Genomic DNA, 288,358 nt, shown 5'->3' on the forward strand with positions numbered 1-288,358 from the left:
AAGCACACCTTTCTCTCCAAACAGTCAACTAGAAGCAAAGCTTTTAGAGCGCATTTCAATCAGCCCTCTTACATTTCACTCAGTTTCAAAATTTTGCCTCAAAAACAAGAGATCAGTTGAGACAGCCCAGACTGAAGACAATGAACCATTCATCCTGGAACTTAAAATGCTGCTATTTTTTTAACACTAAATAACTATCTTTAATCAGTGTGACAGTAATTATTTCTTTTCCTTTTAATTCATTGTAAGGTACCAAGTGTAGACATTTATCTGAGGATGTAGAGGGGTCAGTATGGCTTCTGAACATGCTAGTGTAGAGGTGGGCAGGTTATTTATTCTTTGCGTTAGAAGTTGAGAGAAGTTGCACTCCCACAGTATTTGAAGTTTTTGCCAAGTCACTATAATCACTTTAAGTTTTTTTATTATTATTTTTTTTAATCAAACATTCATTTTAAACATTTAAGTTGGTGTGCTAGCTACGTATGTTGTATGAATGTGTTTGAAAGTCCATCTATGACCCAGCCTCTCTGAAATGATTCAGCTTTTGCACATACTAGCCACTCTCTCAACTTTTAGCAGTGGAACGAGTCTGCCATCCTGCAAAGTCTAATTTCTGAAAAGTGAAATGACATATGCTATTTATCTGTCTATTCTGTCCCTAAAGACATAAGAAAGTACTTCCATGGCTGTTTTCGGACATCAGGGAGGATCCTGGAACTTTCCTTAACCTGGGACTTGCCAGAACCTGTGAAGTTCAAGGGCCTCTTTTTTTTTTCCTTTTCCACTGCATGAAAAAGCAACCATGAAGGGCAGGAAGTGTCCCATAAAAAGTCTTTCTCTTCTTTTTGTTCTCTTGCTCCATTTTTTCCACTGCTTTTCTGTGCACGCAATACCCAGCTTTCCTTAATTCTGAGAATTTTTTTAATACACGTTTTCATCTCTTAAGAGACAAATTGAGCTTGTGTCAGATAGCATAAAACTTCAATCAAAAGCAACAGTAAATCAAACCAAAACGGTTGTGATGCATCAAGCCATATAATCTGTTTTAACCACCCACATTTTGACAATATGTCACCCTCTGATGTTTCTACTGAGGAGAGTTTTTCTTCCGGCGAGCAGGAATAGCACATATTTCTGGAAGTGTTGCCAAGGCACTGCTTGGACCAGTCAAGATGACGGTCCTGCTAGCTCCTCCGAAAAGTTTCTGAGGCTCAGATTTTAGTATCACCCCCTGTGCAGGCACTAAATCAGGAACCTTACCTGGAACTGTGTCATTGCCAGTGGAAACACTTTCAGAATCCGTGACATTGACCGCACGGGACACCTCACCTCGGTAGGTCCTTGCAGTCAACTGGAGCCACTGGAGGGTTATTTTTTTAGCAGTCTGTGTCATGGTGCTGAGCTGAAAATGCTCTCTCCTGCAGTGGGGCATTTTACAAGGTAGTGAATCATCCTTGCGCCTGGAAAGATGGGGCATAGTGGCAGCGTCTAGAGAACCATGGCTTCTCCTGAATTCTCACTAGAAGCAAATTAAAATGATGGAGGAGAGGAGAGGCTTTACCCAATGCCATCCACCCATCCATCTGTCCATCCAGTCTGTTGTCATCCATGTGTTTAACAGAAGATTGACCTCTTTGCTTGATTACATCTGCAGAGAAAGTAAGCCAGAGAGCCTCACTACGATCTGGGTTCCTCTTGCCTTACTTAAGCTGTGCTGTTTTTTTGAGACAGCTTTTTTTTCAAGTTCACTTAAAATTTGCAATCATTACATTGTATGATCAAGTTGGTAAATCTTGTCCAAAATGCTTTACTTACCTGACGAGACAGTTAAAAATCTTAGCCAATCAACTGTTCTTTTATTATCCATAGACTGTGATGTCAAGTCTGTTTGCTTCATGGACACCAAAGACAGTTTCTCTGTAAACGGGGCAGGGTCAATTTTTGGTCTTAAACTGTATTTTGGAATAGCCTGAAAACCCCTATTTGAAGTTATCAAGCCAAGCCTTAAGTAGTAATTCAAAATTAAAACCAGTTCTATTATTTTAAAGGGTATTAATAAGCTGGTAGAATTTTCCACAGTATGGAGCCATGCTACTGTTTGATGATTTAGAGAAGAGGACAAGCCATTACAGATTATATAAAAATGTTTGTGTGACTCAGAACTGCTAAAAGACAGTGTCCCAAAGTCCATTTCAAATATCTTAACCACCTTTTTAGTATTTTCTTTAAGTTTGAACATGAATGGAAAATAACTCCTTAAGTCCTGATACAGGATTCTTGACTGGTGATGATTTATGTGTGGATTTTAAGGCTGCTGGATTTATGTTGTCCCTATGTAGTTAAGAGACTTGAGGTCATCCAGTTTTTATGTCATTTAAAGAGTATTGTTGTTTTTCCAACCAGTGATTTCTTTTTGGTGAGAAATGCAGCTGAGTGTCATTGTTAAACAATGAAAGAAGATGCTGCTGTATATCAATGAATAACAGTATGGCCACAAAAACAATATCAGCTCAAACTGAACCTCAAAATAACCCCCATACAGTCAGTGGGTCAGAGGAGACAGTTGTGACAGTTGGACAGAAATGTTTCATTTTCATCTTAAGAATTTAGTAGTACAATTGTCAGCAGTACTGACGTATTTGTACATGGGACATTTTATGATTAGCATAATTACTCTAAACAGTTAAAGGGATAGTTCACCCATTTTGGGAAAAAAAGCTATTATTTTACATCCCCTCCCAGCTGTTCTGTAGGACAGTAGTGGTGCTCTCTTCCTCTCATTGCTACTGAGTGCTAGATACTGGCTGGATGCTCCAAATGCTAACTGTTAGCCTCCTGCCACTGAAATGGACTTGGCCTTGGCTAAAACTAAAAAAAAGCTTTAACCCTCTCAAAGAAGGTTTAACATCACTTTGTAAGTGTCGCCATCTGAAACTGAAATGTACATTACCATGTGTACACGGACAATAGCAATTACTATATTACTATATTTTCCTGCTATCAACAGTCCACCACAGAGATGGAAGTACAGTTGCTTGAGTTTGCTATTACTTGTTTTCATTACTTAAAGATAGCTGGTAGTAATGTTGTTTTCCAGCACTCAGTAACACTGAGAGGACTATAGTACCAGTACTGTCCTACAGAACAGCTGGGGGGGAAATGAAATAATATCACACTTTTAAAAATGGGTGAATTGTCCCTTTAAGGAATGGATACATGTGGTCAGTATGTAAGTTTTGTAATTGCTTTCAGCTGTATTGATCATTTTTGTTGCATGGGGAAGTCGAGCTTGTTGTTGGCTGTGAGTGCTGTGTGGCTCTCCCTGGCTGGACGGCTGCTCCTCACCGTGGGACTGGCACTCCAGCCCTCCAGCACTCCAGCCCTCCGGCCCTCCAGCCCTCCAGCCCTCCAGCCTCGCAGAAATTGGTTGTTGTCCAGTTCTGTCCCATTCCAGTGTAAAGGGATAACTGTGGCATTCAGAGTTAAAGCCTAGTTACTACTGTCAACATGTAGTTTATGTCTCTCACAGTTCTTTTCAAATGCATGCCACATGTAATTATTTTAATTTTTATGTACTGTTCTCTCTTTTACTCATTTTGTATTTAAAAAAAACTTTACAGTGTCAAACCTATCTTAAAATTCAAAGGTGTTTTGGCTGTGAAGAACACCATAAATAAACAATGAGGTGACATGCTTTTCAGAGGTTATTTTCTCATGGAGATTTCTGTTTCCTCCTGTGGGTGACTGACAGTAAGCAGTGGCATCATGAGTGCACTGCTAGAAAACAGTCACCCAGTGCACCAGGACAGACAGACACTTTGACCAAACCAAAATGAAGGCTTCTTCTTTAGTACATTGGATTATGTAGCTTTGTGGAAGTTTGTATTCATACTGTACAAGAAAGAATAGCAGCAAACTGCCTCTCCTGAAGGGAGGACTGTAGTTGTTTTGTGTTCCAGTTGTGCTGCCTCTGTGCAGACGGCAGGAAATATGGAAGAGTGGCACAACCTGGACTGCTGGCACCAACTTAAAAAAACAAACAAAACAAAAACAAAAAAAAAAAAAACCCACTGCTATCATCCTCTAACGTTTTGAGGCCCAGGAGCCCATGGGCAGAAGATTTTATTTAACCCTCTTAACAAGATTTGCTTCTTTAATTTTTTTCTGTGTTTTTTGTTTTGTTTTTACTAATGTTAGGGTGGTTGGTCATTTCTTGTAAATGTTACTAAGTTCTCTCAGTTCTGGGCATCATTTCTTGTCTACGTTGTTCATCACCTTTTTTTCCCCCCATGTTTTTGAAAGAAATCATGAATTTGCTCAGGTTTCAAGGGGGCTAAATTTCCATTTGGAAATTCAGAGAGAGAGAGGGCAAGCCCTTAATGGAGTTAAAATCTTAACAGTTGAAAAATATAATCAAAACCCAACTGATCATTTGTTGTCGAATTAACCCTTTAGATGACAGACTTTGTAAATTAGGTTTTCAGTGAAGTAGGACCGTCTTGAAATGTTCATGGGTACTCTCAGCTGATGTGCAACAATCTTGTCTGCAAATGATTTCACTGCACTTGTATTTGTACCAGCTCTACACATGCAGTCCTTTGGTGTGTTTGTTTGGCTGTACATTACTGGGCTTTTGCAGGTCATCATATCTGAAGGTCTCAGCTCAGAGTTAGAATTTGTTCCAACACTTGGTCCGTTCTTTAGATTGTACATGTACAGCATGTGCTATGCTGGATTTTGATTTTTCATGTTGATTTTATTGTGTTTGTTATGGGATCTATGGCATCTTCTCCTCTTGCTTTCCTTTTGTTTTGAAATGCATAGACTTTTCTCCCCTGAGATTTCTTCTCTGGAATCTATGCAAAACATGCTCTGGTGTCCTCCATTGAAACTGAATGAGGAGATGGACTGACTAATATATGTAAATAATGTATAAACCAATGGGTCAAAAAGTGCAGGGGCATATGAATTAACCAACAGGACTGAATGAAAATCATACAAAATTAAGAATGTTATCAGAAATATTTTTCTATACTTTAAAATCATTTGAAAAAGAAAAACTGTGGGAAAAGCTGTAAGAAACACTAAAAAGGGAATGTTTTTATTAATTTATAAATGTTTTACCTATCAATACTGCATTTGTCTTAGCCTCTTTTGTTTGTCTTATGATTGTATGTAACCGTGCCAGTGTGATTTCCTTTTCTGTTGCTGTCCCAGATGCTGTTCAGTTTGTTGTCATTGCAAGGTGCTGCTATTTCAGTTGCAGTCATCACTTTTCCCACATCTCTCAGGGTTTCTACAGTCATGAAAATCCCAGAGATGTCATGGAATTTGAAAGTGTGTTTTCCAAGCCTGGAAACTTTTTGGAGAATGATGAAATATCCCTAAAGTTTTGGAAAAGGCTTGGTCGTGGTTAATAATTATTGTAACGTTCACAAGCCGAACAATTAAATAGCTCAACACCAAATCACATAACACAAAGCTTCTGCTGCACTGTCCTCTGGGGACTGAAACTGAAACTGTCAATGGCAAAAAAAAAAAAAAAAAAAAAAGCCCTGTGGCTGCATCACTGATTGGGTGTGGCCAGAAGTGCCTGAAAGAACAGGAGTGGACTCTCGTCATGCGACGTAGACTCAAGTCACAACTTTTCAAGATTTAAGATTCAACTTAGCAAATCAAGAGACTTGCAACTCGACTTTCACTTTAACACCAGTGACTTGAAACTTCAGTTGAACTTGAGCCATTTGACCTGGAAAGACTCAGCCAACCTTATCTGAAGCCAAGTGTTAGAAATTATGCAGTTAACCTATATGTTTGCAGGCTCTATAGCAGTGTTGTGAAAGTTAAGGAAGTTACCCTTGACCTCTCATAGCAAATATGACTTTAATTGTCATCAGCAAATCAGCTCTTCATGTCCCATATCCACACTGACCCAGAGCTGGTCAGCTGTTAGCTTAAATTTGATCAAACCAGTCAACATTCAGCTATGTCTAGACTCTAATGTTAGGCATATCTGGGTTTGATGAGTAGTTAGCAGTCACCTCATGATGCCACCATAGACAGCACCTACGTTAACCACAAGAGGGAAGGAGGAGCAGAAGTGCTTTCCTTGTTTGTAGGTATGTGTTAGGGAGAACAGGGCAGAGGAGTGTGTGTGTGTGTGTGTGTGTGTGTGTGTGTGTGTGTAAGAGAGACAGAAGGGGTAAGTCAGCTGTGATAGGATAAAGTGAAAAATTTAAAGTGGTCACACAAGTAGGCCCTGCCATTCTTTGGAATAAACTAAATGACTTGTCATTTCAGGACCTTTTTTTACACCCAAATTGATTGACAGTTAACATAGACTAATAAGTTAAAGTGGGATGTGCTAATGGACCGTGTGCAATAATTTGCATAGAAGGGCATATATAGGGCAACCCTCGAAGGTAAGACTTGGACTTGCCTGTCTCAACCCGGCTCTTGAATGCCAGGGTTTGAGTTGAGACTGACTTGTGACTTGCTAAACAATGACTCGTTCCCCTCTCTGTCTGAAAGCTTCTCCCCCCGGAGGGCAGTGCACTTTTCTACTGGTGCAGAGTCAGTCTTTTAAAAAGAAATTTGTTTCCTTGAAATTAACTCTCCTATCATTTTATTTTATTTGTCCTGCAACTCCATCCCCTAGCGAAATTTGGTATGCAGACATGGAAAAGTCATGGAAATGTTTTGGAAATTAACTGGCAAATAAGTGTAGAAACCCTGATCTATGGCAGCAAAAGTTCCAGTTCCAGTCCCACTTTTCTCAGAAGCTGTACATCAGTGTCAAAATTGGAAGTGTTGTGGCAGCAAGGTTAACTGAGTCTGCATGCATATTTGCTGTGGAAAGGTTATTAATTGGAGTTGTGAGCTACAGTGATCAAAGCCCTATGCCTGTCAAACACAACTCTTAGTACTGCACAACCCTCATTATCACCATTTGCACCAGTGACTTTGCCCATTTAACAAAAAAAAAAACAACAAAAAAAACGTATTTCTGTTGAAGATATTATGAAGGTATGGTAGCACTGTAGCAAACAAGCAAGTATATTTCATTCATTCATTTTTCAAGCCACTTTGGGTCGCCAGATGCTGGCCAGTAAGTGGGGAAACACCCTGGACAAGTCACCAGTCCATCACAGAGCAGACAATTCACAATTCACACACAGGGGCAATTCGGTATCTCCAATTCACCTGACTTGCATGTGTTTGGACTGTGGGAGGAAACCCACCCAGATATGGGGAGAGAGTACAAACTTGAGAAAGGACACAGAGAGGAACTTGGCCAGCGGGCCTGGCCAGAAATCAATCCCAGGACCTTCTGGCTCTGAGGCAACAGTGCAAACGACTGTGCCACCATGCTGCACAATTCATACATATTATATGTGCAAGGCACCATTGAGAGAAACGTAAATTGGCACTTACTACAGAGCTCAAATGACTTCAGGCAAAGCAAGCATTTTCACAAACCAGTTGTCATATCAAGGAAGCCACAAATCACTACGGATTCAGAATAAGCTCAGGTGTAATTAAAGCAGTGGTTCTCAAATGGGCGTATGCTGCCCCTAGGGGTACGTTGGAGTACTGCAGGGGGTACATGAGATTTTTAAAAATTGTTAATCAGGGTTTCCGCGGGGTCTTAAAAAGTCTAAAAAAGTCTTAAATTAGAAAATCAAATTTTAAGGCCTTAAAAAGACTTAAATCACTGAATTTACGTCTTAAATAATTTTAAACAGGTCTTAATTTTCATAAATTGGTAAAGCTACCGCAAATGCTAAATGAAAAGCTCCCGAAACAATTCATTACTATATTCATAGATATATATCTGTGACTATATTATGACTACAACGATAGTAACGCGATAGCTCATTGGATCAATGTGCTATCGCGTTACTAATAATAACGCGATCGCTCATTTGATGCAATTTATCCATGCATCCAATGAGTTATCGCGTTATGAGTGAGTCCCTTTCGACCTTTTCGGAAACAGAAGAAGAAATATAAACGAGGGAAAAAGACGTCGAATGTTGTTACTGTTACAAAACACCAGTCCTATAAGTCGAATGATGATGTCAGCGAGGTTTTTCAGGCCATGTTGCCGGACACTGAAATTGCAAAAACATTTCGGTGCGGGAAAGACAAAACTTCGTATATTACACGCTTTGGACTAGCTGTCCAGATACCTGGGATCCCAGTTCATGGGGCATGCGACAGCTGGGGACCTAGTGAAACATGTAAAAGTAAGTAAATGTTTTATTTTAGCTATCATTTTGTCTTCCTTTCATCCAAAAAACGTTTTTGTTCCTTTTAATCAGACATGGGATGTTTGCCGGCCGGCACCAGGTCTGCCGGATCTTCGCGCGCACAGACTGCCATAGGATACTTTCATTATAAACCGACTTTTGTTTATACGCGGTTGCAGCAGCACAACAGACAATGACACAGACAACATGGTTGATTATTGATTGCGCAAAGCTGCCATTTGCTGGTAATCGCGCTGCACGCATTAAACAATTAAATACTTTTGTAGAGGCCGGAGGAAAGTTGCATGATTTACGTCCGCGCACTGCGTGCATGTGCTCATGTACGCGCCCGTACCGCGCTGAAGCACACCCTGTCCAACCGTGCCAGCGCGGGGGAAGTGTACTGTATTCAAGCACGATACGGAGCGATCACACTGGTCAAAGAATCCGGATTTAACATCTACAAATGTCAATTAGTAAGCAACATTATATAAAACAGCAACTAATTTAAAACTCATCCTCCTTGTTTCTTGATTAATTCTAGACAGCACTGAAATAACAGAATACAGTGTATCTGAATGAATGTGAAGTCTTAAGTTTGTTCATATTTTAACAAAATCAAATGCTCTGAGGAGGGCCAGCAAGGACAAAGACACTGAGCTCAAGAGCATTGAGGAGATTGTTGCCAAAGGAGAGAATATGAGATATATGTAGTGTGCGCGCATGCGCGCGCGCGCACTCACACACACACACACAGTCAATTGTACAGTCAATCAGTCGTTAAGTTACTGTTGTTCATGCAGTACATTTTCCCCCCGAGATGTTAATGAAGTAATTTTGTGACTCTGCATTATTTATGTTTTTTATGTTGTGACATAGGTATTAAATTTCATTCATAATGGTCTTAAAAAAGTCTTAAAAAGTCTTAAATTTGATCAGGTGAAACCTGCAGAAACCCTGTTAATGTAAAAAAATATCAGTTGTGCATAGCTCCTAAAATAATTAGCCCATGTTATTATAAGTTCAACCATAAAATGTAAATGTATGTTTTATAAACCACATTTTACGTTCAGTATTGCCTATTTCAATATTGCCAACCCATTCAGCAAATTACTAACAATACTGTACAATTACAAAATGGAGACACACTAGCAGACAAAGTAAAGACAAAAAAGTAGCAGAAGTCCTTGAATGAAGAGGTAACAAAGAGCACCTCACCTCAAGAAACTCCTGCAAACTTCATGAACTCTGAATGTACTATCTCTCAACAGCTCACAAAGTGTGAAGCTGTTGGCTTGGAACTTGCTGTCCCAATTTTCTGTCTTAAGAATGATTAAGGATACAAGGATACAAGGAAGTTTATTGGTCATTATACAACAGGTTGTATAATGAAATTAAAATGTGGTTCCCTCTTCATTGCTTAATTGATTGTATAGAAAATAAAATTATTAAGCCTGGAGGAGTTCAGATGGTGCATTTAGTAGTCTCACAGCCTGAGGGAAGAAGCTGCTCTGTAGTCTGGTGGTGCGGCAGCAAATACTTCTGTATCTTTTGCCTGACGGTAGCAGGGTGAACAGGCTGGCAGAACACAGAAAATCAAGTTTTTCATATTTTGTCACCGTCTACAACAGAGGTTTTGGACGTGAGATCAGGAGACCGCCAGAGTGTCTCCGGATCTCACGCAAAATGAGGAATAGTTTAAATGCTTGTGCTTAAATCCCTGTGAAAGGTGTCTGAACACAGCCTTATCCAAACCTGCATAACTTATCTGACCCCTAAATGTGTAATTTTAGTCATTCTTAATATGGTTTTCTTGTCATTTTTAAAAAATATATTTTATTGCTACTTTTCTGGTCAGTTCTTGCTAATTTGGCCATTGCCTTTTCCCCACATTTTTGAAAGAAATCAAGCAAATTTGATGGAGAAAAAAAAAAAAGATCAGCAAAAAGTTACAGGAGCGTTAGAAACAGTAACAAAAAACAACAAGGTCATCACCATTCATAAACTATGGAACTGATAATTGGCTGTTTAAAGTTGGCAATTGGCAATTTACTTTAGGAAAACTGATTGGACAGCTTAATTACGGTGATACTGGAATACTGGTGTGAAGAAAGGTTGAAGTTTCTTAAAGTTCATTTTCAAATCAAAGTGGAATGAATGGAAGCCAATGGCAGAGAAGTCTCAGGTGAGGGGCCAGGCAAAGAGTAGTTCAGAAGACCCTTATGAGCAGTCTCAGCACTGAGCAGCAGCACTTTGCCCGGAAGAGGGAGACCTGGACCAGCTCCCGGAGCCAGGCCTGGGGGGAACCCTTAGACAGGTGCTTGGTGGCCGGGCCAACAACCAGGTCCATCTGGGCTCAGCCCGAAAAAGTCAGATGAAGATGAAGATGAAGTTTACACATTTTTTAGATAAGCTAAAGATGGAAAATTATTTCTATGGTCTTCTACAGTTTTTCCTGATTGCAATTTCACATCAGTGGCGGCTCTAGACCAATTTTACTGAAGGGGCCTGGCTGGGGCCAGGGCTTTTGTCAGAGGGGCACATTCAACCCGGGGCAAAAAAGACAAAGACTCAAAATTATATCTGATTTTTTCCACATAAAACTAGTGATTACCCATTGTAACCAAATTGAATGGTTCAAAATATCACATTTGAGACACAAGTATAAGAGACAAACAGTGGAGACATCCTGTTTTTCAGTGTAACCTTAGTACAGACAAACTCCTCACTTAGTACAAACTCCTGCTTCTAAAATCTTTATCAGGCAGTTTCATCAACATCATCATCACATCTTCATTACACCACGGTCTTCTTATCATCTTCATCAATAAATCATCATATTTACACTCTAAAAGCTTATTGTTACCTTGTAACAATGAAATATTGTTCATGGTAGTCGCTTCTTGCTTCTGACTGCCTCTCATCAGGTGGTTGACTTTTCGAGCTCGCTGTTTTCACCGTAGATCAACAAAACTGACCGCCGTTTCCAGCGGTGCAACGCTCTGAAGCGGCTTTCACAGAGCACGCGCACGGCACAGACCGCGGCTGGCTCAGCCATTCATTGTGGATGTGATCACGGAGCGCAAGAGCGCACTGGTCTGCGTTTATTTTTAGAAATCTAGATGATTGACATCATTAGATATGCACTACTCTTGCAAAGACAATGCAGTATAGTCATACATTTATTATAAAATTCCATGTGAAGTCACACACACAACAGGTAACAGGTGAAATCACAAGAAATGAGAAAAAAATACAGCCTTCGTTCATGTAACATAATTTATTAAGAAGCATTAGTTCAGCTAATTCATAAATTAAAAAATGGATTTGCCTCTTTACACGGTGCATCCGAAGCTGCTGTGCTGTCCACCAGAGAAAAATTGCGCCAGAACGGAAAACTACTTCCTAGCGTCTGTTTCAGTCGCGTAGCAACCAGCGCCACATACGTGCACGCCGTGCATGCGTGCCTTTCATGATGAACGCCTTTGTGTAAACAGAGCTGCATTCAGATTATGGAATTTGGTTCCAGTTACCGCCTGATAAAAACACACCAAGAGAAAATTTCAACCAGCACTACAGCTGCTACAACATTTTGGCCTGCTGGAGGCGCTAGAACAAAGCAAGGCTCAACACCAACACACACAATGACAGGAAACACACTGCACATCATTGGAAACAGTACAAACTCCAGCAAGGAGCACAAGTGGCAAAACAAAAGGTCCATACACTCTGCAGTTCCAGTTGTTTGTCTCACCTCATAACAATGTTCATCTTAATCGCACACAGACTATTTCATCGTCATTTCAGCATCAACTGAGGCTGAGACCAAATTTCAAACTCTAGCACCACAGCCTGTTTTAACTGAGCGGATGTGTTACCTGCATACTCAGTGTCCGTGGACACAAACAAAAAACAATCAACAATGCAGAACCATTGTGACGTCATGCCGTCCGTCACAAACACGTATCTGTGCAGGTGACTGTAAAGTACTGAGCACTGTCCCAGGTGTTGTCTATGCTGCGCGTGCGTCCTCATCATCTGGTTGACTGGTGACGTCACTGGCCGGAGCAGCAGAGGCCATAAAAAGCCGGCTCGGCAGCAGGTGTGTGTCGCACATGCTGGAGTTGGTCTTCGGCTGGTCTGAGACCAGGTTAGGCTGCCTGTATAGGGCTGGCCGCTCGGCAGTGTGTGTCCGCTCTCCAAGTTCAGCGGGGGGGTGTCCACATCTGCTGGATCTGCTCTCAGACTGAGCAAAGACCAAGCGAGTCTGGCCTTTCCCAGGCGGGCTCTCCAGCTGGCTCTGCTAGCTGCACAGCAGGTGCGCCCCTCAGGCCGGTCTCCGGTGGTCGGTGCAGCCTGCGCAGAGACTATTAGTCCAGTCATTTTAGGAAAAAACCTAGGACAAATTGCAAGAGAAAAAAACTCTTGCAATTTGCTTCTCTTGCAATTTGTCCTAGGTTGACCCCAATTTTGGGCTAAAATGACTGGACTATGAGGGTCCACAGACTGGTGATGCTGACGGATGCAGGCTCTCTTCTGCTAGGAGGAGCCAATGCCTGCATCACGGTTGTCATGGAGACGGTCCATTGGCCTGCTGAACATCTGGTCGCAAGGACCGTGCTGTTGTCCAGACTGCGCCACCATGATGTGCCAAGAACTGCTCCGTGGCTTCTGGTCAGGGTCACCGACATGAAGACTGCGGTCGTTGCCGTTAATACCATACCGCCTGCGCCTGCTCCTTGATACGGGGACGGGACCTGGGGTGTGTGTGTGTGTGTGTGTGTGTGTGTGTGTGTGTGTGTGTGTGTGTGTGTGTGCGTGCGTGCGTGCGTGCGTGCGTGCGTGCGTGCGTGCGTGCGTGCGTGCGTGCGTGCGTGCGTGTGTGTCTTGTGTGTCTTGTCCTTTCCAATTTTGTTTTTTCAGTTTCAGCTTTTAATTTAAAATGCTCCAATTCAAGATCCATTTAGGGCTACTGTACCTGTTGCCCAACGATAAAAAAAAAAAAAAAAATGAATGAATGTATAAATAAAAAAAATTAAAAAGTAACATATCTTCTATTCTTTGTGGCTGCAGTGAACCAGTTTTCCCTCCAGTTCATTTGTCTCATTTCTTTGTCAGTAATAGGAAATAACAGCACCGTCCCCCTGATGCCCCTATGTTTGACACAGCATCTCTAAAGTGTCCTGTACAGAGCCAACAACCACAAGAAGAAATGGCCCGCGTGTGCACGCTGCTCTGCGCAAGTGTGCGCCGTCATAGATCTATGTGCGCTGTACCCAGCGCAGAGCGCGGCCCAAACCGCACGCTATGTGAAAGCCGCATCACAATGTATAATCTTTGTTCGGAGGGGGGGGCCACAGCGGGGTCCAGACTCAGAGTTACGGGGGCACTGGCCCCTGCTGGCCCCTCCCCAGAACCGCCAGTGCCCACCAACATGCAGCAACTCCAGTCACTCGGGGCCTTGAGCCCATGCACGGTGCTCAGTGCTCAGAAAAAACCCAGCTGGCATCGCTGTCATTTCTTGTGCTAGATATTGTTAATTTATCTCTTAGTACTGGCATTGTGCCCAGCAGCTTTAAGACAGCTGTGGTCAGACCGCTTTTAAAGAAACCACATCTTGATTCTAGTTCTCTAAATAGCTATCGCCCAGTTTCCAATCTCCCGTTCATGTCTAAAGTGCTCGAGAGAGTTGTGTTTCAACAACTCTCCACCCATTTGGCAGTGAATCAGCTGTATGAGCCTTTCCAATCAGCTTTCAGGGCCTGTCACTCCACTGAGACAGCACTTACTAGAGTTGCCAACGATCTTCTGTTGGCTATTGATGCGGACTCTACCTCTGTGCTTTTATTACTGGACCTCAGTGCAGCCTTTGATACTGTTGATCACTCCATTTTATTAGAGAGACTAACTGAGAATTTTGGTGTCACGGGCCTGGCTCGTGCATGGCTTAACTCATACTTATCTGAAAGAACACAGTGTGTCATGTACAATAATACTAGATCCAGATTCTCCAATGTTAAATGCGGGGTACCTCAGGGCTCAGTCCTGGGTCCTCTTCTCTTTTCCCTGTACATTTCGCCACTTGGACAAATTATACGTAGCCATGGTATTAATTTCCATTGTTATGCTGATGATACTCAGCTATATTTGCCCATAAAGGCTGATGATCCCACAGAGATCAATAGATTAGAGGTCTGTCTGGCTGCGGTAAAGAATTGGATGTCACTAAATTTCCTGCTATTAAACTCAGATAAAACTGAGATGTTAGTAGTCGGCCCTCCCAGACATAGACACTGTTTTGAACAGTTAACAGTTCTACTTGACAACTGTGTGATTTCACAAAGTGTGGCAGCCAAAAATCTCGGTGTTACTTTTGATCCCTGCTTATCCTTTGACAGGCACATTAAGGATATCACCAAGACTGCCTATTTTCATTTACGTAATATAGCACAAATTCGGTCTTCCCTGTCCATGGCTGACGCAGAGACCTTAATTCATGCATTTGTTTCAGCCAGACTTGATTACTGCAATGTTCTGTTTTCAGGTCTCCCACAGGCCAGCACCAAAAGTCTCCAGATGGTTCAAAATGCTGCAGCTAGGGTCTTAACTAGAACTAGAAAATTTGATCATATTACTCCAATTCTGGCCTCCCTTCATTGGCTTCCTGTGCATATTAGATCTGACTTTAAGGTGCTTCTGTTAACCTACAAAATCTTAAATGGGTTTGCCCCATCTTATCTTTCAGATCTCCTTAAACCCTACATTCCATCGCGGGCTCTCCGCTCTCAAAATGCGGGGCTGCTTTGCTTACCTAGGATTAAGAAGAAGTCAGCAGGTGGCCGGGCCTTTTCCTATCGTGCCCCGCTGCTATGGAATAACCTCCCTGCTGACGTCAGGCAATCTGAATCTGTTGATTCTTTCAAATCTAGATTAAAAACTCATCTCTTCGGCCTAACTTATGGCTGACGGTTAGTGGTACGGTGGGCTGGTTCTCTGTCTCAGTGAAGTAACCCAAGCACTCACCTGCCGACGAGATTATGAGATTATTGCTCTCATGGAGCTAATTATCAATTAGTCTTCTCCAGAAAATTAATGTGCCACCTTTGTCTTTGTGTGAGTGTGTGTGAATGGTTGATGTGTGTTTGTCCAAGTGCGTGCTGTCTAGTTCAGATCCAGGTCGTCGTGGTGTAGGTGGCTGTGTGGCCCGGGTCCCTGGCTGCTCTGGTGCATCCAGCTTGCCTTGGCGTCATCATCCCTCATCCGCCACCTATCTATTCCCATACATTTTATTGTTTGTATCTGTGTTTACAACATCTATTGCACGTCTGTCCGTCCTGGGGAGGGATCCCTCCTCTGTTGCTCCCCTGAGGTTTCTTCCTATTTTTCTCCCTGTTAAAGGGGTTTTTTAGGGAGTTGTTCCTCATCCGATGTGAGGGTCTAAGGACAGAGGATGTTGTATTTTTCTGTAAAGCCCTTTGAGACAAATTTGTATTTGTGATTCTGGGCTATACAAATAAATAAAATTGAATTGAATTAAACTGTATGAAGGAGACCTCTGCAAACTTGAGCAACAGTGGAGAGTGCTGGACACGCTTCCGTGGCAGAATCCAGAAGACGTAACCTTAGCTTGTCTATTCAGAGAAGAGGTATCACTTCGGATTATTTTTCATATTCAATCTATGTTATCACATGCATACTTCTGCTCATTCATTGGTAGCTGAATTGTTAGGTCTGTTTGATAAGTAATTTACATTTTTAAAACAAATAATAATTTAACATAGGCCTATTGTCAAATTATTGGAGTCAAGCTTACTGGTAAACAGCTACTCCTTCAAGATAATTTATTATGTTCTACAACTCATAAACATACACTAACACTACATTACTAACACTTCTTATTACTTGTTTATTTTAAGTATAATTATGTCATAAAAAAATAAAAATAAAAAATGTATATATTTGGAACCGTTATCGGAACCGGTAGGAACCGGAATCGTTAAGAAGGAATTGTTTAGGAATCGGAATTGTTAAAATCCAAAGGGTCCCAACCCTAATCACTGATAGTTAGTAGAGTTTCTGCTAAACTTGATCAGTAACAGACGCGTTGCTTTCGGGCAGACAGGCTGAATGTGACTGGCATCAAGTCTCTCACTGCCACCACACCGCTGTTTTTTTTTTTTTGTTTGTTTTGTTTTATACCATCTGCTCACTCTTACCAGCTGGTTTTGTCAGACGCGGTGCAGAGTCACCGTCTTAACACACAGGGGTGAAAATCCCATTTCATTATTGGGGGGGACAATAAACAGCAAAATTTCAGAGAGTAATTTCCGGAGGGGACATGAAAAAATTGCTGTCTGGCACAACTGTACCTCCCTCATTCTCTCTTATGCCCCTCTGAAACTTACTGCACAGTGTTGAGCCCTCAGCATGTTCATTTGTTTTAAATAATGCTATTAAAAGCAATAATCCTCTAACCAAATGTCTTTGCTCACTGTTCTAATTTCCACTACAGTCCATACCTTGAATACCTTGAATAATCCAACTACATCAAACTATTCTTCAAAAAACATATTTATTGTCGTGTCAACAAAAAACAAAGCAAGATATGGTATCAAATAGTGACATACAGTATATGTTTGAGCTGTACACTGTCCCCTTTAGATAAAATAAGAAAATGAAATGAAACTATGCCACAAAATAATGCAACTTAAAATGCACAGCCCTTATACATTTAAATTATAAAGTGTAACTGTGAGCCTATCAAACTCAAAGGGCAAATAGCCTTCTTTAAATAAAAAAAATAGATATTTATCTAGAGACAAATTCAAAATATCAGTAAAATATGAACTATTTCTGACATTAATATCCTGACAGACTTTTTGAAAGAATAACAGACTCAGTATTTGCTCCTCCTGTCGTGTGTCCTCTCTCTCACTCACTGTCCTGCACTCACTTGAGCTTGTAAACAATCATTAGCTGTTAGCTTAACTTTATGAATGGAGGGGTCTTGTCCCCCCCTGACCCCCCCGGGATTTCCGTCTATGATTGTTGCAGTCCAGTTGAATCCCTTTAGACTCCAGGAAAGCGGCCACTTGCTCCTCTATGGATTGGACATCCAGCTCGTCAGGTTCCTTTCATTTTTGTTGTACCCCAAACTCTATAAACTCCTGTTTTACAGCATGCACACCTGTGCTGAGCTCATACAAACAAACATGGAAAAGTACAAATAGAACACAAGAAATAAATACAAATTTACACAATCTCCAGAGGCACGCTACAATATGTTAATCTCACATAGTTCTGGTTGTTGCAGTTCATAAGTATATTCAGTTTGGTTCATTACTACACCTGCCACCATAGTTTACTGTTAGGATGCTTTAGAGGCATCAGGCCCAGCCTCTGATTGGTTGTCGGTTGTGTCCTGTGTGCCAAGAGGCGTCTCTTTGCTCTTGGCTGTCTTCTCACTTTGGCTTCGGTTCTGTTTCTCTCTCTCAAGTGCCTTTTCCATCTCTGTGTAGTAGTCGAGAGCCTTCCGCACTGGGTCAATGATGTGTTGCTGCAGAATCAATGAACAGTTAAAGAAAAATACTGCACTGAGATAGTTACACTGTTAATTTGTGATCACTGGGTTCCAGGATTTATTTTTGGACTTTTGAAGTGCTGGACCGACTTTTTCATGTACCCACTTCCCCTCAAATCCTATGAGCTAATTTGTAATGAATGCTGACTGTAAATATTGTCACTTTTAAATGGTCCATTGCAGTGGAATAATTGGTATATTTTCCTCTTCTATTATGATTTGCTTCCTGGATGAGTGCTGCATGTTGCAAGGTGCATTATGTACAGTGCCATCAACCTGACTGAGCTTGAGAGGATCTGCAGAGAAGAATGGGAGCTGCTAAAGGTGCTTCAACAAAATATTAAGCCATGGGTGTGAATACATATGTACCTATTATGTTTAAATGTTTACATTTTTAATCAATTTACAAAAATGTGTGAAAACATGTTTTCACTTTGTCATTATGGGCTATTTCGTGTCGATTTTTTAAAAAAGAAAACGATACAAAAATCGGTTTTAGAATAAGTTTTTAACGTAGCAAAATGTGGAAAAAGTGAAGCGGTGTGAATACTTTCTGATGGCACTGTATAGTGTTAAAGTTTTTTGGGGTTAATTTTCCCTTTCCTTCCTTCACAATGGTTTTGTTGTCTATAATTCTGCCAAAGGATGGCATTCTTCTATAGCGAAAAGATGCAAAGCAACAGAAGGATTGTTATGTTCTACATATATGTTTTTGTTTTTTTTTTTTTAACTTAAAAGAATGTATTGGAAGGTAACCCCTTTATTTTGCAGCATTTATTTTGATGAGTAACTGCAATTTAATTACATTTTTTCACAGTTAATGTAACAGATTACAATTACATTTATTTTGTAATTTAATTACACGTAACAGCTTACTCCCCAACCCTGGAAACATTTAGGCTACCTTTATTTGAACTCAAAGATCATTAAGGGCTGGCCATCATTTACAATGATGTTGAGTAAAACAAAAATACAAAAATAACAGAAGATACAATGTAAAGGAGAACAAACAGTTAAAACAAGTAATAAACCTGAAAGCAGAATGATACATATATATAAATCACATCACCATAGTCCATGACCAAGAGAAAACAGGTTCAATAATCCTTTTCCTTCTAACCATAGGAAAATTAGTTCTATTTCTATACAGAAACCCAAGTTTTGACAAGATTGTCTACATGAAATTTGAAGATGAGTGTGTCATGTAACCAAATACCGAGATATGTATACTCTAACTCTTTCAATGTTGCATCCGTGGACAGTGGAAACATAAAAGATTTTGCTAACATTATCTCTAGCTCTCAAGAACAACATACACTTGGTTTTATGTGGATTCAGTACAAGTTTAAGATTATTAAGTACAGCCTGAAGAATGTTAAAGGAATGTTGCAGGTTTTCCACAGCCAACTGGGCAGTGTTCTGCCCTCTGTTTGAGTGCATGCATAGTAATTAGAGGATTTTTTTGTGCGGCAGTGCCCCCTCCTGGGCATTCAGTGGCGGTAATAAGAGTGCAGGAAATTTCATGCAGTGTTGTCGAAACATGGTAGAGGGCGCGGTGCGGCTGCTTCCCCCGCTACAGTTGTCTTCAGTATTGTAGCCTTAGACACTGATTGGCCGCAAGTATTTTTTTATGTTTATATTGGCTGCCACGTGAAGATTTGTTTGCTGCAAATTATGTTTAGAGATGACTCAACTGCTAGTTAGTGTAGCTGTAAGTTAACAATAAGAGTATTTTTATTTCTTATGTGGTTATGCTTGTGTAGTGAGTGTTACTCATATTTTGATTTTTATTTGTGTTTGTCTTCTGTGCTTTATTGCATTTTTACAATTAAATTTCATTAAACACGCCTTGTTACGCCTTGTGTTTATTGGAGGACAAGTTGTGGAACACCCTTAGTTACCAGTAAGAACTCTTAGAGAGCACTTCCCAAGTTCACAGGCTGCTGCCGATCAGACAGATAATTCAGGAAACAAGTACCTGCGCTTGAGCTAAAACCCATATTACTTAAATTATGTAAGAGTGAAGAATGATCAACAGTGTCAAATGCCTTGGAAAGGTCAACAATGATGGCAGCACAATGTTTTTTCTGATCTAAGGCATTGGCAATGTTGTCCCCAACCAAAGTGATGGCAGAAACAGTGCTGTGCATAGACATGAACCCAGACTGATGTGGGCTCAGAACAACAACAAACAACTTATATAAAGAGAATTTGGGTACTCTGAAAACTATATATGAATTTCTGATATTGTTATATAAATTACCTCCAGGCAGGGGAAGAGGTTGGCCAGCTCAATGAAGAGGGGGAAGAGAACGAATCGGATGAAGCCTGTTTGAGATGAAGGCTTGGTCACTTTGTCCCGGTCCATGAAAGGGGTGACTGGAAGCCCCTCTAACTTCTCCATGTCACTCTGACAACAAACAACATGAATGGACTTGACTGAAATAACATTTAGAGCTGGCTTGTGTAATCCTAATGTTCTCTCCCCTGATTTTGTTTACTTTAGCAGATCATGCCATTCTATTCTTGAATATATAATGGTCGAATAAATTCAATCATTAGTTGAGATCATAGCCCATGCATGGACTGCCACTATAAGCCACCGTGCCCTGTGAAATGTTCCAAATGTTTTAGCATGTACTTTTAACAACCTTATCAAAATTCTTGGCACTTCTAAATATCAACCTCCACCAAGTTTCATGTCTCTAAAACTTGCTTTTAAACGCCAAAATACCATTTTTATCACTTTAATTTTACGTGAAATGGCTTTCTTGACCCTGAAGAAATTATGCTATTATGGTGAGGAATCAAGACTCCATCCGTTAGTTTCATAGTTGTAATTCATGGAAATGTGTTCCATGCTGACAGCAAGGACAGCAAGGTATTTTGTTTTTATTTAAACGGTTAAGCATGGTGGCATTGGCACTACTGGCAGAGAATAATGCATCTGCTTTGTTTGTAAAAATGACATGAAAGACCTGCACTCATCAGGTAATGTGGTGTTGAAAAAAAAAAGGGATAACTGTTTCAACAGTTTCTTTACAGACAATAGGAGTCAGTTACCTGGTTGTAGAACTCCTCCAGAAGGCAGTCCAACCAGGGCTCAGCCACCTCCATAGGCCGCGCTTCATTGGAGATGTCACTCACTTTGATCAAGATCATCATTAGCTGCAGATATATCAGGAAAACATGACAGGACAATAAACAGATTTACACAAATTAGGAGGAGAAGGGATTGACAGATGAGGGCTTTTGAAAGCTGATGCCAATGCTGATATTTTTTTAACTGAAGCTACCAATAGTCAAAATGAACAAAAGATTACAAATATCCAGTGTTTTCTCCGCATTCTTGTCAGGGTGGAGAAGCCTTTGAAGTGCCATTTAAACCACAGGACAATGCAACTACCACAACCACCACATAATCATCATCATCATCATCATCATCATCATAATATAGAACTGAGCAGTTCCATAGTAAGGTAATCAATCAAATGGCATCTTATACATCATATAAAAGCTAAGAGCTAGACGGCCCAGACTGGTCAAAATGTGATTTTTATAGTCTCATATATACCAGTCACATTCAGACACTGTGGACTCCTGTGGAGAATTTCACTGTCATGAAAACCTGTGCTGCACCCCTATTTCTGATTGCTTTGTGAAACACTGTCCTTTTCTCATTTTTCACTAAAAACCAATCTAAATTTTCAGTTAGGCCCTGGAGAAGCAACAGATTTAGTATATTCATGCACATAAATTAGACATGGCATTCATTGATACAGCAAAAGGTTCTCTCTCTCTCTCGCACTCAGCTCTTAGTGGTTCTAAGTACCTCTCCCATTTAGTGTTTACTCTCCTCTTACCACCTCTCTGTGGTCCTTGTTGCTGAAGTCATAAACAGGGAGGATGGACTTGAACTTATTGAGGATCTCATTGTGCCTTGTCATATCAGTGGCCAGGATGCATCTGCAATTATAAGACAATAATAATAATAAAAAAAATCTTAGAATGTGTAGCATTGTGGTTCTACACAAGAAAACATGCATTAAGAGAATGACAGAGATATTCTCACTTGATAATTCCCTCCCTTATCCGTTTGTACTGCTCCATGGTCAGATTTCTAAAGATGTTGCTTTCTGTCTGTAAGAGAGAACAGTGTTTGGTTGCTGTTGCTGTATTTATAGTTAACCTGCTTCCCAAACAGCTAATTCCTTCTGTCAGCTGTGTGCAACATAAGATCAGAAGTCACATTATTTTAATTTAGGTTTCTTCTGCAATAGCTCCTGCTCCAGTATAGTGTTATAATGCCGGGGTTTTTAGTTTAATTCCCTGCACAGCTGTATTCATGATTCTGTAAGGCACCTTGGATAAAAATGCACAGAAAATGACATGTAACTGGTTAATCATTACCTTCTCCAGGATCTCAAAAGCTACAGCACAGTGGTGGTTCTCCAGTGGAGAGATGTCATTGTAGCGAAGAGCAAGTTCAGTCCGAGCATTTATCTAAAAAAAAAAAAAAAAAAAAAAATTATACACTATTATACAGTATCCGATTGAAAGGCATAAATCGAACAGAACTGCAGTGAAAAACACATATCAAATGTTAAATCCAGATTTGAATGTGTTCTTACTTGCAGTGATCTCTTGCAGATGCTCCTACCTGATATGCATTGTTGTACCCTGTGTGGTCAAGGTCATGGCAAACTGCAGAGGTCAACATGGTCAGCAGGTCGATGCTGTCTAATTTGCTCCTCAAGTCCGTCAGCCAGATTAGACCATACATCTGCGCAGAGATGAAGACGCAGTAAAAAACAGAGTAGAAAATGGGAGTGGTTAGGGGTTTGAAACAGGAGTTTTGTTTCAAAGTGAGAACCACCATTTAGAAAAAAGAAACATCAGCTGTCGGTTGAAAAAATGTCATGGTGGAAAAGCACTGGTGCACTGACCTCTGTGAGTTGACAGTACAAGCTTTGCTTCACTTCTGACCACGTCTGACATCACTGTTGGCTGGGCTCAAAAGTGAACTCTTTCACAGACTTTAAACTGGAACAGAACGGATTTTCCTATTCAAGTCAACATAGCAGGATGGCTGGAATGGCAACTGTTTTTCCATGCATCATTGCCATTGCAAAAAAACTATAGCCGTAGCACTGGGCTACCTCTGTATTCCAGTCAGTGGTAACTTTGAACACTTATTTACTGCTTTTAGCAAGCAGCCACGGCAGAACATATCTCAGTTATCAAAGAGACTGTGACACACTTTACTGCCCTGTACATGCATTGTCACTGTAGCAGCTCAGGGGCGCCGCCAGGGATTTTGGGCCCCATGAAAAGAAATCTTATTGGGCCCTTGTATAGCCGGCCAATAGATAAACCTTTTTATTTCAGGCCTTTCGAGGGCCCCCTCCCCCATTGTTGCCCTTGGTAATCAGTCCCGCTTTTCCCACCACTATGACGCCCCTGTACACTGCAAAAAGTCAAAATCTTACCAAGATTATTTGTCTTATTTCAAGTCAAAAATGTCTTATTTCTAGTCAAAATATCTCATTACACTTAAAATAAGACATGATCAGCTCAGAAGTAACTTGTTTTTAGACAATTTTCACTTGTTTCAAGTGAAATTTCACTTGATACCAGTGAAAATTTGCTTGTTTCATTGGCAAAATTTGCCAGTGGAAAAAGTGAAAATTCACTTGAAATAAGTGAAAATTAGCTAGAAACAAGAAACAAATTTTGCCAATGAAACAAGCAAATTTTCACTTGAAACAAGAGACAGTTGTCTAAAAACAAGTTACTTCTGAGGTGATCATGTCTTATTTTAAGTGTAATGAGATATTTTGACTAGAAATAAGACATTTTTGACTTGAAATAAGACAAATAATCTTGGTAAGATTTTGAGTTTTTGCAGTGATAGCAGCTAATCACAACTGCCACTTTGTTCTTAAGTAGCTAAATGACCACGGCAAACAACTTCAAGTTCTGTGGCTCTGTTGAATTTCTGACCACAACCAACAGTGATGTAGGAGGACTGGCAAATGAGGCTGATCTACATCACTGCAGCAAGGTAAAAAAAAAAAAAAAAAAAAATCACCCTCGAGATGCCAGTGAAATCTGGATTTTCTCCATTTAATGAATTGATCCATTACATATCAGTAATGATAAATTATAAACTTGTGGCAATGCTTACAGAGTACATTTATGGCTACGGATTTCATGGGATTTTGAATTTGACAGTTGCTTTTATTTCTAAGTGCTTGTCAAGTTGGGTGCTGCTTGCTGCAAGCTAACAAACAGCATCCAGTGCCTTGACAGCCTTTCAGCAATATCACAGATTACTGTTGAAAACTTCAAATGTCCTCTTAAGGCTGAGTGAGATAAAAGCCTGACCTTCCAGAGTTCTTCAATGATTTGAAATGCCAGTCTGCTCTATAGGCCAGACGTCCTTCACCAGTTAGCCATCAACCTGATTACACAAGTGAATGATTTCATGATTACAGAGGTAGCAGAGGCTCTCTGTGAATTGCCCTGCTAAATCCTCTGTAGCATGCACGCACGCACAAACTTACTCACACTCACCATCTGGGTGACACAGAAGCAGTGCTTGAAGTTGTGGAACGGGATGTTGTTGTAGTGACGGTAGACTTCAAACAGGAACTCTTGCAGTACCTCTGGCTCAATGTTGAAGGCAGCTATGAAATCCAAGTCTGTGTACATGACTTGTAGGAGCACCATGATCTCTGCATCCTCCCACTGCCTGAGATGTGCAAAACACACACAGAAAAGAGACCTTGTGACTGGACAGTTGCTGGTTTGAATCTCCAGACCATGGAAAATGAATGAGTAGCGCCCTCCATTTCCTTAACATCTAAGGCATAAACAACTGTAAATATCAAGCATATGAACCAGAGAAGTTGATATGTATAAAGTACTGCTTTATGCTTTTTATCAGCCACCCACAACCATACACTGTACACAGTTGAAGTGCTACCTCCAGTATTTTTGCACACATGTAAATACAAATGTACAATGGGTTGGTGTATGTACTGTATGTGCATTAAGAATAGATGTTAAGTTCTGCACACAGGGCAGAGAGACAGGGGTCTCCCCCCAGGTCCCTGCTTCCCAGTCCCGCGCACCAGGATCTGGGCTGCCACACTGCTCTCGAGCCGCAGCATGCCACACTTCAGCAGTGGGTTCAACTGTAGCAGCTGGGTCACAGCTTGATGGCCTTATACATACAGTACATACACACACACACACACACATACACACGCAAGCACCGATGGAGAATGTACAAATGTATAGAGGCCGTAGTCTACTTTTCACTCTACTTTTTTTTTTTTTTTTTTTTTTTTTTTATTTGATATTGTATTTAATTCTATTTTAATTTGGTTTACCTTCACTTGTTGGACATTGTATCTTGTTTGATTGTATATTTATCTTTGCCTTATTGTTCATTTGATATTGCTACTTCTTAACTATTCTGCTAGCTGCTGTGTCACTTTGAATTTCCTCTTCGGGGATCAATAAAAGTGAATCTGATCTAATATAAACATATTTATCACATATCTCAGGACAGAGTCCAAGAAATAGACATTTACCAAACTTTCACTTTTATTGATCGGCATTATAGATGGGATAGCTGGTAAAGATGCATAATGCTTTGAGTTTGAGTCCAGTTATGTGGCATGTTATTCCTGTTATTCATCTGTTTTTCCACTGTTAACTGTCCAGTGTCAAATAAATCACAAGCCCACAGTAGAATTTAAAGAAGATGAAGCTTTAAACAAACATTTCATTTACTTCATTTGTCTGCACAGAAGGAAACACTTCTGTTTGCCAGTGCACTAATAAATCCACTGACATGGGTAGCAAAAGCATTTTTGAGTGCATCGTGCATACCAATAATGCTGTCTTCACATGAAAGTTTGTGCTTTTGTCCTCATCACATTATATTTAGATGCAATCTAAAATACTTTGTGCTTACATAGCAGGAATTACCAGACAGTCCTAAAGCATATTATATTAGGGTTTCAAAGGAATCCATTTATTTCATGTAATAATGTTACACTGAAAAGCCTCAGTTCCTTTTGTCTTGGCTTGTGCACATCTTCGCAGTTGAAAGACACCCATCACCTAAAAAGCTCAGGCATGAATGACATGAATGAAATAACCAAGCCGGACTGAATGCAGTGCGCACTTCCCTCCACGATTCCTGCTTCAAACATGGGGTGTTAATTAGGCCTGTCATGAAGACTCCGTGTTCGTGATTTGTAAGCCCACCGCAGACCTATTCATATTGAGATGAGTGTGCTGGCCAGATGAAAAGGGTGAAGGACCCTAACCTCTTCAGAAATGCATCAGAGGTGCTTGTTGGACACAAGACCTCCTCTCTCTTTCTGTCCGTTTATTGAAGAGGCAGGTGCATTACCATTGTTTGCTTGTGATCACATGTACACACAGACAACTCGCTCTTCAATACAGTAAATGGATCCTTTGAACAGTAAATGAAACAGACCTTCAAGTGTTAGATTCATGAAGCTTATAGATGAATCAAAACTCACCAGTTGTCAAAAGTTGGGGTCTTCAGGTACTGTCTCACTTCCTCTGATACCTCCAGGGAGCTGGAGATGTAAAAACACTCTTTGAAAGCACAAGCATTAGACTCCTTACAATCTGATTTTGTGATTCAAACTGTAAGAACAATAAGATTTCCTCTCTCAGTTGAGTGTTGCATGTGCACGTGCCTCATTTGGAGGAACTTTTCCCGCACATGTTCGCACTCCTCCCTGGTTTTACGCAGGGTTCTCTTGTGGTAGAAGGGGGAGGGCTTATGTGTGCCGTCCAGCTCCTTGAACAGACCCAACCAACTCAGATGCTCCACACTCTGAAAGAAGAAAAGGAATCAGTTGAGCAGCCCAGCTTTAAAAGAAGCAGGCTCGAAGGTTACCAGTTTGAATTCCCAGATTGGTGTTTTTGATTTGGGTGGCAGAAAGGGTAATCCTCTCCCAACTACCATCAAGGGGAGCTTTGACAAGGCAGTCTCTAAATGGCTCCATTGTAACATGTTCGGTGTATGAATGAGAAGTAGGGCATTGCTTTTACATACCTTGGATAATTAAACAGGAAAATATATATTCACAATTTTTTTCTGTGAGTGCAGCAAACCTTTGCCCTGATAAATAAAACACCATTCAAAATGCACATTTCCACCAAATCTGCATCTACTTGCCCCAGAAGCACTTCAAACCATAGATACATATTCCATGTATACATTTCGTATGATAATCAAGATGTTATCTGAAAATTGAAACTTCAAAAGGTACTTTTGGGAAAATGGAACCACTGAAAGGCTCAAAATATAGATAAAGTGCAAAGTAAGTGAAATACCCCAGGAAGAAAATTGTATCCACAAAGCAATTCATGGCTACTTGTTGGCTCAATTTAGTTCAGAAGGTTATACTTGTTATATTCTGATGTAATTAAAAACAAGGTCTAAGTGTATCTAAACAATTATACCACCATATTCCAATTTTATTCCTTTCCATGTATTACATGTCTTTCTAAAAATGTTTTATGAGCGGATTAGAAATTACAGAACCCTTTCACTGTACCTCTAGCTTCTCCCGGAACGAATCCACCTGTTTCTTCAGCTCAAACACAACAGCAGGAGTTTCCCCTGTCTCAAATAGGATCTTCCTCTCTAAGCTCTGCAATCTGAGGAAACAGGGGGTCAGTATGGTGCTGATTCATTACACACTCATCTTTGCACCGTCTTGAAAAAGGTCTTCAGATCATCTAAAACATCTTTGGTCACAACATTTCCTTTGGTGCTACACTTTTATTAAATACTTGTTTTTGCATTGAGTAGATCCTTCTTTCCGACCCTGCTTACCTTTTCTCCATGGACGACAGATCAAATCCTAGTGCCACAGCAAGCTCCACATCTGAAATAACAACACGAGAGGGAGATTCTCAATTCAGTTTTGAACTAAACTCCAATGAAGGGCTTCCCATGGTGCCATGGTAAAGATACCTAACGGCTCACTGTTGCAGTCAGCAGCCACCACCTCCAGCTTGTAGCAGGAATTTGGACTGTTGGACTCCAGGTTGGGGGAGATGTTGATGATGTTGCCTTTGGGGTTGTAAAGTTTCAGGATATCGTGGGGTCCTGCCTCAGCTGCAGAGCGGAACAGGTCTGAAAAAAAAAAAAAAAAAAAAAAAAAAGGTCAGTGTTCATTTTAAAACCAACACTGTGTCAGTGCTTATACAAGTCAACTCTTGATAGTGTTGATTTAACACATTTATATGGTTTTGAACAGCTGACAGAGCTATATCAGCTCTATGAGTGGACAAACAACTCTTCAGTCAACACTGTCAATGAAAAATCAGTGTTAATGAATAGTGGAAAATTGGCATAATATTTATTTCAAATGCCCAGATACTGTAAATTGACAAACACACACACACAAACTTACACGTTACACACCCAAAGAAATGGTGATTGCTATTCACGCTTTAATCATCTTGCAATGTATAATGTGCCTTCTTTTTGTTACCTCAAGCATCTGCAACCCTCAGTACTTAAAACACATGATTCAGTAAATGTGCAGCCGGTGCTTGACAAAGCCTTGGACCAGTGCCCCAAGTGAAGAGCTGTCAGTAGCAGCTGTATCACTCTCTGTAGCTCAGACAGCCTTTGTCTCTTGCACAAATGCAGTCCAGGTTTAACTGTGTTGTTATCAGTGCATTTCTGACACATTGCCATATTTACTTTGTTGTGTTGAATAGACAGTGATATTTTTACAATGTTATTTTAATGATTCTTGTGTTTTTTTTTGTGTGTGTGTGTGTGTGTTTTTTTTTTTTTTTTTTTTATTGTGTCCATGGTGGAAATCATTCATTCATTCATTCATTCAAATCTGTTGTAATAGGCTAGTAACAGTGAACTCTCCCCTTTGTATGCAACTCAGTTCATTCCATATTCTCAAAAAATTCATTTAGTAATTAATCTAATTAATTAATTTAGTTTCAAATGATAGATCACATATTTACATTACCTTATTAAAACATTAGGAAACATGTGGCAATTTGGGATAATTTTGGCACATTTATCATAAAATTGTTTTATGTCACATAGAGAACTACAAATTGTTTTCTTGCCATAAGGACCAATGGTTCTTTTTTAAATGATATCACTGTAAACTTGTAGGTGCATTCATGCGTACACACTAAAGTAGCCTAAATTCTGATACATAAATAAGTGCCCCTTAAATATATTTAGTAATATATCCTTATTTTTACCTACCTTTGACGTCCTGGACAGGGCAGTCCACTGGGAACTCAGCTTGTTCTGGTCTCCCATTCACTGTGAAGTAGATTATTTTTGTTGCCATATCAGGGTTTTAGAGCGACTGATGTTGCTGTGCTCAGTGCTGGTGTGGATCCAGTGCCTGTGCTACTTGAATTGACACTCCACCCCCTCTTTTTTTCTCCCCACCTCTTCCTTTGCAGCTCCTTGTCCCTCCTCCCTGCTTACTATTTGCCCAAATCAAAAAGAAGTGGATGCAAAGTTCAAAGTAGCACCTGGATGTTTGTTGTTTTGTGTTCATATATTGCCTGTAGCCGCTTTTTCCATAATTATGGCTAATTTAAATCTTAGGTAAGCGCCTGATTAAACCTGTAAGACCTCCACTGCGGTAGATGGCGCTCTTAAGAGCATAAGGCTTTTTGCGCTTCATGCATACCGTCCTTACCGTGCCTTCTTTTTGTGTCACCACATGGGCAACCGGATCAGCACATCAACGTGGTTTGTAGGGAGTTACTCGTCAGCTCAGTTGGTTTAATTCTCGAATTTACTTCAAATCTTACTAATTAACCGCGATGACCGAAGGTGAAAAGGCGGCGGCCAGTAAGCCGGCTAAAGAACTGCTGGCTCTGAACCCAAAAGAAGAGGCTGAGTTCAAGAAAAAGGTCCTGGAGGTGAAGAAGAGACCCAAGGTTAGTGAAAATATGACGCTGTATCTGAAACAAACCTACGACGAGTCTGGTGTGTTTCGTTTGTAAGAAGTTGCCCATGACTGTTAGCTTAAGTTGTAACCAGAAATGATTTAGCAAGCCGTTCTATCTGACAAAACTGCGTCCTGCCTCGTGGACAAGTCAAATGAGCGTGCAGCTGCCGGGGCCAGGCCTGCTTCCCGAGCTGCGTCAGCCTCTTCAACCTCTCTGCTTCTTCTTTTGCAGGGAAAACATTTGAATCCAGGAGTGGTTTATGTCGGCCACCTGCCTGTTGGGCTGTTTGAGACTCAGCTCAAATCATACTTTGAGCAGTTCGGCAAGGTCCTGAGGTTGCGGCTGGCAAGGAGTAAAAAGGTATTGCTGTGACAGCTAACAGCACAGAGCCCCGGGCTGCCGTGGGCATGATGCAGGGGAGACATTCACTCAGTCGTCGCTGCGAAATGGGCCTCTTAACCAAGAAGCGTGGTGTGAATCAGATAGATAGATAGATAGATAGATAGATACTTTACTCATCCCGAAGGAAATTCACAGTTTTCAGCAGTATCCACAGAGTACAAGATTAAGTAAATCAAAAATAATAAGTAAATCAAAAATAAGGATAAAAGATGACCCTCGAGATCTAAGATCCAAGTACCCAATGTGCACAAAAAACCAATAAAACCAGTGTGCATCGATGTATACAATGTGCATAGATGAGGGCAATGTGCAAATTTACAGTATAATCAGATGATAAGTAAATAAATAGCACCCAGGTGATAAAAAACAATAAAACCAGTGTGCATCGATGTATACAATGTGCATAGATGAGGGCAATGTGCAAATTTACAGTATAATCAGATGATAAGTAAATAAATAGCACCCAGGTGATAAAAAACAATAAAACCAGTGTGCATCGATGTATACAATGTGCAAATTTACAGTATAAACAGATAATAAATAAATAGCACCCAGATGATAAATAGATGATAAAAAAAACAAAACAAAAAAAAATCAATAGATGCATGAAGTGCATGCATCGACTTCTGTTTTGTCTGACCATGATGCTTCACAGCCCTGACAGTCTGATGCATGTTCAGAACAATATCTGGTATTTTGCTCAGCCAGCTCCTTAAGTGTTGAATACAAATCAACACAGCTTTTATGGCAGGAATATCAGAGGAATCACAGGTGTTACTAGGGAAGGTTCTGTTCCATGTAGCTCTAACAGAACTAGGTCCTGGGGTTGTTCATGCTAGCTCACCGGAGAGGCTCTGCTACACTTTGTTAAGAATCCTTTATTAATGTCATTAATAACATCTGTGCTTACCTGCTATTTCATGTCAAAATGTCTGCTGTGAAAAGGACAGCTGAGAACATTCGGTATACATTAAAATAGTTACTTCCCGCTGGGATTTGGCTACATTCTCAAATAAAGCTATCTCACATGGCTCCAATATATTAGTGAAAATTGTATGGTGTGTTATGTGATGAGATTATCATTGATTGTTACAAATGAAAAACACAATCCCCACTATATGTGAGAGATGCTTACCTAATACAGTATATTATTTGCAGTGTCTCCCTCATTGTGAGTGGACGTGACAGTTATGACAATGCTGCATTCTCATTACACAAAAGATTGGCTTGTGGCACAGACTGAAAATGGTCCCAGGTGTATCAGTGATCTGGGGTCAGACAACTGTGCCTAAAGTAGTGTGGCATATTAAGCTTATCATCTACCACTCGTCTTGGCAGTGTGATAAAACCCATCTGCCAACAAAAGCATCCTAAAATTGGGAATGACCACAGATAATGGATCACTAAAGCATTGTATGGCAGTACCTTAAAAATGGAAGTCCAAGGCCAGATCAGAAACAAGGGTATTTATGAAGTGGCAAACCATTGTTTTCTCTCATGTCTTGTTTTCCAGACAGGTGGGAGTAAAGGCTATGCTTTTGTGGAGTTTGACTGTGATGAAGTAGCCAAGATTGTAGCAGAGACCATGAACAATTACCTCATGGGAGAGAGATTGATTAAATGTGAGTATTGTGCAAGTTGAAAAGGTTGCTTGTAACCCTGAGCATGATACCAATGTTTATTTATTTATTTATTTTCATGGGTGATAGAAGACTACATTAAAACCAAAAAAATGTAGACACTAATTCTTTCAGTGTCAAGACACTAAAATTTGGGTTGTCTTCATTTACAGAATCAAAATTACTAGAATAGTTCTTGGGCTGGGCAAAATGGACAAAGTCATATATGCTGATATTTTTGATCAAATACCTCAATATCGATATTGTGATGTTATTTTAGGAATGAATTTTGGTGCTTTCACAAAACATTTCCTCCATGAAATTTTTGATTAACAGCAATTAGTAATGTAGACATAATGGCCAAGCAGGTAGAGGCATATAATAGAACAGCTCAAATAATCTGAGCTCAGAAAATTGCATTTCTTTACTGTAATGCAGTTTTTAAAACCAGGAAGAAAAAAAAATACTATATCACAATATCCAAAATCCCAGACAATAGCTGTTATATCACATTATTGATATACTGCCCAGCCCTTCTGAGCAGCAGAGCCTCACTCCGTTGGACAGTTTTATTCCAACAAGATGAGATTTAACCTTTGGTTTTTGTACTTTTTTGTTGACCCATGCACTTTTATTTCCTGTTTCCTTTCCATGACCGTAATTTACAACTTTATGCACAATGGTAAATTCCACTAGTTGACACCACAGTCTCAGGGGCTCAAATCTAAATGTAAATCCTTTGTGTTTTATGTCCTAGGTCATGTAGTACCCCCAGAGAAGGTACACGAGAAGCTGTTCGTTGGCTCCAACAGGGTGTTCCAAAAACCCAAACATCCTGCTGTAACACGCTACAACAGAATTCACACGCCAGAGCAGGTCACTAAGATGACCGAGAAGCTCCTGCGCAAAGAGTCAAAGCTCCGCAAGCGGCTCGCAGCACACGGGATCAACTACGACTTCCCGGGATTTGTAAGTTTTGGGATTTTGAATAGTAACATACAGGACAATTTTTGCCCCCAACTCCATTTCTTTTTTAAATTGGGATGATTCGAGCCAAAGATCGAATCACCCCTGCTATGGGATGCCAGTAATGTTGATGTACTTGAGTCCTTTGCATGTTAAGAGCATCAGCTAACTGCCCAAAGTGGAAACACAAATACTAGAGTTGATTGCTTATATTTTGGTCACATCTTGGCTTTTCAATACCTCGATTACGATTAATGAACGATTATTGAGATATTTGGTCAACGATATCATGATTTTGTCGACTTCATCTATCTGTAATCTGTTGGTTTAAACACTCACAGGCTGACCTTGTATGTATGTGTGTTGTGTTTTTTTCCCTTTCACAGGCTGCCCAGGTGCCTAAGAAGCAAAAGCCATCCGATGTCACCAATGCCTCTACATGTAGTGATGTAAGAGTAACTCTGATTTAAAAAACAAAACAAAACAAAAAAAGGAAAATAAGTGCATTGTATGATACAATGGACATGCTTATGTTTTTTGAGCACAGACTGAAAATGGTCCCAGGTGTTGCAGTGGTCTGGGGCCAGATAACTGTGCCTACAGTATTGTGGTGCGTTAAGCTTATCACCTGCTCCTCCTGTTGGCAGTGTGATAAAACCCATGTGCCAACATATCCGCAGGGGGAAATAGATGATGCTGTACAGGGATAATGGGATAACCTGACATTTTAAACCCAATTAATCAAGTTGTGATTGCTCTAGCATGACTTGTGTGCCTAATTGGCTTTCTTTTATTAACAAACCCCTTTCTTTATATCAGGACACCACGCCAGTTTGTACCCCATCCGTCCTGGAGAGGAGGAAGTCCATGGTCATCGATGATGACGTGGATGATGAAATTATCATTAAGGCACCAGCTCAAAAGACAGAAGGCACAGAGCAGGATGAAGAGGATTCCTCAGCGGAGGAGGAGGGAGAAGGGGATGAGGAGGATGACTCAGAGAGTGAGGAGCCCTCTGAAGGAGACAAGGCTACCACAGAGGATGCAGAGGCGGAGTGAACATCTCCACTCTTTTATTTTGGACTTGATGATGGACTCTGTCAGAGCAGCAATACATACATCAAGGTTATTGATGGACTTAAAATTGCTTTGAGTGACAGCACAAGTTGGAACTGTGGTCAGAAGTCAGTATAGATGTTGAATATGTGGAAATTGCACCACAAGAGCTAATAATTTTCAATGAAAGTGACTCTTGGAGAAAGACTCTTTCCAAATTGTGGGTGTTATAGGAATAAGTTCCACAAATGTTGTCTGTAATGGCATCACAGTGGAAGGTGGTTGGCCACTAGTTGTACCTGGACTGAACTTAATCAACGACGACAAATTTTCATTGCAACAATACAGGGACTGGTATTGAAGTAAGCCAATGATATAGTGGTCCTAGTGTTGCATAACAATATGTTGGCCCTGTGTAATGGTTTATTACTAATACACCTGTCAAATGCTCAGTTTTAAATGGTCATATTCACAGTGATGCTATCATTGATGATAATAAATGTTATAATCTATTGCTGAACATTTTCTTTGAGACACTGATTGGTTATTACATTTCTGAGGAGGAAAAGTGGTGCTGCTCTGAAGTTGGTTATGGTCTTAGCTGGTAGGGTGAAGTGTTCCCACCACTATCACATCATATTATCTTATGCTTCAGCACACTTTGGCCTAACAATTTCACTAGCCATGCTGAACTAGAGGTTCCTTTAAAATGTTACTCAAGGTCTTACACGGTTATTGATAAGTCCAATTGTGCTCAAAACGCTCAAAAAATTTTTGGCTGAAAAGAGTGCTCAAAGTGAAACCAAACTAATGTGTGTTGTGCATCCCTCCAAACCAATTTCAAGCTTAGCGCCGCCTCTCAACATGGGCTCTTCTCCCATCTCTTTAATTGTGGAGCAGAACACTCCCCGTGAAGCTCTGGTTCTCGCGACAGAAAAGGATTTCATGAACCAACTATGATGCCTCATTAATGTGAAAATCACAGGTTTGACCTGCATCCGTCTTTTGCCCAGGTCCTTGAATTAATGAACCTTTTTCCTCGCCACCGTTGATTTCTCTATGTAATAGCTTTAGCAAAAATGCCGACCAATTGCAAATAAAAACGTCTGACTGTTATCTGTTGTTGCCACTGGGAGGCTATTGCACATGGATCAGAGACACCATATGACCAGTGGGTGCCGCTAGAGGTTGAGCTACACAGCACGCGGCTTGCATTGCATGCGACAGTTTTCCAAGTGCCAACATCATCCCTGGTCCGACTGCGCATGCGCACGACGATCCCATTCTTGTCCTGCAAGCAGCATTCCGGGGTGGAGAGAGCGGAGTCTCGATGCCACAGAGACAAGCCGACTGTATATTTACAAAGCCAAATACGAGGTGAATATTTAAATCGACTGCGACGTTTGAACGGGACATGGTGAGTAGACACATCAGTGATGTTGCTACATCTCCTCGCCGCATTGTCATATTATCTCTTTGTGGCGCCTGTCTCCCTGCCTGCCTGTGAACTGACGTTTCAATGAAAGGAAGGCTTTTTTTTTTTTTTTTTTTGCTAGAGGCTAGCTTTAGCTATTATCCACACACTCATACTCTGTCTGGCTCAGGGTTAGCCAGCTGTTGAGAGGAAAAAAAACAATGTGACGCGGTCATATGTGTTAAACCACAGGGGAAGCTTTTGTTTATTTTAATGGTGTCCAAAACATGTGAAGGTAACGTTATAATAGTTTGAATGGTGGATTTTTCTCGAATTTGGCTACCCTGATGGGTAATGCTAGCAGCGATGGGTAGGTTTAGAGCTAGCCTCCAGGAGCTTAGCTAACATTACACAAAAGCAAAGAACTGTGTGTGTGTGTGTGTGTGTGTGTGTGTGTGTGTGTTTGGGGGGATGAGTTACCCCCCCCCCTTAGGTAGGGGGTCAGGTAGCAAATATATCCGACTGACAGGCAAGAATGCCTTCTCAAAAGATGACAGCAGGCCTTATGAAACTGAATGGAGATTAATGCTAATTTAAAAGCAATTTCAGGATACTATGTTTCTCCATATCTTATTAGACCAGTGTTATCAAATGGTCACTGTTCTCTGTTACTGGATATTCTACTTTGTTCTTCTCAGTCAGTGCGCTTAAATTTTGTTACTGTGCCAGTACAATCAGCAGCAATCTCTTAAACATAGCCCAAAGGTTTATTACACTTGTATTACAGTTTTGTTAGAGTTAGTAGCCAATTTATTACCATGTTTTCGATGCCCAGTAAACAAGTGAGTATGAAGTCCTCTGAGATGATTGAATTCCGGAACCACACAATTGCACTGATAAAATGAAAGTATTTCATGCAATTCCTTTTTCTTTTAAAACTGTGGGGATGTTATCATCCAGTGCATTTAGGCCATATCAGGCTGGCACATAGACATTATTCTGCAGGTTTGGTTTGCCTTTCTCATCATGAAGGATCACATCTGATAGAGATTGTTTAAGCATTCCTCTCTGGCAGACAATCTTGTCACACAAGGTTATTTGAAGGGAAGGAGCCCTCTCAGCATGTGATAGAGCTGTTTTGAAGCAGTGCAAATAAACACTGCAGTGACACGCTTGTGTTTTCTTCATCTGAAGTTTGTACTACAACTCTTCTGCCCACATGTTGTTTCCATGGCATTGGGTTGCCAAGCCAAACAGTCGAAGCTGTTGGAGGTGGGGGGCAAGTCTCATACTACTTAAAACACAGTTTGATACTTGATTAAGTTTACTGGAGGTGAATTTGAACCAAAGTAGTGTTAGCACTAACTCTCCACGTTGTGTTGCTTTGCAAGATTAGCATATTCCACATTTCAATCAGTGCTCTTAGCTGTTGGGCACTCACTGATTTTAACAGGGTAACCTTTCTCAAGACAACACACTCTCTTTTAAGTGTACCATTTACCAGTTTGAAAGTCTACTGTGATTGATGACAAAAACCATTTTAGAAATCACTATTGTTGTGCTACAGGGATTTGCTAAAGAATTTGCCTCCGGTGTTTTGTCTATATTCTGTTTTGCTCCTCTAGGGCTCTCCAGGGCAGACCCCGGGACAAGACATGGAGCTGTGAACGTGCACTCTTACTGGTCCTCTCCATCCATCTCCATTTACTGCCTTACCCACAGCTCTCCTTACCACTGCCTCTACTCCTGCTGTAGTGGTTTGGCTCAGACTCTTCTCATAGAGGAAGGAAAAAAAGAAAGTGGGAGGGACAAGTAAACCCTCCCCAGCTGCTGTCCAGACACACACATGCTGCATTGCTGCCATTCCCCAAGCCCTACTCCATCCATTCCTAGGGCACAGCCCCTAGCTTGCTAGCTAGCTGGCACTTGGCACACAGTGAAGGCCTTTCCTGAGGGATAAAAATACAACAAGACTGTGCACACTCCAGTTTTTATTTCCTCTCTCACCTCTGGATCACCCACCCGCCCACTTGTAGTGTCTAAGTGGGGCTCATTTTGTTTAACTGTCATTCCTGCTGCTGTGAGCAGTGGAGGATAGTTAGTAGCACATCAGTCAGCCAGTCCGTCAACCAGGCAGACTGAGGAAGGCAGAGGGTGTGGTCATTTTAGGCCAGGATGGAGCCCAGCATGGAGAACTGCCTGGTCCAGGTCCTGCAGAAGGATGTGGGCCGACGGCTGCAGGTGGGTCAAGAGATCATTGAGTACATCTCGGACAAGGAGAAGTCCCACGACCTGGAGCAGGATCAGACGGCGCTGGACAAGATGGTCGATGGCATTGCCAGCTCCTGGGTCAACTCCAGCAACTTCAAGGTAAACTCATGCAAACAGACAGGAAAACAATGGAGATTCATGTGGGATGTGTCAGATCACATACAGGTTAAGCTCTTTGCAACTTTTAAATAGCATTTGCGATTGTTTATTTGGACTCATTTTAGACTGCGGGAAAGTACATTTCTGCGCTGAGGCATCCCCAGAAATTTTCAGAATCTATAGTGAATTGAATCTTCTCTGGACACAACAGGAAATGTTGTGTCTGTCAACTTGCCAGAAAGCATTATTTTGCCTTCAGTTTACTTGGAAATCTGTTCCGTGGCTCACATGAAACAGCATTACAACCTTGAGGCAGGCTGATGTTTGCAGCAAAAGCATTTGTTCAGATATATGGGTTCAATCACTTTATGGTTTGAATCTATGATTTATACGCCAGCAATCTATTAGATAAGGCCTATATTTTTCAAAGTCCAAACATGGCTTGGCATTGAATGTCATCCTCGGACATTAACAGCTATTACTAGCCCATGAATTGAATAGTGCAACTAGAAAAACAACGATGCAACCTTGTAGAATTCTCAGTTTCTTCTCTGTGTTTTGACTGCACTTTCATTGTTCAGTCATATAATGGTGCTTCAGTATTTTGTCTAGAGTTGAATCCCCAGATCTTCACACTGTTTTGCTGTGCAGGATGGCAAAATGTGCTCAGGCGAGCACAGGCATGTAACCAAATTGCTTTGTTTCACCATGGTGCTGGCCCATATTCTCTTGCTGTGATTGATTGTGCTATATTTTCAAATCTGAAGTAGGGCACAGTTTTAACTGACCCCGAATTGTGATTACTTCAGCAGTTTCATCAGTGCCCAACCACTGGTTACATTCTCTGCTCTCGCTGTGGAGAACATACTATTTGGTAAGGTGCCAATTTCATGTTGGGATATGCAGCTTTTGTTTTACACGGGTCTGAACGTTTCAGAGATCTCTATCTGAACAAAGCCAAGCCTGTCCCCACTGCTCTACATAGCTCAGAGTGGACTGGAGCTTTCAGTTGAGAGCAGGGCAGATATGGGGCATCACAGAGCCTGGCGGAAGAATGTCAGACTTTTAGTCGAGGATCAGCTTCCCCACATGGGAAAGGCTGTAGGTTTTCGGTCCACATTCTTTAGCCCATAGAATATCTTCTGCCATTTGTTTTTTCATATATATAGTGGAAAAGGTGAGCTTCCTTGAGAGGTACAGTTCTGTTATTGTGGAGCTATTTTAAATCTTGTAAAAAAAAAAAAAACAAAGCAGTGCATAGAAGATTTTCTCTCCCCTGAGGTGATCCTGAAACAACACTCAACTTCTGTGCTGCACTCAAATGCATGTAAGCAACTGGGAAGAAATTCTAAATGTCCAAATGTGTCTACAACCTCCTTCTCCATCTCAAGTCTCACTTCATCCTCTGCCTCCCTCTTTTTTGTCTGTCTTTCTTGTAGATGATATTCAAGGTCAGATAGGTTTGCAAGGGCAGTTGGCTTGGACAAGGAATAAAAATGTGCCTTTCCTTTGTCTGTGACCTGACTCGTCTCTCTAGCTAGCCCGACAGGGAGACAATAGCCCTGAGAGCATGCTTGGACACAGACTGCAGCTGATCAGCGGGCAACTAATGTGGAAACTATTTAGTTAGGGAGAGAGAGGGGGAAGGATTCGTTCTCCGTAAACGGAGGTTTGGGAAGTTGACTGTTACAGCAAGTGAGTGTTTCAGCACAAAGCTTCACAGGCTTTTACAGTCTCACTCACTTCCTAATAACCTGTCCTTGAAATACTGCAGTCATTCCAACTTTGTAGGAGGTAGTGTGTTTTGTGCACTGTGCATACCTTTTGTGTTTGGATAGCAAACATGAGACTGTTCTACTGCCATACTGGTTAGTTGACAAGGCAAGTGTTGCTGAAGACAGCTGAGTGGCAGTGGAACTTGATCACAGTGTGCTCACTTTTTCATACACCTGCGTAGAAGGAGTTTACCAATAAACCCTGCTATCAGTATATTTGCATGTGAAACTGTGTTCACAATATAATATATATATAGATTAAGCAGTGCTTTATTTATCCTGGAGGGGAAATTCAGTTGTCACAGCAACAATGTGCAATTTCGAATCAGAAGCTACCAAAAGGAAGGCTGTGAGAAAACTAATAAAACAGTCACCCGAGGAGTTAACAGGTGTACTCAGCCATACAAAGCAACAATCTGGTCGATAACTTTGTGTCAAAAATGTAGCTGCATCTTTCCAAATATGAGGGAATAAATGGACATTTTTCTCTGATTTTGAAATACACTGTGATCATGATATTCATTTTTGAGCTAGTATCAGGCCATAACCTTAACTTGTAATGATACAGCTTGCTTCAAATGTTTTCTTGAGCATTTTACAGTATATTTGTTTATGTCAGCTGCTGTAAAACGTCACCGGCCTGTTCTCAGATATGCAACTTGTCACAGAACCCACCACTGCAGTGCTAAGCTGTCAATGGAGCAACATATTATACAAGACAATATTGTAGTGTTTAATCCTTCATTCAGCAGACTGGTCCACCCACACTTAGCCTGCTGGCTAGCACATGCTGTATAACACAGTGGGTTCCCATGTATTGCTGAAACCTAGAAAAGGAAATGCCCTTTTCTGCAACTTAAAACATATGGAAACAGTGAATATATGTCTCAATGCAGTTAGTCAGAGCTTTGAAAATCAGAAAGTTAAAGGTCCCTCTGTAAGAACTTAGTACAGTAAATGAACAACACACACTGAAAATTTAGGTAAACTAACACAACATAATACAAAAACCAAGGGATATGTAGCATAAAGATAATTTTAAGTGCCAAATAAGCATTTTGAAGCTAGTTTTCTGAAAATCTCACCTGAGAGGTACGTTCCTGCACGTCTTTCTGGAACAGTATGAATGCAATGTGCCACCACTTCATTACACCTTAGTTTCTTACTGAAATTGCTCTTACACACAAATATCAATGATGAGAGACTGATGTTGAATAGACACATATTCTTGTGCAATTTATTTGGCAAAGTCCAAAAATATCTTTATAATAGTTTTCTAAAAAGAGCAGAAAGCCTGACCATCAAGCATGGCTGACACACTGACACCTATTGCTGTTTCTTAAGGGAGTGCTTTCATGATTCATGCATAAACAAATTAAAGCCGAGGTTCTCTGTGTGTGGTGGATGGACATCTCTTCACACGGTTGTCTTTCTACAGAGCAATCTCCCTTTTACGTGTTCCTGTCAGCTGAGGGTGTGTCATGTCAGCTGCTCTAGTTTCAGCTTCTAATCAACTTGAAACAAGTTTGCATAAGCCCGATGACTGGCAGAGGTGTATCGCTGCTGAGGAAGCATCAGCTGCCCAAAAGAAAGATTAGGGAGGAGTGGTGTATATTGGCACATATTGTAGTCATTAGTATGGTGTTATAGATAATCTGCGGTGTGCAGGCAAGATTAGACTTAGCCTTTTCTTTGTTTGTGTGTGTTTGGGAGTGTCTGCTCATATTCACAGTTGTACTTAAGACATGAAATGTTGCCTGGAACAGCCATAATTGGGGGTTCATCCTGGACTCTGCTGCTTTGTGGCCACGCCCACTTTAATACTTATGTTGCTGCTGCAGTATCGATGAGACAGTTGAGGCTTAGAATCAGAGACATAGATGTGACAACATGTTCCTTTGACCCTAGAATGATCAGTTCTGATAGAGAATTGCTAGGAAAAGATATACTTTAGTAGAATAGTGGTAGGGATTGTTTTTTGGTCAGTGTTACTCTTTTAATTATGCCATGTCTTTTGGCAACTGGTCAGGAATGGCAAAATACAGTAAAACCACCTGCACAACATTCTCTTTGCTTACAGAGCTCCTCTCGCCCACATTCAGCTTCATGCTTTGACTGAGCACAGTATGATTAGGCCCTTCACACCTTTCCTCAAAAGATTCTGAGTAAAGAACATAAAGAATATATGCCATTTGATGGACAGTTTTTATTCAGAGCACCTTGAAACACCACAAATGCATTGACTTTTTGGATTTGGTGGCCCCAGTGGGAATTATTGCTGATAGATTTAGTGCCATGTAAGACCACAGCACAAACAGCAAACACGGATGTGATTAAGCATCTCACTCTTCCTCACCCTTTCCATCTCCCCTTTTCATACATTTCTTGCTCTAAAAAAGCAGGTTAGGCTCTTGTCAGTCGTAATTCATCACCATCACCTCTCCCGTCTGTCAGTTTTGTATCTGCCTCTCACTGTGCTGCAGTGAACGTGGAAGCTGACTGCGCAGGTTCACAGACTAAATCAATGAAGGCCGATAGGACCATGGTCTCCGGGCTGACAAGCCCTGAAGTGATCGCTCAGACAACCTGGTGCCACCTTGTGACGTTGCTCAGCCATGTCAGGGCCAAGTGGTGAATATGGCAGACCACAGATGAGCCCTTTACAGAAGCCGTTCTTTCTCACTGGCTCTATCTCATGTCAATATAAATGTACCACACTGAGCATTTTTCCTAGACTGGCTTACTTTTTAGTCTTATGTAATTTGTTTTGTTTTTACTCTTTAACCACTTTCCTTTTGAATGTCTTTCTTAGTTTTGAAAGTAAGTGCAAAGTGAACACTGTAGAGACTGCCCTTCAAGTACAGAGCCTGGGTCCAGCCCCCCATGACAGCATGCATCTGCTATGCTGAAGTGTCCTTGAGCAAGGAACTGAGTCCTTATCACTTCCAAGAGTGCTGTTTTGTTCCGACCCTGTGCTCTGACCTCCTTATTTTTTGGGCACTCTTGGTATTAAGGTTGGATAATGAGTTTTCATTGTATTAACATTTTTCTAGGTGCCAGCCAGGGCAGTTTACCAGCTCTATCAGTGTAAGCACTTGGATATTTATTCAGGCCTCATGAAGCATCAGAAAAATGCTGAAAATTATAGTCTCATAATCCAGATATATTAATATTTTCTCCTGTGTTTCTACTCTTCGCTGCCCTTTTCCCTCATCTCCAGGTCTGCGTTCAGTTTCTCTCCTCTTTTCAGATCCAGCGCTGCCCACGGAAACTGTCCTATCCAGGCCTGCCTCCTCTAGACTGCCGAATCCCTCCTGGGATTCTGTCAGCACGACTCTAAGTGTTTGTGAAATGCGTCTAAGCTGATGTTTCTCAAACTCAAGGCGGGTGGCTGGTGCTGGTCCCGGGGGAGTCACTGAGTGGTCCCTGGATGTATTTTCCGGTATAAAAATGGGCCAGTCTCTGCTGTTTGTTTCCAGTTAAACGGGCATTTGTTTTTATAAGCGGTCTCTGAAGACATTAATGCCGTTAATTCTCGATTTCCCAGACAAAGGGCAGCTGTTTCCTGGCCTCTGAGACCATTTTCTGCCTTGTGCCACATGACACTTAGCAGAATATTCAAATCCCATCTCATATTATACAGGTAGCATGGTGCTGTTGGAAGTTATCTTCAAAACCCACACAGTTTTTATTTCAACTTTCAAAAATCACAGATTTCGGTGGGCAGAGATGGGTGGTGCTTATGGACTTTCATGTAAGCGTGCATGGATATATACATATATGGTAGGAGGAAAAAGCTTGGTTGTGTCTTGTCATAGTAGGTTCTGTGTGTGTGTGTGTGTGTGTGTGTGTGTGTGTGTGTGTGTGTGTGTGTGTGGACATATGGCTTTGGAAGGTGGAGCAGCTGACATCACCAAAGACTTGGAAGATGATTAGTTGAACTGAACAGAAACTAATGTAGGTAAATGTTCACTAATTGGTGCAGCTAGTCAGTGCCTTTGAAGTTGTTCATATTTTGCTGTTGCTGTCCCTATGAAGGGAAGAATGATGGCATTTCAACAGGATGTTGAACAACAATGACAGTATGTTACTAGTGGCCTTTTAAGGCAGTATAAGCATTATGTGTATGTGCACTGGTTAAAGCAGAGTCTCACTAGACAGTAGACTGCTAAATGAGAGATTCTATATGAGACAAGTGGGCTTGATCTGGCTGTTGTCCAGTACAGCCTTAATGCACATTTAACAATGACAACTTCATCTCAGGTCGAATGGTTCCGTCTAGCCTTTCTCTTGCTTTGTCTCTTGCGCATAAGAGTGTCGATGTGTCATCATGTGGGTGCAAAACTGATGCTTGGGTTACTGTGAGTCTGGCTCTTGAAGTGTGTGTGTTATCGAGTCAGTTTGAATGACAGTGGCAAAACTGGTAGACAGTGCTCTCTAACCTTTGTCCAAAGCTTGCACTAATACGAAGGATTTAATCGACCTTGAGCAGCTGATAACACACACACACACACACACACACACACACACACACACACACACGCGTACACACACACTCTTCTGTAGCTGCCTGCTTGATTCTCTACCCTGTAATACGATGCAGAGCAAACAGGATATTTTTTCATCTTCTTGGAAAACTGATGACCTGGCAGAATTAGATTAAATCGTGTGAAGTGACACATTCACCATATCCTGCGGTTGTCAGTGCATTAGTACATTTGTATATATCTGCCAAGTTGGCCTTAAAGTCCCCCTCCAGCCATTGATTAAATCCTAAAAAAATTATCTCTATTCATCAATATTACATATTTAGAATTTTTTTCCCCCATGAATAAAATCCCTTCATGCCTTAAAATGGCCTAGATATAACTCTACACAATGCACAGATCTATGCATATGCAAGTAGTCCCTGCCCACCTCCCTGCCTTCTGGCACACCAGCTTGTAACTTGTATGGTATTTGATAATCTAGCCATGTAAAAAATATATTATTTTCAGCAAATGTCAGTTTTACATTAGTATTGTTCATGTGAAGCAGCCAGTTCAAGTTGGTCTTGTTGTTTTTTTATTTATTTTTTTTTTTAAAGAACACTTGTCTGGGACAGCTCTGAATACATAGAAACAGGAAGTCTCTATTGTGACACTTGTGAAAGTTGTACCATAGTTGATAACCTAACCATGTAAAAAAAAATATATATATATTTTTTTCATCTCTTCTATTGCTCATGTGAAGACATTTTGAGTTGGTCTTGTTTTTGGTCTTTTTTTTTTAAGATTACTGTTATGGTATTTCTGCTTTATTTGATAGTTACAATAGAGAGAGAGAGCCCTTGACTCAGATTTGATCCCAGGCCGCTGTGCAGGTGAGCTACCGGGTCGCCCAGTGTTGTTTTTCTCTGAAAATGAAACTGGGGCTATTGATATGGAAGGCTCCAGCCCCTCATTTAATGGACAAACTTTGCACAGATAGAAGTCAGTATAGTTAGGGGACATAAACATAAGGCCTGTTCCCACCTGTTATTAAAAACCGTCCTGAGAAATCTGGATACAAGCTAACACCTTTAAGTACTGGTGTATGTGGCGTATGTGGCATTGCAGTTACTACAGGAACGCCACAGACTTCAGTCTTCAGTGATTGACAACTGCATTAAAATGAGGCTTCAGTGCAGTGGAGGACTTTGCACCCCTGGCGTAGTCCCATGTTAAACTTTAATCCCAAAACATGCTAGCATTTTGGCCCAGGAGAGCAGAGATTAGTCCAGCTCAGTGAAAAAGCACCAGCACATAGAACTCTGCTGTGTGGGTGAAGGGAAGCCTTCAAGATGACACAGAGCCCTCCGTGTTCTGGCCTGCCGCAGCATGGGGGGGATTTACTCAGTGTAAACAGTTGTAAAAAGGGGGGCATTAATCTGTGCCTGTGTGTGTAATGGAGGGTGCTTTATATGTTAGGGGCATTCATGCTTTTTGTGCATCATGAGGGTGTTGTTGCTGTGTGTTAGGGAGTACATGGTTTTAGTCTGGAATTAAAGGATGAGCTAAGGCCTTTATGAGGCATTTGCGACTCTCTGAGTATGACCAAAATTAGGTTAAGCTGCTGAATTCAAGGTAGATCTGCTTGGCATTCCTGTTCAACCAATGTTTCCTTAGAATTGTTCTTGGTCACACATGGTCAAAGCCATTCTTGTTGAAACATTGTCAGAAGAAGCTCACAATTGATGTGAGCGAAACCAACACTGCTAGATTTTCCTTCCATCATTTCATTTATGTGGTCGTTTAAGAACCTTGCCCAATTTCATGTAGTTTTTCCACTAGCTGGTATCTGAATGGATTGTTTCCTTCTCTGAGGAAGCTAACCTGAAAAGTAAATGATTCTATGTAGCATGTAGACTTAGTTTATTGGTAGAAATCTTGTTACTTCAACCATGCAAATGCCTCAATCAAGATATCAACTTGAGTTGATTATTCAAATAATCACACTCATCCCTTTGAAGTGGAGTTAGGATCAATCCATGTTCAGTACTTTAAAGTCATTGAAATGCACTTGAAATGCATTGAAATTGCATTGAAATTATTGTTAGAAAATTTATGGTCAGACATCTACCATTATAGTCTGGCTGCCCTGTTCCAAAGTAATTCTTTAAATAGATACTACAACAAGGGTTGTGGTGATTGTCAGTCAAAATGATTACATCTATCAACATAACTATCAGTTATGAACTGGGGAGTGGTTACTGTTAACTGGCTTTATAGGTATCTGACGTTTAGCGACTATTACGAGCTACTCACAATTTCTCATCGTGCAAAAACTGTTCCATCGAAAGTATTTTGCTATTCCTTCTGGCAGATTCCCTCAGTCAAACTTTTCCATCTGTCACGGTCCTATTGAGCATAGGCTGTTGGATGATGGCTCCTGACATGATTTCATAGATCTGTTGTGCTCAGCTGTTTTACTTGTATGATTGTAAATTCAGCGGATTGGCTCTTTTGGATTAGCTGGCTCTCTGTTTTACTTTGGTATTCCAAAATGGGCCTAAATCTGTCATGTTACATTTTTTTTTTTTTTTTTTTTTAATAAACTCCATCTTGTCAGCAAGAGATTCAGAGGTCAGTTCAGATTTTGATGCTGGCTTTCCCTATATATATATATAGATATATATATTAAAAATGCAGTAGATGTACACCCGTATGTCTATCTGTTTATCTCTATATCTGTCTGTCTGTATGGAATTATGGCGATTATGATGATCACCTGTTCATAAAAATGATCGGCCCAGCCATAACTTGAATGCAACCATAAAACTTTTCCTTGATCTCGGCAACTTATAACTCATAACAGAAAAAAGAGACAGATCTAATCTTGCAGAATAGCAACCTAAAAGCAAATTGCTGGTGGAATTCCCCTTTAAAAGTTGTAGTATGAAGGGAGTATTCTGTGAGCCTCCCTGCCTGTGTTGGTGTGTGTGCTGTGCACTGGAGCAGAGATGCAGAGTATAGTGCCATACAGTATGTGTTTGTGAGTGTGTGTATGCCCAATGACAGTGGAGCCAGCTTGGCAACAGGGCTGCGCCATGATGGAAATGACGCAAGGGAGGGAGATGGAGCTGAAGAGACAGGGAGAGGAGGAGCTGAGGGAGCTGAGACAGCGTAATGATGAGCCTGCTGTTGGAATCTGGAAAGCTAGTGTTAAAGCACCCATCCTCCTGAAAGCCTGCCAGCTGTTTTCTGTCTCTGTCTACTATCCCTCTCATTCTCCCTCTCTTTCTTTGCCTTTTTCTTTTATCTTTTGTTTGATTTTTTTTTCTTCCTCTTGTTAATTCTTTCACTTACCTTCAGGATGCCTGCCAGCTGCCCTCTTTCTGTCTGCATCTCTCATACATTCCTGTCTTTCTCTCTGTGCTCTCTTGCTTTTTCCTCCTCCTCTCTCCCCGTGCCCTATGTTTAACCCTGTCACATCACCCACCTCCTCTCCAGTACTCTCCCTCTCACTCTCATTCAATGCAGTCTGTATAACAGCTACCTCTAAACCTTAGCATAGTGTAGCATAGTGTTGACGATGATCCTTTTTGCATGACACCACCACCATCGGTATCTGTAAATCCCCCTCTTCTGATGCTCCTGCCCCCACCATCACCACCACCAAGTCAGTGCTGCCTCCAGTAGACATCAACCCAGTGACAGGACCCACTGTGGCTCCGACTCGGCCCCACAGTCATAATCTGCTTCCTTATTTAATCTTCTCAGCTCCAGGATTTTTTTTATTTGCGAATTAGGCTAGCAGCTCTGTGTGAGTCTCAATCCGCCCAGAGTGCAGGTCTCTGTGTGTCACTTAATGCATGTGACATATAGTCTGAATCAAGGTGCTTGTTTATTTGTTTGATTTCTCATTCATTCATTTCTTTCTTACTATTTCATTTTCTTTTGGAAAAAATCAACAATTTGGATAGTTTTACATTAAGTGCAGGCATTCATTTCCCTGTCTTTTATGGCACAGGAAGTCAGGATTTCCCTTCACAGTCTAAAAGTCTGTGAGGGTTGGATTAATCATATCCCCACAACACTGAGCACATAACAGGCAAAACGGTGTCTGATTGGTTTGATTGATATGAACATGTGTGTAGGAATAGGGATAAACCCTTAAAGGCTTCCAAGGCATTGGACTCTGTGTGTGTGTGTGTGTGTGTGTGTGTGTGTGTGTGTGTGTGTGTGTGTGTGTGTGTGTGTGTGTGTGTGTGTGTGTTATGGATCTATTCCAAATAGCACCTAGTAAACCCTGAGTCTGACCCAGAAGCCCCCTGCCCCGTCCAGTGGTCCACTGAACACCTGATTGAACTACCAGCATCTATCAAAACATCTAAACCAATTATCCTCATTATTTTTGCTAAACGTTTTGATCTGTCTAATCACTATCGTTATAACAGTTTAACTGATTTTAGAAACAAAATAATTTTATTGTACTTTTTGCACTCTGCTGTATTTTAACATTTTTACTTTTCTACTACAGTGGGCTTTCTAAGTGAGATAAAATAATTTTACTTGTGTCAGTATGAATTCTACGGTTAGTAATTGTGCGAGCTAAAATGGCATCCTAAGTTTATCCCCAAGTAATTGTGCATTGCTTGTCTCACTGAATGAAGTCTTGCTTTAGATGAAGAAAGTCAGAACAATGAATTGAGAAGGATTATTATATTAGAGGTTTTTGTGGAACTGTTTTACAGAATGACTACTCTAGTATTTTGTACTGTGTAAAATTTATACTCACTTGTTTCTGTCCTTATAAAAAACACTGTTATTCCTACTTAAATTGCTTATACATATGTAGTATGCACACACTGTCTATATGTAATCTATATACACATATGTAATAATTTATATTGGTCCATTTCAAATAAATTGCAGCATCACTTTATCTTACTTGAGGCTGTCTTTATCGTCTTTTACTATACTGTGTTTAAGTGAAGCTTTACCGTGATACATGCCAGCACAAGTACAGCGGTACCTGTGTGAGTGGGACTCAAATTGCATTTGAACTTCACAGCACCACTCTGAAGGTGCATTCACACTAATCATGTTTGAAGCAGTTTCTTTAAACTGTGGATCATCGTAATCGAGCAGTGAGAATGATCTAAACTAGCCAAATACAAAACTGTAGTAAAGTATACGTTTCTGCTCCAGTTTGGACCAAAGAAACCAAGTTTAGGTGTGACTACACCCTTTGGTGCAAAGCGTAACGATGTGCATATTATCTTCTATGAATCACAAGTCGTCCTGTCCCGTCCTTCCCACCATCCTCTAGCTCCCCTCAGGGGGAGATGAATGCCAAATTATGGCAGTGAGAATAGAAACCTTTGTAGAATGACTAAAATGTCTTCTGTGTGTGTGTGTGTGTGTGTGTGTGTGTGTGTGTGTGTATTTGTAGAGAACCTACAAGCACTGATCAGCTGAGCAGCACTGAGCATGTGCTATTAGCAGTCTGAACACTGTGTACTGTGTGTGTGTGTGTGTGTGTGTGTGTGTGTGTGTGTGTGTGTGTGTGTGTGTATGTGTGTGTGTGTCTCAGCTAAAGACAATATCGCCCAAACATCACAGCACGTCATGTGTGAAAAAGCGTCACTTTATAAATAATCACAATCTCATAGCTCCATTTTAATACTTAGTGTTGAACATGCATGTACACACAGACTCTCACTCACACACACACATACACACATGGACAGACCCTCCTGATGGCAATGTAAGTAAACTCACTGCCAACAGCACACACATGCTTTCTCTCTGTGTGTCCTGGTGTTGAACTCTCTTAGCCCTCAGCTCTTCTACTTTCTGGGCAGTGCTGTGTCATTCTGTCTAAACACTAAATGCTTCATAGCTTCAACACGACTTGTACAGTTTAGAGAACACACTCTTCATTGTGAGAGATAACATACCACAGATTATGTGGCATGTTCTCTGATAGTGGTATTGGGTTAGAAAATAAACAAAAGATTTGCCCCTTGGTTAGCTGCAACCAGGCGCATGGCATTTTCCCCCAGGCCAGGGCAGTTATGGCAGATCAAACCCCACCTCTCTTTAAGCAGTTGGATTACTCAGACTGGCCCTGTCCTACTCTGCCAGTGGCAGTGCTGGTTTGTCCTCTCCCTGAGCAATGCAGTAGAAGTAGAAGCAGTAGTTCTCAGCACAAGAGGAACTAGTCCGTCTCCTGGACCTGCTTATCAACAACTAGACAGGACTGAAATACTGGAATCCCTCTGAGGCTTGAAGTCTGATCCCTGAGGTTTTCTGACAAAGCAAACATTTTGGTTCATCAGTACTAAACAATGATTAAACAAATACCGGTTTATCAGTGACCAAGGGCTCATTCTGTCACCCATTGCAGAGTTCAGTTAAATTGAATTCCAAATAGATGTATGTGACTGGAGCAAATACATAGACTGAACGTTTCTCTGTAAGATGATGATAATGCTGTAGACAGGAGCATAACCTTGTGTTCAGAAAGACCCTGCTCTCTGACTGTTCAAATCTTGCTTGATCCTACATATCATCTGATTTTTGCTTTTCAAAAACTTAATCCCAGTTGCTCATAACAGTTCACTGTAAATGCAAAGTAGGTGTCTTTTTTCCTTTTTTTTCAGTCGGCATCTCCTCTGGTTAATGCTTTCTTTTTTTCTCTGCTAGCTGTTGAAAGAATCACTCTCACTTTGAAGTTTTGTTGTACAACTTCACACTGCATAAGTCCAGTCAGACTGGACTGACAAAATCAAACTTGTTTGAAAAACATCTTGTCTTTCTCGTCTGGTCTGGAATCATCGGAATTGCCAGTTCTTAACCCATTTGCACTACAGGATAATCCAGACCTTAGCATCTCTCCCCCCAGTTTCAGCTCAGCCGTTTAATCGGGCCATGGTGCATTTACTCTGTCGGTCCGGTTCATTTGGAGACTTGAGAACACACATTTGAACACTGGTATGAACAAAACAAATGAACCACAGTCTACATGAAAAGTTGGTACCCGATCCGGTTCCAAGTGAACCACAGTACGGTTTGTTACAAGAGAGAAAATCATCCGACCAAACTACAGGACTCAAACCAAAATACAGTGCATTGTGTTTTGTGGAAAGTGGATGTTGAAACCTGAAGTTGAAATAAGGATGAGGTGAAGGCTCTTCTAGAACTATGGGATTACATCAAACATTTCATGATTTCATGTGGAAAAAACGCATAAATATATGCGTGTCCATATCTGTTCTATCCAATAGATGAACAACCTGTTCAATATACCATTTGTTTGAATTGCATACTGCTCAAACTGCACTTACCACAGCGTTGTGTGAACATTAACTCATTACATCAGCTACAGCTGTGGGCCCTAAATCACCTCTCGTGATTTAAGTGGAAGGTCAGAGGATTGATCCTGCAATGGTCAAGGCCATCCCTGCTGAAGTGTCTGTCAACATGACACTGAACATTGGCCTGCTTGTGTGCTCTGACCCATCCAGAGGACTGCACGCAGTCACACTGGGTGAAATCTGGTGATTGAAGTGCTCTAAAAAAATAGAAAAATTCAAAGAAGAGCTCTTTCACCAGCGAGTCATCCTTTGATCTGCTTTCCTCCATGTCATTTTCCATGTCAGCCTGCTGGGGCATTAACACCCGTATCATGTTATCAGTTGGCTATTTGTTCTGCTCAGTCAGCGGAGCCCAGGAAGGAAGCCACAGAGTGGATTGTACAGCTAATGAGCTCTGTCATGGAGCAGAGCGAGCATTATACAAGTATGCTGTGTCATGGACAAAAGTCAGCATTGTACTATACAGAAATGACATGTGCTTGATCAAAGTCTTTGCTATTGCATTCATAACATAGAGAAATTTGCTGTTAGACAGATAAATGTACAATTTATACAAGATGGAAATGCACTGGGTCATGCAGTGAAGTAAGTACTGCATGGCATAGAAATGTGCTGTGTCATGCATAAAGGTATAACACATTGTATGTATAATATAGAGAAATGTTCTGTGTCATGCGGTTGAGTTGGTTTAGTGGTGCCACAAGACCTGGTCTTTTAGAGTCTTAATCATTTTGCATTTTTTATCCTTGATGTTGATCCAATACTCAAAGAATATTGGATGGTGACTCAGCCAAGGCGAACAAATTGTAATTGTCCTCAACATCAAGCTCACAGCCCATCTCAAACTCTTAAGGACACATTTTCTTTACTCAATTTCTTGACAACTTCAATCCATCAGAGACAAGTGTGAAAGAAAATTTTCCACCGGGATACAAGTATCAACTTGCTGTTCTTGGATTTGATAAGTACCTTCAGTGTGGTTAGCATAGCTGCTAGTCTTTTAATGGATGCTGCTGATCTGTGTATGGGAAGGTTTTTGGTTCTTTCATACCTTTAGCCTGCCCCCTGTGACTGGAGGGTCATATGTTTGATGCTGGTGTCCAGCCCTATCTAAATGTCGCTGAACAGGAGGTCCTATAGTGGGTAGGGATTTGCAATGGAAACTCATTTATATATATGATTGATACAAATTCCAAATTACAATCTCAGCAGTCTGACAGTCAAACTGGAGTCTGCTCCAAAACTTTAGGCAAGGTTACATCCATGGAATTTGACAATGAGATACAGGCACAAAAGGCTGCATGTATATATAACAGTAAACAGGGCGGCTGCTTGCAGTTGTAGGGAACAAAAAACAAAAATTTATGAAACCATGCTGAATCACGATCAAAACATAGTGAAACTGTGTTGTTTAGATCCTAAAAATGAATATTATCATATCAAGGCTTACTCTGAAAAATATGCTGAAAGCATCGCACAACTATCACTGTGACAGAGCGCAGGAGAGGGGGTTTGAGACAAAAGACAGGATGGAAGTAATAGATGCTGTCAGGCAGAGCAGAGAAGAGGTCGTGGAGGATGTGATGGCAGAACAAAAAATACCATATTAGTAAGTGAATGAATGAATAAAAATGAACTGTGAATGTGTTGTTTTTTCACCCATTGTATGATTTATAACATGTAGAATATTTTCTATGTTGGATTTTGCAATCTGAATTTATTCTGACAGCCAATTGTATGGTATGGTATTATATGAAAACATATTGTACAGTCCACAAAATATGTGGATCTGAAACTGCAAAGATGTCATTGTTACTCATTTAAAAATGACAATTCAAGTCATCACACCTACACTGCACACAACACTTGTGCGTGCGTGGATGTATGTGGATGTCTGATTTCATACTGTCAAGCAGCTGTCTGCATAAACCCTTCTGTTTCAGGTTTAATGAGGCCACATACAGTAGGAAGGCAGTGCGACCCTTAGTGGCCCACTGCTGCTCAGTGACCAACACAGAGGGTAATCAGTTAGTTTAACTGGTAATTAACTTGTAGGTTCTTCCTGCAGTCTGCCGAATGCAAGTGCAGAGCAAAGTTTGCAGTTAGTTTAGCTGTACAGCTTTAGGATTATCTTCTATATTGTTTTGACAGTAAAACAGATTATCATAGTTATTATTCTATTATCAGTAATAGATAAAGACAGGCTTTTAAACAGCATTATGATACGGCAGGGGCTACATGAATACACCGAGACCAGTTCACAACAACTGGTTAGTGTCAATGTAAATGGAATTCCACTCCTTTTTATCGCAAAGAAGCACTGTTTGACCTCCATGAAAGGACCTTTGACCCTATGATTCTCCACACAGCACTGTTGACCACCACTGCTGAAGCTGTTTATTCTCTCCTCTCCTCCTCTCTTATACTGCCTTAAGCTCTAAATCCCTGGGGGGAGTATGTAAGGTTTGTGAACTCTAGACCACGGCTTTGGAAGAAGACATGGTTCATGTAAAATGTACATCAACAACAAAAAAATGTCTACCTATCTATCTATCTATCTATATATCTATATATATACATCTATATCTATATATCTATATCTATAGATAGATATAGATTCACACACAAACAAACACATATGTACATACATATATATATATATATATATATATATATATTTATACATACATACATACATACATACATATTTATGTATATACACACACACACACACACAAATATACATATATGTGTATATATATGTGTGTGTGTGTGTGTGTGTGTGTGTGTGTGTACGACCTGATTTAATAAAATTCACTTCATTCCAATTTTTTTTGAATTAGAGGATTGTTCATTGTAGAATTGTGGAGCTTGGGCAGCTGTTTTGAGACAGCTTATTCCAGAATCAGCTGCAGTAGATGTTTTGGTTTAAGGCGCTTATTTCATGATTATATCTTAATATGCTGACAAATATGTTGAACTTGATGTGTACTATAATATTTTTAGACTGGGCTGAGCAGTGGTGCCAGATGATAAAATTTCACTGTTTAATTTTTTGTATTGCTCTGTAGGCAATATTCCAGCTGTGATGCATGAGTAAGTAAATGTAAAGGAAATAGTATCTTGCAAGCGGTAGAGTCAGTTTGGCTTTAGCATCATAGTTTATTGCTTGTGTTAAAATTGCAGCATTTACAATGACAATCCTTGTCCTCACAAAGTTTGGAGTTGAAACCCATCTGTGAAATGCTTTATATTAAAGCATCAATTGCATCAGATGATGAATTCACATGTTAAACAAGTGAGGAAGGGCCTACTTAAAATTCAGCCCCTACTTGCCTCTGCTGCCATCAAATGACACAGGTCCATTGATTTGGCCCAGATCACAAAATGCCTGGATTAGTGTAAATTACTCTGGGAACCCCATCAATATGATACTGCAGTCTGCTGATAGATGGATCATAAGACAGCAATTCAGGTAGTGTGATACATAACTTCCTCTCAATTCCACCTTAAACAACTGGGGCAAGTACACTGGAGTGACTTGTGATCTCAGCAAAAGTAGACAGGATGAAGAGCATTTGGCCTAGGATTTGAACCAGCAGACCTCCAGCCACAAGCATTCTTTGCAGACCTCTTACTCTATGATTTTCTTTTATCATCATCCACATGTGTTTGTATTAAGTATTCCACAGTTCTAAACATGTGTACCAACGACCGGTACTTCACACGCATCTCTTTTGGTGTCCAGTCAGCACAGAAGATCCTTTTAGGGATAGGGAAATTACCCAGTTAAACCTCCCCACTTTATTGAAAGCATTCCCTGAGATTCTTTACCTACAATAAACCACCCGACTGCAACTCGCCACACAACTGTCATAACACTGTCCTTATAATGTCTTTGTTTGCCTTGGATTTTGTTTTATTTTCCAAAGTTAAGATGCACACTTTGGGCCTTAGTGTGGGTAACTTGCATAGTGGATCAAACAAATTCTGTGGAATTGGGGTGGGGAGGCTGCAGAGGAGGATCTGACAATTTAAAGGCCCATACTGGAGAGTGTTTTTAGCAGCTAGTTGGTGGGGGCGTCTGTGCCACCTACAGACGACTTAACACACTGTTTCACTGGGAAAACAGCTATTTTCATTGTCTGCAGTGACAGATGGCTGAAATATGCAGCATTTGCCAGTCAGACTTATTGTTTTTTTCTTGTGATTGATTTTAGAATGTAACTGAACTGAACTGACAGGTTGTTGGTTCTCTGCTAAAGCTGGTTGTGACAAAGTGAATTGTTTGAACATAATAAGCCTAGTTGACTGCCTAGTTGATATCTAAAATTCAATAAAAGGCCAATGTCAAGTCAACTTGACATATTCAATTTTAGTGTACCCCAGTTCCTACTACTTGGAAGTACTTTTTATACACTTTTCTGTTGTTGACTACTTTTTCAGTACCATCAGAAGTTGTCCAATTGTGGTGCACCTATATGAAGCTCTTAGATTAAAACAAAGACTGATATAACTGATATAGCCACTCATTAACCCAGATTTTATAGCATTCACAAGAACAGATCACAGAAATACCCAGAAGAGAAATGGTTGCTAGCATCTCAGTCTCAGAACAGGACAGCTTTTGTACACTCCTGATCAAAATTTTAAGACCAGTTGAGAAATTGCAAGAATTTACATTTTGCACTGTTGGATCTTAAGAAGCTTCTAAGTAGAGCTTCAAAATGCAAAAAGAAGAAATGGGAGTGAGACAAAAAAAAAAAAAAATTGAGTAAGCAATTTATTGCAAACAACCATTAAACTGAAATAGGCTGTTCATCAGCTGATCAAAAGTTTAAGACCACAGCCTTTAAAAGCCCAAATCTTAGCAAAAATGTGGATTCAGTGTCATTTTCTGTCATGTATCCATTGTTTGCAATAAATTGCTTACTCAAAATTTTTTTTGTCTCACTCCCATTTCTTCTTTTTGCATTTAGAAGCTCTACTTAGAAGCTTCTTAAGATCCAACAGTGCAAAATGTAAATTCTTGCAATTTTTCAACTGGTCTTAAAACTTTGACCAGGAGTGTACCTTTTCTAATGTAATTTGCTACCATCCTGGTAGCTCTGTGACCTTCAGCCATCCCAAACACATTTCCACCCGCCAGTTCTATCTTATGCAGTGTCAATGTGACAACCTGATTCAGCTGCCTTTCAGTCTGTATGTGTGGTTTGTTGTGGTAGCTATGTTAGTTAGCTGCCACTTCCACTAAGATGACCATCTGACTGCGGAGTGATGTGCTGCTCTATCCTGTCTGACAGTTGCAGTGGCAGCATGAGTACCTATGGCACCCGTGGACATGTTCACTGAGCTGGTGTTACAAGCTGACAGAGCCAAACAAGGAACAAAATTCGCAGGTGGAATAAAGTAGCCAGAACATGGGGGGAGAGGTCATTTTTAACATCCTTCAATGCTGAATGTCCTCCAGCCATATAGAACTGCTGTTTTTATGTCATGTAGATATCAGATAAAGCATTTCAAGTTGTGTGTCTGTGTGTGTGTGTGTGTGTGTGTTACAAAGTAAGCCTGTGGTCAACAGCGGCCACTCTGTCTTAGGCAACCCAGCGTCCCTCTGCTTTTCCCACTCAACCCTACTGATGAGTGTGTTTGCTGTGTGCATGCATGCATGCAAGTGTGCATGTGTGTGTGCATGTGTGTAATTTTGAGTTACAACCTCTGCTTGGAGATTAAAGAAAAGGGGAGGGGTCAAACTCTGAACCTGCTGAGTAAAACATCTGCTGTCTGAGTGTGTGTTTGTGTGTGTGTGAGAGAGAGTTTTACAACCTGCATGCACATCTACGCTTTAGTAGACATCACAGCAGTTGTCAGAGTATTTAGCAACAGCTTTGCAAGCCTTTAAAACATACTAATGGCTACAACATTTCTGTAGTGCTTGTATGAACAGAGTTACAAAGAGCTGACTATGGAATCTATATGGACATTTTCTATTGTGCTGGTATGTGATTGTGCTGGTATCTTGACTTTGTCAGTGTGTTTGGAAATGGTGCTCTGTTGATGCCTGGTTTGCTGCTGCTTTTGCTCTGCCTGTGGCTAACGGGACTCGTGAGCACCTCAGCTCACGTCACAGCCAGTCCCATGGTCGTCGTCTGATAGCTCACATCTCTACCTCTAGGACACTGTTAGAGTCGAGGGCACAGACACAGTGTTTCAAAATAAATATGATTACAAATAAGAAAGAGGACTTTCAGCTCCACCAGGATCAGGGCACGCAGCTTTTTCCACTTGCTGCAGTGTCTAATTACCAGGAGATGTTAGTTCAAATGAAAACAAATCAGGGATTTGCTGATATCCAATATGTTGATATATGCCAACTCTTTTGTCTGATTGCCAGTGCTGATACACTGGCAATCAGACAAATGCATGGAGTTCCTGTATAACATGAAAACAATTTCTCTGTGTTGTCTAGTGGATTTCACAGTTTATCAGCCATTCCCATCCTTTAAAAAGGTCATTTTTTAGAATAGAGCAGATTCTGGTAGAGTAAACCAATCTGCAACAGCCAACATCAACCAGAATGTGACTGCTATCTTGGTAATTTCCCACCCTGGTTGTGGTTCCAACTACTGTCACTGTGGTTTAAGGATAATGTCTCCAAAGAAATTATGAGAGCCACTGACTGGATTTAACTAGGCTATGTGTTACCATCCCACAGGATGTAATGTAGCTATGATTTGTGCCAAAAAATGAGTGTGAGCACCTGTGTAAAGATGGATCACAAAGAAGGTGGTGAGAGCAGGAAATACACAAGGCTCTCTCCCATCATTGAAATCCCAGCACCACAAAACCTCCCAATGAGCCAGTAAGACAACACAGTGGGAACAAAACAACAGCCACTAGAAAAACACTGGTGTATTTTCACTCAGGCTGGTACATTGCCTGCTCTACCAGCCACATTGGTAGGCAATCAGTGCTCATAAACCATATTCTATTTAGAAATAAAATTGGGCTGGTTATGTGAATTGAAGGAGAGCGTAGCCAGCTTTATTCTAAATACATTTTACAGCCTCAGTATTTTACACCCTACATTTTACATTTTAAAGCCTATTATTTACAGAAACACCTTGGGGGATGTTGGATACACTAATATCTTTAACCAAACAGGTTTGTCACAGAAAATCTTTACAGACCAACAAGGAAGACAACTACCGAAACACACAGAAAGAGTATAAGGTGGTGTGATGGATGGTGGTGACGTAACCAACATGGCAAGGTTAGTTCTATAACAGGCCTCATGGGAGAGAGGGCAGCCAGCAGCAGTGATGTGGTTTTTAAATAGTTGCAGTAGTACAGAAGTGTTGAGGAGAATTATGCAGAGATGAGTCTACAAAAGCCCCCACAGGGTTCCACATGTACACACACACACACACACACACACACACACACACACATACTGCATTCATACAGCAGTGTACTCCCCAATAAAAACCTTACCTCAAGCCTGAGTACAGCACATCTCTGGGGAAAGACACTCAGATGGCACAATGCACACACACACTTCGTTCAGGTAAATGCCCGCACACACACACACACACACACACACACACACACACACACACATATGCACGCACAGTCAGTAGATGACACTCATTACACCTTGGCAGATATCACTTTTAGGACTGTGGATTAAAAATGATAAATATAGGGGGCTTTGGTGGCTCACCTGTGGAGCACATGCCATGTGTCACATTTAATTCTGCACTGAACCCTTTGTTGTGTATAGTCTCCTTTCTCCTGGCTTTCCTGTCTCCCTGTGCTATCACTATCGAATAAGACCAAAATTCCAAACAAAACAAAACAAAGCTATATATTAAAAAAAAAGGAAATTATTTTATTCCTTAGTGCAAAGAGTACAAAGTGAACTATAGTTTACTGGCATGTAAGTAAAGATATGGCACTGTTTTCACACTTTTTTTTTTTTTTTTTTAACTTTAAACACAACACGAGCTGAAAGACATTTATTTAAAAAGCTAGACATTTATTTAAAAAGCTATTATAATAACCAGTCCTTTTCTCAGCATACATCAAGTACATATCAGTCTGGAAATGAAGCTAACTTTCTCTTCTAGAGACCCTAATGGCTAGTGGATTGCAAAATTCACCGGTCTCTTTCACTGCTCTGCTACCCTGCTAGATTTTAGAGCAACACAGGGTCCCTAAACAAACAAAATTGCCTGCCAAAGGGGCTGGTATGGCAGACCAACTTACCAGCCACTGCCAGAAATTATCAAGACTTGGCTGGTAGTTATTGTTGTTATTGTTATTTCGCCGGCATCAATGTTTAGCATTTTTTTTTTTTTCATAGAAACGTGCGAGAGAGATCAGTGGTAGCATGGTTGCAGGAAGATGCTCCCTTGTCAGTGTTTTTACTCCAGCAAGTCAAGCGTGAAGCGTCGTCTCTGGAGGAAGTGGGCTGGAAAGACTGGGCTGTGTGTGTGTGTGTGTGTGTGTGTGTGTGTGTGTGTGTGTGATTGAAACACACAGCCTTCAGCACTGTCTGTAATTTTGTGTGTAAACTTAACTGTTTTGTGTGTCACATTCCTCTGTTAGGATGTGTCTCTGTGTGCACGCCCTCCCCTCTGCACATGCACTGTGTTAGTATTATCTCTGCTTTAAAACAAGTAATTACCACACTTTGGACTGTCCTGCTCCTCTCTGCTGCCATGCCTGGGACCTGAGTGCTGCTGAATGAGGCTGAGTCACTGCATGGCCATGCCTGGGTAATTACACCCCTGGAATATGATATCCCCATCACTACTATCCAAAAGTGCTGGCATAATATCAGAATTACTCATCCCATTGCTGTTAGTAAATGCTGTGCATGTTAGGAATCGTCAGGATGAACCCAACCCCAGGCAGAGACCAGGGCCAGGCTGTTGTCAGGCCTAGATCAGCCACTTACTGGTGAACCTGTAGGCTGTTGTGGAACTGAACTCAATTTAAAGCATACTGGCGCTGGGAAAAAATAAGTCAATGTGTGCTCACTCAGTAAATCTATCCTGAAAAAAGTGTTTTGAAAAGGTTTGAGGATTGAATCAACAGAGTGGGGAAAGTGACTGCGAACGGTGTAGACACTGAGCAATTTGGTGGATGATGGGTCATTCAAACAGAAAAGTAGAAAATGTAATGTATTTAGGATGTATTTTTATAAGCGGTGTATTTGGGTTATATAATTTTCACTACACTGGTATTGCCTTTCATTACATCATTTTGATTTGTTAACATAGATAGCTTGCATTAAGGGAGCATAAATTAGTATCCAGAAAATTCAATAAAAGTACTAATGTACCTCAGAGCTTACCATTGACTCCAGTATTGGAATGCAGCCTTTCTCCAAGGATTGTGTGTGTGTGTGTGTGTGTGTGTGTGTGTGTGTGTGTGTGTGTGTGTGTGTGTGTGTGTGTGTGTTTTATTTTTTTTATTTTTATTTTTTTTATGTTAATGCCTGAAGTCTGTAAAAAACAAAAGCTGTGGAGAACTGGGGAGGTTTGAATGGCTGTAATCAACCCCTCATCTGTTTTGCAGTTTCTAGGCAGAGCCATTGTTCCTGAGACAAAATCACATTGACAAGAAAACAAGGAAGTCCAAAAATCTGATCGGCTGGTGATGGCTAGTGATTTTCAAAAGGCAGCCTCGGCCATCGCTTCTCACCCAACAACCCTGTTGATTGTCCCCTTATTGGCCTAGTTTCCTAGTTTCACCAACTCTATAGGAAATGAGCATACTTCTTTCCCACAGCTTGGTGACTGTATTGCTCACAGTGTGTAAGTACATGCCCTCTTTCAGGAACAAGTGCTGATGTACCCTTGAGCAAGGCACTGGACACCAAACTGTTTCAGTGCAGCTGTAGCTGCAGAAGACTGTGGTTGTTTTTGAGAAGCTCCCAGCTGTGAATATCTGTACTGTAACTGAATGATACGGCCGTTGTTCAGAAAGAGCATGTATACTCACTCTGTTTTAGAGATAAAATAGAGTCAGTTAATGGATTAGACGATCAACAGAAAATTACCTATTGTAATTTTGATAATTCATCCTTTTGGTCATTCATCAAGTAAAAACACCAAAGACATGCTGGTTATAGCTTCCCAAATGCAGAGAACTTCTTTGTTCTTATTGTCCTATCATTAGAAATTGTAGACATGTGCCTCCTGTACAACTCAGTCATCTTTATGCATGTGCAGGAACACAAACAGATGAAATGTAGGAGGGGGTAGATTCTCTTAAAGGGGCATTCTGCAAAATTGTGGAGGGTTGATTGAAGTAGGAACCCTGACTCACCTGACAAATGTGGAATAAGCACATAATGTGATGGTTGAGTCTATATGGTTTTCATCGCCAGGCCAGCTCACTGATATTTTACTCCTTTTTTTCCACACTTATGCTACATTTTTGCCCATTGTGTCTGAATGGTCTTCACTTCCATCGACCATCAAATGAAACAACCTATTCAGGTTGTTTCATTTGCTTAATTATCACAGGAGGCATCATGTCTTAAAGCTACACTATTTCACAATAAAATCTAATAATGATAATTTTACATATTAAAAATGTTTTAATTTCTTTAATTTATGTCTTCATCTTCTTGTAACCCCCCAGAATTATCTCACAACCTCCTGAAGGGATTCCGACCCCGAGAACCACTTATTTAGTACACAAACAATCAGTTGTTTCAACATCAGCTGTTTAACATCCTGTGCAATGTTGCAGTGTAAATTACATGTTGTCATGTGTCAATTTATGATTGGTTGATTGGCTGTGCCATGTTTCATATCTCACTGTGTCAATGTGACTTCATGCATGCCTGTCTGACAAAGATCTCTGGCTTCTTTTCTGAATGAAATCGGGATGTTTTGCAAGTTCTGGCAGCGTGCTGGGCTACTTCTGTTCTACATATCATTATACATCAGACAAAGGAAGTGATTTGAGAATTTTGTGATAGGCATTTGTCATTATTTTAACATTTTATTGATAAAATGATTAATCAAAAAATAATCATCAGTGAAAATATTTATACAATGTTATTTGCTTCCTTACTCTGTATATTTACCCTGGATAAATACAGGTGAAGTTTGGGAGTGTGTTGATTCAGATAAATGATGTTAGCCAGGTCCTGGTTTGTGCAAGTGGCTACTGAGGCATCAGAACCTTGTTAGTGCCGTCTGGCTGGAGGCTGTGTAACAGGAAGTAGTGAGGGAGGGAGGCCCAGGTATGCTGCATAATCACAGGGCACTCTGCAGTAAACTGCAGCTCTGTCTGTCTGTGTGTGTGTGTGTGTGTGTGTGTGTGTGTGTGTGTGTGTGTGTGTGTGGTGAAATTGGTGAGGAGATAGAACTCTGTGATGCAGTTTGTTTTTGTACAGTGTCTTGTAATATCTAAAGGGTTGTGGATGCAAGGTTGGCAGTTTGTGCAGTTTGGTATTGGAACTTATGCAGTTGAGAGTGTTGTGTGAGTGTGTCTCCACTCCCTGTGGACACAGCTGTCCTCTTGACTTAGATGAATTCACTGCAAAGATGGCGGCATGTTTCTTTGTTTGCCTTTGCCTGTATGTGTGCCTGTCTGTGTACACGCCTGCATGCATGTTGGGTGTGCGCACATGTGTCTGTGTTTCCACTGCTAATCAGATGACAGGCTTGGTGAGGGAGGCGAGGGAAGAGAAGAGAGAGAAAGGCTTGACTTAATTTAAAGGCTCCTCCACATCAGAGAGGGAGAAAGGAACATGCCTTGGTCTGCTGGCTCCCCCAGCAGCTCGGGGGTTAAATAGGCTCACATGGGGATGTGACTAGTAAACAGATGGAGGGGAAAGCTTTGCTCTTCTCAGAGATTGATCTAAAAACCTGGGACAGAAAGGCTTGTACACTTGAACTTTTTCCAAGTACCATTTTGTGGAACATGCATCTCTGTTGGATATGTTTGAATTCATAAAATTTGTTAAATCTGTTAATACAATAATCCATTGATTTTTGGTCGTAAACAAGGCAGGAGGACAACTTTGTCCACTGGCTGTCTTTTTCCCATGATTCTCTTTCACTAGTTTACAAGCCATCTAGCACTTTTAGGACATATGGTAGTAGCCCAAACAGGTGGTATACTAACTCACATTTCCCACCATTTACAGTTAGGCCCATAAGTATTGGGACAGTACTTAAATTAAAGCTGAAAGTCTGCTCTTCTGTGTCACTGTCCAATTACTTATGGACCAAACTGTATATTCACATTAGTTTCACACCTTGGTTGTATGAATAACATTGCAAGACTGAAAGATTTGTGCATTTTTACTGGGACTATTGAGAGTGGGAGAAGGCCTGTCACTTTTATGTTGTAATCAGTGATAGCCTGAACCTTCAGAAATAAGATTTAGTTTCAAGATTTAGTTTATTGTCATTTTCCATATGCAATTGTGTACATAAAAAAGAAATGCTTTTTTATAATGATTCACACATCTTTAAACCCTCTTGTGTTATGTTTTGTGTCTTGTGTTTTTTGAAATGCAGTATGTCACAGCCAGGTGCACAACAAATTGTGTACAGTTTTCTACATTTGTACACAAATGTACACAAATGTAGAAAAGGCAGAGCCAAGTAGCGTGTCAGATCCCACTGTGGAGAGTTGTAAATGTGTAATCTGAAAACGTAGATAATTTGAAGTAAGTCTGCAGCTAACAGTCATTTCATTGACAATTTATTGACAAATTATTTTTTTTTAATTGACAAATAATTTTGTCTATAAAATATTAAAAGTAATGACAAATGAACATCAAAAGGGGATATTTTAAAATTGCTTCCTTAGTCTGACTAGCAGAAAAAAAAATATTCAATTTATGACAGTATGAGATAGAAAGCAAAGCAAACATTAGCATTTGAGGAGCTGTCATTGTTTGGTATTTACTTGATAAATTACTGAAAAAATCTGAACAATTATCATAATTTAAATCGGTTAATTTTCAAATAGATTCATCAACTAATTGTTTCAGCACTAATCTCATGTAAATAATGACCAATGAAATTCCCTCTGTTAGAGAGTACAAAACTAGACAGGAGGAATGGAACTGACACCAGGGCATGACGTAATGAAGGAGGGAGCCAGGTATGAAGCCTTCTAGATATGGGTGTGGGCTGGTGGTATGTGTGGTGGGGGTGGAACAAAAAGAGAGGGAGCAAGCCGTCTGTCCGCAGAAAGGGAGTCTGTCCTCATCTTGACTTGACTGACTCACTGTTTTTCTGTGTGTGTGTCTCTGCTGCTGAGCTCGAAGACAGCAACACACCCACACACACACTCACACACATTATTGTCATGATTGAACCTTCCAGTGGTGTGTGTGTGTGTGTGTGTGTGTGTGTGTGTGTGTGTGTGTGTGTGTGTGTGTGTGTGTATGTGTGTGTGAACTCAGAGCGATTAAGAAAAAGAGTGTCACACCAGAAGAGGTTGCAGAGCAAGACCTCCCCCTTTGCCCTTACACAGTGTGTCCAGGTTTGAGCTCAGTGTGTCATATGCAGGTTTTTCCCATTGTTCTGCTCTGGTGATGCCTTTCAGTGCTCCATGAGTCTTTGTTTGGGCCTTGTCATCAGTCTAATTACTGTAATTCCCTCTAGCCTTAGAACAAAGGGACTGATCTGAGGATTAGGCCTGCAGACACCGGGCCTTATGCCTGCCAGGGACCAAACTCTGCTCTTCCATTGAGAAGGAAACTTTCACATAAATATAGAATGGCCTGAAACTGAATGATTTAGAACAAACAGAAGCAAATACAATAGAATGGCATGAAAAGGAATCTAACCTAATTTCCCTTGCAAGGTGTAAAATTGCCTTTGGTCTTGCCTGAGGTAGAGAACAGACATATTTTTTCATATCATTTGCGTGATATGAAAAGATATGTCTGTTCTCCATTGCTAAGACACATTGGTGTCTTAGCAATGACTAGTGAATCAAACCTTTGAAACCTAGCAAATTATCTTAATTTGTTTGCAAAATATAGCAAAAATGTGATTAGATTTTTTTTTTTTTAAATGAACAATAATATGGCCTAAAATTTTTAAAAAATTAACTGAAATCAGCATTAAAAAATGACAAAAAACTATATTTGCTATTGAAAAAAATAGACATTTAAAATCAGATCACCAGTGCTGGATTGATGTCAGATTTCTTGTGTTGAAATGCTTGTGAAAGGTGTATGAACACAGGCTCAGGCCTTTCTCACAACATTTCACAAGCATGTAAATTACAGTGAAATTAAACTATTCCTCATTTTGCTCTGGACATCCCTTAAGGACCCCTTGAAAACCCTTTGAAAACCCTTGTCTTCAGGTCAAATTTTTCCATTATATTGTGATAAAAAGCAGCAGTTTGGGATGTTTATGCATAATACTGCAGTTACAGTTCACTGTCCCATTTGTCAGGTAGGCAGCCACCAGATGGCAGTGTAGCAGTGACTCTAAAAATCCAGTCAGGGAGGGACCGCTAGGGGCGCAATGAGCAACTGACGTGTTTTCCCACTGCTCCCGCTAATTTATGTTTATTTTGTGAATTTGGTGGCCTTTTTATTCCTTTTTTCATTTTTAAGTAACGACGGCCTACTGGAGACCATTTCTGACCACACGGTGTGTGTCCAATGATTCTGAGAAGCTCGGCAACACGCGAAGCTGTTAGCGGCCTACCTACAACTGAGAAAGCCACGGTCTCACCTGTGGAGATCAACAAGAAAATGGCGTCCCTAAATTCCGACTCCGAGGCGAATATTCTCAGCGCTATTGCTCAGCTGAGGGCGGAGATGTCTACTATCAAAGCAGACGTATGTACTACCATCGATACCCGTATTGATGCAGTTACACAGCTGATTCAAGGGGAATTAACACGCTTTCAAGATGAGATTCGCCCCGCAATCACTTCATTGAAAACGGCTAGCGAGGCGCATGCTGTCAAGATCCGGGAGCTCGAAGCGGCCGCTTCGGATGTGTCTGACTCGACTACGGTGCTGGAGAAAGAGGTTAAACGATTATCTACAGAGCTGAAAGCGGTGCAGCAAAAATGTGAGGACTTGGAGGGACGCTCCCGCAGAAATAACCTCAGGATTTCAGGGATCAAAGAAAACGTGGAGGGCGCTCGGCCTACAGATTTCATAGCTGACTTACTGAAGAATGTTTTGTCATTGGAGGAGAAACCTCTTCTTGACCGCTGCCATCGCATCTCCCGCGGAACCCGACCAAAGGTGGGAGACAGACCCCGTGAGATTATTCTTCGAGTTCACTTTTTCCACGTGAAGAATGAGATTCTACGCCGTGCCCGTGAGTCCACACTGCAGTTCCAGGGACAGAGATTTTTCATATACCAAGACTATACTCCCTCAGTGGCCAAACAACGGGCAGCGTTCATGGACGTGAAACGGATGCTGCGCGACTACCCGGGAGTGAAATATGGTCTGCGCTTCCCTGCCCGACTCTGGCTGTCTCATGAGGGGAAGGACTTTTCCTTTAACACCCCAGATGAGGCAACATCCCACATCCAGCAGCATATTAAGAAGTGAAATGAAAGGGGGGGAAAAAAACTTGATTGGATGCTGGGACTATAGTCGTTTTGACGTGATTAATGTCTTTACACTACAAGGGGACACTTTGGACTCTTAAAGGTATGTTTGATTAACAGTAAGTCACATCCAGCTGTTGCGGGTCTGACGACCAATTCTGTCTCCTGTTGTATGCTCTTAGTTTGGGGCGTTTATTCTCATTCTTTTCAGTCTACCCATTTGGGTCTACTTCAAGCAATTAGGTCCCTGTGTGATACTGGAAACGGTCCACTTTATATTATGTTATATTCTATTACTATTAAGGATTATAAGAAATAGGAATATAAGGAATATTCTCTTTTAGTCATTATTATTGTTATTATTATGGTTTTATTATTATGGTTTTATTATTATTTTTTTCCCTCTTAATTGTAATACTACAAAACGTCACTTTATTGGTCAGGCCTGGTCCGCTTTATAGGGCCATGCAGGAACATTTCAGATTTGCCGGTTATATCTCATACTTTATATGGGATCATTAGGTTTTTTTTTATATTGCTACCATATTCATAAGCTTGGATTATGTCTATCTCGAGCGGGGGCTAGGGGCTTGTGGGTGTTAGTTTCCTCATACACCTAGTGGGAAGTTCATGTTCTGTTTAGGCTTGTACCTTAATTGGGAAGGTATTGCCTGGTTTGGGGGGAGGAGGGAGGGGAGGGGTGTTTATGTCTATGTGTGGTTTAGCTTTTATGTTTTTCTATTTTTGTCTTCATTTTTTGTACTTCTTTTTTCATCACCATTTGTTATTGCATCGCATCATCTGTATGAATCTGTGCAATCTGAGTCACTTTTGGGCATAACCTTAGAACCTCAATACTTAACATGACAGGGAGAATCGATACAAATGCCAGGGGTGATGACTGCATTAATTTTGTTTCATGGAATGTGAAGGGAGTTAATAACCCTGTAAAACGAAAGAGAGTCTTGACTCACCTTAAAGGTTTGAAGGTAAACTTTGCTTTTCTACAGGAAACACACTTACGGTCAAGTGACCACTTTCGACTTCGCAAGGACTGGGTAGGCCAACTGTATCATTCTAATTTCCATGACAAATCAAGAGGGGCAGCCATTTTAATAAGTAAATCCACACCTTTTGTTATGTCTGACATAATTGCAGATCCCAAAGGACGGTACATTATAGTTACTGGTAAACTATTTTCTGTCTCCCTTGTATTAGCCAATGTTTATGCCCCAAACTGGGATGACACAAATTTCATTTCCTCTTTCTTATCAACTATCCCTAATTTGAACTCTCACTTTTTGATTTTTGGGGGGGACTTGAATTGTACTATGTCTCCTTCTTTGGATAGGTCCTCAAAGAAGGTCACTAGTCCATCTAAATGTGCATTATTAATTCAAACCTTTCTTGAAAAATATGCTTTATGTGACGTGTGGCGTTTTCTACATCCCTCAGTTAAACAATACTCTTTTTTTTCTCATGTTCACAGAACCTACTCCCGCATAGATTATTTTTTTATAGATAAAAAACTCTTGCCCAACATTCAGAATTCTTCATACGAGAGTATAGTTATTTCCGACCACGCCCCTCTGATTCTGAAGATGACATTACCACAGGGCCCTCCCAGGTGTTGCCAGTGGCGTCTGAACTCACTTTTGCTATCGGACAAGAAATTTGTTCAGTTTATCTCCACAGAGATTACCTCATTCCTAGAAATAAATTCAACTCCGGGCATGTCTTATGCCACTATATGGGAAACACTCAAGGCATTTCTGCGTGGCCACATAATCTCCTATAGTGCCAATCTTAACAAAGCTCGTACTGAACGGCTTCGCGAGATCAGTCTGTCGATTTCTGCATTGGATGAACAATATGCAGTAGATCCCCTTCCATATCTATACAAACAACGCCTGCTGCTTCAATCTGAATATGATGATCTTACTTCTAAGCAAGCAGAACAGCTTCTTTTAAAAGCCCGCTATAGAGTTTATGAACAGGGTGACAAGATTAGTAAACTGCTTGCACATCAGATCCGGAAATCTGAGGCCTCTCGCTTAATTCCCCAGGTAAGAACTGAGTCAGGATCTGTCACCATGGATCATGAGGAGATAAATGATCAGTTTAAAAAATTTTATACATCCCTTTATACCTCAGAATCCCCTCTTGACTCACAGTCATTCAATTCTTTTTTTGGAGATTTAGATATCCCTACGATTGATTTGGAACACCGAGACAGGCTGGACCTTAAAATTACATCAGAGGAGGTGGCAGCTGCTATCTCCTCTACTAAAAGTGGGAAAGCGCCTGGCCCCGATGGCTTTCCGAATGACTTTTATAAGGTATTTTCTGCGCAACTCTCTCCACTCCTCTGCTCAGTGTTTGAAGAAAGTATGGGGAAATTTACTCTCCCTCCTAGTTTTTACCAAGCTTCCATTTCTCTTCTTTTAAAGAAAAATAAGGACCCCCTTGAACTCGGATCGTACCGTCCTGTATCCCTGCTAAACTCAGATTACAAAATACTGGCAAAATTGTTAGCAAGTCGACTAGAGAACACTTTACATCAAGTAATACATTTGGACCAAACCGGTTTTATGAGAAACAGGCACTCTTTCTCTAACATAAGGCGGCTTTTTAATATTTTGTACTGCCCTCCATCTGATAAACCTGAGGTGGTGGTCTCACTCGACGCGGAGAAGGCCTTCGACCGTGTTGAGTGGGGCTACCTCATAAGCACCCTCCAGAGATTCGGTTTTGGCTCCAGATTCTTGTCTTGGATGAAGATTCTGTATTTGGCTCCTGTAGCCTCTGTGCGGACGAATAATATCTCTTCCGCGTGTTTTTCATTACAGCGCGGAACTAGGCAGGGTTGCCCGCTGTCTCCCTTGTTGTTCGCCCTTGCAATTGAACCACTGGCGATTAAACTGAGATCTTGTAATGATTTTCAGGGTATCCTTCGTGGCGGTGCAGAGCAAAAGGTCTCGCTGTACGCGGATGACCTCCTTTTATTTATATCCACCCCGAAGGCTTCCTTACCTGCAGTCATCTCAATCTTGGAAGATTTTGGTACAATATCAGGATACAAACTGAATTTGGGCAAGAGTGAGCTTTTTCCTGTTAATCAACCAGCACAGGAAGAGTCTTTCAGTTATTGTCAACTCAGAGTGGTTCGTGATAAGTTCACATATCTGGGAGTTAAAGTAACACGAAAATTCTCTGATTTATTTAAAACAAATGTTGTGGCTCTGGCTGATAGCCTCAAACAATCATTTGTCTACTGGAAATCCCTACCCCTTTCTATTGCTGGTCGTGTTAATGTTATCAAAATGAATATTCTGCCAAAATTCTTATATCTTTTTCAATGTCTACCTGTTTTTATCTCCAAATCCTTTTTCAACTCTCTTGATCAAATGCTTTCATCCTTTGTTTGGGGGGGTAAAATCCCGAGAATTGGTAAAAAACATTTACAGAAATCCAAGGAACTGGGGGGCTTAGGGTTGCCCAACTTTCAAAATTACTACTGGGCTGCTAACTTCAGAGGTCTTTTACATTGGATACCTGCTGGTCCTGGATACATTCATCCTGCCTGGGTTCAGATGGAATCAGTATCTTGCAGGCCTGCTTCTCTGCACTCCTTATTATGCTCCTCTCTCCCACTGACATTAAATAAGTGTGGAGCCAATCTAATAGTAAGGCAGTCATTAAAGATTTGGAATCAGTTTCGTTTAGCTTGTGACATAAAGAAACTCTCCTTCTCTGGCCCAATTCACCAAAACGTCCAGTTCCCTCCTTCCTTAGAGGACGGAGCTTTTGGTGTCTGGCAAACTTTGGGCATCACTTCGCTGGCTCACCTATTTATAGATAATACCTTTGCGTCATTTGTCCAACTTCAGGACAAGTTTAAGCTGCCAAAATCTCACTTTTTCCGTTATCTGCAAGTCAGAAGCTTTGTGCAAAAGAATTTAGTTGATTTCCCCAATAAGCCCCCCAGTTCTCTTATTGATTATATCTTGTGCTTTAGGAATCTTCCTAAAGGTGCAATTTCAAAGATTTACTCAGTCATCAACAATACCCAGCAACCATCCATGACTGTCTTGAAGGCTCAGTGGGAAGCAGATTTGGGCATAGATTTAGATGAGGATACCTGGAGGTTTATCTTATGCAGGATTCATACCTCTTCCTTTAGTGAGAAACATAGTCTTATTCAATTTAAGGTGGTTCACCGCCTTCACTGGTCAAGGGCTAAGCTAGGGCGGATATTTCCAGACATTGATTCAACTTGCCTGCGTTGTAAATCTGAGCCAGCCACTTTGTTTCATCAATTTTGGTCTTGTCCTGGACTGACAGACTTCTGGGAACGGATTTTTGATTCTTTTTCGGAAATCTTCAACTACAGATTTGTACCCTGCCCTACTACAGCTCTGTTTGGAATTTTACCTGTCGGTTACCCCCTTTCCCGTGCCCAATCAGATACAGTGGCTTATGCCACTCTTTTAGCCAGACGGATTATTTTACAGAACTGGAAGCTCACTTCTCTACCTTCCTATAGGCACTGGATTAGAGATTTGCTGGGCTGTCTTAATCTAGAGAAGCTAAAATTTAGTGCACGTGGGAAGCCTGAGCTATTTTACGAATACTGGGACATATATCGGTCATATTTTGATCGTTCCACTCTTTAAATGTTAGGGATTGCACTCCATATTACTCAAGCCCCTTACAATTTATTTATTCCTGGTTTTGCACAGGTAATGATGGTGATGTGTGATGATTTTTGCTGAAAGATTTTACGTTTGTGTATGTAGGTATGTATATGTATATATATATATACATATATATATGTATGTGTGTATGTATGTATGTATGTGTGTATCTGTATGTGTGTATATATATATATATATATATATATGTATTATTTATTTATTTTTATCTACTTTTCTGTTTTCTTTTTCTTGTATGTGTGTTTTTTGTGTGTAATTTATTGTATTGTTTTATTTTATTTTATTAGTTATTCAGTCATTTATTGGTTATATTTTGCTTTCTGTATATTGTATTATATGTGCTGTATGTTGTTGATATGTCTTTTGTGGTTTGACTTAAGTGCCTGGAAATTTCAATAAAAAGAATTTTCAAAAAAAAAAAAAAATCCAGTCAGGGAGAATTCTGCATCACTTTCAAAAATTGCACCATCATCTGGACTGGTGTCCAGGTGATGCTCAAGTGTTGTTGTGGTGTTTGCAGGGCCACTCTCACTAATTGTGAACCATCATTCTATGGTAAAGGGGAGTCTGACAGTTTAGTTTATTCAATATATTTTTGATTGGCATTGGTATTTACACTCATGGTACAGCTATGTTAATATATTTACTGTGGGATTCTTGTCCCAAATGTGCTACAATTTAATATAATGAACATTGTTGGATGCCAGCTTCATCCACAAGCACGACAGAAGCTTGCAAACATACCAAAATGCAGTTTACCCATAATCCTTTGCAAAAATTTGAATATGGCCTTGTACTTCATTGTGTGTTCAGTGATGTTTCCTGTATAAATGTGTGACTGTAATTTATGTCCAAGGGTGTTGACATGCTTTTATGCAACTTACTTTGCTGAGATGTGTTTTTAAATGACATTTTTCTCCTCTGTGTGTCCACTAGGTGGCTCTGCTTGGGTTGGACCTCTTATCTGCCTTAGTGACAAGGTTACAGGACCGATTTCGGGCGCAGGTGGGAACAGGTAAGCCTCACTTGTTTCATCACTTGTGTGCTATCTATCTTGTGGTAAGTAACAACATCACAGCTTATCAGACTTAAATTCTTAGTGGAGCTAAAGGTCCCCTTGTCCCAGATTTGTCAGGAGAGCTGCAAAGATTAAATCAAAGATCAAATAATCGATTAGTTGCCAACTATTCAATTAACTGCCAGCTATTTTGATAATTGAGTAATCATTTTGAGTCATTTTTGAGAGGAAAAGTTGTGAATTCTCTGCTTCCAGCTTCTGAAATGTGAATATTTTCTGGTTTCTTTAGTCCTCTGTGACAATAAACTAAAGATCTTTGGGTTGTGGACTGCTGGTGGGGTCAAAACAAGACATTTAAGGGCTGTGGGAAATTGTGATCAACATCTTTCACTGTTTTATGGTGACATTTTATGGGCCAAGCAACTAATCGACTAATCAAGAAAATCATTGATAGATTGTTAGTTGCAGCTCTGCCAGTCATATTGGATTTTTATAGTTGTTCACATTTCAGTATCACCTTCCTGATAGCTTTCCTAATACTTTCCTCTTGTCTGTGACCTCACTGACTCAGCTGTTTGACTCAAGGATCAAAGGCTCCCCAGTTTTTAGAAATTTTGAGGTCTGATCTTTTTTTTTTTTTATGGATAGTTGCAAGCTGTCCAAAATAAAGCCTAATGCAGCCCTGTGGCCCTACACATTAAAATGATTGGACATGCCCTGGTTTAAAGTGATAATTGGTTGTTTCCTCCTGTCCCGTCTCCCTCAGTTCTGCCAAGCCTGATTGACCGATTGGGAGATGCCAAAGACCAGGTACGAGACCAAGACCAAATCCTGCTGCTAAAGATCATGGAACAGGCTGCCACCCCACAGGTACCAACACAGTCACACATGAACAGACTTGTCTTAGGGATGCTGTTTTTTCAGTCATTTTAGGTTTTTGACACACAATTTTTCCTTTCTTGGGTTGCCCTAATCATGATTCTGTTCTCCAAAATAAACTTGATTCCAGCTAAATTGTTTTCAGAAAGCTTTACTCAATTGAACTGTTGTTTATTTGTAGGGAATAAAACTTTAATGAGCTATTGTTAACAATCTGACATATACACTTTTGTTATCATGCAACAGAACCCAGTCTATTCACATTGTTAGAATATCTGTGTGAACTTTTTCACTCCAACAAAGGAATGGATCTTAATCTTAACCACCAACCTAGAGCTCAAGAAACTGAGTGATTTAATCCCTTATATATGAACTCCCTCTTTTTAAGTGTCCTCTTTTTTCAAGAGCCCACTGTAAGGCAATGTAAGGCATGATAAAAACAGTATGGAATGTTTGCCATCAGACAAGGAAACTTTTTGTCATCTGCTGGCTGAGGTGGGGAGGTCCGTATTTCTTGGAGTACAACAAGCTTCTTTAACTCTTTTATCAGCCAAATAGATAGTGATAATTAAAAACAAAATGAATGGTTAGCAGCCATTGTCAGTATTTACCAGCATTTAGCGCATGGCTGGTGTTAATTTCTGTTATCCATGACCAAAACAGTAAGCTTCATATGCATTTGTTTGGTGTGTGTTTGCAGTACGTGTGGGACAGAATGCTGGGAGGCTTCAAACATAAGAACAACAGGACCCGAGAAGGAGTGTGCCTTTGCCTCATTGCCACACTCAACACGTAAACAGAATCCTTTCCTCTTATCTCACTGAAGTTTTCTTGTAGTAGACATAGTAGATACAGTCATAGTAATAGTAACTGTAGTAGAAAACCCTAGTAGTAGTAGAAAATACAGTATTTCCCTATCCATTTGGTGTTCATCATTCAGAACTTATATAATATCGACAAACATATAGACAATCCAGTGTGTTATTGTAATTGTTATGTAATTATTTTTCCATCAACCAAGGGCTTCAGTAGCATACAGTGCCCTCTAGAAAAAAAAGAAAAAAAACAGTTTGCTTTTCTTCTTTTAATAAAGAAGGGATGGCAAAGCAACACAGTTGTTTTACTTTTCTGTGAAAACTTGTAATTCTGCCTCCTGTCCTGTGCTAAGTTGTGGTTAAGTCATGATAAGATGAAGAAGTAAGAAATAAAAATAAAACATATAGAGAGGACACTGTGCTTTTGCTAATCAGCTTTGTAAGCACCCAGTCCGAAATCGTGTACTGCTGACTTATTTTATGTCTTCTGCAGTTGTTCTGATCATATCCTTGGATTCATTTGGCTTCATTCTTGCCTTTCAGGTACGGTGCTCAAGGTCTGACCCTCAGTAAAATAGTCCCTCACATATGTAACCTTCTGGGAGACCCCACTAGTCAGGTATGCATCTTCTGTGTCCTTGGTCTCCATTCTGAAATACATTTTGTTGTTATGTTGTATAACTTCACATTGATGCAGTGAAATTATGTTCTTTCAGGAATTAACTGTATTTAGTGAACTTATATCAACGTTGCACCCAGCTGGGCTTTTGATGAGGAACGTTGATGAGCGTTATATTCTATTTTCATCCTCAAAATTGGTTAATTATACAAATCATTCAAATTGGTGATTTGAAGAGTAAACAAATCCTGTGTGTCTGTTTGCTGTCTCGCAGATCAGACAAATTAGTGGTTTCAGAGAAAGATTTCCCCCTTCGCTCAGACACAAAGCCGCTGAAGGTTACATCACACTATCCATGGAGTGCACTTCCACCTAGTGGCAGTTTTAAGTAGTGCAGTTTTAGGATACAGCCTCTGCAACAGGGGATTAAGGTTTTTGCATTGTACAAGCTAGCTATTATTTATGAGTGACTAGGTTTGTTTACCTCACGATTAGCTTAATAAGTCTCTGAGCACCTGTTTCACAGATGCTGAGAGTAGTCATGACATTTAAAAAGCCAAATTTTTGAAAAATCTGGTTCAACTTGGGGCTAATTTAGAAGTGAGAAGTTTTATGAGCAAAATGTGTGATTTTAAAAGACTGCACGCCTAGAGCATTTTATAAAAACACATTCTTGCTACATTTAACTAATTACAGAGTCATCTGTCTCCTCTTTGGTATAATATTAGATTCAAACATCTAATTCATAAATTACTTCAGTCATTATGAAACAGCCTATGTAATAGGGTTTGTTCAGAACTCACATGCAAGCCTTTAAGTGATCTTACTATAGATGTTTTAAAGAGCATGTCCACTGTTTGGAATGTGATTAATATTCCAATATTACAGAACCTATTTAAAACCTGTTCATATAAAATGTAGTTTTACTGAGAATCAGAATCATATAATTCACCAACCAAAATCAATGTACATCAGTTTGACTTGGTGACATTTGTGCATTACAAATGGACAAATTGCAGAGGAACAAAAGTACATTCTTTTTATAGTTTGCCCTCAAGTATCAATTGTCTCTTCTTGAGGGCAAAAATATGTAAACATCAGACCTCAGAGCTTAAATAGAGCAAATCCCTGGGCTATCAGTTATGGTGGGATTGGATGCTTTTCCTTGTCATTGCCTCTCCTTGTGGTTATTGTTGATAAAAGTTTAATCTTGACACCTGGTCAAGAAAATAACATCATTACAAGAAGTTTACAAATGGACAGTGTAAGCAGAACATTAGAATTCAGAAAATAAGCATTCAGAAGGCAGTTGTCACCCTACAGCAATCCAGTAGGATCAAGATCTCAGTCAAACAGAGAGGCTTCTAAGTGAGTCTCAACTTATAAATACTGTTAAAGAGTCTTTGTATTTTGTTTTGTGGTCCTCAGGTTCGTGATGGGGCCATGAGCTGCTTGGTAGAGATCTACAGGCACGTCGGTGAGAGGGTGAGGATGGACCTCAGCAAGAAGGGCCTGCCACAGTCACGGTACGACAGGCACACACTGCACCTGATAGCCTGTCTGTCTCTGTCTGTATCTGTTAGTCTGTGGAATTTTCTGTTTGCCTACAACAGGCCTATTAGGGCCACTGTAGGAAGAAATGGGGGGTGGGGGTGGGAGTGTTGGGGGGTTTATAATCCAAGGGAAAAAACTTGAAAATTCTGAGATTATGAAGTCACAAATTTACAAGAAAAAATTGAGAAATAGTTTTTCTTATCATTCTCAGAGAATTCTCAGAGAAAGTTTTTTTCTTGTAAATTTAATCTAAAAAATGCTGAGTTTTTTTTTTCCCTCAGAATATTAACCCCCCTTTCGCTGTCTCCATTATTTTTTCCCCCCACAATGGCCCTAATACGCCGTCCTTGTTTGCCAGTTCCACTCTTTTTCATTTGTTTTTTTGAATGTTCCCATTTCTCACTCACTTACACTAACACACACGTATACACACATCACTGTGCTCACTGTAAATGGGTCAGGTGGGTTAGCTGCTGCTGCAGTGGCTTTCCCCCCAAGTGCCTTTGGATAGAACCATGAAGAATGTCTGTGTCATGCTGTGTGGGGATCATGCTAAGTCAAAGCAGAATAATGGACCAGTGGGATGAAAAAGAACTATGGGAACAAGCTGTCTCATGTCATTGAAAAAAAAAGAACAGCATTCATCTTCCAGCATCAAGACAAACCATTTGAGACTGTGAAGCGTGATGTTTCCCTCAGTGGCCGATCTCATTTTCCTTGTCCAGAGGTTAAAAATGAAGCCACGCCTGTTATTGACACCCTTCTGCAGGTGCAGAATAGCAGCTTTACACCAAACCGAATCTCAGTCTTTATTTTCTCTTTTCAGGCTATATTATTCAATTTGTTATTTGAAAAGCCAAGCAAGCCTAGCAAATAAAATCATTTGTATGCACATTATTAAACTCACAAATCATTATCAATCAAAAGTCACCATAAATATCTTATTTTGCCTCCACTGAAGGCCACTCCATGCACCAAATAGTTTGAATTGAATTAGGTTGATGTGCCGTGACACGTCATTGCAGAACAGCTGCCTGAAGGCACAGACAAAACCCACCTGTTATGTCAGTGGGTCACTTAGATGTAGAAGAATTTAGTTTCCCTGTATCACCAGAGTATAAAACATTTATCCATTTAAAACATATCTGAAGTTCATCACTATTTAAATTGTTGTCGATCCAGCCTGCCTTGTCATTTGGACAGGCAGGCCATTTATTATCCTTAAAGCAGTATCATAATTAGATTATTTTTTCTGTCAGTCACTTTTTGAAGTCCCAGTCACATTACCAAAAACTATGTATGATCTTTTGGTTGCAACTCACACACACACACACACTCAGACAGAGAGAGAGGCTGATAGGTTAATTGAAACATTCTATGTTTCTCAAAGCACTCTGGGACATTTGCAAGAATGTTTCTCCCGGGTAAATGTCTCTGCTTGTTCCCGTTCTCATTTGCTCACTCACTCTTCTAGCTGTCATCCCCCACAGGTCGAATATCGTACTAGACGCTGTAGGTGTCACCGTCAAATCATTCCATTCACAGACGATCTTTGTAGTTTGTAATAAGACAATCCTCTACTCTTCATTAACAGTTTCTTCGTTGCCATCACCAGTGCACTCTTGTGCAAGGTGCTTAACGCTCAGCATTTATAGCAGTCAGTTGTAGAAAACCATAGCTGTAATTGATAGTGTCCAGGTGTGGATGTCAGTAATTGGAGCCTCTTTTCCACTGTCGAATGAAATGGTTACCATGGCTGCTTTACACCATTCCTAACCGTCCTGGACTCATGTGAATGATTATGGTTTCTTTTCCATATTTCGTGCTGCTTAAATTAGGGTTAGGAAGTACTGAAGAAAAATTGTAGTGACACAGCTGGTCAGTGATAAAATCCTAAATATGTAATGTGGCAGCTGTTGTCATTGCTGTTTCATTCTGTTGGTTATCTCTGGCATTTTTATTCTTTTTTCCAGTACAAGTAAGTTTTTTAGAATGTTGGTGTCAGCTGCACTTAAGGATACAATTCTAACCAAAGAATTAGCAAAAACATTAGAAAAGAAGAGTGGTGGACTAAAAGTAGCATTAATGTGAAACCAAACACCAGCAAACACCTCCATCTTTAAGACATCTCCCTAGAAGGCAGAGGGTCCACTGTACAGAAAGTTTACCATGCTTATAAGCATGCAAGGCATGGTTGTAACCTTTCCTTGCCAAACTGTGCCCAGGTGGAAAAGCCGAACGGTTTCTCTCGATGCTCAAAATCATTCAGACTAAGCCATGGAAAAGAGGCTGACAAGTATGTGAGGCAGGGCATTACAGATGCATGCTCAGCAAATCTTCTGTGGGTAAATCAAGGTTTGGAAAAAAAAAAAAAAAAAAAAGATTTGATATCATAGGAATCTGTGGCACCTTTGTTCAAATTAAACAATACTCTAGAATACTATGGGAGTGAACATATTGTATTGCTGGCTTATGCGAAATTCTGTACCCTGGTGCTGCAAATCCACAGGATGTAAAATATATGTGTATCACCACAGTTACGTAACAGGCGATACGATGGCTGTTTTTGTGTGTAGGAAGCAAGCTCACAGATTCTGTAATGAAATGTTTCCCATAGACAGATCTGTTCTAGGCAGCCCAAAACTAAGCCCATTATAAGCCAATTTATCATTACCATAACCTTTATGTATGTACACCATGTCTACCTTTTTTTTTTTTTTTTTTTTTTTTACTGTTTGCACTGTTAAACCCTTAGTTATCGTGGAAAAGGTGACTTGCTTAAGGGTAGATTAGAAGTAGATGCTGAGGGTGAAGCATTTCTTTTTCACTTTCAGAGGCCAAAATTAACTTTTTGGCTCATCTGCCAATGGCACGTAACCTGAACAACCTCAGAAATAACCTAAGAACCTATGGGGAATTCTAATTTCATTTATGCCTCCAGCAACTGACTGTGCTTATAGTCACATTGGTCAGAGGACCCATGGGTAGGAAGTACTGGTCTGTACCTACCTGTGCTGCCATCTCTGGTTGCTCATATTACAAATTCAGTTAACCTGACAGATTAATGAGCAGGTAAATTCATGATTAGACTGGTCATGTTAAGTACTTCCTCAAATCCATTTAAAGCAAAGAAGAGTTGCTTTGGTGTCTCTCGTCAGAGGAAGCAACCTACATTTTGGAGAGCTGATGTGTTAAAGAGGCTCAGAATAGATCAAAGTGTTTTGATGTAATTTTCTTACAGCACCAAACTCCTGTGCAAGTATTTTAGTCAGCTCTGTCTTGTATAGAGCTGGAACATATTCTTGTTTGCATAGTTTAAGAGATGTGAATGCAGCAATGTCTTAAAATGTGTAATAATTTGAAAAGGATTTACAGAGTTTCCATTAACTGGTCCTTTTATAAAGTAATGCTTAAAAGCCAGTATAACAGCATGCAGCTAGTGGCATTTCTGCAGTGGGGTTTTCCTAAAGGATTAAATCTGCATAGCTGTAGACTTCTCAGCACCAATGAACTCTACATTCTGTACAAATTTAATCCATGCAAAATAAGTCCTGCAGCTACTATTGTCAAGAAAAGAAAGAAAGAATTTGAGCAAGGTAATCTCCTTTGATAGACTAAATACAAGGCACATACAAGGTGTAGGTGTACAGAGTCAAAAACCTACCACAGTATTTCACCTGGTGACACAGTGGCTCAGTGGTTAGCACTGTCACCTCACAGCAAGAAGGTCCTGGCATCAACTCCAGGCCAGGCCAGGGCTTTTCTGTGTGGAAAAGCAGAGTCTGAATGAAGGATAACTTAACTAACACCTGTGTAAGAATTTCTTTAGTGAATTTATCACTGACTGATGAGCAACTCATTTCTGCGGCCAGGTCTTACCAACTGTTGTTTGCCCATAGGGTGTATATTGGGGTGATTTATGTGTTTATCTTGTATTTCATTATGATATAATTTTATTTGAAATGTTGGCTAACATCATGTTAAAAAAAAAACACTGAGTCTGTTCTATAAGCCATAAGAATGGTTTTGTGCAGGGTACTGGAATTTCAAACCTCAGGTGGCAGGAGCTGTATTTCTTTATTTATCCCATCTCATCAAATATATGCTGGCCAATACCGTTTTTGTTATGACACTCCACCCGCCTCTGACCTTTTTACACTTCTCCATATGTCTCAGCAAGGTCATAGCGCCATTGTTTCTCTCACTCTGGCCCCAATGCCAGTTTGTCATCTGTGCTACAGTTCTGCATGTTGTCTATTTTGGTCTTGGCTGACCCTGTTGCTCGGAGCAGAGGGGCAGGTTCTCTCTTGTTGGGAGTGATCGATGATGGAGTCAGCAGGTTCTGGGTCCCACTTTCTTCCCATCATTGTCATTTCCCATCGCTATCTCTTTACTCCCTTGTGTTTTCCTCTTCTCAGCCTCTTATCTTCACCTGTCTGTATCTGTCTTATCTATTTTACTCATTCATATTCTTTTTAAAATTTCCATTCTGTTTGCAGGTTGAATGTAATCTTCAGCAAATTTGATGAAGTCCAAAGATCCGGGAACATGATCTCGTCCTCTGGCTCAGGTGAGTGTTTCTCCTACATGCATGGCACTTTTTTCAGCTTGTTGTTTTTGGTTGGGTTCCCTCTAAACTACCTTTGTTATTTGGTATCTTGATGGCTCTTTGACCTTTGACGATCCAAAAAACAGGTGAAACTGGAATGCATGGCTTAATCACTCTGCATTTGTCAGCAAAGTACAGCCATGGGACTAATAGGGGCCAGGAAACATGCACTGAATTTTAACATAAACTATGGCAGTGTATTCATCCAAAGCGTCTTTGCTACCATCAGTGCATTCTAAAGATAATGTTTGTGTATTTCTGCTTTATGTGATAGTTACAGTAGAGAGAGAGACAGGAAGGACAGGGGACAGAGAGGGGGTGGCACGCAGCAAAGGGCTCAGCTTGGAATAGAACCTTGGCTGGTAGGGTGAGGACTTAGCCTTGATATGTGCAGGACCACATTACACATTCGTGCAAAACCATCCTCACTTAGCTCTTGCATTGCGGCTGATCTCAGATCTTGTAGAAATGTTATTATGACAGTGAAGAGAAACAGGAAGGTAAGTAGAGAAATTGTGACGGCACAGTGTGAGCTTGGATTTAAACCCTTGCTGTCCGCTTAATGTGAACATTTTCAGAGACACCAGGCTGCTAAATTGTAAGAGGCTGATGAATACTCTGCTAAATAGTTAACTTACTTATTTTTATTTGGAATTATCGTATCTTTTAGGTTGTTTCCTGTTAACATCCAGCACTGCTGGAAATGGAGAAGAAAATAGGTCATCTTGAAATGTGCTGTAAATATCAGGGCTTTTTTGTTGGTCCATGATGTGAATTGGGCACAGTTTGTTTTGTGGTGTTGCGTAAAATTCAGAGCTGCCTTTGAAAGCAAGGCTATTGCACAGTGGGAAGATTTTCTAGTCAGGCATTGTTTTCATCACTTCATCTTGGCCTGCCACTTTTCTCCAGTTTCAACCTCAATGTCTCCTGGTGTTTTGCTTCTCTCACTCTGTCATTCCTGAGCTCTTTGCTCTGTGTGCGTGTGTATGACAGTATGTTTGTGTGGACATGGAAGGGGCTACAGGCCAGACAGATGGCCTGGGGCTAGAGTGGATGAGTTTTCACCACAGGAGATGGGCATCCACTGAGGCTCTCAGATGTCCCATCCCGTTAGCAGAGCCAGAGACTAGAACGCACTGCCAGAGGTGTCACTCTAATCCGTACAAGTGTGCGCTCATGAGAGGCAGAGCCAAAGAGATGGAAAAGAAGAGAGTGCAACAGAGAAACTGGCATTGTTACTCAGAGAGACAGTCTGTTGCTGTTTTTGTCGACTCTGGTTTGAGCATTGTGTGTGTTGGTGGAGCTGGGATCTGTGATAGCGACGCCCTCATTGCTGACTTGTGCTATTCCAGCTGACCACGTTCACTGTTCATTTGCAGAGAGAACGGCTGAGCTGAGGAGAAAACAGTTTGAGAGGGCTCAGCATTTCACAACAGTTTGCAGTGAAGCCTTTTCCCAGCTTTACCACTCAAGGACAATTATCATGGAGCTCAGCTTAATTAACCGTGTCAAGCATACAAATGCACACAGATACACTTAGAAACAACATAATCAAGCAGGGAGAGCTTGCTAAGGTTTAGCGCAACCTAATAGTTGGTAAATAAATAGTTTTGTAGCTTGCATGTTATTTGATCTGATGTATGCACTAGATAAAATACAATAAGGTCCTTTCATTCATGTTAGCATTAATGCAACCTCCATTCGATTAATAATGACTTACTCATCCAAAATTTGGTTTAGAGTTGAGAAGGTACACAATCTTTAAAAGACTCAAATGCAATCAGTGACCTAATAAGCCCTCCACACATATATCGGCAATCAAAAATTTTTAGACAGAATTTTGGAACTTGTTACATAAGTTTTCTTGAATCAAGTGTCATTTTCTGGATAATAGTGGCGTAATTATAATTACCTATTATAATTGCCATTATTAGAAATAGTGTCCTTATTTCTGCTTGGTTTCAGGATGTTGATTTGTAGAAACCTCTTGACAAAAGTGAAACTACATTGGCACCATGTGAATTGGTTCGCTGAAAGTTTAATTAAAAAAGTGTGAAGAATGTGTCAAGATGATTTGATTTTAGCAGTTATTCGAAATGTTCGCTGTCGTATTTATCATGATCAGCCACCTGGCTCGCAGACTCAGTTTCTCCCTTTCACAGTTGAACTCAAATAGATTTTGTGTGAATGCCGATGATGACTAGTTTTAATTTGAATCCATCTGCCTCAGAGGGAGGTGAAGGCTTGGTTTTAATATGGAAAGAATGAGCTCCAGTGTTGCCTATAGGCCTTTAGTTTGTTTGTTTAGTTAGTTTAGTGCTAACTCCTCCCACATAGATTCTGTTCTATTTGACAGTGTCCTGGAGCGAAATGTGATGAATATAGGAAAGGAAATGGAGGTCTACATATAATTAAGGACATGACTTGGACTTGGCAATATTTAATAAGTGTTAACCCGGTGAAGTCTGATAAATAAGTATTGTATTGTTGTTTACATTAGTTGCGGTGATTGATTGACAATTTTTGTTTCAGTCTCACCTACTCTTTGTCCACTGGCTCCTTAAGACATTGTAGGTAAATTTTATTAGTTGGCAGTTTGTTTAAATTCAGCATAAGTAATCCACATGTTAGGTGAACACAGCTGAGTAAGATGGCATATCAGAATCAATCAATCAACATTTGCTTTCAGTGTAAATATTGAAATTCAGGCAGCTAACTAGCTGAGCTAGACTTTGATTGTCGTTTGCTCCCCGAATAGTGGACTAAATTAGTACACTAAGTATGTTTGTGTTGATCATCTTTTTCAAACTTACTTTGTGCAGCTTTGACAAATTCAGGTAACATGCATGCAAAATGCCATGCTGTTTTTCCCAGACTTTGCCACATGATGTGTAGCAGTTAAAATCCCCTCATTACTGACACTCATCTCAAGACTTTGACTTTCATGCAGCCCAAATTAGTTTGCCATTGCGCTACAGCATGCATTAACACATAGTGCGATATAAAAAATAAGCTGAATTTCATGTTCGGTAACTTATAAATCACATGAAAAAGTGGAAATGGGACCCTAAATTAACTTGCAAGTGTTTTTCTAGGAGAGCCACAAATTCCAACTGTGATTGCTGGTGTATGCTGGTACATAGTGTTTTTACAATCCTGCAAAACTATTAGATGTAGAGCACCGCCGGTCAGGAAAGCTTTTCCAGTTTAATTTGTCTAAGAATGGCTCAGACTACAGGAAGTTTGACTGCCCTTAAGCCTGAACATTAAATTCATCTGATGAGGGCAAAGGTTATGTCACAAAAGTCTCTGATAGGAGGGGCACTTGACATGATTAGGTTAATTTTCCCTCATCACTTGGTTTTAAACATTTTTCATATATTTTGCTTTTTGTGAATATTTCATGTGATTTTTTAACATACCTCTTCAAAACAAACAATACATGACAAGCAAGGGCACAACTGAACTGGTGGAAATGGTGGAAAACAGTTCTTTTCCAGTTTATCACCCATTGTTAAGAGTAATTGGTATGCAGATGTAGCTATGAGAGAAATTTGGGCGGAGGGGGAGCTTTGCTGTGCAGCTGTCACAAAAGCAAGGAGGAAAAGGAAAGGAGAGGGAGGGGAGGAGGGGACAGTGAGAGAAACAGAGACGTAAGGGAGAGCAGAAATAGCAGACGGAAGGATAGCAGAGAGGGATGGAGAGAGTGAGAGCAAAACAAAAGCAGCCATTTCTGGAGCACCACTGAGAGGTAAACAGTGGCACAGGCTGTAGAGAGAAAGTGAGAGCAGAGCCGTCAGCTGAGCAGCAACGTTGACAGTCTCCTCTGTCACCTCTGCACTGAAGGAAGGTTTTACACCATGACAGCCGGAGAAGGTAAGAATAGGAATAGAATGTTTTTTCTCCATGCTGAGGCCAAATCACACTCTGATCAGACAGCTTTAAGCTTGTAAGAGCGAATGATTTTGTAATGCTGCCCCCTCTGCCTCTCCTTTTCATTTAGAGGAGTTACCAGCAAAGCACAGTGTCTAGGTTTATATGTGTGCATGTTGAGTGGTGATTAAGAGAGACAGTTTAACATTGAATAGATATATTTTTTCCCCCAAACCCTGACTCAGTCCTGTTGAGTTGCAGCTTTGGTGTTGCTCTGACTATTCTTCTTAGTGGAGAAGGAGGCAGCTTCTATACTTTTTCACTGAGTCTTTAAGCCGTAGCTCAGCCGCCTGCATTCTCTGCAAGTAAAATCAAGTGGATGGTGGTTGTTGTCTTGCCTGGATCGCTAATGTGACATTTCCAACACTGCACTGAAATGTTCCCTCCTTCACCTGACTACTGGGGTAAAAAATCTCTCGCCTTCACTATGCCTTCAGCAGCATGAGTGATAAGTTGCCCAAAGCTTCTTCACACTTGTTCATCTTGGTCGTCAAATATTTTATTAGTACAAATTACTATTTGATTTAGAGTTACAGTTAGTTATGTAATCTGTTGAATTACCCATTCAGCCATGTGATCACATTTTTTATGATTTCAATTTGAATAACATTAATAACTTAATACCCCAAATGAGTAAACATTGTTTCAACTTATGTAAAATAAGGTCACAATCAAGATATCTCTGTAAAGGATGCTTCTGAGTACGCATTTAGGTATCACCTGTTACTAAAATGTTTTAGTCCAATTTACTGCCTTTTCCCATAGGTGATGCATGCTAGCTTTTTGAGGTCAGAACACTGTTAGTGGGTTGCATGTAATCATTACTCCCCAATTCAACTCTTTGTCTTCCTCTCTAAACAGACATGGTTAGCCCAGGTTAACAGGAATGTTACGCCACAAGGGTTATCATGGCACTGTGGATGTAACCTCTGTGCCACTTACTATTGTATATAGTGTTCATATTGATGTAATTTAGGAATTTAGTCTTCTTCTTGCACTACATCTCGCTCTTTTTAAGTGACAGACAGCTAAAAAAAACAAAAAAAAAAAAAAACATGAAATGCGAAATATGGACTAAAAAAGCCGGTTTTGCTTTGTTTCATTTTGATTTGTCCAGGAGATACCTGTGCCCTCTTGTTATCAGTGTTAATCCAAAATTTGGGATTGTTCAGTTGCAGTTCTACACTTTTGTGCTGTATAATTTAGGCCTTGGACGGATGCTGCCAGGGTTCAGGGGCTCTGCACCTACTACTACTGTAATGCATATTTTTTTTTTAAAGGCTCTTCCAGTTGACATTCATATAGCCATGTCATGCCACATCTATGGCGCTGAGTCCTCTGTGTATTGCAGGGACACAGAGGACTCAGTGCTTCTGTATGACAAAGCGTTGTGTTGTCAATAAAGTGGGTTCATTAAATCACATTTCAAAGGCTTCATTCTCGGTCAGTGACAGCTTGGCTACCAACAACAGAAACAACAGCTCTGAAAAAAATGTAGACCCTCCTTTGTAATGGTGAGCTCTGATAACTTTCACTGATTTTTTTTTTCTCCAAGTCAGACCATCAGTGCTATAGTAGATTGGCCAATTTGGGTCTGTATGGGCCCATTTATAGCAGATATGTGCATAATGCAAACTGTGGCTTCAAACAGAGGCAGTAATTATAACCGCAGAGGAGCAGGAGGTGCTGGTTGGCCAACGGCCGCGTCTCAAGATAGACAAAACTGAGTTGGGGTGGATTTTTGTGACTCTATCAGCACATGGGTTCCTAGCTCTTTCAGCACAATCAGAAAGCGTCTTTGTAATTGGCTTAGTACCCAGGGCTCTTTGTGTGTGTGCCTCTGCGTGTCTGTGCGTGCTTGTTTGCATCCGTGCACGTATTTAAGTGAGAGCGCTCTGTTCTCCGTCCTCAATTCTCCTGCTATGCTGTTACATAAACATTGCGGACGCTGCAAGTGTGTCTTTTTGTCAGCGTTAGGCTCTAATGAGCAGTAAACTGAGAGCAGAACAGAGTTGCATCAGTCACCTATCTGTCTGTTATATCCAGCTCTGAATTAAAGAGCATTCACAGAAAGTTCTCTGGTTGCATGAACCTCCACAGAGTACGAGATGCGTGGGGTTTACTCCATTACAAATGGACTTGGCACAAACTGGATTGCCCTGTGCAGGACAGTCTATCCACTGGTAGCATATGCAGGTTCATAAAAATGTTAAGAGGTGCTGTGTTTGCAAGTACTTTGTGGCCCATCTAGGATAGTATCACGATGAAAAGCACTTGTGGAAGGAGAAATTACACGTGTTTTTTTTGGAGCTGTTTAGTGAAAATTTGTCCCACAAGTGCCATTTTATGTGTGTGTGTGTGGGTGTGTGTGTGTGTGGGTGTGTGGGTGGGTGTGTGGGTGGGGTGCTGTGTTTGCAGGTGTGTGTGCATAGGAGATGGATAATTCCAATGCATAAAGAAGAGAAAGGAAGGATGCATGCAGATTCAAAGAAAGCCTTTTTAATCACCTCACACACACACACACACACACACACACACACACGCACACACCCATATACACAAAGAACAAATGCACAGCTTTGCAGAGAGCTTAATATGTTTTCCGTGTGTGTGTGTGTGTGTGTGTGTGTGTGTGTGTGTGTGTGTGTGTGTGTGTGTGGCTTCTGTGTGGGTGTGTGCTTGTGCATGTGCTCTGTATCTTCTGTTCCTGGCAGGCCTCACATTGTGGAGGAGGCTCTGCTTTTTCAGCCTTGAAGGAAGGCTTTGCTATATTTGGTATTTTTTACTGCCTGCGTGTTTGTGTAGAGAATCACTTTGCAAGTGAACACTTGCAAAGTGGCAGGTCTAAAAACACATTCTGCACTGTTGTCCCATCCTCTGTATATTGGCCAGATTAGTTGTAGTTGTGCGTGTATGTGCACTGGATGTGTACGTACATATCCAGTCTTTCTTTGATGTTCCAGGTGTATGTAATTATAAATTGTCTTGAAAAAAATGTGTTTATGAAGGTTCATGTTAAAACATAAGATCCAGCAATAAAAGTTTAACAGTAACTTTTGAGGTTGTCATCTTGACCTTTGGAATGCATTTGTTGCCTTGAGTTTCATGGATTTCTTACATTTCATATATGACTGAAGGGTCTTAGTGTTATGCAAACACTGTAGTTTGACTCAGCAGGTTTTGTGCTGATGAGGTGATGCCAGTAGCTGCTGTAAATACATGCACTGACCTGTATTAGGACACACAGACTACTCACACCATATCTAAGGCAATCATATGATTAGAACACACCATGTAATTCAGTTTCTTAGAGAATGTTTTTGTGATATTTGTATGTCTCGCCTCCATGGTAGATGGCAACTCAAGAACAGTACGCAATAGAACCTGCACATGCTCATAGACTTAGACACCACACATTCAGAAGATGATCTGATTAGATTTGGAGGACTTCGCTCAAAGAGAAAACTGTGATTTTCTAAATGCTACGAAAACTCCACTGCTTCAGCTTGTGAAGTTCATATCAATACTATCAATTAGGACTGAACAATTAATTGAGAGATTACTGAAATTGCAAAGTGACCAAGTGCAATATCTGTGCAGTTAATTTTTGATGATAAAATAGCATTCAAAATAAAGTATTGTGGTGCTATTGAGATGCCCTGGCCCACGAATTGTGTTCTTCAGATGTAAGAAAACATATTTGTTTGCTGGAGACACCAACAAAAATCACATCACAATCCCTCTAATAGTTTTTAAGTGAAAATGAAAATCATGCACATTTGCAAAAATATTTCTTTTAAATTGTGAATTAAAATTAAGATATGTTCTATATAATATGGTGATGGTGGCAGGACATTTAGCAGCTGTAGTGGCTCTTGCTGTGAGTTTATTAGCCAATACACAATGGAGAGAGCATTGAAAGATGGGAGATAGAGTAGGGATGACATGCAACAAAGAGAGAGGGGACAAGTGTATAAACTGTGGCCAACCTTCTAAATGATGCTGTTGTCCACTTTGTGCTCTGCCAAGTGAAATGGACACATAATAGCCCCTCTGTCCATGTGATCCTGTGGATAAAAGAGAGTCTTTGAGGGCCACAACAAGAGACTGCCATAGCAGTGGCTCCTCTGCCAGGGTGCCAGGCTAGGGTGACCTTCAGCCAGCATTGCACTGAATATCTGCCCTTTATGTCCAACTCAGTGTGGGGAAAAAATGCACCAGTGGCTATCAGTCAGATCGAGGTGGCTTAAGTGCAAATAGGCATGTAGTTAGTGCACTGCATTATGATTAGGAGATTGTTTTGACCCCAGCAAAAGTCACATCATCATCCTTGTAATATTTTTTTGTCCCAGTGAAACTTGATAAATGATTATCCCCACTAAAATCATAATCTGTATGACACAAAGAAACACACCTTTCCATTTACATAAAGCTTTTCTTATTTGATACATACTAATTCATAAAATTACACTTATTTGGAAACCAGGTTCTGTCTCCTGCCTTTCTCGTCACCTGCTAACTTGAATTCTGTCTGTCTGACACCCCATCTCTATTTCTTTATTTCAGTTCTGGTACTATTTATATTACTGTCTTTTCCCAAAGGGGCGAATGAATGTTTCTTTGTCATACGCCTGCCTTGATCTTTTTTCTGCCCATCTTTCTCTCTCAGCTCAGCTCTCGTCAGTGTGGCGAGCTGGAGGGAATAAAGGTTGGGGTAGAGGAGTGAGAGGCCAGTGAAATCCCTTTCATTCCCATCCTGTTTTTTCCCTCTCTGTCTCATTGCCTCTGTCTTGCTTTTTTGTCCTCAGAAATCAGTGAAGCCCTGAGGCACAGTTGGCTGTTAGCACCATGACAGGCTGGAGGCTAATAGACTTTAATAGAAATGAGAAATGACACTTACAGAGCATGATGAAATTGGCGCTACTGGCTAGTCTGTATATCATGTCATCATAATGCCTTACGTCACCGTTATCTTGTTTGACAACACGCGATGGTAATAAAATAACAGGAGAGTGTAATCTAAAGAGTAATCACAGCCAATGAGATAAGCTCTTAGTAACTGAAACCGTTCAAAACAAACGCAGCCTATTACCCAGATTTTCCGCTTTATGATCTAACATCACCTGACCTCATGGTGGTGCAATGAATCAGTCAATCAGCATTAGACTGCATGCAATGGCCGACAACTTAGGCAATGTGAGCTTTCATTTTATTTTTCCCTCCTCGATAACAGTGACAAAAATATCGTGGGGAGTTGAAGTCTATGTACAGGTGTGAGAACTCTATCCACATCAAAGAATAGTAATTATAATCCTCTGATTCACCTATTAAAACAGCCCACTTCTATAAAGCTAATTGCAAAACACTAATTGCTAATAGGTCTTTCAAAACATATCTGTTGTATTTTATTATTCCACTACTTACTTTTTTGTCAGTGATAATGGATACAATGACAGATACAATTTGACAGTTGTCTTGTCCCACACTGCGTAACAGTTACATATATTAAGTAATGTAGCTATGTGTGCATGTGTAATAAGAGAATTGAAGCAGACATTTAGGCCCTGTTAATATTTATTCTTTGTCTTTTTTATAAGAAGTAAGTTTGTCTGTTTTCAGCTATGAATTTGAGAACTGAGAATAAAATTCTGAATGTTGTTTGACAGTAAAAACCCTAGGGTTGTCTGGAGGTTGACTACTCATGAACTTAATGGAGCTGTGTGCCTAGTAAAAAGTTAAAATTACCTACCAAAGCAATAGCCTGGATTTAGCTCAATAAAATTTCTCATTTTCTTTTCCATTTTCATTAATTTGCTCATATGTGGTATATGAACCAACACTAGTGATTCATTGGGCTAGATTCAGGCAAATGAAGTGGAGTTGTAAATCCGATACATACACTGAATACGAGGCTGGTTGCTTCAGTGGATGGGAATCAGGAAGTCTCTTCTGAGCTGATATTCATCAGTTCTTCGGTTGATAATAAGGTCAGATTCGGACACCCAGCTCATTGTAGTCAGAACAAGCCAGACTACCAGAATGTGTTTCTGTTAAGTTTGGGCCCTGTGATAACATTGTTCCCACAGGGAATGGCCTTTGTTCTTCTCTGGTATTTCTGAATCACTGTAGTTTTCCCCATGTTGGATATTGTTGTCTAATTTTTCATGCATAATCCAAAGCCACTGGAGGGTTACAAAATCAGTGGGAAGTTGACCTGTTAATATTCTGGGTTGAATAGTATTTTCCTGGCCAAACAACAGAACAGCAGAGAGATTCACCTGTGTCAGTATGGAAAGAAATTGTTACCACGTCTTATGCTTTTTTGTTGTTGTTGTTGTTGTTGTTGTTGTTGTTGTTGTTACATGTCTCAATAGGATGGAGGCTCTGCAGGGACACTTCTCAGTCCCTTGTGGAAAATGGGAAAATGTTTTTCCCTTGTTGACTGTCTCAATAGCCTGCGTTTCATTTCCAGCGCCTTTGAAGCTGTAGAACAGGGCTTATCAGAGCAGGGCTAACTTTAACTTCAGAGGATCAATCAGCCTATTCTCACAGAGAAGTAGGGAGATGACAGTCAAAGCCTCATACAGGCCTTTACACACAGATTGAGTTTTCTTTGAAATTGCAACTATCACCATTTTAAAAACAACTCCATCCTCATTAGAGCATTTTTGAAAATATGTCTGTACACACAAGAATGTAAAAACGCATCCATCTTCACTGTTTGTTGGCATCCAAGAGGTAGCTCCAAATGCAGCCAATAATGTTAATAATGTTCAAATCTACAGAAAATAAACTGGAATGATAAGAAGGGTGAGTCATTTTCAGCAGGAGGAGCATTTCAGCAGGAGGTTGATCCCCTCCTAAAAGTCACAAGTTATTGAAAATGAGTGTATGATCAAAGTTGTGTGAGATCAGTGTCTCTGCTGGGAGCATGTGCAAAAAAGCGATGCTGGTGACATCAGCTTTATCAAATTGTTTTGTTTTCACCTGTTGACCGAACAACAGGAATAGAACACTGAAAAGTTGTGTGGATGGAAGGTCAAAACAGGTGCACTTTCAATAAATTTGTCACTGTGTGGATGTAACAATTGGCTGGTAAACCTGACTGTTATTCTGGCCTCCCTGGGATAGGGGATAAGTGAAAGGCATTTTTTACTTCACAAATAACGAGCTAACAATACCAAATATGATTTTTTTTCATGGTTTCACTCAACTATATCACTTCTGATACAATCACATCTTCCTTGCAGCAGCAGGGCAAGCTCTGCCGATGCTTGAAATGTTTCAAGAGAATGATAGCTCAGTTTCCTGTTAGATATTCCACAGCATTAAATCCCTACTGGATTAAACAGACGGAGAGGCAGGGTTTCACAAAAGCAAAAAAGAAAAAATAATGACATTGTCATGTGGTGTAGCTGGCGCAGTAGGAGTTCATGCAGGAGTGTAAAGAGAAGCAGACAAAGCAAAACAAAGGTGTGCGTGTGTGTGTGTGTGTGTGTGTGTGTGTATTTCTCAGAAGATCAAGAAGAGAATAAGCAAGATTTGAGCGAGAGATGGTGATAGATCAATAAATAGATAGATCAATCTTCTTTGGCAAAATAGAGACTACGTTTTGTTTATCAACCCATGTGACCTGTAGAGAAAAGGTTAGTTTTCTGCTGTGTCAGCAGCCTCTCTGATTTGTCAGCCGAACAAAACATCTTTGTTATGATGTAACGCTGATCACCAGTCATCTGTCTCTTATGTAATCCTTCAGGCTGCCGGCTGAACTGTGGTCTGGATGATAGACAAGGCCTGGAGCTCGTAGAGAGGGAATGGTGGAAAGCCTCATAATGACTCGCCTGGGGCTCCAGGGATGATGAGGGAAGGCAAAGAGTAAAGGAAAGGGGGAAATAACAGCAAGGCTGAGAGAAAATCCACCCTACTATATAAATCTGTGGTCCATGGATGGATTAGTGGTAGTTGTTCCTATGGCAAGGCTGCTGGAAACAGAGTATCTAAATGTGTTGTTTACAGTGTAGCCTGACACCTAGTGGACATATGACGTAGTGCAGCCTTGATTCTAATAGATGACCAAAAATATATTCGATTCGGTTTCAAACAGCTACCCCAAGTGCATTTTCTGTTACTAGGTAGTAAAACCACTCAAAACATAAACACATTTGGAAAATAAGTTCAGTGAAGTATTTATTTTTGCCCTTTTTAGCCATACTAATAATTTTACCCAGCTCCACCTCCCATCAAATCATCAAAATAATGCCTCTTTATCTGAGATGTGTTCCTCTCAAAAATATCTGACCACAATCAGTTAATGTCCTTGGCTTCCCTTAAGTCAGTGTCATGAGACCATTTATTATTGGATCATGTTGCCCCAGAGAACTCAAGTAAGCATGATATTAATTTCATTGTAAGCTCTGTGCTCTCTCCTCTTGCTCTCTCTTATTCCCTTCTCATTTGTTTTGTGTGTGGTTTTCTATTTTTGTTCTAATGTTTTGATTTTGACATTCATGAGGGCATCAGATGGCTGAAGCCTAGAGGCCAGAAGTGATCCAGCAACTGTGAATTTGCTGGTTCAAATCCAGATTGCCTGGGAAAGTCTTGGCAGGGATAAGTGAAGATAACATTCTCCTCTCACTAAGGCCTTGTTCCCACCTGGTATTAACGTCAGAACAGGTGTAAACAACAGCAGTGCGTCCTCAATGCGTCCTGACTGATCGGATCTCAGGACACATTCGGAAGTGGTCTGAGATGCTTTTGTCTACATCGTGTTAGAGGTGTAAACAGACATGTGTCTCAGGACGCATTGAATGACTGCCTATTAACCTGATGTCCTCTATCTTGTCCAGCCCAACTGCAGTTACTACAAGAATACCACAGAAATATTACAAATCCACATAAGCGGAGAACCCTCTCAAACCCGCTGGATTAATTAAACAATCTGAGCCTGAACGTGATCGGGTCGAGCCTGTAACAGATGTGAAACGTGTCTTCAATAATTGAGAGCACATTAAAATGAGGCTGGAGTGAAGCTATCATCAGTTTGTACTTAAAGACAAAATCAGTTAATGATTTCCAACATTTCCCAGAATGACTTTCAGTAACCTCCAGAGAACAGCCAAGAACTCTGTATTGCATCATCTCTGGTTTAAACATGTAGTCAGATACACACCATCAAAAGGCACATCACAAATAGCTGTTCTGAACAGTGTTGAAGAGATTCAGGGTGGATTTTTCACTAAACACCCAGCCTTCCCAAAGGCCAGCGCCATGAAACTGTGGTTGTACAGTCCGTTGTCAAGTGTGAAAGTGTATAACTGTGTGACTGTGAAGTGTGGCATTGCTGAAAAGGAGTCCAGTCAACTGTCCCTGAGTAAATAAAAACTGAAAAATCTGTAAGGCTGAATATAATGCATGAAAAAAGAAACTGTTGTAAGTGAGTATTATAGAATATTTATAAACCTTTATTTTCCCCAGACACTCCTGCCTCCCTGTCTTTCTCACTCATCTTTCTCTCTTGTCCTGTCCTTTAGTTGTTTAGCTATTCCTGTGTGTGGTTACATAAGGCACCATCCATTCACAAGGGGATTATACATTAGGCTGTATTATAGAATATTAAGGCCTTTCATGGGATCCTTTCTCCCCTCTGAGGACCATGGCAACTTTAATATTCACTTTTTTCTTTTCTTGCTGTCTCCCCTTTGGCTCCCATGTCCTTTTTTAAATATCTTTTCCTGACTCCCATTTGGTAAATCGTTCCTGTGTGTGTGGTTGTATAAGACACCCCTACATTCAGAGACGGTGTCCCTCATTTGTGTAGGAGGATGCTGGCAAGGCAAAACTGATAATGGCCTATCAAAGATATATTGGTATTGGTGTATATGTTGGCCAATATGAAATTTATTTATTTATTTTTTTAGAGAACATAATGCAGAATAAGATGCTTTGGGTAATGAATATACTTTTTCTTAATTCAAGTTAAATTAATAATTATATCAATATCTATAGATATAGATAGATCAATAGATAGATGTTTAGATATATAGATATATATGTATGTACATATATTGTAAACTATGAAAAATGTAACATGTCCTGTCTTCATTACATATCTTTGTCACAAGTGTTTGATAACCACATTTGAGGGATCATGGCAAAGAACTGTGTGCTTATGTATATATTATTTGATATATTGATAATGGATTTTTTTTATTCCCTAATACTGGTAATGACATTGCCCCCCTCAGTGGGTAGTATTGTCCTAGAAACTTTCAGCTGAGGTCATGTCAAGCTACATTATTTGTGTGACATATTCACAAATGCCCTCCATGTGGACCAGATGAATGCTTTGAGTGGGCCAATGATGATGTCAGGGGGCCTGTGCGATTATTTGCTACTGTCATTACTTATGACCTGGCCCAGGCTGCATCACACAGTCCTGTGTGAATTTTCTGCTGTTTGTGTGTGTGTGTGTGTGTGTGTGTGTGTGTCAGATTAGATGATCTGAGGTTGTCTTCCTATTGCATGGATGTGGTTATGTGTATGTTTGGCACGAGTGTGTGTCCTTGTTTGAATGGCTCATTGCATGTTGTATGCTGCTGCGCTAATTGCTCCCCCGACACATAGATAAATCAGCTTGACATTTGTGTCAGCATTTAAGCATGCAGCTGCTTTGACTGCTGTAATCAATACTCTGCCATGACAGGACACTGTGCTTTCTCTTAAGGTGCTCCAACTAATGGCCTTCATTTATAGCGGGCCATCTGGCAGTGTGTGCTCATATATCTTTTTTTAGAGCCTTTGGATAGTCTAAACTTGTCCTTCTCCTTAAAGTTTTCCTTCAACTATGTTAGAGTTGTTTGGGTTTGCCAGGGAACAGGCAAGTTTATGTGAGGTATTTTCTGGTAAGAGGTAGCAGATTACTGATGGTACTGCATTGTCACTGAGACTGCTAATGAGTAAAAGCACCCAGTCCTTATGCTCCTTGTGTGAATGCAGTGTGTCCACTGACTCTATCTCAGTTATGTTAATATCACCAGTATTGTGTTTCATAGCTGTTACAGGCTTAATTGCAGCAAACATGTACAGTTGTTCTCATAAATAACCAATAGCAGGCCTGAAAGCTAAATGAACTGTATCACTTGGCTCTGCCAGCCCTGACCAAGCATACTATACTCAGTAGCCCTATTTTATGGGCTTACAGCCTATATTGTTCTAGCTATTCTGTCTGGAAAGATCAATACAGTCCTCATTACCCAGGCTGAAAACATCCCATCACACCACTCCAGTGTTTGCACATGAAAAACATGTTTTCATAATGCTGGTTCTATTGACTTCACAGACAATGTTTCCCTCTTGCAGAGGACCAAAAAAATCGAGCTGGTCTTGTAAAGAGGTTATTGACAACTGTGTGTTGCCTTGTAAGGTCACATGACTTTCCCAGTTGCATCTGTGCAGCCCAGGACCACTGGGAGTCAAAATTGCACAATGGTTAGTTCAAGAGAGGCAATCTGGCTGGTCAAATATGCAGCCAGCGGTGCCTTTTTACGTTACTGTTAGGGACGGTAATGAATAATTGATGATCAGTTAATTGCCATCAAGAATTTGAGCCATTAATATTAATGATAAGCAATTAATCAATGATTGATTCATTGTATTGATGTAGATGATTTCCTGTACTTCTACATGTATTTTTCAGCAATCTATTGTTATTTCTAATTAATCCATCATAGGCTAGGTTCTCCACGTAGACTTGAATCGAGATCAACTGGAACAACTGTAGATTCTTGAAGATGTTTCACTTCTCATCGAAGAAGCTTCTTCCTGTGTTGAGACATTATCCAGCACTAATGATCCAGTAGTTTCAATGACCTGGAAAATCCCCACACAATTTAAATACCTGGGACTCCCCACCAGTCTGTCAGAACTGAAGAAGCTTCTTGGATGAGAAGTGAAACCTCTTCAAGAATCTACAGCTGGTCCAGTTGATCTCGATTCGGCCCTACTTGGATAACCATGACCTGGATGACTGAGACCTACACAGACACCATAGGCTAAGTTAGAGTAGCTATCAATAAATTGTTTTCATGTCTCTACTCTGTCTCTTAAACATTCATGTATATTTCAGTTGTAAAAAGCATGTTAACAGCATGAATGTTGTAACCTTAGTAACTGTGACTCCCTTTTTTTATTACATATGGTACCCTAAATGGAGCTCCAGGCCCAAGGTTGAGAAAGCCTGCTCTTAGTAATGATGCTTAAAAGTTTTTAGATTCCACAGCCCAGCCTTTACGAATGGTTTTCTGCTTCAGCTTTTGTTTTTGCTGTTGGTATCTCCCTTTGCTAATCAAATTTAAGGCCATTGCAGTGATGCTCAACAGGGAGCCTTACATTTGCATTTTAGCCGAATAACAGATTATGTGTGTACTGACAACCATAAAGTGTTCCCGTGCTTAAGTGACACAGCTTCCAGGACCTAAGCATTACTGATGGGGGAGAGTCAGAGAAATGATGAGCCTATATTAGCACTGAACATAAAATGATGTGAATCCTATTGGGTGTAGAGTAAGATATACAGCCTGTTGTTCTTAGTATGTCTTCCACTGTGCCTGTGAGTCTTACACGAGGCCCATCCATCTTGTATTGTTATTCATTGACATGGCAGTCTCTTGTAAAACTTAAATTATAATGGAGAGCTACTAATGCAGTCTAAGAGACAATAATAATATGAGCCAAGATGTAATAATAAAATCAGTTAGACGCATAGTCTATAAGCACTGTAATGTTTTGTGATTGTATGGGAAATGTTCATCTCACATCAAAAAGCCCCTCCCTCTTTGGCCATGAGTCTCGACAGCCCAGCCACATCATGATGGCACAAACACACACACACACACACACATATGCAAACATACACGCATACATACCCGTTTGACAGCTGAACTCGGAGAGAAAGGCTTAAGGGGTGGTTAGTCTGGCACTCTGTCAGAGCACAGCGTGTCACGCAGGCACACACCGAACACACACACACACACACACACGCCCTGCCGCCACCAGTGATGCCTGATGAAAGAGAGAGAGCGCTTTAGAGAGTCATGCTGAGGAAGCTGGTGTGCAAGAGGATCTGTGCTCGTAAGAATGATGCCTTTCCCCTCTCGCTCACTCCCACTAATTCCTCTCCTCATTTGGCTGTGCTCCTCCTCTAGTGCTATTTTCTTTCTGTTTTCATCTGTCTCTTATTGGCGTTCTCATTTTGCTCTGCCTATTCCTTTTTCTTCTGCATGTTCTCTTCCCTCTTTTTCTCCACCTTTTCTTCTTTTCGTCCTATGCCTCTCTTGTATTTTGTACCTCGCTTTCTGGCTCTTGCTGTCTCTGCGGTATATGCCGTGTCATGGTCATGATTCTTCACGTTAGGGAAATGTAGGGAGGTGCTCTGTGTGTGTTTTTTGTGCTTTGACTGTGTGAGCCTGTTGCTTGTTCCTGATAATTGTTTGAGGGTTGGTTGACTCCGGTTAATATCTTGTGACTGCATCAGTGAAAGGACATTTCTGCATGCAGTTTGCAAGGGGTGGGATGCATTTTAAGACAATGAGACCCATGTAATTTTGGGCTAACAGTACAACAGATGATTGCAAATTCACCGCTGGCAACATGGTCATTCTGTTGAATGTATTGTGAATTCATTTTTATGTATTCTATTTCTCTTCAAGTCATCAAACATGGACGATTGTCTTTGCTGGGAACATTCCTTTTGCCCCCATGCCTCAGCTGAGGGCAACCATCCAGCACCGTCATATCTGCCTTTGGCTAATCCCTCGTGTGAATGGTCACGTTGGAGAGGTGACAGGGGGCCATGTATCTGTGCGTGTCTGTCAATCCAGATTAAAGCCGGATGGATGCATGCATGGATGATGGATGGACGGGGGTCAAACATGTGCACAAACTGACAGGCTGACTTAGTAGCACTCCTCTCTAAGGGAAGCAGAGGTCATACAATGCACAGATGACTCAGGTCCCACTCTCGCTGGATTGACAGCGGAATAATGTTGTGTTGGATTCCAAGTCTTAATACTAAACAAGAAAATTCAGTGTTAAAAACACTGGAGAACTATCTGACCTCTGAGAGGACCCACAGCTTTCTGAATGATGACTCAAGAATGACTTATGCCTCCTTAGAGGAAATGTATCTCATACAGTGACTGAGCCATGAAGTGCTTCCCATCATTTAGTGCATCCCAAGATCGTGACATGTATTTTTTCCCAGTTGAACGGACTACAGCTTTGCTAAATGTCTCTGTCGTCTTCCTGTGTTTCAGATAAGAACTTTGAAGATGAGGATTCTGTGGATGGAGGCCGGTCCTCCTCCTCCTCGTCCTCCAAAGCGACCCCCAGTGGCAGGAGGACTGTAATAAGCTCCGTCAGAAGGCCCAGCTCAGCTAACACAGCCAAAGCCACAGGTGAGGGAGGGGCTCTGTCCACTCAGACCTACCATGATATAATCTGAGCAATTTAGCAACATCTGAAAAACCACAGCTGGTTTCTTGTGGGAGAAGTAGATCTAATTTTTCCATCTTTACTTTGCAATTGCATAAAATGTAATGTTAATTCTTGTGTGACTGCTGCTACTGAAGCTATTAATACTATATTTTGACTGTAAACTGCATTGTGCTAAAGTGGGACCATATTTCTACAAAACAGAAGAAATGGAGAACTCTGTTTTTATGCTGCTGTTGTCATTTTCTAGAAATGCGGAGACATGTCATTGAATGTCAGTTTCAATATTGTGTTATTTTCTTGCCCAGGCAAAGAAGCAGGTGCAGGTGCTGTGGATGAAGAGGATTTCATTAAAGCCTTTGAGGATGTGCCCACTGTCCAGGTATTCTAAGTTCAGTAAATTGAAATGCTCAGCACAGAAATTAAGGCAATAATACAGCAGTAGCAGATGGTTTAAAAGATTCACCCTCAATATCAAGGTGTTTTGCCACTAGTTGTTGTCAGTTTCGTGTCATAAGACATGGCTGAAATGTCTGTCTTTGTGTTTTCCTCAATTACATTTTTTTAGTTAAGTTTGAGTGAGACAGGAGAATGGCGGAGAGAGTAGGGATGATATGCAACAATTATCAAGAGCTTTATTTCAGAACTCATTATTGGAAATACATGCCATGTGTTTTAGCAAGCTGAGTCATCAGGATACCCAGAAGGCAATAATTAAAAAAGAAAATGAAAAACATATGGTGTGAACCATTACTTAGTATTACTGTTACTTAGTATTTTGACCTCGTTCTTTAGGAATCCAGTTGGCTTTGTAAAAATACAGGGCCTTCAGTATTATGAAACTATTTATCCCAAGGTGGTATGATAATCAGTCAGTCCTGCCTCTCGTGTTATGAATTTTCAGCTGTACTTTCTCCTGTCCAGATCTACTCCAACAGAGAGTTGGAGGACCACCTGACCAAGATCAGAGAGGTGCTGTCTGATGACAAGCATGACTGGGAGCACAGAGTGGTCGCGGTAAGAGCCGGGCTCATGTCCTGTTTTGTCTTGTGTTTCAGGGTTTGTTTTTTTGCTTACACCTGGTTGCATGTACATGCATTTAGACACTTATGAACATTGAAGCTTGCATCTGACCTTCCTACGGACAAAATAATTCCTTTGTTTGTTATTGGAAGAAAGGGAGAAAAAACAAGAAACAGGGTTAAAACATTATCAGCTCCTCTGGTACCTCTGCTCCCCCTGGGAATCCAGAATGATATTTGTGTCCATTCCACCATTCACTTCCATAGCGTGTCAAAACATGTCCCAAAATAAGACTTCTGGCCCATAAATGAATACAAATAAAGCATATTATGTCAATATAAAAAAACAAGTCCCAGTACCATTTTTTTCTGTGTAGTTGCCATTGTTTATGAAAGTACTACCAGGTCGTTTCTTCCTAGTACAAGGTTACTATGTGGAATTTTCCTGCAGACACTACCTGCCACATCTACTTTTCACTTCAAGTAGGACAATAACAAGAATTGTGATTAGTACAAAGTAATAGTTTTTGTACTTTTTCTTAGCTTATTGTTATTAGATAATAAGATGTTTTTATGCATCAAGCTTGAAAAATGCACAATGGTACAAAAATAAAGATAAACATTGATGCAGTCGCTTCATCAATTCCTCTGATTACGTTTACTAATCATTCCAGTCCTGTTCCTGCAGCCTTCCCCCTCCACATCCTGTCCTAAGCAAGATCAGACCTGCACTCACCTATATTACCAGTAATGAACTAAGTAAGTCTGTGCTGTTGACTCACTTTTCCTTCTCTCTTCTCCTCGTTGCCTCTCTTTCTTAACCACCTTCAGCTAAAGAAGGTCCGTTCGATCATGTTGGCTGGAGCTTTAGAATATGAGGGTTTCCCCCAGCAGCTGCGCCTCCTGGAGGCTCCCTTCAAGCTGTCAGCTAAAGACCTCCGCTCCCAGGTGGTCCGTGAGGCTTGCATCACATTAGGGTAAGACACTTGGCCAGGGATGGCTCACTGTTGTGCTTAGATTTGTTAAAAATGCTGTGATCTTAGGGCACATCATTTTCAGTAATTACAGTAGCTTTATTCCAGTATATTTACCTGTCTATGAACCCATGAAAAATTGTTGCATTTACCCAGTAATACTTAAAGTCCCTAATATAAATTTACTGGCAGGTGTAACATCATGGTGTAAGTAATAAAGCTGTGCTAGGCAGGATTTTTTTTTGTAAAAAATCATCGATCATCATCAGTCTAAGGGCCCTATCTTGTGCCACCCGCTATCCGCTGCCACTACCCGCTACCCGCAAATTGCGGATTTAGGAGCTTCCGCTATCCCTAAACGGTATCTTGCGCCACCCGCTACCCGCTATCCTTATGCCGACTCCGTCATTTGCGCCTGGAGGTGTGTCTGTGGGTGTGTTTCATGCGCTATCCCTAAGGTTGCTATCTTGCGCACACACTTTAGGGATAGCGGATAGCGGGTGGTCCTGACCACCCGCTATCCGCTATCCCTGGGCTGTTACGAGAGAGCGCCCAGGAGGCTTCAATGCACGCCCCGACGGAGCCTCGCCACGCACACGGTCGGACTGATACCGGGACGCCGCCGGAATGGACTGAGTATATTACTCATATAGACTGTCTAGAGGAAAGACTGTTTTAATTGGACACTTACCCCAGCACGTTTTATTGTTTTATCATAAGCCAGCAGCTGTGCTATATTTTTATTATTATTTTGATATTTTATTTGCCCAATCTACCTTGTCAATAAATTAGTTTACACATAGTTCCACCTCTGCCTCTTGTGTGTGTGTGGTGTGACCCGGGGATTTTACTCAATCAGTACAACCTTGTGACACGTCCACTTGGACACATGTGGCTCCACCTCCCGAATTAACTCGCCTATAATATAATATATAATATGTATATAAAGCCACCTTGCTTTAGCCTCAGTAGAAGCCTTGAGGAAATCTACCTCCCTCTCTCCATCGCGGGTTTAGGATTTAGGATTTAGGATAGCGCAGCCTGCCCTTAAAGGCAATGGCACCTGGCACACTGATTGGTTTAACTGGCGTAACACCCAAAACACGCCTATACATAATATAGCGGGTAGCGGAGGTGTTTTGCGGATAGCGAGAGGTGCACAAGATAGCAACCTTTACGGGGGAACGCCTCTTCCTAAATCCTAAATCCGCAAATAGCGGGTTTAGGGAGTCTGGCGCAAGATAGGGCCCTAAATCTGCAATAGATAAGACAGTTTTAGCCTGCCTAATGGAGGCATTACAATAACATGATTTTTGGATATCAAAGTTCAAATTTCCAGCTACTTCTCAATGCCATTAGGTGCTGCCAATGTGCAAAGTTGTCTAGAGCAGTGGTTCCCAACCCAGTCCTCAAGGCCCCCCTGTCCAGCAGCTTTTTGTTCCAGCTCTACTCTTGCACACCTGATCCTGAAACTTAGTTCAGCCATTTCTAGAAAATAGTAATCGTAGAAATGTTGTTTCTATATACTTTAGCTAATGAAAATCAACCCCGCTAGGGCATGAAATGAGCAGCATGCTCTTCACCAAGAAACACTAGCAACATTTATCATCCATTTTTAATATAACCCTGATGAAGTGGAACAGAGCAGAGAGACTGAAAGAGCAGTAGGTTGATGGATCGACGGATAGAGCTGCAACCAGATGCATTTCACTGCAGCCTGCCTGTGTTCCCAAACTGAGATAGATGAAAGATGTACTTCAGCCTCCAGAAGAAATGAATTTGTCATAGCCACAGCCCAGATGGGTCAAAATTGATCTTGCAATTCTCCCTCCTTATACTACTGCTTCCTTATACTGCTCAAAATCAACCTTCCAACAGAGCATTTACTGTTAGAAACTCAAGACTTTTATTCACAAAAAATTCAGAAATATATAAATTCCAAATTTCTGAAATGAAAATCAGGTAGTTATTTCCCTCAAAGTAGATGTTTAGCATCATGTCTTGCCTCTGTCCACCATGTTACTTTCAATATAGTGCTGTGGTCAACATAAGACTGATGTTTTGTTGTCGTCTGCTGTCAAGTTAACATGTACAGAACGTAAGAAAAGAATTTTCTAAAAATCACAGTCTTCTGTACAGGATCCCTGTGAATGTGCTCGGGGTCTTGACAGAACCTGTGCTTGTTTTCTCTCTCTTTAACAAATTGTTCATCTCCTCTCCTCCTCTCTTAGACATTTGTCATCATTGCTGGGTAACAAGTTTGACCATGGAGCGGAGAGCGTCATGCCCACGCTGCTTAACCTGGTGCCCAACAGCGCCAAAGTCATGGCCACATCCGGGGTGGCCGCTATCCGCCTCATCCTCAGGGTGAGGACTTAAAGACACAGATGGGAGGAGTCCTGTGTTTGCCAATAGAAATATTTCCATTTATTGGGCTTTCACAAAAAATCACAAGGCAAACAGAGTTTACCTGAAAACAAGGTTAAAATGATAGCTTGTAAAGTGTATTTGCTGCTCCATGCAAGTTTAATACTTCTACCAAGTTTGGACTGTTGACTCCTTCCCCAGCCAAGTGCAGCTTTAGACATGACATGCTTGGTATAAGGGAGCCTTCCATACTCACTGCACAGGGACAATATAAGACATGAATACTGGACTAAACATGTTTAAAATATAAATGTAGAATTCTATAGCTTTGTGGACTGGAGAAAGAATTTATATTATGTAAATAACAGAATTATCTGACAAGTACTGTTGAGATTTTAAAGCTGGGTTTGGAAGGAGAAACTGGAAAATATACTCAGTGTCTTTGTCTTTGTCTTCCAGCACACACATTACCCACGTCTCATTCCCATCATCACCAGTAACTGCACCTCCAAATCAGTAGCTGTCAGACGGTAAGGATTCATTGATGTTTTATGGGATGCATAGCATCTTATAAGCAGTTTGACACCAAAATCAGACAGCCGTTGTTTGAAAAACAGCCAACATCTCACCTACTTACAGCATTATTGCCTGCTTGAAAGTTAAAAGCTCACTGATGAACTTTACTGAAATGATTAGTAATGTTTTAAGTACTTTTTTCAGTTTCATTTCATTATAGAGGATATTTCATGTAATCATGAACAGTGAATATTATCTGCCAAATGTTGTACATTTACGCTGCTTTATGCAAATGCAGCTTTTTTTAGTGCAGCTACATGCAGCATTCATTTATAGTAAGTCATAGTAGTGTCAAGAACTGTGAAAGTGCTTGAAAAAAAATGCTAGTTAATCTTTGGTGTTTTTGCCACTATTGTTTACTCTTGTATTTATGTGGAATATTATAGTCAGATCCTTCCCTGAGGTATTTCTTGATATCAAAGCGCAATTTTTTTTCTTTTGATTTTGTCTCCCTTCCAGACGCTGTTATGAGTTTTTAGACCTCATTCTACAAGAGTGGCACACAAATACCCTGGAAAGGTAAAGAAAATCTCTGTAGTAGAAAAATGTCTGCCATTTCCTTCAAAAGCAAACATTTAAAAATTTACTTCTCTCATTCTCAAGCACTAGGCAAGAAATTGTGTATGTGTGATGTGTTTTCATCGGGAGAGGTGGGTATGGGGGTGTCCTGTGTGTGCGTGTGTGTGTGTGTGTTTCTGTAAAATAGTTGGAAGGGGATGCACTTTATTTGTGTGTCTTTTTGTTAAATGGAAGTGAGGAGAACATCACTGAGTAAATAGGGTTTTCCTTCTCCTCCCTACCCTCACTTGGTGGCATTTAAGTTAGCTAAGCACTGGTTGGATGCACGGCTGATGAGGCCAGTTAAATTGATGATCCCTAAGAGAGCCGGCATCATCAAAACCCTCAGCAAAGAGGCGGCTTCCCCATCTCTGTAACCATGACAACCTCAGTAGAGAGTTTAAAAAGCACGCAAAATTCCAGTGAGTTGCCACATTGCCCTTGGATCGCTAGAGGGATAAAATAGGAAGAGGTAGCAGTAAAGAAAGACCAACAAAACATTTCTTGCATCCCAGCTTTGTCTATGACATTTTAAGTCTTAGGGTTAGGGTTAACTTTCTGCTTTTTCCTGAAATTGTGTTACCAGGAAGCATCAGGTTAACAATCTCTGTCCTTGTGCTTGGCCCGTATAGTTTTCCATTGTCACCTAAGAGCTACGTCTTCCCTCATCATGTTCCCTTACTATCCCAGGCACGTGGCTGTTCTGACCGAGACGATCAAGAAAGGCATCCATGACGCAGACTCTGAGGCCAGGTCCATTGCTAGAAAGTAAGTGACATTTAATGGATTTTCAGGTTGTTGTTTCTTGGGTAATCATCTAATCTCTAACGCGACAATAGTTTGAGCCAGCTGTTACAGAATTATGTGCCTGCTTTAAGTGCCAGGAGATATAGCATGACTATGAAGAAAAGCACATTGTGTGTTTATTCCCAACTTTTCTTGGTGCACATTAATTGACATTTTAGTTAGATGGTAACTTTTCATAGTTAGTTTTGAGAAAACATTAAGTGTGCACTCATTGTTGCCCATTGTTACTCTTGCTATATTTTGAATTTGCCTTTGTCTCACCTTCTTCCTTCTGCCCTCACCCATAGGTGCTATTGGGGTTTCCATGGCCACTATAGCCGAGAGGCAGAACATCTGTTTCAAGCACTGGAGTCCACCTATCAGAAGGCCCTCCAGTCTCACCTGAAGAGCTCTGACAGCATAGTGTCTCTCCCACAGTCTGATCGCTCCTCATCGTCGTCCCAGGAGAGCCTCAAGTAGGAACCATAATGTCTTTCTAATGTTACCTTTCCTCACACATTTCCTTCCTTCTGTCCTCTCCCTTCACTGTTATTTTTTCCATCCTTCTTTCCTTCCTTACTCCCTGTTTCATTTTGTCCTGAGTTTTGGCTTCCCTTCTTTCTTACGTGCTTTATTTACGTCCTGCCTTCCATTTGCCCTCTCAGATCCATCCCCTGTCCTCTAAATGCATCTGTCTTTTTCTCCATGCTGGAAGCTTTTTTTTTTTTTTACATCTGTTTACCATAATTGATTGGAGGAAGCCACTAATGCGTCTGCCTTATTGAATGTGATTGTAAAAACACTGGTAATTATTGTTAGATGGGCAGCACACGGGTGAACACGCACACACACTGACACAAGCACACACAGCCACAAGCACACACTCTTGGATCAATGGCCTTCATTTATCCAGTTTACAGATCCCCCATGGAGTGTGTTGGCTAATGACCTCATACCTAATCCATCAGGAGGCATCTGCTGTGGTTGTTGTCAATGTGCATTTGTTTGTGTTTTAGAGGGTGAGCTCATCTTTTGTATAGGAAATTCTTCTTGGAGCTATACGGGAAATGTAACCTCTGTCGTGCTTTACATATTAAGCTATATAGGACCATGCAGCGGTCCACTTGTGTTGACATTTTGTAAGTGCCTTACAATACCACAGGTTAATACCTTTTGCTTAAATAAGTCCATACATGAATAGCTAACAATCAAGGTCACATTCTTTTCTGTTAATGTTTTCCATGCTCTGACTGTTAAAGATCTGATAGTTGTGAAGCGTATTCTGATGTTCATTGGCTTTGCATGGCATATTGATATTCTCATCTCATTACTTTTTTCTGCTTTTCTCCTTAGCCGGCCACTGTCTGTTAAGAGCGTCATTGGAGGGAGCATAACGAGGAGTAAGCTACTTCTTGTTTTTTTTGTCTTTGGTTATCGTTTATTATGATGTTGCTGACATTCAGCAACAGTAACCTCTGAGATATGAGACATGAGCAGGGTAACAGAATGAGCAGGGATACTGTCCTTCAATCAGAGGACCCAGTTTCAATCCCCCATGTGCACAGTTAAAGTGCACTTGATAAAGACACTGAATTCCCTGCAATCTGCAACAGTGCTTGTCAGCTGCTCTATGGCACTCATCTCCAGTCCTCAGAGCACCAGAATACTGTTTGTGTGTGTGTGTGTTTAATCAGGGACTATTTGGACGTGGGGTGATAGGTGAATGCAGTTAGCTCGCTGGCAGAGTAGAAGACCAGCAGTACTCTAGAGTACTGCTGGTCCTAGAGTGTCCCAAAGACACGAGTGGAGAACTTCTGTCATAGCTCACATTCTGAACGAGCTGTGGGTGGGTGACAGAAAATGAAATGGACTTAAAGTAGGTGAGCTGTAACCCCTCTCTGTGCTGTCTCAGGTAAGCTTGTGAGCACCAGGGCACCGACCACTCCAGGCTCCCTTCAGCGATCCCGCAGTGACATCGACGTCAACGCAGCTGCCAGCGCCAAGTCACGCCTCTCCACAGTTCCTGCCTCCAGCCCCTTTAGCTCCGCCGCTGCACTTCCCCCAGGTTCCTATGCCTCACTAGGTAAACCATCTTTTATCTTCCCCAAACCGTCCCAAAATAGGAAAAATAAACTCTTGGTAGAAACCTCACTAACCTGGATTAATTTCAGGATAATAGAAAAAGAACATTTTTGGTCTTATTATTAAATATTTATTGCTCCCGAAATTATTTGATTGTAAATTCAGTGTTCAACCAACAGCAGTCTGTCTCTTCTACTATATTCAATTCCACACAGCAAAACAATGCAGACACTGCACTGGAATAACAGCATATTAAAATCATATTCACCTTGTCACTGTCCAGTGCTTTTGGCTAGCAAAATTTGACTTTTATGAACGTGAATTTGTGATCCATTCTGCTCTCTTCTCCTTTACTTACAGCATGATGATCACAGTATGCTGGGTACAGAATATGGGCAAAGAGCTGGAATGAGATGCTTCATCCATGTTAGAGTGCAGACAGGAGCCGAGATGAAAGTGTGACTGTGAATTACTAAGGCTCTTTCTCAGTCTCAGAAGTAGGGCCTTCAGAAAGATACTGTGATGTTGTATTTGAAGTTGTATTTGAAGTGATAAAGAAAAAGAAAAAATTACTATCACAAAAGTAACTGGTTAATATCTAAACTGTGCATGCCAAGTCAATATTCCCAAGTTGCCTTGCAGAGAACAAACTTCTCGTCAAAGTAAGGAAGCATACTTACAGTTTGAAGTGAAGCTGCATGCATTATCAGTCAAGATGCACAGCTGAGTCAATATTCCCTGATGTTTCAACTGTTTTGCAATATAGTGATGTTTGGGCATGATTGCTTTGAATCTTGGGGCTATCCACTGGCTCTCATAGATGAAGTCACCATCTGATGCAGGCTCGGTTGGCGCTTTCATTTTTAATGATTTCCAAACTGTATGTATAGTGTTTTGGAATAGAGCTTAATCTTGCTAATTGTTTTTGGACTTTTATAATTCCTGCCAGGCCTTAGACAGTTCTCCTCAGGATTCCCTCGTTGCCTCTTGGGCACATTTAGTGCTAAGGCACATTAAACAAGTCATGGCTGCAAGTGGTTATTTTTCAAATTCTCCCGTCTTAATAAAGTATTGAGACATTTTCTGCTGAAGTCACTGGCTTTTATGGACCTGCCCAGGCTAATTAATAACGACTGAATGTGTCATTAGACTGCTCTGTCAGCAGGAACTGTTTAAATCCTACGTCGACACATTAGACAAATGGCCTTGAGGGGTGTTCTGTGTAACGAAAAACACGTTTTCACTAACATTTGATGTTAGTGTGGAGAGATTAAGCTGCCCTCTGCTACAAATAGAAATGAAATTTTCTGTAATATTTTTGCCATGCAGAACTTTCTTTCCCCTCATGTGTTTCTCCATTGGGTCCCTGTGGCTCACTAATGGCCATTACTAATGATGAGGCCTCTTGCTCACCCACTCACTTCTTTTCCTGCTTAAATTGCTACTAATTTCTTCCTCTATACCTCTCCTCCCACTCGCTGCTTCAACGCCTTTCTTAAATGCCCAAAAGATGGCACACCTGGTAAAACTGATGGTAAGATTTATGCGTGAGCGTATTTGCGTGCTTGTGTGTATACGTGCAGTTGCACAGTATGCAAGAAAGTGAAGGTGTGTGCGTGTATGAGTGTGCCTCTTTGTCATCTGTCAGGGGATAAACATTTCTGCAACCACTCTCCTTCTTTTGTCTCTTCTCTTTGTCTTTGTCTTCTTTCCTTCTCCCCTGAAGTGGTTGTCAGCTGTGTGGAACTCTGCATGGATTGTCTGCATGGATTTCCTCCTTTAACTGTAACCCTAACAGCTCTGCCAACCATCTACTGTTACTCACACAGCGATCAAGTCCAGCCTTACCATGTTGTATCATGGGGCTATTCCTTTCCAGTATAAGTGAAATAACTTTTTAGTTGCCAGGGAAAGGATTAATTCTTTGTTTCTTTCATGCTTTCTTGCTTTCAGTTTCTTTCAGAAGTGGATGTTCTGCATTCTTGTAAACCGGTTTGGTGCCAAATTTGCCGTGCTGAACTCATCCTCTTTCTTGTCAGCCATAGGTTTGGAGTTGTATCAAAATCCCGTTATTTTGATACTGCCTCCTGCAGTGCTTTACTGAGAAAGAAAGGTTTTGTGTAGCTCGTTAAAGTATAAATCAAATTGAGCTGAAGGACAGGCGTAGTGTGGCACAGTTGTTGATGAACAGCATGTTGATGAACTGGTCAAACAAGTTCCTTCTCCATCTTAAATAGATGTGTTTATGTATGACACATCCTCAGCTAACATTTTGCCGTCTGAGGCACAAGGATTGTCATTGCACATTGTAAGTTGTTGCAAAGGTATAGTAGCCTATTCAACATCGCAATACCACCAAAATACAGCTGATATGACTTGTGAGGATAGTCGTCTTTATCTTCTGGGAAATTCCTTGTACTAATATGTAAAGACAGAGGTGGTGAGGGCCTAGATGAAGCCAAGGTTTATCTCTACACTTTCAGCTCCTGACCTTACAACCTTGTGTTCTCTGTCATACCAGAGGGGCACTCCTGTTCTTTTAGTATCTGTATCTGTGGACAGGTAAGCACTGCACGCTGTGTGATCCCTGCCACCTTTGCAGTATCACAATTAGTCTGAATTTGGTGTCAAAGGGCCTCTGTGGATCAAGCAGGTCTTGGCCTTTATTTTTAGCGTCCCGTATCATTCTTGTTATCGCTGTCCATGTTTCCCAGGGTCTTGGCTGGATATTGGCCATGTGTTGTTGCAGGTATTCTTGACCTGTTGCATAATAGGTGAGCCAGGTGTTCTAGGTAAGACAGCTTTCAGTCCCTCCTTATCACCCAATTCTCAAATTGAATTGAGGTCATAGCATTTCAGCCCACATTTTTATTACTTTTCTAAGTGTTCATAAGGGTTTATTTTTAGTCAGAGGTGCTGGTATGTGGAGTGCTATGTCTGGACCATGTGTGCATGGTGTATATTCAAGTTATTTAAAAAAAAAAAATTGTATTGGATTCCACAAAAATGCCATTCATTCCTGTTCTTGACTAGGCACTAAGGAATCAAGCAGTGATATCTGTGATTTCCATTTTTTTTTTTCTATTCCTTGTGTTCTGTTTTGACAGCTGTCCTCCAGGGAGAACAACTTGGACACTTAGACTGACAATAGAGGCTAGAATTAAAAAAAAAAAAAATAAAAAAAGGAAAAAAATTCCTTTCATTGAAGTTTCTTTTGGATCATGTAGACAAAATGTATTCCAGTTCAGGTTGTGTGTGGGGTTATGATGAGGTAGCTGCTTGTCACTTGTGACAAACAGCTTCACGCCCACTGCATGTTTAATGGAGCAGTACCTTTTCATGCTGATTTTTGTGTCATTTGTCTTCACAAGACACAGCCGTCAATATGGGGTGAAAAGGCGTATTCCTATATTGTAACACTGAACAACTCAGTGTGCATTGTTGAAGCTAATGGCTACCACAAGCTGCAAAATAGCTTTTTTAGCTTGCAGCTAGCAGTACTTGGTGGTGTTCTGACAAATTGTATTTGATTCAAACAGGATTCTCTGCACATCTTCCAGCAAACTGATGCTGGTTCAGGTGCTTCTCAGTTTAGTGACAGTAAACTCGCAGAGGAATAAAGAGGAACGGGGGCACACTGATTAATGTACAGCTGTGAATGGTTCAAACAAAACTAAATGTTTTGCCACTACTGTGTCTTCATCAGAGTCAATAACCTTGCTGATGAGTCAGTTCTAATGAGTCAGTCTGTTGAAGACACAGCACTGTTGAAATGTTAGTGTTGTTTGGACCATTAGTTAATCAGTGTGCTTCAGTTCTCCTTTTTTCCTCCCCTGCAGTCTGTATCTGATTATATGAAGTTCTAATATATAATTTCCCCCACAAAACAATAAGTGTGCAATGAAGAGAAATATCACATGAAAATTCAGAATGTTGAGGTATTCCTTACTTGCAAGGTCTTCTTTAGCATAGTGGTGTAGTATACGTGAATGCAAAGGATATTTAGTGTTTGTCTCCGTCTTTTTCCAGACCTGGGTTAAGTAGTATTTTCCAATACTTCTCATGGTTTGTTCCAGCCCTTTTAGCTGCTAAATAACTGGGGTTTACCCCAGCATAAGTCAATGAGTGGCAGAAACTTTGTATTATCATAAGAAAGTATTTGAAACTCAATTCAATATACTTTTCTGTGATTGACATCTTACCTGACACTATCTGAATTGTTCTGACAGGGCAAACCCCAACCATTTGAAACAAATGCTGAGAATTATTTGCAAATACTAACAGATCAAGGTCTCTGTGTTTTCCCCTCTGTGTTTTCAGGGGGCTCTCTCCCCTCATTTAGGATTTCTTCATCACCCTGTCCCCCACAGTCTTTCTCTATTCCAGCATTACTGTCCAGGGTTGGGGTCAACCGTGGTGAACAATGCAAATGGACTCAACTGATTGTCTTTCTTTGTGTCTGTATTTGTTTTTCTCTTTCTCTTGCTCCTGCTCCCTCTTTCTCTTTTCTGTCCCCTCTCTTGTTCATTTTGTTCTCCAGGTCGTGTTCGCACTAGGAGACAGAGTTCGGGCAGCGTGGTGGGGGCCAGTACCTCAGTGGTGGACAGTAGGGGGCGCAGCCGAGCCAAAGTGGTTTCCCAATCCCAGCGTAAGTACAGATTCACACACATCGACACCCAGTAAAATCATGTTAAAATCAGCCAGAGTCAAACATACAAAACAACATTGTGACAACTGACAGTGGGACAGCGCAGGTGGTGCCAATAGATTCTACAAGTACAGGTCCATCTCAAAAATTCAAATATCATGGAAAAGTTCATTTTCCAAAAAGTGAAACTTTCATAAATTCTAGAGTCTTTACACATAAAGTGAAAATTTTCAGCCCTTTTTTGTTTTAATTTTTACAGCTCATAGTTAATGAAAATCAAATGTTCAGTACCTCAAAATATTAGAATATTAAATAATATTAGAATATTAGAATATTGAATAAAACCAATCAAAAAAGGATTTCTAATACAGAAATGTTGACCTTCTGAAAAGTATGTTAATTTGTGCACTCAATACTTGGTCAGGGCTCCTCTTGCACGAATGACTGCATCAGTGCAGCATGGCATGGAGGCGATCAGCCTGTGACACTGCTCAAGTCTTATGGAAGCTCGTCTGGACCGTATATAAAGTTTGTTATAACCACTCTGTTGCTCTCATATTTCAGTATGATCCTTTTGTACATCAGCTAGGAGATCATACTGGATGTCTGTGTGTGAGTGTGTATGTGTGAGTGTGTGTGTGCGATGTTTCTCATTCAACAGAGCAGCCCAAAGAAACTCCAGTCACTCACAAATCTTGTGTGTTTGTGCGTGCGTGCCCAAATGCATGCATATGTGTCTGTGTTATGTTGGGTGCGTGTGCACATGCTGATGAAAGCTGTCTGTGGATTGGTACACGACTAACATGTTCCCTGCTGGCGAGAGCGCATGCTGGGTAAAATAAAGAAACATAAAACTTCTTGTCCCATTTTGACCGTTCTTGATCTTCACCTGTCCTGCCGCTTGCTTTCATCACCCAGGATCCAGATCAGCCAATCCCATAAGTGGTAAGGCACAGCTTCATTCAGTCCCAAGCCAGATCACCTCATTCTCGAGGACCGTGTCCCTTGCACACAGAGCTTTGCATGCCGTCTCTTTCTTTTTGCCTCTTATTGTCATCTCACAAGATAACCGCATGCTCCATTCATCTCATTCAAGATTTTATTGCTTTTACTTTTTGATTACTTTTCTCCCAACAGTATGAGAAGTCTTTTGGAGTTGGAAAAGTCTTGTTCACATTCAGTCATTTTGTTGTCCTTGTGAACTTTGTTGAAGCTAATGTTTGGTTGATCCCACTGATATTCCCCACAGCTCAGTTAGTTAGAAGATCTGAGTCATCACCCTGTCTTTTTGTCAAGCATACTGTAATGTAAACTTCTGTATCTGTTTGACTGAGGTGATTCAAAGCTGTAATCCCGTTTTTATTCCCTGTGACTTTGAAATTGGATTCTGACTTATATTCTTTCAAAAACTGCTAAACCAGTGAAATCACATTGACTGAGGTCTGTTCTGCAAATTGAGTTTGAGTAAAGTAAAAATGTTCTGTTCTATTTCCTAATTTACTAATGCAGTGTCTGTCCCAATATTCAGGGGTCTGTTTACAAGGGAACTCAGCTTTGAGATTGGGCAGAACTGTCCAAGCATGTCATTGAAGATTGTTTCACTCCCTGACCCTTATGCCAAATATCCTCTCGGCCTCTGAACATGCTCTAACTATGCTACACTTTTTGTGTGTGTTTGTCTGTGTGTCTGTGTCTGTGACCTTCCAGCCGGCAGTCGTTCCAGCTCACCAGGGAAACTGTTGGGCCACAGTGGCTATGGCCGGATCCCTCGAGCCACTGCGTCGGCCTCTAACACACCAGCCGACAAGCGCAGCAGGATCCCTCGCAGCCAGGGCTGCAGCCGCGAGACCAGCCCCAGTCGACTGGGCCTCGGTAAGACCAGTCTCCATCAGTCATTCTCTTTCTAGGTTTCAGGTTACAATGGTTGTGCAGAACTGCTGTTTTTGTGTTATATGCTTCTAAAAGTAACTTATTTCAACCTACACCAGTGACAAAAGGGATCGTGTGTGATTCTTTGAAAAAAATTCCTACATAGAGCCCTGTTTACTGAAATAACACCATGACATTGTTGGTATTTACTCTATTACTGTAGAGTATTTTAGCAAACAGACAAAGAATAGCCAAGGCTTATTCATTTAGCATGTAAATAGGAAGTATTGTGTTTGTCTGCTTACCCCTCAAAAATGGAATTACATTTTTATTTCCTTGTACATATTCATTTCACTTCAGCTGTGACATTTGTTGGAATTGTTATAAACTGCCTATGTGTTTGATGTCAGCCTAGCTTCATTTTTTGTTGTTGCTGTCATTTCTGTTACTCTGTTGCTATTTGATTTCTGTTGATCTAGCTTGCAAGTACCTGGCAAAGGAAACATAAGAAACTGAAATGCAACATGACAGTGTTCATTTAAGCCTTCCCTTGCTTAGAATGGCATAAAACGCTGACCAATCACATGTGTTATTCCCCATACAGCACATCCGCTGGTAAATGACATAACCTGACACATGGTGATATGCAAAATAGAATTGCACTTTCCTTATCTTCCTGATAAAGAGATAAACTCACGTAGCACATTTCTGTTTTGTCCTTTTGAACACTACATCTCCTGTATCTCGGTTGTAAACATAATACAAGGAAACACAAACTGCATTCGTTTAGTCGTCATGCAGTCAAACCTCCTCCACAACCACAGTACCATGTGACTTTCCAGCTCTATAGATCCAAGTAGGGTCATACCCTTCCTGACAGTCTGAGTCACCACCCTTCCCCTCCGTCCCACCCCGTTAAATCAGTTTGTCAGCGTGCGTCGTCATTGCTTTAGATGGCCACTCACCTCTTTCCATCATGGCTTTTTGTCATTGTGTCATATCTGCTGAAATCACCCCACTATTTGTCAGTGAGTCCATGTGCAAAATACTGTGGTCATCTGTTTATGGAAAGGCTGCCTTCGTATATCTCTCCATTAGTATAAATGACAATAACTTTTGATTGTTTATGAGCAATGAAGTCATTACTGAGTAGCTTCAGTGAGTGCAAAATGAATGTTTCTGATGAATGACAGGATGAGAGGATCTTTTATTGGAGTCATTTGCAGCAGAAAAAAAAACATTCCTTTTTTTGACTTTTTACCTTCATTTTTTATTTTTTTTGGTCTCTTAAGGAAACTTTTTTTTTTGGCTCTATTTCTGATTTGTTTTTAACTTTGATTTATTTATTATTATAAGCCCTTTTATCGCTTACATGTATGTGATTTTTAACCACAAATTAACATGTCTGTAAAAGTCAGAACTTCAGAGCTGCTATTTTGAGTGTGCAGAGTATCTAACTTTCACCAACTGTGTTCTGTATGATGCATCTCACCCAACACTGTAAACCCAACACCATATTTGTTTCTCTCCCTTTTGCTCTGTCCTCTTTCTCTTCTCTCTTCATTCTCTCTTTCTTTTTCTTTTTCACTTTCTGTCTTTTGTCTCTCTGTCCCGCTTTTTGTACCTGTTTTTCTTTCACTTTCATTATCTCTCCCCTTCTCTCTTTAAATCTCTGAGTCTCACCCTCACCGTCTCCCATGAATGCCCGCTAACACCCTCCACCTAACCTGTTGTCCTGACAGCCAGGCTGTGTGGTAAAGCTCTTCTTCCTGCCGCTCTTCCCTACCGCACGCTAGCCCGGAGCCGCATCCCCCGCCCCAGCATGAGTCAGGGTTGCAGCCGCGACACCAGTCGCGAGAGCAGCCGTGACACCAGCCCCGCTCGGGGCTTTGCTCCTCTGGGTGAGTACTGCTGAGCCAGCATTGCCAGCCCAGAGTCTCCCACCTACCAGACACATACAGAAGCGTCCCTTCAGTCACATACCTCTCTCTCTCTATTCTTGGTGTTCAAGAGAATCTACTTCATCCAAACCTGTGGCTCCAGTCCCATCCTCCCTCTGCCTGGCCCTCTCTTTGCATGCACTAACTGTGTCTTTCTAGGTATAGGGGACAACTCTCTTTTCTGGTGGCTGCAAATATATATATTTTTTTGTTCAAAGATTTTTTTTATTTTTTAAAGATATTATATACAACAAGGTACTGTACCATCCAAAGTTTAAATGTACCTTCTTTGTTCTTATCTTGGACTATTTTAAGTTTACTAGTGTTGTTGACTTCTCTTTGAATGTACCTGCATACAAAAGTGGTTATTTAAAGTGTGTTTGAGCATACTGTGATTCAAGGCTTTGACAACTCTTGCGCTACATCCAGGTGAAGCAATAGAGACAAAAGACAGCAGCAACAGCAAACAGTGTATGTACACATCATTGCAGTCAGTGTGTCCATAGCTGATGGTGCCTCTGCTACTTTTCCGTGTGCAGTAGCTGCTACTGTAGTTCCTGTGCTGTGACATCACAGGAAGTGATGCCATAACTCAGCAGCCATGGCTTTATCATCAAGGAATCTGTTAAGCGGGAGTGGACATGTATGTCAGTGCCTGGCATGAGTATACACTGGAACCACACCTAAACTCTCAGTGTACTCATTATTGAATTAAGATGCTTCTTTGGTTTCACATTTTGCAGATTGTTAATGCAAACGATGGAGTGGTTGTGGTTGATTTGTTTACACACAGAACATTCTTGGATTTTACAAGAACTTGTCCTTTTGTTTTATACATAGTTGATTCTTTTTTTTTTGCTGTTTTTAAGAATTGAGATACCTCCTATTCTTGCTATCTAAAGTGTGCTAAAAAAAAAAATAAGTGAACCTTAGACTTTTAACAATACACTAATAATAGACTGATGTTGTAATACATTCAACATTTTTCATTTTAAGATCCAGTGTATTCTGTATCCCAGGTGACATATTGTGCCCTCCTTCTGTTTAGATTCCTTATTTATCACGGGGGACAAAGGGTGGAATGCAGTGTGGGTACAGGGTACATGTTAGGCTGCTATACCCTATACCCAAATGTGATTGCTCACTCATTGTAGGTTAATGGATGTGACTCCTAAGCCCTTTTCACACTTCTAAGCTAACCTACATATCTGTAGAGGCCTAGCCAATCTGTGCACAATTAATCCAAAGATATATACTGAGAAACAGTATATTTTATTATACTGTATATAAAAGACAAATGTTATGCTGAAATACAAACCAGTTGGTGGAATTAAAAAGATCTCTGTGCCAAAATCAGCAGGTTGTGATGTCTTGTAAATCTTCTCCAATTGTCTATCATAAATCAAAATCTTCTGTCACAGTTAATATGCCACAGTCTAATGTAGTACATTTTTTAAATGTATTGGAATCTTGGATTGCTCCATAGAACATTATTCAGTTTGGCCCAAAATAAAGAAGTAAACAAAACCAAATAAAAAATATATATATTTGGCCAAAGGTGGATGTTTGTCAGCACAGCAGTGTGAAATAGGCCCCTAAGTCTTACCGTGAAGGTCGGTTTAACCTGTAGAGTGTGTCACTAACCCCTTGGTTCGGGGTGTTGCCTGCCCCTCCTGTCCCCTGCAGCCTCCCGACGTCACTCCCGCTCTACCAGCGCTCTCTCCACGGCCGACCCCCACGGCCAGTCAGGTGACCTGCATGCACAGACCCCCCAGTCCCCCAGTGCCTACCCCATTGCCCCTTATTCCCCATCTTAGAGGTGGCAACATAGCAGCATGCTTCTGTGGTACTGTTAAATGACGTGACAGCGAGCAAAATCCATCTTTCCATAACGTTGCACTCCCTCCATTATCACCCTGAGTATTTTAGCAAACAGGCAAGGTAAGAATAGCCAAGGCTCATTCATTTAGCATGTAAATAGGAAGTATTGTGTTTGTCTGCTTACCCCTCAAAAATGGAATTACATTTTTATTTCCTTGTACATATTCATTTCACTTCAGCTGTGACATTTGTTGGAATTGTTATATGCTGGCTATGTGTTTGATGTCAGCCTAGCTTCATTTTTTGTTGTTGCTGTCATCTGCCTTTTTGCCTTTTGATTTTTCAGTTGCCTGCGATATGTCTGCAGTTGCAGTACATTTGCATCTCAAAATTTTGTTGCTCAGCTTTTCTTTAGTGTAGAGAGAGCCTTTCAGACCATGTTATGTTTTCATATGTGCTGTCATCTGGTTTGTCATCCACTGAAGCTTGGGATGTCTGCCTCTCTTTATTTTGCTTACAAGCTCAGATTTGTGGATGCTACTCTTTGGTGTTTCATTGGTGCATCTGTCCTTTATTTGCTAGGAAAACTGCATAGTTACAACACATATATGCCTGTGTTTTCCCCAAAGAGCTTAGTTTTTTCCATCTTCTGTTTGGGTCTTTCTTTTCTGATATTTTTCCTTGACATTTTGCTTTTGATGATTCAAGCCTGAAATCCTTTTCCTCTAGCGTTCTTTTCCACAGTCCATTTGTCACTTGTATTGAAATATGTCTTAGGAATGCGGCATTTGTGTATCAAGGTAAGTTACAGTGGTCACCCCCACTTTGTCACTAAACTCTCCTCATCTCCATCCTCTGTTTTTTTCTGTTTGTTTGCCACTCTTCTGTCTAGATCGATATGGTCTAATCCACCAGGCTAGAATTTCAGCATCTGTCAATGCCATGAGAGTACTCAACACCGGCACAGAGGTGGAGGCTGCAGTGGCTGATGCTCTGGTAAGATGCCATGGAACTCTGCCTCTGGACCAGAGCTGAGTTCATTAGCTAGTCATTATATACATTTATTTGTTTACATTTTTCTTAAAGGTGCATCAGGCAACATTTTTGCTTAAATAAAAATTTGTCCTATCAGAATGAATCTGAGACTGGAGTAGAGATATTTCTCCTTTCCATTAGTTGACAACCTATAGATCTGCCCTATTTGTCCAAATGAAATGCCAGTGTCTCATATGGATATAAATTTAAACCTCAAAGTGAAATCCAGGCTATTTTCTAAACAGCAGCAAGCATGTACACTGCCCACAGAAAGTTCAGCTCACCAGTCACCAGTCTTTTGTCTCTTTTGTCCTTTGGTATCTTTTGTTATCATTAAAGAAAACGGCATGGTTATCTGATGCAACTTGCAACCTCTATGAGTGTATTGTGTGCAGTTTGTTGATGTCTTTTTATTGTCATTCAACGTCATTTCATTTTTTTTAAAGAGGAGTACTGCACAGTTTGAAAATTGACTTTGTGATGACATCCCACGTTACAATCTTAGTTCTCTGGTTTCTTTCTTGTAGAGAGTGGGTCGTTTTTGCAAATACCGATTGGACTAACATCGGACTAGGTCATGAGAACTTTATGATTGATTCTCTTCATTCTAATTTTCCATCAGGATTTAAGTCTTTCCTACTAACCTCATCTCCTTGCAGGTTTTTCTGGTGTCAGAAAAAAGAATGGCATCTGAGTGTGGTGTTGACTACAATGACCTGAGTTTGATCAAGATTAAGAAATATTCATGCCACGGTGTCAGATTGTATTTAAAGGATGTTGTTGTGTTGCGGAAGCTTTTTCCAGGCATTTTAATCATAGACTTGTTGTCTTCGCACAGACCACTTAAAATATGAAATGTCTTGTCATATGTCTTCTTTCACCCCCCACCCCGCCCCTCAAAAGGACTGTACTCATTCTTTGTTACCCCCGATAAACCTTCCCTTTCTCCTCTTTCCCTCTTTGTTGTTTGTTATCATCTCAGCTATTAGGAGACTCCAGGAATAAGGTAGTTGTTCATTTTGCATATTGTTTTTGACCCCATGCCGTCATGCACTAATAAAGACCAACAACAGCTGTTGCTGCAGCTCGGCTCATTTCATTGACTGGCAGCTTCCAAATGCTCATGCCCCCCTTTTTGTTTTACCTTGAATGTTGTTTATGTCTATCGCGTTCCCTTTGTGCCTGTCTAAGTTAGCCCAACAATGATTTGGGTTTTCACATTGTGACATTATTGTTTTAAACTTCATTGTTGTATACATCATTCAGATGTTTTTATTTCTTCCAGCTCGTAATGAGCTGAAATATTTCCTAGTGTTAAAAAGTTTTACCCATGTCATTGTATTCATTGTGAAGATCTTTACATACTCATGGCATTGCTTGACTAGCTTTTGTTGTTCAGGTCACAAAAGAGAACATTTTTACCCCTCTTTGTTCAATATATATATTTGAGGACTTGCACAGCATTTTCTGAACTCAATGCAATACAGTACCATCACATGAGCACTTGAAATAACATCCACACCACAAATACATACAGAATACATCCTACATTACACACATTAATTTACAAAACTACATGGCTACCTTATGCAACTTGCAACCTCCCCTGAGAACTTTGCATGGTAGTCCATCAGTTCTTACCTCACAGCTGAGTTCCTGTGCCTAAGCACTTTGTCCTGCAGAGGTCTTCTGTGGCTTGGTCAACATTCATGTCATAGTGTTATACTGCTCTGCTTTCATCAACCTTATTCTTTTAATATTCTCTTTCCCTGCACAGAGGAAGCCTTTGAGGCGGAGGTACGAGTCACCGGGGATGTACTCTGATGACGATGCCAACAGTGATGCGTCCAGTGCCTGCTCTGAACGCTCTTATGGCTCAAGGAACGGAGGTATCCCCCACTACTTGCGCCAGACAGAAGATGTGGCCGAGGTGCTGAACCACTGTGCCAGCTCCAACTGGTCTGAGAGGAAGGAGGGTCTGCTTGGCCTGCAGAACCTGCTAAAGAGCCAAAGAATACTCAGGTGGGATTGGGAAGTGAATTGTCTTGGCTTTGGTGGAAATGAACATCAGTCTGCTCATCCCCACTTTGCCTATTTTTAAGTATTAGATTGTGCAAAAGCTTAACTTTGGCCTGACCTGTTGAGGCCAAACCCAAGTATCTAGTAATAAGCTTAAATAGCTTCCCCCAAAAAGAAAATTCAGTCTCATCCCAATTTCAGTCAGAACTCCTTGTTCATAGGACCAGATTTAGCACCCGCAGTTCCATCTCTGTTCTCTCAAACTCTCAGAGTTAACACATTTCCAAGAACAAAAAGCATAACATGTCCATCAGATATCTCTAAACAGCCCTTTGTATTATGCTTTATTGTCAGAAGAACTGAAGTTTGTTTTGGATCTCAGACACACTGTTCACAAACTGTTCAATTCACATAAAAGAACATTAACACAGACAAAAAAAAAAAAACAGTAACACCAAATTGATAACAGATAGACAACTATACATGCAACAAATAATCAGTTGTTCAAATATTGCACTTCACTGATACAGTTTTCTGTCCAATTTTTTATTTAGCAGTTTTATCAATTCTGTTCAGCCTAACCTGTGGAACCTTACAAGAAACAGTTCTTGTATGGCAAAAGACTGTATTCTTCAAATACAACATGGGGCGGGTCACATGTAATATTAGCAGCCATAGTCAACATTCTTTTTGTGTATGTAAGTTGAAATCCTGAATCTTCCAGTATGATCCAGTTGTTTTGTAGCCAAATGATTTTAGTGTGGATCTAAAAGAGAAGCATGGTAATGAGGTAAACATCGGATTTTTGGATTCACATTGGAATTCTTTGACTTTGAAACATTTACATAGCAAAAAAATGTGTAGGTAAATTTGATTTTATTCTTTTTTGTTCATATGGAGCTGTAAAAAAAGATACCTTTCTTAGCTTGGGAGAAGTTTGATGTTGTGTGAAAGTAAGGTGGACTGACTGTGTGTCTGTTTATATTACAAATTTCAGTGTATCATTGACTGACATGAAGATGAACAGATTATCACTGAATTATTGTTTTAGATGAACTCTTCCTTTTACCCAACCTGCCCACATTCTTCACTCGGTCAGATCCTGTCAAGGTAGAATTTAGAAGTTATGCTCTTCACTGAACAGAGGTGGCTCTTTGTCAGTGAAGTTGTGACTGTGTTTTTAAGCTGTTGGCCAAATGCTTAAAAGAAGCATAGTGGAGATGCCTCAGTGATTTCTTGTTTTGGGCCTTTTCCTCACTGCAGTCGAGTGGAGCTGAAGAGACTTTGTGAGATCTTCACAAGGATGTTTGCAGATCCACATAGCAAGGTAGGACAGGATAGGTATACTTTGTTAACTAAACCTATAGACTTAAACAATAACCCACAGACCTAAACAATAACCCAAACAACTAATTTACAACTGTAATGTAATGGTAATATAAAATGAATGATTGATAAAATGGTAGTTGGTTTTTTAATAATGCCCAGAGCCCCCATTCAGAAAACTTCTCAGCAGTGATTTGTTTGAAACTAATGGAGTGTCTCTTGTTGCATGGCCTGCCTTGGTGTGGATTTAACAACAGAGAGTAAGTGTGTTTTTCAATATTAAGTCATTATTCTACCACAGATATTAGCCCAAAATGTGGCAGAATACGAACTTTCACCTACCTTTCCACTCAAAACAGGGGTAGCACTTTGTATGTAAAATATCTGCATGTTCTCAGGTGTTCAGCATGTTCCTGGAGACCCTGGTGGACTTCATCACAGTGCACAGGGAGGACCTGCAGGACTGGCTTTTTGTCTTGCTCACCCAGCTGTTGAAGAAGATGGGGGCTGACCTACTGGGCTCGGTCCAGGCCAAAGTCCAAAAAGCTCTAGATGTCACAAGGTCTGGAGCGAACGCCAAACATGGCATTTCATAATGTCGGAACAGAATTTTCCATTGATCTGTTCAGTGAGCGTAGAATGTCAGCCTTCAGACGTGGCAGTGAAAACCTGACCAGTGTTGTATTGGAAGCAATGATGTTTTATTATGCTTTTCTGTTGCTTAGTTTGTGGTCTGCCATGAATATAACGTGACAAGTAGAGTGTAACAACCCCAACCCCATACCCCATACAGTATTTTTTGTATGAAAGAGGCATTCCTTTAGTGTGATCCTCTCATTTTATGGTCAGCCATATAAATGGCCCTGCCAAAAGACTCAAACAACCAGTGGAGGTTATACTACACCAGGCCTATTCAATTGGCGGCCCGCGGGCCACATGCGGCCCAGAAGCAATTCCCGAGTGGCCCAGCTCGTGGTTCAACCAAAAAAGCAGAGAAAAACATTCGCGAGAATGAACTCGAAATCCCTGCAGTAGTTCAGAAAGTGAATGCAACACTCCACGTTGCCTAGCAACACACAACCTGGCGACTTTCTCGCTAAATCTGGCGACTTTCCAACTCCCCATGGCGACTTTTTTTTTGTCAAAAGCGACTAGCGACAAATCTAGCGACTTTTCCTGGTGTTACTGGAGACTTCTTGTATTTTGGAAACTGACATGAAAGCATGTATCGTTCCTCTGCAGTTCCTGTTCTCAGAGAGCAGCGGGTGCTGCCGCGAGCCCCTCCCCCGCCCCAAAGTCCTCACAGGTGGTCACAGCCTCGAGCCGCGCGCGGCAGTCGCAAGCTGCAGTCAGGAGAGGAGCAGAGAGGAGACCCACCACTCCGCGGCCAGGCAGCAGATGAATCGCGCATGCGCAAAGCCGCTGTTGGTCCCGCCCTTCCCGTAAATTTGTAGTTCTAAAACATATTTAGGATGTTTTTTACTCACTTTTTGTCTCTCCCACGATGTTATTCCTCTCCTACAGCGTCCATTACAATCACGTGCAAATTGCCAATTATGCAAATTAGGCGATGACGTCATTTGGCGACTTCTAGCTACTTTTAGGACAGCCAATAGCTACTTTCCTTACTGAGGAGTTGGCAACACTGCCAACTCACACTGCAGCGCGTTGTTTTGAAAGTTACTGATGCTAGCGGCTCAAAAGTATGTCTTTTTCAACCCTTAAACGAAAAATTGACGATGAAAACCGCCGTTTTAAATGTCTGGAAAATGTCTGGCCCAGCTTAAGGTCTCGGTTAAAAATCTGGCCCAACTGAATTTGTAATTGAATAGCCCTGTACTACACAGTAACATGGAATACATCTGTTTTCATTCTCTGACATGTTGACTTCCCTCTGCCTCCTTCTTTAGGGAGTCTTTCCCATTTGACCAACAGTTCAACATTCTGATGAGGTTTATCGTGGATCAGACTCAGACCCCTAACCTCAAGGTACATTAAAATGAGAGAGACCTTCAGTTTGGCCTTTGATCTTCTCTCTTTCTCTGGTGCTCTTCAACCTGTGTGTGCCACGTGCAACCCATGTAGCTGAATGCGTTTTGCCTCTATAGGTGAAGGTGGCCATTCTGAAGTACATTGAGTCTCTGGCTCGGCAGATGGACCCGACAGACTTCATCAACTCAAGTGAGACACGCCTTGCTGTATCTCGCATCATCACCTGGACTACTGAACCCAAAAGCTCTGATGTTAGGAAGGTAGGGTAGCCCTGTCTGTCAACCCTTATCTAGGACCTACATCTCAGGGCGAGTTCAAAGCACATGTGGGTTTTTTGTAACATAACTTAACACCAATAATGAAAATCTTGGCTACATTTTCAAGATCAAGTTGGCTAGAGAAAACCTTAAGCATGAAAATGTACCCCATATGTCTGAAATCCAGGGGACTAAATTTGAAAGACATGTAGAAATTTTGTTCCATTTTTTAAAAATTTGCATGAAATTTGGCCAGTCTGTTCTATACTCCATGGATGTGACATTATGATTTTTATATGTATCAAAGTCATTTGAATGAGTTTGAGGTCAATAAGGGTGTAATACAGGGTGTAAGACGTGCTTTGATGTTCATTGTACACTTTCACCATGCTAAACTATTATAATAAAACTAAAAGCGTGCTAGCAAGCTTACTGCCAAACTAATTGCATAGGGACTTGGTAAATATGAAAGTTACATAAAGAAATGTAAAAAAAAAAAATGGAAATTGTAGATTATTATTAGAATGTAAGAATACTTTAGAATTATCAGAACAGATTTATTGTCCATGAAGAAAAAGATGTTATTCTTTTTCCCAGTGATATTTAGTCAGACTATGCACTCTGCAGTTAGTAGCTTATTTTATACTTCCCAACAGTATTTTTTTCCCTCATTTGAAATCTTTAGGCTGTAGTGTTTGTTTAGCAGCAGTTGTAAAGTTTGATAATAGGCCCACTCTGCCATGGATGTCCTTGGGTCACCGTCCCATTATCTTCCCCTTGTTGGATGCACGTCATGTTCTCCCCCTCTGCTCCCTTGTGTTTGTTTTTCCACTGCTGTTCCAAATGAAGTCCTCACTTAGTTTCAAATCAACGCCTCACCGCTAGGCAGTTAAAAAAAAAAAAAACTCTCTGCAAGCTAACAGTTGCCTCTACTGAAAGCAATCCTCTGTTTTAGTTTGTTTTCATAAGCAGGGACTTGCTTTGTTTGAAAGGTTGGTACATGCCATGTTGGTTTGTGCCAGGTTGTCATGAGAGATTGGTATTTCATCCAAATGTGATGGAAGAGGACCTGTGACATGCTGTAATGCCCATTCTGCCTTGCCACTGTGCCCCAGACCCTTCAAAACTGGGTGAGCGAGGAGCTAGCTGGCAGGTCCAGTACTGCAGCCTTACTGTCCACTGAAGGCAACCAGGAAGAGAGGTGTAAGCAGGTAGAACCCCCTCTGACAGCCGAACGCCACCTGCCAAGCACGCAATGCCCCACCCGCCAAGCCTGTCCAGTGCCTAACTAGCACCTCAAGAATGAGAAAACTCAAGTGTGGCATCTCTCACTCACCTTTTAAGCTCTAGCTGTGTTGCTGTAACAACCTAGGTGTCAGTCTATGCCTTGCAGATTGATTGCTCACAAAATGGATAAAGTCTGTTATGCAACTGGGCAGAAAAGATTTAGGCTAACCATGGAATTTTTCCAAAATACAGGAATGACTTTTTGCTTTGTATGAATGGACTTATTGACCAGTGTCATTTCTCAGCATAGACATGAATGCAGTCTACTACTGAGTGCCTAACACATTTTGTCTGTTTTGACTCACCTTAACACCTTTTCATCTACTTGCATGTTAACATTTTAGTTTTCTTCAAGAATCAGCCATAAAGACTTTAATTTGTATAAAATAGGTGTAAAACGTGATTACGGTCAGACTGTAATAGTGGTTTGTGCCTGCCAATTAACAACATTCAGAAATAGAATAGTTTATTATGTTATATAAAAAAAGTCATAGAATGCTGCCTGAGGAAATGTATATGAAATGTTTATGAATTCTTAGTTTCAAAGGTAACATTCTCATGATAACTACAGTGAAGTTTAAAAAGCTTCTTAAAGATAGATTAAACTGGCTTTCTTTTCTACAGCTAAACAGAACACATTCAATTTATTTCAGTTATTATAATCTACAAAACACCATGGCGTGTATTTCAGTATATTTTAAGGGAGAGAATGCACTGTAAAGCTTATACCATAGAAATTAGCTTGTCTTACCTTAATGTCTCCCACTGGAAAACATGTACCTGTGTTATTGTAATGATATATATATTTTTTTGTATTAAAAAAACAGATAAACAATCAGTACTGTACTCAAATGTAATGTACTTAAAATATTTAAGAAGAGAATTATTCATTCAGTCATAGTATGCATACTCACTGTATTTTTATATCATTTGATTTTATTTTTAAAATGTGAGTGCATTTCATTTGACCATGCTTGAAATCGTGTTGCCTATGGTGAAATTGCTTTGTTTGATAAATGGTCAAAGTATTTCTTGGAAATGGGGAAGCCATATGAGGCCTCCATCCCCCAGTCTCCGTCCTAATGGGTTGTGCTGCCATGTGTCCAGGCGGCCCAAGTGGTGCTGATCTCCCTGTTTGAGCTCAACACCCCAGAGTTCACCATGCTGCTGGGAGCACTGCCCAAGACCTTCCAGGATGGAGCCACCAAACTGCTACACAACCACCTCAAGAACTCCAGCAATACCAGTAGCAGTGTGGTAGGTCGAATGAAACCCAATTGGATTTTGATATCCTTTTGATTAGATATGATTTTTCATTTGATTGTTGAGCAATTGATAACATCACACATACTGTATGCACAGATCTCTTGTATTTGCCATGTTGGAAAATTGCTTCATGCCCATCATATGTCCATTCACTCAAATAGGATAAAAATGTATCCACAACCATCAAGCTTTTTACAGATTGCAATGTGCAAGAGGTGGCAATTTCAGTATGAATCCAAACAGCCACAAAAAATTTTCAATATGTTTTTGTACATTAAAAAATAAAACAGTATTGAACTAATATCACAACAATATAGAGACTCTGGTTCCACAAATCAATATTAGCAGTAGAAATGTAGTACATCATCTTAGCTCAGCTTTCATTTTTGTGCCACATGGCCTACAGGAAAGGCTTGATTTTAATGAATAATATTTGGTAAGTTTTGTACCAGTCTGTTATTTATGACTTTAGTCTTTTTTTTTTTTTTTTTTTTTAGCACAATTGATTAAAGTAATGAGTCTGAAATCAGAAGGCCTCTCTACCTGGCTTCGGTATCACAGAGATAGTTGAGAATAGATTTAAAAACCAATTCTAGAACATGTGTATCTTCAATACAGTATGCAAAGAGGTATAAGAAGGATTTAACACTAATGGCCTTTGATTCAGAAAAAGCTTTCAACCAACTTGAATGATCTTCTTTATATAAAGAAGAGGTTCTAGAGGTGCTAGAGGTTTATGAGTTTCAAGTGAAATTCATGAATATGGTAAAAACAGTCTACAAATCACCCAAAGGATTCAGGCTAGGTGTTGTAGTCTTATGTTTAGTCAGCTTGCAATAACTGGATTACCTTGTTCCAGCTACATGGTTGTGTTCATTTGCAACACTCCTTATCATTACTTCCTTACTTTCCAGGGCTCTCCGAGCAACACCATTGGCCGGACACCACCACGCCACACCCCCAGCAGGACGAGCCCTCTCACCTCTCCTACCAACTGTTCCCATGGAGGACTGTCCCCAAGGTAGCTGTCCAGTTCATGCTGTAATGTACAACTCCGCTCAGTGGGTGTCTTGATGCATGATTGTAGTCTAACCTGAGGGATACTGCTGCTGTCTTGATTGGTGTTTGTAGTCTAACTCTAGAACTGACTGTAACTAACAGGCTAGTTGTGTGATTACTGTAGTGAGTGAACTGCTCAGAGCTCAGAGGGCATTTAGCTATTTGACACTCAAAAAATATGTATTGGAGCTGTTAAACAATTTTGTTGAATGGATAACCAGGGCCTTCTTAAGGCAATTATATTAAACACAGGAGTGTAGTTCGGCCCTGACTGAACGTAATCATCTCGTGGGGTTTTGCTCTTTAATTGTCATTGCTGCTGATTGAAACATAGTTTAATGCTCTCTGTGTGACCAGCTCATTCAGCTGCCCCTTGTATAGTTCTCTTATCATCAAGCAGAAATCCTGAAACTCAGATAATAGCGATATTGTCATTATCCAGTCGTGATTAATGTTGTTCAGCGGTTCTCAAACTTTTTTCAGTATTGAAGACTCTTTAAAATATTTTGTAACCAGGTACCACCTTACCAGTGCAAAAAAAAAGCCTATATAAAGAGGTCCAGCACAACACCATCAGTGTCTGAAACAACACAAAACAACGATACTGACAACATTTTGTCGGCTCTTTTTTTGCTTCTTTTTCACTTCTTTCTCCTTGTTTGTATCGTCCAGCTGTTTTATCTGGCTTTCCAGTCACAGTGAACGACCCAGAGGGAATACTGAATATAAAATGTGCTCAATCAAACTTACATTTGCATTTTTTATTGAACTTATTAGAGCATAGGCTAATTACTTCAGGAATTATGCATGACAGATATTCTTTTTAAATGAACATTTTTTGAAAATCTCACATACCCCCTTGTAGTACTCCCTGTTTGAGAACCACTGCTATAGCTGAACCAGAAGTACATTTTTATCGAAATTAGTCTGGCTAAAACACGAGAAAAGAGGCTCCATAGCCACACAGGGGATTCTGGGATTCTGCTACATTCTAATGCTCTCCTCTAATTTAACACTTTCCCCTAACCTCAAAGCTCAGACTACTTTCTTTTTGTCTTTCTCTTTTCTCCTTCTGCACACTTCTTTTTTTTCCTCTTTCTCCTCCTCTCTGCCTTGTCTGTCTGTGTTGTTGTTATCTCCCTCCTCGCCCCGTTCTCTCACTTCTACCTGTCCGTCCTTCCCTCCCGGCCGCGCTGTGGCAACAGTCGGTTATGGGGTTGGGGTGTCGACGGACTGTCAAAGCACCCCCCTGCCCCTCCTCCTCCTCCGCCTCACTCCACCCCTGCCGCCCCCTCCCTAAGGGTCCTGCGCAGAGCGTATTCACCCAGGTAACGCGGAGGGCTGGGACACACAGGAGATTATGCCCCCAAGGAAGCCAGACCATGGCCTTTTTCCCTATCAGAATTGTCTTTTCCGAAACCAGCTGAAAGCAATTTTAAATTTTGTAGGGCACTGATATCTCTCTGGATGGATATTGCAGCAACATCTCTGATCAAATAAAAAAAGTAATCAAGTCACATCAAAGATGCAAGTAATACTGTGTTTTGCATTAAATCCATCACAAGCAACAGAGTTGGTTTAAGTCTCACCTCATCCTAAAACCCCTGATCTGCTTGTATTTCATTAGCATTGTTTAAGGGCTTTGCAAGGTACTTCCTCCTCTCCAGATTTGCATTTCATACAAATCCTGTGTTTTTCTTCCTGTGTATCTGTGTGTGTGTCTGGCAGCATGATGGAGTATGACACAGAGAACATGAACTCAGAAGAGATCTATAGCTCGCTGCGTGGCGTCACTGAGGCCATCCAGAGCTTCAGCTATCGCAGCCAGGAGGACCTCAATGAGCCAATCAGACGGGAAGGCAAGAGGGACGATGCTGTGAGTCAGAAATATTCGATCCAGCGGCAATGCTAGAAAAGGCCAAAATACAACATGATTTCATGGCCACATGATTCCATGGGGCCATGGCACATGGTATTTTTTTTCTTGACATAAAAGCTACACAGCTAAATCAGTTTTATATATTCATTAAACTATGAGGGGAAGAAATTGTTTAATAACTCACTCTATTTCTCTCCCTCACACTTAAACACACCACTTTGGAGTTGTGTTTTTTTTAAAACACAGACATATGTTGCATTTCACATTATTGTCTATCACCTTAAACTACCTGGATGTTAAATAAATCAAACATGACAAACTATAGCTGCTGCCATGAAAAAAAAAAAAGCTTGAGGCTGTAAAAACAAATCTACCCTACCTTAGCTCCTGTATCTGTAAATAGTTCAACTGTCTAAGGCCTGCATTCATAAAATGGAATAGGGGACTTAGACTGAGGAGAAATTTATCTAGTCATACTTTACTGAGATAGAGTATCACTGAACTATCATAGACATTAATGAATGCAAGTCATGTATGATAAAAAAAAAAGCACATCTTAGAAAATACAAGTTGATATAAAAGTAGTTGATTGCTATAGAAGGAAGAGGTTGAAGACAAATAATAAAATAAATAAAAACATTACCTTTAATCACCTTCCCGTTATTCTCTCTGTCCCAGGCTGGGAGAGAAGGAGTTGTGTCCTCCCCCGGCTCTGATGCCCGCCTGGGCTTGGACATGGTAGAGGGGGGCCGTACCGCCCTGGACAACAAAACCTCACTGCTCAACACTCCGTCGCCTCGCTCCTTCTCCGGGCCGCGGGGTCGGGAGTTCGCCCCGTACGGCTACGGAGAAACCATCAGCACCTATGACAAGAGTGCGCTGAAGGAAGCTGTGTTTGATGATGACGTGGAACAGTTCCGTGACTGTGAGTCCATGAGAAAACAAGCTGCTGAATGAGCTGTGCACTGTGGTGTATGAGCACGTTTCTCTGTATGATTTGCCTTATGAGACATAATTTCAATTTTACTTTGCACATACATGTTTCACCTCTCACATAAATGTTTGATGTCTACACTTTAAAATGTATAACATTTTTCGACTATACTACTGAAACTCTCTGGCATACAACACAGTACACTACTGAAACACTTCTTAACACTTAAAACTTTACGCTATTGAGAACTCCTTATAATATTAAAACACTCTCATAAGCACTACTGACATACACTACTCACAAAAAGTTAGGGATATTCGGCTTTCGGGTGAAATTTCAGGATGAAGCTAAAATGCATTCTAACCTTTACAGGTGAACTTAATGTGACCTTCTGTAAACTTTTGAATGCACATGTCCAACTGTTCAGTGTTTCAGTACTTTTTGCACAAGTTGCTGTTCTCTAACAAGGAGCTTAACGGCAAAATTCACATCAGGTGTTTGATGCTCCGGCTCATCGAGGTCGTATCATTAGGGAATGGCTGCTGGAGACTGGGGTACCTCAAATGGAGTGGCCTGCACTTTCTCAGACCATCATGCTGCCATCAGGCTCGGAGCTCTGTACCCCAGAACCTCAATGTCCTGAGGGCCGCCCTTCAAGAAGAGTGGGATGCCATGCCTCAGCAGACAATAAGTCGACTTGTGAACAGCATGAGACGTCGTTGTCAAGCTGTAATTGATGCTCAAGGGCACATGACAAGTTATTGACACTGACATTTTTTGTTGTGGTATACCCACCACTGTTGTTGGCTTTTGTTTCAAGAAATTGTTTGAGATGAGGAAATCACCAGTGTATGCTTCCACTTAAATGCCCTATTTTCATGATATAATATCACTGTAGCGTGCACTTTTTATATTTTCCATAAATTTCACCCAAAAGCCAAATATCCCTAACTTTTTGTGAGTAGTGTATGTTAAACTCATAACTAGTCACTCATTCGTTGTCTTTACCTACTGATTATCCTCCTGAGGCACAGGCACTGGGGTCTGTCACAGCATGATTTTTGTGAAAGTCGGTGAAACACCATGGACACATCTCCAGTGCATCACAGGACTAACACATAGATAAACATTCATACATGGACACTTTGCTTGTCTTTGGATTATGGGAAGACAGCTACTTAAACACAAATACAAAGTGCACATAACGCCAGGGCTCAAACTCGTGACCTTTGTCATGTGCAGTGAAACGTATAACCATTAAACCACCTTCCTGTCCCACTCAAAATTTATTGTAATGTATGAATTATCAAATCATATCTTAATACTGGGTTACGAAATGAATTTCCATCAGAATTCAGGATTTTAAAAGGTTAGTGTATTTGTTATCTTGAATCTTCCACTGGCCAAGGATTTTTCATGTCCTCTTTCATTCCCATTCATCGTTCTGATCAAAAATGAGAAAAGATTGACATGGGACTGAAGGGGAGGTTTATCCTACCTCATGTTCTAGATCCACGAAAGAGAATGAGCAAGGGCACAGCTCTCCATAATCTTTACCATTCCTTTATCATTCTTCCAGCTCATTTCTTGACCTCCATTGCCCCATTGTGTAATGTCATCCTGTCATGTCATTTTGGCAACATAGAAGAGTAGAACCTGCAAGACACATTTGGATTTTACAAATGTTATGGTTACATGATGTTGAGACAGGAAACAAGACAGAAACAGCCCCTGGTCTCCCTTTGACTTATAAATTGTTTAGTTGGCTTTAACATTGTATCCACAAAAGAAACTCAAAAGGAGTTGATTTGCAGACACAAGATTTGGGAATCTGAGCAGAAAACCTCTCAGTTTTACTACAAACACAAGTGTTTGAGTCCATAGCTCTTTTGTTAGAAGCCAGCCTGTGTGTGTCAGTTGTTGTGGTCATCACATCCTTTGCTGTGCACCCTCTATCTCCTCTCCCTTCTGTCCTCCCTTCCTCCCCGTCCATCCTCCCAACCCCTCCTCCTCTCCAGGCCGTCGACAGGAAAGTGGTGAAAACAAGACGGCGCTCCCCAAGGTCTTTGCTCCTGGTAAAGACGCCTCCCCTGCCTGACTGGCTTACTGATGTTTGACAGACTCACAGATTTGTTTTGCTGACTGAGCATTCCCTCTAGTGACCCTGTTGTCTATGTTTGTATAATGTCACTCACTACTCTACCAATTTCCATCTCCATTGTTTCATTGTCTTGTTTAACTCAAACTCTGTCCTGTGTCTTTCCCAGCTCAGACTTGACTTTCCTACCTTTAGCGATGCCTTTACTAAATAGTTGCATTGGTGCTTTTTGCTGAGGGCGCCCTCTCCTTTAAATGTTTCGATTATTGCTTCAATACGCTTGTATCTCTTCAGAGGTCTGATGTTGTTATGGTGTAATATGTCATTTGCTATTCTTGACCAATGACAAATTAGGTTAATGTAGTTTCAGAAAACATAAACTGACATTAACATAATCACACACACACACACCTGTAGTAACTCAGCACTCAGAGTTGAAGGGCAGAAGTACCTTGATGTGGGGAAAACATAAAAACAATGAAACGCATACTAAGGTTTCACAAGAGAATAAAGTTGCTCACTCTTGCGCTTCCACTTTATATGAAACATCTGATATTAGAGTGTTAAAACGTATGCAACTTTCTTACTATTTTGGTGGAAGTTTAGAGCAGAGGCACACTGTTAGGCCATTCAAAGTCTGCTTTAAATGTTTAATATTTTGGTACAACATTCAGTTTTGAGAGCGACTGCAGCACTTTGATTTTTTAGAACATAGATCTCATCAAGAGCATCAGTTTGAGATATAATATTTTAGTCTTTCTGACTGAAAGCTCTCACTGCATACTTGACTTTTTACTGGACAGTCAGTGCTGTATTTCTAGTACAAAACCTTAAACTTGACATGAAGGACAAATGCACTCCAGTGTTCATCTTAACAATCAGACTCTATTTCAGTCTTGAAGTCTGTTTTACTGAGTGAAATGCTTTTTTTTTTTCATTTATTTCAGTTTCTTTTTTAAATGAGATTGTTCCAGCTTGTACAATGCAATTTGACAGCTTGACTATCGTGAAATAACACTGGTCATCTAATTCATATTGAATAAATGACACTTGATTCAAGAAAATGCTTGAAACAAGTTACTTTGCTTTGAAATTGAGTTAAGTCTTCTCACCCTGTGGATTGCCTTTTCTATTGTAAGCCTGATGCTAAATCACTGGATGATGTTTGGATGGATATTTTTTGTAGCACTGCAAGATGTCAGCAGTGATAATTTTAAGTGTGCATCTATCTCTTCTCCTTCATCCCTGCAAATAGTTGGTCAGGACCACTCAGACCTGGTCGCAGACCTGCTGAAGGAACTGTCCAACCACAATGAGCGTGCAGAGGAGCGCAAGGGCGCCCTGGTGGAGCTGCTGAAGATCACACGAGAGGACAGCCTGGCTGTGTGGGACGAACACTTTAAAACCATCCTCCTTCTTCTCCTGGAGACCCTTGGTGATAAAGATGTACGCTCTCTGGGGGCTCTCATGTGTTTCTGTGTTGTGTGTCCTCTGGGGTTGTGTGGAGCATACGCTATTTGTTAGACCCTTTTGTCTGAAGCGCATTACAATACCGTAAGTACATGAAATGTATATTAGCATAGCATGATATTTTGAACAAAATTTGAAGTAAGACAAAAGAGAGACCTGAATTTTTTTTTTTTTTTTTTAATTATTGGGCATCAGTGTCAGTGTTAGTGCGGTGCTCTACCTGTTCATTATAATATGAGGCAGAGAGACTATGGGTATGCATATCTGGTAAGGGTAGAGGTATGAGATAGTAGGGTTTGTTCTGGCTTATACAGTAGAATTTTAATGTATTAAGTATTTTTATTTGACTGCCTATTCTGCTGTTTCCACCAGCATACCATTCGGGCTCTGGCTTTGCGGGTGCTCAAGGAGATTCTGAGGAACCAGCCAGCCCGTTTCAAAAACTACGCTGAGCTCACCATCATGAAAACTCTGGAGGCTCACAAAGACTCCCACAAGGAGGTACTGTTAATACATTATTAATACTTTTTTTTTTTTTAAAGAAAGCTCTATTGATTCCCTAGATTGTACATTCCTCGTAGTTAATCAAGTTAAGATTATTTGTATAGCCTTAAATTGCTGTTAGAGTCTCAAAAGACTTTTCAGCCACATTATGAGAACAGTAAATGAAAACAACAACCCCAACCACCCCTCAGCTGAGGATGGAAGGAAAAACTCCCACAAAAACTCTGGAAATAACCTTAGATAGGACTTCTCAGAGAGGAATTCGCCAATGGGAATAAACACAAATCTGGATCTTGGGTTAAACAAATTTTAGTCAAAGAAATTTAGCTCAGAAGGCAGAAACAAGATCACCCTTGCCTGCAAGGATCCAGCAAAGTAGCAGCAGAGTTTAAAGGAATCAAAAACATTATGGTACTTTATGTGCCATTGACCTAAATACAATGAAACGAGTGACAGAAGGTGCCCCAGTGCTAACCCCAATGAGATCCCTGCTCTCTGTCATTCAGATTCTCTTCTGGACAGTATAATGCAGAATTGTACATCAGCTTCTGGTATGACTTCTTTTGTGTGCGTATGGGCATCTAGGTGGTGCGCGCAGCCGAGGAGGCAGCCTCCACCCTGGCAGGCTCCATCCACCCAGAGCAGTGCATCAAGGTGCTCTGCCCCATAGTGCAGACGGCTGACTATCCCATTAACCTGGCTGCCATCAAGATGCAGACCAAGGTCATCGAACGCATCGCCAAGGACTCCCTGCTGCAGCTGCTACCCGACATCATCCCAGGACTCCTGCAGGTCTGAGACTGAGCCTTAAACATCCCCCTCCACTCAAAAATGTGTTCTTCCTATGTTTATGTCCCCTAAAATGTCTGACTGTGACTATGCTGACCTGTATCTGTGCAAAGTTTGTCACAAGAGAGGTGGAGGTGTGTGTGCAGGCTCCTAAAATCATTCAATCAAATGTACATTGGGCCAGCTAGACTTTGCACATCACAAATTGGACAGCCCGTCCTGGCACTCTCCATATCATTAGCATAAGCCCCGCCGGTCACGGTGCTGGAGTGTTGAACTTCTGGTCGTGATCGTTTTCAAAAAATCAGCATGATCAAGTCGAAATGACTGCTTCACATGAACAATAATACTGTAACAAAGAGATAAACTTTGTTCATTGTTAAACTATCAAATATGGCACATTTTTCACGACTGTCGCAGGACGGGACTTATATGTTCTGAGAGCTGAATATTGATTACAAGCTATTGTGCCAACAGACCGGGGGGTGAGTGGGGACTATCTTCATATTCATCAATCCATGCTTTTTTAATGAGGGCAAGATTTCGAGTCAGGCATTTTTAGGTAATAAGGAATGTTTTTTCATGGGAAAAAATTCTAAAAATGTAATATTGAATAGAGTTGATTTTTTTAGGGGCTTAATAAATAGCTGGAGGGGGACTTTAAGTTTAGGCACACTGTTGACTTACAAAACAAGGTTTAGATTATTTCATGTATATGGTGTATTTTGCACACCCGAAAAAAATCAAATCTGTCAATGAGGGATGCTTCATTATTTTAATTGGTAGACACTTAACAGCCTCAGAAGCAGAACAGTCTCTGACAAAGTTGAGATCAGTCAAACCCATTTATGTCCTTTCTGCATGAATTCCCCTCTGCCGTGCTTCCTGAATTTTTCAAATTCACCCGTTTTTAACGAGGACATTGAATGAACTTTGTTTTGTCATTCTGCAGCGTCTTATTTTACTTAATTTCTACAGTTCAGCTGGTGCAACTTCACAGAATCTATGAGATTCTGGGGAGGGAGATGCAGCCGAAACTTCCATTGCAGTATCAAAAAGGCATATTTGGACAACATGTTCATATTTGGACAGTGAGAACAAATTGCCTTATTTGTACCGGGAAATGTTTGCGTGTACTCTGCACCCTCTGCCCTCACCTCTGCAGCTCCATCCACGTTCTTGTTGACCCTTGTGTGTGTGTGAGATTGTGTGTGTGTGTGTGTGTGTGTGTGTGCATGCTTGTGTATATGTGGGCTACCCCTAGTGTCTGATGATGCGTTCCCTCTCTCCAGGGCTATGACAACACAGAGAGCAGCGTTCGCAAGGCCAGCGTGTTCTGTCTGGTGGCTATCTACTCTGTGATTGGCGAGGAGCTCAAACCCCACCTGGCACAGCTCACGGGCAGCAAGGTACTACCAGCCACCATGTGTGCACTGTCCCAAAGTCTTGGCACGTACACACATATTTACACACACACTTGTGCCCAATCCAAAATGCAGACGGCAGGCTTGCAGATGAACACCAATTTTCGGGTGTAGCTGGTAGCACTGTCTTGGTTTTGCAGGTATACAAACATAAGTGGGACAGTTTGCTCAACCTCAAAAATGAGTGCAGCTCATAGTGAATGTTTGTGATGAATTTCGCAAACTTTTCGTCTCGAGATGTGCAAGTATTCACACCAGGTTTCATGTGTTCACCTGAGCAGATACAGAACCTTATCGTCTTCCTATGTTGTTATTTCCAAACTGGTTTCAGCCGGTTTTTCAACCGTGAGGTGCAGGGTCATATTTGCCCTACTTTCTTGGTGGTTATGTGTCCTTGGGTTACGTAAGGGTAGAGGTCCCTGGGCCCACCCACCCCAACCCACCGCCCACACTTTGCTAGACAGCTGGTTGTCTGTCAGAGGCCTTTTACATATCAGCTTGGCTTATCTGAGTAGTTTATAGTCAGTAATTCCCTTGATGTTTTGTGCTGATGCCACGCTTTTTCTAGTTCTTTTTTCTGTTCTTCAGAAAATATATGCCATTGCCTTAGCTCTTATCTCCTTTCCTTTTTTCCTAGTAGTACTTCCCTCTTACTTGGCAGGTCTAGGGTCACAAGAATATTGTTACTTATTGCCAAGGCATCACAACCCCCTTCTTGACACTTCACGCTCACTAGAGCTGGAATGTTAACGCCCACCTTTTCAGCGCTTCCAGCAGTACATTTCCCATTCATTTCTCCCATAGACTTTTTGGAAAAATCAGAATGAGCTCTTGAAAACCAAGTTTAAATCTGAGTAAATCATGGCTTCTGGATGAGTATTTACTACATCGCATGACAATGGTATAGCTGATGGTAAGTGTATCTTGAACAGTTAATATTTTATAGCCAATCAATCACATTCGCTATGACAAATATAAATGGAAATTTTACTTCTGGAACCCTATGTGCCAGCTCTATATCTCAGGTGCTGCTGGGTCAAATTTAATTAACCTTTGCTGATTAATGTGTTTTTACATTGATATCCAGCATCTAACAAAATAAACAATTACACCCAGTGTGAATTGCACCAGTAAACCTTTTTCACAGCAGCCATTTTGACATGAGAAAGCAGAGGGGCTCCTAATAAGATTCATTACCCCTATGGAAACCCATGGAACCCAAGGGCAGCCTTTGTTTTGTTCTTTTTTTTTTTTTTTTTTTTTTTTTTTGTTAATTTTTTTTTCATTATTTGTGTAAGTTTATGGTAATTTAAAACTTATCAATCAATCAGTTCAATGATTTACTTTATTTAATTTACTTTATTTCAGACAAACAGGTCCATATCAGTTCAAAAATAACATCAATAATGAACGAAAAAAATAAAAATACAGTACACCACAGTGAACACCACAAATTTCTTGCAAATTTGCAGGTAATTTGTGTAGATTTATTATTTATGTTTTTTTGATAAGCTGGTAATTTTTAGGTCATATTAGAATATTTTTCTTAAGGCATTTTTATGGTATTTTGCTTGTGATTTTCCTCTCTACAGTTTTTGTTGTTTATTTGGCCATCTTTTTTAAAGAACATCAAGGGAATTTCCTCACATTTCAGTGGATTAAGGTTCTTTTCCAAAGAACCTTGATTAATGTCATTCCTAACACTTGTGTTGACCTGCTACTTGATGTCAGATGGCTGCTGTGAAAAAGGCCTGTTGTGGCAGATGTTGTGGTCACTGTTGATATGTTGTTTTTCACTCACAGAAAACAGGAAAATCCAGTGAACTACAACAGTGTTACATAACCCAGTGATGCTCTATGGCAAGTCAGCCCTGGACCGTGGTGAAATAGTAACATGGCAACATAGTTGCAGCTCAGATTAGTTTGGTGGAAAAAACAAAACAAAACAAAAAAAAAAAAAACGTATTGTCTTTGGCTGGCAAACAATTAAAAGCCTTTCCAACTTTCTCACATAAGAGAGTGACTTATCTCTGAAAAGTATTTTCTGGCCTTGGCTCCAATATGCATCTAGGCAGTTTAATAATTTTGAAACGTTGGGGTTCCTCCATGTCTGAAAGTGGTACCTGAAGTCCTACTAGTCGTCGTCATGCACAGTTACACCATACTGACAAAACCAAAACAACAACAACACAAAATGCCTCCTGTCATTGCCTGTTTGCAGATGAAGTTACTGAACCTGTACATCAAAAGGGCCCAGACGACCAACAGCAATAGCAGCAGTTCCTCAGACGTCTCCTCTCACAGTTAATGGAGGGAGGCTCCGGTTGGAAACCCTGCGGACGGCTGGCTGACTGAATGGCGCATCCGTCCCAGATATAACCGTGCCTCTTCCAGACTCGTCCGTCGCTGAGCTTCACCCCGTCCCCCTTTTTTTCCATCATAACTCCAGCTCCTCCGTGCTTTTCTTCTCGTTCCAGGTGATCTGTTGACTGTCCAGTTCCTCCTCCCATCCTTTACTCCAGAATGTTTTGAATGTAACTGAGCTTTGGTTTCAGATGGGAGGGGGCAGATTAACATATTTGGACTTTTCTGTTGGCTTCATAAAGACAACCTCCAGTCATCCTCATTTGTGCTGGCACATTTTGTTCATAAAAACCCGTTGCTCTTTGAGCCCTCAGATGGTCATATGTGAGATGAGGCAGAATAAGGACCGAACAACAGAATGCAGCCACAATTCCCTGAAGTTTTCTTGTCAGTGTGGAGGTAATGTAGTTGTGTAAGGGGACAGAGTAAAGGAATTTCTATCAAACTGATTAGGAAATATCATTTGGCTGGCCCAGTGATGGTAAGCAGCCCATGGGATTTGGGCAAAGTGTGGTTTGGGAAGCATGAAAACCAAATATAGCAAGATGGAAAAGTAATTTAAAAAACCCTATTTGAGGGAACAGTGTGGTAGAAAAATAAAAAGTACTGTATGATCATTTGTACTTATCAGTTTGTCAGGCATAATGAAGGGTCATGAAAGCCTACATGGGCCAGCGTTGTCTTTGTTTTTATGCTAATTGGTAATAGAGATTTGCCTAATTGTTTTAACCCCCTTTTCATGAAATGACTGTTATCCTCAAAAAGGTAACAAGTTCTTAAAGAATAATTCAGTAGCAAAAATTGACAATCTTTTAAAATGATGTGTCGTAGATCTTTATTTTGTGGTACAGAAGTTAAGCTGATGATATTGTCAATTGTATGATGAGAGTTGCCAAATTTCCACACCTGTCTTAAAATTTACTTAAAATCATAATCAGCACAGAGGGTGGAAGTTGAACTTGACTCACTATTATCATTGTATTGCCTGTAATTTAAGACGTTCAACGACCCGCATTGAGCTTGAAAACAGGGATGGAAAGTCATGTCTTACTTCACAACACTGTAGAGGTACAGAGATGTTTCAGTTCATCCGTTCGAAAGCAAAACATCCCCTTTTTGTTTCCTGGCCAATTTATGGCATCTTACCTGTAAATGTGTGATGCTGCTGCTCAGTTAAAGTGCACCGAGTGGTTTTGTCTGAAGAGGAAATCCTTCCCTTTGTAAATACTGCAGATGTTTCCCGGCTCGGAGTCGGGAATGAGACCAACGATCTGAGACAGTCGAAAGACATTACCAGGCCTTATTCATTTTACACACACTTAACATTTCTAGACTGGGACTGCGGAGAGTGAATGGAATGTACAGCACTGTAGCCCTTGGTTCTTAAAAATGTGAATCCACATCAAGTTTTAACAGGACAATGGACCGCATTGGCGTTCTCGACCCACAATGATGCAAATACAGTATTAGTTGTTTTGTAACATCTCTCCACCACTCACTTTCCCCTTCACGTACCCACAGCTTCTGCAATAACCATAAAAAAACACACATAGAAGGATTTTGTAAATAAACTTTTTGATCACTGCTTCGCAAAATTTTACATGATGACAAAAAAGAAGAGATAAGGTTGACTTTGTCACTTTTTTGCACGTTAGCAAAATAGCTTGCATGTAATCAGCGGCACATGTCAACTTTGTGCTGTTTTGATGGGCCCGGTTTTTTGGCTGTTGAAGTGCACTTGTAACATCATCGGATTACTCATCTCTGGTTTGTTGCTTCAGTAGAGGAGGTAGCCATTTTATCCATGATGATATATAAAAGGTACGGTATGGAGTGCCAGCAGTCGATCAACCAAAACCATGTGTCTGTTTTTGACAGTGTTGCCATTAAACACGTCTTATCTGGTACAAGTGTTTGGGCTGGGTATTGAAAAATAATCCCTTTCAGCACCATGGTGATTTTTTTGGTATCACCAGCAAGTTTAAAGTCTTAAAAACTATCAGATGGCATGGAAAACTTGAACTTGTTGGATTCCTGCAATGAGAACTTCGATTAGGTCATGGGTTCCCATAACTTCCACATCAAGGGCCTCTAAAGAGGTACAGTATGTGTTCAAACCTCTTTGGATTCCTGTTTGAAATGTTTACTGTTAGACATGATTTAGTGCATCATTTAGAGAATAGAGTGGTAACCACGGAGAGGAAGAAACCTCTGATCAGTTTTCATTCTTACTGTTCTTATATTCTGTTCTCTCACTCTGCTGTTGATCAAATTAAATGCAAGCACTCCTGTTTTTACCTGGGGAGTCCCTGGAGAACTGGTCCCACTTTGGGATCCACTGGTGTTTTCATTGAGGAAATCCATTGACTATGAGCTGATGCTCTTTGAAAAAAAAATATATATAAATGCACTTAAAGTTGCATGTGATGTAATTTGCTCTATCACAAAGATGAATTATGCTTAAATTCAATGTGGAAAAGCATCAAAACAAGCTTGTTTTAGAACTGATATCAAATCTTGAGTATCAGAAACAAATATTGGAAACAGAAAATTTCCAACAACACCCAGCCCTGCAGCACACTCTGTAATATGCCTGTCTGTGTTCTACTTGACTTTGTGTTCTCCATTACTTTAATGGTTCAAATCACCAACTAGTTTGGTTTTGTTCTCTGATGGAGCCACTTTCCAAGTCCAGAAATTCTGTCACTGGCGTAAGGGGAAAGTTTGCCAATCACTAGGTTTTGATTTTCTGGTAGCAAAATTGTCCTGCAGATCATCTGCTGACACATTGCTGGTCAGTAGAAAGAAGCAAGAATGGTATTCCTTGCAAACTTTTCACTATGCATGTTATTATTTGTTTTTCTTGGGTCTCGTTAGGTCTTTGGTCATGTAATATTCATATCTGTATTTATTTTATTTTATTTTATTTTATTGTTTTTCATGATAAACTGTACAGAAGGGTTTTGTTAACATCCACCTGTGATAGATTTGCAACACTGTAAAAAAAGGAAAAAAGACCTGTTTGCTCTAGAAATAAACAGACATGAGAGTTGACCAAGATATTCTGATTATTCATCCACATTGCAAATGTGTCCATGGGAATAAGTGCATTGATTTGTCTCATTCAGACTTTAAAATCTTTTCATTATTTTCTCGAACCAATAAGATAAAATTAGATTAAAGTATGAAATTCACATTCAGTCCAATTCAGCATATTTCAGGTTTTTTTTTTTTTTTCTTTTTTGTTATGGTCAGTGGCATCTCAAAACCAGTGCAATGTATTAATCAGTATTTTAATTTCAAGAAAATATTGGTGACGTGGGTTTGGAAACAGGTGTAATTATCTTACCACCTTGGCATTTAATTATCTTTAAAAAAAAATATGATTGAATTGGAGGTGAAATGTCTTCTGGAAGAAGAAGTTTTTGTCACTGTGCAGGTTCAGTTTGCTACACTGACACTGGCCTGTGGCATCTGTATGTAGTACTATTGCTCAGTCATCCATTCATTTACAAACACATGAGAGTGCTGAGGTGTGCTTAGCTGCTTTGTCTAAACATTAACCCAGTCAGACTTTGTGATGACCCTCTCCTAGTGATGTCTATCCATCATTTTGGCCCTTTTGACACACTGAATCTGCATTGGATTGCACTGCTTTGTGGGCTGTTGCTGATGTTAGTCAGTCTACTTTTTGCATGTTTAAATAAAATGTGCAGCCTGGGGTCAAACATCCTTAAGTATGAATGAAGATTGGCTGGACATGCTGGATGTAAGACACTAAAATAAAGTAAAATTCACTTCATAGACGTTGTATAGAACTAGTCATAGAACTTGTCATAAAAGTTGTGTTCATGATCACTCCCTTCAACTGACGTCTTGTTGACCTCCTGTTAGACTCCCAAAATCCACTGCTAAACTCACCTTAAAATGTCACGACTCCAAATGAGTTTAAAGTCTAGCTTTAGTGCCATACTGTTGGCAGTGTCAACAATAACCTGAAGCTGCTATTAGTGCATCAGTCCAGCAGGACATTGGCTGTGGGTGGTGTGCCTGCTCCCCCCGCCTCACAGAGGTCATCCAAGGTATGTTAATCTGAGTGCTGATGACATCACCGGGCGAATATAAGACCGGCCGATGGTGTTTGGCAGCAAACCTCTCTGACTTGGAACCTGAGCAAACCAGCAGGCGTGAATCCCCCCGTCTCTTCATTTTCCCCTGTGATCCTGGGATACAAGAAGAAGCCACACTGGAAAACATGCTGTTCTGCCACTCCCAGCCTGAATCCTACCACCAGCACTCTGCTAGTTACCTTAGGTAAAGCAAATCTCATGTCGACAAGTTGTGTATTTTTCACAAGATTTCAGAAGGTTATTCCTACACTGATTAAAACAAAGTTTCAGTATGATGCATTGATGTTTATTTGTCATGCACAAGAAGCCTTGGTGAATACTAACAGATTGTCAGATGCAGAGATGTTAATGCGACTTTACTGTTTGTTTTTGCAAATTGTCTTCTGCATTAATAATGCCTTCAATAGCTCACTTAACATTTTATAACTAACTTTAAATTCAAACTTTCATTTTTTAAAAGCAACAAAAAAGGCCACAATTGAATGCCAGTTTTTTTTTTTTGTGGCTATTTTTTTTCTTTACCACTAATCTTTTGATTAATCTTGCAAGATAATCAGCTTGAGTTTAAAAATTGCACACTGGTACACCTTTGTTGGTAACAATGGTCTTTCTGCACCTTTGTTCCCATGTTGAAATGGCTAGATAAAAGGTAAAAGACAATCACCCCCTTTTTGGCTTCTCTGGTTAAGTCTTCAAATATTCACCTTCCCTCCCTGCCTTTCATCTCTTTCAGAGAGGCCTTGGCGCCTTTCTTGAAAAATGAACAAGTACAGCACACGATGGAAAATGGTGCCAAAAGGACTCCATTCCAGTACATTCTCTGTGCAGCCACCTCGCCGGCTGTGAAACAGCAAGAGGAGACTCTCACTTATCTCAACCAAGGTAGCTATTTGTCCCTCTATTTGGCTGTCTCTGTTGGCTAAATTAATTGGAGCTCATTTTGTTGCCTGTAGGCCAACCAAACAGGGTTAGACTGTCTTCTTTAAGGCTTGCTGATATGCAATCAGCAACCATTGGACAGTACAGCCATTACAAGGCTTAGGGTAAGCCAGATGATAACCATGTCCCTTGTACAAAGGGGAAAGACTCATACCAAGAATTCATATATTCCTGCAGTCTGGGACCTTGCAGTTCCTATTTGTGAACAGTTAAAACTCTGCTAAAGCCACAAACTGGAGGCAACAGTTTGGAGCTGTTCAATATGCATTTTTGCATACGGTCCCTGGCATGTTATTATTTTATTACCACTTTGAAATGCAATAACCAAATACCCACCTAAATTACCTGCAGAGATGCCCTCTTTGGTGCTCTTCCAGCTGGTTGTAGCAGTGACATAAGAGGTTCAAGCCTTGTTTGTCTGGCCTGTGTCTTTAGTAAAGAGTTGATAATGATCACACTTATAGACTGGACTGTCCTGGGCAATAGCAGTGGTATGTTTGAATTTCCCTCTCAGCCTTTGAATCAGTACTTCAGAAGACATGCCTTTTCAATTGACCACGAACCATAACAACACCCCCCATTCAATTTGAAAGCCATTTGGATTATAGAATTAGAAGAAGTTCTATCATTAGCTCTTCAATAAATGTGAATTTATGTGACTCATCTTCTGCTTTTTCCCTCCTTTTCCCCCTCTTCTTTCCTTTTTGCACTTTATCCTCCTGTTTCATATTATACTTAACCACTGGATTTAACCCTTCATTTAACACCTGTTTTTGTGTTTATTGATAACCTGTGACGTAATTGTTTTATTTGTGCTTCATTCAACCTGCAAGGTTGCCCCACTTGATTCCATTATCTGCTGTAATTTGTTTGGGCTGAATTCTAGTCCAAATGGAAGTTAGCTTAGTGCAAACATACAGTACTGTGTCTGAAAATCAATAGGATGTAAAGACAGCTGATAAACTAGTTGAGAAAGTCCACTTAGGCATGTGATTGTTGCCTTAATGGCACCTACATTGACACTGCCATGGTACAAATGGCATAGACTGTAGTTAGGTTTTAGTACTTTGCTGAGAATGCACTGGCAGTCAATCATTTTAGGGTCTCTCATTAGGTGTCTCTGTGATATTTCCATGTGATAGCAAGTTGTACTGTACAACTGTAGAATTTCATGCATTATAATTTAACAAAATGGAGATATATAATAGGGGCTGGCCCAGACATTTGGCTTCAAAATGTTTTTAATTTGACCATTTCTATCCCCACTGCCCATCTTTTTTGATTGACTGATTTCCCATTTTTCAATTTTAATCAGGTTTGTTTTAATGTTTTAAAATGTAGGTCAGTCCTACGAAATCCGTATGCTTAACAGAAAACTAGTGGAGTATACAGATATAAGCAGCAAATATGTAAAGGTAGGTTAAAGGTATTGTGTTTATCTGTTTCCTTTCACTTCCATGTGACCTCTTCCTCTGTCTTCTCTTTCCTGTTTATATGTATCCATTTCCTGGTTTGTCACAGGTCCCTCAACCCTCCCTTCCACATCAGGGGTGGGGTGCCGTCCCTGGAGACCTTGGTACTATCACCCAACTTAATTTTCCTCTGTCCTAGATATGACACACTCCTTACAAACACACAACTCAGTCCAGCATACACTTTTACCATACACACACTCCCATCACATTATTCTACAGTAGACTTTGCTCTATTTTTTCCCCATAACTTGGATCACCTCAACATGCCATTCTGCTTTTCTGCACTACTGGGACTTATTCATAAAGACCTGGACATCTTTGCTTCCAAATAAAGTAATGTGTCACTTGTTTCTTCTTCCAAATGTGAAATGCATATTTTAGCACTTGGAAAGGGATTATTGACACTTACAAGTCAATGGTTTCCATTTCTAATTTTTTTTTTTTTTTTTTTTTTCTATTTTTAATTTTTCCTAAAAATCATGGTAAGTAGAAACTGTGCCCAGTTATTTGAATTAAAAACAAGTAGTATGCCTGAGATGCCAGTGGTTTATGAATAAAACCCATTAGTGGCCCATTGCTGCTATCATGCCACTTTTAATTTCATCATGCAGGTTGTCTTAACATCTTGAGTGAATGTATCTTTTAAAATTGTTGTCAACTGCGTTTCAGATGGGAGTCAAAAGAGACTGAATTCAAAATAATAATTTGCGACATTTTCACATGAATAAATGTCAGTTTTTCTACTCTTGATCACCAAAGGCTGTGACACATAGTAATTCAACTTACAGCCAGTTCATGAATGCTTTTATAACTTGCTGTTCTAAACAATCAGTCAAAAACCTTCTGACTTACAGGAAATGATGAGTTTCTGTTTCCAGATTGTTTAGAGTAAATCAGACTGGGCAGTTAGCATGGGCAGTGTTAGCCAGCATGGCTGAACTGACTAAGAGAAGAGCGCTGCCACCTACAGAAATTCAAACTTCATCAGCAGAAAATCCTCGGAGAAAGACATCACGGTGCTGGACACGCTGTTTCAGCACCAAGTGAACTCTGGGAAGTGCAGTGCAGAAACACCACAGCAACAACAGCTTAGCACCAGAGATGGAGACGTCCAAAAACAATATTGCCGCAAATTACCGTTGTATTTTAACCCCAGGACTTTTGTCAACACACTCACTTAAGAATAAGGAGAGGTCACCCGGCTGAATTCAGTCTGTGACATTTCTTTGTTGCCAGACTGCTATTGGTTGGGTCCATTATGCTAGTTGCATCAGCCTAGCGACACAAGAATGGGACAGGTGGCATCTATGCAAAGACATGATGTGCCAAGTCTGAGCCCCTCTGAGTCCCATCAGTCAGTCACGCATGAGTTTACCTCCATAAATAGGCCCAACAGTATGTGTTCTAACAGGTTTTTTTTTTTTTTTTTTTTTAATATTTTTTATTTTTAATTTTTTTTTCTTCTATGCCCTGGTAGGATTTAAAAATGTCATCATTACCTTGATAAAAATGCCTGAGCGGAGATATATTTTTGTTTGTTTATAGAGAGGAGATAAATTATGTAGCCTGCATCATTATGATGTGGATAAAGCAGTTGGTTTACTGGAAATGGTGACACTTGAGACGCCCACTTTTTCCTCAGTAGATGTCTACAGTTGACAGACACTGAACTCTTTTGAAAGGCTGACTTGGCACTTGGCTTGAAAACCATTTCATATTTGAGGATTTGAGAAAACACAAATACAGCCTGAAGCATTTTGGAAAATGGCTTTTAAAGTTTTTGACGTTTTAATTTTAAAAAGCACCCCAAATTTATCAGTGTGCCCCAGCTTTGTATCACGATGAAAACCTTGTGATAAACTGTTGGTTGATACAGGATTTGGACAGTTAAAGCTCTCACCCTAATTTCTTGACAAGATCAAGAGTAAAAAATTTAATTTGACCATTTTCTTGATGTCCAAGTGAGCATGGGAACCCTGTTTTTTTTTTTTTAACAGGAAAGTTACTGTCAGTACTGCACTTCACAATTCACAGATGTACAAAAGTAGTTCACTGGTTTTGTATCATCATCCTCATGGGAATATGTGGATGTCCTTTAAAAGTGTGACTTTGATGGGCAGAAACGGAGATGAAATTCATTGTGAATTTCCAGCTCCTGAGCACTGCCTCCTGATATGGCCACAGTAATTGTAAGGAGTGAGGGTAGCCTTTTGCACTTTGCCCAACAGTCCTGCTGTTTGGCCGTGTGCGAGCTGCCCCTGTCATGTTGCTGTAGTCCACTCTAACGCCTGCTCCTGCCTGTTCACAGAGCATTGTGCGAGTGGTGTTTCATGACCGCCGGCTGCAGTATATGGAGCACCAGCAGCTTGAAGGATGGAGGTGGAACAGACCTGGAGACCGGATCCTGGATATAGGTGAATGTGACTCCACCATGTGCCGATGCATGCCACGTTCTCTGCACATTTGTCCAAAATGCTTTACAGTGCCCTGAGCGCATATGCATTCTCAGTATGGGCAGGCTTGCATTAAGTACCAGATGTTGGCTGGTTATGTTGTCAACTGTTGATACCGCAACCTAAAAACAGATTATACTATATAAAGGCTGCCCTCTTTCAAAACCCTTAGTATGCATCTCAGTAGGCTTCATAAAATAACTCTATTCGTGGATGATGTGTTAATTTTTATAGTCAGTCCCAAAACCTCAGTATCTGCCCCTCTCAATGTCTTTGGCTACAAAGTTAACTCCATGGCAGAGGCTCCTCTGCTTTGTAACTTAGACACCATTGCAAACACCTCCACTTCATTTCCATTAAATGATCAAATGATCTTCAGCTTTTGTATACTTGAATACTTTCTGTGACATCTAACATCCAACTGTATAACATACCTTTTCAGCCAAGGAAAATATTCTGTTACACTGGATTAGCAGTAAAGGCCCAAACATCAGCTTTGCTCAGCCACTACCTGTGCTGTGACACTGGTAGCTGCCGCTTCTGTAAACAAAAACAGGTTTTTATTCAGTCATCCTGATTAACTGGGTTGAAAAAGGGTTTGCTGACTGTCTACTTTCAGATATCCCACTGTCAGTGGGGATAGCTGAGCCACATGCACACCCTCTGCACCTCAACACCATCGAGTTCCTCTGGGATCCTGTAAAGAATGCTTCTGTTTTCATCCAGGTACAGGCATCTCCTGCCTTCTCCAGCCCTGTAGTCGGGCTGCCACAGTTAAAAGCAAGGAATATCTGAGATGTTCATTCTTGTATGACAGACTTAAAGTTCTCTCTCCTCCCCTCCTCTCAGGTCAACTGCATCAGCACAGAGTTCACCCCTAGGAAGCATGGCGGGGAGAAGGGGGTACCATTTCGTATCCAGGTGGACACTTTTACCCAGAACGAACATGGGGAATACATAGAGCATGCCCATTCATCCAGCTGCCAGGTCAAAGTCTTCAAGGTATGGCCATCCCTGCCAAATCTAAATACTTTTTTTTTACCCAAACCCATCCAAAAAGGACATACTGTACTTTAGAGTGAGGCGAACTTCTTGCATCACTGAAGTGTCATGACATTTGAGATTATTTTGGATGTGAAAGGTGCATGCAAACATGTTCTACAGTGCTCATTACAGTCTTATTTTTATTTATTATTGTCGCAACAACAATACTGCCACATGCTAATATTAAAGTGATATATCTTGGTCCATCTGTGACAGACATTTTTTGTGCTATTGTTCATCTGAAAGCCTAAAGGAGCTGATCGCAAACTGAAGACAGACAAGGAAAAGATTGATAAAAAGGCCCTTCAAGACAGAGAAAAGTACCAGTTGTCCCACGACACCACCATGCTAACAGAGGTGAGATATTCTGTGCAGCTCTTCTGGCCTCATTGATTAACTAGTACAGAAGATTGCACAAAAAAACCTTTGCTTTCATTCAACTTTATTGATCCCCCAGTAGTAAATTCAGATGCTGCCAGCATATTTATCTAATCTCATGAGTACTGAAGCTGTGCACTCACTATGCTGTAATTTGATGTAATTTGATAGATGGTCCTTGTCTTCCTCTGCTCCTCTGCATACAGCACGTTTCGAGTCAACAGTGCATTACACTATGTTAATATGTTGCTTTAGATCGCTCATTTTGTGCTGTTCTTCTGAAAAGTGCGTGTTTAACCATGTTTTGTTGCTGAAGTCTGTCAATGATTTAGACTGTTGGTGCGTCATTTTAGTGTCTTTGCGCGTAAGGTGACTCAGCGGTGTCTGCTTTTGCCATAATCTGGTTTTGGCATTCAGCTGAAAGATAAACTAAAGATACAAAGTAAAAGCTTTGCAGTATCTCCATATTACTCAATAATTATGGGATTTTAACTAACGGACAAAAGAAAGTATTAAATGCACCAGGAGTGATGGAAGTAACCCCATCCCTCTCTCTCAGTGTTCTCCTTGGCCTGATGCCCTGAGTCTCAGCAGTAGCAGCAGCACTCCCTCCCCGGTCTACCACAGCTCCCCAACACCCTGTACTTTCACAGATGGGTGAGTCCACATTCACACCATATGTCCACATTTCTACTCAAAATATTTGTTTGTTTGTTTTTTGTTTCTTATCAGCTTCCCTCAATTCCATTAATTTTGTTTAGTGAAACTGTATCAGAGAGCAGTAGATCAGTGTGAGAGTGAACTGAAATGTGCAGTGGTTTTATTTATGATTTTCATTATGCTTTGATGTAAAAATAGGTTATTTATTACTCAGCTTGGCGGGGTTTCAGTATTGTTGTACCAACTGTTAATTATTTCTAGAGCACAAAAAGCTGTGAAATCTCAACACTCTCTTTGAGGATCAGACATGGGTTGACATGAGAGTAAAGGTTGGCGTATTTTCCCCACTGTATCAGCGGTGCCTTTTGGAACTCCCTGTATGGCTGCTTATCAGGATGTGTTACTCAACACTGTTTAGAGATCAGACTCTTATTTGCCTTATCTGCAGCAACATTTGAAAGCACAGGAATTTTTCAGAACATGTGCTCTACAAAAACAAACACTCTTTCATAGGTAGATCAGTAACAGAGTCAACAGGTGTGTCTCAGAACAGGAAGAAGAAACTATTCAACCAATCACCCCAATGTTGTTCTCTCTTCCTCATGTGCATGTTTTTGTAGCAAGTGCTCTCCAAACCAGCAGGTGGAGCTGCTCATGCCCGGCTGCTCTGATGTAAGTAACGGAGAACACTGCAGTGTGAAAGTGTTAATGCCGTTGCTCTCTTATTCCTTTTAGGCCATAATTTGGAGACAGTGGATGCTGTGCTGCTATACTCATTTCAAGGGCTCTTCTTCTTTTTGACATGTAGCACCTTCTGCCATCGTCCTCGCCGCAGGACACTCAGCAGTGGCTGCACCGTCACAGGTTCACGCCTTTCTCAAGGCTCTTCTCCTGCTTCTCAGGTAACATGGGTGAAAAAAGCACAGCTTAAGATTTTACAGAACACACTCTGTCTTTATAGAAAGTCATGGGATTTATGGAACATGGCAAGATGTGTACAAGTCAGAATGATCAGACAAAAAGTTCTGTTCAACATGAGCCAGTTACATTAAAAACATTATGAGAAATCCAATGGCCATTTTTTGCCCAAGCCTCTCTTTAGAATCTCTGTGAAGCCTGACATCTTGTGGTGAAAAGTAGGGTACTGAACTACCATTTACCATCTGGCTGGTCTTGATGGCAGGTAATATCACCCTGAGAGTACAACAGGTGGTGACATCATCTGGCCCCAAAGACCAGCCACTAGCAGATGGACAGCTCAATCAAGTCAAGTCAAATTTATTTATATAGCACATTTCATATGGCAGGCGTAAACTCAATGTGCTTTAAAGCAAGTAAAGATCATACATGACAAGAATATAAAACATTACATTAACACTGCATACCATCTACCATCTACCATTTGGCTGGTCTTGATGGCAGGTAATATCACCCTGAGAGTACAACAGGTGGTGACATCATCTGGCCCCAAAGACCAGCCACTAGCAGATGGACAGCTCAATCAAGTCAAGTCAAATTTATTTATATAGCACATTTCATATGGCAGGCGTAAACTCAGTGTGCTTTAAAGCAAGTAAAGATCATACATGACAAGAATATAAAACATTACATTAACACTGCATATATAAAACAAATAATTTAAAACATAAAATAAGAAGATGTTACATACATAAAAATATATAAAAACATATAAGAACATAAAAGACAGCATAAAAATTAAAAAGTGAGAAGGTATTAAAATAAGAGAGTAGGGTAAGAAGTTTTAGTATTATCACTGTTAAAAGAAATAACAGTAATAATACTGTTTCTAAAAAGAAAGTGTTACCCTACATTAACCTAACTAAAAGCTTGTGAGAAAAGATATGTTTTTAGTCTGCTTTTAAAAGAAGACACTGTTGTAACAGACCTGAGTTCATGTAGTAAAGAATTCCAGAGAGTAGGACCATAATGGCTGAAAGCACCATGAGCTGATTTAGTATTTATTCTAGGTATGGTGAGGAGACCTTTATTTGATGATCGCAAGGGTCTGTCTGGCGTGTACGCAAAGAGCACATCAACAATGTAGGAGGGAGCTAGGCCATTCATAGCTTTAAAAACAGTAAGATGTATTTTAAAATCAATTCTTTGCTTAACTGGTAGCCAGTGAAGAGAAATTAAAACAGGAGTGATGTGTTCACACCTTCTGGTTTTGGTTAATACTCTGGCTGCAGCATTCTGAATAAGCTGGAGTTTATTAAGTGTTTGCTTTGCCAGTCCAGCAAAGAGTCCATTACAATAGTCTAGTCGACTGGAAATGAATGCGTGAACCAACTTTTCAGAATCAGACTGTGACAGGAAAGATCTAACTTTGGATATATTTCTTAAATGATAAAAAGCAGTCTTAGAGATACTGGAAATGTGCTTCTGAAAATTAAGGTCAGCATCCAAGATCACACCCAAGTTTTTGACATGCTCACAGGGTTTTACAGATAGGGGAGTTAACAAAGAGCTAATCTGGTGTCTCAAAGCCTTCGGACCTGCTAAAAGAATCTCCGTTTTGTCAGCATTTAGCTGCAAGAAATTTTTGGCCATCCAATATTTAACTTCAGTAATGCACTGGATGAGATCATTCACTGGATTGAGGTGGTTGGCAGAAGCAGATATGTATAACTGTGTGTCATCAGCATAGGACTGGTATGATATGCTGTGTTGTTGAATGATGGATCCAAGTGGGAGCATATACAAATTAAACAGTAGAGGGCCAAGAATTGACCCTTGAGGGACTCCATATGGAACACCGACTACATCTGATTCAGAGTTACCAACAGCAACAGAAAAAGATCTACCAGTAAGGTAAGAGGAAAGCCAGTTAAGAACAGTGCCTCTAAGGCCTAAACAGTGTTCAAGGTGCTTCAGAAGTATTACATGGTCAACCATATCAAATGCCGCACTGAGGTCAAGAAGTACTAAAACAGTAACTTTGTGGTTATCAGTACCCTACTTTTCACCATTGGGTGACAGGCTTCATAGAGACTCAGGTTTGGAGTTTGGTTACTCTTTAAAGCAAAAGGTCTTTGTTAGGGACAAGGCTAAGGAGGAAAATCTCTTTATAGATGTGGATTACCTCATCATCAGATCGAATCAGAGGAAAAGTTAGAATAGGTCAGGAGATATGTAAGACTTAGGGCCCTATCTTGTGCCACCCGCTACCCGTTGCCACTACCCACTACCCGTGAATTGCGCATTTAGCAGCTTCCACTATCCCTAAACGGTATCCGAATGGGATAATGGCATAATGTATAGCGGCCACACTACCCTCTATACATTATGCCGACTACGTTATTTGTGCCTGGAGGTGTGTCCGTGGGCGTGTTTCATGCGCTATCCCTAAAGTTGCTATCTTGCTCACACACTTTAGGGAAAGCGGATAGCGGGTGCTCAGGACCACCTGCTATCCTATTTGGGCTGTTACAAGAGCGCATCCAGGCACCTTCAATGCACGTCCACATGTGTCCAAGCAGATGTGCACATGCGGCTCCACCTCCTGAATAGAAAGCCACCTTGCTTTAGCCTCAGTTGAACCCCTGAGAAAATGGCAGAGATAGTACTAAATCGTGACCCTCCTCTCTCCATCACAGGTTTCGGTTTGCAGATTTAGGATAGCGCAGCCTGCTCTTAAAGGCAATGGCACCTGGCACACTGATTGGTTTAACTGGCGTAACGCCCAAACCACGCCTATGCATAATGTAACGGGTAGCGCAAGTGTTTTAGATAGCAACTTTTGCGGGGGAACGCCTCTTACGCAATGCTAAATCCCCAAATAATGGGTTTAGGGACTCTGGCGCAAGATAGGGCCCTTAATGTGAAATATTAGATTTTCTGTGAATATTGCAGGTGCTGATCTTCTGAGGATGAGCAGGGATGATCTGATCCAGATCTGTGGCCCAGCAGATGGCATACGCCTCTTCAATACGATCAAGGGAAGGTGAGACACAGAAGTTCAAATAGACTGCTTCTTAAAGCTGTGATAAACAGTAAACAGCGAGAAGCAGTGAGAAGTTCCTCAGTGTCTAATGCAATAAAGCTTGAGTAGCCTTACCTCAAACTCCATGTTTCATTTCTGTCAGTGTTGTCCCCTTTTCCCCTCTTTGGTTTCCATGTTATAAACTGTTTGTGGCACGCACACATACACAGTGGAACAGTTAAGGAATTATAAAATGCAGTGTGACATTGATTTAGTGGTTCCCCACCTGGTGTCAGGTACTGTCCACCAACTGCACGTGGCTCTGAGACACATGCAAACGCAAGAACTGAGACACAGATACTAAAGATGTTTTGGTGATTTTTCAGCTCTCTGGTGCTTTTTGTTCATCAAAGCCCACAGGGGTTAATCTTTACGAAAGTTATACTTCCTTTACCATGTTTTCATTGTCATTAGAAGTTGATCTTGAACAGTCTGAAGTTGAACTCCTGACTTGTGGCTTTGTAGCACTTAAGGAGAGGACAGGACCGGAACTGAGACACTGAAACATTCAAACATTGTTTTTGTGCAATAAATGTCTAATGTTATGCCATACAAATAAAGAGATGCAAAATGCTTCATTGCAGATTGTATATTGTTAACAATATATGAATAACGTTGTAAATGTAATCTAACTGTAGCAATCCCTCCTTGTTAGCTCAGCAGTCTGACAGCTCTTTGAAAGCCTGGAAAGTTGACCAATCATAAGCTACTATTAGCCATCAGTTGCCCATGCCAACACACTAGTGCCATTGCACTGTGTTCTTAAGTTAGATGGATGCCACACATGACTGCAATATCTTCCATCTACTCTGTCATTATGGGTCTCCACCGCATTGTCTGGGACATAAAAGCTAAAACATCATGATCCCATTCTCTATTGGCCCAGTTGTGACAGTTGAAAATATTCTCTAGTTTTCTGTGAATGATAATAAATTTGATCTGATGATACCTCATTCAACCTCAATTGACATTTTAAAACATAAAGTCATGTTTGATACATATTAGTTCCCAAATGCTATGCTTTCCTGCTCTGATTGTTTTGGTAAACCAATGGTAAACCAACCCATGCTTGTTGGTTAAAGCTAGCATCGTTGTCTATATCTTAAGAAGCTGAAGACACTGATGTTTCGGCTTCTGAGTTCTGGATTTTTTTTGTCACTTTGGGAGATTCCGAACCATCCCATGAATCAAATGACCATGTCAACATCACATAATTCAGTGTTTTTGTCTTTTGAGTCTAAACGCTTCTTACTTCAAGTGACCCTCAGCAAGCTTGCATAGTGCACCTCCTTTAACATCAACATAAGATAATAGTAACATCCCCACAATTCCTTGCAATACTTTCTGTCAGTTCAATCCTGGAATTCAGTGTTCAAGTAGGCATCATTAGAGTAAAACAGAGCCCTTTGAGTCCTTGAACACATACACTATTGCATATTCTTCAAGTAAGAGTATTATAATCTATGCTCTGATCTCCCAGGTGTATACAGCCACGTCTCACCATCTATGTGTGCCAGCAGCGGAGCAGGAATCAGCCTTCCATCAAGCCAGAAGGTGGAGACGGTAGGTGCACAAATTATGGAATCACTGTATTATTCTTCCCTAACTTTGTGTGGAATGATTTGTGTGATTTTCACTATAATTATCAAGTCAACTTTTAGGTTGGATTCATGTACAATCAATATGTCTCTGTCCTCCCAGTGCCCATATGTTTTTTTTTTTTGTTTTTTTTTTTAAAAAGGGCATTGCCTGTCATGAAATTCCTTGAATACCATGAAATGAATGCAGATCCAGAAAATTGCCTTGTCTGGGGAAGTCATGTAATATCTGGGCCATTACTGACAAAGCAGGAATGTGTTGTCAAACTTGTTTCACACACATTTACTGTTTGCCCCTTCAGAACTTTTCTAAACAAACAAAAAACAGGAGGGATTGATATTTCTATTCATTTAGTCTTGAAAAGTTATGGAAAAGTTATGGAAATCAGAGGGTATGAACCAGGTTCATGCCCTCTGATTTTCAGATCAGTCTTTGACTTTGAATTTCTCTGCTAAGCTTCTCTCCCTGTCTTTTCTGTAGTGTACCATGCTCTGTACCTGGAGGAGTTGACGCTGGTGGACTTGTCTGAGAAGATTGCCATGTTGTACAGCGTCACTCCACAGCAAATCACCCACATCTACAGACAAGGACCCACTGGGATCCACATCCTGGTCTCAGACGAGGTAGCCACACTCAGCCAAACCGTGAATCTTAAATGTTAAAAGCATATGAGCAAATGAGCAGCATTTGCTGCATAGACGGTTGAGTTGCCATTTCAGCTAAGGGTGTACGATACCAAACGCTCAGTGTGATTCTGTTGGGTAGATGAGAAGTAACAAGAAGTAGAGTATTTTTAGTTTCTTTATTATGCAATCAAACAGAATAGGTTTGCAAACTAAAAATAGATTTGAGAGCAAAACCTTTGACACTGAAATTAAAAATGTTTTGTTGCAAATAAAATACACTTGTGACCACAATATAATTCATTTTTGTTTTGTTTTTGTTTGCAAATCCAAAATTTTGTTTGCAAATCCAGGTCCCATAGATCCTGCCCATAAGATTCAGCTAAACAGCAGCTAAACTTGTGGATTTACCAATAAAACTTTTTGATTCAAATTTTAATCACAAATTTATTTTATTTGCAATATAATATTGTTTGATTGCAGTGTTGATAGTTTTGCTCTTGAATCTGTTTTTTGATTGCAAGCCTGTTGTGTTTGAAACAAAATCACTCCATAACAAGAAAGGGTCAAAATGGGAAAACAGAGGCATTTATATATCCTGTGTGGTCAAGTGAAAGCAATGAGGATAGACAGGTTTCCATGGTAACAGGTAGGGTGAACAGGGTCATGGAGTGGACAGACTATCTCAAACTCCACAGAGATACAGACACCGGGGTTTACTTGTGCCCTGATGCCAGCCATATCTGTCCTGCTATGTACACTAATGGCCTGCCATAAAGGGCAATGGCACAGAAAATGGCTTCTTAAGCAGCCCAGCTTTAAGGGAACAGAGGAATGTGCAGACTACACTCTGAGTTGTTCTCATTTCATTTCTGGGGGCTCCAGGATGATGTGGCGTCAATGTAAATACATCACAAAGACCCCTGACAGTCTGGAGCAGACACAGGTGCAAATACCTGTGATCCTTCCACATACTCAGACGTGATAGACTAACAAACACCTGTCCAAAAAATCCTCTAAAAGCCACAGGTCGGGTTCATACATGAAGCTGGAGTCCATTTTGCCCAATTTCAGAGTGAGGCTGATCGTTATCAAGAGGAATAAAGACGTGTTGCAGTTGCTTTTTCTAATATGAGTTATCTTCCACACGGGAAGCAAGAAGTTGCACGTGTTGTGACAAAATAATCAAGAGAGCAAAATAAAAACAGATGATTAAAGTGATGTGTTCACTCCAGATGGTGCAGACCTTCAGGGAAGAAACGAGCTTCATCATCAGCACTATGAGGGGTAACTGACTTTACAACAACTCTTTAGCATCCGTCCATCCACTGATTATTGGTATGTTGGAATGAACTTTTTCTCGAACCCTTTTCTTTTTCCTAGATGAAAACACTGATGGGTACCATGTGGTGCTGAAATGACCAGCAGGCGCTCAGGAGCCAAGCCTTTCAGAGTTTCATCGTCCAGCGAATTCAAGCTCTGTAGTGTTGGTGGGATTGTATAGATTGTTCATAGGTTCCCCTGTTCTGCAGTGTGTGTAATTCACCCAGAGCTACAGAACAGTGAAATGCTCCCCAGCTTTTAGTTTACTGTTCATTTTTCTGTTTATTTTTCTGTCATTTTACTGTTTATTTTTCTGTCATTTTCTTCTTTTATTTGTATTTTTGTTAAATTATTGATTGATGTTTGACATGCTTCATGATTCTTTGTAAACAGTGCCTCTAATGTGCTGTGTTACTCTTCTACACACATTTCTGGTTCAGAGACCTATAGAGCCAAACTGTGGATTACCAATAATAATAATGATAATAATAATAAAAAAAGGTCACCTTCCAACATAAAACTAAATTGCAATATATCATCATACAAATAGTAAAGACAAATGAACAAATGCTGTATTATGTTGTATCAGAGCTGATACGTCCCAGTCCTCCTAATATCCTCATTCTCTTTTCACATTTGTCCCACACATGAATTGATGTGTAATGTCCTGGGATAGACATTTAAAATGTTTTTTCTGCACATGCTACAGTACACATACTACTTGCTTAACAGTATATATTGTGCTATTTTAAAAATGTTTAAGTGCCTGCACTCTGTGTTGAAGCTCCAGCTCCTTCAGAGAAGGATTTCAGACTTCTGCCTGTTTTGGATTCATGAGAAAAGGAAATGTCTCTTCTGACTGCCATGATGATAAGTGTACCTCACACAAAATAAAGTGTTTTGCACTGTTTTATAGAGGTCTTCAGAGTTGACCTTATTCATGTATGTGTATATGGTATGTATTGAATGTATAAGACATGGAGTAACTATGCAGCTGTAGTATATGGAGACAAATACAGTAACCAGGCCTGTTTACTGTATTCACTTAGTCACTTTGTGACTGTAGGACTTGTTTTTTTTTTTTGACCTGCAGGCTATATTTCAAAGTTTTGCACGGACTTGTTGCACTATTAACATCAGTCATCAAGTGCAGCCACAGGCTGGATCAAGTAGCAACCTGCATGAGAATTCAGGTCTGAGGCGGATCTAAGGGTGGGCCTGGATTGGTGTAGGCCCACCCAGATTGACAGCTTGCCTACCCTATCAGATCAGTCCGAGAGGTTTTTTTTCTTTCATCATATCATTTTATACATGTCTATCTAAAAAAAATAAACAAAATGAAATAACAGGCCCATCCAGAATTTTTTAGGCCCACCCATTAGCCATGTTCTGTATCCGCCACTGATTCAGGTTGTCCTAAACAAGCCACTGTGCTTTATGTGTTAATATGGAGTTTTAACATCTTTTTAAATTCATAATTTAGGCTTCATTGTGGGCACTCAGTGTAAAGGCTGAATTATGCTTCCGCGTAGGAAGAGCGTACGGGGGTTGTGCGAAGCTTACGGGGGTTGTGCGACCGCCGCAGAGCCTTGCCGCGCGCCTTGCCGCGCGCCTGTAACTACGCGGACCCTACGCAGCCCCACAAGAGCTGTGATTGGTCCGCCGAAGTACATCATTTCCGGCATTTCGTTGCAACCGGCATCACATCCTGTTGTTGTGCCGGCCGGCAGCGCCGTTTTTAAAACAACTGTTGTGTCTCGACTCCTCGGTTGTGTTTGAAAACTTTGGAGAATGCTGGGTCTCACAGAAGAACGCCTGGCCGAGGAGGGGCGCAAGTACCCGCACCTATACGACTCGTCCTCTCGCCATTACAGAAGAGCAGCGACGTTGGTGGGAGGAGAATTGTTCAGTGTGTTTCGCAGAGGTAGCATAATTCAGCCTTAAGTGTAAGGGGGGAAAAAAGCCTAGCTTACTTATGTATTATCATTTAATTATCATTGAATGATTTGTGATTACCTAGATCCCTCCTCTCTGAATTTAAGAATGTGATGGCTGTAGGAATAAACGAATACTTATACCTATTAGTTTTAACATTAGGGAACCTGAACCTGGAGCCAGAGGGCAGGGGCTGAAACTCAGAGATCAGGGGACGGGTGGCATCTGACAGGATGTTTCTGGCCATCCTCCCCACCTGTCTAGTGAACAGATCTGACAGAAAGCTCTGTTGTACTCCCAATACCTTGCTGCTCAACGCAACTATCCTGTTGAGTGAATTTTTTGGATTGTTGATTGCCCACTACTCAAGGGTACATTAGTGCTGCCACTACCACATACAGTACACACACATACACGGGGACATGACTGTCTTACTGCCGGTCGCTGCACGAGCATGCATTTAATGCACTCATTATCATTTTATAGATTTTGTTTAAATTACGATTATTAGGTTCCATTTTATGGGCTCTTGGCATAGGAAGTAAAAATAATAATAATTAAAAAAAAAAAAAATGTAAAAAGCACAAAAACAAACAAGCATATTTAAACACTGGTAGCCTGGCTTCACTTATGTGAGATTATCATTAAATGGAGTAATGATCATTTGATGGATGTTTTTTTTTTTTTTTGTTAAATTTATTGATCTAGTAGGCTTCATTTTATCGGCCCTTGGCATAACAAGTAAAGAGAAAATCTGAGGAAACAAGCAGTGACCCACTAGCAGCCTTGCTTCATGTGTTTGTGAATGTGATTTGACGCAGAGGACGGAAACGTCCCTCTCGTTCTGTGTAGCGTCAGACTGATGTGGAGCCCGCTGCCTTCAGTGGGGATAACTCAGCTTTATCAGAGTGGTAGGGCTCAGGACGGCCCGTTAAAGTGCTCTAGTTTCCAGAGCTATGTGCGACAGCTCTGTATGGGGTGCCGAATGTAAAAATTCGGTCACCATTTTATAGACAACATATTTCGAACATTTAGCTGACTTTCCTCACATTTAGCTCATTTTTCTTTCATTTTTCTTTCATTTGAGACAAAAATTCATGTAAAACAGCATGTTCTCTAATTGTTAAAAAAATGTGTACACATGAAAAATAAATCTAAATCTAAATGCTAAATCTAAATCTAAATGTTAAATGTAAATCTAAATGTTAAATCTAAATGTAAATGTTAAATGTAAATCTAAATGTTAAATGTAAATCTAAATGTTAAATGTAAATCTAAATGTTAAATGTAAATGTAAATGTTAAATCGGTCGCCAAGTGTAAAGCTAAATATTTAGAAATTATGCAAATTGGGCAGGTCAGCGCCCATCGTCCACGCCCCTGGCAGTAGCCTCAGATCATGTGGCCCCGCCCACACCACCGACTGCGGCTCAGTGGGTGAGGCGAGGTGAAGAGGCAGAGACATGGCCGGTTCGCTCCCGACAGAGGAGCTCGAGAGGGCCGTTGTGGCCGGTGTGCGGGCTGCACTTCAGGGGATGATTCCACGGGTGCACTCCACACCACAAACGGTAAGTGAAGCAGTTGAATTTTAACTTATTAACTAATTCTGGACGGAGTTCCTGTTAACTTAGTTAGCCGGCCGACAAGCTAACGTCACCGTTTGTCAGTGTGACTTGGATGCTAGCAAAGGTTATGTGATCCACAGTAAAGATTAGCTATAGCTATGTTTGAAAAACGTAACCCCAGTTAACCACAACTCAGTGGTTACCAGTAGCAATAGTGACCATGTTTCATGTCTCTCTTTTTCAAGACCCTTTTTTGGAAAAATACTTTTTATATGGACATTCTGCAACATCAGCCCATGCTAGCTTTAAACTCAGTGCGGGGTATAGCTCTGTGGCAACTTCAAGCGTTTTTTTGCTGCATCACAGCCCTCGTAACGTTACTCATTCACAAAATCGCACACCCTCCTAACCCTCCAGCTGGAGCGGCATGTCCGCTGGCTGCTACATTCAACCGGGTGGCGGCGCACACTGGCCGGCCCACCTGATGCCGGCCGGTGCCTCGGCCGGCACCACGCCCACCCGGTCAGGTCTGCCGGATCTGACAGGTGCGCTGCGCACACAGACTGCCATATATACCTTTCATCATAAATCAACTTTTGTTTATACGCAGTTGCAGCAGCACAATGGACAGCAACACAGACAACATGGTTGATTATTGATTGTGTGACTCCGCCATTCGCAGGTAATCGCGCTGCGCATTAAACGAGTTTGCTTAGGGCAGGAGGAGCTACGTTAACAGGAACAGCTAACTAAGTTAACAGGAACTCCGTCCAGAATTAGTTAATAAGTTAAAATTCAACTGCTTCACTTACCGTTTGTGGTGTGGAGTGCACCCGTGGAATCATCCCCTGAAGTGCAGCCCGCACAACGGCCCTCTCGAGCTCCTCTGTCGGGAGCGAACCGGCCATGTCTCTGCCTCTTCACCTCGCCTCACCCACTGAGCCGCAGTCGGTGGTGTGGGCGGGGCCACATGATCTGAGGCTACTGCCAGGGGCGTGGACGACGGGCGCTGACCTGCCCAATTTGCATAATTTCTAAATATTTAGCTTTACACTTGGCGACCGATTTAACATTTACATTTAGATTTAACATTTAGATTTACATTTAACATTTACATTTAACATTTACATTTAGATTTAACATTTAGATTTACATTTAACATTTACATTTACATTTAACATTTACATTTACATTTAACATTTACATTTAGATTTAGCATTTATATTTAGATTTATTTTTCATGTGTACACATTTTTTTAACAATTAGAGAACATGCTGTTTTACATGAATTTTTGTCTCAAATGAAAGAAAAATGAGCTAAATGTGAGGAAAGTCCGCTAAATGTTCGAAATATGTTGTATGTAAAATGGTGACCGAATTTTTACATTCGGCACCCCATAGCTCTGTGCTGTGCTGCTTTATGGGCGTCAGGCTGTTGGGTTACTTTCACTTCCTTGTTCGTCTTGGGGATGTCTCGTTAAGTTTCGAGAAACATCGTCTCCCTGCCGGGCCACTGCCGAGCAGGGCAGCAGCGCTGCTCAGGTTTCGTTTCCTCAGAAGCATCCCCGCCTCCCTGCTCTGCTTTGCCCTCCTCTGCTCTCCTGTCTCCTCCGCAAACCAGAGCAAGGTGCAGTGTTTCCTCCAGGCAGCCACACACACACACACACCTCCGGCTGGCCAGACGGTCATGACAGCACGGTGACATCGCACAAAGTCATAGGTAAGAAACCCGTTTTGTTAATTCCACAGTCTGGAGTTGAGTTTTTCGGAGTGATCATAGTCTAGTTTGAAAAGAGTTTTGAGAAGGAAGCCCTCCACATATACAAACTATATCCTCACTTCACCATCATAGTCTACAGCTTACTATCCTTAATATCTTTTAATGATCATGAACACAGAGTTGTCTGGGATATGAAAGCTTTGTGTGGTCTAGTCGCCTTTGGTCACAGAGGAATCTCAAATTTGGCCAAATAGATTTGGGTATTGATATCTAATGGGTATTACGGAACAAATGTTCAACTGTTTCAGGAAGTGACCAAGCTCATTTTTATTTTGCATGTCTATGCAAAGTAAGAATTGAAATTATTTTATGTCACACAGGCATAAAAGTAAGATAGAAAGCCAAGCTCTTCTTTTTTTTTCTTTTTGTCACCCTGAAATCCTGATTAAATTCATTGATGGTTCAGGTAAGCCGGTTGGTATTGTCTCTCTTCTTCCTCTTTTTTTTTTTTTTATTATACATATTAGCATAGCATAATATGTGATCAATAAGTGAAATAGTGATAAATTCATGTTGACATATGTGCCATTTTAGTGTTTTTTATTTTCTGTTATTGCTTATTAGTTTAATAGGCACACACTACAGCTTCTTCCTGGTTTGTTTCTTTTGTTTCAGTCATGTTCAGCTGCAGTTGGCACCAGACAGCACACTAATGGAATTTTTCTTCAGGAGTGTAACTCATCGCTCACAAGACAGTGAATATTCACAAGGTGGGCATGTTTATAGTTCATTTGAAACAAACAAATTAATAATAAATAACTTACAGAAAATCTAAATTTGTGACAAGGGGACAAAGATATTGGCTGATCAAGGTGAAATCAAGGCGTAAGCTAGTATAATTGAAATGAACTGAACTATTATTTATTAGAACATTGTTCCTGTGGGGAATTCCTTGTGTAAATTCTTTGCTATATCCTTCCAGTGGCTCTCATCCCAGTCCTCAGCTCCAGCTGCTGCACCAGCTCTAGTCATGCACACTGGATCCACTAGAGGGCCACAGACATGCACACCCTCCTCAGGTATGCCCTCAGCTATGGGGAAGCTGCTCTTTTACTGTAATCACTGATGTGGGTTGGGCCAAATAATTTGGCCTGACACACTAATAACAACAAAATAACAATAATAATAATGCATTCATTCATTTAAACTTGTACCTGCTGTTCAGTGAAAGAGGTTTGAAAATAGGTCTAAATACCCTAAAAATAATGTTTACCAAACTATCACACCTGAGCCAGGAATTCATACAGACAATTTGTAATTCTTTTGTTCCCCCCAGGTTTGATGATGATCTAACTTTATGACGAGTGACAGAGGTTATTATGGCTGATAAAGGCGAAATGAAGGTAAAGTACAGTGTGTAATGAACTCAATTAATTATAGTACACGCTAAGTTTAGAATATAGTCACTTGCACATTTTAGATATCTGCCATGTCATAATCATAAACCAAACTTCTACTACTGCACTGTGAAAAAGTTAGATATTACATCTTGATACCCTAAAGATAAAATTTTACCAATGTATCACATTTGAGTCTGGAACCCCATCATACAGACATTACATTTTAACTCCAGGAAGATAGAGCTGCTCTGTTTCTGAACCTGACCTCTGACCTCTGACCTCTACGACAGCATACTAGGGTCACTGTAGGGAGAAGAAAAATTACAGAACAAGGGAAGGGTGGTAATATTCAGAGAAAAAACTCTCTGAGATTCTCTTCTCTGAGAGTATTCTCTAAGATTAAAGTGGTAAATGTATGAGGAAAAAACCTCACAAATTTATGAAAAAATAACTCAAAAATTCTGACTTTATAAGGTCACAAATTCACAGTCTATTTGGTCCATCATCATAAATTTTAGTGACATTAATTTGCCCAGAAGATGAAATCGTTGTCCATTGTCATCACTGGTCTTTGATGACGCCTCGGTGGTGCTGTTGGGGTCAGTTTCCAGGTGCTAATGGCCCACCATATACCTGTAGGCCAGCCAGAGCTAACCATGGTCTGAGGGGGAGTTACGGCTCAGACCTCAGTGGTTCATGAGTGGGGAGGCTGTGCAGCTGATAAGTACAGATGTCAGCAGCTCGCTTTTGTATCAGAAAAATGACAGCAAAAAGAAAAATGGAGAACAAACGGCAGTCCTGGTCTAACAATCACTATCAGGGTAGAGGAAAACGTCCAGCGTCAAACTGACAGTGTTTGCTGAAATGAGGAAGTTATATGAAATATGTAGTGATAAAGCTGGCAGCAGTGGGGATCCAACATCCAACAGGACGTGCCTGTGAAAAACAAGGCAGGTTCTCTGTACAAGGCAGTTAAAGCACACAACACACAAAGTGGCGTCCAAAGGAAAAAAAAAACCCTTGGCACAGAGCTCTGCAGTAGTAAGTTGGTGCTGGATGTGCAGACTTTAACTACTCAGTAATGTAAGATGGAAAATCAGCACGCTTCTCTCCAATACTGTATCAGTTAACAATAATGAGGAATGAGACAAAATCCCTTGCAGTATCGTCACAGTTAAAATTACAGTTAAAAGATGGAATACATAGAATGCATAAAATCAAAATAGTAAAAGATAAGAAAAAACATGTACAATCAGTAAATTCTACGGCAGCATCAGAAGTCTCAAAAAACTCAGAAAATATGTCATCTTGTTTATGCAATTTAGAATTCAGTGCAAAGGTCTCTAGTTTTGGAAAGTTTAGCTGAATCTTAAGCTTTTGAGTTTTAGTTCTGGATGTCAGACAGCAGCGAGACCATTTTTTATTTAATTAGATTTTTTATACAGGAAAAAAAAACAGACCATTTCCATCGCTGTCCCAATGTTAACAACAATGAAAAGAAAAAAAAAACGTACATAAAAAAAAAAAAAATCAAGAACATTTGATGGCAAATGCAGTTTGGAACTAGCTGCCTAAACTACAAAGCAATTAATTGATTACAACTGATTTAATTTGGAATTAATTATTTATTTAGTATTACACCCATTTTCCAACACTAATATTCAAACAATTACAGATAGCTGAGTTCAAACTTCGGAATAAGACTTTGTTTTTTTTTTTTTAGAGTGAAGAGGCGGATCTGTCTGCTGACATCAAAGACTGGAGTAAACATCAAGTGAGACTATGGGCACTCAAGGAAGCTGCTGTGGAGGACAAATTTGCTGATATTTTGTTTCAACAGGATATTAATGGGTCCAGTCTTTTACTTTTAGACAAAACAGACTTAAAGGATTTAGGTGTGACTCTAGGACCAGCAAAACTTATCATTCATGCCAGAGATGAGCTGTTGAAATTTAGAAAAGAGCAGCCTTCAGGCACTATAAACCAGTCTGGAGGATTATGCAAGCCCTATCCATTCCAAAGATATCATGATGCTTGTAGATACATGGAGAACAGCATTCTTGATGTTCCAGAATCAGGCGCCTCAGACTATATTGAACCCTGCCATGAGTATAAAGCTTTCATCAATACACCAGATGAAAATAAAATGTGTAAGTTCACTACTGAGGTTATTCGCTTTGCAGCAGCCTGCATGAATAGCCGCACGAATGGCACCATACATTTTGGGGTTGGTGACAAACCAGACTTCACCCATGGTGAAGTATTGGGAGTGGATATTAACGACAAAGAGGCTTATGAAAATGCACTGAATCTTGCAGTCGATGACTGTTTTGAACATAAACACAAACGGGCAGCAAAAATGTGCATCAAGCCGCCTCGATTTGTTGGGGTTCTCAATAAGGATATGACATCATCTCAGAAGTGTGTGATAGAAGTGGACATAGTGCCTAACTCTACAATCTGTGAAGAGAACATCTACTCTGTCAGCTTGGATTCAAAGAAAGGAAAGAAGAAGGCAAAAGGCAAAGAAACAGACAAAACTGAACCTAAACAGTCAAAACCTTTCTTTATCCGTGATGGCAGCAGTAGCAGGAATCTCCTTGCGCCAACCACCTTTGCGAAACCTATGGAGGAGTTCAACAAATTTGTTGACAGTGTGGCACAGCTGTCACAACTCCGGAAACAAGCAGAAGAGAAGCACCTCAAAGGGGTTAAAAGCACTGTTCAAGGCTCTAGACTAAGTCAAATGATTACAGGTGGAACTCAGTCATTAGACCAGTCACATTTTGAGCAGTACGTAATAGTAACAAACAAATCACATCCAGGCCAGTTAGAATCACTCACATTTCTTCAAGAGCTCAATCCTGCAGCTGTTTTGGACTTCGATCCAGAATCAACTAAAAATGGTTTGCAGCAGCACTTTGAAGAGCTAAGTACAGTAAATGTCCATCTTCCAGTAAAGTATAAAATCACAGAAGGTGTTGAAAACATTGCAAGCAAGTTGAAATTAACTAGAAATACCAGCTGGGTGTTGTGCAATGGAGGTGTTGAGGATGAGGTACCATCAGACATAGAAAATTGGCTGATAGAGAAGGGAGCCTCCGTTCGAGATGTGATTTCATTCTTATGCCGTAAAGATGTGCTTCCAAGCAAGAGATTCCTTGTTGTTTTCTTACTTTTGTCTACTGTAAGCGAGAAGATGGATCCTCTTGTAGAGACTTTCAGTATATTTTGGCAGGAGCTCAAAGGCACAGAGCAGATTCTTTGTATCTGTGAAAATGAAAAAGCATTTACCTACTGGAAGGACCTTATTGAGGCTCGTTGTGGAACCAACATCTCCAGAAGATGCATTTATGATCTCAGTTTCGCTGAAGTCAATGGCACCATCCTCAGTCTTTTGTCAGAAAATCGCAGATCCAAGCATTTCCTGCCTTGTGGTGGAGGTAGCAAAGTGCTGTTTGAAAAGAAAGTGGAGCGTAGCCTGAATACCTTAGATGTCCTGTGTGTGAACCAGTGTGAAGGAGGAAATGAGAACAAAATTGTCATAGAGGGGAACTTCTACAAAGGAGGAAAAGTGTCATGGTGGAATTTCTTTTTCTCTGAGCAGCCTGGATCCACACCTTTTATCAAGCGGGACCAGTTTGACTTCATCATGAACACAGTCCTACCAGATTTGAGCTCTTTGAGAAAAGCCTGTGTATTATTCAGCCTCATGCATTTGCCTGGATGTGGTGGGACAACGTTAGCCATGCACACTCTATGGGCTCACAAAGACAAGTTCCGTTGTGCAGTTCTGAAAGACAGCAATGCTGACCTAGCTGAAGTTGCTACTCAAGTGGTCAAACTTTTGAGGGATGCCCATGAAGAGCAGTTACCACAAGTCCCTGTTTTGCTTATGATAGATGACTTTGAGGATATGGACAAAGTATTTGACTTGAAGCAGCTCATTGAAAAAGAGTGTGTGACACATGACATTCAGTCTCCACAGGTAATTCTACTGAACTGCATGAGATCAGATTCTTCAGAGCAGACTGAAACAACTGGAGAAACTGTATTCATTGGCAATAAACTCTCTGAGAAGGAGCAGAAACAGTGTGAGCAAAAACTTAAGGAAATAGAAAAAACACAAAAAAATCTTGACACATTCTATGGCTTCATGATCATGAAGAAGAACTTTTCACAAGAATACATTCAGGGTGTGGCTCGCAACACCCTGAAGAGCTTCAACATCGATCATAAATATGCACAGCTCATTGCTGTCTTAGCTCTGTTGAATGTATATTGCAAGGGTGCCTCACTCTCTGTCTCTCTGTGTGAGGAATTTCTAGGTCTTCAACCAAAAGCATTTTGTGGATCTGACAGAGTTGAAGATGGATTTGGATCATTTTCCACTTTAATTTCTGCCATCACAGTTGAGGCTAAGGTCGTATTTAAAGCTGTGAAAATGATCCATTCAAGTATCGCTCAGCACTGCTTGCAGGAACTTGCAACAACACACAGTGTACAAATAGCTATGATTGCCAATTTACTGCTAACCACAGACAGGTTTTATGAGAGCACACAAGGCAAAGACAGTCTCATGCAAAATGTTCACTGCATGTTGGTGAAGAGATATCACTCAAAGGAGGAGGAATCACACTTCTCTCCACTAATTCAGGACATTGCAAAACAGTCACAAGGACTGGAAGAGATGGTGCTGAATGCATCTAAAAGATTTGAGAGAGATGCTATTATCTCTCAGTTACTAGCCAGGTACTATTACCTAAAGAAGAGGGATTTCAAAGAGGCTAAAGACTGGGCACGGAGAGCAAAAGACCTTAACCCTCCTATATTACAGACACATCAGCACAAGTGATCAAACATGAGCTAAAAAAAAAGCCATTGCAGAGGACAAAGAACTATCTCTTGAACCAGAAAAAGTTCAAATTTACCTCAAAATGGCTTGGTCAACGATAGAGGCATTCAAGGAAGCGCACAACCTTGCAAAGAGGGAGTCAATGCAGCGATTTCAGAACAGGACAGACATCAGGCCTTTCAATACTGCAGGGTGCCTGGGAGAAATTCAGGTTTGTCATTGAAATACTGGAAAAGACACCCATATTTTCTACAGGCAGTGTCCGTCATGACATAATGAGTGGAGTTCTCTCTGGTGATCTTACTATTCAGAAAGTAGAGGAAGGGGATCACAAGCGTAACAAGAACATGTCCTACTACTCTGTTCTCAGGCAGTTTGAGGACGTACTTTGTACCCTCAAAAAGAGGTTGAAGATAAGCTTTGACTTTCTTGACAATTTTTATGTCAACTTGGGCTCCAGATGTGGAATGAAAGACAATCGTGAGCGAATAGCCAAAATAGAGCTTTTCAGATGTTTCAAACAGTATGCAGATCTATTCTGCAAAACAGATTCCACAAATCTGTTGAAGAATAAAACCATGAACGTCATGCTTCAGGTACACAATGCAAGGCAATTCTTGGAGATGCAAAAAGCTGATACCTATTCTGGGGTCCTGGATTATCTCTCTAATCAAAAACCAACTGAAGTAATGGAGAAGATTGCCCAAACATATGATTTTCTTCAGGGAAATGGTTCTGGCTGCACTTTAAAGGAGAAGATCAATTTCATCTATGCCAATGTTGTACTAAGTTGTATCAAACCCCATTCACCGCAGCTTGAGCCATTCAAGAAACTTTGTGATTCCCTTGGCCAAATTCTTGGTGGACAAATCTCATCAAGTGAGAAGTTGCCACTGCACTTCATTTCAGTCACACTGTTCTGGCCACAGCCAGGAGGAGATCACCCAGCATCTAAAAACCTGGGAAAGTTTGTATCATGGATGAGGACCTTATATGATGAAAACATGCAGGGAGTGTGCAATGGTAAGAGACCTGTTGTCCATTTTCTCCTAGGGAAGAAATATGGCTATGAGCGGATGGTACACCTTGAGGAAATCAGGAAGTGTGTTAAGGCTGGGCAGGAACAGTTTGCCACAATGTGGGCAAACGGCACAATATGGAAAGAGAGGCAGGTAGAGCAGCTGCTTTGCAGGGTATCAGGTGTGGTGCAGGGCAGATGTATATTGGCAGATACCTCTATCCCAGATCTGAAGGTAGACGTCGGCCCCATGTTCCGAAGCCAGCTTAGTGGACGAGCAAAGGGGTCAAAGGTCTCATTCTTCATTGGCTTCTCAGTGAAAGGCCCGCTTGCCATTGACATTAACTGAAGCCTTGGAGCAGCCTGTTTAAAGATATCTAGACTAATGTTATGATAGATATGACAGAGGATAATCATTGAGGATTCTTTTTTTTTTTTTTTCAAGTATACATTTTGAAAAATGACTTGGGTATTAAAATATTGCATGAATAATTTTGCCTGTATTTTACATGTAGTGTGAGTATCTTTGATCCAGTATTTTACATTGGTGTTACCACTAAGTTCTTTTCATGTAAAGAAAAACTATTTGTCAAATAATCAGTTGAATCTTTAATTAAAACAAGCATTAAAAGAGAGAGTTAAAATTTTCTTAAATCAAAGTTTCTCTCTTGTACTGGGCCAATCTGTGTAAATGCAACAGCCATTTTGAAGGCTGAAATGTTGCTATTTTTATTTTATCTTTTTGTTTTTCATCTTATTTTATCTTTTTGTACTTGACTAATCAGTGTAATAATTAGACCTTTTGAATGCTGAAATGTTGCTGTTTTATTTTATCTTTTTATTTTTATCTTATTTTATCTTTTTGTACTGGATCAATCAATGTAATAACCCGAGACTTTGGGATGCTGAAATGTTGCTGTTTTTATTTTATCTTTTTGTTTTTATGTTTCATCTTTTTGTACTGGACCCATCAGTGTATTAATGAGGCATTTTGAATGCTGAAATGTGCTGTTTTTAGTTTTTCTCTTTATTTTTTTTATTATTATTATTTTTTAAATTTATCTTTTTATACTGGACCCATCAATGTAATAATGAGGCATATTTTATCTTTTTATCTTTATCTTAGTTTATCTTTTTGTACTTGACCCATTAATGTAAAAAAGGCATTTTGGAATGCTGCATTGTTGCTGTTTTTATTTTGGTTTAATTTCATTTACATTTTTATACTTTGTTCCTATATGGTTTGATGTTTGAAGTAGAATGCAAGTATTACCTTTGGCCATAATGTAACATCACATCATGTTGACTAGCAGTGAAATTGTGTCAACCAGTTTCATGACAGTAATCCATGAAATAAATGATATATCATTTTCCAAAAGATGTACTTTTGAATAAAGATTGTGTACTTCAACATTAACATGTCATGATTTTTTTTTCTGAAAAATGTATGCAGGCTATTGTGTCAAAAAGGCAGATTTTTGATCCAGCCTATTATGTTGTATCAGAGCTGATACGTCCCAGTCCTCCTAATATCCTCATTCTCTTTTCACATTTGTCCCACACATGAATTGATGTGCTACAGTACACATACTACTTGCTTAACAGTATGTATTGTGATATTTTAAAAATGTTTAAGTGCCTGCACTCTGTGTTGAAGCTCCAGCTCCTTCAGAGAAGGATTTCAGACTTCTGCCTGTTTTGGATTCAAGAGAAAAGGAAATGTCTCTTCTGACTGCCATGATGATAAGTGTACCTCACACAAAATAAAGTGTTTTGCACTGTTTTATAGAGGTCTTCAGAGTTGACCTTATTCATGTATGTGTATATGGTATGCTTTGAATGTATAAGACAGGGAGTAACTACGCAGCTGTAGTATATGGAGACAAATACAGTAACCAGGCCTGTTTACTGTATTCATTTAGTCACTTTGTGAAATTAGGACTTGGTTTTTTTGACCTGCAGGCTATATTTCAAAGTTTTGCAGGACTTCTTGCACTATTTTTTTTGTCATTCAAGTTTTTATTTAATTTTTTCATTAATTAACTCCCTACAAGTAAAGCATACATAGGGAAAAAATATAATAATAATAATAACAATGAAAATAAGAGAAAAAACAAACAAACAAGTCACAAGTGAAATGGGAGAGAAACCCCCCCAAAAAAACAAACAAAAACAATACAGCACATCCTCTAATACTAAACAATGTCACACAAATCCTCAACCCAAGACTCCACACAAATCAGTCTTCTTCCCCTTACATATTATTGGCATCTATTTCAAACCTTTATGTATTTCAAAAAACGATCCCAGATCTGGTAAAATTTCCCTTTGTTATCATTTAACCTAGATATCATCAATTCAAAGGAGGCATTATCAGTCATCAACTTAACCCAGTCATTAATTTCTGGTCGAGACATACTTTTCCAGTGGCGCAGAATAATTCTAGCTGCAGTAATGAATCCTGTCAATGCTAAACCAAACTCTGCTTTAGATATTCCAGGTGGTAATTCTGACCTATCTCCCAGTAAACAAAGTTGGGGAGATTCTGGTAAAGATTTTCCAAGCCATTCACTCATTTTTCCAATAACCTCTTTCCAGAACGGAAACACTTAAGAGCATTCCCACAATGAGTGTAAGAAGGTACCTGTCTTTACCTTACATTTCCAACACATGTTGTTCTGTATCAATCCCATTTTATAAAGTCTTACTGGTGTGTAATAATATCTGTGAATGATCTTATAATGTGTAAATTTACCCCGTACATCTCTAATGGACCATCCCATATTTGTTATTATGTCTTTCCATGTACCTTCTCCGATACTAGAATTTAGGTCCTGTTGCCAAATTAGTCTTAGATTTTCATATCTCCCACATTTAGCATCTGCAACCATGTTATAAAATACTGAGGCTGAGTGGGCGGATCTAGGTAAGTCAAAAAATAATTTCACCACATTTTCACCTTCGTCTGGTTTGAAGCCTGTGGCTCCAATGCTACTTCTTAACTGTAGGTATCTCCAAAAATCCCCTCTTTCTCTCAGATTGCGATGTTCACTCATCTCTTGAAATGATAAGAACACTCTATCCTTATATAGGTCTCCAATCTTACTCAAATTCCTTTCCAGCCAGGATTTCCACAAAATGGGTTTTTTTTTTCCTATTTTAACAGATGGATTATTCCAAATAGAGGAGTACTCTTGTTTGTATTGAGATATCCCAAGTATCCTATGTACCTTTGCCCAAACTATTCTGGAATGCTGCATGATTGGATTAGTCTCCTCCCCAGTCAAACTTCTCATATCCTTCTGTGTCAAAGCCTCAATTGGTTTGAATGGGGCTGTGAGTTCTTTTTCTATTTGCATCCATCCAAGGTGTGCACCCCAGCCGGTCCAGTGCTTGGCTAGTTTTGCCATTTCAAACGCAATATTATAAAGTTCCACATTGGGTAAGGCTAGACCTCCTTTTTTTCTTGGATCATGGAGTTTAGGCATATTGATTCTGGGTTTCTTTCCATTCCATAAATATTCCTTAATTATCTGATTGTACTGCTTAAAAAATCCTATAGGAATTGTCACTGGTATCATCATTGATATGAAATTTAACTGAGGAGCGACTATCATTTTAATGGTATTTATTTTCCCCCAAAGGGTGAGATTGATTGATTTCCACAAGTTATTTTTTATTTTCTGAAGAAGTGGAGACATATTAATCTGTATTATATTATTCATATCTGCACACAGTCTTATTCCAAGATACTTCATTCCTGAGGGTATCCATCTGAATTGGAATTTACTGACTGCTGCTGGATGACACACCCTGGACACAGGCATAACCTCGGACTTACACCAGTTAATTTTATAACCAGATATCTGTGAAAAATTTTCAATTATGTCCAGAATAATAGGAACTGATGAGGCCGGATCTGAGGATAGCCAAAGAATGTCATCCGCATATAAAAATAATTTGTGTTCTCTACCCCCTGCCCTCACTCCTTTTATTCCTGATTCTGCCCTTATTGCTATAGCCAGAGGTTCTAAGAATAGAGTAAACGGTAAAGGCGAAAGCGGATCCCCTTGTTTTGTCCCTCTTGCAATAGGAAAAAAAGGGGACATTTGTCCATTGGTGAGGACTGATGCTCTTGGTTCCTTATAAATAACTTTAATCCAGCTGATAAACCCCGGTCCAAAACCGAAAGAGTTGAGAACATGAATTAAAAACCTCCACTCCACCCTATCAAATGCCTTCTCCGCATCAAGGGAGAAGGCTGCTACTGGGGTGTTTTTGTTATGACTCATCCATATAAGATGTATCAGTCGTCTAATGTTATCTGAGGATGACCTCCCTTTCACAAATCCCACTTGGTCTTCATGGATAACACCAGGTAGTATATTCTCCAGCCTCATTGCCAGGACCTTAGTAAGCACTTTACAGTCTACATTGACTAAGCTGACAGGCCGAAAACTACCTGGGTCTAGTGGATCCTTATCCTTTTAAAGGATTAATGATATTAGGGCCTCATTAAATGTATATGGAAGTTGCCCACATGAGATTGCTTCCCAATATACTTCAGTTAAAATAGGTGCCAGTAAATCTAAATGTTTTTTGTAATACTCCACTGGGAAGCCATCTAATCCCGGAGATTTTCCTGTTTTCATGGATTTAATAGCTGCTCTAACCTCTGATTCTAAAATGGGGGAGTCTAATTTCTCCACTTGATCTAAAGATATTTTATTAAGTTTGATTTTTGAGAAAAAAGCATTCAACTTATCAGGGTCTGAAACTATTTCTGAAGTATAAAGTTTTGAATAAAAAATTTTAAACACCTGATTAATATCTTTTATATTTGTGACAACCTCTCCCTTTTCATTTTTGATACCAGGAATGACATATCCAGCTTCTTTCTTTTTAAGCTGTCTGGCAAGTAGTTTGCCCGATTTTTCCCCATTTTCGTAAAAGTTTGTTTTCAGTCTGAATAGAGCATATTCAGCTTTTTTGTTGTAAATCTCATTTAACTCAAATTTTAGAGCACACACTTGTTTAAGTAATAAGTCCTTGAGCTGAGATTCCAATTTTGTCACTCTCTCTGTGCTTTCCCTTTTCTTTTTACTGGAGTAAGCTATGATTTTACCTCTTATAAAAGCCTTAGACGCCTCCCATACTGTACCAATTTTTTCTGTAGAGCCTACATTAATTTCAAAAAAGTTTTTGAGGTCCTGAGACAATAATTTATCAAATATGGGGTCTTGAAATAGAGATGTATTAAGCCTCCACCTATTTCTTTTAACCATGTCTGTTTCTGCTGCCAGACAAAGTTCCACTGTTGCGTGATCTGTCAGGGCAATAACACCAATTTTGCATTCCACAATAGATTCAATCAAACTCTTAGACACCAAAAAATAATCTATTCTTGAGTGTGATTTATGCTTATGAGAGTAAAACGTGTACTCCTTCTCTCTAGGGTTGGTTAATCTCCAGATGTCCACTAAACCTACATCCTTCATAAGTAGTTGTATTGCTAGTCTGTCCTTAGGGATGTTTTTATTATAGGTTGTTCTGTCTAGTACATTATCCTGAATTTGGTTAAAGTCCCCTCCTATCACTGTATGCCCTTCAATATTGCCCCCTAGTATCTTATTCACTTGATGGAAAAAATGAGCATCCTCTGTATTGGGGGCATATATATTACATAGATTTAACTTCATTCCATTGACCATGGCCTCCACACAAATAAGCCTCCCTTCTTCATCTTTATGTTGTTTCAATAATACAAAATTTAGTTTCTTATGTACCAAGATTGCCACACCACGTTTTTTACTACTGAATGAGCTATGGAATACCTGCCCAACCCAATCTCTCTTAAGTTTAACCACCTCTGAATCAATTAAATGAGTTTCTTGGATAAATGCCACATCAGTCTGTCGAGATTTGAGATAACTTAAACATTTCCTCCTTTTAACTGGGTCTTTTACTCCATTTATATTCCAAGAAATTATCCTTACGTACCTAGCCATATATCATATTAGCATTTTTACATATATTAGCCTTATGTAATGAAAGAATGACAAATCTAACCCAATCTTGAGGATGTGTCTGTGCTGTCCAACGAAACCATACATTAATTCTCTTCCCTGTGCAATAAACTACTGCACAGAGTCTTAACTGATTATTGCAACAAGAAAACCTAACTCTGAAAAAATAACAAAACACAAACATGAACATTAATAGGAACATCAAATCAAGTCCTTCCCCTTTTCCCTCTAATCTTCCACTCTCCAGTAAGAAGAGCCCTCCCTATAACTCGACCGTGTAGCGCTTACAAGGACTGCCCCCTTAAACCTCCCCAATCCCCTCTGCTCAAATCTTGTTTTACACTACAATACGATTTGCAGTATTGCATTCCCCCTGCTTTGACCTTATTATCTCCAGGCAGTTAAACATAAAGAAATTTTTAGCTTCATAAATCATAAAATCAGGAAGAAATAAAAATAAATAGGTTTGTCCGACAAATGCTATGGATATATGTCTTTGTCAGCTCTCTATGGTTTACCTTCAATTAAAATGTCCAATAATCATAACCAAAACAGGTGTACAATATGTCTTGTTCAATTTGATAGTGTCAAACATATGAACAGTCGTACCATGGTAAACCTTCAAATAAAAGCTATCTGCCTCAAACTCAGCCTCTGTTCAGCTGTATGTTCAACAAGTGTCTATCCATAGTTCAAACAAAAGTCTACTGCCTTGCCATCATTATGGAGTGTTTATTAAGGCATGGGGTGTAATTGAGGTAAGATTGTTTCCCCATCTTTTAACATAGCCTCCGAAATCATTCTTGTACTGTCTCTTTTGTGATGAGTTCCATGGCTTTACGATGATCCTCGAAACTCACCCTCCGTCCTTTCCATGTGAAGCGTATCACCGCAGGGTAGGCCAGTGTAAAACGCACATCCATCTCATGGAGCTTCTTCCTGACCTCAGAAAACTTTCTCCTTTTCTCCACTACGTCCTTGGTCATGTCAGGAAAAAACGAAATGTTGCAGCCTTGCCACTTAATCTCTCTTTTCTCCTGGTATCTCCTCCTTGCCGCGTTCAGCACTCGTTCCCGTTCCAGATAGCTGTGAAAGCGCATGATAATGGGTCTCGGCGGGTGTCCCTCGTCGGGCGTCGGTGCGAGGGAGCGGTGCACTCGCTGAAGCTCACTTTCAGCCAGGTGTATTCCCAGGGTTTCTGAGATAACCCGTCTCACGTATTCCCGCGGCGCCCCTATCTCCAGCTTCTCTTTAAGGCCCACCAAACGGAGGTTGAGGCGTCTGTCTCTGTTAGCCGCATCCTGCACGGCTCTCTGCAGGTCTTCATGTTGTTTAGCCCTCTGTTGTATTTCTTTAGATAGCCGTGCGTTTTCTACCTCCAGATCCATGATCCGCGCGTCAGCTTGGTCAAGTCTCTCATATATGGCAGTAACATCGGTCTCCATTTTAGCTTGAGATGACTTGACTGATGAAACATCGGATTGCAGGTCCTTTAGTATATCGCTAACTTGAGACATCTCCTGCATGGCCTTTTGTAGAGTTGCTTGAAGCTCCGTCAGGGCGTTCGTAGCCATAGCTGGTGTGCTATTTTCCGCTGGTGCGCCGCTAGCTATTTTAGCATAGCTAATGCCTTGTTTAGCCGACCGTGGCTTGGACGTTGCCATCTCTGTGGTTTACTCACACGATTTTAAAGATGGGTTAAACTATTTGCACAATGCTTATTTACCTTTTCACTCAGTGTTGTTCTTTATGTAGCGGAAATTTCCATCTAATTAGGATGAAGTTGGGTGATTTTTCGGGAGATTATTTTAGGCGGCCATCCTGGTCGGCGGTTCCACGTGACTCTCGACTTGTTGTACTATTAACATCAGTCATCAAGTGCAGCCACAGGCTGGATCAAGTAGCAACCTGCATGAGAATTCAGGTTGTCCTAAACAAGCCACTGTACTTTATGTGTTAATATGGAGTTTTTACATTTTTTTTAATTCATAAATTAGGCTTCACTGTGGGAACTCAGTGTAAGTGTAAGGGGGAAAAAGCCTAGCTTACTTGTGTATATATGTGTAAATATACATATAAAAAATATAAATAGCAGCAAGAACACATACACAAACAAGCACACAAGGATACAAATATACATATAAAAATATAAATAGCAGCAAGAACACATACACAAACAAGCACTAGATCCCTTTTCTTTGCTCTGAATTTACAGTTTTTCTCAGTTTCTAAAACACTAAACTCCATTCTCTGAACCAAATTCTCAGTGGCCTAAACTCATTTTTCCGATCAAACCCTCTTTGGGCCAAACCTTAAACACTGTTCAGGTACTTGGACACAATTTGCAGAAGTCATCCGCTCTTTTTTGCTAAACCTTAAACACACTTTCAGTCACTAAACACATTTCACACTGTCATACTCGTGTTGCAAAACTGTAAACACTGACAGTTAAATGTGAACACAACTCCAACACAGCTGTCACCTTTTACACACAACAACTCAAAACTGAACACCCACGTTTCTAATTATGTGATCAGACCAGTTGGGCAGGATAAAAGTCAGGCACAGGTGGCATATGTGCATCCATCTACAACGGACAGAAACACACAGAGAGGCAGAGGAGGAAGTGTACGTATGAGAGGTGGTGGACGAGGAGGAAGGGGGCGAGGAAGACCAAGAACTATCATCACTGATGAAATTTGGGCAACTATTGTTCACCATGTCCTTGTTCATGGGATGACAATGAGGGAAGCAGGACGAAGAGTCCAACCCAGTTTGAGTAAATATTGCCTGTGACGTGGATGAAGTCCTCTGGCCGGCCGCCCAACAAAGACATGATGTTGGAGAATGAATCTCAGTGACTTTGATTGTGCAGTAATGTGCTTTTCATTTAGTTTTATTTTTTGTTATGAAAGTGCTGAACGTAGTCTAGATATTGCTTTGACTACAATATTATTTTGCTAAATGCATTTACAGTAAACATTTTCTGTTACCTACACGCCCTGGATGCTGTGTCCTAAATTATTTGATGTAGTGTCTGTAGTGTTATGCAGATTTATCAGGAGACGGCGACTGCATTCAATCAACTTTATTGACTGGCTTAAACATAACACTAACTTAGGACTGACTAGCGATAACTGGACTCGGCTGGACTTGACCTGGGCGCGACGTTAGTATAACTGCGCAGCTGCAGCACTCACAGTTGACATATTACTTGTGTCACTACGCCTGGTGCTATACAAAACAGTACATCACATCGCCCTCCCTTTGAGTCTTTTACAGTTTTTTTCAATTGCTTACACACATTTTCAAAGCTCTGTGTCTTTTTCTCAAAACTTTACACACAAATCCAACTACTGCTAACACAAAATGCAAAAAGCACCCCATCTACTGCAAAAAGAAACACAGTATTCAAAATATTGTAAACACATCTCAAAAGCAAGCATTTGTCTCACATCACAAACACATTTCCCATTGTATCACACACTTGTGTATATCATTTACACACTGTTGCTCTAAATCTAAAGCTCTTTTGTTTCTATGGATTTTCTTGATATATTGAAAATTCTTGATATGAGTGAAAATATAGTAGCATGCAAAAAGAAATCAACACAAGCAATAATGGAACCAAAAATATTTAATTTTCTGAATAAGTCAGTTGCTGTTGTGGATGCAGCATTGTACAGCATCAAAGCAAAGTACACCAACCATCACATATGGAGGAGAGTGTGAGGGTGTGTGTGTGTGTGTGTGTGTGTGTGTGTGTGTGTGTGTGTAACTGCCGGTTCGGGGTGAAGCGCTCAGCAGAGACAGACGGTACCCCACATCTTGACCAATCACATGTGGTTTTCGCAGAAAAAAAAAAAAAACATTCGGCTCCTGGAAAAAAAAAAAAAAACACAGCTCCCAATCAGGAGCCGGTCCGTTCGCAAACGACCCATCACTGTTCCAAAGCGTCCTCCACGAACCTGGACTCGTCGTCCTCTGCGTCTTCGTCTGACTCCCCTGGCTCTCTGCATTGTTATCCATTGTTCAAGACAGATAGTTTTATAGGCCTATGTCAAGGAGTGATTGGTTGGTGTTCAGTAAAGCAATTATTGTTTACACATGTGAGGACAGAGTCTGAGGCGCTGATGAATAAGTGTGGCATTTTGATTGGTTGTGTTTGAAATGGGAAATCAAGTTACTTTCTGATAGATTTTTGTGTGTTAGCTAGAGAATTGTGTGCACTGATTTGCAAAAAGTGAATAGCTAAATTGAAAACTGTGTCAAGGCTGAGAATTAGTTTATGGTTTTGCTGATTTGAGGTGAAGTTGTGAGGTTTGAGTGAAAGAGTTTAGAAATAGTGTGATATATAAAGGTTTTGTGTGTAAGCAATTGAAAAAAACTGTAAGACGTGTACAAAAAACATTGTATACTGCATCCTTGTCTGCATAAGTCACTCTTATACGCCATGTCAAGATAACTATTCCATAACCAATCTTTGTTTCCACAAAACATGAGAGCTTGTCCAACACCTGTAGTCATAAACATTTTCAATTAGGCAGACCACAAACACATTTTTTTTTACAACATTAACTTTTTTTTTTTTTTTTTTTTTTTCAACGGAACAGTCCGGTGAAACAGTTCAATAATTATCTTCCCTGAGGTGCTCTGGCCTGACTACCAGATAAGACACCATCATAGCTGCAGTGGATTATTCTGCCACTCAAATGCAAGCTATGTAACTAGTCCACGTAATTTTGGTATCTGTCCGGCGGTTTCACAAGTCTTCCTCTGGATGTCACATGTGCAGTAGTCACTGGTGGAGTGACAGGAGGCGTGACTGGAAGTGTGACCGGAGGAGGATCGGCGTCAGGGGCAGGTGTGTGTGGCTCCTCCTCATGTTGAGTGTTCTCCTCTGTGGACTCTCTGGAAGCACCAGTAGCCTCTGGAGGACTGGGGAGGGGTCTCAGGTGGCGACAGTTCCTGCGCAGAACTCCTTTGTCCGTCCGTACCAAGTATGACCGTGGCGAGTCACACTTTTCAAGGACAGAAGCTGTCTTTGTCCATCCATGTTCACTGTCCAGCTTCACAGCAACAGGGGTTCCAGGCTGAAGGTCTGACGCCATGCCTGTTGTCATAAGCACGCTTGTAGCTCTGTTTCGCTTTCTCATCAGCCCGCCTCACTTGCTGGAGATCTGGCCACGCAGGTTGAAGTTTAGATTCCAGGGTCGGTACTGTGGTTCGGATTTGCCTGCCAAGCATGAGCTGAGCAGGGCTCACGCCTGTGGTCTGCATTGGGGTTGCTCTATATATCATAAGAGCTAAGAAAGGGTCAGGCTGCTTCAGGAGTCTTTTGGCTGTCTGTACAGCTCGTTCCGCCTCTCCATTGGCCTGGGCAAAGTGAGGGCTGGTTGTTACATGAGTAAAGTCATACTCCTGTGCAAACTGTGCAAAAGCCCTGCCTGAAAACTGAGGACCATTGTCTGTGATCAGTTCATTTGGGCAGCCCTATCTGGCAAAGATATTCTTCAGTTTAGCTCTGGTGGTGTCCCCTGACATATCTTTAAGGTGAGCTAATTCAATATAACATGAAAAATAGTCAATGACAACTAAGTAGCTGTGTTTGTGGAATTCACATATGTCTGCTGCTACTTTCTCCCAAGGGCGACTGGGTAAAGGAGTTGTGAGGATCGGCTCTCTCTTCTGGGTAGGTTTGGACTCCTGACAGTGTTTACATGTGCTGACTATGTCCTGGATGTCCCTACTTATTCCTGGCCACCACACACTACATCTGGCTCGCTCTCTACACTTCACGATGCCCTGATGCCCGTCATGCGCTGTAAAATCTCAGGCCTCATCTTCTGTGGTATGACAAGCCTATCATCATACAGCACTAGGCCTTCTGACATTGTGAGGTGTTCTCTAGAACTGTAGTAGGTTTTTATCTTGTCTGGCACCTTAACTGCATATCTGGGCCACCCTGACATCACATAATGTCTGACTGTCTGCAGCTCAGCATCCTGCAGGGTCTGCTGTTTAACTAAGTCAAGCTTAGTGGTTGAGATAGGCCATGCACTGCGAACTGCTTCTTCATAAGCTGCTATTTCATCAGTCAGTTCAGCTATTTCATGTTTCACAGCTGGCTGAGGGTGCCTAGAGAGAGTATCTGCTATGGTAAGGTCTTTGGTAAGGTCTATGCCATAACTACTAGCATCTGCGCTAACAACAGTTGGCCTATTCACATCATAGAATGCCAGCACAGGAGACTCTGTGACGAGCCTTTTCACCTTCTTGAAGGCTTCCTCTTGTACTGCACTCCAAGTCCATGTTGCGTCAGCCTTGAGTAGGTCGTTGAGAGGCTTTGCAGTCTCTGACAGGTTTGGCAAATACCGGCCCAAGTAGTGGATCATTCCGAGAATCCTCTTCAAGTCGGAGACGCTGCTTGATGGCTGAAGCTCAGTGACAGCTTTGACTTTGGCTTCATCTGGACGAACGCCATGCTTGTCGATGCAATGTTGGAGATAGTTGAGTCGTCGCTGACGCGGAAGGCATTTCTCATGATTCAATTTTAATCCCGCACTCTTAAGAGTGTCCAGGGTTTTCTGGAGTCTCACTTCATGCGTTTCAGGCGTGTCTGAAAAAATGAGAATATCATCCATGTAGATAGCCACGCCGTCATGGTCACGCAGGAGCTTCGTCATCTCACGCTGAAATATTTCAGGCGCACTTGTGATACCAAATGGCAGTCTATTGAAATAGTACCTACCAAAGGGCGTTATAAATGTAGTAAGTTTGGCGCTCTCACTATCTAATGGGATTTGCCAAAACCCACTCGCTGCATCGAGGAGTGAGAACACTTTGGCACCTGCGAGTTTGGGTAGGATGTCATCTATTGTGGGAAGAACATATTTCTCCCTCTTCACCGCTTTATTTAGCCTTTTTAGGTCAACACATATCCTAGGTGGAGCGTCTTTGTTCTTTCTGGGTACAGCAACCATTGGAGCACACCACTCTGTAGGCTCTTTCACTGGCTGTATCACTCCGTTGGCTACCATACGTTCAAGCTCCTTTTTCACCTTTGGGAGCATAGGCACCGATATGCGCCTAGCGGTGTCCATGCTGTAAGGTACAGCATCTGCCGTCAGACGGATTTTGATTGGCTTTATTTTCAGTTTACCAACCTCTGCCGAATCAAGCACTTGCACTGTGTGTTTAATCTCCTCTATTCTCTTTACTAAGCCCATAGCGATAGCTACATTATGACCCAACAGGTGGCTGGAGCCCTTTGTCACGTTTATTTTAAACCTAAACTCCCTATCTCTCCACCTGGCAGTAGCTGTGAAATAACCCATACAGTGCAGCTTACCCCCTGGGCTGTCTAGCTCACTCACTGGGGTTCTCAGTTTGGGCTTATGGCTTAGCTGGTTGTATGACTTTTCGGATATCACAGTTGTGTCGGCTCCTGTGTCTATCTTAAAGTCTATTTCCGTACCTTGTATAGGCAGTTTGACAGTCCATGCATCGTTTGAGTCATTTACATCCGTGATTTCCCCAAGGAAATGGCTGTCACCCTCGTCCTCATAGGGTGCAGTGATCTCACTGACCACACGGGAGCGACAAACGACCGCAAAGTGTCCCAGCTTCCTACAGTTGCGGCATTCAGCATTGCGTGCAGCACATCTGTCATCCTTGGTATGCACACGCCCGCATCTGTTGCACTTGCGTCCTCCTTTGTGTCCATGTTGTCCTTGTCTTGCCGTGGCCCCTTTATTATGTGACTGTCCATATCCATTTGTGTGTCTCTGTTTATTTTCTCTCTGAGGAGCGCGCCCACGCCTAGAGGAGGCTACCTCACTCATGTGCTGTGCAAAGTTAGCATTACCGCTAGCCCCTTGCTCGCTAACATGCTGCTTCACTTGCTCTGATTGCCTCATGAGCTCCATCGCTTTCTGGAGCGTCAAGTCGGGCATAAGCTGTAGCTTCTCTGAAAGCTCTTTATCTGATATCCCTATGACCAACCTGTCACGGATATTCTTGTCCTTGGCGTCGGCAAATGCACACGTTGTAGCAAGCTCGTGCAGGCTTCTGATATACTCCTCCGCCTTTTCACCCGGCTTTTGCGTGCGCTGGTGAAAGCGGGCCCTCTCGTGAATCGTATTCACTTTCGGCACAAAGTAATTGTCCAGTTTGTTCAAAACAGTCTCATAAGAATTCGGATCTTCGTCCTCAGCAAACGTGAAAGTTTTAAAAACTTGCTTCGCTTCTTTCCCCAAGGCGTAGAGTAACGTACACACCTGTACCTCTCCATCTTCCTTGTTGAGTTTCGTCGCTATTCTGAAACGATGAAACCTCTGCCGCCATTCGGGCCACTGCTCTGGGCGAGAGAAGTCGAAGTTCTCGGGAGGTGGGAACTTCACTTCTGACACCATGTAGTGTTATGCAGAATTATCAGGAGACGGCGACTGCATTCAATCAACTTTATTGACTGGCTTAAACATAACACTAACTTAGGACTGACTAGCGATAACTGGACTCGGCTGGACTTGACCTGGGCGCGACGTTAGTATAACTGCGCAGCTGCAGCACTCACAGTTGACATATTACTTGTGTCACTACGCCTGGTGCTATACAAAACATCACAGTGTCTGACGAATGCTCTGAGGAGACTTTATTTTTACTTGCTGTGTGTATGACCTGAACACACTGTTTGGTTTTGAACACAGGGTAACTGGTTTTGAGGTAAAAAGTCTGGGGTTTTGTGAATGTAGTTGGAGGTTTTGGATTTGTGTTTAAGGTTTTGAAAAAATGGGTGGAGGTTTCAAGAAATGTGTTTTAGCAATTGGGAAAAACTGTAACAGAAAATGTTTATTGTAAATGCATTTAGCAAAATAATATCATAGTCAAAGCAAAATCTACACTACATTCAGCACTTTGATAACAAAAAATAAAACTAAATGAAAAGCACATCACTGCACAACCAAAGTCACTGAGATTCATTCTCCAACATCATGTCTTTGTTGGGGTCCGGCCAGAGGACTTCATCCATGTCACAGTGTTTGGTTTTGAACACAGGAGAACTGGTTTTGAGGTGATAGTTTGATTTTGATGGAAAAGTCTGGGCTTTTGTGAATGTAGTTTGTGGTTTTGGATTTGTGTTTACAGTTTTCTTTTTTTCGACTGCTTACACACTAAGAACATATGCTTAAACCAGTGTGACAAAATTTGAACTCGTTGGAACTAAACCTTAAACACAGCATGGCCACACCTTAGACACATGTGCTGCTTTGAACAGTGCTTGCAATTCTGAAACACACTTCCTCCTGAGCACCAGACACTATTTCATACAGAAGACACCTCGCTCAAAAATGAAATCATGTGGTAACATTGGGAAGACACTTATGTTCAAAATATAAAACAAATCAGGTAATTAGAAAACCTGAGACACACACATGAAAGCACTTACTTAGAAAACTGAACACCAACCAGTCAGGGCCTAAGCTCTACAAACAGGCCCCAGGTCAGCCATGTTGACTACTTTGCGTGGAGGCAGTGAGAGAAAGAGGCACAGGAAGACATTGTATGCAATGTGGGTGAGATTCTGTGGCTGTATGTAGTTTGATTTTGTTGAACTGTTTTTGCTTTACATACTATGTATATATGTTTATTTCTGTTTGTCAACTCAGAAACCATGGTTTCAAAACATTAAATCCATCGGCCCAATGAGAGGCACTCTTCCCAAAATAACACATTTTGTTTGCAAAAGGCTCTTACCATGACAAAACATTTCAGACATGCAGCAAAAGCACATTTTGTCACCGCCCAATACAACTAATCCAGCCACTCACTCACTTCATACTCAACACCAAAATGCAACACACCCTTTTCAGTCTGAGCAGGTTCAACCTTACTTTCTCCTGTGTGTATTGCAGTCATATTTTTTTTTGACAATTTCCATAGTTACATATTGTAAAGCAAGTAGCAAAATCCAATATTTCCCTCAAACAACCCAAATGAGTAGATTCCTTCAATCAGCTCTACTGTACTGTAACACAGCTGACAGCAGAATACAAAATACAGCTGTCAGTTTGAACAAGGCTCTCCTGTGAGCTGCACATTCAAATGTGAACTTACAGTAAAGAACTGCATCCAAACTCAGAAAGACTTTAAAGTGAAATTCTACTGTATTGATGGAAAAACTGAAATACTGTAATTCACATACAGTATTACACAGAAAAACTCAAAGGAGTTGAAAAAAAAATACAGAATACAATTTATAGGCCCCTTTTCTTTAGGTGCATACTGATTGATTGGTGGAAAGGGTAGTGATACAGGTGCACTAGTGATTTCACAGAGATGCAGGTGCAAAAGAGTGAAAAATGTGTGAATCCAATGAAAAGGTATGAACACATTTGCAAAAGAAAACTTGTGCTGTGGTTTGGAGGTGAAGATGATGGCAAAGTGGATCCCAGTTTCATTAGACTGGAAAAAGTGATTGAAAAAAACTGTCCTGTGAAGTACAATATACTGTATACTGTATACAGCTGACAGAGTTGACACCTTACTTATTTATTTTTATTTTTTGGTTATTTTGGAAACAGTTGTTACTGTGAAAAATGTGATTAATTTCTATTTTGAGCTTTGCAGAATTCTTTTTGAAGAAATAAATGAAAAGCAGTAAAAAATGCAGTGTTGTTATTGTATGTTATTGTGTTGCTGCTGATGTAAAAGTGTGTTCATATGATGGAAATGTGTATCCTGGAGTAATGGAGTAATGATCGTTTGATGGACGTTTTTTTCAGCACTGCTCAGGTTTCGTTTCCTCAGAAGCATCCCCGCCTCCCTGCCCTCTGCCCTCCTCTGCTCTCCTGTCTCATCTGCAAACCAGAGCAAGGTGCAGTGTTTCCTCCAGGCAGCCACACACACATACACACACCTCCGGCTGGCCAGACGGTCATGACACCACGGCGACATCGCATCACAAAGTCGTAGGTAAGAAACTTGTTTTGTTAATTCCACAGTCTAGAGTTGAGTTTTTCGGAGTGATCATAGTCTAGTTTTGAGAAGGAGTATTGAGAAGGAAACCCACCATATACAAACTATATCCTCACTTCACCATCATAGTCTACAGCTTACTACCCCTAATATCTTTTTAATGATCATCAACACAGAGTTGTCTGGGATACGAAAGCTTTGTGTGGTCTAGTCGCCTTTGGTCACAGAGGAATCTCAAATTTGGCTAAATAAATTTGGGTATTGATATCTAATGGGTATTACGGAACAAATGTTCAACTGTTTCAGGAAGTGACCAAGCTCATTCTTATTTTGCATGTCTATGCAAAGTAAGAATTGAAATTATTTTATGTCACACAGGCATACAAAGATAGAAACCCAAGCTCTTTTTTTCACCCTGAAATCCTGATTAAATTCATTGATGGTTCAGGTAAGCTGGTTGGTATTGCCTCTCTTCTTCCTCTTTTTTTTTATTATACATATTAGCATAGCATAATATGTGATCAATAAGTGAAATAGTGATAAATTCATGTTGACATATGTGCCATGTTAGTGTTTTTTTCCATTTTCTGTTGTTGCTTATTAGTTTAATAGGCACAGACTACAGCTTCTTCCTGGTTTGTTTCTTTTTTTCTTCAGTTATGTTCAGCTGCAGTTGGCACCAGACAGCACACTGATGGAATTTGCACACCCTCCTCAGGTATGCCCTCTGCTATGGGGAAGCTACTCTCAGGGCTCTCAAGTCTCACGCATTGGGCGTGAGACACACACGTTTCAACCCGTTCATACACTCACATGCCACACCTTGTATTTCTCACGCAGTCCCCGCTGCCGCCCCCCTGTAATCACTGATGTGGGTTGGACCAAATAATTTGGCCTGACACACTAATAACAACAAAATAACAATAATAATAATGCATTCATTCATTTAAACTTGTACCTGCTGTTCAGTGAAAGAGGTTTGAAAATAGGTCTAAATACCCTAAAAATAATGTTTACCAAACTATCACACCTGAGCCAGGAATTCATACAGACAATTTGTAATTCTTCTGTTCCCCCCAGGTTTGATGATGATCTAACTTTATGACGAGTGACAGAGGTTATTATGGCTGATAAAGGTGAAATGAAGGTAAAGTACAGTGTGTAATGAACTCAATTAATTATAGTACACGCTAAGTTTAGAATATAGTCACTTGCACATTTTAGATATCTGCCATGTCATAATCATAAACCAAACTTCTACTACTGCACTGTGAAAAAGTTAGATATTACATCTTGATACCCTAAAGATAAAATTTTACCAATGTATCACATTTGAGTCTGGAACCCCATCATACAGACATTACATTTTAACTCCAGGAAGCTAGAGCTGTTCTGTTTCTGAACCTGACCTCTGACCTCTATGACAGCATACTAGGGTCACTGTAGGGAGAAAAAAATTACAGAGCAAGGGAAGGGGGGTAATATTCAGAGAAAAAACTTTGAGATTCTCTTCTCTGAGAGTATTCTCTAAGATTAAAGTGGTAAATTTATGAGGAAAAAAATAACTCAAAAATTCTGACTTATAAGATCACAAATTCACAGTCTATTTGGTCCATCGTCATAAATTTTAGTGACAATTATTTGCCCAGAAGATGAAATCTTTGTCCATTGTCATCTCTGGTCTTGGATGATGCCTCGGTGGTGCTGTTGGGGTCAGTTTCCAGGTACTACTAGCCGCCCATATACCTGTAGGCCAGCCAGAGCTAACCAAGGTCTGAGGGGGAGTTAAGGCTCAGACCTCAGTGGTTCATGAGTGGGGAGGCTGTGCAGCTGATAAGTACAGATGTCAGCAGCTTGCTTTTGTATCAGAAAAATAACAGCAAAAAGAAAAATGGAGAACAAACGGCAGTCCTGGTCTAACAATCACTATCAGGGTAGAGGAAAACGTCCAGCGTCAAACTGACAGTGTTTACTGAAGTGAGGAAGTTATATGAAATATATAGTGATAAAGCTGGCAGCAGTGGGGATCCAACATCCAACAGGATGTGCCTGTGAAGAACTATGAGGCAGGTTCTCTGTACAAGGCAGTTAAAGCACACAACACACAAAGTGGCGTCCAAAGGAAAAAAAAACCCTTGGCACAGAGCTCTGCAGTAGTAAGTTGGTGCCGGATGTGCAGACTTTAACTACTCAGTAATGTAAGATGGAAAATCAGCACGCTTCTCTCCAATACTGTATCAGTTAACAATAATGAGGAATGAGACAAAATCTCTTGCAGTATCGTCACAGTTAATTACAGTTAAAAGATGGAATACATAGTATACATAAAATCAAAATATTAAAAAATAAGAAAAAACATGTACAATCAGTAAATTCTACAGCAGCATCAGAAGTCTCAAAAAACTCAGAAAATATGTCACCTTGTGTACACAATTTAGAACTCAGCCAAGGTCTCTAGTTTTGGAAAGTTTAGCTGAATCTTAATCTTTTGAGTTTTAGTTCTGGATGTCAGACAGCAGTGAGAGCATTTTTTGGAACTAGCTGCCTAAACTACAAAGCAGTTATAAGGAAATGTCTCTTCTGACTGCCATGATGATAAGTGTACCTCACACAAAATAAAGTGTTTTGCACTGTTTTATAGAGGTCTTCAGAGTTGACCTTATTCATGTATGTGTATATGGTATGTATTGAATGTATAAGACAGGGAGTAACTATGCAGCTGTAGTATATGGAGACAAATACAGTAACCAGGCCTGTTTACTGTATTCACTTAGTCACTTTGTGACTGTAGGACTTGGTATTTTTGACCTGCAGGCTATATTTCAAAGTTTTGCACGGACTTGTTGCACTATTAACATCAGTCACCAAGTGCAGCCACAGGCTGGATCAAGTAGCAACCTGCATGAGAATTCAGGTTGTCCTAAACAAGCCACTGTGCTTTATGTGTTAATATGGAGTTTTAACATATTTTTAAATTCATAATTTAGGCTTCATTCATTAAGCCTAGCTTACTTATGAATTATCATTTAATTATCATTGAATGATTTGTGATTACCTTCAACCTTTATTTGTGTCCCCAATAGGGGCAATTAGTTTTGCAACAAGAACACATACACGAACAAGCACATGAGGATATAAATATACATATAAAAACAACAAAAAATTGCACAATGCAGAGAGCAGAAACAATGAGTAATCAGCAAGGCAGTAAAAAGCCAAATTGCCTGCCACACCTTAAATAAATAAAAAGCCAGACAATTCAAGGATAAATCCAAGGAGTGAAAAGGTCCTAGGGTGGCATGGTGGTGCAGTGGTTAGCACTGTCGCCTCACAGTGAGAAGGTCCTGGGTTCGATTCCCACCCAAGGTCCTTTCTGTGTGGAGTTTGCATGTTCTCCCCGTGTCTGCGTGGGTTTCCTCCCACCGTCCAAAGACATGCAGGTCAGGTGAATTGGAGAAGCTAAATTGCCTCTAGGTATGACTGTGTGTGTATGAATGCTGTCTGTCTGTCTGCCCTGTGATGGACTGGCAACCTGTCCCAGGGTGTGTCACTGCCTTCCGCCCAATGTGCGCTGGGATAGGCCTCGACCCTAGTGAGGATAAACGGTTTAGAAGATGAATGAATAAAAAGATGCTAAAAACACAACATGGCCACATTATACCATTGTACAGGATGAAAGCAATTAATTGATTAAAACTGATTTAATTTGGAATTAATTATTATTAATTTCATATTTATAAATGTTTTCATCTATTGTATAATGAATGCTGTTATAATGCATTATGAGCGCATTCATAAGGCATTATAATGCATTCATAATGCGTTATAAAACATGTTATAAATGTTCATAATCGTGTATGACAACTTATAACAAGGTTTATAAATGATTATAAGTGGTGGATATAATGTGTTATAAGCTCATCATTCATAATGCTTTATACCTTCATGGCAAAGTGACAACAGTGTTTTATGGAAGAATCTGAAGTCCTGGGTGGTATACCATGTTATAACTACCAGTTCTAAAAATAATATGAACTGCTGTAACACATCATAAGAAATAATAAATGCTCAAATTCTGAAATGGAATAATACCTTATAAACATCAATAATGTGTTAGAGGATGACTTTGTGAGCTTAAAGTAAAGTGTCAGCACTTCTGGAATAATGTCTAATAAACATCAATAATGTGCTATAGGATGACTTTGTGAGCTCTAAGTAAAGTGACAGCATTGTGTAAGGTTATTAGCAATTATATGATACTATAATACAATTATGAGGTCTTATGAACAGTATTTGATTACTGTAAGTAAAGTGTCGGTCAAAAAAAGAGGATCAACTCAAAGTATGTCAACTCTTTATTTTCACAAATCAATCAAACCACGGAAAAGAAAAACCTATTTACATCCCTGTAGAAATCAAAAACTAAAAAATAAATACTGTTAATATTAACAGCTAGGAAACTGAAGTAACCTGGGAAAGCCCAGCTTCAAATACTGCTACATGTAACGCAATTCTTGTGTGACTGATCAAATATGTAAGTCACTTAAGGGCAACCAACAACAGGCTACCAACAACTAAGTGGAACAGGCTGGCATTTAATTAACTTTACCACTTAATGAGTGATAGGAAGTAATTCCCCACTTTCTTTCATTTGTGTAATGCGGGTTTTTATTTCTGCGGTAATCGCTGCCCGACATTTATCAACATAGGCAGGGAGTCAGTGGATGAGTCTGACAGTGGCGAATCAACTGGTATGGCAGGACTTGCAGAATCAGAGTCCTCATCCGATACGTAGACCCTTTTGAACCGAGCAGACATTTTCGATGACTCTCCTGCAATATATAAGAAGGTGCACACAATATTAAAAGTCGCATTGTAGGAGCCATACTGTAGTGGCTGTTTACTGTTTAGGTGGAATGCTTTAGGTAGATAATGATGGGTAGGACACTGAGAATAAAAGAGCAGCAAACAGACAGAAGGAGAGTGAAGAGGGGACACAGCCTGTACAGCTGGCTGTGGACTAGAGATATAATTGATCACCTGAACTGGATGAAGCCCCGGATGAGGAAGGCTCCACCAATCTTTTCTGCATGAATTCTTGCATCAGTTGCTGTAGGTATTCCTTGTCGCTTTTCAGGGAGGATATGGTCTCTTCCCTCAGTTTTGCTCGCTCCTTCTCTGCCTCCAGCTGTAATTTGGTCATTGCCAATTCCTGGATGACATTAGGTGCTGCACACAAGATAGTATTTAAGTATTTAATAACTGAGAAAAAGGAGAGAAGAAAAACACTGGAAAATGCAAACAGCTCAAAGACTATCAATTAAGTCTAGGTTGAGCAATGCAATCTGGACAATTAAAAGTAACAGAAGCAAACTCAATTCAATGGTACTACATACCAACTTTCGCATCATCTCCGCCAGGGGAGGAGGCATCACTGTGCTTGGATGGTGTGTTAGGCATGTTGGCTATTGAGAGAGCAGAGTAAACCTAACGTTAGCAGCATTTGGATTTAGCTGACATTAGTTTGAAATAACCTGAGTTTTAGAAGTTCAGGCTTACACTAACATTACCTCTCTAAGACTTTTCCTGCATAACGTTAGAGATTTGGAAGACGGGCACATCTGCCAAATTTTGCCCCACTTACTAACACTCAACATGTTTTCTCATGATTGACAATGCAAATGAAGCAATGCCTTATTTTCATATTTAACCATAAAAATTAAGAAAACTTTCAATAAGAAAGGTTATCCTAATAAAATTAATCAACTGGGTAAATTTTGTCGAGATATTAAATGGCTACATTTTAGGGAATATATATAGCCAATTTTTTTTCTTTACCATAAAAAGAAAATGAAATCATTCTCTGCTATTAAAAGGGAATTAATATTTCATATAGAATCTGATCACACTGAACACGAATCAAATTGCTTCCGATTTTTGTCACGATTGTTTTTCAGAAGACCTTAAAAAGTCGAGGCCCTATTAACTGTTAAGAGGATCACAAAAAGCTTCGCCTAAATTGCTAACGTTAACGTTAACAAAGACTAGTAAAACATTAGCCCAAAACACAAAACAATAGCGTTATAATTTACTGGTTTCACAATCTGTATCAAAAAAAATATTACCTGAAACTTTGGTAGTAGTTGGGCGTTGGTCGACGGCTTGCAGGTGGAGTGAAGAAAGAGGGTGAGCGAAATTGCGGATCTCCAATGGCCTCTTGATGCTGCGTTCAAGGTAAACTGGAAGGCTGAGATCAGAGATTCCGGATTTTCCGAGATCACTTAAGTTTAGGTTGTAAATAATCATAGAGCTGAATAGTGGGAATAATAAATGGGTAAATAACCTGCTTAATCTAAGAAGAGGGCTGGAGCCAGGCCAGGCGACGCCATTGGATACCTGTCCTCATTTATAAATCATAAAGTCTCCTGTCTCCCCACCCCGCGTTCCGAATCTCTTGAATGCAGCATAAGTTCGGGCTTCCTCGGGCCTCGTACCGCAAGGCCTTCTTGGGTAAATATCTCCCGCGCACCTCGGCGCCCCAGTTCATGTTGGGCAAACGACCTCTCACATTTTGATTACTTTTGATCGATATCATGGCCAATCAGATAAATAATGAAGTTCGTAAACTTCGACGACAGGAGGACAACACTCGCAATCGAAGAAAACTTCCTTGGTTTGATTGATTTGTGAAAATAAAGAGTTGACATACTTTGAGTTGATCCTCTTTTTTTGACCGACACTTTACTTACAGTAATCAAATACTGTTCATAAGACCTCATAATTGTATTATAGTATCATATAATTGCTAATAACCTTACACAATGCTGTCACTTTACTTAGAGCTCACAAAGTCATCCTATAGCACATTATTGATGTTTATTAGACATTATTCCAGAAGTGCTGACACTTTACTTTAAGCTCACAAAGTCATCCTCTAACACATTATTGATGTTTATAAGGTATTATTCCATTTCAGAATTTGAGCATTTATTATTTCTTATGATGTGTTACAGCAGTTCATATTATTTTTAGAACTGGTAGTTATAACATGGTATACCACCCAGGACTTCAGATTCTTCCATAAAACACTGTTGTCACTTTGCCATGAAGGTATAAAGCATTATGAATGATGAGCTTATAACACATTATATCCACCACTTATAATCATTTATAAACCTTGTTATAAGTTGTCATACACGATTATGAACATTTATAACATGTTTTATAACGCATTATAAATGCATTATAATGCCTTATGAATGCGTTCATAATGCATTATACAATAGACCTTCATAGAAAGTGTTACCGCTGAGTTCAAACTTCGGAATAAGACATTGCTTTTTTTTTTTTTTTTTTTTTTTTTTTTTTTTTTTTAGAGTGAAGAGGCGGATCTGTCTGCTGACATCAAAGACTGGAGTAAACATCAAGTGAGACTATGGGCACTCAAGAAAGCTGCTGTGGATGACAAATTTGCCGATATTTTGTTTCAACAGGATATTAATGGGTCCAGTCTTTTACTTTTAGACAAAACAGACTTAATGGATTTAGGTGTGACTCTAGGACCAGCAAAACTTATCATTCATGCCAGAGATGAGCTGTTGAAATTTAGAAAAGAGCACCCTCCAGGCACTATAAACCAGTCTGGAGGATTATGCAAGCCCTATCCATTCCAAAGATATCATGATGCTTGTAGATACATGGAGAACAGCATTCTTGATGTTCCAGAATCAGGCGCCTCAGACTATATTGAACCCTGCCATGAGTTTAAAGGTTTCATCAGTGTACCAGATGAAAATAAAATGTGTAAGTTCACTACTGATGTTATTCGCTTTGCAGCAGCCTGCATGAATAGCCGCACGAATGGCACCATACATTTTGGGGTTGGTGACAAACCAGACTTCACCCATGGTGAAGTATTGGGAGTGGATATTAATGACAAAGAGGCTTATGAAAAGGAACTGAAAAATGCAATTGAGAACTATTTTGAACATAAACACGAAGAGGCAGCAAAAAAGTGCATCAAGCCGCCTCGATTTGTTGGGGTTCTCAATAAGGATATGACATCATCTCAGAAGTATGTGATAGAAGTGGACATAGTGCCTAACTCTACAATCTGTGAAGAGAACAGGTACTTTGTCAGCTTGGCTTCAAAGAAAGGAAAGAAGAAGGCAAAAGGCAAAGAAACTGATCCACAACAGTCAAAATTTTTCTATATCCGTGATGGCAGCAGTACCAGGAATCTATTTCCGTCAACCACCTCTGCAGGATCTATGGAGGAGTTCAACAAATTTGTTGACAGTGTGGCACAGCTGTCACAACTCCGGAAACAAGCAGAAGAGAAGCACCTCAAAGGGGTTAAAAGCACTGTTCAAGGCTCTAGACTAAGTCAAATGATTACAGGTGGAACTCAGTCATTAGACCAGTCACATTTTGAGCAGTATGTAATAGTAACAAACAAATCACATCCAGGCCAGTTAGAATCACTCACATTTCTTCAAGAGCTCAATCCTGCAGCTGTTTTGGACTTCGATCCAGAATCAACTAAAAATGGTTTGCAGCAGCACTTTGAAGAGCTAAGTACAGTAAATGTCCATCTTCCAATAAAGTATAAAATCACAGAAGGTGTTGAAGACATTGCAAGCAAGTTGAAATTAACTAGAAATACCAGCTGGGTGTTGTGCAATGGAGGTGTTGAGGATGAGGTACCATCAGACATAGAAAATTGGCTGATAGAGAAGGGAGCCTCCGTTCGAGATGTGATTTCATTCTTATGCCGTAAAGATGTGCTTCCAAGCAAGAGATTCCTTGTTGTTTTCTTACTTTTGTCTACTGTAAGCGAGAAGATGGATCCTCTTGTAGAGACTTTCAGTATATTTTGGCAGGAGCTCAAAGGCACAGAGCAGATTCTTTGTATCTGTGAAAATGAAAAAGCATTTACCTACTGGAAGGACCTTATTGAGGCTCGTTGTGGAACCAACATCTCCAGAAGATGCATTTATGATCTCAGTTTCGCTGAAGTCAATGGCACCATCCTCAGTCTTTTGTCAGAAAATCGCAGATCCAAGCATTTCCTGCCTTGTGGTGGAGGTAGCAAAGTGCTGTTTGAAAAGAAAGTGGAGCGTAGCCTGAATACCTTAGATGTCCTGTGTGTGAACCAGTGTGAAGGAGGAAATGAGAACAAAATTGTCATAGAGGAGAACTTCTACAAAGGAGGAAAAGTGTCATGGTGGAATTTCTTTTTCTCTGAGCAGCCTGGGTCCACACCTTTTATCAAGCGGGACCAGTTTGACTTCATCATGAACACAGTCATACCAGATTTGAGCTCTTTGAGAAAAGCCTGTGTATTATTCAGCCTCATGCATGTGCCTGGATGTGGTGGGACAACTTTAGCCATGCACACTCTATGGGCTCACAAAGACAAGTTCCGTTGTGCAGTTCTGAAAGACAGCAATGCTGACCTAGCCGAAGTTGCTACTCAAGTGGTCAAACTTTTGAGGGATGCCCATGAAGAGCAGTTACCAAGAGTCCCTGTTTTGCTTATGATAGATGACTTTGAGGATATGGACAAAGTATTTGACTTGCAGCAGCTCATTGAAAAAGAGTGTGTGACACATGACATTCAGTCTGGGTCTCCACAGGTAATTCTACTGAACTGCATGAGATCAGATTCTTCAGAGCAGACTGAAACAACTGAAGAAACTGTATTCATTGGCAATAAACTCTCTGAGAAGGAGCAGAAACAGTGTGAGCAAAAACTTAAGGAAATAGAAAAAACACACAAAGAAAATCTTGACACATTCTATGGATTCATGATCATGAAGAAGAACTTTTCACAAGAATACATTCAGGGTGTGGCACGCAACACCCTGAAGAGCTTCAACATCAATCATAAACATGCACAACTCATTGCTGTCTTAGCTCTGTTGAATGTATATTGCAAGGGTGCCTCACTCTCTGTCTCTCTGTGTGAGGAATTTCTAGGTCTTCAACCAAAAGCATTATGTGGATCTGACAGATTTGAAGATGGATTTGGATCATTTTCCACTTTAATTTCTGCCATCACAGTTGAGGCTAAGGTCGTATTTAAAGCTGTGAAAATGATCCATTCAAGTATCGCTCAGCACTGCTTGCAAGAACTTGCAACAACACACAATGTACAAATAGCTGACATTGCCAATTTACTGCTAACCACAGACAGGTTTTATGAGAGCACACAAGGCAAAGACAGTCTCATGCAAAATGTTCGCTGCATGTTGGTGAAGAGATATCACTCAAAGGAGGAGGAATCAACCTTCTCTCCACTAATTCAGGACATTGCAAAACAGTCACAGGGACTGGAAGAGATAGTGCTACTGGATGCATCTAAAAGATTTGAGAGAGATGCTATTATCTCTCAGTTACTAGCCAGGTACTATTACCTAAAGAAGAGGGATTTCAAAGAGGCTAAAGACTGGGCACGGAGAGCAAAAGACCTTAACCCAGAGAACTCCTATATTACAGACACATCAGCACAAGTGATCAAACATGAGCTAAAAAATGCCATTGCAGAGGACAAAGAACTACCTTTTGAACCAGAAAAAGTTCAAATTTACCTCAAAATGGCTCGATCAGCAATGGATGCATTCAAGGAACAACACAACCTTGCAAAGAAAGAGTCAATGCAGCGATTTCAGAACAGGAGAGACATGACGCCTTTCAATACTGCAGGGTGCCTGGGAGAAATTCAGGTTGGAGTAATTGTCATTGAAATACTGGAAAAGACACACATATTTTCTACAGGCAGTGTCCGTCATGACATAATGAGTGGTGTTCTCTCTGGTGATCTTACTATTCAGAAAGTAGAGGAAGGGGATCGCAATCGTAAGAACAAGTCCTACTACTCTGTTCTCAGGCAGTTTGAGGACATACTTTGTACCCTTAAAGAGAGGCTGAAGTTAAACTTTGACTTTCTTGACAAGTTTTATGTCAACTTGGGCTCCAGATGTGGAATGAAAGACACTCGTGAGCAAATAGCCAAAATAGAGTTTTTCAGATGTTTCAAACAGTATGCAGATCTATTCTGCAAAACAGATTCCACAAATCTGAATAATAAAACCATGAACGTCATGCTTAAGGTACACAGTGCAAGACGATTCTTGGAGATGCAAAAAGCTGATACCTATTATGGGGTCTTGGATTATCTCTCTAATCAAAAACCAACTGAAGTAATGGAGAAGATTGCCAAAACATATGATTTTCTTCAGGGAAATGGTTCTGGCTGCACTTTAAAGGAGAAGATCAATTTCATCTATGCCAATGTTGTACTAAGTTGTATCAAACCCCATTCGCTGCATCTTAAGCCATTCAAGAAACTTTGTGATTCCCTTGGCCAAATTCTTGGTGGACAAATCTCATCAAGTGAGAGGTTGCCACTGCACTTCATTGCAGTCGCACTGTTCTGGCCACAGCCAGGAGGAGATCACCCAGCATCTAAAAACCTGGGAAAGTTTGTATCATGGATGAGGACCTTATATGATGAAGACATGCAGGGAGTGTGCAATGGTAAGAGACCTGTTGTCCATTTTCTCCTAGGGAAGAAATATGGCTATGAGCGGATGGTACACCTTGAGGAAATCAGGAAGTGTGTTAAGGCTGGGCAGGAACAGTTTGCCACAATGTGGGCAAATGGCACAATATGGAAAGAGAAGCAGGTAGAGCAGCTGCTTTTCAGGGTATCAGGTGTGGTGCAGGGCAGATGTATATTGGCAGATACCTCTATCCCAGATCTGAAGGTAGAAGTCGGCCCCATGTTCCGAAGCCAGCTTAGTGGACGAGCAAAGGGGTCAAAGGTCTCATTCTTCATTGGCTTCTCAGTGAAAGGCCCGCTCGCCATTGACATTAACTGAAGCCTTGGAGCAGCCTGTTTAAAGATATCCAGACTAATGTTATGGTAGATATGACAGAGGATAATCATTGAGGATTCTTTTTTTTTCCAACTGTAAATTTTGAAAAATGACTCAGGTATTAAAATACTGTGTGAATAATTTTGCCTGGCTGTATTGTACATGCAGTGTGAGTATCTTTGATCCTGTATCTTACATTGCTGTTACCACTAAGTTCTTTTCATGTAAAGGAAAACTTTTTGTCAAATAATCATTTGAATCAAGCCTATTAAAACAACCGTTAAAAGCGATGTAATGTAAATGCAACAGCCATTTTGAAGGCTGAAATGTTGCTGTTTTTATTTTATCTTTTTGTTTTTCATCTTATTTTATCTTTTTGTACTTGACTCATCAATGTAATAATCCGAGACTTTGGGATGCTGAAATGTTGCTGTTTTTATTTTATCTTTTCGTTTTTATGTTTTTTCATCTTTTTGTACTGGACCCATCAATGTATTAATGAGGCATTTTGAATGCTGAAATGTTGCTGTTTTTAGTTTCTCTCTTTATTTTTTATTATTATTATTTTTTTAAATTTATCTTTTTATACTGGACCCATCACTGTAATAATGAGGCATATTTTATCTTTTTATTTTTATCTTAGTTTATCTTTTTTTACTTGACCCATTAATGTAAAAAAGGCATTTTGGAATGCTGTATTGTTGCTGTTTTTATTTTGGTTTAATTTTATTTACATTTTTATACTTTGTTCATGTATGGTTTGATGTTTGAAGTAGAATGCAAGTATTACCTTTGGCCATAATGTAACATCACATCATGCTGATTAGCACTGAAATTGTGTCAACCAGTTTCATGACATTAATCCATGAAATAAATGATATACAGTTTTCCAAAAGATGTACTTTTGCATAAAGATTGTGTACTACAGCATTAAAATGTGTCATGAATTTTTTTTCTGAAAAATGTATGCAGACTATTGTGACAAAAAAGCAGATTTTTGTTCCAGCCTATAGAGACTGAAGGGTTTAGTACTCCCATGATTCTAGGCATATAGATGTCACCAAGAGCATTTGAACCAAATCCAAATGGGCGCTTGTGTCAGTAAGACAAGTGAACATGAAACAACCAAGCAAATGATCAAGTCAGAAATGTTATTTGTCAAGTGGAACCTTTCATCGGAAATTATATTCCAACAGAACACCCTGTGCATGAGCAATATGACAATGACTTTAGAGTCAAAAATGTCTTTTTCGGTGCAGTTCACATATCAACAAAAACATGTATAGTGCAAAAAATGTGTTGAAAACAGAGTTATCAGTCTCAGTTAGTACAGTACAGTAGGCCAGGGCCAAGAAGCATGTATTCTGACTGAAACAAAACAAAACAAAATAAAGCATGCTGTTTTTAAGTTGCTTTTTAGTAAAATTAAATTTATTTACATACCATAATACCTAATAATATATAATAATACAATCAAATGCACTGGTATAGAGATTGCAGAAATGACATTTTTTGGAATGGAGAAAACATGTAACTGTGTAAAGAGTGATGAATGTAATAATGATGTTGCTATTCATGATGGTGTGGTTATTCGACCTGATGAAGTGTGCCATGTCATTGAGAAATTGGCACGAATGTGGCCTTGATGAGATAACGCAGAGCAAGTGAAGCCGTAGAGTCTCAGTGGTTCTTGCTATGCATTCCACCTGACTTAATGTTGTCCATCTTATTAGTGCCAGTTGTTTAAAGACAAAGCCTGAAACATATCCAGCATAAAAAAATTACAGACCAATTGCCCTGGCTATAGCATACTGTCCAAGGTATTAGAACAAATTCCCTCAAATAGGAATCTTATGTACAAATTTATGTGTCGATTAACTGACTGAAAAAGTACCGTTTTAAGATAAGACTGCCATCATAAACGACTTGTGAATGGTTTGTAATAGAGTTATTAATAGGTTATAAATCATTAATAAACAATTCTAGACAAGTTATGGCACAGATTTCATACATCGATGCAGGCTCACTATCTCGTCCCATTATCTGTCAACTGTCCTTGGTGCCTGCCTCAGTTATGACAACTGGGTTATAAGTTGTTTATAACTGATTCTTAATGATTTATAGTGTTTACAACCAAATTAATAACCGAATTATAAACCATTCATAAACCCTTTATAAGAGTAGCCTTATTGTAAAGTGCCACTAATTAAAAAAATGTAATCATAATGGCCTTAACTGAGCCTACACAGTGTGACACCAGATACTCCTATTGGAACAAATGTCTGCTTGTGTTTTAATTACTGTGGGCTTGAGAAGTGCAATGCTTATATCTCCAAGTATCGTCTTTTCTTATTTTATACTAATATGGACCCATGTGTCTGGAATAATTGAATATAAGATGCACTACTTAAATCTGACACAAGAGGGCGCCTCAAGGTCAGAGACAATATTGGGGTTGAACAACCTTTTTTTTTTTTTTATGAACGCTCATACAAATAAAACTTGAGAGATATGATTCATCTTTAGACACGCTTTCAGCTGCAGTGTCCAGGAGAGATGAGACAGGTGCACTCTCCAAAGGAAGCTCAGATATTTCTGTAGAATAAGAAGTGAACAAAATAGGGAAAGGTGAGTGGTTCATACAGCATATTTAAATAGAAAACATGCTGCAAACAAGAGTGTTGTTGAAGACCAGAAGTGAACACGCCACTGTGACAATAGTGTGACAATACATTTTTAGAAACCCGCTCATTTAAGGTGCATCATCTACATATGGCATCATGGACAGATGGTGACAAGTGAAGGGCTCAGGGCTTGCAGGAGGTGGAACGTCCCTGTGGCTGATAGGAAATGAAGGATCAATGGCAGACGGTAGATAATTGTGGGGTCACCACACACAGAAGATGGCAGGAATGTGCAAGTTCTTTTTTTTTTTTGCCTCCTCTCCTTTTTTCTCTCAACCTGCCGGGATGATAGGCAGGCTGCGGTGCATGTGGAGTTTGAATGGCCAAGTGGGTACTGCTGCCCCCCTTTCCATCCCTCATTAAGTCATTTATGCTTTACATAGACATGCACACACATCCGCAAGTGTAAGCACACACTCGTGATCCAGTTGGAGTGTTGCAGATACTTTGTTTTTTGCAGTGGTAAAGGAGGTGTACTCTTACTGAATATGCATGGTGCTTTCTGCCCCTTCTGACTGGAGGTCCCCAGCCTCAGGAGGCAGACTTTTTCACTGATGTCATAGTGACAGATGGCTCAAAAAGTGACAAACATCTGCAAGAGGTTGCATGCCTGAATTTGATAGAAAAGTAAAGTAGAGCTAGAATATCAGGCACCTAAAACTGTGGAGCATTTCTTTCCTCTTATTTTGGCTTGTCTTTTAAAGGTAAATAAGAAACTGCCATAATTTAAAAGCAGTTATGTATAAGCAGATCAGGCCTGGTGCGATAAGATCATAGAACTCCAATAAGAAGTTAGCTGAATTATTAGTGTGAGTATTTAGTGTTTCAGCCATGCTGCTTGTCTATATGCATCAAATGTTAGCTGAAAGTTTTATAGCGCTGCAACACATGGCTGAAAGCAGTCTTCCACAGGTCATCTACTGGGGGTGAAAAGGTCATTCTGGTGGTAAGTGAGTCCTGACTATAGCATATTGTCGACAACTGGTGCAAGGGATCAGTGGAGATGGCATGGTGTCACTGTTGCTGCAGGAGAGAAATGTGGGCACCAAGGGTCAGCAAGGACCAGGTGACAAAGTGAAACATTATGCTCCTTCTGCATCTCGCCGTCAGTGAATGGAGCTACATCTTTATATTAAGGTGCGCACAGTGAAAACAAGCCAGTTCTATTCTCTCGTGTCATCTCCTCAGAATGATCTTCTCCATTATATGTTGCATATTTGCTAATGGAAACCGCACTCAGCACTTGATTGAGACGTAGACAGCGGGTCATTTGGTAATATCAAAGTGTATGGTTTGGGAATTTTACTGCAAATTTCAGTGATATAAACCTCCCACCAGTTCAGGCTGCAGTGCAGTGTGGTAAAGTTTCAGATAACCCTAAGCCTAATGCGAATTTCCTTCGGGATGAATAAAGTATCTATCTATCTATCTATCTATCTATCTATCTATCTATCTATCTATCTATCTATCTATCTATCTAATGTTTTAAAGTTCCAATATCTTGTTGAGTAAATGAATGCAGAAAAGAAGGAACCACAGAAGTGTGGCATTAATGCTACTGTGCGATCATAAGACACAACTGCAACTGTTACCAGTTGCCTTGATATTAAATAAGGTAGCATTATTTCACCAGAGAGTGCTGAGATGGTTCAAAAAGAGGTTTCACTCATGGCTCTTATAAACACCTGATTCATTGACTAGTTATAGAGATTTCTCTTAAACGATGACTTAAACTCAAACTCAAATTCAGCATAACATGTGCTGGAAAGTATTTGTAAAAGTTACAGTTTAGCATAATATACACTGGAAAACTTGTGAAGATATTTTCATTTGTTATACTGGATTTGTGTAACAACTTTATAAGCACTCTCAGCTGTCTGCTAAACTTGATCTGTGATTTTAGTGAACTACTGCTCAAAGGACATAGTTGAATGTGACTGAGGACTGAGGCGCTCCTTGCTCCCCTATAGAGAGCGTGTCAGAGCTGTGTAACACTGGCCTCAGTGAGCAGGCCAGTCTGACTGAGCCCTTTGTTGAGGGAAAGAAAACTATTCTCTTTCTCTTTTCCTTTCTCTGTTTTTCATTCTCTCTCTCTCTGTTTTTCTCTCTATCTGTCGCTCTGTGTCTTTGTTAGGCACCCTGATGAAGAGTTTTTACTTGTGAAGAATTAAAAGGCATGTGTGTGTGTGTGTGTGTGTGTGTGTGTGTTTGTGTGTGTGTGCAGCCTCACAGGCCGAGGGATGAAAATGATCCTGATCGCCTTGCACAATTCTGCCATAAAGTGCAGCTGTCCGCTCTGTGTTAAGACATTTCTGAAAAGCTGAGCCGGCTGAAAATTGAAAGAATAACCCACAGTCAACTTTGCCATAAGAGATTTGCCTTTACAAGGGCAGCTTCCTGTCTGGAATGCTTATTATTTAGTTACCATATTTCAGCGGGGTTCTCATGATGCATTGTATGGATTGAGAGTGTTGGACTAAAAACTTCCTCATGTTTTTTTTGTTTTTTTTTGTGTGAAAAGATTAAAAAAAATATCTATTTTACTTTCTAATACATCTTCAGCAGATAAAAGAGCAGATGGTAGCGTGCCATTGAGTGCACCCTTACTGTTGTTTTTCCAAATAAGGCCAAATTATGTTAGAGTAGTGATCATAGATTTTATTATATGGATCTGTAGGACAATTTCCCACAACCCTCTGAGCAGCAGTTCTGGTCAAGCCTAAAATACATGACCTTAGTGACCTTCCCTCCAACAGTTCACCCCCAGCACCCAACCCCACCTCTCAACTCTACTTCTGCTAGCTTTGAATTATAACCTTTGAGTGCTGGCCGGGGTACAATGTGACGATTGTGATTGTGTTTTAATTCTGATGGCAAAGTGAAAAAAGATTGCTTCCTCTGAGAATGGGCTAGATTTATGATCCCTGTCCTGGCCGCCGGCCCCACATCCCTTCTGATCTGCTTTTACTCCGACGACCCCTCGACCCTTGGGGGTCATTAGAGAGCCCCCGAATGGTCCTGCTGGCCGCCAGCCCATCTCACGCTGCTTGTTTTCCAATCAAATCACTATATTTAACGGGGACACGAGCCCAGGGCCAAGTCCAAACGGACATCTGTTTGAAATTGTTCCTCGCAATTATTTCACACAGAAGTTATCCCTCTGCAACCCCCTCCGCACTCCTCGCCCCACTTTGCTCTTTTGTTTGTTGTTGTTTGTTTTCAGTAAAATGTCCCTCTCCGGATTGCTAATGGCCAAAAATGAGAGGGGGAAGTGGCGGTATGGGGGTTGGCGGTCAGGGTCTGGCTCCTGGAACCGCTGTCACAGAGACACGCTTGCCAGAGGAGAATAGGAAAATCACCGAGGGCTTTTTAATTCAACACAAAGCAGGTTTTTCACTCTGAGCGGAGCGAACAGCTTTTTCAGTCAGGGGCCCTGTACCACTGCCAGCTCACATGACGGCTCCATCAAGACTGTCATTCAATGGCTTTTGTGCCCTTGTGGCAGTGCAGATTTATGGACTGGGCTAATCTGATAGGAAGAAGAAATCCCCATGAAAATATTGTCTAGAAATACATACAGGTATGGAGAGCATAGGCTTGCACAGTCTGTATGTAGTGTTTCTGTACTGTAGTCAAAGAGTTATTTATTTATTTATTTTTAAAGTTTTGGCAAAGACTGAGTGTGAAAGCTGCTAGCATTTATTTATTACCTTCTTTCTACAGTGAGGTTTTATGATTGCTCAATCTCTGCATGGATCTAAGCAGCCGAGTGCACCATACAGAATCGGCTGAATTGCTTCTTGGGCAAATCATACTCTTACATAGAAATTGTGTGTGATGTGTGTTAAACGACATTCCTCACATACTTAATAGTAGCCGTTGGATCCCATTTGGAGGAGAATCATCCTTGTTAAGCCCAAGATCCAGTTTTTCCTGCACAACTGGCCGAGGAGCAGATGATACTGTTCCTCCTCTGAGACCTTGTTCAAACCGTTGGACTTAGAGGCAAAGGCCGTCGCAACGCTCTCCCAAGACCCTCACATCATGTACGCACAAGGCTGCTGTTTTATTCAGTTAGCGCTAGAAGAGAATGAAGCTGGTGAAAATATAACTCAGTAAGAAATTAGTGTGGCATCTTTTGGAATTGTGGGTCAAAATTCAAAATTAAAGTCTCTCGTTGGCTAGCCAGATGTGAAAAGCCACCTTTTCACTGACATAAGTAGAAAATAAGAAGTATTGACTTCAGGGTGAGAGGGTACATTTTCTGAAGGCCATTATTTGAAGATGCATCTTTTTTTTTATTTTTTTTTTTTAATTAGTTAGTTCAACATAGAGAGCAGGTATACATTTGAAAGCAGCCTCTATACAGTCAATAGCAGAGACATCTGCTCATCAACAAAATAATGAAAAAAAAAAAAAAAAAAAAAACTAACTAAGGTTGGGCCACAACAATTATTACGTTTATAACTAAGTATCCATGATTATCACATATAGAAAAAGAAGAAAAGAAAGAAAAATACCTGCACTTTCACAGATTTTTTTTTTTTTTTTTTTTTTTTTTTGAAGATGTATCTCTAACACGTTATTTTAGCAGTCATTTAATTAAACAGGCCCTCCAATTGATAAACTATGTGCCTGTTACAATTGCTACTGGTATTGAGAAACTTGAACAATAATCGTTGTGGCAATAAAAAATATATGACAGTAATGCATCAGCATTCCACACAGTTTGTAAACACATACAATTTAAAGAGGGTTTTGTTTATACATCAGAAGATTGCGTGGGACTGTGATTACAGCAGATTGATTTGACTCCATTTAGTCCACGTCTGAGACCCTCATCAGTCCTGAGAGCCGGGAGGGGCCCTGGGAATCAAGTTTCCTCTGTGACCGGCCCCATAATTGTCACACAATATAATGGTTGGTTTCCTGGATATACAGTTAGAGGTTAGAATGCATAAGTGCAGCACAATCATGGCGGATTTACAATGAGCAAACAACCACGTATTTTTTTTTTTTTTTTTTTTTTTTTTTTGCCTTGGTGATACTTTCATTCTTGTTTTCTGGTGAAGATTCCAGTCTATCAAGGAGAACAGTTTCAGTGTGTGTGTGTGTGTGTGGCATATTGGATATCTGAGCCCTCAGTTGTGCATTGTTGTCAGTCAAAATGCTGCTCTCTGGCACCCCCTCCCATGTAGCCGGAGATGTGATGTGTGATAATGCTTTGCCACCTAAAATGGGACATTTTGACACTTCCGAGTGCTAAAAGCCGAGATATCAGTGAGGACTTTGACACTGTACCTGAGTTACACTAAAAGCAAAGTAGTAAGTAGTTTTCCTCCAGACCTTTTGGAAAGATGCATCTGAGAACAAAATGGGGAAGAATATGTTCATGTGTAGTTTGGGTCTGCTTTTTGCGCAGGTGTACTGTAGGTCATGAAGGCATTTTGAGATTGTTGAAGGTCAGGTCATAAGTTTGGTGTTATTTTGTTTCACTCTATGGTATAAACATCAAGTGACAAACAGAGGTTGATGGAAACTTGCTGTTTTGCATTAAGTAACAGTATGCATATTACACATCGAGAGACCTTACTGAATCACGGCACTTAATATCCATCATTTGTGGGGTAAAATGTTGGTCAAAAGAGAATGCTGAACTAATTTTTAAATAGAAATGACACACTCCACCCATCTAGTCCTGCAAGCAGGTTCAAATAAATGCTAGAGGAGTTGACTGAGATCTGGTGTGCATGTATGTGTATGTCTTTCTGTCTTTGCACTGTATGGGTGCTCATAGTTTGTGTGTCAAGGGTTCCCTAACCTTAGCCATTAAGTAGAAAAATGCACAGCTATCCCTGAGATGGCCGTCCAGGGGCCAGCTTGACCCCACTGTCTGCAACGGATTCATCAGCGTGGAGAGAGAGAGAGAGAGAGAAAGAGAGAGAGAGAGAGGGAGAGAGAGAGAGAGAGAGAGAGAGAGAGAGGTTGTCAGCACTGCCAAAGAGCAACACACTACAGCTGGGAAACGCAGCTCTCCAGCTGGAGTCCATTTGGGGTAAATCCACAGCCATGGCCACTGAGTTTGATTTAGCATTCCTAGTAAAGCCTCTCTGTATGAGATGGGTACAAGAGGGCAGAGATATACACGCACGCAGTATCTCAGTAAGCACACATGAGATTTACAGATGCATTTTTCATAACCAGACAATTAACTCTGCGTGTCTGTGTGCATGCATGCTTGTTTCATCATTTCATGGATAAATAGATGCAAAGGAAAGCCTCGCAATTTAGAATCTTAAATAAATTCAGCATATTAAATATAAGTTAGACAGATTTATTAAAAACAATGGGCAAAATCATCAAATAAAATTGTTCAGCAGTTCCACCAATGTATATTCAGAACACTTGCTCCTCATGTGGTATCATTTAGATTGTTAAAGTGATTATCAATCGAAACATCTTCAAGGCACCTCAGGCGATGGGCATATAAAATGCTGTTAGAGCAAATCCCAGAGGCACTGGCGCTCCTCTGTGTCTTTGACAGGAAGTAAAATTTTGATTAAATAGAATACTTTCATCTGCAGTGTGTGTGCAGTGCATGTCGGAGGGGAGAGGCCTTCTCAAAACCTGCCTGTGTGCGCCAGTGCATGCTGTACCATGACTTGAGACAAAGGGATTAAGTGGTAACTCATGACACTTTGCATGTTCTTTGAATGTCTCTTTACAGTATGCAGAAGCTGTGTAGTATTATGTAGTGTGTATCGGAGTGTGGTCACTTACTCTCTGCTGCAATCTAATCACCCAAAAGTAAGGGTTGCAATAGCTTCATCTCCTATTCATGAAAATAGAATAAATGGTGTTCAACATCTTTGACTTTTTATGTACCAGATTTCATTGATTTAAAATTATACAGCAATGTGACCGATCTGAGGAGGGAACTGGTAGGATCTTGAAATGGATGGCATTCCAGATTATTCTTTTTTCCAAAATACATGTAACGCCGGGTTCCTCTTGCCAACAATGTCACAGTGGTTTAACATTTCTACTTGGACATGCCGTGAGTGCTGAAAAGAACTTTATTTGGCAAATGGACCATTGTGCATTGTATGGAGGGAAACAATCTGTGTTTTGTTTGGGCTGATTTCTGCTGCATCAGACCCCCTTTCCTGCCTTCAGCCCTAGGGAACAGAAGGGGGAGTATATGATACTTGTGAGATGCTAAGGTAGGGCTTGATGTTAAACTGGAGTCACCTGTGGGGACTCTTGCTACAGTGGAAGGTAACTGACCCCAAATCCTTACCGGGGATTGGTTTCCCAAATGCATCCTAGCACCAAGATCCTCTTTGTTCCATTGATTTACGATGGCATGAAGATCGTCTTTGCGCAAAGTTGTTTTTAGAAATCTTTTCCCATGTGGTCAAAAGAAGAGAAACACCTGAAAATAGAGCCTGTTTGTATGGTCTTGGGGGTAAATTCAGGAGGAAAGTGCTTCTTTAAAACCCTCTGCTACTATCTCTCAGCTGTGCTCAGCTGTTCAAACTAGTTTTAGTTGGCATTTCCAGTGCATAATTACAATGGTGGGGACGAGAAAATAGCAGTCCTTCCAAAGCAGGCTTGTACATCTTTGGCCTACTGTGTCGAATCATCCACTGCAGCACAAGTCTCCCAACCCCTAAACAAGGTCAAGGGTTCATGTTTAGGGTGGGAAACCTCTTTTGGCCTATTAGTGAGTTTGTTCCAGGAGAAGCAAAAACACTGAAATGAGAGGGCTTTCACAGTTTGGGGAGGTGCTCGGGTTAATGTGGCCTAGAAAAAAGACGGGCGAGCCAAACCAGAGGAACATTAGCAAAAACGGAACTGCTAACACTCCTTGTGGTCTTTATCCAGTACATTTTTTCATTGCCACAATAACAGATGTACAGGATCTGTCTTTAAGTTTGAAAGCAGAGGTACATATTTACCGCTTTGTAGTAGCAATTTGTCTGTTTTTTATGGCAAGTGCTCTGGAGACAATAGTGAATACAACATTTTGCTTTAAGGATTAGCCAGACTTATGATTCTGCTTCACCATCCATTTCAAAGGGGAAATGCAGTGGGTGGGGTGATGAGTGGGTGTACATTCTTGTGCCAATTACAACAGGAAAAGGGAAAGTCGAATAGCATAAAAGAGGAGCTCTAAACCTCGCTGACCAAGAGCTCAGACGAGGTCATCCATTCCCGCCTCTCACTCTCACTCACATAAGCCTTCGATCAGAGGATCTTCCCGGCTTCAGTCGAAGAGTGGCATTCCTCGGCAGCCTACTCATGGCTTGGCTCTCATAGCATCTGACCTCCTGTGTGGCGTGCTATAGAGGATAACCTAAGAGAGGTCATGATCTGAGTTGGGGTATTCCCCTCAACTTTTACACCCCAGGGAAGGGCACAATGTGGCCCTTCATCCTAGACATCCCCCTAGGCTCCCGTTGGCTTGATCATAATTCTTGTGTTTCCAGAGTGTAGCAGGGCACGTTCTGCCCTTGGGGCTGCGTCAGGATAAGTCAAGGCTCTATTGGAGGAGTAGGTAGCCCTGACTCAGACATGGGTCACGTTCCTCTGATCTTGGTAGGCACAGGGTTCCACACAGGAAGCCTTTGATGAGAGACTGAGCCAAGCCTGGGGAGAAGGACACAGTGGGCCCAGTCCCGTGAATCGCTTTATTATGATGACCTGCCCCCAAAGGTCAAAGAGCAAAATGTGACACACTCCGTTGTTTCTTCAAATAGCCTCAAACAGATTAGAGATGACTTTCAATCTGTGGAATCAATCAGTCGTTATATCAGTCTTATTGAGAAATTCTGTCCCATTAGCCCACTGTCATTATAATATCAAAAAAAAAAAAAAAAAAAAAAAATTCTTGCACAATACAATACTGCAATATAACATATCACTGATTCTTGAGAATTTGGATAAATCATGTCCCACTAAGAAAAATGCTATTTCTGCTGGAAATTTACAACATTTTAATGAATAAAAAGAATCAAGGGCATAATCAGGGGGTCTTTTACACATTTGTAAGGTTCTTTTATAGGTTTATTTTTAATTTGTGTTAATTTAATGATTATATGTTGGCCCATGGCCTACAAAACCAGTTGTCCTCGGATAGGAGATAATCATTTCAACTTGATTAAAACAACAAAAAGTAATAATTTCATTGAATAATATCTTTACCACATGAAAGAGTACATCATAATATGTATTAAAAACTACAAACGATGGGTTTTGAACAATATTTACTATTATTTTGTGGTTGCTCAAAATGTGTCCCAGATATTCGTCACCACCGTCAGATATTTATTTAAAAAATAATAATAAAAAAACTACAAGGTCAATTACATTCCTGAGGAGCCCTTTTCAAACCTTCAGCTCTACTGCATGCTTCAAGACCGCTCAGGCTCCTGGAAGTTTGCTATTTTCTCTAAAATCTCTTCATATTTTTGGACACTGCTACTGTCACAACCATAACATGTCAACACCGTCACTTCTGTATAAAAAATATTAGATTAGATTATGGAATAAATGTATACTTTTTAAGAAGAGATCTGATGCAGGTAGCAACAGGGGGGAAACAAGCTGGCTAATGTGAACAACTCATGCTGATCATGTGAAAGAGCAGGTTTTTGTCTCCACCGTCAGACGTCACCACCGTCAGGTTTTCTGTGTGACGGTGATGACTGAAGTCTGAAAAATGCTTATAACAGTGTTCAGGATTGTTATTTTTTGTACCAAATAGTTAAATAAAGTTGTTAAGCAAGAAGCCATTGACTTGAGTGGTATAAATTTTGGAAATGTATCTTTTAATGAGGCCACTGTCACCACCGTCAGATTAGTGTCACCACCGTCAGAGGCAGTTATATTTGTTTTAAATTAATATGCTTACAATATGTTTCTTTGGTGCTGTTGAGTTATTAAAGTAATAGTCTCTTTAATACAAAAATATGTTTTTCAAATTAAAAAAAAAAACATAGTAGCCTAATAACTGGAAAAACCTATTTTATGAAAAAAATGCAAAATGAGGAGGTTGCACTGGTACATTGCTGAACAGCCAAGACCTTGGCCTATAATGATATACCTTCAGATTTTGTAATTTGACGCACTTTTTTTTTTTCAAAATTAAAACCTGTTTTATCCAAATTCCCAAGAATCAGTGATATGCAAATTAGTGGGCACCTTTATTCAAAGTGTGTATTTTTGAAGTAGCATAGGTGGTTGTAGTGGTGATCAAACTCCTCACCCTACCTCTGATCTACTGAGCTACATATAGGCCAAGATATAAACATACATTTCTGTTCATCATTATTTTTTCACAACAAATAAATTTTGAACTATGGATCTGAAAAGCCCTGCAGTAGCTTGTCAATAGTAAGCAGGAAGAGTTGTCAAGCAGGAAGAGTTAATGGACCTGGTGAATCTGAGTGATTGGAGATACAGAAAAAAATCATTCCTCTTACAAAGTACAATTAAGCTGTAAAGGTTTGCTGACACCAAACAAAATCCAGTAATGCTGGCACCACAAATAAGTATTCTATGAGCTTTATCAACCTCTATCAATAACCTACAGCTGGTGTACAGGTCTCTAGCACAAAAATATTAGCGGAAATAACAAAATCACAAGTAAGCAGGCTTATTAGAGAAAAAAAGAGGGAATGTATCTCAATGCAAAATATATTAACGACAACACTGCTTTGTTATCTTCTTTTGGGGCATGAGAATGAAATAACCTCTAAGGCCAGTTCCTCAGCTGTAGCACTGTCTTCCATAACTGAGCAGCTGAAAATTCAAGTAAATACCTGAGGAGTTTTTTGTTGCCAACTGGACATTTTGAAAGTCAGAAATCTCAGCACCTGGTGAAATAATTGAGTCACTGATATTGGTCTGCAACTCTTTAGTACCCCTGAAGATGTGTGTAGTCCTTTTGTGCTGCAGGATAACAAAAATCAACCTTTTAAACCATGAGAAGCGATTATTATGACAAGCTATTTTCATGTACACTAGCTGGCTTTCTCAGTAGCATCTCAGCAGTAAGACTGCATTTGTTCCATTATGGGTCACTTGAGGACACCGATCTTTCATCCACTTGACCCTCTGTGCCTCTGCTGTGTCTTGTTTTGTCTGGTGGCAGTCGTGTATCAGGCTGCAAACGTCAGCAATCAACAGCTGAATGCCCTCTGTTTACCGGGCAGCTATGGTTTATTTACAGCTCGACAATGAGAGGTTGGCCAACTTGAAGACAGCTGAGCAGAGACGAAAGGGATGCCAGAGATGGAGATGGGATGTTTGTGTGGCTCAAAGGGGGGAAGTGGATTCAGAGAGGCGGTTGTAATTTGCAACAATTTTACAACATCTGTGAGGAAGACGGCGTCTGAAGAGTCAGATGTGATTGTCTTATGTACTTGCTGTGCTGCAGATAGGGTCTAATACTGACTGTTACAACTGTCAAAACATGTGCTCCACAGTTTTTGAGGTTTACAGTTTGTGGGACGCTGGAGCTGCTTAGATATCAGAGACATCTTTTTCCTCGGGTGAAAAGCATAACTGTCTCTGACAAGATCGACAGCCTTATACAAATAAAGCAGCTGTATGAAGATGGAAACATATCTTTTTGTTTTTGCTGGTGTGCTTGAGTGATTGACGGCTGTATTCAAAAACACTGTTTTATCTAACTGGTATCTAATGTCCTTCAACTAGCTAAGAATTTCAGTAATATTCCATATTGAATTTTAATGTTATGTCAATAATATTTTATGAGTGTGTTTTTCAAACAATTGATATTTCCCCTTGGAATAGAACCCTTCATTTCTGCACCTCAGTGTTGTGTTGAGCAGTGTACAGGGAACTATGCCTGCTATGAACTTTGGCCCTTTTGCTTTGACTACTGTATATTGTAGTATTCATGTATGGATGCCCTGTAGGCAGTATCCATACACTGTGGATGTGGTTGTGCACTCCCCAGACCTCATTGGACGCTATCTCACCTCATCTCTGTGCTCGTCTAATAACCACCTTGTCCATTTCTGATCAGCCCAGCTGCCTCACTAATCACTTGTTCTCCTCTCTGGTGAGATTCCTTACCCCAGGGCTATTTTTCTCCCATCCGCTCTCTGAGAGAATAAGGAATTCCAGTGGCAAGAGCAATCAGCGGGCTCCACTTCAAACCAGTCCTCAGCTGAATTTGCTGTCAAATTAAAAATCATTTGTTCTCTTTATTTTAGCACTCAGTGCATCTTTGCTCTCAAACCCCCCCCTCCCATCCCTTGCCTCTCTCTCTGGCTCCTTCTCGTGTCTCTCTCCCTTCCTCCCTCTTACTTGCTGTAGCTCTCTTCCATCCTTTCTCTCTCTCTTTTTCCCTCCTTTTTCTCGCTCCACCTCTTTTCCTCACCCTTCTTTCCTATACCGTGTTTTATGTTGCTCCCAAAATTGTCTCCTCAGGGTCTGTCTGCCACTGTTAATTTTGGACAACACGGCGGCTAACTTTAGAAACTGCTCTGTATGCGTTTCGTGTGTTTGGAGTATCCTTTTTCGCCTGGGTTTTCAGACAAGAGTTCTTTTTTCCCCCCCCTTCTTTTGCTCTTGCAAGCGCAGCAAAGAATTGGGGATACAAAAACATAACTACAGAAGCCCCCATAAGATACACATTATCTTTTCATTAGCAAAGTATGGGGAAGAAAGATGCACTGTGATGTATGGAGATGAAAGACAGGGCTTCAAAGCAAAAACAAACTTTGCCCTTCTATTATTCAAGAATATGCACTACAGCCATTCTAGAGCAATCTAGGATAAAATGGCTCTCAGGCAAAACATGGAGCGTGCAAAAGAGGGAGATTTGCAAATTAGTTTTAGATTACCTTCATGTGCTGTCAGGATGTTCGATAGCTTTGTTTTAGCTCCTAAAACAATTAAAAAATAATGATGATATGTTTAAGAGGACTTCAGTTATCTGTGATTAATAATATTGGTAGGGTTTGAGCGTGTTCAACATAGCTACATTGTTCTTTACATTTGTGATAAGTATGAAATAAAATTACACTGATCCATTCAGTGACATACCCAGTGCATGTCTGATGGAAATGAATCCTTTTGACATGGTGTTTTTTTTTTTTTTTTTTTTTTTCCAGCTGCCTAGAATTCATTAGTTCATGATTGGAGAGTTTAAATAATGACGCTTACTTTCATGTGACCCGAGGGACCAGAGGCCATGTGATTTAAAAGGAGACAAAACACAAGGCTTTTGGATTTAAACAGGAAAAAAACCCAGAAGATACTGTATTTGAAATGTACAAAAGCTATATACACACTCACACATACACACATACACACGGAGCATAGTAAAAGTGGATGGTAGTGTACACACATTTTAAAGGCTACTTTCAATTTTCAGAAAACAAAACAAAACTGAGGAGGTTGCAGGGCTTCAAAGTCTTGAGTCCCTTCCTGGACTCTCTGCAGTTCATCCAGAGCCCAGGGGAGGTGCAGGGTGCAGGGGAGGGGGTGGTATGAATGTGTTAATTAGGGTTGGATCTCTACTGAGAACACACAGAGGTACTTGCATATTCTTTTAGAGAATGTTCCTTGTCAGACACGGGGGTCCATGTGCTCTGACAGACTAACACAGAGGCATATCCTTGTCCTTCTCAATCATTTACCCTTGTGAGATGGGCCCAAAGAGAGCGAATGCTTCCGTTCCAGAGGGCAACCAAAGGAAATCTGATTTTACAATGGCATCATACATGCGAGTTCGGACCAAAAGTACTTAATGTCCATGGATGTTATAGAACCACATCGGTTCATGTTTAAACATCAAACCAAGTTAGCATAATTTAAAGCAAGTACCATACAGTATAATCTATAAACATAAAGGTCATAATGAGAAAATATTATCTGATATCACCATATCACATCATATCCCGGCAACTTTGTTTGCATGTCAGTTCATTGTGTTCAAAAGCTCAACCTTGTTTTCATCAGCAAGGCACTATGTGAACTGCTTTCAGTGCACCGCTTTGTAAAGGGCTATTACACCAACAAATACTGAATGGCCATTATCTGTAGATGCACTTGTATACCCTGGTCTATCATATATTTGTAGATAAAAAGTATGGCTTTTTAACAAATAGTGATAGAAAAATGGTCCTTAACCCTTGCTATATTTACTTTCCACTTTTTAACGCAACATACAATATTCTGAAGTAATTATTACAGGAAAAGCATAAGATACTATGGACAATGTAGGAAAAATTCATGAAATAACCAGTTTCGCATTGTTCAATCAGTGCTTTTTTTCTGTAGTCCATATATTCCTGATGTAGAAATGGTTAAGACTGGATGGATGATGAGGTGTTCAATTGCTCTCAGCTGATCATGTTGAGGAACTTGCTCTCCTCAGCCAAGGCTGTGAGCATGGAGCTCATGTCACCTATGGCCATGTTGCCGATCCCTGCCGGTACGGAGGCCAGGGTGACAGAATTGCGTGGGGTGGTGAGCCGAGAGGAATTCTGGGACAGGCTCTGGAGGAGGCCAGGGCTCAGCGTGCCTGACATGAGGCTGGAGTGATCCCCGTCATCCAGCATGGTGTCAAAGTCGATCTGGGCATGCTCCGAGGCACCAGAGCCACCAGTGGAGGAGTCCACTGTGCTGCTGGTGACCTGGTTGACTCCCGGAGATGCCATGTTGGCTGCAGCAGTGCTGTCATGGCTAGCAGGGTCCTGGCTGGCACTGGGGGACATGGGGGCATCAAAGCTGGCAGTATTAGGCTCAAACATGTGGATCTGACCTGTGTAGAACATAGCAGGGTTGGGGTTGTCAGAGGTGCTATTGTGGGCTGCTGACCCACTGGGCCTCTTCGGGCTTGCCTCTGAGGTGTTACTGGCATGGCTGGGGCTAAAATCAGACGACTGGGAGAATCGGCTCTGTTGCATTGTGCTGGACCCTGCATGTTGCCTGGCAACAAACTTCGGCTCCATGGGAGGCCTGGGTTGTAACATACCTCTACCTCCATTATGGATACTGGGCTGCTGCTGGGAGAGACCACTGTAATTTTGCTGCTGCTCCACTTGGCTCATATGAGGATACCCATCAACTTGTGTCCGTGCTCTGTAACTTGACATTTCTGGATTACTCTGATCAGCCATACCATTATACATCGGCCTCATACTAGTGTTCCCAGATATGGAATTTGTGACTGCCTCTTGGCCAAAGCCCTGCTGGGGGCTTGTCTGCTCACTAAAGTTCACACTGTTGCATTGCCTCTGCTGTTGCTGCTGCAGGGAGATATTCATCATCCTCTGGTTGCTGCGGTGTGCATAACCCTGCATAGTCATATTCTGATTCATGGGCATTACCTGCTGGTTGCTGCCCAGTCCCTGGCCTGGTGATTGGAATGAACCAAAGTTGTGTCTCTGCTGAACAACAGCTAAGTTCCCCCTGAGAGGATGCTGCTGCTGCTTGACAAGCTTGTTTGTAGCGTCCATAGTCCCTGAGCTCACCTCATTCCACTGCACTGGCATGTTATTCTTGTTCATGTTGTCTGACGGAGTTGGGAAGGGTTGCTGGGAGCCTCCAGGGCTCATCTGGCAGGACTGCAGGTCCTGTCCAGACTGGGACATGGTGACATCCACCATGGCCATCCTCCTCTGCCCATAGAATGGTTGCTGCTGGGCCGCCATGCCTGTCTGATAACCCTGTGTCTGGTTGGTAGAATGGTAGTCTGTTTGGCCAGTGTTGTGGCTGGAATTCTGGGACCTCAGGTACTGTACCACATCATCGGGAAGCACCATATCTTCATCCCCACCCTGGTCCCCTCCCATCATCATCCCATCTACTGCCATGTTCTCCATAGCAACATTCTCAGAGATGCTGGGTGGTCTGGGGGCGAATGGCGGGCGTTGTAGACTTCCATCAGAACGTGTGTAGCCCTGCATAGCGAGCCCCCGGTGTCGCTCTGCAGCAGATGGAGCATTCATTGGGTTCACGCTGTTCATGCTGTTATAGCGCTGGACCTTTGGTAAGGAGAGGGGATCCAGAGTTGGTCGACGCACTGGGTCACTGGCACGGCGTGGCAGGTTGGTGGGTACCTCATGAGGCATCATGCTCTGGGTGCCATAACCAATGTCACTACAACGCCTAGGCACAGTTCCAGAGTGTGGGTGATAGAATGGGTGGGATGAACTCTCCTGGGAGTCGGTGTACAGTGCCATGCGTGTCCTCAAGCTCATCCTATCCATGTTGGGGAGAGGGGTAGGTGGGGCGCCACCAATGGCTGCAGCGTACTTGGCCTTCAGGCGGTAGTGCTGGGCTGGAGTCAGGCTGAGCAGACTTGGGAGCCCTCCTCCACCACCTCCACTGATGCTGCCCCCTCCACAATGGCTAGCCTCGCTGGAACGGCGAGACAGGTCAGTGGATATGGGGTCATAGGAGTCAGCTGAGCTGATGTTGTTGTGGCGGTTGGCACCGAACTGAGACGCCTCGCTGGAGCGCCGGCTCGAGTAGCAAGGTGAGATACCAGAGGATCGCCGACTCAAGGTGTAAGCAGAGCTGATGGTGCTGGTGGTACTATCACGCCGCTCGTTCAGCTGATTCAGCACTGTCACCTCGCAGGAAGACAGGTCGCCCATGCGTTGGCCAGGGTATGAGCCGCTTAAACTGTTAATCATGGAGCTCTCCAGCAGGGACCCTTAGAGACATATTGTTAGAGATTGTTAGATAATGAAATGGACAAATACTAATAATTCAAAATTCTGAATGTTTCTGCTGCAATGTGCATGTGCATTACTGATGCACATTGTAAATTTATCACAACTGCCTACTTTTAGTAATTACATTAGTTTTGCAAAGGATAGAACACAGTTTAGGGCAATAGAAGAAAATAAAATAGAGCTCTTATTCCTCTCCCTAATCCAGTTATTCAATTATTTAAAAAAAAAAATAAAATTAATCCATAGAATACTGTGCTTATAAATGAGTGAATTTACATTAAGTGCAAACAACACACTTACACATGTGACTGTTTTGAAGACTGAATCTGCAATTATTGGGTCAGACAGTTTTTCTCAACCGTCCACACTTACCAACTGCAGGTATGGGAGGCAGCTTGGTGTTGTTGCGATGGCCCTGCGGTGGCTGTGGTGCCGAGCTGGCCCAGGGGCAAGTGTCCCTCACTGTCTTCAACCTCTCCTTCTTGATGTTCTCCAGTTTGATGGTGACCCCGCCACCGTGTCCCCCGGCTTTCCTCAGCTGGAGCCCCACCCCAGCCTGCTGGCCTCCAGCGGGAACGGTGGAGTCTACCATGGGACACTCGTCGAGTGCACTGAGGTCCCCGAAGCTGCCCCCGCTGTGCATGGCCATCTCTACCCCACTGTCGTTGTTGTTGGCACTACTGAGAGGCGACGGCTCACTGCTACATGACGAGTGGCCACCAGGACTGGACTGATATGTCTGGAGGGGGACCAGGGGAAGGAGGTTCATATCAGTACTGCTGACACTACTATAGACACTTTATCATGAATGATAGAAGTAGATAGTTCAATCTTCTGCTACAGACAAAGAATCTTAAAAATCTAAAAAGTTAAAGTTGATAATTTACTACCTGGATGGATGTCATGAAAAATGCGAATAAATAAATAGAGACATTTTTTTAAAAAAAAAATAGAACGATGTGAAGAATTGCCAAGAAAATATAACAAAACATAACAGGCTATCATCAAATATAACAAACTATAACAGACTATCATTAGCACTCATGCCAAATGAAGAGCATTCTTATTATTGTGACCAATAATTTTTGCACAGCCAAAATGAAATGATTACCCGAGTTACAAATTTCTGATTATTTTGGTGTTAGGTAACACCTAATGTTGGCCTACGGTTCCATAATTTCATTAATCACAGATGGGTTTGATTTATTTACGACAAGAAAACAAATGGATAATGGATGAGTTGTGTGAGCAACAGTTTAGTGATGACAGCAATTCAAACTGGCTCAAAATGAACTAGAAAGAGTATTGATCACAGCTTGACGCTGGCACAATTTGTTCAGCACACAAGCTAAAACAGTCCCAGTCTTTGAATATTAATGTGACAATGACTTTTATCGTTGCCCTACAGAGCCCACTGCCACAGATCTGACCCTCAAAGGAATCTCATTTAATGTAAGAGTGTAATTGTGCATGCCTGTGTCTGTGTACATGCATATGGCCCTAGTTACATGCAAAGGAACAAGTTTGAAATGTGTGAAAATGGATCCCGTCCAATAAACAAATATTTTTCTTCATGCAGGAATGTAATGATGTAGCTTGAAACACATCTCCCATGCTTGTTGTAACAAGGTGGAGATATCTGCAATGCTCACCTCAGTGAAGTCTGTCCGTTAGGAAGGTTATAATGGGGGGGAGAGAGAAGCACGTTCAAGCAGTGACCAGAGAGGTGGGTTAGGAGGAGTGTCGGCAGTTCAAAATTCCACCTCAGAGCAATGTTAGTAAAGTGGAAGATGATGAGAAGAAGAGGAGTATGCCAGCATTTGTTTTACCTCTGATCCATATATTGGTGCCCAAACAAGACACAAGGCCATGCAATAATGTGATAATCTTATAACAGGCGACATTAATAATTTGGGGATGAGTTAGTAATAGCTGAAAGAAATAACACATTAACCAGTATGTTTTCCGTCTTGGTGCAATGAATCAAATCCCAGTTTAAAAGTTGAAAATCAATGCAGAGACATACGCTTCCCACTCATATTACATTTGCGTCTCTTATGCAAACAATACAAGAATGATTTGCTCTGTCTGAGGAGGACTTACCATGGAGTTCTCAGTCTTGATGGATTTGACCTGCAGGCCATCCTCAACTCCTCTAGAGGTGCTGTTGGCCTCAGTCTTGCCCTCCATGCCTCTGCCACTCTGCTTGGCATTAGCCTCGTTCTCTCCGTTACCTTTCGGCGGCTGTGGTCTTGGGGGTGCGTCGCCCCGCTGCTTCTTGGTGACGTGGGCCTCGGGCCCGTGGACCGTCTTAACATGCTTCCTGAGAGAGCTGGGGTCTGTGTAGCGTTTGGTACAGCCCGGGATCTTGCACACGTATGGTTTCTGTTGGGATGGATTTGACACAATTCTTAGTGATGACTGATAGAGGGAAGGAACTGTGCTCCAGTCCCACATGTCTTGAATAGAGAATGTTTGTATGGAAAATATTAATACCATGAGCCACTAAAAATGTATTATGTGAGACTCACATAAATAACTGCAATATACTTATAACTAAAAACACCATCATTTTTGACTTATATTTGGGATGTGCTGTTTTTTCTCTTTATGAACTATTATGCAACAGTTACACATAACTTTCCAAAAAAGAGAATGGAACAAATATAAGTACATTGTAAATATTGTAATGATGGTCAAATTTCAGAGCGCACAGAAAGCTAAACCAATGGTGGCTCAAATGAGAACAAATCGAATGCTACACTGCAAAAATGCAAAATCTTACCAAGATTATTTGAAACAAATTTTTCCAATGAAACTAGCAAATTTTCACTTGTTTCAAGTTAATTTTCACTTGAAACAAGAGACAATTGTCTGAAAACAAGTTACTTCTGAGGTGATCATGTCTTATTTTAAGTGTAATGAGATATTTTGACTAGTAATAAGACATTTTTGACTTGAAATGAGACAAATAATCTTGGTAAGATTTTGAGTTTTTGCAGTGTATGAAATGCGCTGCAGTGAGTGAGTCATGTGTTGGGAATGTTGGTGCGAGAACAAACCTCATTAGAGTGTGTGCGGTTCTGGTGCTTGGCCCGGTCTGAGGCATTAGAGAAGGCCTTGTTGCAGCCTTCATGTTCACACACGTACGGCTTCTCCCCTGTGTGGGACCTGAGGTGGGTCTTGAGGTTCTCCAGGCGAGAGTAAGCCTTGGAACATCCCTCAAACTACAGACAGACAGACAGACAGGCGGACAGACAGACAGACAGTGAGATTTACTGTTTGAGTGCTTCGTTATGTTGTCTGCTGCTGCTTGGTGAAAAGCACTGAGAAAAAAACAATAACAAAACAAGTCTTTGTGTTTCACTTTTCAAATTTAATCTCATCTTGGATCGTCGCCCACCTACTGTGGTGCACCGCACAAAAGGAAAGCACTCCATCGCTTTGGTAAAAATGGCTATGATACAAAATATCGAAACAAAGTGTGAGGTGCGGTAGATCTCTTTGTCTGGGTCTTTGTTGAGACAGTGTTGTGCTGTTCTGTGCTCTGTGTCGAGGCAGCCTTTGTATTCACTTGTACTGTACAAGCCATAATTTGGTATTCCTTCAGAGCTGTCTTTGTGAGTGTAATTGGTTTTGAGAGTGAAAGAGGATCAAATTAGACGAGCTCAAACTGTGGATATAAAAGTCGAAGAGTCTCCTCTCAACAAAAAAAAAAAAGGCTTGAGAGAAACCGGGAGTTTGAATGTGATGAGAGGATGCATGTGGGATTTGTGCGCGGAGAATATACAGTATGGTCTTAATAAGGACCCATGGCCCCCTGCTCGTCTTTAGATTTTAATTACACACCCACGCTGTCAATCAGCCCTGTGAACTCCCCCCTTCAGAAGTTGTCTTTTTTAATGGACTCATAAGACCTCGAGAAGAAGCTTTGAAGTCGAGAAAACAGGCCCTCAATTTGATCTTCATACAGCCGACCAAGGCCTCAGTAAGACCCCGGTGATTTATCAACATGGAAAATAACACTGATGATAAGCACACGGAGAATCAGAGGAACATTTTAGATTTGCACCGTTAGTTTTCCTGAGCCAAAAGGAAGGGCTGTGCAGAGTGCATGGCTCCGGGCGCAGCAGTCGGTCGGTTTAGGAGTCATCCAGCCGGTCAGTAACAGTGAAACAACAGTGTACACGCAGGCGGATGAGGGCCTTACTGTGCATTTGTGTGGCTTCTCCCCTGTGTGTCGGCGCATGTGGACCACCAGCATGTACTGGGCCTTGAACGGCTTCTGCTCGCGTGAACACTCCTCCCAGCGGCACACAAACTCCTTCTTCTCGCCGTGGATGTGGTCGTTGTTGATGTGCTGAGGAGGCATCACAAGGCTTCAATCAGCATGTTTCAGTGACACACACACACACACACACACACACACACACACACACACACATATATATATATATATATATATACACAGTGTTCCCTCGCTATAACGCGGTTCACCTTTTGCGGCCTCGCAGTTTCACGGATTTTTTTTAGTGCAATTTTGCATGCTTTTTTTTTTTTTTTTAACAGTGCATTGTGTTCTGCATCCTGATTGGCTAAGGGAGAGCCCGCGCATTGTGTTCTGCGTCCTGATTGGCTAAGGGACTGTAGACCATTGTCAATCAATCTCCTCCGTGCCGTGTCTCCTGTACAGTACAGAATGCGTTCATTCTATAATACTGGACTTATTTTTCTACGAAGGTTTGAACTTTGAGAGTTTAAACAAGAGAGAAAAGTGAGAAAATGTTAATGCCTGTCTGAGAAAAGTGTATAAAGTGTGTAGTGAGGGGTTTTACAGCCTTAAAACATCTAGAATAATTGTAAAAAATAAAGCTGCCTACTTCGCAGATTTCGCCTATTGCGGGTTATTTTTAGAACGTAACTCCTGCGATAAACGAGGGACCAGTGTATATACATACATACACATATGTGTATATACACACACACACACACACACACACACACACACACATATACATACACATATGTATACATATATATAGATACACACACATATGTATGTATGTATGTAGATAGATAGATATAGATATAGTTATAGATAAAGACGTGTGTGTGTGTGTGTGCATGTGTGTGCGTGTGTGGTATGTGTAATGTGTTAATAAAAACAGCGAGTCAGCAAAAGCCTGTCTTTTTCCCACCAGAAGACATTCCTCCTTGCATGTGTTCATGTGCACACACACACACACACACACACAAACACAGCCTGAGTGACACATCCATCCATCATTCCTGACAGTTATTATTCATCTGTCAACAGGACACAATAGACTATAATGTAGCACCTCGGCTGTTTTTTCAGGCGTGTGTGTGTGTGTGTGTGTGTGTGTGTGTGTGTGTGTGTGTCAGTCAAAAGGAAAGGGAACTTCCTCTGCAATGGGATGAATCAGGAACAGCAACATGAAATAAAGATGTATCTGTCTTTTTCATTTTCTCTGAAATGACGTTACCATAGAGTTTCAATGGGAGTAAATCAGACTTTCCTATTCAGCTCAACATAGCAGGATGCTCAGAGCGGCAGCCATTTTTATTTGAATTGCTGCCACTGCAAAGGCCTGTGGCCACTGTAGTGGGTTTAACTTCCGTATTCCACTTGGTGGTAACTATTAACATTTATTCACTACTTTCAGCGAGCACTGACACACTTCACTGCCCTATGTATATCTGCACTGTCACTGTACTGACTAACTACAAATTTTATTTCATGAGCATTCTACTCCAACTCGAACTCTATGAATGACACACATGCTACCAGTATGTTTCACCTTATGTCATTTTGTTGTGTATTCCATCTGTTTCAAGAATTTCCTTAATCATTTTTGCACTAAAGGGAGAGCGGCTCAGTCATTCCTACTATGTTGTCTAGGCATGTAAAGCAATGGCACATTACCCAGAGCACCTTTGCGTTTCCCCTGAGCCTTTAATTAGGCCTTCAGGCACAACAGGTTTTAGCCCCAGACTCCTGTTACACACACACACACACACACACACACACACACACACACATTTCCCCACAGTCAAATGCTTAAAAACTCTCATACTGTGTGCCACATGCAAATATCCACACACCGAGAGGAACCACTTCATTTCCTCAGGACATCAAGGCCCACAATGCTCCACTTATGTGGCCAGCGCTTCACCAGCGAAAAGCACAGCGGTTGACAATTCTGTTGAGATCTATTTCGGGTGAAGGGGAGGAGTGGAAACAAGTGTGTGGCCCAGTGGAGGCCTCTATTTTCAGGTCAGGCACTCTTCCTACCAGAGTCAATCCATAATTTGGGGCTCCTGGAAAGGGATGACTTTGGGTAAGCAGAAACCAGAGTGACCCAAAGGTGTGTGATTTTGCTGATATGGTGAGAACATTGTGTAAAACCACTGATACACTCAGGGAGATGCAAAGAATTGCCGTCAGGGGGTTTGGCAGCAAACTCCCAGCGTGTTCATGCCTGGCTTTCCGCTTTGTTTGTAAAACAAAAACAAAAAAACAAAAAAAAAACAAGAGATAGATCTTCATCATCATCTCTTTCTGAAACCATCTTACAACAGCACAGATATAACTGGCTTTATTTCTTGGAGCTGTCCGTGTTGGTTTCCTTTCCCCTAGTCTGGTGAGAGTTTAAGAATTTGTTGGCTTCATCTTGTCCATTCACACCTCAGATCACACAAAAGATCATATGCTATCCAACTTGCTAGTCCTGGCAGGCCCTCACAGAGTTTGGGGCCAGACAACTGGAGTTGCAGCTTGGGTAGAGGCAGTGGGGCTGGAGGTTCTTAAATGTGACTCTGGACGTGAGTGGACACAGCCCAAAGCGACCCCTTAACTCCCTCTATCCCAGGACCCAGGTTAGAGTCTCTCTGTCTGCAAACTGGGCCCCTTTTGCTGCGTTGGGAAACCCCATTATTACAGACAATGAGTGGGAAAGTGGAAAGCAAGGAATGAAGTTGGCCTGACCAGGGAAGGGAAAGGAGGGAGCACAGGGTTCTTAAACTCCAGAGCTGCTGGCATGACGATGGATTTATGGCCGGTCCTATGGGCTTCGGGGGTTGGGGGTGTTGCTGAGAGCTAGGGGTCAAGGGTTAGGAGTCAGAGGCCAGGGGGTGGAGGGGTTGGGGGGGCACAGCTGCAGGTCTTGGGCTTGAGCTTGGGGAGAGCCGGCAGGCTCATTAACCTGACGCGTGTCAACCCAACAGGAAAGGATCAGTTACTGGATGGGACTCTGAGCGGACTCAATCAGCATGCACTTAATGAAAGGTTTTTTTTTTTTTTTTTTTTTTTAACTTTCTATTTTTAAACAAAAAATGAAATGATATGGGGAGTTTGTTTTGGGGAAATATTTTTGAATTTGCTATCACCATACCAAAGAAACTGATAACCCTGATGACATGGAGCACATTCATATAACCAAGAGAAAAGATGTCTGCAATGCACTGCAAAAAAAATCTCCATCTTAACAAGAATCTTCTAGTCTTATACTGATTCTTAAAATCTTGGTTCTCCTCAAACAAGTGAAAAAATCTGCCAGTGGGAAAAGAAAACCCTGCTTGTCTCTAATCCAGTTTCACTTGTTTGAGGAATTTTTCTGCACACAAAGATAAATACATTGAAGGGAATATAAGGCAGATCAGCCCACTACTATCAAGAAAATTCTGCTTAGCAGGTTCAACTTGGTTAGCATTGGAAGCAAGAAGGACTAGCCATTGGAAAAACAAGATTTTGAGATTCAATAAAGATTTTTTGCCGGACTTGACATCCCATATGACATACCCTGTTATGACAAAGGAGAATTTCCACTTTTATGGCCTGTAAACTCTCCTTGGCCACAATAAAAAAGTTCAGTTGACATGGTTATTCTCAGTAATTGTGACTGTAGTCCCAAGTCAACCTATGTGCCTGACACTCACATGAACAAGTTGGTCTTGGGTGTCGTACTCCTTGGCACAGCCCTCCCAGTGGCAGTTGGTTTCATAGATGGCCTCTGGCTCCTGTTTACACTCATCTTTGTCCAGCTCTTCGCTCAGGTCCAGGATCCCGCTGCCATGGTCCTGCAGGGGGGGACAGGACTTGGTCAGAAGGGAGAAACTCATCCAGGAAAATGTATGAACAATTCCATATTAATACAGGCGCACACACGAGTGTATGCATGGGTAGGCACAAACACATCCACCCACCCACTCAAACACGCACACTCACACACACACACACACACACATACACACACACACACACACACACACACACACTGCATCAGTCACTGGTATCTGTGGTCAATATGTTAGAGCAGCACTATTTTGCATCTTTCTTATCTTATCTGCTTCTTAATCCTAATGAGTTGTTGCTAGATTACAATATGTGACAACACATTTCTTCTCATCAATTAAAGCTGCATTTTTATTCACTATTGGTAATCAATTAGGCCCAAATTAGAAATTGCAATTAGTGAGGGGAAGTATTTTCTCACTGTAAGTAACTGGATCTATGATGAAGATAGCTAACCTCTGTGCATTCAGGTCCTGAGGTAATGTGTAGGTTTATGGAGGAAACAAAATCTTTTGAATTTTTGAAGGTCATCACAAATCTATAAAAAAAAACTTTTTGAAGCAAAGGGAAGCACTAATACCCTTCAAAATGCCTTGCTGTTGTAAATGTTATGGGTAGGTAGGGCAAGGCAGGTAAACACCTAATACATATTACTCATTTAATACTGAAGATTAGGGGTGAAATTCAGGAGTTTCATCACACAATATAATATAGATTTTTTTTTGGACAACGATGTGCTGATATCTCACAGTGTGTCATGTGCCAACTTAAATATGATTTCAACATTTTTATTTGGAGCTGTTCCAGACATTCTATTCTTTTTAATAGAATTAAACAATAAATCTTTGAAAAACAAATTATTCTTTATAATAGAAAGAATATAAATAGACTGTAAAGTGAACATGTTTCATGTTGAAGTGCAACTGTTCAGTAAACTTGACACTATGACACAGTACCTGACACAGTACACACACCTATGCTTCATCACCTTGGATTTACAATACAACAACATACAATATTTTAACTTGTGTATGGAAATGGCATGCGTTTCGTTTGATCTGAAATCTGAAATATTTTCGAACTTCTGATTTACTCCAGAGAGGGAAGTTTCCTCATTTTTTCCTGGGTGCTGGTTGGCTGCTGCCTCTTGGCGCTTGCACAGTTCAAAATTTCAAAATAAAAGTGTAAGGATCACAGTGATGACACTGGATCACTGATCATTTAATCCAGATCGATGAATTGTCACACTACTGAGGATATGTACTGTTTTCCCTTTACAGCGAGCCAGATTTCCCTCCTCACATACATGCTATTGGAAAGATAATACACATAAAACAACCATGAGTGTTAATTAGTTTACAATCACCTCTGTGTTTTTCACTCGTACCTGAGAGGAGGGCGAGATGGGGAGCGGGCCCTCTGCCTCCGTCTTGACCTTTGACCTCTTGGTGATCATTGGGTTGACTGTGCTGCTCACTGCTGGGTCTCCACCAGCGTTCTGACGGACAGACAAGGATGGATGAAGGCCGATGATGAATACTGTGTGGCTGAACAGCGAACTTCATTCATTCACTCCATGTGAGTAAAACGTCAAAGTCATTCATCCTTTCATTTTACCATTCATTCATGCTCTGACCCATCCATTTATCCTAACATCTATTAACCCTATTAACAACCCACCCCACCCATCAATCCATCAATCCATCCTGCCATTACTCCCATCCTCCCACCCCTTCATCCGTTAATTTAACCTTCCGCCCACTGTGTTAAACCACTGTATTCCCACTCAGTTGCAACTACTGCCTTCCAAGTGCTCCATCCGCAGAGAGCGAGGCAGAGGAATCAGATAACGAAGTGGGAGAGATACCACAGGGTTGTTTTTGGCTCGGTGGTCCGCTGCAGAGGGATGTGAGGAGTCCGGGCTGCACCAGGCACCGGGTCCCATAAGTCAGCCTGCGACCCGCCGCCGAGACTAAACAGTTTAGACTGCTTTATGATCGCCAAAGCCGCAAGGAAATATGAAAGAAGAGGAGTTATTACCCTCGGTTCAGAGGCGGGAGGCGGCTGGGGTCGGGGTTTTGGGGGTAGGGGTTGGGGGGGGGGGGCATGGGGTGCTTTGATCTACCGACAGTTTCTTAACACGACAGAGAGACATCAGAGCCTTTATAAGCTCTAATGGCAATGAAAAGAAAAGAAAGAATAGAAAATGTGAAGCGGTTTGCGCATTGTGTGTGTTTCTGTGTGTGTGTGTGTAGGGAGGTTCATTGGTGGGGGTCCAGAATTGGGGGAGGGTGGTCCCTACAGTGCAGTACAGTGCTTCAAGGGGCCCTAATGTTTTCACTAACACCCATTTCATTCAATTGGCTAGAAACCAGGAGGGGAAATGTGGTTCTGATCAGTGTCAAAACTCAACTGAATGCATGTGTGTGCTAATGTGAGTGTATCTGTGTGTATGTATATGAGCCTGCATGTGTGTAGCTGACTGTGCATGAAATTGTGTGCATCCATAAGCGTGCTTACCATAGGTGTGTGTCCGCGCACATGCATCTCTGAGCATAGCACGGTGCTGAAACAGAGCGGCGGGCGGCCGATAGCGCTGCGAGGGGGAGTGATTTACTGCGAGGGAAGTTTACGTTAGGAGTGGCCGTGGTGTATACAGTGGGCTGATAAAGAGAGACCGAGGAGACGGTAGGAAGTAAGACAGATGGAACTGCTAATGGGAGGGAGTTGTCTGCATATTTCTGACCTGAGACAGAATTGAGGAAAAAATACACGAGGTCTTGAACCATCCGTGGAACCAGGCTGATTTCATTCAAGACAGCCTGGTCGTTCACACCACAGGCCTTCACGCTCAGTTTTGCAAGGCTGCTTTTATGTCATTTCTTTTTTTTTTTTTTTTCCTTTTTGACTATGCTTATCTATTCTAGGATGTAAGCCATATCTGAAACCGATATTAACTGACACTGATGTTGAAAAGACACGTGCAGCGTAAGAATAACAAAACACATTATTTATAGTACTTTTGATGTGCATTTTGCTATTTTAATTCTTTGTATCTGCATGCACAGTATTTGGTATGCCTTTCTTTTTGTAATCAAGGAAGCATTTAGAAAAGACAGTTTCAAACTGTCCTTCCCTGAATAAATAAATGTTAACTAACTAACTAACTATTCAGTTATAGTTTATGCCTTTGAGTTTTGACTGAACAGAAATATTGAGCCAAATGCCAGTCAAGCCAGCTCTTTCACTTTCTTTTAAGCTACAATGAAATAATGACTTTTTTTCTAACTGTTAGTTAATTTTCCATGCTGGTATATTCTATTTAACAATACAGTAAATGTCATAGAATTGACTCAATTTAGAATTTTTTTTTTGTACTTTTATATCAAAATCACATTACTTCCATTACATCCTGGAAGACACTGTGTCTTCAATGTTGACATCACGCTGAACAACAACTTTCAACCGATGAAAAAACATTGAATATTTGACTAATCACGCCCATCCCAACAAGTAAACCTTCCTTTCTCTTTCGAACTGCTCTTCCCTTGGTTTATACTTTTGAAAGATGCCTCTTTGTGTTAAACCCCGCCCCAAGAAACTGTTTTCACAACAGAAACATCAAATTAAAGAAGGAAAATGCGGCTTCATTGTAACTTTAACTTGTGTGGGTCTGTCTTGTTATTCGTTATTCAGAAAGTCACCATTCATCATCCCACAAAAGTGGCCGTTAAGGAAGACAAAACGGGAAAGAGAGGGCATGTGTATGCATTTGATCTTCTTTTCCTTTTGGAGTTTGCATGTACAATGCAAACACAAATGCGTCTGGTTCTGTGCAGGGTCTTGCCACAAATACTGGAATTCTCACCTGGTTTGCCTCGGAGTTGGAGCTGTTGTGGGATGTGGGCAGAGCCGAAGCAGTCAGGGGGTGTTGACGTGCCGAGAAGGAGGAAGGGGATGGTTGAATGAGGGGAGGTGTGTGGCCGAAGGCACTGAGCCCTCTCTGCTGGGACAACAGCTGCTGATATGCCACTGGGTTGATGGGATGGGGGAAGCTGAATGACGGGCTGGGTGAGACGGAAAAGGAGACAACTATTTCATGGCGTGTTTAATAGAAACTTTAGGTCCAGACTAAAATATTATTTTAAGGTAATTCTGCTTCATTGGATAACATTTAAAAAAGACAGCTCTATTCACGTACCTGATCCCTCCGACAGAGAGGTGCCCGTAGGAGCTGCTGGCGGCCGAGCTGGAGCGAGAGTTGTTGATGTAGGCCACCAGGGAGTTGGGCGAGGTGCGGATCATGGTCTGCAAGTCGATGCTGGCGTCTGATAGCGGGGAGATGGACAGCGCCCTCTTCCTGCTCAGCCGGGGTGTGAGGCGCGGGCTGGAGAAACGGGATACTGGACACACAAAATAAAACACAACAGACGGCGGAGAAAATGTTAGCTGTCAGTCATTCTGGGTCAGGCACAGTTGTTTGGATTTTTAAAAAAATCTTGCATTTTATTCACGCTTTAGAGCATTTAAAACCGCATTCCAACATATCTGAATCTGATGCTTAAAGTGCAACTTCAAATCGGACAAGCTCTGCAGTCAGATGGAGCCCAGCGGAGTTACCCTGAGCTGGGCAGGAAGAAACACTCCCCATTCAACCCCCGGCATTCTAGTGGAGGTCACAGCTGTGCTAAGCTACAGTCTATCTCCACCATCTCTCTCACACACACATACACACACACACACACACACACACACACCCACAGCTCCCCTATTTAACATTCGCGTCCTCTTATGCATAATGAATTGCTCCCAATCATTCTCAGTAATTACCGTGATAGCAATCTCTCTCAGACCGCTGTATTAGGGCAAGTTAAATAGAGGCAATTTAAACAAATTGATCTCAGAATACCATTATAAAGAACAAGGCGGACTCACAAAGGTAGAGTTCATGGCCTTCCTGGTAGACCTGCTTGTAGCACTTTTTTTTTCAGACTGTATAGAAACGAGTACAAAAAAAAAAAAAACAACGAAAAAACCAAACGAACAGAATGAACTATTTTCCCATGAACTTGTGAAGAGTGAAGAGTGTAGTCTGTGTTTTCTGCTGGTGCTGGTTGATTCAAATGTTATTTTATTTTATTTAATTTTATCATTCATTCAATTTTATTAATACGTATTATCTTTTCTATATATTTTTTTATTTTTATTTCTGAGGTTTGTAACTCTTAGGGCTGGGCATTGGCAAGGACCTCACAATGCAATATGTATTCACTATAGGTCATGATACGATCTGTATCATAATACACTGCAATACTTTCCAGAATTGACTGAACATGAATAAAAAGAGCTTTAACAATAACCTACTGCATAACACCTGAGTAATAAGTAATATAAAATGCACCATGTGACAAATCAGGTGACAAACTGACTCCATACAATGAATGCAATGAATAAAGTATTGTGAAAAATAATATTGCGATACTCAGCTGTTAATATATGTATATCTATATCTATCTGTAGCTGTGGTAACTACATATTTACATACATATTTAAGTAAAGTCTTAAATCTAATTGAGGCAAAGCTGTATTTTAGGGTGTCTTCTCAAAGGTAAACATTATTCATTATACACAGCATTACTGAGAGAGAGTGAGTGAGATAGAAAAAAAAAAAGAAAAAAAGGGAGGGAGAGAGATCAGCTGCTCAGGGCCAACAGGTGCTGGGCATTAGACCTGGTGTGAAGGGACAGAAACCAGAACTGATGTCTGTGTGTGTGTGTGTGTGTGTGTGTGTGTGTGTGTGTGTGTGTGTGTGTATGTGTATGTGTGTGTGTAATTAGGTCTTATAGTGGACATCATCAGAGGCGCGGGCAACAGGAAACTCATAATAGGCCCATCACGCCTCACCTAAGGAAATACAGAGTGACCCCGCGCATATATACACACACACACACACACACACACACACACACACACACAGCGAGCATGTCAGCTCCACTGTTGTCAATATGTAGCCAATCCCTGACAATTTATTGGTGCGCTCGCGGTCCCTCCAGCCAAATGAATACAGGCACCACCATAATCACCACTCCAGACCTACACCCGTAAAGCCAGCTCTGACTTCCAAAACTATCATGTTTGGAGGTGGCGAGTCGTAAAACAAAGGCATATGCACTTAGTTACAGGGCCCCCACAAACTTCAGACGACGGCTGGGGCCTGCTCGGGGAAAAAAAAAAAAAAAAAAAAAAACGGCTGGTGGAGATGAGAGAGATACGTATGAAAGAGTTGGCAAAAACAACAAACGGTCCCCAGGAATGTGCCTCTGTGGGGCTAATAAATAAATGTGTCATGTATCGTTAGGCCTGCGGAGGGGCGTGTGTGTGTGTGTGTGTGGAGGATGGAGAAGGGAGGTGGGAGGAATAGGAAAAATGTAGGGGGCGGAGGGGGTAGGCGACCCTCAACTTGGGAGCATGGGTGTTCACTTGGCTCCACCGGGCTATGTGTCGCTCCAGCTGTGCTCATGTGGCAACTAGAAAAGGGGGCTGCTATTTTTTGTAGCGAGGCCGGTTTTATTCATTTACCATGCCCGCAGATTTCCAGGGGAGATAGATATATTAATATTCTGCTTTGTGCAGCAGGAAACAGGCCTCGCAGCCTGGCGGCCTGGCGCCTGCCGCACCCCTCTGGGCTCCTTTCCCAAAAGACTGCCTCATACGCCCGTCTCCAAACCCCCCGACACACACACTCACTCCCCTGGCCCTATGCATATCAACCTGAGCTCATAAGAATTCCTAACGCCCCCCAGCTGTGAGGCTTAAACATCAGTGCAGTCTTATTCTGTCATTAATGCCACGGGCCTTCTGTGCTTTGCTTCGTTTAGCTTGGTGCGGTGCCAAAGGATTTCATCGCTCATCTCGTTTTTACCTGCAGTCAACTGTGCGTACACACACACACACACACACACACACACACACACAGACATAACCAGACAACTCACATCACTTGGCAATGGAGTGTTTTATAGGTGGCAGCTCTAATTGAAAGGGTGAGCAGGTTCCGGCTGGGAGTGAGAAAACAGATGTTGCGCAGGCCACGGCGTCGCGGCGCTGTGTGGCAATGTGGCCATGAGAGCCATGCGCGTTAACGTGCGTGAGAGCCTTTGTGTGTGCGCGTGTGAGCGTGTGCACTCGTGTGTTTGTCTATGTGCGTCCCGTTCTCCAGAGGGTGCTCTGCGGACTGCAGGGTGTGCTGGTTGTAATTGTGGGATCTGGATTGATATACAGGTTCATAATTATAGGCTCTCCAGTGCACATTGACTAAAAAAAAATAGCAGAGCGGGATGGAGGGGGGAGGAGAGGAGGGTGCATGTGTGTGTGTGTGTGTTTGTGTGCTGTATGCGTGTGTGCGTGCCTGTGTGTGTAGGGGGTGGCAGCGATTATTTTAAGCGTTCGCCTTTGCTGTTTTAACTGAAATGGCTTTGTGGAAAATCAAAATACTCTAATTGGAGGGTGCTGCTAATCCCCAGAGCCCGGCTAGCTCCCAGTGCCATCCGGGCACTGAGCACATGCTGGGTCCTAGGAACGCTCTGCAAGGATCAATGAGCGAGCAATGGCACGGGAGGCTCTAAAGTAGCACACAAAAGTGTGGAGCCTGTTTTCTACCACAAGAGTGATTCTAGTTGGACAAAAAAAAAAAAAAAAAAAATCTGAAACCAACACTCTCGGATTTGAGTTCCTGGGGCAAAATCTTTTCAAATGCTGATCGATGTGGATCTTTTTGGAGGTCTTTCAACTGCTCAAGTTGGATATCCCGATACAGTAACATCTAGGAGAATCCTCCAGTGGCAGATAGGAGAAAATGCAGCTCCGGTGCCTGCTGAGTGGAGGCAGGGTTTGTAGTGGAGTTAATCACCTATAATCCAAAGTTTCTCTAATGCCTCATAAATAGTGATTTCATTACTCCAGACCTTATATAAAACACCCATTTCTGAAGGATTATAAAAAAACTTTTCTATAAATTCAGAACACCTGGCTGCATTGACTGATCCTTTTTCTCATCTTTTCTTCTTCTACCCCACTGCAGTAAATGCACTCAATGCTGCTAAGGGACAGTGCAATTAATTGTGAATTTGTGCTTGTGCGTTCTACTGTTTAATGTTTTTTTTTTTTTTTTTTAATTCTATTTATTATGTGTTTTGTTTGTTTGTCCTTTTTTTTACAATGTTTTTTAATGTTGAATGAATGATTACCGTTAGGGATCGCACTTTTAATTTCGTTGTACATTGTACAGTGACAATAAAGACATTCTATTCTATTCTATTCTTTTTCACACTGTTTAACTCCTTTGTTTGTTTACATGCATAAGACAAAAACGCAGTGAGCAAAAACCATATGTAGAGTCCACTTGGCCCTGAACAGTGGAAACGTTTTGGCTTGTCCACCATGACCTTGTCCTGGGTGAGGTCGGCCTAAGCCGGGTGCCCCTCCATCACAAGAGGGAGGGGTGCTGGGCACTGGGCCCCCTCCTCACTGAACCACAGGTTGGGTGCGTGCCAGCAGGGCCCCCGGCCTCCACATCTCCAGTCAACCTCGCCGCCCCCCCGAGGCAGCCAGAGTGGGAGAATGTTTATTTTCCCTGCTAAATCTCACTAATACTAACACTGTGAATTTTATTAGCGAGGGGGCTCGTGCTGAATCCTCTATGAGCCCCCAGTGTCCAGCCAAAAGCCGCCGTTGTGTTTGCCAGTGTGTTTACGCACACACTTCGACCCGTGTGTTCATGAACCCACATATAGTTAAGTGTTTGTGTATGCTGTCTGAGGCAACCAGTGCCCCCCCCTGCCCCAACCACGCACACGCTCACCCCTCACCATCACCACCACCTCAGTACACCAATCTAACTATCTACCTCTCTCCCTCTGCTGCATCAACACTAAAATCTCTTTTTCCCCTGGATAGTAGATATTTACTTTGGCTGCCGCTTTTGTCGTGGGGGCTTCAGCGTTTCCCGCAATCCGCTCTGATATTTCTCTGCCCACCCACCCTTTACATACCTGCTAGCCTGTATAAAATAGTCTTCTGAAAGCCTCCCATTGTGAAATACAACTTTCTTTGCATTTACAGTAGTGGTAGTGTGCAAATGCAAATGTTAATAATATTTATGTATACCTTTGTGAACCTGGAAAATTGTATTTCACATGTTCCCTCTGTTGGAGATCTTGTAACCAGCTTGAAACATCTCACTTGCCATAGATTTGACTTTGGCAGATGCAACGGAATGGAATCCAAGCAAGTTTTCCACTCTCATATTTAGTGGTAAAATTGTGTTTTTCTTAGAGCTGCACTTCTCTACTCCTCATGTTGTCAAAAAGAGATCATTCTTTGAGACAATGCACAGAAATCATATAATGAGACATTAAGAAATGATGTACTCTTTAGCCCCAAACTTCTTCTTAGCGGCAGGTGGTTATTTGTCACATCCTGTGTGCAGAGATTTCCAGCCAATGACCAAAACTGATGTCATTTTGACATTGGTTTTGAATTTCATTTTGACAAATACAGCATATCTACAATTACAGGAAACACCGACACACTATACTCTATTGCACTTCATATTTTAGGCTGATAAGATGGCTGTATTTTCACTGTAAAAAACATTACCTGAAGCAACTTTAAAACACGTGAGAAAAAGTCTGTCAGTGGTGTTAGTAGTGGAGCCATTTCAGAAAAAGTCTGTAACATGTCAGCATCCTCAAACAAAGTAGATCACTCCACTAGTATTGAGAAAATGACACTTGACTCATGAAAACTGAAGCGAGCTGACCTGCTTTCGGAGCAAGTGTAATGATCTCACCCTTCTGGCAGGTTATTTAATGTAAAACAATATCCTCAAACTCAATAATAGATTTAATGACTTGTTAAGATGGATATTTTCTTGCAGTGTGTCTCGGGAGGGAAAATGGCTTTTTGTTGTTTTAACCAGGTCTGCTCCTTTCAGTCTGTGTGTCAGCCCCGTCAGACACGGATGGTGATTAACGTGTGAAGAACACGCCACTGGCACCGACACATTTGGAGCAGCAGCGAAGCGTTTCAGTGAGGCCAACGCAACCCACGGTAAGAGTGTGTTTGTTTAGCAGGCCTGTCCATCACACAGTTGCATGGCATGTCTTACAGGGTGGGCGGAAGAACCGGCAGGCAGCTTGTGGACCTTCACACATGCAACCTGAGCAATCCAACGCGCCCATTTAGCCTCTTCTACTGTGCTGCACCTACGGGTGGGCCTGTCACTGGTCTGTGGATGAGCTTTGTTCAAACAAACACAACTTTATTTTAAATTCTAGTGGAGCTCCCAAGGTTTACAAAGACACCAAATGTGTCCTGCTGAATTGAAAATGTATCTAAAATGATGCACAAGACATCTAGATATTTTCTATTTCATGTAATGTGGCAGCCATAAAACAATGGCATCTGGAATTTGAATATTTCACTCACTAAGCGTGATGTAGCTTCAATAAAGCGCTACAACCAGCAGATACACTGCAAAAACACAAAATCTTACCAAGATTATTTGTCTTATTTCAAGTCAAAAATGTCTTATTTCTAGTCAAAATATCTCATTACACTTAAAATAAGACATGATCACCTCAGAAGTAAATTGTTTTTAGACAGTTTTCACTTGTTTCAAGTGAAAATTCACTTGAAATAAGTGAAAATTAGCTAGAAACAAGAAACAAATTTTGCCAATGAAACAAGCAAATTTTCACTTGTTTCAAGTAAATTTTCACTTGAAACAAGAGACAATTGTCAAAAAACAATTTACTTCTGAGGTGATCATGTCTTATTTTAAGTGTAATAAGATATTTTGACTAGGAATAAGACATTTTTGACTTGAAATAAGACAAATAATCTTGGTAAGATTTTGAGTTTTTGCAGTGTACAGAATATGTATCACACACTGTCCTGCAATATTGGAAAAATGTTTTTCCTTATTGCTACATAAAGTGAATTTTAAGGGAAAGGTAAAAGGGTTAAATTATCTTGATTACATTTGTGACTGTATCCTGCCTGGGGACACAAAGAGAATAGCTCAGCACAGAGTGTGGAACTCTGTAGTTGTGGACAACACCACTGTGACATTTTTCAATGATTTCTTCCTCATGATCCGGAGCAGCATTCCTGGGTGTAAGTGGCTGGGGTGAGTAACAGTAAATTCAAAAACTCATAGGTGGAGCACTGAGACCTGGAGCTCCGTCAGAAATTTTTACTGTACTGACGCATGTCTCCACATCTTTCCACCAGCACACTTCTCACTTTTACAGCGGCGCTCAGTGTTTCACGGTTCAACCTTAAACCTCACAATTCACTTATCTACTAATGGAAAGAGGGGGACTCGGGCTCGGTGTGGGAGGTGTGCATGAAAAGTAAGAAGCCATACCTTGGGTTCACTGAGGACTCCAAGCTCTTGCGGTGGGTCTGTTGAATTTATTAGTGCATAAATTGATTTTTAATATGGATTTTAACTGCGTTGCCTTCCAAAACTAACGGCAGGGGTCGAGGCGCATATTTACCACCCCCGCCTCTCCTCCTCCTCCTCCGCTATGGCAGTAAATGAGGCCTTTTATTCAGACTGGGGCTGCCCGCGATGACCATTAGCCAGCCGCCTGGGTCAATACGGGCCCTGTGTCTGCAGGCCGCAGTGGAAGAGCCTGCAGACCGGCAGAGCGTCCCGAGCCTGACCACATCACTCCCGCCTGGGTTAGAACACCAAATAAAAGCTGCTGGGAAGGTGGGGGTGGGTTGCAGAGGTATGGACCCTGTGTTCAGGGCAAGGGTGGAGATGGTGGTGGGATGGGGGCTGTGGCTATTTGAGCAAACAGCCTCCCCAAACAAGTGCGGGCAAGTCAGCACAGTGGTCACTGAGGTGGCTGGAGGTGGAGAAGAAAATGGAGAAGGAGGCAAAAGAAAGAGAGGTGGTCTACAGTCGCTGAAGCCCCTAACCCCTACAGCACCCCCATGTTTAACTAAGTGACTGAGGTCATTTGAAAGATTAATTGCAGCACTAACCCATGACCAATTTCTCTTTTTTTCTCAGTAGTGTCTGTCTGCCTGTACGTGGGGACAGCCACATTAGTGTCAGTGTGTGACAGTGGAGAGGCGCAGGCTGATTTTCCTCTGGGTGGGCTGCTGGACGGCCTGAATGAAAGCGCGAGGGATCCTGGAGGCGTCAATGCCAACGACGGTGTTTGATTATCAGGCATCGAAAAGGCAAACTCTCACAGACAGTTTTCCACTCAGCCTGGCTTTCTATTCCCCATTCATAAGGCCTGCGACTCGATGAAGGTTTCTTGGATGGGTTTTTCGCTGCCTAAGTCCCATGTTTGGTCAGGCGCCGGACCGTCATTTTCATAGAAGGCTTGGGCATGAAAGAACAGGCTCGGCTTTGTGAGTTTATGTGTGTAAACAATCGTGTGTGAGTGTATGAGCATCTGTCTGCCTGTTTTGCCTGCCTTTCTATCAGATGTTTTTTTGTGCGCCAGCATAGGACGACTACAGGGCTAAAGCCTGACAGAGGAGCAGACCAGAGATGAGGTGAAGGCCCACTGCCGAAATCTCTCCCTCCCTCTGCTGTCCTTCTAAAGTTTCCCTGGATTTGTTTTGTAGGATATTACTCATAATAATAATACCAGACGCCTGAAACACTGTGAGAATGAGAGACAAGTTTGCTGAGGGAACATGTAGTTTTACAAGCTACCAACCCCGGGGCTTTTACAGTTTATGTACCCTCACCCTCCACCTGCCTCGGCCCCCCCTGTAAGACTAATGCTTGTTTATAAGTCTAAAAAAGCTCTCTGCCTGCTTTGATGTGGGGAACTCTTACACAGAAAAGCCACGAGAGGAAGGACAGGAGAATAGCATCAACATGGTGCTGAGCACAAAGGGCAAGATGGCTGTTAAGTCACACTTGTACCAGTGTACCAAGGCATGATGTGTATTAAGTATGGCAGTGATGGGACCTAAGTGATACAGCACTTTTTTCCCTTATCCAAAATATCACAGCAAGACATTGCATGGTTAATTCATAACCATGAGTAATATATTTTTATGGCTGAATATCCGCTTCTGTTATGCTAAGTATAAATCTGCTTTGATTAATATGTCACATTGGCTCTCTCACTCACTTTTTAAGAGATTTGCTGTTTACACTGATTCCTGGATTATGCATTTCAATGCAGTCTTGCAAGAAATACTGTTCTTCTCATTTGTGTCAAAAGTATTATTCTTATCTTAACATTTTTCATTGCTGTGCTAGAACAGTCACAGTGTAAAGACTACAAATCCCTACACAACCTTTGGCGTTCCAGACTCTTTTAACCCCACTACGATAACCAAACTGTTTACTGACATGCTGGTTCAGGTTGGAACCATGGAGGCCCTTAGTGATATCCTCTGTTTTTAACGAGGCAAAAGAAGTTCTCTCCTCTCAAATCTGAAAACATTACATTTTGAAAACTACAACAACATTTAAGTCCAGATTTATGCTCACATCACACAGGCTAATCCAGGAGCGATTCTACTCTTGAAATATAACTAATCTCAGGATTATATCTGAAGCCCAGCATATTTTCTCACTGGACGCTTACCTCTGGAACTGCCAGCTGAGCAGCGATGCTGTACCTATTATCTTACTCTGTAGCAGCAAGACAAAAAGTCTTTCCTTTTCAATCTTCAGTACGTCCTCCTGCCTGTATTTTGATCAACATCTCAGTGTTTGCTGCTGCAATGATCCACTTTTTCTTTTTGCTATCACTCAAATTCAATTTCTTCAATCTTCATTCTTATCTGAAAACAGTGCAGTGCAGTGCAGATGAGAGAGTGCTCACCGTCCACAGGGCTGATGTAGTCAGGCAGGTGTGCCGCAGCCGCTGCTGCCGCGGCGGCCGCTGCACCCGCAGCAGCACCACTCTGCATCAGCAGGTCACTGTAAGGGCTGCGCTGGCTGGCACTAGCCATCAGATGGTAGTACTCGGTGGGGTTGGCCCCCGGTGGGGGAGGGGGGAGGCTGAACAGGCTGCGCTCCTTCAGGTGTTCATGGGTCACTGCAGCAGAAATGTGGGAGAAAGAAAGAAGAGAGGGAGAGTCAATTACACAATATCACAATATAGTACAGAGGTCCCTCGTTTATCGCAGGAGTTACGTTCTAAAAATAACCGTCAATAGGCGAAATCCACGAAGTAGTCAGCTTTATTTTTTACAATTATTCTAGATGTTTTAAGGCTGTAAAACCCCTCACTACACACTTTATACACTTTTCTCAGACAGGCATTAACATTTTCTCACTTTTCTCTCTTGTTTAAACTCTCAAAGTTCAAACCTTCGTAGAAAAATAAGTCCAGTATTATAGAATGAACGCATTCTGTACTGTACAGGAGACACGGCACGGAGGAGATTGATTGACAATGGTCTACAGTCCCTTAGCCAATCAGGACGCAGAACACAATGCGCTGTAAAAAAAAACAAACAAAAAAAAAACATGCAAAATTTCACTAAAAAAATCTGCGAAACTGCGAGGCCGCGAAAGGTGAACCGCGTTATAGCGAGGGACAACTGTACAGTTTTCTTCTGCCAGATTTTTTTTTAAAGTTAAGTTAGCACTTATTCGCCCTGATAACAAAAAAAACAAAAAAAACCAAAACAAAAACAGGGCACGTAAAAAATTTTCATTGTTGTACCTCTGGATTAAGCACATATCAAGCACATGCAGGTGATTGATAGAGGTGTTGCTCAACACCAATGATTCACTGGCCTTCAGAACGTACTGTCTGCCTTGCACTGCTACATGATGCAAATACATTTAGGACACAAAGGCTTTAAATCTTCGTTCTTAAGACAAAGAAGAAATAACAAACAAAGCCCTATTATTGTAGGATTATTGCATTGTAATATATTACCTCTTTATTAGACTTTACAGTTGGAACTTCCCATTACAGTGAAAACAGACCACCTTATTGTGTAGACTACATCAACTACAAGCACCATGAGGAGGACATTTACTGTAACTTCTGTTGAGACTGTCTGCAATTCCTGCTGGTCCCACTGTAGAGATGCCGAGATAATGTATTACCTCTTTAAATAGGATATACAAGATACATTTTGACAATTCTAAGAAGCTACACAAAATTCATTGTGATGATTTTTTGACTGTAACGCAGTGAGCGCAGATGGAAAGGCGGCCTGACGTGCCCCTCGACAACATGACAAACACAAAGTCAAGGAAGGTTGCACAGAAGGCCTCAGCAGAGGAGACGAGCGCCTTGCTTCACAGATTTGAAGATCTATGCTTGTGTGGATGCCCTGGGGCATGAGGCTTTTGATAAAAGATGTCTGAGGTCTTTGAGGTTTGCGGGGCTACGGGTAGATATCTCTAGGGAGTGAGGGAGAGGAGAGGGAGAGGGGGACTACAGAGGGAAGGAGCACTACATTCCTGCACTCCTCTTGTCTTGAGCATGCATTAATTGTGACAGGCTCGATTCATACAGCGTGCACATACACAGGCACAGGCACACGCTGACAAAAACCTCCTGTAAAGGCCGGCCCAAAGCGCTGAGAAGGCCTTGAATGCGGCGTGAGTAAGGGTGATACTGATGTAAAATGTGTTAACACCTGCACCCAGTAAAGCCACGTTTGAAAGTGTCAGGGGCTATAAGAGTGAGAGATGGATTGGTTTTCCCTTTCCTTCATCTAACTGCGCCTGTGTCCCCCCTTTCCCTCTCCTCCATTTCCTGCTCTGCCTCTCCCAGTAGGTAATGGTGTTGTGGAGGTCTGGGGTGATGGTGGGTTAATATGTATGCATGTAGAAAGAGGGGGAGGTGTCAGGTTGGGATCACTGGGTGGGGGCAAGTGGGGATATTTGGGGGGTAATCCTAACCACAGCCTGCCCCTCCTCTGTATGCAATCTCACACACACACACACACACACACACACACACACACACACACACAAACCAAAACCTGGATCTATCAGAACCAATTAGGCCATGGCTGTGGTAACAGTGAACAGGCAGTGTGTTTGTTCTCTGGTAGCAGTGGCCTAAGCATATTCCTTTGGTTTCTCCACGGCTGCCAGATCACGTTACCAAATCCACAGAGGAGCATTTTAAGTGTGAGGGTCTGTGCATGTGTGTGAGGGTCTGTGCATGTGTGTGTGTGTGTGTGTGTGTGCGTGTGGATGCACTGATGGCAGAAAGAGTAGCGGCTACACATCCCACCGGCCCCCCGAACAGTTTTGCTGGTGGATGATCTTTTCCTGATCTTTCCTCATTTCCTGGTTTTGCAGCGTACGGACTGTATCGTCCAAGACAAGTCTGACAAGGACACGGTGTGGAACGCGCATCGCCGCTTTAGAAAAAAAATAAATTTGGTTGACTGAAATCTGTATTGCACACGTACATATAGCACACAAACATTGTAAGTATTGTACCTTGGTGAGGAATGAATTAAAACTTCTGCTGCACTCATTTTAAGTTACTCAGAGATTTTTAGTAGAATGCAACAGCTAATTAAATACTGACTTTTAAAAATATATACAGTGGTCCCTCACTATAACGCGGTTCACCTTTTGCGGCCTCGCAGTTTCGCGGATTTTTTTTAGTGCAATTTTGCATGCTTTTTTTTTTTTTTTTTTTTTTTCACAGCGCATTGTGTTCTGCGTCCTGATTGGCTAAGGGACTGTAGACCATTGTCAATCAATCTCCTCCGTGCCGTGTCTCCTGTACAGTACAGAATGCGTTCATTCTATAATACTGGACTTATTTTTCTACGAAGGTTTGAACTTTGAGAGTTTAAACAAGAGAGAAAAGTGAGAAAATGTTAATGCCTGTCTGAGAAAAGTGTATAAAGTGTGTAGTGAGGGGTTTTACAGCCTTAAAACATCTAGAATAATTGTAAAAAATAAAGCTGACTACTTTGCAGATTTCGCCTATTGCAGGTTATTTTTAGAACGTAACTTCCGCGATAAACGAGGGACCACTGTATATTATTCCATGAGAAAATACTGCATCTTCCATCATTCAGTTTTGTCCCTATTACTAGCCCACAGAGTTAAAAACAGATTTAAATGATGTCGTGAACTGTACAATGACGTGTCACATCTGTACTGACTGTCGGGTGTAATCTCTTACTGCCATAATGAAATCAAATTAGTTTGAGGAGGATGGCATGGCAGCAGAGACCACAGTGATTTATATAACGTTCCTGAAGCAGGTAGGGTTTTACAAACAACCTCAAAAACAAGTCTGGCAGCCAGGTAGTCCTATCAGAGGTTTACACATGCTCCACTGGGCTCCGCGGTTCCACAAACTTTATTTATGTTCTGCGGAGCTTAGTGGCCTCCATTTGGTGCCATACTTCCCTGCCACTTTATCAGTGACAGCATCTCTTCCGCATTGCTTCTCCTGAAAGGCGGGGAGGCGTTACTTGCCGACAGAATGCGCTCGGTGATTTATTGGTGCTGGGCGCAGGCCTGCGGCTCCTCTCCTCCAACCTGTTGTTTGAACAGGGGTAGCGAGGACAGGTCTGTCATCGTGTGAACTCAATAGTTCGGGGGCTCTGTGTGTTTGTGTCTGTGCTCATTTCCATGGTTTTCCCTGCGCAAACGCTCATTCAGATGAACAAGAACATGGTCTGTGTGCAATCACTTAAAAGCAAAAAAGAGCCTTTCTCATGCAGAGCACATACATTATGTCAGATCTGCCCACAAACATGCTGGCGTGCCCACATGTGCAAAAACACCATAATATGCTTGAGGAAAGGTGTGCTTGAGTGTTTTATGTAGGGAAGCACATAAGGTGTAAGACTAATTATCACAGTTGGTTAAATAATCAACTGTGTAAACATACACCGAGGTGTGTGTGTGCCTGTGTGTGAGTGTGTCTCCTTGCTCGCAGTGAGATCTGGCCCTGTAGACAGAGTTGGTTTATAGTGAGCAGGATATATAAATTCTACACCCTCCCAACTCTCATTTCACCTCCTTAATGTTAACCGGTCAAAGCAGCTGCAGAATAACCACCATTTGGACGACTTTCCACATAGCTTGCAGCTTATTAGAGCTTTTGTGTACATTGCATACATCATCAGAGAGGCCAAGGCTGAGTGTTTCCATCTTGGAAATGTATGATGTGATTGTAGCCTAACTGGCAGCAGAGTGTTTATAGATGGATGTGTGTGCCCATGCATATATAAAAATTTTCACACATTAAATATGCGCATACAACAGCACATGGAAAGTCTATGTATCTGGGTGTATTAGCCGTGTTCCACTCAACAGCAAAGACAATGTCATCTTTTCTCCTCATTGCCTGCTACAGGTCTGCTGTAGGATGATGAGTGAATGAGTTCTGCAAGGAAGTTAGCGAGCTAGATAACTGCTAGCTAGCTACCAAGGCTGGATCTTTGGTCTTAAGTTCAGGGTGACGATATTTTCAAACCTCCAAACCAGGACCCCAAAGTGCTGTATGTTTATGCATGTGCACATGTATGTGTTTATGCACGCACCATAGGCATTAAAATCAAGATGGGTAGAATTATTTCAGCAATTGGCACATCTACTGAGTGCACCTTTCAACACCATAGTCAGTGTCTCTGCAGACAAAAAAATTGGTTTGTCTCTCAAAATCCACCAAAACATAGTTGAAAACTATAATAACACTAGTTAACAGAAAAGGATTGTACAGTGGTCCCTTGTTTATTGCGGGAGTTACGTTCTAAAAATAACCTGCAATAGGCGAAATCCGCGAAGTAGTCAGCTTTATTTTTTACAATGATTCTAGATGTTTTAAGGCTGTAAAACCCCTCACTACACACTTTATACACTTTTCTCAGACAGGCATTAATATTTTCTCACTTTTCTCTCTTGTTTAAACTCTCAAAGTTCAAACCTTTGTAGAAAAATAAGTCCAGTATTATAGAATGAACGCATTCTGTACTGTACAGGAGACACGGCATGGAGGAGATTGATTGACAATGATCTACAGTCCCTTAGCCAATCAGGACGCAGAACACAATGCGCAGGCTCTCCCTTAGCCAATCAGGACGCAGAACACAATGCGCAGGCTCTCCCTTAGCCAATCAGGACGCAGAACACAATGCGCTGTAAAAAAAAAAAAAAAAGCATGCAAAATTGCACAAAAAAAAAATCCGCGAAACTGCGAGGCCGCGAAAGGTGAACCCCGTTATAGCGAAGGACAACTGTATTGGCGTAATATAACATATGGTATCTCTCGATCATCAGATACCTTTTAAAATAAGACACAAGCTTTTTGTCAGAATGCACAAGTGCAGGCTGGCAGCTACATGGCTAAATGACTGTGACACAGTCTCTGCCGGCTCTTTTTGTAACTTGTTCAACCCTGGCATCATTCAGCACAAAACGCTGAACATTTTGATGTATAACATGTTGCATATTCATTTAAAAATGTGGGAATGAAGACACCAATAAAGTGCTTGTAGAGCAAGGCGTTTCTGTGTTTAACATGACATCGCTGGCTGCCGTGGGTCGTAGTGTCCAAAGTGGAGGTCAGATCCATTTCACCAATGGATTCAGCAGAAAATGCTGAACATGTTTGGTATATGATATGTGTATGCTTGGCTCGAACTGCAGGTGTGAGTAGCGAAAAACCAGGACATGTTGGCAGTGAATGTTGAAAACCCGGATATTTTAGTGTTTTACAGATATTTGTCTGGACTCCAAACGCCAAATATGTGACCTTAAAATACGAATCTATATTCCACCAGATTCTTGAGATCCATTCATTTTTAATATTTCAGTGGGGCTCTTATGAAATGAGTAATGCTGGTTTGATTCCTAAGATTTTCTAATGTCTGTACACCCATTCTGAAGTTCAAAATGTGTACTGTGGGAATAAAGTTATGACATATTTGTTTTGTAATTTGTTCTCTCTGCAGTCATGAAAAATTATGAAGATATTTCAGCTACTGATATTCACGTTGAATTTATGGTGCGTTTCATTGCATCTTTGTTAACAAAAAAAGGGCTTATTACAGTTTTGGAACAGTATTGAATTTCAAGATATGAAACACAGTCTTGTCAAATCTCACCTTCAGCGGGGCTCAGACCGCGGGCTGCCGATATCATGGAGAGGGTGGGGCTGCCGTGCACTGAGCGCAGGTAGTGCTCCATGTGGGGGCTGACGTACGGGTGTGGAGGGCTGAACGGTGACTCACCCGTCCCTGCGGCTGCATGCGGCGACAGGCGGATCAGGGAGATATCTGAGATGACTGGACTGCTCGTCAATCCTGGAGGTCTGAGCAGCGGCAAGGAGACACAGACCAACAGAGAGAGAGGATAAAAGAGAGAGCAAAGGAAGGAAATAGAAGGGAAAAGAGGAAATAGATGTGGGACGGACAGATGAAGTGGGTTGACATGACAGAGGATGAGGGTAATAGATAAACAGATAAGGAGAGATTGTGAGAGACAGTGGGAAAACAACGGAGAGAAAGAGAGAGACGGAATTAATTCACTTATTTGTACTGTACACAATTACCATCTTGACTGATCTTCATTGGTATGTTCAGAGACATGCCTTAACTTTTGTCGTTCCACAAAAGTGTCTGCAGTCTCAATCTCCTTACACCTCTTCCCCTCCCCTGGTCCCACAGCCAATACACAATAATCCGCTTTTGTTCACCTTCTCCTATTAAGCCCTAGAGCTAAAGACAAGTCGAGACCAAGGGCTTTCAGCCAGCAGAGAGTCTATTCTGTCTGTTTGGGTGGGAAAAGCTAAAGGCTCTCTCATTTATTAGATATTACATGCTCTACAATAAGGGAGAGACATCCGGATGTTCGAAACCTGAAGTAGCTGCATACAGTCACGGTCTCGTTTGAAGTTCTCCGATAGCCCGCCGGTCAGATCAGGCTGCACAGTAAATTTGTCATCCCTTGGCAGGTAATTGGCGGCCCTGCTTGCAGAAACACAGACAAGTGGGTGTTGCAATTCTCAATAGCGCCTGAGGGCAGAACTCTAGATAAAAATGTCTGCTGGCCGCTGGCAGTGGCACACACCTTTGAAGGGGCAATACTACTTATGTCTGCCTAGTGTTCTACAGATCCGATAAATGGCCTGTCGCCTCCTCGGTGTGTGGCAAAGAACACCTGGTAGATATGCAGCACTCACACAGGCTCCTCTGTGGGAGACGAGATACCTACGGATGACTGACACAATGAAATGACTGATGACAGAGTATGCTTCTTTTGCCAGTGTCGCAGTGTCGCAGAAACTTTGCATTCTATTCTATTCTATAGCAGCAACGATAAACTTTTAAAATATGAGCACCTAGTACATTGCCGATAGTCAAAATGAAGGGAAACTGGTTTGAACACTGCAAAAACTCAAAATCTTACCAAGATTATTTGTCTTATTTCAAGTCAAAAATGTCTTATTACTAGTCAAAATATCTCATTACACTTAAAATAAGACATGATCACCTCAGAAGTAACTTGTTTTTAGACAACTGTCTCTTGTTTCAAGTGAAAATTTGCTTGTTTCATTGGCATAATTTGTTTCTTGTTTCTAGCTAATTTTCACTTGTTTCAAGTGAATTTTCACTTTTTCCACTGGCAAATTTTGCCAATGAAACAAGCAAATTTTCACTTGTTTCAAGTGAATTTTCACTTGAAACAAGTGAAAATTGTCTAAAAACAATTTACTTCTGAGGTGATCATGTCTTATTTTCAGTGTAATGAGATATTTTGACTAGAAATAAGACATTTTTGACTTGAAATAAGACAAATAATCTTGGTAAGATTTTGCGTTTTTGCAGTGAATGGGTTTGTACAGAAAGGAAAGCTACCATTGTGTTTGCTAACTGGCTTACAGGTGAACTTTATCAAAGAAAAAGAATTTGATGGAGTGTGTCCAGACAACGATGCCAATTATAAAATGCTTTCTGAAGTAAAGTATGGCTCACAAATTGCACTGAGATAAGGTATATTGGTTTTTAGCTATTAGCTACCTGGCGAGCCGACCAGTTTTCTTAACGACAGTTCATTTTGCTGTGTGCAAATTATGCAAAACACACAAAACCACGACTTTAGGAGAATTAAAGAAGTGAATAATGGATTTGTAAGAGGCCAAATGCACACTCCGTCCAAGACGCTATTGCTGCTAGCCGACCTGTGCCAATGCTTCTTAATGAGTGAGTAGTCTCAAAGTTTGGAAATATCACCCCAGAAAACTACAGATTTTAAGTCACTGTCTTTATGAAACTGAGTTAATAAATCTGGTTGTCCAAAAAAAAAGATGTTACGGCGGTATACCAGTACAATGAGTCGTTACTCGAAAAGCAGAAAGAGTAGGGAGAAGGAAGAGGTCGAACGAGCCCCATAAAATTCAAGGCGGCCATGGAAGCAGATGGGTCTTCCTCCCTTCAGAGGAAATGACCGAATAATGACTCACTATGCCGCTGTCAACAGGGAAGAGGACGTCCTCACACAATGAGTGTGAGTAATGAGTGAGTAAAAAGTGAACTATTGGCAGTTTCTCAAAATGGAATCCATTGTTGGGGCCAGTTCCCTGTCAGTAAAACATTTTCAGGAAGTGGATTTTCTTCAAATTTAAAAGCTTTGGTAATCTTTGACATTTGGCTTACACCCAAACTATTTGGAAACTTTTGAGCATGAAGACTCTGACATGATTGTGCTCCAGTTTACATTTTCAGGGAATAAAGCAAAGCGAACTGACCCAGACCCTGATGGAACCTGTCACAAATGATGTGCTACCTGCTTAAATTACTGCACTCAGTAATATAATCCATAGATTTACTCACTTGTGGTTGATTTACTCAGTCTCTGTTCACTTCTGTCTTTATTATAGGCCCCGTGGGCCATTTATTTGCAGTGAATTAAAGGCCACAACATGCAGTGAAACAATTCACCAAGACACTAACATTTATACACAATTGTAAATTAGAGGAATAGCTGTCCATATTGAATTGCATAGAGCATAGCGTACACAGCCTGTGCTGATCATCTATTTATTTAGCAGCTTGAATGAACACGCCTTTGTAATAGTTGTATTTCTTTTGTCATGGACTTAGTTTTGCCTTTATTTTCTCTGTTCTACCTACAAAGTCTGCCCTCCCTTTTACCCTCTCTGTGGACGAAGTACATACCCATACACACAGATGAAGCTGAAAGAGGATGCTTCAGATCCTACTGTAAATAGTAATGATCGTCATTATTCAGAGGAAGCTTAAATGCTGAAATGGTGATGCTGTCTCTGTCGATATGCCCAAGCAGGACTCTGTTGGAAATCCTAAATCAATTGACTCTGAGGGAAGGAGTGTGTTCGGACAAGGCTGCACTAGCCATGGGTGAGACCTAGTGAGCATTCATGGCAGACGGCAAACCCCTTCACCCTCCCCTTCCCCCTTTCAGAGTTTCCCCGTTCAGTCTCTCATTGACATACAGTGTCTCTGTGCCGACGCCAACCTGCACTCGGCCCAGCCCTGCCCAGCTCAGGCCGAGCCAACCAACCCAGAGCCTCGGCTCTCGCTCCATTTCCAGTAAGCGGCTGCAGACTACCGGCCTTGTCTGAGGGCCAACTTTCTGCCGTCAGGCCCACTCCTCTCCTACAAACAACCATAAAGAGCCCTCTGTTCTGGGCGGGAGGGGAGAAGTGAGAAGAAACAGATGCTCCATACACAAAAACACGCTTCCCTCAGTTCGCCTCTAAGCAACATACAGAGCTGGCAGTGCCTCATCAGAGCAGAGCCTCGGTTCCCTACTGATGGGCTCGCTGGGTAAACTGGCAAGATTGCAGTTCTCTTGCTGAGCAGACCGGGTGAGTCAGAGCACATCAAAGTTGTCGCACATTGTCATACTGGGAAAGGTTTCCAAGTGTTTAGCTTGGGCATGAGGCTATAAAGCAGCACTGAATATGTTCACTGATTGTCCATATCGCTAATGGATCGTAACTGGATTCTCTTAGTAAATTTCCTTGAAAGAGTGGACGTTTCTAATTCTTTGTACAAATTATGCTGCCTTTTCTTGAGGGAATTAGAAAATTCTTCCAATGAGCTACTACTGTGTGCTGCAACCACACTTAAACTGCCCTACGAACATCCTTAGATTACTTCATACATGTCTGCCTGAAGTATTAGCAGAACTTCTCTTCCGTTGCTTTAAGAAATTAACAAATTTGTTCCCATTATGATCAAAGTGCCTTCCCTGGATACTCCACGTCCCAAAAACATTATGCAACATTTAGTTCTATACCTGCTATATCCAACAACAATAGTTATTTTTTTCATGGCCTATGGCAACTCAACATGTCAACACACACCGCTCAGTTGCAGTAAATCACTCAAACGACCAAGTGCATGTTTGAGGCCTTGATAATAAGGTGAAATTTACTGCCATTGCCTGACGGGAGGCTGCAAATAACAGTCCTGTCTGACAGGTACCATTATTGAAGCCTTGTTGATCCGCCCTTTCCCTGACAAGATGCTACTTGAAGTGTATGTATGTGTATGTGCGTGCTTTTTCCAGAGGCTTTCGTCACAGAGGTGTATGGGCAGCTCTCGGAGGGCCTGGGTGTCCTGTGACAGCCGTGTCTCTTAATCAGGGGCTGCCATTAAAAGATACTTCCATCATACCTAAGCACTGCGGGTATCTGCTATGATGGGGCAACACCAGGACAACAGAGAGCTGAACAATTCTTTTGTACATGCATGCAGCTGATAATCACTATTCATTGATTAGTTAGAAGTTAGACAAACTGGAAAATTGTCCGGGTTAAGCATGACACAGGGACAAAGAGAGGGAGTAAGAATTAGGAAGAGGAACTGTGGAAGCCACTCTGGGTAGGCAGATGACATGGTTTCCATGAGGTAATTGCTATTTGTCTCTGTGTTTTGTACCGTGTGATTACATGTTCTCTGTTGTTCCATTGTTAAACCTCTGCTGTGAGAAAAAGTGATTTGGGCAGGGTATAGCTTGTTGAGCATATGAGTAAGCCTATGAGTAAGTGCATACCAGAGTGCATGTAGATGAGATAGCTGGAGGGGGCAGATTTCAGTACGATTAGCTGGAGAGAACCTTGATGTTAAAACCAAATCTGTCTCCCAGATTCCTCTCTGTTTTACTTTATACCTTTCTAACTGCTGTACTGAAGTGTATCAAACAGAAAAATATGGTAAAAAAAAAAGTTGTTGACAAAATTTTCCTACAAAGTCAATCTCGTTAAAAGATCATAACATTGATTTTGCATGTTTGAACCATTTTCTACAATTTACATATTCCATTTTACATTGCAACAAGTCATTTCGCAAATCATGCAGGGGCGCTAGAGATTTCACCTCAAATTAAAGATCAAATCAAAATCCCTTGATTACAATTTTTGGTTGAAACAGCCAGCCTATGATGTTCTGCTTCTGTGGCTAATAAAGTTGTCACCATTCGTAAACCACAGAACTGGTAATTGGCTGTGTAAAGCAAATGTTTTGCCGGGGATTGGACATTTTCGGGCAGAGAGACCATTTCACTCCACCAAATTTCAAGTCATCAACACAACAGTTGTGCTGCTTTTAGGAAAACTAATGTGGACGACTTTATTAAGGTGATGGAATACTGGTGTGAAGAAAGTTTGAGTTCTCTGGAAGTTTAATTTCATATCCTAGTGGAATGGATGGAAACCAATGGCAGCAATAAAGGTGGGAAAAATGATTCTGACTGCTCAAATTAGGAAAAGATTTGGAGAAACGTGAAGTTTACACAATTTGCAGATGTTAGGCTAAACATGCCAAATCTCTGGTATGGACCCTGAAGAACTTCAGAACTTTTGAAAGTGGATGTCATAGTGGTATATTTGGAGTAAAGGAAAAATGCTACTTTTTTTTTTTTTTATAATTGTTGTAAGAGAAAAGAGAAACCTCCTGCACACTTTGACCCATCAATCAATCTTCTTATCTAGTACAATTTAACATTGAGCTAAGTGTAAGAAAACTTTCTGTTTTCTTTTGGGATGTTGCTGTACCTCTGCAAAGTTTGGAACTGAAGTCTTTCTTCAAGTTGGAAAATTATCCATCTTTACTGGCCCAAGATGTTAAGCATGTCACCTGGTTTTAAGGTGGGATGAGAGAGGTGGCAGCCTCTCTCATCCCACCAGCTTCTGTGTTCTTTCCTGCTCTGTACCTCGTGTACATTCGATTCACTCCGTATTCAAACTCTCTGCCTGTCTGTCTGCCTAGCAGACCAACAAGTTAGTATTTGTTTCTCTGGCATTTTCCCTACTGGTTGGGGGTGGGATGAATTATGACGTGACACACTCCCGTCTGTACTTCTGGGCAGCCAAGGAGATCGAGATAAATCACCCCGCTGGCCCACAGGGAAATGCTAAGATCCTGCCTTAGTTGTTTTTGGGGCCCTGATCAGGATGCTGAGGATTTGAACACAACTTGATACAGCCTTCCTTGAGAAGCAAGGACTGTGTACAGAGGAGGGGCCAAGAAAAAACTATGGCAAACTATGGGATAATATCCTTAAATGAGATGGGATTGCACAGAGGATAATTATCCATTATTCAGCTGCAATGCTGTCACATACCATTAAGTCTTTTTTGACCGTAAGGAAATTATGCTGAGACCATGCGATAAACCATGAAAATTTCAGGCTATTGATTTGAAACATAGCAGTGTTTTGATTGATGGGTCCCTTGTCTTTTCAGAAGTACATTCCTGTCTGTAACTCAGGGGGGCATCCAAATCCACCCATTAGCCGTGACGACGAGCTGAGGCTGGAGCCAGCAATCAGCAGCGTAAAACAACAACATGTCTGTCAAACGCACTGACAACCAATTGGCACATTCGAAGCCTGTTCCCGCCACCCCGCGCCCCCACCTATCTCCCCTCCCTTCTCCTTCCCATGTTAACCAAACCAAAACAATGAAAAGAAAAAAAAAAAAAACACCAACCCAAATGGCTCATCTGTACGCTGTATTTAATCAACACATTCCGGGCTGTGGGGCTCCGGGGCTTTAACAGGCTGATTGCCTGGTGAGCGGGACCGCATCTGTTTGTGTACAGGGGCGGCGTAGGCCACAGCTCTGCCACACAAAAACCTTGGGCATATTTCAACTTTTCAGTACTGCAATTTGCCCCCCGACAGCTTCCCAAAAAGCATAAATATGGGCTGTGGAATGAGCGGGGGATCTGTTTTTCTCATCCATTGCGTTGTCGTTGAGGTTCTGGGAACGGAAGGCTGAATTTCGGATGCTAATTACCCGGTCAAACATGCTGGCACAGTGGCTGGCTTCCCCGGCTTGTGGGTTCGCACAGAGGATGCCCGACTCCACAATCTGCGGCAAACAGCACATAAGTACTGTCTCTAAATCCAAGCTCTACTGTCATCCCACGAGAGGCTCTTGTTAATGTGTTCCAGAGGCAGCTCAAATATGGCATGTTTTCCCTCTCTGGCATGCTAAGTTCACGAAAGGCAGGCAAACCACAGCCAGAGGTCACCGACCCGCAGCCTGAGGGTTGCTCGTTTTAGATCCTGGATCATACATCATAAAAGGATGCTGCACGCTGTTGCATATGCAAAGCTGCTCTAGCTGCAACACTGCGACCCTGGGCATTGCACGGAAAGTTGATTCATGCTGTCCTGGAGACAACCGCGTTGTCCCCACTGCCTGTGTCTGACATTCTTCTGAATGTGTAAGGGCTGGAGCAAGTTCGACTGTAACCGCTGCAACGTTTACAAAGAAATTCTGCTGCCTTGGAGTGCAGTGGACACTCAGTGCATGGTAGGATGTCAGGAGTTTGAGACCAGCCATGCCACCACTTCTCTCTTCTGTTACCGCTTTCTCTCTCTACTGTACGTAATGAAATAAATCACTAGATAGATAGATAGATAGATAGATAGATAGATAGATAAATAGATACTTTATTCATCCCGAAGGAAATTCACAGTTTTCAACAGTATCCACAGATTGCAAGATTAAATAAATAAAAAATAAAGAATAAAAGATGACACTAGAGATCTAAGTACCCAATGTGCAAAAAAACATGTGCATAGATGTATACAATGTGCATAGATATGGGCAATGTGCAAATTTCCAGTATAAACAGATGATAAATAGCAGCAAGCAATATATACACTATAAACAAGGAATATATAAAAAATAGAAATATGAACAATTATGCCAAACCACAGAACTTGAATAGAGTAGAACAGTCATTTAACTGTTTGCTGTGGCCATTTGGCTTAGGAAATGTTGAAAACTGGGACTTTCTTAGTGTTTTACAGATATTTATCAGGACTTGGGACAGCCAGAGTGAAACAAAGGAGGATGTCTGGTCACCGTAAGCGAAGGCTGATTATTGGACTAAAATGTGTGGAGTTGCAGATACACAGTGTGAAGCTTATCCAGCTTACTCAATAGAATAGCCCAAAGCTTTTCTTTGAATGGGAGACAGCAAGTTAGCCAGACGGTGAGGCAGGTAGCAAAGCTCTAAGTAGTCACTGTCTCACCACCAGCTCTTCGTTATGACAGCTCTGACACACTGACCATGATACCTCATTATGTTCCATGCAAACATGAAGATGGCATGGTCCTTCAGACAGGTAGCGCGCCCCTGACACACAACGAAGTGCTACCCCCATGTATCCTGCACCGACGCGTATGTAATTAGGTGAATTTGGCGTGCGCCGGGGAAAAGGCAGCTAGATCAAGGTCTTGATGAATTAGGGGGAGCACTCTGTCACCGTCTCATCACATTAATCAAAACAAACCGGGGTGCGGAGCGTCACCGTTTTTCTTGCCTTTTCCTTCCCTCGCTTTGCGGGTGATGAATAGCTCTGCCCGCGCTGTGTATCACCTGATCTTGCTGAATTTAAATGTAACAGTGCAGTTCTCAGAAAACCTCTATTGATCTTACTGCTGGCTTCCCTTTTTTGTATAGTTTAGATAAGCATAAGAACGTCTGGCGATGTTAAGAAGACAAAACTTTTATGGTAATGCTGTCTTGGAAAAGAGAGCAAATGAATGAATTTTTCCTTCAAATTGTAGGTCAGGCATGATAAAAGTTGAACTTAGTATTTAAGTTTTTGTCTCCAAAGTCCCACTGGTCTCCTTTTAATACTTTATTGTTCTCTTAATCGTTTTAACATTTTATTGATCCTTTAACCTTTCTTCTTTCTCCTCTGTAGCACTTTGAGATTGTTAAATGTAAAGTGCGTTACAAATAAAATGTATTATTATTATTATTATTATTATTACTGGTGTACATGCCTGGACTAGCTTAACCAATATACATTAATACAATACTTCCTGGCAATGAAATACATAAATGTTTGATATAACCAAACTTAACTTACTAGCCTAACTTTATTACATTACTTGTATCACAGTTTTCTTGATACTTATCTACTTACTTATCTACTATCCTATCACAGTGTTGCCACTCTTACTTAAGAGAAGGATTTCATGTACTTCTTCCAACACTGTCTTTCAGTAGGCTTTCTCTCAGTGGAGCTGCTCTAATAGAAAGAGGATGTTTCTTGGCAAAACTCGCCCAGCATTTTGGATGATGCCAGTGCCAGAGAGCGCTCCAAGTCCCACACCATGAAATGTTAGGAGAGGAGATAGGAGAGGAAATGTTAACAGTCTGTTGTATTGGTGCTAATGCAGCATGTCTCTCCTCATCTCTCTCTTACTCGCTCTGTGTATCTTGTCTGGCTTTGATGTATGTGAACTTGGCTCTGTCCCTGTAGCACAGAGAGAGAGAGGCTCTCTTTCCAAGTCTGGCACTGACAGTCATGGAAGAGTCTCCTATTCTCAGGGGGCGAAATCAATGAAGAGCATCATTTGACCACCGCTACTCACATTGTGACACGCTTGCATTTCATTTACCCACGAAAAATACACATGATTATGGACATATTCCTATAGGCTTTGTTAAAGTTACAATAGGCCCATTCATCTTTGCCCAAAGGAGGTGAAAAATTGAATCTTAAGTGTGAAATGCAGTATTGTGCTCTTGCACATCCAGAGCAAGGTAGTCTCATCTGGATTATATCTTTTTCCTCTGGCTAGGTGGTAAATGTGACATTATTGATGCTTCATTTCTGGTTTCAATTTTTCAAACAGTTACCTTGCCCAGCTAAAGTGCGTAGATGCTTTGTGCAGATTCAAGAATGCTTATTTTCATTTAAAGTAAAAAGTGAATCAGGGACATCATCAAATCCTTACCCGTGCATAGCATGGAGAGGGTGTGGCTCATAATGGTACCTCCCCTCGTGGTGTCTCATGTCGATCGGGATGGGCGTGTGAAATGTGGGGAAGAGGTGGTGGGCGCCTTTGAGTGCAAAAGAGAGAAAGAGAGGAAAACAGAAACAAATGAACATTGGACATGGAGAAGAGAAGAAAGAGAAGAACTTCAAAAGTCAACTTCCAAATTCAATATTTCAGGACAAAGCACAAAAAGAGCGAATGATGTTAATATGTTTCTTGGAGCTGGCTGAGTGGTTGTATGTCAAATATTGGCACTATCACACAAGAAAAGAGGGTTAAATAAATAATCAAAGTGGTCCTGAGACATCCTACATCTCCAACATGAGAGGGATCACACGGCGCCTTTGACAAAGACCTGCAGCGAGGCCGGCTTTGAACTTGAAGGGCCAAAGCAGAGAGGGAGGACAGGAGCGAGGGAGACTGAAAAGAGAGACGAGAACAGGAGATGCAGGGTGGGGTAATGTGGGAAGCAAAGCAGAACCTCAGATGTACACCTGGATTTGAACTAGCAGCCTGATGGAGGAGGAAAGCCACCTGTTGCACACCAGGTGCAATTTCATGAGGTGAACATTTCACCTCCATTCACTGCCTCGCTGTATTCATTTCGTCCATACTTGCGCATGTTTTCAGAAAGCTCACGGCTGCAGACAAACCAGAGCAGTACCACCAGAAACTGTGGGGGCAGCGATCATGTCCCACTCATAGCAGCAAGACACAAGGAAGAATTTTTTCTCATTTGTAATATTAGAGAAAAGAATTCTCCATCCTCCTGTTGCAATGTCTTTAACCCTATAAAGCCATTTGTATCATATATGATACACATTTTCAATTCCGTTTTTCATTTTCAGTTTAATCAATACTTGACCAAAATCCTGTTGTATACCTTTGAACACTTCCCCTGTTCACCCTGGACCATACCATTGGCACTTCAAGTACATATCATATATCATACACCAGAAAGGTCGTGTAATAACATATTTTTTTTTTTATTTTTTTTGTTTTTATATATTTTGTTATAGGACTAAATAAAGGGTTCAGTTTTGGAAAAAAAATGGAATTTTCTGCCAATTCTTTCATAGTTCAGGCTTTACAGGGTTAAGGCCTCACAGACCCCCACTGTCTACATTGCTGCCTCCGCTGTTGACTCTTTATTTGCAGGTCCATTATTACAAGCCTTCGGTTGAAAAAATGGAATATAATGAAAATAAATGCAACTGTTATGGAGCAAGGACCAATCAAAGTTAGGCAAGGATCTGCTTCTCTGATTCTCCCAGTCAGATATTCTGTCCTTCCATGTTTTTTCTGAATAGAAGATGGAATGGAGACTTGCTGTAACTCACTACGCTACATGCCATTTTGATCGTGACACTCTCTAAGTTTGTTCCATTCAGTGTTTTTTTCTTTTGGTGTGGAGCATGTACAATAACTAGTTAGCCTTCCTCTCCCATCACATCCAATTAGCTGTGGCCACATTGCTAGCTGGTTTGCTAGAGTAAGTCTAATTTCAAGATGGTGTTCAGGAGATACCATTATGGACTGTATTCCAGCAAAATGAAATGAAGCAAATCATAAATTACAAAGTAACTGACCATAAACATATTAAGCAAGCGAAGATTTTGCCTCGATGCCTGATCACAGGGGCATGCCCAGCAAAATGCTATCCTGCAACAACTTCTGACAGTGAATCAATGTTTCATGAAGCGCTTGGTCTACATATATGGTGAGATACAGGTAATGCATTATGTTAGAGCATATGCACAACATGACAAACAATAACTGAATGCTATGTCATCACTACAGAAGGTAATGGTTAGCGAGACACTGTAGGGAGCAAACTAAGACACACTAATATAGTCAGGCAGGAATACAGTTTTTAAGCAGTGATTCGCTCCATGGCTGCAGCGCAGCATGAGATGCAACTATACCATTTTACAGTTCCCATAATCCACCAGTAATTGGAACTTTCCAGACAGTCTGTGGCTTTTGCCCTGAGAACTGTACGTCCATTAATGGTACTCTCTGTGTAATAAGGCCAAAGCAGGTTTTACACAACAATGAATGTGTTTTTTATATGAGAGACAAAGAATGCACAAATCAACCATTTCCTGCCATAAATGGTCTGATAGCTTGGGGGAAGTCTCATTACAGCAACACAGCAGATCTTCATTAATTACTGTTATTACGATGTCTGAGTTGGGGACTTTTTTATCTTTAATGTTTAAGTTGAGGACACAAGCTCTAATGATACACAAATACCCATTTGCTTCTTTTGAATTTGACATGCTTAAGTTTCAGAAGCTTGATAAGGAAAAATAATCCTGTAAGAGAGAGAGAGAGGGAGAGAGAGAGAGAGAGAGAGAGAGAGAGAGAGAGAGAGAGAGAGAGAGAGAGAGAGAGAGAGAGAGAGAAGAAGAGAGCTCTATTGGGTTGATCCCTGGTCGCCTTTCGGATTCTTTTCAGCAAGCCTGAGATGACCTGGGGACAGAGACCACCAGGGTTAAAGGTCAAAGCTCAATAAGAACGGATCATTATCTCTATCGAAGAGGACCACAGGGACTGGGTGGCAAGGGGAGATGGGTAATTCTCAGCAAAAGCCTTTTTATACAATTTGATACTAATATGATGTGAGGAGATATGTTGCGATGAATGTCATCATACATACTGTGCATAAAAGCAAAAGAACTGATAGAAAATTGATAGAAAATACATGAAGGGAATTGATTTTTTTTGTTTGTTTAGTATTGTATCACACAAAAATTCACTTCATAGAACAGAAAAGGTTCAGTGGACTCGTCATTCTGACTGGGAGCCATCTCAAGACTTAGCCATCAGACCCTAAATGTCTGTTTCAGAGTTCCTGTATCCAAACACCTTGCTGTCTGAAATGTGCTGTAGCGTGCCTCCCTGAAGCCAGCTCTTTGAAAACAAGGTGGAACAGGACTCCGTGCCTGCAGGCTAAGACGGAATGCTGGATGTTGTTTTTAGGGGATGCTAAACACAAAGACAGACATTACTGCTACTTAACCCTGATTGAGCCTATTGTTGTCATGATTGCCTCTGTTGTACCATCTCGTTCTTTGTGGCTAATTCTGATGTGCACGCAGACCACTGAGTGAGGAGCCTTTCCCTGAGGGCACTTCCAACTTTGAAACGGTTGACTGGTGTGGGAGGTTGTTTACAGGACTACTATTACCAATCAACAATAGCTTTCCCTTGGATCCATCTATCTAAAGCCCAGTCTGCATGTGACTAGCATTATCCAGTGATCTCATGCAATTAAGGAATTTCCCTCCAACCTATGTGTTCCCTGGAATACCTTCACACGATGAAATTTGTAGATACAACACTGCAAAAACTCAAAATCTTACCAAGATTATTTGTCTTATTTCAAGTCAAACATGTCTTATTCCTAGTCAAAATATCTCATTACACTTAAAATAAGACATGATCACCTCAGAAGTAACTTGTTTTTAGACAACTGTCTCTTGTTCCAAGTGAAAATTTGCTTGTTTCATTGGCAAAATTTGTTTCTTGTTTCTAGCAAATTTTCACTTATTCCAAGTGAATTTTCACTTTTTCCACTGGCAAATTTTGCCAATGAAACAAGCAATTTTCACTTGTTTCAAGTGAATTTTCACTTGAAACAAGTGAAAATGGTCTAAAAACAAGTTGCTTCTGAGGTGATCATGTCTTATTTTAAGTGTAATGAGATATTTTGACTAGAAATAAGACATTTTTGACTTGAAATAAGACAAATCATCTTGGTAAGATTTTGCGTTTTTGCAGTGTAACAGTATATGGTCGAGAGTTTACAGCTTGTTAATTATCTTGCAAAGCAAAGTTTGTGTCTGCAATAATTTTTCATGATATGAGGAGGGTAGAAATTGTTAAAAGTTAAGTTTAAGATGAAAATGGAAAGGATTGGTTTGCACCCTAAACCTAACGGGCAGGCAGCAACACAGAGGAGAGAGAGAAGTGTCCACAAAGCAAAGTGAGTAGTAAAAATTCTTCTGGTGCGCCTCACTCCTTGTCTCCTCTTGTCTCTGAGCTCAGACGGCCAGGGCTCCGCATTTCTGTCAAGATCTACGCCGCTGGATCTGCGCCAATGACCCTCCCTTGCCTTTGTATTTGTGAGAGAAGACCCATTCCAAGTCAACTTGTGTGTTACAAAGCCAAGAGAGGCACCCGGTAAATGAGCAAGAGGGAGCGAGAGCTGGGAAAAGGAGTTTGAGCTTTGTTTCACAAGTGGAGGCAGAAGTTCAAGCTTTGTCTGCGAGGTGCCCCCTGCTTGCACCGCCTGGCACATCTCTGGCTTGATCGAGCTGGCTGAGAGGGTGGGGAGGGCATGGGTCAAGGAGCGGGTCGGACCGCCTGAGTGAGAGATGACAGAGTGACAAAGAGATGAGGACTGTGCCGGAAGTGAGGCCAAGCGAGACATTCTCAATAGTTTCTGGTAAGCCTCACTGGGTTTTACAGTTTATATCAGGGAAATGGACTAAATAATTCACACACATTTACATGGTTATCTAGGAGATCTTTTATTTTTTATTAAAATTTGGGGATATTTTTCATGCTAAGCTGTCATTTTTCCTTTTGTCTTCCCAGAGATGACTTGCTTATAAATGTGTACAGTGCTGTGAATCTTCCTTTTGAATTTTCTCTTCGCTACAGTAGGTAATGCTTTTTCTTTTCTTTTCTTTTATCTGTTCACCCATCTGTTCACCCATTTATTTAAATTTAAAAATAAAAAAAAATGTAAATGGCTTGATGAATTGGACATACACTAAATCACTATTGTGCTTTGTCAACCAGAGTTAGAGAGTAGCAATTTAGTTATATGAAAATGCCATGTTACTTTAATTAATGTTGTTTGTGATCCTATATTCCCATTGATAGGTAAAACACACACACACAAAAATAAACTATCCTAAGTAGAGCCCCAAAGGTAGAGCCCCACCCCCACCACCACCCCACTTTTTGCCTGGTAGTTGTGGAGGTGGCAAGGGCTGAGTTGGGCCTTCCATCACCCGGACAGCTGCATTGTTTCCTGGGCTGCAGGGACAACACGGGACAGGTACATGGACACACCTTTTTGGCCTGATACACCATCGGCTGTCGCCTTTGGGTGTGTTGGGATTCAGGGTCACTCCACCTTTGGCCCCATGCACCCAAAGCAAAGCAGTGGACCAAGCTAGCCCAATCACAGCTTGGGAGAGGAACTGCTGGATGACACACACGTGATGTTTCAGTTTTGGTACATTGGGCAGCTTGCTGGAATTTTGTCGTTGTGTTCGCCTGGCAAAATGCATCCAGTATTTCTGAACTGGCAGTGGCAAAGGATGACACACTGTTGATGCATTTGCTTTGTCTTTTGTGGAATGGCTGTGTTTTAGACTAAAGTGTTGCCATATTATAGGAGCTGAGACTATACTTGTGTTATACTGATGGTTAACAGCATGATATCCACACAAGGCTCTAGTAGCCTCTGTGAACCACTGTGTGTAGGACCCTTCCTTTTTAATCCTGGTGTAATTCGCCATAGGCTGATTCGCTCCAACACAGAGGATCCTTGAACTTGTGCTTGTATTTGTGTAACATCTATATATTTGCTCTGATCTCTCAATCACAGCATGTTTGCTTAAAGACTCCCCGAACAGACTTTTGCCCTCCTCACCCCCGTAACAAGGTTTCAGATGTGCCAAACATTCTGTCGAGCAGCAGTGAGAGCTCCACATCTTCCTCCCCTTTCTACGTTGAGTCTTAAAGCCCCAGTTTGATCTCTCGCTAAAGACAATGCCAGGTGTTCGGTGTTAACAAAGGCCCCTTCGAGTCTCACAGCTCGCCGAGAGGAGGAGGGGGAAATACACTCTTTCTTCGTGTCCAAACCAAGCCTCGGATCAGGACCGCGCTGAAGTGGAGAGTGAAGTGGGCTCATGTCTACGAGGAAGTACTCAGAGATAATAATAACGTCCTGAGAGGCAACCCCGGCCAGGCCAGGCCAGGCCAGAGCTAATTAAAAAAAAAAAAAAACATTTCTTTCTTGCTCTGAGAGAAAGGGGGAGAAAGAGGAGAGTGGGACATGGAGAGAGAGAGAGAGAGAGAGAGAGAGAGAGAAGAGCAGAGGAGGGGTGGGGATGGGGGGGCTCGATTCAGACAGGAAATTCCAGCAGAAAAAGTTGGCTTGAGTCCTAACTACACAGCACCATGCCAACATCTACACACAAATGCTCATGCACACAGACACCCACTTACACACACACACAGACTCCGAGTTGTTCTGCATTGCACTCTGGGTAAGCAACCGTCAAGTGTAAGTGGTAACCAGGGAGGCAGCACACAATTTGTTACTATGAAGTTCAAAGGAAATGTACTGAAGCCTTCCTTAAAAACACACACGTACACACACACACACACATCAATACACACATGCCGCAGATGATATGCCAGAGGTTAATAAAATGTGTGTATTTAGCCTAATCCAGGACTCTAGCATTACACACACAACATGAAACCTGCAGGTTTAGTTTGCAAGAAGTTGCTTCCTCCAGTGCGGTGCATGGGCGAGCGATGGCGACAGAGGGATTAGGGGCTTACAGGAGAGCACGAAACCACCGCCATCTATGAAAGGAAGTCTTAACAGAGTGGCTCTTTTCTTTTAACAGCCCTCAGGGAGTAAAATGATACCTTTTTATTGATAGAGGGGATTTTGGGCAGAAGGTAAGTGGATTAGGCCAATGGCCTCCGTTCTGACACGTGACAGCTCGGGTGGAAATTCATTAGTCCCTGTGAACTCACAGAAAGCCTGTGTATGTTATGAAGTGCACATATCAAACACTCACGGTGTGGGCGGACGGAGACAGTTGTTTTCAATGCAGCTTCAGAGGTTTTGATTCAGCTCGCTCAAGTGGGTATTGTGTGCACTTGAGGCCCGTAACCTTTTTATAGTGCATTAGGAAACCAGCTGTTTATATTTCAAATGGAACAAAGTCCATTAGAAACGAGTTGCAGCTCGGCCGTGAATGCTTGTGCACAGAATTGTGCATGTGCAAGTCGGTGTGTGTGCATGCATGTGAGATTCAAATGTAGGCACGTGACTGCTGGCTTCTACGAGGGCTTTAGGGCTCTCTTTATACCTTGTTGCCATGAATGCCCCCCCCCCAGGTGTGTTGTATCATCTCACAGTGTTGTTGTGTAGCTGCCCGGGCCGCTGCTGTGTTCTTCCCAGTGCTGCCGTGTTTACTGGGCCCCTGCAGACCCAGCTGGCTCCTCTCCTCTGCGATCAGTCTCTGTCAAATCTGTGCAGCCGCCTCAGCCTATCATTCCTTAGGCCCAGCGTCATCCCCCCCAATCCACTGCCAGCATGATCCATCACCCCGGCTACAAGGTGCAGAGCCGCCTCTCCTAATTGTTCTATGGCGTGAGGACTACCTAGACCCTAACTCACCTGTGTTACTATTCGCTGGTGGTTGTTACTTCCTTTCAGAGTGGAATAAAGATTGGAGTTGTTGTTGGGTAAAAACCTCACAACACCAAGCATTTTAAAAAAATTTTCTTAGAAAAAAAAAAAAGGTTTCCTGAGCAAATTAAAAGTCATAGAGAGTCAGCCATAGAGAACAATGTCCACAAAAGCACAAAATCACAGTTCACGGTGAGATAATCACTGGTGTCTGGCAGCAGTGCCTGGAGATCTCTGCCTAATGATGGCCATGCATCACCCGGCCAGGGACGGGCTGTGGATCGGGGGTGGCAGGGTGTCAGGCGTTTACTGGAGCCGGGTGGAGCCGGTGTGTGTGTTAGCATGCTGGTAGCATGGGCTAGCAAGCCAGCCCGGGCGGCAGGGTGAGGGCCTCTCTGTGAAGACTGATGAGGTGTCAGGATAATCAGCTACCTGTGCACACTTCTGATTTATCGCCCAGTCACTTTGCCTCCCTGTTTAGAGCACAGGTCTGGACCTGATTAAGTAATTACCGTTATCGCCATGGCGATGGAAAGAATAAACCGGTTGCCGAATTAAGGCGAATGTGTGGAAAAACACGGTGAACACATGATCCAAACAGCGTCGGTGTTCACTTTGTCGTAAATGTGTGGAATACTGAAGGTTTTGACAGTCGGAGTTTACGCTCTAAAACACACAGGATGAGGAATTTACTGGAGAATTTCCCAAATACAAGTGCAAACACACCGATCCAACAAACTCTGTCTTCGCTTCAAATGGCGGGAACTCTTGGGGCCCCAGCAGAGCTTTTCTCTGTCTTGTGTGGGCCCTTTCACCCCTCAGACACAGCTGATGGAGAAGCTGCCAGTTCACACAAAGAGCGTCCTCAGCGCTGTATGACGGCATGCTCAGCGCAGCTCAGCACTCCCCCAAACCCTGCTTGTAAACAGGGGTGTTTTTTAAAGGAAGGGGGGCGAAGGCAGAGGAATACCCAAAACAGCACACAATGTGTTGGAGAAGGCGGCCAGCGACATCAATCTAAGGCCCGTCTTCAGCTGGGGGGTCACCATGAGGTGAGCCCCCAGCCCACCCTCCCCAAACCCCCACCCCGAGGAGACCGCTCTCCAGGCCCGAGCAGGGGAGGCGGGGGAGTATCTCCTGGAACGTAACTGGCCTGGTCTCCATCAAACTGCCACGGCTGAGTCCGTTCACATGTGTCTCTCTCATACAGAAGATACACAACATTTTCCTCTTTGAACAACCAAAGACCCAAATGTTATTTATAGCAGAGGCGGAGGCCACAGAGAGCAGAGGTAATTCTCTGGAGGGAGCTTTTAAAATATTTCTGTTTAAAATAATTTATCGCTTAAAACGATTGTGTTTATATCCACAAGGACAGATGTTTTATTAAATAAACAAACTAACCAGCCAAAAACTTCCAAATACTGGCATTAACAGCACCTAGTTTACACATAGCTATAGATACATACAGTCCTTTTGGGTAACTGTCGGTAAGTTCTGGGTGAGCAAAAACTATAAAGCACTGATGGTGTGAAAATGATGGGACTTAGCTGTGAATATTGAATGCAAGATCATATTTAAGTGCATCCAGTGTATGTATTTTTTTTTGTCAACGTGGTTATCGGGAGCTAGAGCGTACATTTGAGACATGCTTGACTTATCTGTATTTACTCGACCATGGCTAAAACCAGGGTCTACTCTCTCAAAATTACCTTGAAGATCCTCTTAGGCAACAGTATCAGTTTAGGACAGATATTTTTAAAGCTCAAGATGTATTTGGAGAAACCAGACCGCCTCAATGATTGCTCGGCTGCCTGTCAGTGGCGTTTTGAACGCAGGGGCACAGCATCTTAAGTGCAGAGCCCTGACTTCTCAGGTCATCTTACCTGATAAGATAAGACATTAAGACACAAATACACACACACACACGCAAAACCAGAGCGCAAGGGTCTCATACGCCCCCTCCTATTCTGGCCTCTTTCTTCGGGGCAAGATTCAGCATGGAAACTATCTCACTTGGGGAATTTGTTTTAAAGCACTAACAAGAAACAGCTGGAGGAGGTCGGAGGGCCTCTGACCAACCGGATTGGTTCTCAGGTGATTGTTTTTTTCTCTGGTCCAATAGTGTGGCCTGTCTTTCTCCCTTGTGATCTGGCCCCTAATTTTGGGGTCATAAGTTTTACAAGGCAAAGACATGCCTTGATATGGGTGTTAAAACCTGGGATTTAATATCTTAACACTGGGATGAGAGAGAGGTCTTAGTGTGTTGAAATGACCCTTCCAAAGTCTAAAGGTCCAGGTTCAATATAATCCCTCTGGTGGTTTCTATTGTGTGTCCGTAAGCAAGACACACAACCCCAAAATTATTGGAAAATGTCCTAAATGAATTTGAGTTTATAGCAAACTTGCTGTATTCACCCAAAAAGTAAGCCAAAAACATTACCCTATCGAGCTTGTGTGGCTGTCCTGTTTAATATCCTCTGTGTGAATTGGTAATGTGCAGTACACTATGGTTGCTGCCTTAATTCTTCTTCCCATGAATGAAAGTGAAGCAACAATTGCTATGGTTTCAGCTAGCTGGTCTCCATAAACTGAGTCAGAGCTATCCCGAGTGGGCCACACCTAATGTAACAGTGTTGGCCACAAGCCCCGCCCACTCTAGGAAAAAGGAGTGATTTACAAACCAACTTCATTTTTACAGCACTTTAACAGCTCAGTCTCACACCGCCAGTGTGGAAACCCCCACAGCCACACAGATAATGAACTGTGAGGAGACATTTCCCATTCAGCACCCCATTCTCTCTGTCTCTCTGTCTGTCTCTCTCTCTCTCTCTCTCTGAGATCAGGCTCCTAATTGGAGCATCCGGATTGGTTTATACTGAAGCAGTGAAGAGAGGTCTGGAACCAAGGGAATGTCCAATAGCTCAGCATGGAAGGCCCAACGGTCTCAAAGGGTACAGGGAATGGGGGCAGAGAGGGGGAGAGCAGAGGAAGGAGGGGGCAGAGTGGACCTTCTTTTCTTTCTGGACAATAGAGCCGCATTTTTCACTTGTGCCTGTTTGTTGGTGGACAGAGGAGCTGTTTATGAGCTGACAAACCTGGGCTGGTGGAGGTGGGGACGACGGCCTTGGGAACGTTGTGGGCTCTCTTAGATGTTTGGTGGTAGAGGATTGGTGTTAGTGCTGGACTGAAGAAGTTCCAGGGCGGTGCTTCTAGTTATTGGTAAATTAAAACTGCCCGTCTTCTGCCCATCTCCTGTGGTCCGGTAGCAACAGAGTTGACAATGGCAGAATTTAAAAAGGCTAACCCTGGGATCTGCCAAGTAAACGGACTATGCGCTTTTTGTCATTTCTCTCCCCTAGAGTACCTGGGTTACTAAAGGACCCTCAGGATGAGGGGCTCCTCTTACTCAGACACTGGGATCTCAGTCAGAGGCCGACACATTAGCAGGATGCTTTTTGCCTGCACCGCCCGTACGGCTGTTTCTGTATGAAAGACTCCTTTACAGGCTCGCTTGTGACAATATGCTTTGGAACCTGCCCAGTTTTTTCCACGCAGAGAGATGCAGAGAGGCAGAGGTTGTCTGAGAGGCCAAATGTTTCAAAACTGTTTGCCCTCGACCTCAACAGTGCTGAATGACATGAAGTTGTGGGGTCATTCAGTTCAAGGGATCTTAATTTCATTCAAGAGAGATCCCTCTCCGCTCCACAGCTACCTTTGGCATTAAGGGTGGCGCTGTGAAAGTGATCTAATGGGAAAGGCCTGCATCTTTCTGACTGCTCCACAGCCTGGAGGGCAGCTGATATGTTTACTTGGCCGTAATGCAAGTATGGAAGTCAAATAAACAAGGGCCCCTATAAGTAACACATGTCGCTTTCATCAGTCCCTCACTGGCATTAAGGTCGAACCGTTTAAAAAGAAGGGGGGGTTACGGCATGGAGGAGAAAAGGAGCTTGCTCTGTGTTAGTCTACATGTCGATCTTCATTAGCCTTTATGTGAACGAGTGGGAGGGTCATCAAGCAAAGTGGAGGAAGTTATCCTTTATTGATCCCAGTGGGGAAATAACCCATCATAAGTATCAGGATGGGTTGGGCAGCCACTGTGCCCATAGAGCAACTCTAGTTCTAAGCCAGTGCCTTGGTCAAGGGCACCGACTAAAGAATTAACATTAAGATACATGTTTTTGATGGTGAGGGAAAGCAGTGCACCCAAAGGAAACCCATGCAGAACATGCAGATACAAGACTTTCTTGTTGTGAGGTGACATTGCTAACCACTGAGCCACCATGCGGATGAAAACTGTTATTATAAATGTGTAAGACCAATATGAAGTGAGAGGCTATTGGCAAACACGGAACAGCTTTGAGGTAAAGGCCACTGGAGTAAATGTCCAAAGTAAAGAAAGTTTTTTTTTAATGCAGAAGTTTACTTGAGATCCACTAACCTTTATTGTGCGTTTGTGCGGATGCATACATGCGTGCACGTGAATGTTATGCGGTTCCTGAAAGTTGACAGCAGGGCAGTTGAGGCCTCTTAAGACTCCAGAGACGAGAGCAAGTGGCTAGGACATTACTCAGCAACAACAAACAGCAGCCCTCAAGATAAGGAATCATTTGTCACTGGGCTTGCAGTGACAAACAGCATGCATTGTGTGATAAAATTAGCCTTTACACTGCTTCCCTTGTGTGACACTGCGAGAATTGAGTCACCTCAGGGTAAGCCTGTGGGGGATTCTCCTTTATCTGATGAACACTTGTATGGATGTGGTCAGAAAAGGCTCTCAATCATGACAAAGTTGCTCTGCAGTTATTTAATATGACCTTTCTTTATCCTCCAAAAGGTTTGGGTTAGAGTTGGACAAAAATTCAATATTATCATCACTGAGCACAATCATTTAAAGATTTAATAATGTCAATTTGCTGTGATGTTAAATTGATGATGAAAAAGAAAATACTAATTCAGTTCTAAAAAAATGTGAAATGGTAGCACATCCCAAATTTTCAAGTCAAGGAGGACAAAATACTCACATTTCACTTTTCACATTTCACACTTGATCAGCGTTATTAAAGTATAAATATTTTGCCCTCGGTGACTTGAAAATTTGGAATGTGCTTTTGTCTCACTTTTTTTTTTAATATGCTCACTGGACACTGGGTTTAACACTCCACTGAAAAAGTAATCCGAAACAAACTGGTTTAAATTAAAGTTTTACCTTTATTTCACTGCAGTTTAACCCCTTTGAGCAATTTCACTTGATTTCTTTCAGAAACATGGGGAAAAAGAGGGTGAGCAAATAAGCAAGAAATTACTCAAAATGAGCAAGAAATCGGTCAAAAGATGCAATAAATTACCAGAAAAATTACCAAAAAATGCCCAAAGCCACCTCAATAGTGGCTGCTGAGCGAGGAGGGAACCTGTTCACTTTTCCAGCTCAGATTTTCCCAGAAGATCTGGAGATCTAACTGGAAACCCTTTGGTCAGAAGCCCAACATTTAATAACGCTGCAGATACCGTAATGACAATCCCTTCTCAAATGAAAGGAAATTAGGACAACCCTTTATGCTTTGTCTTATATATCAATTCAATTTCTCCATTACGAGACAGACAGCAATAAAAAAAAGACATGGAAATTGCCATCTCTACAATAATAATTACAGACCCATTACAAAGTGAAAAGATAATCTACCAAACATTGGTACAATTTATCAGTTACACTTGACATATAAAGCAGGCAGTGGCATGCAAAGCCAAGCTGTAATTGCTAATAGGATTGCAGACTGAGGGCCATGCTTGCCACGTTTGGAGTGGAGCCCAGGAGTCAGTCGAGACTGCTCTGCTAAGATGTGTCCACACAGTGAAGCCTTCCTCTCATTGTTACTGCATGCTCCTAATGCTAACTGTTAGCCTGCTGCCATTGAGGTGGACTTCCCCCCAGCTAACGTTCTTAAAAACGACCTTACACCACTTAAATTGTTCAGTGGGTTTGATGATTTTTTATATCCCAAAATGGCATAAGACATGTTGACTGCAAAAAACAAACAAACACACAAAACAGCATCCGTGTGCGCTTGGTAATCATATTTGCATTATAGTTTTGGAAATGCTAGCGAGTGGGAAGTCCACCTCAGTGGCAGGAGGCTAACAGTTAGCATTTGGAGCATCCGGCCCTCAGTAACAATGAGAGGAAGATGGCACCACGACTGTCCTATAGAACAGCTAGAGGGGGAAGTGAAATAACACATTTAATGAGTGTAAGCAAAGTCATTCCGGCATAAATGAATGCATACACCAATAAACACACACACACACAAATGCACCATAGGACATTTGCCAGAAACGCATGCGCACCCACGTGAGTGTGCGCACATACTTAAACACTCGTTCCACCATGAAGACAGTGATTCAAAAGACATCTCAGCACAGTGACTATTTTAAGCCAGCTCTACCTCACTATGTTCTCATACCTACAGTACTGAATTCTCCCTCATGCAATCATCTGACATTTCTATATGCCTTGTCAGTCTGCCAGGGAGGTTAATTCATTTGGCCTAAAATCCAACTATGTCTAAATGGATGCATTAGTGTCATTATTAAAAATCGTAATTATTGACAATTAGTGAGGGGAGAACGAAGATGTGGTGTGGATAGAGACAGTGTCTGTGGCAGGCCTCCACAGATGAGTATTTAAAGGAAATGGCAAGAGTGACAGGAGTGTTCAATAGGCCCTGTCAAAGCCAAGGAGGGTCATTAGTGTTCAGAATAGAACTACCTGCCACACCAGACATGCTAATTTGGTATTTAAACCATTAACAACAGGTGAAACTACTTGCCGTCGGACTCCAAGGCTGAGGGTAAATGGAAAGCTGTGAGTGTGTATGTTTTCACAGCTTCCACTGCTCATATGGTACTAGTAAAAAGAAACTGATTTTTACACAGTTTCATTGGATCAAAGAATTCCCATTGGCTGGTGGTATACTTTTCCTCTTGCATCTGGATTGTATTGAGTATTGTGTATTTGCTATAAACTGGACAGATATACCATTACATTGTTTCAGAGAATATGTCAAAACACACAAACGTCAAAAGGAAAGAATCTAATCCCACATTGAGGCACATGATCAAAAAGTCACAAGCTATTTTCAGGAGGTAGGAGGGGTCAAAGCCAATGAAAAACGCAGTGGACATGGTGATGACAGCGATACAATCAAGTAGCTGAACATAGCTAAAGCACTCAGGTTCTGATTAAGAGTAAAACTCTCTATCCATGCAACCTGACACTGGTAGACGAGGAGGCTGTGAGCTCCAGGACTCAGCTGTGATTGCAGAGAGCTTCATTTCTAAAAGGTTTTTAACAACATGTTTTGGACATACAAACAAGTCCAAAGTTGAGATTCATAAAAAAAAAAAAAAAAAAGATCTTAATGATAAAATCATTTCTTAATGTTTTCTATAGAGTATCAACATACTTAAACAAACATATTGTGATTAAAAAAAAAAAAAAAAAAAACAACTTTATATAATGTAATAACAGACCTGTTTGGTACTTAAAAATTGTGGCTATAGACCATGACACTGTGTGAATGTACTATGTCATTGAGCCCACATCCAGCCCAATGTACTTCAAGAGACTTTCCATCACCATACAAAATGAAACATTTGGGAAACAAATTGAAGAGACTGTATAAGTCAAATGTTTTTTTTTACTAAGAATAAAAAAGAGAGGAGTGACAGTGATGAGGTTCACTGTTATGATAAAAGTGGGATTTCACTGATCTTCAATGTGCTAAAATGAGACAATGCTGCTCCCTAGTATTAGGAGTGTCCCATACACTATCTCAGCCTTGGATGTGGACGCCATCCAGCAGCAACATAGTGAAGCAATTACAATGTGGACTAGCTCCAAACTCCAGGCACCAGAGAAAATCCAGGGTAACCAAGTCTTAAACGTTTTATCTTCACTACAGCTAAAGAAATGCATCCTTGGTAAATTGGCCTCATTGTATGTTTCCAGAATTGAATGCCATTTACAAAAATTAGAACAAGTCTAGTGTTTTTTATGCTTCAAAGTCTTGCCTCAAAGGAAGTTCCTTACTTATATGTGCACAAAATGATTTTGGACGAAATATAGAAAGACTCGAGACTGACCTGACATGGAAGTCTTTCACTACGCTGATTCAGTTTGATTTCCACCTCCATAGAAACAAACAAACATCTGACTTCTTTGGTTGGGGACGGTCTCAGCTGGGTTAGGGCACTGTGGTTTTTGTTTTTGAAAGGCCTTGATTAGAAAGCATTTCCCCCCTCTGCCCCCCCACACCCCAAAAGCCCCAATCTAGGAGCACATTGAAGTTTTAACAATCCTTGCCTGGCCCTTGATGATGATCCACATGTGGCACAGATGTGATCTTCATCATCCAACTCTTGTTCTTTCTGTGGGGAAAGGGTGCCACATGCTGCCACCGTGTTATTCTTAATCTTCCCTATACTTTAAATTAGCCCTCCACATCAGGCGCCCACAACAAACACATTGTGAAGTCACACTGTACGCTGTGGTTCAGGGGGGAAATGAATAATGACTCCAGCAAAGACTAGAGCCGTTAGTGATATTGGTGGTTTTCTTTACCCATCTCCCCAATAATATTTTTCCAAAAGACAGCGCTACACAAAGACCCACTACTGCTTATCTTCCCAAACCCACCAACACTTCAAGTGCTGGTTTCCCTCTTTGTCTGAACTCCAATTTCTTCACCCTACACATGCCTAAGGCAGCCCATGTGGTCTCTTCTGTTGTCAGCACCCATGATTCAGGCAAGAAAAGTTATAGTGGTATGTATACAAGGGAAGCAGACACTCCAATACCACCAACGGTGCCCGCCAATGGGACTTAAGGGTTCCACAAAGAGACGACTCGGGAGAGAAAATAGTGGCTCCCCATTAAAGAAATAGTTTGCCTCAAACTGAAAGTTAAGTCATCATCTACTCACCCTGAACTCTGTTGAAACCTCACTAAACTTCCAGCACAAAGCAACTTTGGTTCCATCTTTGTCCTCTTTAAAATGAATGATGTTAACATGATGAACTTTAAACTGCTCTAACAAAACCATAAAATGTCCATCTAGTAGTAAGTAGGGTCTTCCAACAAAGCGCTATAAGGTGTGTGTAATCAGAGCCTCATCCTTTAGTGTATTGTTAGAATAAGGCACCAAAGAGAAATCTGATGTGCAATTTGCACTGCTTTTGGTGCTAAAATGGAGAGATGGAATTATTGGGGCTAACTCACTGTGTGTTTGCTCCTGTGAACTCATTGGAGTTTTGACTCGCATGAGGATGATTGGATAATGACTGACGTTTCAGTTTGGGGTGAACTACTCCTTTAATTAAAATGAATGCAGAAATAAACACAGGTTACAAGTCTGTTATAGACAGGTGGCGGTCACACTTATTCTTGGCTCTGTGTCTATCAATTCCAGTGGAGAGACTTAGATGATGTGGAGCCTAAGCTGGAAGTGAGCCAGGACTGAGTGGTTCCTTTGTACAAAGGCCCTATTTAAGGAAAACTTCTCTGCTATAGGGCCTATAGGAACAGAGCTCTGTCTCTGTAGCGATAGGCCAGGCCGCAGCCATCTGATCTCCTCCTCTGTCAGACCACCACTTGTCAGCTCCTATTAGGGCCAGCGGTTGCCACTGCTTACATGTGGTACCCATCACCCCAGACCGTGAGGTAGTGATCCCATTCGGTGGCCACAGCGCTTTGGCCCTGGGGACGCTCAGTTCACTCAGGCCTGGGATCACCTCAGGTTATATGTGCCGTGTTATGACAGTCTAATGGTGCTAGTAACTGTGTGGCAGTACGATGAGGGGGGGAGGGAAGGGGTGGCTCAGAGAGAGACAGAGAGAGAAAGAGAAAAGAGAAAGTAGCTTTGCCTCACAAATCCTCCAACATTTTAACGCACGCAGTACAAATTCTACAGTTGCAGCAGTGATTAATTCTTCCTCCAAAAGCCAACACCACTCAACGTGTAGTCACAAATGAAATCAATAGCAAAATTCAATTAAGGGTCTTCAGTAGTTCCCCAAAGCAATAGCATACAAAGAAAAATATTTCTCAGTATGTTCTGTGCTAAACATGAGCCTAAATAGATCTCCTGTGCTTTCTCCCGGCGCAGACTCTTATGAGCACTAACGGGAATGTAATTTGACAGGTGTGCAAAAAGTATTGAGTTTTCAAACTGCAAAACTAAGTATTTATATACATTAATAATTAGGACAAATTTGCAAACTGTTTGGCGTGCCTGTCCTGCTACAGAGTGAGCTGAGTCTAAAACGGAAACCCTATGTTAGTATTATTCCATCAGCCCAGTAACATTTTCTTAGCTAGCTCAGGGGCAATTACACTGTCTCTCTATGACAAGCTGCCTTCTCCAGTGCTTTTGAACACACCAAATAGGCACGATCATACACATACACACACACACACACAAGGCCCTTTTTAGAAAGACGTCTAGTATAGAATTCAGCTGATGCACACCTGCAAAAACAGTGTTATTGGGGCTTCTCTTGAAAGTTCTTCAGTACGTCCTGACAATGCCATCAGAGACTGCACATAAAAGCTCTGTGTTCAGCTTTTACAATAACTCTCTCTTTCCTACTTGTGGACACGTCGACGGGAACAAACGTCCTTGATGGCCTCATGTTCTGAATGGCCTAATTCAATAAAATGCCAGATCTCTTGGGACGATCCCGTTTGTACCAGCACACCTACAGATTAGGGACAGCCGGGATAGGGTGAAGTAATGCAGCAATGATCTAAATTTCTCCGCTTCACACCGGCGCACAATTTGTTCAGGCTTCATAATGGCGCAAGGGAAGTAATTTCAGTTGTTTTGTAAGTCAGTTTGTTTAAAGAACTGACCCAGGACGCAATCAGAACATTTCTTTAGTCATGTTAAGAAGCATATTTTAAGAGCATATACAAGACTGAATGACTTGTTGATGGATATTTTTGTAGGATTCATGTATATCACCCTAGATAGATAGATAGATAGATAGATAGATAGATACTTTATTCATCCAGAAGGAAATTCACAGTTTTCAGCAGTATCTGCAGATTACAAGATTAAATAAATAAAAAATAAAGAATAGAAGATGACACTAGAGATCTAAAGATCTAAGTACCCAAATGTACAAAAAATATATATATTTTATATATACGTCTTGGAACATTTACAGTATAGGTCACTATTTGCTCATGTCTATTAGGGCTGCCCCCTGAAAGTTGACGAGTCGAATCATCCATCAGAAACCCCTGAGTTGACTTGAGATGCCTCATGTTTTTGTTTTATTAATTTTTTTTCATTTATGTATTTTATAGCTAGTTACTGGCATTACAATATGACAATAACACAAGACACATTCTCTTAAAAACTCGGAACATACTGCAATTGGGAATGGATAAATATTATGTTTTTATATCCTTTTAGAACAGGTAGATGATGTGCGATTAACTGGATTAACTGGCCAGATAGCAGAGCGTGTTCACACTGCAGCCATCCTCCTCTGACATCGTGCTCAAGATGGGAAGCTCAAATGCTCTTATCAGGTGGCACTGCTGTGCCCAGGCTGCCCATCGTATAAACGTAGGGAATCTGGCAAACGGTTGTCATTACACACTGCAAAAACTCAAAATCTTACCAAGATTATTTGTCAATTTCAAGTCAAAAATGTCTTATTTCTAGTCAAAATATCTCATTACACTTAAAATAAGACATGATCACCTCAGAAGTAAATTGTTTTTAGACAATTTTCACTTGTTTCAAGTGAAAATTCACTTGAAACAAGTGAAAATTTGCTTGTTTCATTGGCAAAATTTTCCAGTGGATAAAGTGAAAATTCACCTGAAATAAGTGAAAATTAGCTGGAAACAAGAAACAAATTTTGCCAATGAAACAAGCAAATTTTCACTTGAAACAAGAGACAGTTGTCTAAAAACAAGTTACTTCTGAGGTGATCATGTCTTATTTAAGTGTAATGAGATATTTTGACTAGGAATAAGACATTTTTGACTTGAAATAAGACAAATAATCTTGGTAAGATTTTGAGTTTTTGCAGTGCACCGCTTCCCAATTCCCCAATTGATGAACAGCTGAAAAGGGAATGGACAGAAAAAAAATCTGAAGTGATATCGGGTCATAGTTCAAGATAAAACAATACATTTGATCACCCATTGGCTACTGTTACACCAGCTAACGTCAGCATTCAGCCACTTCCAAGCTAACGCCACACTTCGACAGCATTAGATGATATGATACAAATGGTGTAAATCAGTTATCAAAAATGGTGGACACATTTAGTAAGGTCTGGAAGTAAAACACACTAGATGTGCTGAAGCTTGCAGTGTAACGTTAACTGCTGTGTTTGAACCTGACCTCAGAAATGTTCTGGTTAATTCAGTGACATAATGTGATGTTATATGCTGTTATGTGACTAAATGATTTCTCTGTAGCATTTGGCTCTTTGAGCCACACAAAACACTCACTGCTAAAGTGTCTGTAACACACACTTTTATGTTAGATGTAATCTGTGTGGGGGTGGGGGTGTAATCTTAGAATCATCATACTGAAATGCTGACTCTGAGTCGACTTTAGAAATTGGGAGTCGGGTGCAGCCTTAATATCTATCAATACAGTTTACTGTGCAACCGCCCAGTTTAGATGATTACCTAAGTTGTTAGGAGATGTCATTTATGTCTGCTGCTCCAAAGTTGGAGGGATTTTCCAGTGACTGGCAGTCTGTAAAGGTTGAAGGCCCCAGTACCCCCATGCTCCTGGCAGCCTCTGCCAGCTTGCCCCCCACCCCCTACCCCCTTAGGCCCAGACGCCTATAAGTCTCAACCAGCAGAGCGAGTCTGGCCTCTCGGAAGGAAATATTACCTGAACCATAGCGCTAATTGGCAAGTGCCCAGACACCCCACAAGTGCTAATGAACAGGCAAAATGGTCACAGCAAAGAAAGAGCAAGAACTACGTGTCGGGAGGGGGAGGAGGGGTCTAGAACTCAGTGAGCCTCGCTCTCAGCCCCCGCCCTCTGTCCGGGGCTTAGGGCTACTTCCTCCTCTATAATTACGGGGTTATCCCCTTGCACAATGGAGAAATTAAATTGTAAAACCTTGCAGGGCAAATTACTGCTTTTCCTAGGAGTTTGAGGAAGCATCTTGATATGTAAACAATACCGCCTCTTCGGCTGAGTACTCTCTCTCTCTCCCTTCCTCTGTGTCGCCTCCCCCGTCGTTCCGTGGGAATTTTAGATGAGCCAGATTCTCTCTAAGACGACAACTCGGCTGCATAAAGAGGATTTACAGTACCTTTGACTCTTAAGCATCTCAAACCTGTTTTGTCAAAGCTAACACCCAGAGGATGTGCACTGCACTCATCCAAAGGGCATGGTGTTTATGCACACACACACACACACACACACACGCATTCAGAGTCACATTCTTGTCAATGAACAGGCCTAAGGAAGACACCGTTTTATCTGGGTTACAGAGTGAGTGGGCTCCTTGTGTTTGGAATTCTGCATCTGCTAGATGTCTTTAGTCACTGGGCATCACAAAAAGTAAAAGTCAGTGGAACCGCATGCAGATGATGGTGTATCATAATTAATGTTTACATAGTAAATATTTGTGTAACTCAGCGATTAAGTGTTTGTTATATTTTCAAATCCCCTGAATGTCTTGGGGAAGTACATCAAGTGATTCCAATATGCTTGGGTAATCACAACCTTTAAATGCACAACACGTGTATTTAAAGGTTGTGTGGTCAAAACTAAATGAACAAATGGAGAAACAGATGAAAAACGTTGCAGACCGCCTTTAGACAAATGTAGCAATGTGTTAAGTGGAAAATAATTAAATGACAATGGAAAATCCTAAAAAGCATTGTTTTAGTTCTTAAAAAATCTATGCAAAGTATTTAGTATTATGAAAGCATTATGGTATTATAGATGAAGCTGCACAGTTGGTAACAGACAAGAGTGAAAAAGGGGAAAAGGGGAAAAATACTATGTGAAGGTATAGATGTACAATAAAATACTTTTGTTTTCTGTAACTGAGACAAATAATAATGATGATTTATAAATGTTGCCATTATTTTTAATAGGAGTTATCATTTTGCCATCATGATGCAGCCTGAAAGAATTGTGACATGTTCATTTTTAGCATTTTTTTTTCAGCACTGATGCTGTGCATCTGGATATGAAGCTGCTTATGAATATTGTGTTTAACATACCAGACAGTACACTGTGTTAAACTGCCTGGTTCAAGAAGTGATGAGGGGTGTGTGTGTGACACTACACGCAGTATGTCCAAGTCAGTGTGGGAGTTACAGAACACACTGGTTGAGTATCTGTGAATGGGACTGTGAGTGTGCGTTATGTTTATGTAAAATGTGTATTTTCCGTGCTATGACTTTATGATCGAGGACACCTCATGGTTGAAGTGATTCAAAACCTTGGAAAAAGCTGTTTTATACTGTACTTGCCTTCTCCTGGTAGGTAAAAAAAAGAGGTGGTTTTTCTCCTGAGTCCGAGCACTGGAGAAGGGAAGGTACGCTGTACTGAATGCACTGCTCTGGTTGCTTGTGTAATAGAGCAGCTATCTGAACGTTGTGAAAACTCCAATTTAAGTGATTTTCATATTTGAACTTGAGCTGAAGGATCTCATGGTCTTCTGTGGGCTGAGGAAATTCTACGATTCCATTCAAAACCTCACTGGACAAACTTAAAAATATGCGTTGGTCAATCCGACCACAAGGCTGTTTTTCTTCATTCCTGAAAAGCTGACATGTGGAGGATACGACGGTATCACTCGACCATGACATGTGAATATGTGTGTATCAGAATTCACCCTATGCGCATGTACCAGATCCGTGTCTGCCATGAACATGTCTGTATTTGCTGCTGTCATGAGATGACCCCGCTGCTCTTTGAAACACACGCCAGGAATTCTCAGGCGCAGCTCACACTGCTGGGGAAATCACCTGGCAAACAAATCACTACAGGCTTACACCCTCTGCTAACACACACAGGCTTTCATTCAACAACTCAGAATCTTGTTATTATCAGACTGTTTATGAGAGGTTTGCCTCCTTCCCCTTACGTAATAAACAGAAAGCAAATTAATGAACCCTATCGCAATAATCGCAAAAAAGATGAGTGTAATTATACCTTCACAGAACAATGTTTAAACCACCGCAGAAAACAGAAACACACAGAAAAGGGATTTGAAAGGTTTTCATCACTGCTATCTATTTATGACGCACCGCAGGAATCAGTAATGGTTCCGTCTAGCTCAATGGCAAAAATCTGTGCCAACACTGCAAATAGAAAACAGGCAGTGTACTTGCTGCAGGAACAAATTTCAGCAGTTCCTTATTGACAAATGGGCATGTTTGCAGAGAGATTGAAGCGTAGCATTGCCTTGGCACTCCACGGCCTGCACAGGCTCGCTGGGAAACTAATCAATTTAATTGAATAATTTGCACACCAACTTAGTGTGCAAACATACCGTCATTTCCTTGTTTTTTTTTTTTTTCTTTTTTCAGTCTAAAATATAGTATCATAGATGCAAAGTCCTCATCTTTCCCAATTCTGACGCTCTTTCACCACAACCATTGTTGTTGTGGTTGCTTTGAGTATATGTCACCGATATCCTCATGCATACCTTCTGGCATGGAGTATTAAAAAAAAACAAGAAAAAGCGATAAAGCCGCAGTAAGTATACACATTTTTTACGCTGCATGTCCAAATGTGTTTTTATTTCTTTATAAGCACGCTGCCTCCTTGAGCTGGCACTGGGGCCACCCATGTTCAGCGAGCTCATGGCACTGTAAAATGCTTTGGACAAAAGTATCCACCGAATGGCATGCGCTATGTTATGTTAGGATTAGTTGAAATGAGGAGACGTTAGATTCAAATCTCAGACTTCCTGTGCTTTGAAACGGAGGGGATTCTCCCATATGGAAAAGCTACACTGCCAACCCCAGCCAGAGATATCACTCAATCATCTGTTCGCTACCCAGTTGTTATGGAATAACTATCTTTATTCCCACTTCTCTCTGCCAGCATTTTTCCTTGCAGTTGCATGATGAATGACATTACAAATCAGTTTTCCATATGGCAGCGTTTTGTTTTTTTTTTTTTTTTTTTCTGGGGACCATGACAACCATACAGGGGCCTTATGACAGGCTTTGCCAGTGATTACAGAGCAGTGTAACTAATAGTAGCACTGTTCCAAGGCACTTTCTCACAAAGAATATGATATTGTATCAGGCTGCTATTCATAGGGATGCCCATGCATGGCAGAAAAACTCTTTAAATTATGGCTTTGACTGGCAAATAAGGAACTGTACAAGGAGAAATATGCAGCAACGACCAATCCCAGCTCAGCCCCAATTCCAATCTACTCTATTCTCATTCCTAATATGATGATAATCTGGATAAACTACAAAATATTGCACATATACCAGCAAGTCTTCCATACTACATAAATTGCACCATGGGTCAAGAGAGATAGAAAGTTTCATTCCATTCCATTCCATAAAATAAAATAAAATATAATAAAATAAAATAAAAGTATAATTTCTGTTTTTGAAATATGTATTGAAGTTAATTTCAGATAACATTTTCACCAAAATGGATTTCGCAAATACCCAGCACTTATCCTGTGTGATTCTGTAGTAAGGGGAAGTGTTCCAAAACACCAGTGAGTTGTGGGCTGGGATGGCTTTGTTTGTTATCCCTGGGTCCACTGCATTTACTCAGGCAACCTCGTCTGCTTATTTTGCTGGTCGCACGGTTTACTGTAATTCGTCTGCGTCCTGTCCTTGGAGCGGGGCCAGCGGCAACCACCGGTGTCACGGCCGCACGCTCCGTCTGGAGCAAGATTCACCCTCCTGGGGACGGGGGGAAAAAATATCGCAAAAGTTTATTTTTCATCAGTGTTTATGGAATTCCTCCACCTCCGCTGAAGACCTAGCCGCTGACTCTGCAGGAAGGTTTGGTATTGTTTCTGACCGCAAATATCTTATTTAAAAGTCTGGAACGCCCTGACTTTGTTCGGCCCAAGTTCACCCACGGGCTGTCAGGGGGCATGTGCGAACAGGTCCGTCCCTTTGTGACTGTGTCCAAAAGCCCTCAGTGATTAGGCTAATTGCTAAATGCTAACAGAGAGAAAGGCTGGCGAGCAGCAGCAGTGAAACCTTAGATCTGTAATTACAAGAAGGAGCACTTCCCTCGGGAGGAATTCCAGTGATGGCAGAAATCAATTTCCTCTTCGGGCTTTGCAGAGCTCCTGCAACACAATTACACCAGGCTTTAATTCTAAAGACACCTATTGTCCACTGGTTTATACAGGCTGAGGCACAACAGAACTGTGGCTGCTTTCCCCACGGGGCCGTCATGACTTCAACTCAATGACTCGACTGAGAATAGAGATGGAACTTTCTTTTCCCTCACTGGAATAAACTTTCTCATCTCTATATGTTGACTGAAGCCTTTTCAAATGTATATTGTCTTTACCTATTTTCGACAAGACGTGCACTCCTCATCATGGTTGACCTCCACCACTCAGCGCAGGGCTGCGATCGAGTCTTTCCCTCCGGCGGTGTTTCTACCGAGGGGGACCACAGCTGTGTCTGCAGGCGGGGGGTGGGTGGGAGGGAGGGGTTACGAACCGGAAGCGTCTGACCACAGACTGTCCGCCTCAGGACCAACTCAGCCATAGGAACCAGGCCTGTTTACTTAAGCGCCTCCCGCTCGTGTTTACAGCTCACACACATTTTTGTTTTACCATGTCCAAACTCCTTGGACGTTTATTTTGCTTCACTTGAACTGTGAGTGTTAGGGCTACATTAGCGGATGAAAGAAGCCGAGACTGGCAGACTGTTGGCTCGAGTTTGATGGATACCGGGGGGCTACGTCGGGTCAGGGAAATTGAGAGTTTACAGCGCAGGAAGGCATAAGCACGGATTCTCAGCGACGTCTTTAACAGCTCTCGGTGTTTAGATGTGAGAGAGAGTGAAAAGAGGTTGCCTCGGGGGACACCTTAAAGGGGAGGAGAGAGCAAGACACCTTATTGGGCTGATTCCCATCAGCCTAGCAAAACAGGAAGGAAGTATCTTAGAGGCGGGGGCATGGATTACACTCTGCATGCTGGGAAAAGCTTTCCATTTAAGAGAGGATGAAGCACAAAAAGAAAATGGGGAGGACAAGCCAGGGAGGAGAGGGAGAGAGCGCTGGCTGACAGAGTGTTGGTTAATCCCCTAAAGCATCCATATATTGCCTCCAACTCCTCTCCCACTGCTTGTAAACGGCGAGGAATGTAACATGTTGTCTTTGGGCCTCTGTAGACGCCTCTGGTACAGAGAGATTTATATCCACAGACATTGCCCAAAGCATAGTTTTTTTTTTTTCTTTTTTTTTTTAAACTATGAAAGCTTTGAGGCCGTGGCAGAAACAACGAAAATATCAGAAATGTCCTGTCATTTCAGCCTGATTTATGTTTCATAACCACATTAGAGACCTGTCAAAGCCTGTGAGTGCTCCACTCCGTCAACATATAGGCGGCTGGCTTAGAGGAAAACACACAGCGTGAAGACTAGACTGCTTAATGCTTCAGACTGTATCACTATCTTCTTGCCACTAAGTATTCACTAAAATATACATTTGTCTTGTGATTTTCTTTGCGAAAGCTCGAAAGACGAGTCTCCGTAGTGCTTTCAACTTGTTAAGTATTCCTCTGAAGTCTATGGATGGGTTTAGCTTGGGATTTCTTTCCTTAGTTATTTCAAGCAACCAAACAAAAAAAAAAAAAAATCCAGAGACATCCAGAAACTGCTTTATCATTCATTTTTAAACAAAAAGTAAAAAAAAAAATGTATGAATGCACATAAGCAAAGCCCTTGTGGCCAATTGCTCCCAGTCTCTGAAGGAAAACGTCTCCTGCCGCAGTTCACTTACTATGTAGGCCAGCGCTTCCTTGATGAGAATGTCTCTTAATGGGCACTGATAACTTCTGCAGCTATTCAGGGAGCAAAAACCTGTCTTTTTGGCCTTTACACAGCAAATCGGCGAGGAGCAAGGTCTAAAAACAAATGGAAAAACAAGATGTCCCCTTCTGCTTTCACTTAGCATATCTAATCTTTAAATCCTGTCTTGGCGAGCCAGTCCCCCAAGTGAAACTCTAGATAAGAGCGAGAGGGAGCGAGAGAGACAGACAGGCAGAGGCAGAGAGAGATGCCAGGCTGGAGGGAGAGAGACTAGTAGGGGAGAGGAGGGGCACCTTGGAAATCCATCAAGTTGACTGTTTATAAAAGCCACATGAATGAATGTAAGCACTGATCTCTTTAGCCCAGATAGCCGGTCAGCCATTCCCTCTCTTTCTCTCTCCCTCTCTCTCTCTCTCTGCTCTGTTTCAGTGAGTAGGAAGTGTGTGTCGAATGGAGGAGATTCAAATGAAACAAGCGGACAGATGATGGGGGTCTGGGTCAAAAGTAAAACACAAGGATCACTGTGTAACCACTAAAGCAAACACGGCTTTCCTGCAGGCTGGCCGGGTGGGGTAACCTGAATATGAATGCAGTGTTTGATTGTAAGAAACACATCAAAAAAAAAAAAAAAAGGAAATATCATTGAAAAGCGACCTCTAGACCACCAGGGGTCCTTAAGGCTCTTCCAGGGGTTCCTGGGCAAAATGAGTTTAATTTAGTTATCATTTGATTTCACTTTAATTTAAATGTTTGTGAGTGAGATCTGATCTGATGTTTAAATATTGAGTTTTAATCATATTAAATCTATTTTTTTCTTTTTTTTTTTTAAATGTTTTTTTGCTAATGTTCTGGTATTTATTTAGTCAATTTTCTTGCAATTTTTAGCAATTAACTTTTTTTTGATAACTTTTTAAATTTATGTTCCGGTAATCTTTTTTCCTCCAACTTGCTAATCACTTTTTTATCCCATGTTTTGAAAGAAATCAAGTGAATTTGCCCAGGTTTCAAAGGGTTAATTCACTACGACAACAAAATGTGCATGAGTAATTACTTTAACATGTTTTCATCTCATCACATTGAATTTATTTGACAAGTGTGACACCTAGCCAAAATGTGTAATTAACTCAAACCAAAATATGTTTTTTTTTTCTTTTATCTTCTTTCATATCAGAGTCCAGAGGGCAATATCAATTGAAGTGGGCATCTGAGGTTTAATGAAAGTCAACTTGGAGGCCCGGACGCTGGAAAAGTTTGAAATCCCTGCTTTAGTTGATGCATCCACTGCGTCCAGTCCCAGCTGAGGCCGCAAACTGGACATATCAAATTCAAAATCTCACATGATAGCTGTAAAATGACTCAGGAAAGGATTGAAAATGACCTGCAATTTTCACAAAAAGAGGGCCATATACTGAGAGTCATTCCGGTATCCAAAGATATCAGTCTCTCTTGTAGATTTTCTTGGAGGACATCAGTGTGTTCCTGATAGTGTGTGGCTATGGACCCTGACAGGAAAAACACACTGAGGCTCAGTCAATAGGCCTTCCTGTAAGCTTGTTGCTTGTGAGTCTTCTCAAGTATCAAGTATGAGGAAAAGCATTATTGATACGCTGTTGCAAAATGGATGACACTGGATAGAGCTGATTCTTTTCCCAACATGATTATCTATTGGGGATATGAAAATATACTTTTGGCTCTTAAGAATGAAATCTATGACATGTTTGGTGGCTATAAGAGCCAGGGGAGGTGTTTTTGTGTGCGCGGCCAGGTAACTCAAGCTGCTGCTTTAAATAGAAAAGGTGGTGACAGACACAACAAAATTGACAACATAAAGTTGCATTGCACTGTATATGTAAGCCATGCATTTGTTAGTCTAGATTGCCTGAACAAAGGATAATTTCCTCATTCAAATGTTATGGAGTGGCAAGGCCGTTGCAAAGAGTTGATTTATGTTTTCTCCTTTTCTCTGAATTCTTTGATTCTTTTCTCTGAGGTGGAGTTAAAACGCAGCGAGGGCACAGGGGTCTGACATGAATGCGGTCAGCCCTGCCTAAACCCCACCACCACTGAGTTCCGCCACCCTCCAACCCCGCCCCCTCTAAAACCCCTCAATCCCCCCCCCCTCCACCCTCCATCTCTCACCCGGTCCATGGAACCACAGCAGCGTAAGAGCCTCATTTAGGGGCATAGAAAGAAAGGCAGAAATCTCTTTCTCAGGAAGATTAGTGGCTGTCCCTTTGGAGTAGGCCTGCGGACGGGGAGGGGGTGGTGGTGGTAGGGGTCTATTTTTCTCTGGGACATGTTTCTCTGCCAGGGGGCCCTGATTCCCCCCCCCCTCAGATCACCTTCCACAGAGAAGCTCTATGGTCAGTGCACAGACCCTCGAGGAGACCTCATCTACCCCCCCTACCCCTGCTCAGACCCTCTACCCTGGCCATTACTCAACCTCCCTCTCCACTGAGACTCTGGCCATGAGTAACACACAGCTCCTTATCGCAAACCCACTTGCTGCTCCTAACTAGACTAATTACGCTAGACTGCCCTGCTTCATCCATCTAAGCAGTGACCAGTTCTGCTCAATCTAGTAACGCTCCTGGCTGATCCATTTCTATGGAGACAGAGTGCAGTAGCATTGATAAAATGCTGTTTTCTGCAGTGCAAATATTCTCATTTGTTTTCAGATGATACTTGGTGGAACAAAAGTCAGGCCCAAGTGTTGACAAAGGTGAGGAAAGTTATGTTCCGACATATCTCATTTGCCCCTCCTACGATATATCAAGACTGAGGATAATTATCGTCAGACAATGTGTTTTTTTTTCTGCAGCACATCAGTCTCTGTCTGAATCCCATGAGCTATAGCCAAACTCAGGGAAAGATGTATATGACACGCCGGTCTGGCAGAGATAATCAGATTGTTACCGAGCTTGTCTGCTCCACTGGCCTAGTATGGTCAACACCGAAATGAGCGATGATGGAAAAATTCTCTTTGGCAAAGTCGGCGCATAATAAGGGCCGTACAACAACAAGCTGTTAGACCCGTGTTTGAAATCGTCTCGCTCTCTCTTGAGGAGGAAGAAGACAGCGAGCTGCGGCGCACTGGATAAGTCAAGAGCATCTCAGCATCTACACATGATCCTTTGGGTGGTGGTGGTGGTGGTGGTGGGGGGGGGGGGGGGGGGGGGGGGGGGGGGGGGGCATTCATCACAGGTTTTCCTTTGAAACCATGAGATGTTTTACAGTCCTGGAAGCGGGTACCTAATCTGAACACATGTTGCTCTGACATGGTAAAGTACAATCCCTGAGACAGACTCATAAATCTCGGGGCCTGGGAGTTGGGTTGCAAGGGCCGAGCTTGTGGAAGCATGCCCTAGCTGGGAGACAGATGCAGGCTGTCACACAAAATGTGGGTGCCCATTTAAAACCATTAACAAGGCCTGGAGAAACGCAGCCCGATTCCTATCACAGACTGAACCTGACCTGCTCAGCTCTGTTGTGCCAGTATCCTCAGCCTCGCTCTCCTTTATCTTCTCTCTCTTCTTTTCTTTAGCGCCGCAGGCAGGACAGACTGCCACTGCGGTTTTAGAAGTCACAGACACAAGTTCAGCAGGGCAAGGCACGTCTCCATGAAAAACAAGCAAAGCGGGATCCCAGGAACCAAGTTATGACATGGCTTGTGTGGCCAGCTGATACAGTGGAGGACAATGACACAATCTCAGGATGTTTATACCTCAGTTATACTGTTGCACTTTGTATTTTTTAACAAAAAAACATGTAAAGGAGTCTCTGTACGGCTTTGGAAACGCTCTCTTTAAGCATTCCAAATAGATCTGCAAGTGAGCTGAATAAATGAGGGCATTTAATTTGTTCTACAATATTTTGCAAAAAAAAAAAAAAAAAAAAAAAAATCCAATCTTGGTGTTTTATTCACATTTGCCCCATATTTAGTTTCAGCTTGCATACTAATTGGAGAACCAGCAAAATGAAAGGGCTAGAATAATCAAATAGAAAACAAAAGCATTAAGAGAGCATCAGAACTATCTAATGATGTGGGAAGGAGTACTAATGTCCTACTTTCAGTGTTTCCCTGTCTGAAAAGTGATGGGTATGGCTTTGTGATGGCAGGCCACCAGGCCCTTCATTAAACAGTAAAACAGCTTGAATGATATGTTCCTGCAGTGGCCCCTCAGAAGATGCCAGTGTCTGTCCCTGAAG

At 41.2% G+C, this 288,358-nt stretch overlaps 8 protein-coding genes and 2 non-coding genes across 10 annotated transcripts in view; 8 read left to right on the forward strand and 2 right to left on the reverse strand.

The window, feature by feature from the left end:
- Nucleotides 1-17,458: 17,458 nt before the first annotated feature.
- Nucleotides 17,459-29,277, reverse strand: LOC115380162 (high affinity cGMP-specific 3',5'-cyclic phosphodiesterase 9A). Its single transcript, XM_030081249.1, has 14 exons — nucleotides 29,141-29,277; nucleotides 27,869-28,030; nucleotides 27,728-27,779; nucleotides 27,447-27,549; nucleotides 26,580-26,719; nucleotides 26,397-26,456; nucleotides 24,409-24,586; nucleotides 22,493-22,615; nucleotides 22,243-22,335; nucleotides 21,905-21,972; nucleotides 21,696-21,798; nucleotides 20,896-21,000; nucleotides 20,096-20,242; nucleotides 17,459-17,808 (listed from the first exon to the last, which is right to left on the reverse strand). The coding sequence occupies exons 1-14, from the start codon at nucleotides 29,226-29,228 to the stop codon at nucleotides 17,620-17,622; spliced, it is 1,611 nt and encodes a 536-aa protein (XP_029937109.1). The 5' UTR covers nucleotides 29,229-29,277; the 3' UTR covers nucleotides 17,459-17,619.
- A 321-nt stretch (nucleotides 29,278-29,598) lies between these two features.
- On the forward strand, nucleotides 29,599-34,409 carry nifk (nucleolar protein interacting with the FHA domain of MKI67). Its single transcript, XM_030081534.1, has 6 exons — nucleotides 29,599-29,832; nucleotides 30,076-30,204; nucleotides 31,760-31,868; nucleotides 32,623-32,834; nucleotides 33,218-33,280; nucleotides 33,651-34,409. The coding sequence occupies exons 1-6, from the start codon at nucleotides 29,716-29,718 to the stop codon at nucleotides 33,888-33,890; spliced, it is 870 nt and encodes a 289-aa protein (XP_029937394.1). The 5' UTR covers nucleotides 29,599-29,715; the 3' UTR covers nucleotides 33,891-34,409.
- LOC115380522 (small nucleolar RNA ACA64) lies at nucleotides 31,481-31,611 on the forward strand. The gene has a single exon (XR_003930349.1). It is a non-coding gene; the product is annotated as a small nucleolar RNA ACA64 (small nucleolar RNA).
- LOC115380521 (small nucleolar RNA ACA64) lies at nucleotides 33,375-33,505 on the forward strand. Its single transcript, XR_003930348.1, has one exon. It is a non-coding gene; the product is annotated as a small nucleolar RNA ACA64 (small nucleolar RNA).
- Nucleotides 34,410-35,176: 767 nt separating the features above from the next.
- On the forward strand, nucleotides 35,177-142,896 carry clasp1a (cytoplasmic linker associated protein 1a). Its single transcript, XM_030080193.1, has 43 exons — nucleotides 35,177-35,304; nucleotides 36,927-37,671; nucleotides 72,516-72,594; nucleotides 73,364-73,467; nucleotides 74,177-74,268; nucleotides 74,835-74,910; nucleotides 76,339-76,436; nucleotides 80,964-81,034; nucleotides 99,319-99,459; nucleotides 99,805-99,878; nucleotides 100,421-100,513; nucleotides 101,350-101,495; nucleotides 103,724-103,859; nucleotides 104,319-104,389; nucleotides 104,895-104,954; nucleotides 105,684-105,761; nucleotides 106,088-106,255; nucleotides 107,133-107,179; nucleotides 107,692-107,862; nucleotides 109,372-109,395; nucleotides 112,402-112,509; nucleotides 114,217-114,381; nucleotides 116,121-116,279; nucleotides 118,005-118,067; nucleotides 119,032-119,135; nucleotides 120,157-120,180; nucleotides 120,952-121,196; nucleotides 122,457-122,520; nucleotides 122,777-122,779; nucleotides 122,918-123,081; nucleotides 124,430-124,508; nucleotides 124,628-124,771; nucleotides 127,163-127,312; nucleotides 128,236-128,342; nucleotides 129,586-129,708; nucleotides 130,109-130,256; nucleotides 130,938-131,184; nucleotides 133,212-133,268; nucleotides 134,547-134,737; nucleotides 135,134-135,262; nucleotides 135,851-136,057; nucleotides 137,347-137,463; nucleotides 139,700-142,896. Exons 2-43 carry the CDS (start codon nucleotides 37,477-37,479, stop codon nucleotides 139,784-139,786), a joined length of 4,809 nt encoding a protein of 1,602 aa, XP_029936053.1. The 5' UTR covers nucleotides 35,177-35,304; nucleotides 36,927-37,476; the 3' UTR covers nucleotides 139,787-142,896.
- A 1,201-nt stretch (nucleotides 142,897-144,097) lies between these two features.
- tfcp2l1 (transcription factor CP2-like 1) lies at nucleotides 144,098-159,338 on the forward strand. Its single transcript, XM_030080880.1, has 15 exons — nucleotides 144,098-144,156; nucleotides 144,706-144,854; nucleotides 146,253-146,326; nucleotides 148,695-148,800; nucleotides 149,459-149,565; nucleotides 149,689-149,841; nucleotides 150,130-150,240; nucleotides 150,821-150,918; nucleotides 151,542-151,593; nucleotides 151,730-151,823; nucleotides 154,795-154,885; nucleotides 156,405-156,487; nucleotides 157,004-157,146; nucleotides 158,382-158,433; nucleotides 158,530-159,338. The coding sequence occupies exons 1-15, from the start codon at nucleotides 144,098-144,100 to the stop codon at nucleotides 158,565-158,567; spliced, it is 1,410 nt and encodes a 469-aa protein (XP_029936740.1). The 3' UTR covers nucleotides 158,568-159,338.
- Nucleotides 159,339-163,542: 4,204 nt separating this feature from the next.
- LOC115380428 (sterile alpha motif domain-containing protein 9-like) lies at nucleotides 163,543-170,196 on the forward strand. The gene is made up of 5 exons (XM_030081618.1): nucleotides 163,543-163,688; nucleotides 164,364-164,458; nucleotides 164,671-164,767; nucleotides 165,025-165,091; nucleotides 166,812-170,196. Exons 4-5 carry the CDS (start codon nucleotides 165,068-165,070, stop codon nucleotides 169,941-169,943), a joined length of 3,156 nt encoding a protein of 1,051 aa, XP_029937478.1. The 5' UTR covers nucleotides 163,543-163,688; nucleotides 164,364-164,458; nucleotides 164,671-164,767; nucleotides 165,025-165,067; the 3' UTR covers nucleotides 169,944-170,196.
- A 6-nt stretch (nucleotides 170,197-170,202) lies between these two features.
- On the forward strand, nucleotides 170,203-172,251 carry LOC115380429 (sterile alpha motif domain-containing protein 9-like). Its single transcript, XM_030081619.1, has one exon. It carries the CDS (start codon nucleotides 170,219-170,221, stop codon nucleotides 171,308-171,310), a length of 1,092 nt encoding a protein of 363 aa, XP_029937479.1. The 5' UTR covers nucleotides 170,203-170,218; the 3' UTR covers nucleotides 171,311-172,251.
- A 16,795-nt stretch (nucleotides 172,252-189,046) lies between these two features.
- LOC115379392 (sterile alpha motif domain-containing protein 9-like) lies at nucleotides 189,047-199,873 on the forward strand. The gene is made up of 2 exons (XM_030080032.1): nucleotides 189,047-189,111; nucleotides 195,341-199,873. The coding sequence occupies exons 1-2, from the start codon at nucleotides 189,088-189,090 to the stop codon at nucleotides 199,847-199,849; spliced, it is 4,533 nt and encodes a 1,510-aa protein (XP_029935892.1). The 5' UTR covers nucleotides 189,047-189,087; the 3' UTR covers nucleotides 199,850-199,873.
- A 15,950-nt stretch (nucleotides 199,874-215,823) lies between these two features.
- The window catches only part of gli2a (GLI family zinc finger 2a), a 90,876-nt gene continuing 18,341 nt past the window's right edge, over nucleotides 215,824-288,358 (reverse strand). Inside the window, 12 exon segments of the mRNA XM_030081246.1 lie at nucleotides 215,824-219,235; nucleotides 219,630-219,996; nucleotides 221,361-221,642; nucleotides 222,320-222,484; nucleotides 223,468-223,617; nucleotides 227,217-227,357; nucleotides 228,740-228,850; nucleotides 231,221-231,419; nucleotides 231,554-231,755; nucleotides 241,230-241,445; nucleotides 247,462-247,667; nucleotides 257,613-257,718. Coding sequence (XP_029937106.1) covers nucleotides 216,915-219,235; nucleotides 219,630-219,996; nucleotides 221,361-221,642; nucleotides 222,320-222,484; nucleotides 223,468-223,617; nucleotides 227,217-227,357; nucleotides 228,740-228,850; nucleotides 231,221-231,419; nucleotides 231,554-231,755; nucleotides 241,230-241,445; nucleotides 247,462-247,667; nucleotides 257,613-257,718 — 4,466 coding nt within the window. The 3' untranslated portion in view covers nucleotides 215,824-216,914.

The sequence above is a fragment of the Myripristis murdjan genome, chromosome 21 (assembly GCF_902150065.1).
Source record: "Myripristis murdjan chromosome 21, fMyrMur1.1, whole genome shotgun sequence".
NCBI lineage: Eukaryota > Metazoa > Chordata > Actinopteri > Holocentriformes > Holocentridae > Myripristis > Myripristis murdjan.

What these genes read in the sequence shown, in the direction of transcription:
- nifk (XM_030081534.1), top strand. Translation starts at nt 29,716, where the DNA reads ATGACCGAAGGTGAAAAGGCGGCGGCCAGTAAGCCGGCTAAAGAACTG. An exon ending in AGGTGAAGAAGAGACCCAAG is followed by an intron (nt 29,833 to 30,075) that starts GTTAGTGAAAAT and finishes CTTCTTTTGCAG; the next exon opens with GGAAAACATTTGAATCCAGG. An exon ending in ACTACGACTTCCCGGGATTT is followed by an intron (nt 32,835 to 33,217) that starts GTAAGTTTTGGG and finishes TCCCTTTCACAG; the next exon opens with GCTGCCCAGGTGCCTAAGAA.
- LOC115380162 (XM_030081249.1), bottom strand. Translation starts at nt 29,228, where the DNA reads ATGGCAACAAAAATAATCTACTTCACAGTGAATGGGAGACCAGAACAA. An exon ending in ATAAGGGAGGGAATTATCAA is followed by an intron (nt 21,799 to 21,904) that starts GTGAGAATATCT and finishes TTATAATTGCAG; the next exon opens with ATGCATCCTGGCCACTGATA. An exon ending in TGGAGGAGTTCTACAACCAG is followed by an intron (nt 20,243 to 20,895) that starts GTAACTGACTCC and finishes GTTTGTTGTCAG; the next exon opens with AGTGACATGGAGAAGTTAGA.
- clasp1a (XM_030080193.1), top strand. Translation starts at nt 37,477, where the DNA reads ATGGAGCCCAGCATGGAGAACTGCCTGGTCCAGGTCCTGCAGAAGGAT. An exon ending in TCGGGCGCAGGTGGGAACAG is followed by an intron (nt 72,595 to 73,363) that starts GTAAGCCTCACT and finishes CGTCTCCCTCAG; the next exon opens with TTCTGCCAAGCCTGATTGAC. An exon ending in TCATCCCAGGACTCCTGCAG is followed by an intron (nt 136,058 to 137,346) that starts GTCTGAGACTGA and finishes CCCTCTCTCCAG; the next exon opens with GGCTATGACAACACAGAGAG.
- LOC115379392 (XM_030080032.1), top strand. Translation starts at nt 189,088, where the DNA reads ATGGCTGATAAAGGTGAAATGAAG. An exon ending in CTGATAAAGGTGAAATGAAG is followed by an intron (nt 189,112 to 195,340) that starts GTAAAGTACAGT and finishes TTTTTTTTTTAG; the next exon opens with AGTGAAGAGGCGGATCTGTC.
- LOC115380428 (XM_030081618.1), top strand. Translation starts at nt 165,068, where the DNA reads ATGGCTGATAAAGGCGAAATGAAG. An exon ending in CTGATAAAGGCGAAATGAAG is followed by an intron (nt 165,092 to 166,811) that starts GTAAAGTACAGT and finishes TTTTTTTTTTAG; the next exon opens with AGTGAAGAGGCGGATCTGTC.
- tfcp2l1 (XM_030080880.1), top strand. Translation starts at nt 144,098, where the DNA reads ATGCTGTTCTGCCACTCCCAGCCTGAATCCTACCACCAGCACTCTGCT. An exon ending in CACTCTGCTAGTTACCTTAG is followed by an intron (nt 144,157 to 144,705) that starts GTAAAGCAAATC and finishes CATCTCTTTCAG; the next exon opens with AGAGGCCTTGGCGCCTTTCT. An exon ending in CCCTGTACTTTCACAGATGG is followed by an intron (nt 150,919 to 151,541) that starts GTGAGTCCACAT and finishes ATGTTTTTGTAG; the next exon opens with CAAGTGCTCTCCAAACCAGC.
- LOC115380429 (XM_030081619.1), top strand. Translation starts at nt 170,219, where the DNA reads ATGAGTGGAGTTCTCTCTGGTGATCTTACTATTCAGAAAGTAGAGGAA.